General features: G+C 39.5%; 13 protein-coding genes across 13 annotated transcripts in view; 5 read left to right on the top strand and 8 right to left on the bottom strand.

Moving 5' to 3' along the window:
- The window catches only part of LOC131197930 (vomeronasal type-2 receptor 26-like), a 19,145-nt gene extending 14,633 nt beyond the window's left edge, over positions 1-4,512 (bottom strand). Inside the window, exon 1 of the mRNA XM_058182432.1 lies at positions 4,405-4,512. Coding sequence (XP_058038415.1) covers positions 4,405-4,512 — 108 coding nt within the window. The remainder of the gene's footprint in view (positions 1-4,404) is intronic.
- Positions 4,513-16,080: 11,568 nt separating this feature from the next.
- On the top strand, positions 16,081-26,223 carry LOC131198705 (vomeronasal type-2 receptor 26-like). Its single transcript, XM_058183628.1, has 6 exons — positions 16,081-16,307; positions 19,006-19,183; positions 20,754-21,608; positions 22,073-22,300; positions 24,911-25,037; positions 25,328-26,223. Exons 1-6 carry the CDS (start codon positions 16,081-16,083, stop codon positions 26,221-26,223), a joined length of 2,511 nt encoding a protein of 836 aa, XP_058039611.1.
- Positions 26,224-35,666: 9,443 nt separating this feature from the next.
- Positions 35,667-46,147, bottom strand: LOC131197929 (vomeronasal type-2 receptor 26-like). The gene is made up of 7 exons (XM_058182431.1): positions 45,880-46,147; positions 43,757-44,027; positions 42,225-42,402; positions 39,457-40,311; positions 39,047-39,274; positions 36,854-36,980; positions 35,667-36,562 (listed from the first exon to the last, which is right to left on the bottom strand). The coding sequence occupies exons 1-7, from the start codon at positions 46,145-46,147 to the stop codon at positions 35,667-35,669; spliced, it is 2,823 nt and encodes a 940-aa protein (XP_058038414.1).
- A 38-nt stretch (positions 46,148-46,185) lies between these two features.
- Positions 46,186-58,718, top strand: LOC131197928 (vomeronasal type-2 receptor 26-like). Its single transcript, XM_058182430.1, has 7 exons — positions 46,186-46,207; positions 48,241-48,511; positions 49,875-50,052; positions 50,978-51,832; positions 52,279-52,506; positions 57,085-57,211; positions 57,823-58,718. The coding sequence occupies exons 1-7, from the start codon at positions 46,186-46,188 to the stop codon at positions 58,716-58,718; spliced, it is 2,577 nt and encodes an 858-aa protein (XP_058038413.1).
- A 15,969-nt stretch (positions 58,719-74,687) lies between these two features.
- On the top strand, positions 74,688-89,392 carry LOC131196683 (vomeronasal type-2 receptor 26-like). Its single transcript, XM_058179792.1, has 6 exons — positions 74,688-74,914; positions 76,240-76,417; positions 78,175-79,029; positions 79,631-79,858; positions 88,075-88,201; positions 88,497-89,392. Exons 1-6 carry the CDS (start codon positions 74,688-74,690, stop codon positions 89,390-89,392), a joined length of 2,511 nt encoding a protein of 836 aa, XP_058035775.1.
- A 2,903-nt stretch (positions 89,393-92,295) lies between these two features.
- Positions 92,296-112,590, top strand: LOC131197926 (vomeronasal type-2 receptor 26-like). The gene is made up of 6 exons (XM_058182429.1): positions 92,296-92,543; positions 93,875-94,052; positions 95,673-96,527; positions 96,950-97,177; positions 100,414-100,540; positions 111,695-112,590. The coding sequence occupies exons 1-6, from the start codon at positions 92,296-92,298 to the stop codon at positions 112,588-112,590; spliced, it is 2,532 nt and encodes an 843-aa protein (XP_058038412.1).
- A 2,144-nt stretch (positions 112,591-114,734) lies between these two features.
- Positions 114,735-142,686, top strand: LOC131197925 (vomeronasal type-2 receptor 26-like). The gene is made up of 7 exons (XM_058182428.1): positions 114,735-114,823; positions 124,251-124,355; positions 125,852-126,029; positions 128,228-129,082; positions 129,460-129,687; positions 137,726-137,852; positions 141,791-142,686. Exons 1-7 carry the CDS (start codon positions 114,735-114,737, stop codon positions 142,684-142,686), a joined length of 2,478 nt encoding a protein of 825 aa, XP_058038411.1.
- An 11,555-nt stretch (positions 142,687-154,241) lies between these two features.
- On the bottom strand, positions 154,242-176,091 carry LOC131197924 (vomeronasal type-2 receptor 26-like). Its single transcript, XM_058182427.1, has 7 exons — positions 175,944-176,091; positions 172,899-173,169; positions 170,709-170,886; positions 167,082-167,936; positions 166,408-166,635; positions 156,434-156,560; positions 154,242-155,137 (listed from the first exon to the last, which is right to left on the bottom strand). Exons 1-7 carry the CDS (start codon positions 176,089-176,091, stop codon positions 154,242-154,244), a joined length of 2,703 nt encoding a protein of 900 aa, XP_058038410.1.
- A 4,042-nt stretch (positions 176,092-180,133) lies between these two features.
- Positions 180,134-198,302, bottom strand: LOC131197923 (vomeronasal type-2 receptor 26-like). The gene is made up of 3 exons (XM_058182426.1): positions 198,143-198,302; positions 180,732-181,498; positions 180,134-180,142 (listed from the first exon to the last, which is right to left on the bottom strand). Exons 1-3 carry the CDS (start codon positions 198,300-198,302, stop codon positions 180,134-180,136), a joined length of 936 nt encoding a protein of 311 aa, XP_058038409.1.
- A 21,052-nt stretch (positions 198,303-219,354) lies between these two features.
- LOC131197922 (vomeronasal type-2 receptor 26-like) lies at positions 219,355-241,838 on the bottom strand. Its single transcript, XM_058182425.1, has 5 exons — positions 241,790-241,838; positions 227,314-227,963; positions 226,587-226,814; positions 220,544-220,670; positions 219,355-220,250 (listed from the first exon to the last, which is right to left on the bottom strand). Exons 1-5 carry the CDS (start codon positions 241,836-241,838, stop codon positions 219,355-219,357), a joined length of 1,950 nt encoding a protein of 649 aa, XP_058038408.1.
- Positions 241,839-249,954: 8,116 nt separating this feature from the next.
- Positions 249,955-259,572, bottom strand: LOC131198987 (extracellular calcium-sensing receptor-like). Its single transcript, XM_058184392.1, has 4 exons — positions 259,402-259,572; positions 254,690-255,544; positions 251,146-251,272; positions 249,955-250,850 (listed from the first exon to the last, which is right to left on the bottom strand). Exons 1-4 carry the CDS (start codon positions 259,570-259,572, stop codon positions 249,955-249,957), a joined length of 2,049 nt encoding a protein of 682 aa, XP_058040375.1.
- Positions 259,573-267,383: 7,811 nt separating this feature from the next.
- On the bottom strand, positions 267,384-270,682 carry LOC131197921 (vomeronasal type-2 receptor 26-like). Its single transcript, XM_058182424.1, has 4 exons — positions 270,059-270,682; positions 269,327-269,554; positions 268,571-268,697; positions 267,384-268,276 (listed from the first exon to the last, which is right to left on the bottom strand). Exons 1-4 carry the CDS (start codon positions 270,680-270,682, stop codon positions 267,384-267,386), a joined length of 1,872 nt encoding a protein of 623 aa, XP_058038407.1.
- A 14,773-nt stretch (positions 270,683-285,455) lies between these two features.
- LOC131197449 (extracellular calcium-sensing receptor-like) overlaps positions 285,456-288,358 on the bottom strand; it is a 23,400-nt gene continuing 20,497 nt past the window's right edge. The window contains exons 3-4 of the mRNA XM_058181526.1: positions 287,346-287,472; positions 285,456-286,348 (exon numbers count right to left, since the gene is read on the bottom strand). Of these exons, the coding sequence (XP_058037509.1) occupies positions 285,456-286,348; positions 287,346-287,472 (1,020 nt within the window). The remainder of the gene's footprint in view (positions 286,349-287,345; positions 287,473-288,358) is intronic.

Here is a 288,358-nt window from a genome sequence, read left to right as displayed (position 1 = left end):
CGGTTCAGCGAAGCGGCCAGGGATTGGCCAATTCAAAAAAGGCGCGAAGTTGAATCAGACCACTGTGAGAGTGGGCCACGCATCGACACGGCTAGAAAAGAAAATATTCACCAAGACATACATCGAAGGAGTGCAGTGTAAAATGGAGGTGGATACCGGCTCATCAGTCATAATTATGTCTTGGGACACAATCGCAAAGGACCTGCCAGACGTCACGAAACACCAGCTGCAACCCCAAAAGCTGAGAGTGCAAGACTACCAGGGGAACCGAATCCCTGTTCGAGGAGTCACATCCATCAGAGTGAAATATGGACAATTCAGGAAAACCCTGCCGATCACCATCATAGATGGAAACCTGCCCAGTTTGCTAGGTCTGGACTGGTTCAGAGCCTTGGGCATGGAAGTAACCGGGGTTCACAGAAGCGGAGTCAACCTGAAGGACGAATTGTTGAGAGAATTTGAGGACGTTTTCCAAGGCTGCCTGGGCAAGTACATGGGGACCCCCATCTCATTCAATTTGGACTCCCAGGTGGCTCCCATTAGATTAAAGGCTAGGAGGGTCCCGTTCACCCTAAAACCCAAGATTGACAGGGAACTAGACAAATTAGTAAGCCAGGGAATACTAATCCCCGTCGACCATGCAAAATGGGAGACACCAATAGTGACCCCAGTCAAACCGGACGGATCAGTCCGGATTTGTGCTGACTATAAGGCAACGCTTAACAAAGCATTGCAAAAGAGTGCTTACCCCATTCCCGTAGTGCAACATTTGTTGCACTCGTTAGGGCAGGGACAGGTCTTTGCCAAACTCGATCTGGCCAAAGTCCAAACAGCAATTACCGGTAGACAACGGAACGGCTGAAGCGCAGATGATTGTCACACATCGGGGTGCTTTTAAATGCACTCGACTTCAGTTCAGAGTTAGTGTAGCCCCCAAGTTATTCCAAAACCTAATGGAGCGACTCCTACAAGGTCTACCAGGAGTAGTTCCATATTTCGACGATGTACTGGTATCGGCAGAAAACTTGGAAGAACTAGGGGTCAAATTGCAGAAGGTTTTGGGCATTTTCAGGTCTGCGGGGCTTAAGGTTAAACTCAACAAATGCCAGATAGGAGTTGAATCTGTAGAATTCTTGGGTTACCAGATAGACAAGGAAGGCATCCACCCAACGGAGAGCAAAGTGCGAGTCATTAGAAAGGCCCCAACCCCAAAAAACAAAACAGAATTACAAGCATTTTTGGGGCTTGTAAATTCTATGCGGTATTTTTAAAAAATAAGGCAACGGTAGCCGAACCGCTACATAAACTGCTAGCGAAAAAAGCTGTTTGGACTTTGGGCAGGGTTGAGGCTAAGGCATTTGAAGGAGTTAAGAATCTCTTGTCCAGCGATAGCCTTCTTATTCAGTACAATGGGACATTGCCACTAGTACTAGTTTGTGATGCATCACCCTATGGGTTAGGGGCTGTCCTCAGCCACAGGTTACCAAATGGTTCAGAAGCCCCTATCGCATATTTTTCCTGCACGATGTCCGCAGCGGAAAGGAACTATAGCCAACTAGACTGGGAAGCCCTGGCTATAGTTTCTGGGGTTAAAAAATTCCACGAGTACCTGTTTGGGCGACAAGTTGAAATAGTCACAGACCACAGACCTTTATTGGGACTATTGTCGGGGGATCGTCCAACACTGGTTGCATTATCACCCAGGCTGACCCGTTGGACTATTTTCCTGGCAGCATATTCGTACAAACTGTCTCACCGACCGGGCAAGGATTTGGGACATGCGGACGCTTTAAGTAGATGCCCGTTGCCAGAGAGTATTGAAGACCCGACCCCAGGGACGCCCGTCTTGTTAATTGACTCTTTGGACTCTGGCCCAGTCACATCTACAGAAGTGACTAGGGCATCTTACAAAGACATTGTCATAAGAACTGTGATCGGTTGGGTGCAGAGGGGATGGCCCGGGGGATTGTTTCAAAGAATTTACAAAGAAGCGTTCGGAACTGTCGGTACAAGGGGGTTGTCTGTTATGGGGGGATAGAGTGGTTATTCCGGAAAAATTACGAGGGCATGTGTTGGAACTATTGCATGTGGGCCACCCGGGGATTGTAAGGATGAAAAGCCTAGCGAGAAGTTACGTGTGGTGGCCACAAATGGATAAAAACATTAGCGACCGGGTAGGGAAATGCCAAGCATGTCAAGAATCAAGGCCACTACCCCCAACAGCCCCCATAAGGGATTGGAAGAAACGCCAGGGTCCTTGGTCCAGGATCCATATAGATTTTGCCGGGCCGTTCCATGGGCAGATCTTCTTAATTGTGGTAGATGCCTACTCGAAGTGGTTAGAAATTTTACTTATGAAAACCACAACAGCGGAAGCTGTAATCACAGTATTGAGACATCTATTTGTGACACACGGGTTGCCCGACACTCTAGTATCCGATAATGGCCCACAATTTACGGCCACCCAGTTTGAAGGGTACTTGGCAGAAGAGGGCATCCGACATGTCCTCTCGGCGCCTTTCCACCCGGCGACGAATGGACTTGCAGAACGTTTCGTACGCAGTGCCAAGGAAGCACTATCTAGAATTAGCCCAGGAGATTGGCAATCCAAAATTGATACCTTCTTGGCAGTCCAATATAGAACTCCCTGTGTGACCACCGGCCGCAGCCCATTGGAGTTATTAATGAGTAGAAGACTCCGGTGCCTCCTAGATCAGTTAAACCCAACATACTCCCCTGATGGGTACCAAGGCACAAAGGAAAAAACCAGAACAATGACAACAGGTGATCCGGTATGGGCACATAACTATAGTGAGGGCCCAGCGTGGCTAAAGGGAACAACTGTAGGAATGAAAGGCCCAAAGTCATACATAGTGGACATGGGGGATGACCTAGTGTGGAGACGCCACATAGATCAATTATGAAAAAGAATACAAAACAATCCAGAAACCAAACAGCCAGACCCTGACTACCCAATATTTGAACCAACAGCTAACTCAACCCCGAGGCAATCGGAGGACTTAGCTGAGTCTGAAGAAGTCCAGCGACGCCAACCGGCTCCTCCAGAGGACAGCAGGGACGACTCTGCCAATAATCCAGGGCCAATAATCCAGGGCCGGATGGCCCAGAGGAGGAGCTGGGAGGAACAAACAGTCCCTCCGACCAGCTCGACTCACTCCCAGGGAATGAATTGCACAGGTCAGAAAGAGTTAGGAGACGCCCTGTCTACCTGCGTGACTACATGGAAAAATAACATGTAAACGTTATGCAAAAAACTATGTAAATATGGTACAATGTGTTCTGGGAGAGGAGGAGTGTAATGTATTTGAATTTTAGGAGGGAAATTTGGGCAGGAAAATGTACGTTGCTGATTGGCTGATGCCTCAGCCAAAATACTATTTAAAGAGGGGTTTTTGCCTGTTGGTTTTTGCTGGGATCACAATAAACTACAGAGCTGTTGTCACTTGTATCGTCTCCTGCCTCGTCATTGCCCAAACTTAACACAAACCATGATTTTATAGATGGAAACCTTTATTTCCAGTGCTGATGCTAATTTTCAAGACAGTTTTAAAGACAAGTAAACATTTAATTGCAGCCTGATAGCAACAGGAAGCAACATGTGCCTGGTTTTGTCTGGCTTTGTAATCATCAGGTATACGAAACCACAGATCTTTAAAACTCCTCCTGGAGATTGCATTGGATGATTATAAGTACTCCAGCGTCTTTAGAAGGTATCCAAATTCTGATAGTTTTGGAAGGGATATATATTTCCATGGTCTGAGTTTTAAATAAATGGAAGGGAATCTTTATATATGACACTAAAGATAGAATGTGGTGTCCAAAGGTTGAAATATATCTCATACTAGCTGATAACCGAGCGTTGCTCGGGTATTTATTTATCCCAATCCTGTATTAGACAGGAAGAGCAACTTCACCCTGCGCCCTGATTTCGGCGAGAATTAAATTAGTTAAAAAAAATTTCCCTGTGCCCCCAGAAGCATCAAGTAAAATGATACCACCTTGTTGTTTTGCTAGCTGATCCATGGTGCTCAAGAATAATCAGAGCTTTGTTGAAAATGTCTGGACCAAACATAATTTCTAATGTTGGATTTCCCCCCTTACCAGAGTACTTTGAGTACTACCATGGCAACTCCATTGTGCTGCACAGTAGAAGCCATTTTAAGGCACAACAGGCTATATCTTAACAGAACACACAACCCGAGGGGTCTTAGGGTGTCTTACCCCACACAGTATTTCTTTCCAGTGAATAAGTCATCTATGTACCAAGTTTGTTTGAAATTGCTTGAGGTATTCCAGAGTTATGCTAGAACACACACACACAAACAGCCATTTATACATATATATAGATTCTGAAATATATATCATATTCTGATGAGGCTTTACCTGTCTGGTTGGAGATCTTCCCTTCTGAACATGGAGTACAATTATAGCAGCAAAAGTTTTCTCCTCCTTCTTTGGTGCTTTTTCTGTAACCTGAATGGCATTTCTCATTACACAATGAAATGGGCTGTGTCTGTCTGTGAAAGGAAGCAGCATTGGATTAAATATGGGAAACTAAGACAAAGCTCAGTCGTCCATTACAACAATTGAAAAAAGATTTGTACTACTGAATGAGAGACAGCAATAAGTTACTAGGAGAACAAATCAATTGGTTTGTGTTCTTTTTAATAAAGGTCAACAGATTCAAAATGCAATCAGTATTGCAGTTAAATTTGTTCAGTTATTCAGTGATGACAGGGTGTCTGATGGCTCAGACTGGTAAGACAGTCTGTTATTAACACAGCTGCTTGCAATTACTGCAGGTTCAAGTCCCACCAGGCCCAAGGTTGACTCAGCCTTCCATCCTTTATAAGGTAGATAAAATGAGGACCCAGATTGTTGGGGGCAATAAGTTGACTTTGTATATAATATACAAATGGATGAAGACTATTGCTAACATAGTGTAAGCCGCCCTGAGTCTTTGGAAAAGGGCGGGATATAAATGCAAATAATAATAATAATAATAATAATAATAATAATAATAATAATAATAATGATGATGATGATGATGATGATGATGATGATGATGATGATGACAGGTTTATTCGTGAAATATTGTCCAACTGAACCCTCAAAAAATCAAGAGAATATTTGGAACATAAATTCTTATTAGCAGATGTACAGTTTTGTTTATTAAAAATAGTTGACTTTGTAACTTGAACATTTCACATCTCAAACCTTGCACATCTCAAAACTTAGATGAAAAAAAAAAGAATAATATTTGGGAAATATAATTGACAGATATAGAATCTATTACAGTTTTCTTTGTTAAAAAGCTTTGGATTAAATAAAGTCGACCGGAAGCGTTGCAGCAAGACGGATGGGGAAGAGCGAGCTTCGTCAAGCTTTGCGAATTCCTGGGCTGACAAACCGCTGTTGACAAACAGCTGTACAGGATCTGTCCTGTAGAGACAGTGAAGAAGGAGAAGTGAAGAAGGAGAGGCACCTCAGATGACCAAGAGGAACTGGCAAATTCCTCGGAGGTCAAGGGAAAGCTCTTTGACTCAGCAGCGGTGGTGCCGAAAGGAAATTGGCTTTTTAAAAAATTGAACAGGAGATTCCCCAGGCATGGGGGGGAAAAGAAAAAGAAAAAACCTCAAATAAAGCTGAAGACGTTTGGAGACTTTTAAAACTTTTTTTTTTTTTTTGATTACAAAAAGAAAGCTGGGGGATTTGAAACTACAACTTTGGTGGAATTTCTCTGACTTCCTTCTTCCCTGATGAGTTGGATTTAATAAAAGTGGGCATAGACTTTAAATTGAACTGTTGGGAGAAATTAAAAAGTAAAAGCAAAATAAAGTGTGGCTTTAAGAAAAAGAAACAAAATGGATACCTTCGTTAATTGTTGATTGGAACTGTGGATTGGAAAGAGACACCCTCAGGTGGAAGGGGAAACTACACTGACTAACATCGGCTGTGGAAAATTTTCTTGTTGAAGTGATAAGGCTGCTGAGAATTTTAAGGGAGGATTTTATGCCTGCAAGCTGTTTGACTTTGATAACAAAACAATAAATACAACCCTGAAAATACAGAATGGCACAGGAAATAATTGAAATGATGAAAAGGATGCATATGGCTTTAAAGAGAGAAACAAAAGAAATAATTACAAGACCATATAGACAATTAAAACCAGGAGAATCAGGAGATGTGTGGGAATTCACAGAAAACAAAGAAACCATGAAGCAAGAGAGGGCCTTGGAAGACAAAGGAAAAAATATTGATCGTGAAATATTAAATGATTGTGAAACGTTAATTATTATTATTATTATTTATTATTATTTATTCGATTTTTATACCGCCCTTTTCCCGAAGGACTCAGGGCGGTGTACAGCCATGGTAAAAACAAACAATACAATATACAATTAAAATACAGATTAAAAAACTTATTATATAATGGCCTAAAAACTTTAAAATATATAAAACTAAAAACCCCTTAAAATTAATAATAAAAATTTAAAACCAATAAAATTTAAGCCAGCCCCGCGCGAATAAATAGATATGTTTTCAGTTCGCGGCGGAAGGTCTGAAGGTCAGGTATTTGGCGTAAACCCGGGGGAAGTTCATTCCAGAGGGTGGGAGCCCCCACAGAGAAGGATCTTTCCCTGGGGGCCACCAGCCGACATTGTATGGGAAGAGATGACGGGACTAATAAGAAGAAATAAGCACAAAAATTTAGACGATTATACTGGGTTTGACAATGTCAAAAGAGGAATCTTTAAAAGGGGGAATAAGGAGAGTAAATGGAAAAATATTGCAAAAAAGGAGGGCAAACAAAAAGAAGGAGGGAAGGAAGAGTCAAGGAGGGAAAGAAGGGAAGAAAAAACTACAAAGTCAAAGAATCATTGTGGGATTAATAGATTAATAGAGGAAAGATAAAAATGGGGGAAGAGTTGATGGGAATACAGGATAAGCAAAGAGAGTACAGAATTTTAAGAGAAAAAAGAAAAAAAGAGAAGGAAGAGAAAAAGGAGGAAAATAAAAAAGGATTGAAACATATATTGGTTGAAGTATCATTGGGATTGAGAGCATAGAAAAGAGTTGGCAATATATTAAATGATTTAAATATCGATAATGGAATTTAAAATGAGAATAAATGTTGAAAGTTTATTATGGACTTTATTAATGATATTCTAGAGAGGATATTATGAAGAAAAACTGAACGTTTTCTTGCTTTTTCTTTCTGAAAAGAAAAGATCACCAAATCTGATCTTTTTACACCAAAATCTTTTCAGTTGTTAAAATGCAGGACTCAGCTTTTTTTTCTTTTTGTCATATTTAATCCAATGCTTTTTTTTTTAGTAAAATTTTTTTTACACATACAACAATGTTGTTGTTTGCCTGTAAAAAAAAAACCAAACCAACAAACAACAACATACAATACGTTGTCTACAATACAGTAGAAGAATGGATATTGAAAGTTGCCAATTTGGCTGAGATGGCAAAAATCTCAGCCTTTTTGAAAGACAATACGCAAGAAAGATATTTAAGTGAATGGAAAAAAGGGATTGACTATATTCAAAACAAATATCAGATGAAGAGATATCAGATTGCCTTTGAATGATTAGGATGTATTATTTCTGATTGTTTTGGGGGAGGTTAGGAACTGATGAGAATTGTAGGAGTATAATTGAGTTGGGAGGGAAATTTTTTTAGCATATGTTTGTTTTATTTTTAATTATACCTTGTGTTAACTATACCTTGCCGTTCCGAAGCTGACCGGACACTAGTTAGGTCATATATTCGGACCTACCTGGTGGCATTGAGGGAAGCGAAGCGTTCTTATGTTTCCTCCCTCATTGCATCGGCAGATAATCGCCCGGCCGCCTTGTTTCGGGTGACCCGCTCTCTTCTTCAGCAGGAGGTGCGGGATGACTCCTTACAAGGGCATGCCAAGGATTTTAGTGTTTATCTGCACAATAAAATCGCTCAGCTTCGGGACGGGTTGGATCAAAATTGGGTAGATCCAGGTGAGACGTCAGAGACTCGTCTTGTTGAGACTGTCTGGGATGGGTTTGACCCCGTGACTCCTGAGGACATGGACAGGTTGTTGGGGAGGTTGAATGCCACCACATGTTTATTGGACCCAGGAGGGGTTGGTGCTGGCCACGCAGGAGGTGACACGAGGATGGCTCCGGGGGATTATTAATGCTTCTTTGTTGGAGGGTTTTTTTCCTGCTGCCTTGAAAGAGGTGGTGGTGAGACCCCTCCTCAAGAAGCCTTCCCTGGACCCAGCTGTCTTAGGAAACTATTGTCCAGTCTCCAACCTTCACTTTGTGGCGAAGGTTGTAGAGAGTGTGGTGGCACATCAATTACCCCAATACCTGGATGAAACTGTCTATCTAGACCCATTCTAGTCCGGCTTTCGGCCCGGATACAGTACGGAGATGGCTTTGGTCGCGTTGGTTGATGATCTCTGGAGGGCCCGGGACAGGGGTTATTCCTCTGCCCTGGTCCTATTAGACCTCTCAGCGGCTTTTGATACCATCGACCATGGAACCTTGCTGCACCGGTTGGGGAGTTTGGGAGTGGGAGGCACCGTTTATCGGTGGTTCTCCTTCTATCTCTCTGACCGGTCGCAGACGATGTTGGCAGGGGGGCAGAGATCGACCCCGAGACGCCTCACTTGTGGGGTGCCGCAGGGGTTGATTCTCTCGCCTCTCCTGTTCAACATCTATATGAAGCTGCTGGGTGAGATCATCAGTGGTTTTGGGGTGAGTTACCAACTGTTTGCTGATGATACGCAGCTGTACTTTTCCACCCCAGGCCACCCCAACAAAGCTATCGAAGTACTGTTCCAGTGTCTAGAAGCCGTACGGGTCTGGATGGGGAGAAACAGACTCAAGCTCAACCCCTCCAAGACGGAGTGGCTGCGGCTGACTGTTGGGGGCGAGTCATTGGCCCCGATGGAGAGGGTGCGCAATTTGGGCATTCTCCTGGATGGTCGGTTGTCTTTTGAAGATCACTTGACGACTGTTGTCATGAGAGCTTTTTATCAGGTTCGCCTGATTCGCCAGTTGCGCCCCTTCCTTGACCGGGGTGCCCTATGTACAGTCACTCATGCTCTTGTTACATCCCGCTTGGATTACTGCAATGCTCTCTACATGGGGCTCCCCTTGAAGAGCACCCAGAGGCTCCAGTTGGTTCAGAACGCAGCTGTGCGGGTGATAGAAGGAGCCACTCGTGGCTCCCATGTAACACCACTCCTGCGCAAGCTGCACTGGCTACCTGTGGTCTTTTGGGTGCACTTCAAGGTGCTGGTTACTACCTTTAAAGTGCTCCATGGCTTAGGGCCGGGTTATTTATGGGACCACCTACTGGTACCGATTGCCTCCCACCAACCCGTGCTCTCTCACAGAGAGGGACTCCTCAGGGTGCCGTCCGCTAAGCAATGTTGGCTGGCGGCCCCCAGAGGAAGGGTCTTCTCGGTGAGGGCTCCCATCCTCTGGAACGATCTTCCCCCGGGACTCCGTCAACTTCCTGACCTTCGGACCTTTCACCGCGAGTTGAAGACATACTTATTTATTCGCGCAGGACTGGCATAGAATTTTTAGCAGTTTTTAATATTTGGATTCTAATTTTATTTAATGGGTTTTATTGTTTTAAACTGATTTTAATTTGGCCTTATATTTAATAAGTTTTTTAATTATTGTTTTTATTGTGCACTTTTTACTGTTTTATTTGGCTGTGAACCGCCCTGAGTCCTTTGGGAGAAGGGCGGTATAAAAATCTAATAAATAATAATAATAATAATATATAATAAAAATAAAAATAACAACAACAACAACAACAACAACAACAACAACAATAATAATAATAATAATAATAAAGTCTTACTATAACCAAGCACAACCAAGCTGAGTTATTCTAGACTTTTCAAATAGAATGTTATCATCACTATCCTAAGGTAGAACTATCCTGTAGTTTATTCCATGTTACAGATTAAAGATTAACAGAGTTGGAATGGACTTTGTAGGTCATCTAGTCCAACCCCCTGCCCAAGCAGGAGACCCTAAACCATTTCTGACAAATGGCAGTCCAGTCTCTTCTTGAAAGTTTCAAGTGATGAAGTTCCCACAACTTCCAAAGGCAACTGATTCCACTGATTGATTGTTCTCACAGTCAGAAAATTTCTCCTTATTTCCAGGTTAAATCTCTCCTTGATCAGTTTCCATCCATTATTCCTTGTCTGGCCTTCAGGTGCTTTAGAAAATTGCTTGGCCCCCCACTCCCTCCTCTCTGTGGCAGCCCCTCAAATATTGGAAGACTTCTATCATGTCTCCCCTGGTCCTTCTTTTCACTAGACCAGCCACGCCCAGTTCCTGCAACCGTTCTTCATATGTTTTAGTCTCCAGTCCCCTAATCATCCTGGTTGCTCTTTTCTGCACTTTAGAAAAAATCTCAACATCTTTTTTATAGTGTGGTGACTAAAACTGGATGCAGTACTCTAGGTGTGGTCTTACTAGGGCTTTATGGTATTACAGTACCACTCTATATTACATGTCTCACAGTACCAGCCAAATTGGCTTGACTTTTGATCTACCACCAACTGGATTTATTTTTATTTATTTATAAAGTATTTCACATTCTTCATTCATTCTTCATTCTTCACATTCAACTGTCTATCTAGACCCGTTCCAGTCCGGTTTCCGACCCGGGTACAGCACGGAGACGGCTTTGGTCGCGTTGGTGGATGATCTCTGGAGGGCCAGGGATAGGGGTTGTTCCTCTGCCCTGGTCCTATTAGACCTCTCAGCGGCTTTCGATACCATCGACCATGGTATCCTGCTGCGCCGGTTAGAGGGATTGGGAGTGGGAGGCACCGTTTATCGGTGGTTCTCCTCCTATCTCTCTGACCGGTCGCAGTCGGTGTTGACAGGGGGGCAGAGGTCGGCCCCGAGGCGCCTCACTTGTGGGGTGCCGCAGGGATCGATCCTCTCGCCCCTTCTGTTCAACATCTATATGAAGCCGCTGGGTGAGATCATCAGTGGGTTCGTGTGAGGTACCAGCTGTCGCGGATGACACCCAGCTGTACTTTTCACACCGGACCACCCCAACGAAGCCATCAGTGCTGTCCCGGTGTCTGGAGGCCGACGGGTCTGGATGGGGAGAAACAGGCTCAAGCTCAATCCCTCCAAGACAGAGTGGTTGTGGATGCCGGCGTCCCGGTACAGTCAGCTAAATCCGCAGCTGACCATCGGTGGCGAGTCATTGGCCCCGATGGAGAGGGTGCGCAACTTAGGCGTCCTCCTGGATGAACGGCTGTCTCTAGAAGATCATTTGACAGCCGTCTCCAGGAGAGCGTTCTACCAGGTTCGCCTGGTGCGCCAGTTGCGCCCCTTTCTGGACCGGGAGGCCCTATGCACGGTCACTCACGCCCTCATGACGTCTCGCCTGGATTACTGTAACGCTCTCTACATGGGGCTCCCTTGAAGGGCATCCGGAGGCTACAGTTAGTCAGAATGCGGCTGCGCTGGTGATAGATGGAGCCCTCGTGGCTCCCGTGATAACACCTATCCTGCGCGGTCTGCACTGGCTACCTGTGGCTTTCGGGTGCGCTTCAAGGTTTTGGTGACCACCTTTAAAGCGCTCCATGGCATAGGGCCGGGTTATTTACGGGACCGCCTGCGACCAGATACCTCTCACCGACCCGTGCGCTCTCACAGAGGGACTCCTCAGGGTGCCGTCAGCTAGGCAGTGTCGTCTGGCGGCGCCCAGGAAGGGCCTTCTCTGTGGGGGCTCCCGCCCTCTGGAACGAACTCCCCCCAGGACTCCGTCAACTTCCGGACCTTCGAACCTTCCGTCGCGAGCTCAAGACTCATTTATTCATCTGTGCAGGACTGGCTTAGTTTTTTAGATTTTAAATTTAGAGGGGTTTTTAAATTGATTTTAATATCTATATTTTTTACTTTTAATTAATTGGGCAGTAGAATAAGTTTTTTAATGATTGTTTTAATTTGTATATTGATGTTTTTATATGCCTGTGAACCGCCCTGAGTCCTTTGGGAGATAGGGCGGTATATAAATTCAAACAATAAATAAATAAATAAATAAATAAATTCTTGGTCTGCCCAGTTCCCTCCAAGTGAGAGTTTTTGGGTAAAGAGTTCGTTCCAATTCTTCCTATCATTGCTAACTAAGACTGTTCTTTATACAGTAATGTCAGTAATGTCAACATTGATTTGCTTATGTATGCTTATTTTTTGTTCTGCTTTAGTTGATCAGAATGAATTTTGGGAAGTAAGTACGACAGCAGATATTCACAGAATAATAAGCCACTAGTAGAAAATATAGAAAGCAGGTTCACAGTTTTCCTGTTTTTTTTAGAGCTCACGACTGTGTAAGGAGATATCCTTACTTCTTCTGGTACAAAAATTGGCAATATATTTCTAACTTTATCATAGTTTCTATTTTTTTTTATTTTGTGACTTCTGGTGGTTTTTTCCAACCCCAAAAAAATATCTTTCACTTTATTGTGATGGGACCATATTATCTATGCTATCTAGCAAATCGTTTGTGTTGGGGTAAGAATTTATAAGGCTCCTGCTTTTTTAAAAAAAAAATAACTTATGTTGCTTTGATTTTCAATTGCCCCTGTGTAGCTTGCTTGTTTGCTTCATTGCATACACAAAGAGCAACGTGGTGTCAAACATCCAACCTAATTTTGCCATGAATCCGTTATGGAATTAATTAATAACCAGTTAGCCATTCATTAGGCTAACTGTTCTGTGAGTATTTGCTGACCTTCTAAAATTCATTTTAAAGATTAAATCATGTGAAATAAATATGTTCTGTAACTTTGTTGCTGGCAATCCTTATGATTTATATTGATATATTGACCATCATTTGTATTGTAAATGTTGTACCTTGATGAAGGTATCTTTTCTTTTATGTACACTGAGAGCATATGCACCAAGACAAATTCCTTGTGTTTCAAATCACACTTGGCCAATAAAAAATTCTATTCTATTCTATTCTATTCTATTCTATTCTATTCTATTCTATTCTATTCTATTCTATTCTATTCTATTCTATTATGTTCAATTTGTTTTAGTTTTTAGAGTGAAAGAGCTATTTTTTTCAACATATATTCTCCCTTTTTTCACTTGTGTTGTCACGGAAATCATGGCATAGCCTGCTGTCAATGTATCAATAAAATTAAAAAGTCGGCTTCCGCCATCCTTAAAAGTTAATATGTATAGCATATGAATAGATTAAAAATAAATTGCAATCAAAAGGAATATATCAAATGGTTCTTTTCTTACTCTCATTTAGATGCATCACTTTCTTAGGTATGTCTCATTTAATGACAGTAACGGAAGAACTATTTCTTTTGACCAAAATGGAGAGTTGATAGGAGGGTTTGATATCATCAACTGGGTCACATTCTCAAATCAGTCTTTTCTTAGAGTCAAAATTGGAAAGATGGACCCAGGAGCACCCACAGACCAACTGTTGACTATTTCCGAAAAGGACATTGTGTGGTCAACCCAGTTTGGGCAGGTAGAATCCATTTGAAAATGATTTCCTAAATTTCAAAGAGCTTCATTACTCAGCTTCCAAAATGAAATAATTTTAACAAAACATATCTTTCCATTAGAGTTCCTTTCCACAAATATTCTTTTCCCCCCCCCTCTTATCTAAGTTTTAAGCAGCTTCAATGTTTAGGTTAGAAAGTTGAATATTTTTGTTAACGGTGCCGTAGTTTCTACATCTGCCAATTAGAATTTATTTTCCAAAATTATTTATGCTGCTTTGATTTTCAACTGCCGCTGTGTAGCTTGTTTGCTTGTTCCATCGCATACACAAAAAGCAATGTGGTGTCAAAATCCAACCTAATTTTGCCATGATTTTCCTTTGTTAACTTGAATTGTAAATATTTCATGAATGAACCTGTCATTACCCAATAGCTGAAGCATTCTTACTGCAACACTGATTTCATTTTGAGTCTGTAGACCTTTATTTGCAATATCAATGAAGAACACAAATTGACTGATTCCTTCTTTTAGTAACTTTTTTCTATCTCTCATTCAGTAGTACAAATTAGCAATTATCCTGAAAAAAATTGAGGTGTTTTTTTCTCCAATAACTTTATTCTGACAGCAGAATTCTGACAGCAACAGTGATTGTATTTTGAAGCTGTTGATATTATTTATTTATTTATTTATTTATTTCTCAATAAAAATCACAAATAGATTGATCCCTTCTTCACTCTTTACTTATAGTTGTATCTGATTCAGTAATATACTGTGTTTCCCCCAAAAATAAGACCGGGTCTTATATTAATTTTTGCTGCAAAAGATACATTATTTGCTGGTTAAGTCTTATTTTGGGAAAATATGGTACTAAATGCATCCATCTGGCTGGCAATCTTAACTAAGGCTTATTTTGGAGGGTAGGGCTTATATTAAGAGCATCCTGAAAAATCATGTTAGGTCTTATTTTCCGGTTGGGTTTTATTTTGGGGAAAATAGGGTAGCAAATGCCCTAAAAAGAATTTCAGCTATATTTTTTTCCCCACTAACAGTATATGTTACAGGCATTTTAACTAAGATTATCTGCAAGTTGATTCAATATAACTGAGGTTTGTAGAGAAAGAGAAAGTTCTTTAAAGGGAAGCATTCTTCTTCTTAAGATCACCTTGTATTTTTCTATAGTCCTCGCCTTGGTGAGATAGAGCTTCTTTCAATTTCTAGCCTCATTGCAAGAATATCAGTTGCATGCACAATGACAATGAGAGATATTAAATCTGCCTTTAAGAGCCGCGATGGCACAGTGGTTAGAATGCAGTACTGCAGGCTACTTCTGCTGATTATGGGCTACCAGCAGTTTGGAAGATCGAATCTCACCAGGCTCAAGGTTGACTCAGCCTTCCATCTGAGTGGGTAAGGTAAAATGAGGACCTAGATCAGTGGTTCTCAACCTGTCGAATGACGATTTGCCAGGGGTCGCCTAAGACCATCAGAAATATGGGAAGTATACTTGCGAGTCGAAGTATCACACTCCAATGGTTGACTCCACAAGCCAGCTGCAGGCTCTTCAAATCGCTAGCCGAATTCAGCTTTAGGTGCGATGAATTAAAAAAGAGAGAAATCTTTGCTCTGATGTCTCCCTCTCAAGCCAGCGGCAATCACTCCCAATCGCTAGCCTAATCTGGCTTCAGGCATGATAAACTTAATAGGGGAGGAGTCTCCGCTTTAATGCCTCCGTCCTAAAGGTAGTCGCAAGCAATTCAGATCGCTAGCCAATACGGCTTCAGGTGCGATAAATTCAAAACGAAAATAATTTTACGGTTGGGGTCGCCACATCGTGGGGAATTGTATTAAAGGGGTTGCAGCACTATAAAGGTTGAGAACCACTGACCTAGATAGTTGGGGGCAATGTGCTGGCTCTGTAAACTGCTTGGAGAAGTCTGGAAAGCACTGTGAAGCACTATATAAGTTTAAATGCTATTGCTATTGGTACTGCCTTACTCTATTCTGCTTTTTTTACACCAAAAAATCTTTTCAGTTGTTAAATCTGAAAAAAAGTCTCATCAGGGTGAGAGACAATACTCTATTGTTCCAGAGAATTCTATCTTTACAGCCACAGAATTAGCAAAATGTTTTTTTAATGATATTTCTTCATTGGAATTGTTTCTTTCCTTCTAGCTCCTATATACAATAATTGTCAGTTATGGTCCCTTTGTTTCTTGAGCCCGTGGATGTCATCCTCCTATTTCTTACTCAAAATCTCTAAGGAGCTTCACTGAACAGCCATCGCTTTCTCTTATAATTACCAGCAGAGTCTCAGTAATGCAACTTCTTCTCAAATCCTTAGGGATGTCCAAGGGACAACCCCCCAAAACAGGTGAAGATTGAAAGGTGCTATTATTTGTGGAACCAGAGGGTTAGAAATGTCACAATCTGAGAAAGAATATATATGCAGACTATTCTAAATAATGAGAGCTTCTTCTTCTTTTAATGTTTCATTGTTGCAGATGGAACTGGTTCATATCTGGTGATGAAAATCTTCTTGAAAGAGATGGTATTTTTCATGGCAGTAATAGCAGTCCTCTTGCCAGGGGTTACATGCCTTATTTCTCGTACTTCTCGCAAAGAATGTGCCATGGGGAAAACTCCATTTATTAAGCACAAGTATTTTCTGCCAGGAGATTTCACGATGGCTGGGATAATCTCTCAGTTCTACATGATGTCTGATCAAGTGCTTTTCACTAGACATCCATCTGAAGAACTGGTTAATGACTTCATGTAAAGACTTTCTCTTTTTAGCTGTAGCATGTCTCAAACTAGATATCTTTTTCTAAGCAGATGCCTGGACTGAGTTAATTATTGGTATTGCTTGCAGCACAAATTATTTCTCCTGGTTTCTTCATTCTTAAACTAATAGAAATCGATTTCCATGGATACATTTTATCTGGGAAATAAGCTACAAACAAACATAGATATGCACATGTTTAAGGTAGATTTCACACCAGTGCTTTTGTCCAAATTCTATATTGGGCTTTTCTCATTTTCTTTCTGTGGAATGAATTTTTAGTGCTCTACTATTGAAACACCGTTTACAGCTAATTGAATATCAAACTTTCACAGTTTAATTTTTCTTCTGAATATTAGGGAACAATGACATTATGTAGTACTTTTTTAATTAAACCTTTGTTAACATTTAAAATCCTAAAATAGAGGTTAAAATACATCTATAAAAAAAATACATCCGTCATAATTATACAATGCACCGTTGTTCTGACAGTTAACTTTGTACATCTATTCCCACATATTCCTACTTAATTGACATATTTAAAAACATTTTGTATCTTATTTTATTCTATATGTTGCTTAGTTTTAATTTCTATCCATTGATACCAATTTTCCCAAGTTAAATAGTATTCTGAGTCTATCTTATCATTTAATTCTAAAGTAAGCTTGTCCATTTCTGCACATTTGAAAATTTTCTGAATTATTGCACAGTCTGTTGGTATAATGGACATTTTCCAGGCTTGTGTGAGTACAATTCTTGCTGCTGTGCTTATGTGAATAATCAAATATTTAATCCTTTTAGGGTAATTTCCTTTAATAATCCGGCACTATGTAGTACTTTTAATTTGTTTGTTCAGCTTGTATGTATCCTAGGATAAGGGATTCCAGAAAAAGAGTTCCATACATCATTTGTATGGAAAATGTGAAGAATGGTTGCAGGAATTGGGTATATCTAATTTAATGGAAAGAAGGGCATGATAGCAATGTTCCAATATCAAAGTTGCTTCCACAAAGAATAGGGGTCAACCTATTCTCCAAAGCACCTGAATGTTGGACAAGAAGCAATTGATGGAAACTAATCAAGGGGAGAAGCAACCTAGAACTATTTATTTTATTTATTTATTTAATTTTGTCATAACAATATACACAAGCATAACACAAAAGATTATATAATATGTAAACATATATATGAGGAGAAACAAGGTAGTATAAGCATATATATATATAGATAGATAGGGGAAGAAACAATAGGACAGGAATGGTAGGCACGTTTGTGCTCTTATGCACGCCCCTCTTTTGCACTCTTAGGAATGGGGTGAGGTCAACAGTGGATAGATTTTGAATAAAGCTTTTGGGGTTATGAGAAGAGACCACAGAGTCAGGTAATACATTCCAAGCATAGATAATTCTGTTACAGAAATCGTGTTTTCTGCAATCTAAACTGGAGTGGTTGACATTAAGTTTAAATCTGTTGGTAGCTCTTGTGTTATTGTAGTTGAAACTGAAGTAGTCATTGGCAGGACGGACATTACAACGGATGATTCTATGAGCTAAACCTAGGTCCTGTCAAAGGCGACAAAGTTCCAAGTTTTCTGGACCCAGGATATCAAGTCTGGTGGAATAAGGTATTTTATTGGTTACAGAGGAGTGAAGAACTCTTCTCGTAAAATACCTTTGGACACGCTCAACTGTATTGATATCAGATGGGTTCCGACAGGTGAGCAGTAATCAAGAATTGGCCTAGCAAATGTTTTATATGCTCTGATCAGTAGCGTGGTGTTTTTGGAAAAGAAGCTACGTAGAATTAAGTTAACAACTCTTAGAGCCTTTTTTTGCGATATAGTTGCAGTGGGCTTTGGCACTTAGATCGTTAGATATAAAAACTCCAAGGTCTTTAACAGGGTGTGGGTCATCTGTGAGGTAATGTCCATCAAGCATGTATTTAGTGATTGGGTTTTTTCTTCCAATATGTAAGACTGAGCAACTAAGGAAAACTGTCCTGACAGTGAGAACAATTAATCAGTAGAACAATTTACCTCCAGAAGTTGTGAGTGCTCCAGCACTGGAGGTTTTGAAGAAGAAATTGGATAATCATTTGTCTGAAATGGCACAGGGTTTCCTGCTTGAGCAGAGGGTTGGACTCAAAAACTTCCAAAGTCCCTTTCAACACGGTTATTTTGTTTGCTCTCGAGTAAGGTTTAAAATGCATTTTATTCCTCTTCCCATTAAAATACCCAAGGTGAAGACTGAAGACCTAAAGACTTAGAAATAGGTCTCAGAATTAACATTATTATTAATGTTCCTTAAAGCAATCCATCAATTTCCTAATGAATTATTTTTAGAAATCATAACAGCTGCCTTAAAAAAATAATAAATAAATAATAAACAAATAAATTTTGGCGAAGACCATTTTCTGTTTCATCGTTTTAGAAGACAGTGAAAAATCTATCTCTCTCTCTCTCTTTTTCTCTCTCTCCCTCCCTTTTTTCTACTTAGCATTTAGCTGAATAGTAAATAAAGTATATGTAATGCTACATTCTTTAAGAGAAGAAAAATGTTTTATAATGTATCTGTGTAGATTTTTTCTACAGAACTACCAACATATCCTGGCCTTGGTTTTTGCTGTAAAGGAGATCAATGAAAACAATCTCATTTTATTCAACATAACTCTGGGAATGCACCTCTCTAACAGTTATTTCATGGCGAGATGGACCTACTTGGCTTCAATGGAGCTCCTCTCAACACGGGGCAAATTCATCCCCAATTATAAGTGTGATACTAAGGACTGGACAGTATCTGTTATTGCAGGACCTACCTCTCACATCTGTCCCTTCATGGCAAACATTTTGAATGTCTACAAGATGCCCCAGGTAAGATTTGCTCTTGAAATACATATCATGGGCTTTGAGAGATAGGAGGAAAAACTGTAGCCTAGACAATGATCTGGTAAAAAAAATCTGAGCCCAAATCAGTTTGAGAAAGCATCTCAGAATTGACTCCAGGAAGGAAGGAAGGAAGGAAGGAAGGAAGGAAGGAAGGAAGGAAGGAAGGAAGGAAGGAAGGAAGGAAGGAAGGAAGGGTCATTCTGTAATATAAAGATCAAGATAAATATTCCCAAATACTAATATACTGGATTGCTTAATCAAGTCCATGAATACTTAATATTATTATTATAAAACATGGTGAGAAAAAGAATTGATCAAAATATATTAACATTTTTATTAAGTGTATTTATAAGTGAAAGAATCATAGCATTTTAATTAGTTTGGATTCAGATTTAGTAGTAAATCAAGTAGAATACCTAAACATATCTATGTCTTATGGTCGCCACTACATTATTTATCAGGTTAAAGATTTGTGTTGCTTTTCTTAAATGTAACTTTGTGGATGAAACCAGTAGAAGGGAAATGCTTTCAGACTTGGAAGATTGTAGTTTCAGGGTCTGGTTTACCTCAAATGATTGACATCAATCTTGCCCACCTCATCCGCTTCCCTCCTTAGCTGCTTTTATACTGCAATGAATTGAGAGAGTCAGTTCTGAGATGGTTATAATATTTCCTGAATGAGATGGTTATAACATTCTTCTATTGTTTTTATTAAAGTCTATTATATGATAAAACATATAATAGATATTTTTAATATCAAAAAAGATACAGAAAAAGAAAAAAACATATAGAAAGAAAAATAAAAACCAGTGGCTTCTGATTTTTTTAATCGCAGTAGGGTATACGAAAAAGCTACAACCTCAATCTTTTCTTTATATTTCCAGGTAATTCAAACCATTTCTATAACAACAAAGTTTATTAAATCATCAAAATCTTTAATCAGTTTCATCTTTTCCCCATTTTAAGTGTAAATTCAGAAGTGGTTCCCAGATGGAAACAAAACTAAGTAAATTGTTCACTTTAATTAAAATTGTCGATTTTGCCATTTTGGTCGCAAATTAATGCATTTCTGTCTTTAGTTTTATAATTATACTAATTTATTTATTTATTTATTTATTTGTTTGTTTTGTCACAACAATATATATAGGTATCATACAAAAAGATTATATAGTATATAAACATATATGAGTAAATATAAGGAGGTATAAGCATATATATATATATATATATATATATAGGAAGAAGAAAAGAAAAACAATAGGACAGGAACGGTAGGCATGTTTGTGCGCTTATGCATGCCCCTTATGGTCCTCTTAGGAATGGGGTGAGGTCAATAGTAGAAAGTTTTTGGTTAAAGCTTTTAGGATTATGAGAAGAGACCACAGAGTCAGTTCTAAACATCAGATTTTAATGAACAAGATTAGGTATCTATTAATGTTTGCAATAATGTTTACAACAAAAGCAATGAATTAAGAACAGATTTTTCAAAAATAATAAATACTTCAATTTGGAAAATCATGCACCCCCCCTCCCTTATTTTTTTGTCTACATTTAGCTCATATATGGATCTTCTCCTATGAGAGGTGACCAGATACAAGCTGCTTTCTTCCATCGCTTTTTCCCAGATGGAGACCAACAGATTGTGGCTATTCTCCAGTTGCTGTTGTATTTTAGGTGGACATGGATTGGGTTGTATGTTCAACGTAATGAGAGTGGAGATAGATTCATTCAAAATGCTATTCCATTGTTTTCTAAACAAGGTATCTGCTTTGAGTTCATGGGAGAGATGCCCCAGGAAACATTTTCGAATGATATTTCTTCAGCTTTTAAAGGTTTTAGCAAAATGTACATTACTGTCATGAACAGCACTACCAATGTCATTATTGTATATTGTGAAAACCAAGTTACCATCATTTTTAGACTGTTGCCCTATTATAGAGAATTTGAAGATATACCCATCGAGAGAAAAGATAAAGTTTTGATAATGCCAGCCCAGATGGAGTTTACATCCACTCCCTTTCTGAAAGACAGGGGTATGGTCTTTATCCATGGTGTAATAACTTTTGAAGTTTCTTCCAAGGAGATTTCTGGATTTAATAAATTCCTTCAGATGAGAAACCCAACTTCAGAAGCAGAAGACCATTTAATGAGAGTGTTTTGGGAAGAGGCTTTTGAATGTTCTTTTCCTAAAGATAATTTAGATGAACATGCTGGGAAGCTGTGCACTGGAGAAGAGAAGTTGGAGAATCTACCTAAGTCTGTGTTTGACACCACCATGACTGGACAGAGTTACAGCATCTACAATGCAGTTTATGCAGTGGCACATGCTTTACAAGCCATGTTTTCCCCTAAACACAGAACAAGGGCGGAAGTTCGGAGAGAAATGCTTTTGACTCAGAGGTCATGGCAGGTAATAAGAGATTGAATGAATATTTCCCTTTGCTCTTCACTCTAATCCAGTGTTTTGTCCTACTCTTACTGATACACCGATGACACTTATGATTTTAAGTCTCCTGCTGCTCCGTTTTCCAAGTCATTTTCGAGCCTAGAGAAACCATTGTAACTGTGAATAGGTAACAAGGCTACAACAATGATACAACAATATGGAGGAAAGGATTAAGATGCAACAAAATGGGCCTGTTTGAAACAGATTCAAAACACCTGTGGCAGGGGAGAAACATGGATGAAAGGTTAAAAACATTAATTCTATTAATGAACTCAGTTGTATTCAATCAACATTCATAACTTGATACCATTGAAATTGATCTCCCTCCCTCCTTTCTTTCTCCCTCTCCCACTCCTTCTCCCCACCCCATCCCTCCTTTTCCCTTCCCTTCCCCTCTTTTTTAATTACCAATCTTTGCTTCATTTTAGTTACATCACTATTTGAGAACCATGTCATTTAATAACACTGCAGGAGAGAAAATTTCCTTTAATGAAAATGGGGATTTAGACACTGGATTTGACATTATTAACTGGGTCACATTCCCAAATAAGACTTTTGTTAAATTCAAAGTTGGAAAGGTCAACCCAGCGGCTTCTCCAGATCAGCTATTCACCATTTCTGCACAAGACATCACCTGGCCTAGCATCTTTAACCAGGTATTTCCTGCTCAGATTCCAAACTGTGTATTCTTCCCTTTCCCTTCTTGTTTCCAGAATTGTTTATTCAAATGGATCTTACTCTTAAAGTTGTCAGGCCAAAAACTGCAAAAAGGAAGAAATAATGATCAGAGATTTGGAAATACAAAGACTTAAATCTCTGTATAGCAAAACAATTTACTGATATATCCTCATTAAATCTTCATGGTTTTAGAAGAATTTAATCCAATAGCTGCTGTCTATTCCTGCTGGCATTTCCAGCTTGCCTAGTTTAAAAATATATTCAAAAGTTGCTAAAGTAATTAAAGCTATCATATCATTCACAAAGTAATAACAAGACAGAAGAAATATCTCAATTTGTCTGTTAAACAGTCCCATTAATCTGAACATTGATTTTCCCCACAAAAAATAGCAATATTTTTTTTTATTTATTTACATTTATATCCCGCCCTTCTCCGAAGACTCAGGGCGGCTTACATTGTGTAAGGCAATAGTCTCATTCTATTTGTATATTTATATACAAAGTCAACTTATTGCCCCCCCAACAATCTGGGTCCTCATTTTACCTACCTTATAAAGGATGGAAGGCTGAGTCAACCTTGGACCTGGTGGGACTAGAACCTGCAGTAATTGCAGGCAGCTGTGTTTTAATAACAGGCTTCTTATAGCCTGAGCCACACTGTGGCCCTTTTTGCCGTAGCCTTCTCTTTTCTTAAATGGCATGTCCAGATTTTCAAGTTTCCATTTGCTAATCATTGTATCTGGGGAGCAGTCAGCCTCTATTTGATCCAGGGATTGATTATCCTGATTGGGAAATGCCCAGCCAGGAAGGAAGAAGGAACGAAATGGGGAATTAGCCTTGAATCACTGCAAAGTCACAAGAAATCAAGGACCCACATCAGAGGTGGGATTCAAATAATTTAAAAACCGGTTCTCTGCCTTAATGACCGGCTGGGTGAGCATGGCCGAGTGGGTGTAACCAGGGGGTGTGGCAGGAATCAGCCTTCTGGAGCACTTTGCCAGTCAAAATGGGGCACGGCACGGGGTTAATTACAAAATGTGGGCTTTGCTTTGTGATGTCCAGATCCAATGAGGAAGGGGTATGAAGTGCACAGAAAATACACTTTTGTTTCGTTATGAAAAAATATCCCCAAAATCAGATGTACACTTAATGTAGACTGACTTTTATCTATACATCTTCCCAGCAAACAGCACATTTTGAAGCTCCAGGTAAAGATGAGTAACCTGAATGCATGATGCAGGATGTATGTTGGAGGTTCCTAAAGGAATGCTGGGAAACTCTGTATTTTAAAGAACAAGTGAAGGAGGGCTGCAGAATAGCCCTTCTCTGCCTGAGGCCGTAGAGACCTGGTACCAATCAAAACACCATTTGTGAAAAAACTGATCAACACTGACAGGGTCAACCACTAGTATATGAAAATAAGAGCAACTCCACTCCCTTCTAGTACTGATGATGTTATCTAGCTTGGGTCATGAAACATCTGCAAGAAAACCATCAAGCTCAGATAGCACTAAGGACCCCATCGTTAAACCCTGAGTTATAAATATTCTCTTCTATCGATAAACACTTTTTGGTTAGAGGGGCTCAGAGCCTGTCTTATAGGAGATGGCTCCCAGTGGATTTCATTCTACATTTTGATATGATTTCTGAAAATAAGGCATGTAGAATTATAATGGCTGAGTATTTGATCCGTCATACATCAAAAAACAAAGCTAAAGGATAAACAAATAAAAAACAGATTTGAAAAAAGAAAAGGCTCAGGAAAGAAAAAGAGTGAAAGTGTAGGAAAAAAAGAGGAAAAGAAGGAAAACTGAAAAAAAAATAACTTCCAACTTTCTTTGGTAGAGATCTAAGTAAAAAAATATAAACTCAGACTCTTACTCTAAAATTAACATTTGTCTAGATTATTTCCATAATCCCATATCTAATCATGAAAGCCCAGATCAATTTATAATTTCAGTTTCTTAAAAAACTTCCAGCAATGGTTCATATCGCTTTAATCATTATTTGTTAAGGAAACCACAACTCATTGATTTCATTGCACCAAACTCTAAATAAAACAGGAATGGAAAATCCTAAACTCTAGTGTAGACCCATCTTTCTCAGCTTTGGCAACTTTAAAGTGCATGGACTTCAATTCCCAGAATTCCCAAGGCAGCATTAAGTTCAACTAGTTTAAAATTGCCAAGACTGAAAAACGCTGATCTACAGATAGGGATTTTTTCATTCCTCTTTTACTGGTTCTTACTTACATATGAGCAATCATGATGCAAAATACTCACTTCCACCCCATCCCAGAGCAACCACAATTATCTCACTAACTTGCTTTCCAGCTCTGTTCTCTTGCGTGCAAGGCAACAAAAGAAGACCACGTGACTATCAGTTTAAAAAATCTTCAGTCAGACCTTTCAACTTCTTGGAGAAAAGATCACACGAAGTTGGAAGATCTGATTGAACTTTCTAAAACAGAAGGAAATTTGGGGACATCTGGATCCTACATTCATTGTGTTAAAGTAAAATCCACACATCCAAATAGAACAGTCTGAAAGTTTTGAGTTTTAATAAATCCTGGTTTTACTTCTTGATAGGTTTTACCTCTTTCTATTTGCAATGACCATTGCTATTCTGGGTGGAGGAAGATGAAAATAGAAGGGAAGCCATTTTGCTGTTATGCTTGCCTTCCATGTGCAAAAGAGAAAATTTCAAACCAGATGGGTAAGACTTGTGTTGTGCAAAACTATCCCGTCTTCTTAACTGTGTTTCAAAATACTAATTTCCAAACTTTGCACAACTGACTACTAATGTGGTGATCGAACCAATGATATAGCTATATAAATACTAAAAATGAAAGGGTTACCACAAACAATACATAAGTATCTGCATATTTACAGAATCCCACTAAATACAAATAGGTATTAATTAGGAAATATTAAACTTAGTAATTAACTCTCAGTCCTGCTACCTGAGCATTTCTAGAAAACGATTATGATGGTTTTTTTCCCCAGATGCGGTTGACTGCTTTCAATGTTCAGAAGACCAATTTCCAAACAAGGCTCAAAATCTTTGTATTCCAAAAACAACCACCTTCCTGTCTTACAACGAGCCACTGGGAATCACCTTGGCCAGTGTTAGTCTCTTCCTTTCTTTCATCACTGCTTTGGTGCTGGGGATCTTCATTAAACAGCAGGACACCCCCATTGTCAAAGCCAACAACAGGAGCCTCACCTACATTCTTCTCATTGTTCTCCTGCTCTCATTCCTTTGCAGTTTGCTCTTCATTGGACAACCTGACCAAGTAAAATGTTTCATGCAACAAGCTGCTTTTGGCATCATATTCTCTGTAGCCCTTTCATGCATATTAGGGAAAACGATCCTTGTTGTTCTTGCTTTCATGGCCACCAGGCCAGGTTCCAAAATGAGGAAATGGGTGGGGAATAAATTGGCTTTTTCTATTGTCCTATTTTGCTCCCTTGCACAATTTATCATTTGTACCGTGTGGCTGACAATTTCTCCCCCATTCCCAGATTCTGACATGTACTCCATGGCTGAAGAAATTGTTCTACAATGTAATGAAGGTTCAACCACAATGTTTTATACAGTGCTTGGCTTTCTGGGGGTCTTGACTGCTGTCAGTTTCACTGTGGCTTTCCTAGCTAGGAAGTTACCAGATAGCTTTAATGAAGCCAAATTTATCACCTTCAGCATGTTGGTCTTTTGTAGTGTCTGGATATCATTTGTTCCAACCTATTTGAGTACCAAGGGGAAATACATGGTGGCTGTGGAGATCTTCTCCATTTTGGCTTCAGCAGCTGGGTTACTGGGCTGCATCTTTTCCCCCAAATGCTATATCATTATTATGAGACCTGATTTGAATACAAAGGGACAGTTAATAAAAAAATAATCCTGAATATGAAGTTCAATTTTCTCATTGATTCAATGCAGCCTTCCCCCCTATTCTAACAAAATAATACAAAGTGACATAACAACAACAACAACAACAGAGTTGGAAGGGACCTTGGAGGCCTTCTAGTCCAACCCCCTGCCCAGTCAGGAAACCCTACACCATCTCAGTCAGATGATTATCCAACATCGTCTTAAAAATTTCCAGTGTTGGAGCATTCACAACTTCTGCAGCCAAGTCGTTCCACTTATTAATTGTTCTAACTGTCAGGAAATTTCTCCTTAGTTCTAAAATGCTTCTTTCCTTGATCAGTTTCCACCCATTGCTTCTTGTTCTACCCTCAGGTGCTTTAATGAGGACCTTTATTTACTTCAACCTGAATTCTCTGCATTTGGTCTTTCAGGTACTATCTAGAACCTGAGACACTGCCTGATCACTTTCATGACTGCTACTATCTCTTACAGCAGCCTTTTTCTACTAAGCCATGCCTTCTCAAAGTATCTATAGTACAGCAGGATTAATTTTCTTTGATTCTCAGAATGTACCTTCTCTTGCGTAGCCATTTACCCTTGATTCCTTTTCACAACCACATATATTTAGATCCAAGTAATGGATCTAAGTAATGTATCCAGTTAACATTACTTGAAGTAAATTGGCTCAATTAAGCTTTGCTCCAGCATATGATTATTTCCTAGGCTACTTAAGGAAAAATGATACTTATTGTTAGACAAAATATTTAGGAAACCAAAGACACAGGAAAAACTCATGACTTTGCAGCTAGGCACTATAATTAAATGAATGATAGACACTCCACCCCCTCCCAAAGATTAAGAGGATAGGAGTGAAGATTGTGAAATCCAAAAGCAGGACATAGTTTAGATCTAACTGGGTACAAGTGTTTCATCAATACATGCCAGTATGAATCAGATCTATGAATAGGTTGTGGGAAAATATACTTTTATAGAAAGGTAGAAAACTATGGAAGAAAAAGACCTATTAATTCATTGAGTCTGCCCTTCAAGTCTATTTGTTTTTTCTTTCTTTTTTTATTTTTTAATTATTATTTTAGATCATTTTTTTTACTTTTCACTTGCCACATACCACTTTGTATGTGGAGATGGAGATGGCAATAAGCAATTACATAGTCCTAGATATTCTAAAATATTAATAATGGATAAATTGATTGACAAATTCATAGTTCATTTTGGCCACGTTGTTAAAAATCTTTAGCTTAATCATTTAGTTCTCAGAATATGGAATTACAATAATTATGAATATGTAAGAAAGTAGTCTATGTTCTTTGCATTAAAATATGTTGAAAATTATGACTCTGACTGATTTAAGTTTAACTGTCTTTATAATTATAGCTCAGTTATGAACTTAACTCCCAGTACAAAGAATAAGTCAAGTAGAATGATATAACTAGAATAGAAATAACAGAATAGCAGAGTTGGAAGGGACCTTGGTGGTCTTAGATTATAACTCCCTGCTCAAGCAGGAAACCCCACGCTATTTGAGACAAACGGTTATCCAATGTTTTCTTAAAAACTTGTGGTGGAGCACCCACAACTTCTGAAAGCAAGTTATTTCAGTGATTAATTGTTCTAGGAAATTTCAGATTAATTTCAAATTAATTGTGTCAGGAAATTTCTCCTTAGTTCTATGTCAGTTCTTCCCTTAATAAATTCCATCTATCGCTTCTTGTCCTGCCTTCAGATCCTTTGGAGAATCGGCTGACCCGCCCTTCTTTGTGATAGCCACTTAGATATTACCATGGTTCCCCAAAAATAGGACCTACCCTGAAAATAAACCCTGTCATGATTTTCACACCTCTGCCTAATAAAAGCTCCACCCCAAATATAAGACCTAGTGAAAGGAGAGGGTGTGGCCTGCATAGGAGGCGGCAAGCATGCATAGGCCAATGGTATCTTCAGCAGCCCCAGACCACACAGCACAGATGTGTTGATTACCTGTACAATCAGCAAATGGAGGCAGAAGCTGTGGAAAAGCCAAGAGTCAATGGGCTGGAGCAGTGGCCTGTCGTGAGAGGATTCTCTTCACATGATGGCACCAGAAGCAGATGGAGGCAGAAGCACAGGGCAAAAAGCAGGTGGTCCAGACATGTCGTGTAAGCCACAGGCAAGCTGAGAGACGTGAATACAAGCCTGTCAGAGTGGCGGGCAGCCACAGGAGGCTTATCTTCACATCTCTCAGCTTGCCTTCATCCTGCATGGTGCATTCAGATAATGTGCATTCTGCCCTGCGACTCTGCTTCCATCAGCTGCTATTGCCACCATGAGCTACCACAGCTGTCCGCTGACTCCAGCTTACCAACTCTCGACTTTTCCACAGTCCTCATGGCATGTGCATATGGCCTGCCTTCCCACAGTGCTTCTACCTCCATCTGCAGCTTGGACAGGGAATCACCTCACCTGCGCTTCGTGGGCTGTGCAGCCCTAGAGTTTGCCAACCAAGGGACCAGAGAGCTGCAGCTGCTGCCTAATACCATCGTTCCCCCTACGCAGGCTGATTAATTTGAAATCCTTTTCCCCTGAAAATAACCCCTAGTGCTTATTTTGGAGCCCCTATAAATATAAGATCAGGTCTTATTTTGGGGAAACATGGTAGAACACTGCAGCCATATGACCCAAATTCATCTTTTCATTAAACCCCACATATTTAATTCCTGCAATCATTCTTCATCTTTCAACCTCCAGTTCCCTAATCATTTCTGTTGCTCTTGTCTGCATTCTTTCTAGAGTACATCAACATCTTTTTAATATAAAATCAAACTGCTGCTTATAAATAAAGTGGGAAGGATCCTTTAACACGAGGAGTCTCCTTCTCCTAGCCATCCAATCACAAAATTTTCCTGGGGTAGAAAAAACAGTTACAATTACTTAGACTTAATGGATCTTCCTTGTTGAAGATCTACAAACAGAAATAGAGGTTGGCTGCACATCTAGTGATGAGTTCTGAATTATTTGCAATCCTCTAAAACATCCTTTAATTCTCTTATAGAAAGTCAGCACCCACCCCCTCCCAGAAGAATGAAATATTTTGAGGAATATTAAGAAAAGGCAGAATATTATATTTTCCCAAAGGGGAAATGGAGAAACATGAAATAGGAAGACAAGTATCTAGACAGCTCTATTCATAAGCAAAGCAAACAGTACAGGCAGAAATCCATTCAAGACAGGATATTTTAAAACTCCCTGCAACAAAGTCTGAACAGAGGCAGAAAGGTAGGATTAGCCCCTCACTAAGATCCGACACAGGACAAAGCCATTAAGCCACAATAGGAATCGCCCAACACCCTTCCAGAACACAAGCTCCTTCATTGCATGTTTCCCAGAGCAGTCCAAAGTTCACCTGGGAACTCAGATTAACAATCAGGCAGAGGTTGACCAAATTAGCTCAGACAAGCACCTAGGATTTGCATTTCCTCTTTTGCCTATAGAGCCAGCTGTGACCCCTGCATAATAGCAATAGAAATAGCACTTAGATTTATATACCGCTTTACAGTGCTTTACAACCCTATCTAAGCAGTTTACAGAGTTAGCCGATTTCCCCAACAATTTGGTCCTTGTTGTAGTGCTGGATTTGGACCTCCAGCCCCCAAAAAAAGCCGATTGCAGAGAGATCAGCCAAACAGCCCCTTGGATGCCGCACACTGCCAAAGAAAGCCAGCCACCCTAGCCCGGCCGGGCAGCCAGCAGGTGCCAAAGGAATACCCAGGATTTAGGGGGGTGTTAAGTGAGTGGGAATGTAACTTCCTCCCCCCCACCCCATGACCCAATCAACTGTGCGTTAGAATTTGATCCGGAAGCGAAACTATCCAAACTGAAATATACTTTTGATGTATGGGGGAGTTCAGAAAGTACATAGATGCAAATCTGGCAAGGGGAGTTCATAGAACCCGCCAAGTCCAAAGTGGCAGCCCCAGTGCTTTTTTTTTTTTTTAAAAAGATGGTGGATGAGACTCTGCTTGGATTTTCATGGAATCAATGCTGTAAGCGTGGAGAACATCTACCCCCTCCCCCTTACGAAGGACATGCTCAACCACCTGTCGAAGGGCAAGATGTTCACCAAGCTGAACTTATGGGAAGCCTACTACTGCATAAGGATTAGGGAGGGGGATGAGTGGAAGACTGCATTCAACTGCCTGCTTGGCAGCTTCCAGTTCAAGGTGATGCCATTCGAACTGCAAGGGGCCCCCACCGCCTTCATGCAGTTCATTAACAAGATTCTGCATGATCACCAAGGGGGTTATTTTCTATTTGGAAGACATTCTTATATTCAGCAAAATGCTAGAGGAACATGTAAAACCCATCCGACAAGTGCTGTCGTGTCCCACTCCTCCTCTGACGGCCGGGTCGGGGAAGTCCGTATCAAGCGTGCCTCTGCAGCTCTGCCAAAGTCCTATCAGAATCATCAGGGCAGGCAGGAATCCAAGGTGTGACTTCAGCAATCCAGATTAGACTTTGCCTGACTCAGAGAATGCCAGAAAGCAGATCCTTTATATAGGCCATGGGGTGTGGCTCCATGACTCAGCACTTATCCAGACTTGCCCCTCCCTTCCTTTTGCTGACATCACCTCTCCATTCTCCAGAAGCGAGGATCTGTCCACTGCATCATTTCGTCCCCAACTGCCGGTAATCCCAGCTCGTGGCTGGCTTCAGGCGCACATGCTATTGGAGGGAGGTTTGTTTGCTCAGTTTCTCCGGGCATGGTGCCAGGACTGGGGGCTGGAGGCATGCCAGGACATTCTCCTGTACTATCAGTGTCTGGCAGGAGATGAGAAGGGCCCGGCTGCGGCGGGGGAGGGATGAGCGAGGCACAAGTGCTGAAAAAACTGCTCGCCGCCAAGCTCTATACAAAGCTGTCAAAGTGCGAGTTTCACAAAAGTTCACTAGGCTATTTAGACTACTGAATTTCCAACAAAGGCATAGAAATGGATCCCGACAAAGTTCGGGCCGTTTTAGAATGGCAAGCCCCATGCACTCGAAGATAGCTTCAAAGCTTCCTGGGCTTTGCCAATTTCTCTAGGCAGTTCATCCCAGTGCTCGCTGAGGGGCTCTACCCATGACTGAACTGCTGAAAACGGGGTCTCCAGTGGTGAAGCCGAAGCCATCGCAGCCCATTGCCTGGACTACGGAGTGCCGAAGGGCATTTGAGAACCTAAAGGGTCTTTTTGCACAAGAGCCTTGCAGCATCCAGACCCAGAGTGGCAGTTCATCATCCAAGCTGACGCCAGCGATGTGGCCATCGCTACCGTGCCCCTATAGAGGGACTCCAAGGGGCAATTGCTGCCATGCACTTATATGTCCAAAAAACTCAATGGCGCAGAGAGGTGATGGGCCATCTGGGAAAAATAGGTGTATGACATTCGATGGGCATTGCCCTCTTGGAGACACTTCCTAAAGAGTGGGAAAGTACCTTTTGAGGTCTGGACTGACCACAAAAACCTAGAGGCCCCAAAGACCTCCAGGAAATTATCCCCCAAACAAGTCTGCTGGGCTAAATTCTTCAGGCACTTCAGATTTGAGCTGAAGTACATACCGGCAGGAAAAAAACATGCTGGCGGATGCTCTCTCTAGAAAACCTCAGTTTGACAGCCACTGGGAGGAGGTGGTCCACGCCATAATCCCCCCTCCAGTCAGCCACCCAAGTTACCACCAGGAGCCAGACCAGGTAACCACCTGACCCCAACTGTGATGGATTGGCAGCAAAATTAAAGGCAGAGCTGCCCACGGACCCTTGGCTAAATGACAACCAAGGTGTCCTCACCATGAGGGAGGGACTGGCATGGAAAGGATCCAAACTGTATGTCCCAGCCAGCCTAAGACTCGAGATGCTCCAACAGAGCCATGACTCCAAACAAGTTGATTACTTCGGATTCCTGAAAACTTTGCACCTTGCCAGAAGACAATTCTGGTGGCCAAAAATGAAAGCGGAGGTAGAGGACTACGTTAATAATTGTGCCACCTATGCAGCAATGAAAAACACCCCTGGCAAGCTGCCGGGACTTCTGCAACAAGTGGCAAACCCTAGAAGGCCCAACAATGCTTCCATTCCAACACAGGACTCACCCCTTTCCAAGTCACCAGTGGCATAGAATTTGTCCCGAACTGCTGAGACAACCCCCCACATCCATGTCATTGACAGAATGGATGGACTCACTAAAAAGGGGGTGGAAGAATACAAAAAAGCCCTCTCTGAAGCAGCGGCAGAATATAAAACAATAGACACGCTTTTGAGTGAGGGTGTTGTGACTCGTCCTCCTTCCTCTCCTCAGCCGGGCCCCTCCCGTCTCCAACCGGGCCTGTTATCAGACTCTGAGTCTGATAATGAAGATGAATGGCCTGTCATGCCTCCAGCCCCCGGCCCTGGCCCCATGCCCGGAGAGGATGCCAGGAGTGAACGAACAAGCCCAATAAACCTTACTCATATGGCGTGTATTCCTTTGGCTCAGCCATCAGAGGAAGCCAGCCAGGTGCTGGAATTACTGACAGCAGATCCAGCTGAAGACACTTCAGGGTGGGAGGACCATCGCTTCTGGAGATCTGAGAGTCAATGCCAGCAGAAGGAGGGGTGGGGCAGGCCTGGATAAATGCTACAGCCTATATAAAGGACCTGCTTTTGGCATTCCAACCTTGAATCAAGCAAAGTCTTATCAAGTTTGCTGATATCAGACCCTATCGCTGAAGTCACAACTTGGACTCCTACCTGCCCTGATAAACCTCAAAGGGACTTGGCAAGCTGCAGAGGCTTCGTTGCCAAGTTTGCCACGGACTTCCTTGACTCGTGTGTCGGAGTGGTGGGTGGGACACGACAGAGGGATAATGTTTTCCTTTCCATCAAAAATTGAGGCTGCTGAGCAAAAAGTTAGGACTAAAGTTTGTAAGTTTCTTTCCCTATCGTAAAGATAATTTGTGCTGCAAATGTGACGGTGCAGCTAAGCCTCCCCTGCATATGGGGAAAATGCACCTCATATTTCATTGCAGTTTTCTCAAATGGGAGATTGGGTCGGTCTTAAGAATCCAGACCCAACCCCATCCTCCTCCCATTGTAGTACAAGGGGAAACTCATTATGAAGTAAAGAAACTATTGGAATCCAGATTATATGGAGGTCAATTGCAATACCTTATAGACTGGAAAGGGTACCCTTTGTCTGAAGCCACCTGAGCCAAGAGTTGGAATGTCAAGGCAATAGGCTGATTAAGCGGTTCCACGATAAGTACCCAGACAAGCCAAAGGGTCCCCCTGGGGGTGGGGAGGGGTGGTTAATTATGGATTAACTCGGGTGAAATCTAAATTTTTTGATACCTGTTCTGTGGATGTGGCTTGGTGGGTGGGTGTGTCCTGTGGCTGAGCGGGCGTGGCCAACTCAATGTCACTCACAGCCATGCCCACTCAGTCACAACCCCCCCAAGCCACGCCCACAGCACCCAGTAGGGAAAAAATAATAATTTCTATTCTGCTTTTTCCCTTTCCCTCACCACCTGTTCTCCCTTCACCTAGGCCCCAGAGCCACCACCTGCCTCAATGGGGTTGGAGGATGCACCATTCCCCAACTCTGGACTTTCTCCAGAGCTGCCGCCCACTCACTGCCCGCTCGCTGCCTGCTCGCCCTTCATCTTTGGTCAGGGGCCGGGGCCCAGGGACACCCCATTCCCTGAGGCTCTGGAGTTGCCCCCTGCTCATCGCCTCCTCAACCGGGTCGGGGAATGCACCATTCCCCAACACCAGCCTTGTCCCGGAGCTGCCGCCCGCTCTTCCTTCATCACACGGCATATACTTATTTTCCTCAAGCGAGGATGCTGCCAGGAAAGGCAAGCATCCAAAAGTTACCAGAATTGCTCTCCTTGAATATGCTGCCTTGTTCTATGCGCTGGCTGTGCAAGCGCACACCCAACCTGCCGTTGATAAATAAATGAAATAAACGGTATGCACTTGCGCAGCCGGTGCATGGAACAAGAAGCAATGGTGGCAGCATATTCAAGGAGAGGGACTCCAGTAACATTTGGATGCTTGCCTTTCCTGGCAGCCAGCCACTGGAAAAAAGTAAGTATACGCTGCATGGTGAAGGAAGAGCAGGCGGCGGCTCCAGAACAAGGCTGGTGTTGGGGAATGGTGCTTTCCCTGACCCGGTTGAGGCAGGCGGCGAGCAGGGGGTGGCTCTGGGGTCTCAGGGGAATGAGGTTTCCCTGGGCCCTGACCAAAGGCGAAGGGGGAGCAGGCGGCAAGCGGGCAGCAAGCGGGCAAAGGAAGAGTGGGCAGCGGCTCCGGGGAAAGGCCAGAGTCAGGGAATGGTGCATTCCCTGACTCGGTTGGGGCAGGTGGCAGCTCCGGAGCCTCGGGGAATGGGCAGCTCCGGGGCCCCTGACCTAAGGGTGAGCAGGTGGAGAGCTGCCTTCCCGGTGTTCCGGTGTCCAGCTTGCGAAGGCTGGACTGCGGGCCGTGGAGTGGTTCGTGGGCATGGCCAGCCAGTGATTGCTACCGGATCGGCGAATCAGAACCAATCTCCTTTACCTACTCGCCCAATCCAGTCTGATCTGGTAGCATTTCACCCCTGGATTAACTCCCTTATTCTCTTCGCAGGACACGCTTCTTGTCTGAGAGGGAGCTGTCTGTCAGGCCTGGAAGCCATATTACCTTGGTGCCTTCAGGATCCAGGCCTGCCACAATCTAACCATGGGAAGTTGGGAAGGGGGATTGCATGAGTAAAGTAGAATTAACCATAACAAAACTTTCCAGAGAAGTTCAAGGCATTGGTGTTCAAAAGCTGGGATGACATGCTTCTGAATTTCACAATGTTCACTCCTATTCTCTTAATTTTTGGGGAGAAGGGTGTCAATCATTATTTATTTATTTATAGTTGCACAGTCATGAGTTTTTCCTATGTCTTTGGTTTCCTAAATATTTTGTCTAACAATAAGTATCATTTTTCCTTAGGCTGCCTAGGAAATAATCATATGCTGGAGCAAAGCTTAATTGAGCCAATCTCTATAAATTAATCAGATCTTTGGGAATTAAAGGGATTTACTTTGAATAATGTTTACTGGATACATTACTTAGATCCATTACTTGGATCCAAGAAATGTATGTGGTTGGGAAAAGGAAACAAGGGTAAATGGGTTTGCAGGAGAAGGTACATTCTGAGAACCAAAGAAAATTGAATTCTGCTGTGCTATAGATACTTTGAGAAGGCATGGCTTAGTTGAAAAAGGCTGCCATAAGAGATAGCAGCAGTCATGAAAGTGATCAGGGCAAGGCCTCAGGGAGTGCTTCAATTTCTAGGTAGTATCTTAAAGATCAAAGGCAGAGAATTCAGGTTGCAGAAAATAAAGATCTTCATTAATGTCATTTTGTATTATTTTGTAAGAATAGGAGGTAAGGCTGCATTGAATCAATAAGCAAATTGAACTTCATATTCAAGGTTATTTTTTTATTAACAGTCCCTTTGTATTTAAATTTGGTCTCATAATAATGATGTAGCATTTGGGGGGAAAGATGCAGCCCAGTAATCCAGCTGCTGAAGACAAAATGGAGAAGATCTCCACAGCCACCATGTATTTCCCCTTGGTACTCAAATAGGTTGGAACAAAAGATATCCAGGCACTACAAAAGACCAACATGGTGAAGGTGATAAATTTGGCTTCATTAAAGCTATCTGGTAACTTCCTGGCTAGGAAGGCCACAGTGAAACTGACAGCAGTCAAGACCCCCAGAAAGCCAAGCACTGTATAAAACATTGTGGTTGAACCTTCATTACATTGTAGGACAATTTCTTCAGCCATGGAGTGCATGTCAGAATCTGGGAATGGGGGAGAAATTGTGAGCCACACTGTACAAATGATAAATTGTACCAGGGAGCAAAATAGGACAATAGAAAAAGCCAGCTTATTCCCCACCCAATTCCTCATTTTGGAACCTGGCCTGGTGACCATGAAAGCAAGAACAACAAGGATTGTTTTCCCTAATATGCAAGAAAGGGCTATAGAGAATATGATGCCAAAAGCAGCTTGTCTCATGAAACATTTTGCTTGGTTAGGTTGTCCAATGAAGAGCAAACTGCAAAGGAATGAGAGCAGGAGAACAATGAGAAGAATGTAGGTGAGGCTCCTGTTGTTGGCTTTGACAATGGGGGTGTCCCTCTGTTTAATGAAGAGTCCCAGCACCAAAGCTGTGATGAAAGAAAGGAAGAGACTAACACTGGCCAAGGTAATTCCCAGTGGCTCATTGTAAGACAAGAAGGTGATTGTTTTTGGAATACAAAGGTTTTGAGCCTTGTTTGGGTATTGGTCTTCTGAACATTGAAAGCAGTCAACCGCATCTGGAAAAAAACACCATCATTGTCAATTTCAAAAATGCTCAGGTAGCAGGACTGAGAGTTAATTATTGGGTTTAATATTTCCTAATTAAGTGATACCTATTTGTATTTAGTGGGATTCTGTAAATATGAAGATACTTGTGTATTGTTTTTGGTAACCCTTTTATTTTTAATATTTATATAGCTATACCATCGGTTCTGTCACCACATTAGTAGTTAGTTGTGCAAAGTTTGGAAATTAGTATTTTGAAACACAGTTTAAAAGGGGATAGTTTTGCACAACACAAGTCTTACCCATCTGGTTTGAAATTTTCCCTTTTGCACATGGAAGGCAAGCATAACAGCAAAATGGCTTCCCTTCTATTTTCATCTTCCTCCACCCAGAATAGCAATGGTCATTGCAAACAGAAAGAGGTTGAACCTATCAAGAAGGGAAACCAAGATTTATTAAAACTCAAAATTTCAGAATGTTCTATTTGGGTGTGGATTTTACTTTTATACAATGAATGTAGGATCCAGATATCTCAAAATTTCCTTCTGTTTTAGAAAGTTAAGTCAGACCTTCCAACTTCATGAGATCTTTTCTCCAAGAAGTTGAAAGGTCTGACTGAAGATTTTTTAAACTGATAGTCACGTGGTCTTCTTTTGTTGCCCTGCATGCAAGAGAACAGAGCTGGAAAGCAGGTTAGTCAGGGAATTGTGGTTGCTATGGAATGGGGTGAAAGTGAGGATTTTGCATTATGGTTGCTCATATGTAAGTAAGAACCAGTAAAAGAGGAATGGAAAAATCCCTATCTGTAAATCAGCGTTTTTCATTCTTGGCAAGTTTAAACTGGTTGAACTTAATGCTGCCTTGGGAATTCTGGGAGTTGAAGTCCATGCACCTTAAAGTTGCCAAAGTTGAGAAGCATGGGTCTACACTAGAGTTTAGGATTTTCCATTCCTTTTTATTCAGAGTTTGGTGCAATGAAATCAATGAGTTGTGGTTTCCTTAACAAATAATGTTTAAAGCGATAGGAACCATTGCTGGACATTTTGTGAGAAATTGAAACTATAAATTGATCTGGACTTGGAAGATCTATTTTTTATTTGTTTATCCCTTAGCTTTGATTTTTGATGTATGAAGGATCAGCCATTATAATTCTACATGCCTTATTTCAGAAATCATATCAAAATTTAGAATGAAATCCACTGGGGACCATCTCATATAAGGCAGGCTCTGAGTCCCTCTAACGAAAAAGTGTTTATCGATAGAAGAGAATATTTGAAGCTCAGGGTTGAGCTGTGAGGTCCTTAGTGCTCTCTGAGCTTGATGGTTTTCTTGCAGATGTTTCATGACCCAAGCTAGATAACATCATCAGTACCAGAAGGGAGTGGAGTTGCTCTTCTTTTCATATCCTAGTGGTTTACCCTGTCAGTGTTGATCAGTTGTTTCACAAACGGTGTTTTGATTGGTACCAGGTCTCTACAGCCTCAGGCAGAGAAGGGCTATTCTGCACTTCTCCCTCACATGTTCTTTAAAATACAAAGTTTCCCAGCATTTCTTTAGGAACCTCCAGCATGCAAACTGTGGTTACTCATCCTGAAATGAATCCTCTTTACCTGGAGCCTCAAAATGTGCTGTTTGCTAGGAAGATGTACAATTAAAAAGTCATTCTACATTTAGCGTACATCTGACTTTTCTGTGCACTTCATATCCCTTCCTCATTGGATCTGGACATCACAAAGCAAAGCCCACATTTTTTAATTAACCCCATGCCGTGCCCCATTTTGACTGGCAAAGTGCTCCAGGAGGCTGACTGCTACCATGGCCCCAACTACCCAGCCGGTCAGAGAACCGGTTTTTAAATTATTTGAATCCCACCTCTGATGTGGGTCCTTGATTGCTTGTGATTTTGCAGTGATCCAGGGCTAATACCCTATGTCTTTCCTTCTTCCTCCCTGGCTGGGCATTTCCCAATCAGGATAATCAATCCCTGAATCCAATAGAGGCTGACTGCTTCCCAGATACAATGATTAGCAAATAGAAACTTGAAAATCTGGACATGCCCTTTGAGAAAAGAGAAGGCTAAGGAGAAAATGCTATTTTTTGTGGGGGAAATCAACATTCAGATTAATGGGACTGTTTAATAGACAAATTGAGATATCTCTTGTTATTACTTTGTAAATTATATTATAGCTTTAATTAGTTTAGCAACTTTCAAATATATTTTTAAACTAGACAAGCTTAAAATGCCAGCAGGAATAGACAGCAGCTATTGGAATAAATTCTGCTAAAACCATGAAGATTTAATGAGGATATATCAATAAATTATTTTGCTATACAGAGATTTAAGTCTTTGTATTTCAAAATCTCTGATCATTATTTCTTCCTCTTTGCGGTTTTTGGCCTGACAACTTTAACAGTTCGATCCATTTTAATCAATAATTCTGGAAACAAGAAGGGAAAGGGAAGAACACACAGCTTGGAATCTGAGCAGGAAATACCTGGTTAAACATGGTAGGCCAGGTGATGTCTTGTGCAGAAATGGTGAATAGCTTATCTGGAGAAGCCGCTGGGTCGATCTTTCCAACTTTGAATTTCACAAAGGTCCTGTTTGGGAATGTGATCCAGTTGATCATGTCAAATCCAGTGTCTAAATCCCCATTTTCATTAAAGGAAATTTTCTCTCCTGCAGTGTTATTAAATGACATGTTTCTCAAATAATAATGTAACTAAAATGAAGCAAAGGTTTATAATTAATAAAGGATATGAAAGGTTTATAATTAATAAAGGATATGAAAAACGATGTAGCAGGAGACTTAAAATCATCATTGTCATCTGTATATTCATAATGGGACAAAGCACTGCATTAGAGGGAAGAGCAATGGGAAATCTTCATTCAATCTCTTATTACCTGCCATGCCTTTTGAGTCAAAGACATTTCTCTCCCAACTTTTGCTCTTGTTCTGTGTTTGGGAGAAAACATGGCTTGTAAAGCATATGCCACAGCATAAACTGCATTGTAGATGCTGTAACTCTGTCCAGTCATGGTGGTGTCAAAAACGGACTTAAGTAGATTATCCAACTTCTCTTCTCCTGTGCAGAGCTTCCCAGCATCTTCGTGTAACTTATCTTTAGGAAAAAAGCATTCAAAAACCTCTTCCCAAAACACTCTCATTAAATGGTCTTCCGCTTCTGACTTTGGGTTTCTCATCTGAAGGAATTTATTAAATCCAGAAATCTCCTTGGAAGAAACTTCAAAACTTATAACACCATGGAAAATGTCCATAGCGATAGTTTTTTGAAAGGGAAGAGATGTAAACTCCATCTGGGCTGGCATTATCCAAACTTTATCTTTTCTCTCCATGTGTATATCATCAAAGTCTCCATAGTAGGGCAACATTCTAAAAATGAAGGTGACTTGGTTTTCACAATATACGATAATGACATTGGTAGTGCTCTTCATGAGGGTAATGAACATTTTATTATAAACATTACTGGCTGCTGTCATATCATTAGAAAATGTTTCCTGGGGCATCTCCCCCATGAACTCAAAGCAGATACCATGGTTGGAAAACAACGGAACACCATTTTGAATGAATCTGTCTCCACTCTCATTAAGTTGCAGATACAGCCCAATCCATGTCCACCTAAAAAACAACAGCAACTGGAGAATACCCACAATCTGTTGGTCACCATCTGGGAAAAAGCGATGGAAGAAAGCAGCTTGTATCTGGTCATCTTTCATTGGAGAAGATCCATATATCAGCTAAATGTAGAAAAAAACGGTGGGGACATGATTTTCCTTTCAAAATTAAAGATAAAGAAGATTCAGAATACTATCAGACATGGATTAAATTTTGTGACTGGATAGAGAAAAGAGGGAGAAATATGAGATAGTAATATGGTGAATGTTAATATTATCAATATTGAAAATAATGAGGTATATAACTATAAACAGAGTCATTGATAAAAATGTAAAGAAGCTGATGTAAAAAGAAACCTAGTTTAAACTTTTGGGTTATATTATTATTACTGCTATTATATTATTACTATCGCTATTAGTTTGTTGTGCGAATATTTACTACCAACTTTCTTTGGCTTTGTTCTATTTGTAAATTATACTCTGACAATGCACTGTTTTTCAGAAATGTTAATGATTATGATGTTTATAATTAAAAAAATCAGAAACCACTGGTTTTTATTTTTCTTTTCACACCTTTGTTTCTTTTCTTTTTCTTTCTTGATTTTTCTTGACTTTATGTTTCTTTTTCTTTACCTTTCTTGATATAAAAAATATCTATTGTTTATTTTATTTTATAGACTTTAATAAAAACAATTAAAAGAAGAATGTCATTCAGGAAATGTCATAACCAATTTCAGAATTGACTCTCCCTAGTTCATTGCAGTATAAAAACAGCTGGGGGGGGGAAAGAACTATTAGATGGGCAAGATTGATGTCAATCATTTGAGGTAATCCAGACCGTGAAACCACAATCTTGCAGGTGTGAAAGCATTTCCCTCCCACCGGTTTCATCTACAAAGTTACATTTAAGAAAAACAACACAAATCAACATGATGAACAATGTAGTGGCGACCATATGACATAGATATGTTTAGGTACTATACTCGATTTACTACTAAATCCGAATTCAAACTAAATAAAATGCTATGATTCCTTAACTTATAAATACACTTCATAGAAATGTTAATATATTTTCATCAATTCTTTTTCTCACCATGTTTTAATAATAATATTAAGTATTCATGGACTTGATTAAGCAATTCAATGTATTAGTATTTGGGAATATTTAAAGTGACCTTTATATTACAGAATGACCCTTCCTTCCTTAACATAACATAACAAAACATCAGAGTTGGAAGGGACCTTGGAGGCCTTCTAGTCCAACCCCCTGCCCAGGCAGGAAACCCTACACCATCTCAGTCAGATGGTTATCCAACATTTTCTTAAAAATTTCCAGTGTTGGAGCATTCACAACTTCTGAAGGCAAGTCGTTCCACTTATTAATTGTTCTAACTGTCAGGAAATTTCTCCTTAGTTCTAAGTTGCTTCTTTCTTTGATCAGTTTCCACCCATTGCTTCTTGTTTTACCCTCAGGTGCTTTGGAGAACAGCCCGACTCCCTCTTCTTTGTGGCAGCCCCTGAGATATTGGAACACAGCTATCATGTCTCCCGTAGTCCTTCTTTTTGTTAAACTAGACATACCCAGTTCCTGCAACCATTCTTCATATGTTTTATCCTCCAGTCCCCTAATCATCTTTGTTGCTCTTCTCTGCACTCTTTCTAGAGTCTCAACATCTTTTTTACATCGTGGCGACCAAAACTGGATGCAATATTCCAAGTGTGGCCTTACCAAGGCATTATAAAGTGGTACTAACACTTCACGTGATCTTGATTCTATCCCTCTGTTTATGCAGCCCAGAACTGCATTGGGTTTTTTAACAACTCCTTCCTTCCTTCCTTCCTTCTTTCCTTCCTTCCTTCCTTCCTTCCTTCCTTCCTTCCTTCCTTCCTTCCTGGAGTCAATTCTGAGATGCTTTCTCAAACTGATTTGGGCTCAGATTTTTTTTACCAGATCATTATCTAGGCTACAGTTTTTCCTCCTATCTCTCAAAGTTATTGTCACAGCCCATGATATATATTTCATGAGCAAATCTTACCTGCGGCATCTTGTAAACATTCAAAACATTTGCCATGAAGGAACAGATGTTAGAGTTAGGTCCTGCAATAACAGATACTGCCCAGTCCTTAGTATCACACTTATAATTGGGGATGAATCTGCCCCATGTTGAGAGGAGCTCCATTGAAGCCAAGTAGGTCCATCTCGCCATGAGATAACTGTTAGAGAGGTGCATTCCCAGAGTCATGTTGAATAAAATGTGATTATTTTCATCGATCTCCTTTACTGCAAAAACCAAGGCCAGGATATGTTGGTAGTTTTGTAGAAAAAATCTACACAGATACATTACAAATCATATTTCTTCTCTTAAAGAATGTGGCATTACATATACTTTCTTTACAATTCTGCTAAATTCTAAGCAGAAAAAAACCCCAGATGGCATAGTTCCATGCAAGAAGAAAGCATATAAAACATTGTTTTGGGAAAATGGTCTTGGACAAAACACTATTTTTTTTAAGCTGTTATGATTTCTAAAAATGGTTCACTAGGATACTGATGGATTGCTTGAAGGAACATTAATAATACTGTTATGATCTACCTGTCATTCTCAGACCTACTTCTAAGTCTTGTATCTTGAGCTCTTCAGTCTTCGCCTTGGGTATTTTTATCGGTAGAGGAAGAAAATGTATTTTAAACCTTTCTTGAATAACAGGGTTGAAAGGGACTTTGGAAGTCAGGAATCCCTATGTCATTTCAGACAAACGATTATCCAATCTCTTCTTCAAAACCTCCAGTGCTGGAGCACTCACAACTTCTGGAGGCAAATTGTTCTACTGATTAATTGTTCTCACTGTCAGGACAGTTCTTCTTAGTTCTAGGTTGCTTCTCTCCTTGATTACTTTCCATCCATTGCTTCCTGTCCTACATTCAGGTGCTTTGGAGAATAGGTTGACTCCTCTTTGTGGCAGCACCTTTGATATTGGAACATTGCTATCATGTCAACCCTTAACTCTTCTTTTCATTAAACTAGATATACCCAATTCCTGCAACCGTTCTTCATATGTTCCATATAAATAATGATTGGACTCTTTTTCTGGAATCACTTATCTAGGAAAAGATGTAAGGGTTTCATTGGGGCAGCCCTACAGTTGTACTCCATACATTCCGAACAAACAAATTAAAAGTACTACATAGTGCCATTGTTCCCTAATATTCAGAAGAAAAATTAAACTATGAAAGTTTGACATTCAATTAGCTATAAACGGTGTTTCAATAGTAGAGCACTGAAAATTCATTCCACAGAAACAAAATGAGAAAAGCCCAATATAGTAATTGAACAAAAGCGCTGGGGTGAAATCTGCCTTAAACATCTGCATATGTTCATGTGTTTGTAATTTATTTGTCAAGTAAAATGTATCTGTGGAAATCTATTTGTATTAGCTTAAGAATGAAGGAACCAGGAGAAATAATTTGTGCTGCACGCAATACCACTAATTAACTCAGTCCAGGTATATTCTTAGAGAAAGATATCTAGTTTGAGGCATGCTACAGCTAAGAAAAGAAAGTCTTTACATGAACTCATCAACCAGTTCTTCAGATGGATGTCTGGTGAAAAGCACTTGATCAGACATCATGTAGAACTGAGAGATTATCCCAGCTATCATAAAATCTCCTAGCAGAAAATACTTGTGCTTATTAAATGGTGGTATCCCCACGGCACATGCTTTGCAAGAAGTACGAGAAATAAGGCATGTAACCCCTGGCAACAGGACTGCTGTTACTGCCATGAAAAATACCATCTCTTTCAAGAAGATTTTCATCACCAGATATGAACCAGTTCCATCTGCAACAATGAAATATTAAAAAAAGAAGAAGCAGCTCTCATTATTTAGAATAGTCTGCATATATTTTTTTCAGATTGTGACATTTCTAGCCATCTGGTTCCACAAATAATAACACCTTTCAGTCTTCACCTGTTTTTTGGGGGTTGTCCCTTGGACATCCCTAAGGATTTGAGAAGAATTTGCATTACCGAGACTCTGCTGGTAATTATAAGAGAAATCGATGGCTGTTCAGTGAAGCTCCTTAGAGATTTTGAGTAAGAAATATGATGTTGACATCCATGGGCTCAAGAATCAAAGGGCCAATAACTGACAATTCTATAGGAGCTAGAAGGAAAAAAAATTCCAATGAAAAAAATATCATTAAAACAACATTTTGCTAATTGTGTGGCTGTAAAGATGGAATTCTCTGGAAGAATAGAATATTGTCTCCCACCCTGATGAGTCTTGGAAGCACGTTAAAAAATGACTGATCCAAAAAGCCAAAGACAAGCAGACCCAGCTTGTGGTAGACTTCCACCACCACCCCTTTATTTTATTGATGGGGTCTTTAACTGCTTTCAGTTATTGTATTTGCAGTTTAATTTTATCATGATGTTTGGTTTAAATGTCCTAATAGGAGTAGGTCTGTATGTCAAGCCTGAATTCTACTTGGGCGTGGGGCTCATTGTATTCTGGGATGTTCTAACATTAATTCAGTTTGACACAGTTTTGAGCTGGAGGAGGATGGAGCCTTCAGTTGCCATAGCATAACTAGTCGATGAGTCATGCAGATTCCAATGGCTCACTGACCAGAGGAGGAGGAAAGAAGTCGCCAAGCAACAAGCTCTCATCTTGGTTAGACAATGGGACTGATGCTTTTGAAAGCTTGAGAAAACTGAAACTTATATTGGAGTGAAAAGCCTGAGAACTTGGTTCTGGCTTTTCACAAGTAGCACCAAGATGGTGTACCTAAATAAATGTGTTTTTTGAGGGAAAGCCATGCCTCTGAGTTCAATTTGTGGTGGGTGAATTACTTGGAGCCTGACACTGTAAGTTTCTGAAAATTCTTTGGGATTGGAGGAGGGTAATGCCTCGTAACTAAGCAAATAAAGAAATATCATTGGAGATAAGTTTTTATTTGGGCTACATCTGAATAAATTTCAAAACAGAAAGTTCTTAAATCTTAGAGAGGCACATTTTTAATGCATAATATAATTTATTTTAATACAAAATAAATATGATTCATACTGGCATCTATTGATGAAACACTTGTACCCAGTAAGACCTAAACTTTTACCTGCTTTTGGATTTCACAATCTTCACTCCTATCCTCTTAATCTTTTTTTGTTTTTTTGGGGGGGTGTCTATCGTTATTCATTATTCATTTATTTCTAGTGCCTAGCTGCAAAGTCGTGAGTTTTTCCTGTGTCCTGTGTCTTTCCCACTTTTCAGCAGTTTGGTGATAGGTCAGGCAATTTCAGCAAAGGTGGGGATGAATTGCCGGTAGAAGTTTGCAAACCCAAGGAAACTTTGTAGTTGTTTGCACAAGGCCGGGGGCTGCCAATACAGTACTATTCTCACTTTTCCTGGATACATTTCTATACCCTCACTTGACATTTGATAGCCGAGGTAGTCCAGGCGGGTCTTGTGGAATTCAAATTTTGACAGCTTTGCATATAGTTTGGTCCACCAGGAGCTTCTGCAACACCTGGCACACCAGCTTCACATGCTCTTCTTGGGTTTTGGTAAAGATGAGAATGTCACCAAGTACACGAGAATCCCTTTGTACAGGTGGTCATGCAGCACCTCATTTATCAGCTTTATGAAGACTGCAGGTGCTCCCAAAGGGCATCACCTTGAACTGGAAGCTACCGAGTGGGCAGTAGAAGGTTGTCTTCCACTCATTTCCTTCCCTGATCCAAACCCTGTAGTATGCCTCTTGTAGGTCCAATTTGATGAATATCTTCTCCTTGGATAGGTGGGCCAACATGTCCTTCATGAGGGGGAGTGGGTAGGTGTTCTCCATGCATACAGCGTTGATCCCCCTAAAATCCACAAACAGCCTCAACAACCTGTCTTTCTTCTCCTTGAAGAGGAACAAGGTAGCCACCATAAATATCACTGGCTTAATGGTTGGCATCAATGTACCTTCTTAACACCTTCATCTCTTTTGGGGTCATGGAGTACATCTTTGGCTTGGGTAGTTTGGCCCCCGGCACGAGTTTGATAGCACAGTCAGTAGGACACTAAGTTGGCAGAATGCCTGCATCGTCTTCACTGAATGCCTGTTATGTCCCCCTCCCCACTTCCCAGAGCAAACGCAAAGATGCGTGTCTCCCAGTCTTTTTATTTGCTACAGACCTGATTTTCTTCAGTTGAGGAAATACTTGGCAGTGACCGAGCAAAGGGCTGCCAAGTTCTGAGTCCATTATCTCGTGTCCAAGATCCGTTGCCAAAACTCACTGACAAAGTCCTTTAACCCTCCAACAACCAAGCTGCAGTGCACCCTTGGTAGCTTTTTTGTCCGTCACAAGGGCCACATGGCAGCTCCACCCATTTTTATACCCTGTGGGGTGTGGCTCAGTGACTCAGCAATCTCTGAGCCTGCCACACCTTTTCCTCTACTACGCATGCTTATCTTTTCGTTGCTGCCTCGGATCAATCCAGGATTGACCATCAGCAGCTGGGACTTGAGGCATTGCCAGGGAGGAGGAGGGTGCGGGAGAAGGAGCCCTTGTCAGCTTCTCCTCCTGGCCTGCAGCTGGAACTTGGGGCGGTGCCAGCGAGGAGGATCCTGGCGAGGGAGGCCTTGCTGGCTCCTCTCCCTCACTTCCCGAGTCACTCTCCTCCATGAGGACAGGCTCGGGGGGCGGAGTGACAACAATGGCTCATGGTACTTCCTAGGGATTTGTGGAGTGCAAGGGGGTGCTTGCGTGGTGGCTGTAGCTCTCTCATCTCGCTTAACCTTGTCTCGCGGTTGGGAGGCTCATTGACTCACTGAAATGAGTTACAAGATCTAAGAAGTATTTTATTTTGCAACCATGCTAAAAATGTGCCTCTCCAAGATTTTAGAACTTTCTGTTCTGAAATTTATTCAGATGTATCGCAATTAAAAACTTATCTCCCATGACATTTCTTTATTTGCTTAGTTAAGAGGCATTACCCTCCTCCAATCCCAAAGGATTTTCAGACACTTACAATGTCAGGCTCCAAGTAATTTACCCACCACAAATCGAACTCAGAGGCATGGCTTTCCCCTCAAAGAACACATTTATTTAGGTACACCATTTTGATGCTACTTGTGAAAAGCCAGAATTAAAGTTCCAGGCTTTTCACTCCAATATAAGTTTCAGTTTTCTCAAACCTTCAAAATCATCAGTCCTATTGTCCAATCAAGATGAGAGCTTGTTGCTTGGTGACCTCTCTCCTCCTCCACTGGTCAATGAGCCTTTGGAATGTGCATGATTCATCGACTGGTTATGCAACGGCGACTGAAGGCTCCATCCTCCTCCAGCTCAAAACTGTGTCAAACTGAATTAAAGTTAGAACATCCCAGAATACAAACAGCCCCACGCCCAAGTAGAATTCATGCCTGACATACAGACCTACTCCTATTAGGACATTTAAACCAAACATCATGATAAAACTGAACTACAAATACAATAACTGAAAGTAGTTAAAGACCCCATCAATAAAATAAAGGTGGGGAGGAAGTCTACCCCAGGATGGGTCTGCTTGTCTTTGGCTTTTTGGATCAGTCATTTTTTAACGTGCTTCCAAGATTCATCAGGGTGGGAGACAATATTCTATTCTTCCAGAGAATTCCATCTTTACAGCCACACAATTAGCAAAATGTTGTATTAATGATATTTTTTCCATTGGAATTGATTTTTTCCTTCTAGCTCATATATAATTGTCAGTTATGAGCCCTTTGATTCTTGAACCCATAGATGTCATCCTGCTATTTCTTACTCAAAATCTCTAAGGAGCTTCACTGAGCATCCATTGATTTCTCTTATAATTACCAGTAATGCATCGGTAATGCAAATTCTTCTCAAATCCTTAGAGATGTCCAAGGGACAACTCCCCCAAAACAGGGGAAGACTGAAAGGTGTTATTATTTGTGGAACCAGATGGCTAGAAATGTCACAATCTGAAAAAAATATATGCAGACTATTCTAAATAATGAGAGCTGCTTCTTCTTCTTCTTTTTTTAATATTTCATTGTTGCAGATGGAACTGGTTCATATCTGCTGATGAAAAGCTTCTTGAAAGAGATGGTATTTTTCACGGCAGTAATAGCAGTCCTGTTGCCAGGGGTTACATGCCTTATTTCTCGTACTTCTCGCAAAGAATGTGCCGTGGGGATACCACCATTTAATAAGCACAAGTATTTTCTGCCAGGAGATTTTATGATAGCTGGGATAATCTCTCAGTTCTACATGATGTCTGATCAAGTGCTTTTCACCAGACATCCATCTGAAGAACTGGTTGATGAGTTCATGTAAATACTTTTTTTTCTTACTGTAGCATGTCTCAAACCAGGTATCTTTCTCTAAGAATATGCCTGGACTGAGTTAATTAGTGGTATTGCTTGCAGCACAAATTATTTCTCCTGGTTCCTTCATTCTTAAGCTAATACAAATGGATTTCCACAGATACATTTTACTTGACAAATAAATTACAAACACATGAACATATGCAGATGTTTAAGGCAGATTTCACCCCAGCGCTTTTGTTCAATTACTATATTGGGCTTTTCTCATTTTGTTTCTGTGGAATGAATTTTCAGTGCTCTACTATTGAAACACCGTTTATAGCTAATTGAATGTCAAACTTTCATAGTTTAATTTTTCTTCTGAATATTAGGGAACAATGGCACTATGTAGTACTTTTAATTTGTTTGTTCGGAATGTATGGAGTACAACTGTAGGGCTGCCCCAATGAAACCCTTACATCTTTTCCTAGATAAGTGATTCCAGAAAAAGAGTCCAATCATTATTTATATGGAACATATGAAGAACGGTTGCAGGAATTGGGTATATCTAGTTTAATGAAAAGAAGAGTTAAGGGTTGACATGATAGCAATGTTCCAATATCAAAGGTGCTGCCACAAAGAGGAGTCAACCTATTCTCCAAAGCACCTGAATGTAGGACAGGAAGCAATGGATGGAAAGTAATCAAGGAGAGAAGCAACCTAGAACTAAAAAGAACTGTCCTGACAGTGAGAACAATTAATCAGTAGAACAATTTGCCTCCAGAAGTTGTGAGTGCTCCAGCACTGGAGGTTTTGAAGAAGAGATTGGATAATCGTTTGTCTGAAATGACATAGGGATTCCTGACTTCCAAAGTCCCCTTCAACTTTGTTACTCTGTTTGCTTCAAGTAAGGTTTAAAATACATTTTCTTCCTCTACCGATAAAAATACCCAAGGTAAAGACTGAAGAGCTAAATATACAAGACTTAGAAGTAGGTCTGAGAATGACAGGTAGATCATAACAGTATTATTAATGTTCCTTCAAGCAATCCATCAGTATCCTAGTGAACCATTTTTAGAAATCATAACAGCTTAAAAAAAATAGTGTTTTGTCCAAGACCATTTTCCCAAAACAATGTTTTATATGCTTTCTTCTTGCATGGAACTATGCCATCTGGGTTTTTTTTCTGCTTAGAATTTAGCAGAATTGTAAATAAAGTATATGTAATGCCACATTCTTTAAGAGAAGAAATATGATTTGTAATGTATCTGTGTAGATTTTTTCTACAGAACTACCAACATATCCTGGCCTTGGTTTTTGCAGTAAAGGAGATCGATGAAAATAATCACATTTTATTCAACATGACTCTGGGAATGCACCTCTTTAACAGTTATAACATGGCGAGATGGACCTACTTGGCTTCAATGGAGCTCCTCTCAACATGGGGCAGATTCATCCCCAATTATAAATGTGATACTAAGGACTGGGCAGTATCTGTTATTGCAGGTCCTAATTCTCAAATCTTTCCCTTCATGGCAAATGTTTTGAATGTCTACAAAATGCCGCAGGTAAGATTTGCTCATGAAATACATATCATGGGCTGTGACAATGACTTTGAGAGATAGGAGGAAGAACTGTAGTCTAGATTATGATCTGGTAAAAAAAATCTGAACCCAAACCACCAGGGCCCAAGAAAAGAAGGAAGGAAGGAAGGAAGGAAGGAAGGAAGGAAGGAAGGAAGGAAGGAAGGAAGGAAGGAAGGAAGGAAGGGTCATTCTGTAATATAAAGATCAAGACAAATATTCCCAAATACTAATACATTGAATTTCTTAATCAAGTCCATGAATAGTTAATATTATTAAAACATGGTGAGAAAAAGTATTGATGAAAATATATTAACATTTCTATTAAGTGTATTTATAAGTTAAAGAATCATAACATTTTAATTAGTTTGGATTCAGATTTAGTAGTAAATCAAGTATAGTTCCTAAACACATCTATGTCATATGGTCGCCACTACATTGTTCATCATGTTGATGATTTGTGTTGTTTCTGATTTTTTAGTCTCAGTCGGGTATACGAAAAAGCTACAACCTCAGTCTTTTCTTTACATTTCCAGTTAATTCAAACTATTTGTATTACAACTAAGTCGATCAAATCATCAAAATCTATCATCAGTTTCATTCCCCCCCCCCCATTTTAAGTGTAAATTCAGAAGTGGTTCCCAGGTGGAAACAAAACTAAGTAAATTTTTCCCTTTTAAATAATACCGTCGATTTTGCCCTCTGGGTCACAAATGAATGCATTTTTGTCTTTAGCTTTGTAATTATACTACTTCTAAACCTCAGATTTTTATGAACAAGAAAAGATATCTATTAATGTTTGCATTAATGTTTACAACAAAGACAATGAGTTAAGAACAGGTCTTTTAAAAAATAATGAAAACTTCATTTTGGAAAATCATGTTTCCCCCTTTTTCTCCCCTACATTTAGTTGATATATGGATCTTCTGCAATGATAGATGACCAGATACAAGCTGCTTTCTTCCATCGCTTTTTCCCAGATGGTGACCAACAGATTGTGGGTATTCTCCAGTTGCTGTTGTATTTTAGGTGGACATGGATTGGGCTGTATCTCCAACGTAATGAGAATGGAGACAGATTCATTCAAAATGCTGTTCCATTGTTTTCCCAACAAGGTATCTGCTTTGAGTTCATGGGAGAGATGCCCCAGGAAACATTTTCTAATGATATTACAGCAGCCTTTAAAGATTTTAATAAAATGTACATTACTATCATGAAGAGCACTACCAATGTCATTATCCTATATTGTGAAAACCAAGTCACAGCCATTTTTAGAATGTTGCCCTATTTTACAGAATTTGAAGATATACCCATCGAGAGAAAAGATAAAGTTTGGATAATGCCAGCCCAGATGGAGTTTACATCCCTTCCCTTTCAAAAAACTAGGGGAATGGACATTTTCCATGGTGTTATAACTTTTGAAGTTTCTTCCAAGGAGATTTCTGGATTTAATAAATTCCATCAGATGAGAAACCCAACTTCAGAAGCAGAAGACCATTTAATGAAAGTGTTCTGGGAAGCGGCTTTTGAATGCTCTTTTCCTAAAGATAAGTTACATGAAGATGCTGGGAAGCTGTGCATTGGAGAAGAGAAGTTGGAAAATCTACCGAAGTCTGTGTTTGACACCACCATGACTGGACAGAGTTACAGCATCTACAATGCAGTTTATGCTGTGGCACATGCTTTACAAGCCATGTTTTCCCCCAAACACACAACAAGAGCAAAAGTTGGGAGAGAAATGCTTTTGACTCAAAAGGCATGGCAGGTAATAAAAGATTGAGTGAACATTTCCCATTGCTTTCCTCTCTAATGCAGTGCTCTGTCCTACTATTATGAATACACCAATGACATTTATGATTTTAAGCTGCTACTCCATTTTCCATATCCTTTTGGGACCTAGAGAAACCTTTGTAACTGTGAATAGGTAACAAGGCTACAACAATGATACAACAATATGGAGGAAATGATTAAGATGCAACAAAATGGGCCTGTTTGGAACAGGTTCAAAACACCTGTGGCAGGGGAGAAACATGGATGAGGGGTTGAAAAACACTAATTCTATTAATGAACTCAGTTGTATTAAATCAATATCCATAACTTAATACCATTGAAATTGATCTCCCTCCCTCCCTTCTTTCTCCCTCTCCCTCTCCTTCACACCCTCTCTTCCCTTCCCCTCTTTTTAAATTACCAATCATTGCTTCATTTTAGTTACATCGCTATTTGAGAACCATGTCATTTAATAACACTGCAGGAGAGAAAATTTCCTTTAATGAAAATGGGGATTTAGACACTGGATTTGACATTATCAACTGGGTCACATTCCCAAACAAGACCTTTGTTAAATTCAAAGTTGGAAAGATCGACCCAGCGGCTTCTCTAGATAAGGTATTGACCATTTCTGCACAAGACATCACCTGGCCTACCATGTTTAACCAGGTATTTCCTGCTCAGATTTCAAATTGTGTATTTATTTATTTATTTATTTATTTATTTATTTATTTATTTATTTATTTATTTAGTCACAGCAATACATATAAGCATCACACAAAAAGATTATACAGTATATAAACATATATATGAGGGAATATTAGGAGGTATAAGCTTATATATATATATATATATATATATATATATATATATATATATATATATATATATATATATATATATATATATATATATATATATATATATATATATATGAAGATAAAAAGTAAAACAATAGGACAGGAATGGTAGGCACGTTTGTGCTCTTATGCATGCCCCTTATGGTCCTCTTAGGAATGGGGTGAGGTCAATAGTAGAAAGTTTTTGGTTAAAGCTTTTGGGATTATGGGAAGAGACCACAGAGTCAGGTAAAGTGTTCCAAGCACTGATGATTCTGTTACAGAAGTCATATTTTCTGCAATCTAGATTAAAGCGGTTAACGTTAAGTTTAAATCTATTGGTTGCTCTTGTATTATTGCAGTTAAAGCTGAAGTAGTCTTTAACAGGAAGGACATTACAATAGATGATACTATGAATTAAACTTAGGTCTTGTCGAAGGTGATGGAGTTCCAAGTTTTCTAAGCCTAGGATTTCAAGTCTGGTGGGATAAGGTATTTTGTTGTTTTCAGAGGAGTGAAGAACTCTTCTTGTAAAATACTTCTGGACACGTTCAATTGTATTGATGTCAGAAATGTGGTGAGGGTTCCAGACAGGCAAGCTGTATTCTAGAATTGGCCTAGCAAATGTTTTATATGCTCTGGTTAGTAGTGTAGTGTTTTTGGAAAAGAAGCTACGCAAGATTAGGTTTACAACTCTTAGAGCCTTTTTTGCTATGTAGTTGCAGTGGGCTTTGGCACTTAGATCATTTGATATGAAAACTCCAAGGTCTTTAACAGGGTGGGGGGTCATCTGTACAGTAATGTCCATCAAGCATGTACTTAGTGTTTGGGTTCTTTTTTCCAACATGTAAGACTGAGCATTTGCTGGTTGAGATTTGGAGTTGCCAAGTTTTAGACCAAGTGGTTAGATGATCAAGGTCTTTTTGAATGGTAGATGTATTGTCTGTGGTGTTAAATAGTTTGACATCGTCAGCAAAGAGAACACAATTGCTTGAGATATGGTCACAAAGATCTTTTATGTATAGTATTCTTTCCCTTCCCTTCTTGTTTCCCAAATTATTGATTCAAATGGATCTTACCCTTAAAGTTGTCAGGTCAAAAACTGCAAAGATGAAGAAATAATGACCAGAGATTTTGAAATACAAAGTTTTAAATCTCTGTATAGCAAAATAATTTACTGATCTATCCTCATTAAATCTTCATGGTTTTAGCAGAATTTAATCCAGTAGCTGCTGTCTATTCCTGCTGGAATTTCAAGCTTGTCGAGTTTAAAAATATATTTGAAAGTTCCTAAAGTAATTAAAGCTATTACAAAATAATAACAAGACATGTCTCAATTTGTCTATTAAACAGTCCCATTAATCTGATTTTCCCCACAAAAAATTGCATTTTCCCCTTAGCCTTCTCTTTTCTTAAATGGCATGTCCAGATTTTCAAGTTTCCATTTACTGATCATTGTATCTGGGGAGCAGTCAGACTCTGTTTGGTCCAGTGATTGATTATCCTGACTGGGAAATGCCCAGCTAGGGAGGAAGAAGGAAACAAGCAGGGAATTAGCCTTGAATCATTGCAAAGTCATAAGCAATCAAGGACCCACATCCTCCTCAGCTTCATGGAACCTTATCTATATGTTTCCCAGGGAAGTCAAGCAGTCTGGAGAGATTTCTATATTATAGATAGTATTTGCCATAAAACAGTCAACCAATCAATAAGAATAGAGATGGAAGGGATCTTGGCGGTCTTTTTGTCCAATCATTTGAACTAGTTGAATAAATTGAACTAGTCAATTTGCACTCTTTATGTGTTGATCTATTGAACATAGAATAATAAAGTTGGAAGGAATCTTGGAGGTCTTCTAATCCAACCCCCTGATTGAGCAGGAGACCCTATATCATTTCAGATAAATGGTTGTCCAGTCTCTTTTTGAAAGACCCACAAACTCTGTAGTTATGCTGTTGCATGGATGGATTACTCTCAATTAGGATATTTCTCCTTACTTCTTGGTTGCTTGTCTCCCTGGTTAGTTTCCATCCATTGTTTCTCATCTTGCCTTTTGGTGCTTGGAAAAATAGTTTGACCCCCTTGTCTTTATAGGAACCCTTAAATATTGGAACACTGCTATTATGTCACCCCTAGTCCTCCTTTGTTATTAGACTAGACATACCCAAATCCTGTAACCATTCTTCATAGGTTTTAGCCTCCAACCTCCTAAACATTTTGGATGCTTGCTTGCTTGGGCCTGAGAGTTATTTTTGCCATCTATGTTCCTCTTGATATTAATGTGAAATCTGCATCATATGCAGCTATCTTTTTTCTTCTTCTTTGTCCATGGTGTCCTTCAGGGGTGAAATGCTCCCAGATCGGACGGGATCACGCAATCTGGTAGCGATGGCGGCTGCTGGTTCGAAGGACCGGTAGCAAAAATCCCTGGTGCTGCTCCCCCTGCCTCTGCTGAGCCGCACCATCTGCAGTGGTGTTCTTTTTTTTACTTTTAAAAGCCGGTTTTGCTTTAGCCGAAACAGGCCTTTAAAAGTAAAAAGCAGCAGAACCTTACTTGTACTCTTACTTGTAGAAAACATGTTTCTACAAGTAAAAGTAGAGATTCTAAGGCACTTACCTGATTACTGATGAACGCATGGCCACAGCCCGAAAGCAGTTTCAGTTTCAGCCGAACAGAATCAATCGCTCAGCTAATCTATTTCCTCGGTGATCAACTGGCTGGCTTTGTTGGCTGAGGAACTCTGGGATTTGAAGTCCACTATAAAATAAAATAAAATAATAAAATAAAATAAAATATTTGTGCAGTTTTGTGAGATTTGGTGTGTTTCTGTAGTGTTTCACTCTAACTACACAAACACACAAAATCTCAGAAAGCTGTATGTGGCATATTGTGTGTGTGTGTGTGTTAGGTGTGTGTGTGTAAAGTGTGAAAGTTGGTTTTTGAGCTTTTTGTGGTTGTGTGAAGTGTGAAGTGCAGCTGCTTTTACATTGTGTGTGAGTCAGTTGTGTTGTGTTGTGTTGTGTGTGTGTAAAGTGTGAAAGTTGGTTTTTGAGCTTTTTATGGCTATGTGAAGTGCAGCTGCTTTTACATTGTGTGTGAATCAGTTGTGTTGTGTGTGTGTAAAGTGTGAAAGTTGGTTTTTGAGCTTTTTGTGGCTATGTGAAGTGCAGCTGCTTTTACATTGTGTGTGAATCAGTTGTGTTGTGTGTGTGTAAAGTGTGAAAGTTGGTTTTTGAGCTTTTTGTGGCTATGTGAAGTGTAAAGTGCAGCTGCTTTTACATTGTGTGTGAGTCAGTTGTGTTGTGTAAAGTGTGAAAATTGGTTATTGGTACCTCTTATTGTTTTTTTATACTTTGTTTATTATTTTTATTATTTATTATTTATTTTTATTATTTATTTTTATTGACCACGCCCACCAAGCCATCTGACCACCAAGCCACACCCACCAATTAAGCCACGCCCACAGAACCGCTAGGAAAAAATTTTGGATTTCAACCCTGGTGTCCTCATTTCCAATAGATGGAAATAAGGACGCCTTTCCATTTTTTCCCCCTTTTCTCTTTTACTTTCAAAGTGAGGGCTAAACCACCATTTTTCTTTCCTTCAGCTCCCGGATGGGCCACCTACTATTTTGGAAGGTAGAATGGTGGAATGGTGAAACTGTTGCTTTTATTTTGTTACTTTTCCCATCAATTTTTGAAAGACATGTGTTCTCAAAGGAAAACAGTTGGCGCTTCCCTTCCTGGCATGGAAGAGAAGGAAAAAGGCAAGGGGAGAATCCATTATCAAGGGCCAGGCCTGTCATAGTGTGCACAGTGTGACTACTATTTTGAGACAACCCAGGAGCAAAATACAGTACACGGAGGTTTTTCAAACAGTGGTGGCAATCAATCTTCAACTATAACAGGAAGCATTCCTGGAGAACTACAATGGAGATAGAACTTGAGGGGAGAAAAACACCATCTAATGGCCTCCTTTATATAGGCAGCTTCTTAAAGGGCAATAACCCTGCTGACTCATCCTCAGTCTTAAAGGGCTGGTCAGCTTTAAATCATCATTACCCTGACAGTCCAGAAAGAATACCTGGCCACTGCTGTGGCCAAAGAAGAGGAAGGAATTTAAATTCGGGGCTGGTGGAGGGGAGAATAATTTAACTTTATTTCCACTTGATGTATATATGGGAAACACATTCTTCTGGATTTTTATTTTCACCTAGCTAAATGACACTATTTTTTTTTAGTCTTCCTACCTTTACTTTTGATTCTAGCTCAATATTTACAAAAAAAAAAAAAGATAATTTTGGGACATATACATCCTACGTTCATTGTGTAAAAGTAAAATCCACACCCAAATAGAATATTCTGAAACTTTTGAGTTTTAATAAATCTTGGTTTCACTTCTTGATAGGTTCTACCTCTATCTCTTTGCAATGAAAATTGCTATTCTGGGTTCAGGAAGATGAAAATAGAAGGGAAGCCATTTTGCTGTTATGCTTGCCTTCCATGTGCAAAAGGGAAAATTTCAAACCTGATGGGTAAGAGCTGTGTTGTGCATCCAGTCTTCTTAACTGTGATTCTATTAGATCGAGGCAAGGAAGAGACGAGCAGTAGCTTTCAACACTTTATTCAGCAGCAGGCAGAATACAAGCAGCTTGGCATCAGCCATGCCCGAGCTCACGAAGGTTGGCCACAAAATCATTGATCTTGTTGGCAGCGCTGGTAGAATTTGCATCTGCTGACCATGGGGGTGGCGGCGGGTGCATAGTGGTCCCTCAGTTTGCTTTGCAGCATGGACCATGAGATGGACTCGATATCTGCAGGTGAGACGACGGTCTGTGCCCTCTTGTAAAGCTTTGGACTGCAGTAGGTTAGGAAGATGTCTCCTTTTCTGTCATCCGCCAAGTCTTGATAGTTATTTGCCTCGGGAAGGTCCTGAAGCGGTTCACGTAGGTATGCCATTCTTCTGATCTTGGATTGTAGGTTGCCAGGGTGGGCTGGTTTGCCATTCTGCTCAGCTGATGGATGGTTGTTTCACTCGATAAGATGGCCGCAGCTTGCCACATGGAGCTTAGTTAATAATTAACTTTCAGTCCTGCTACCTGAGCATTTCTAGAAATTGACCATGATGTTGTTGTTTTTTTTGCAGATGCAGTTGACTGCTTTCAATGTTCAGAAGACCAATTTCCAAACCAGGCTCAAAATCTTTGTCTTCCAAAAACAACCACCTTCCTGTCTTACAATGAGCCCCTGGGAATCACCTTGGCCAGTGTTAGTCTCTTCCTTTCTTTCATCACAGTTTTGGTGCTGGGGATCTTCATTAAACAGCAGGACACCCCCATTGTCAAAGCCAACAACAGGAGCCTCACTTACATTCTTCTCATTGTTCTCCTGCTCTCATTCCTTTGCAGTTTGCTCTTCATTGGGAAACCTGACCGAGCAAAATGTTTCATGAGACAAGCTGCTTTTGGCATCATATTCTCTGTAGCCCTTTCTTGCATATTAGGGAAAACAATCCTTGTTGTTCTTGCTTTCATGGCCACCAGGCCAGGTTCCAAAATGAGGAAATGGGTGGGGAATAAGCTGGCTTTTTCTATTGTCCTATTTTGCTCCCTGGCACAATTTACCATTTGTACAGTGTGGCTGACAATTTCTCCCCCATTCCCAGATTCTGACATGCACTCTATAGCTGAAGAAATTGTCCTACAATGTAATGAAGGTTCGACCACAATGTTTTATACAGTGCTTGGCTTTCTGGGGTTCTTGACTGCTGTCAGTTTCACTGTGGCCTTCCTAGCTAGGCAGTTACCAGATAGTTTTAATGAAGCCAAATTTATCACCTTCAGCATGTTGGTCTTTTGTAGTGTCTGGATATCATTTGTTCCAACCTATTTGAGTACCAAGGGGAAATACATGGTGGCTGTGGAGATCTTCTCCATTTTGGCTTCAGCAGCTGGATTACTGGGCTGCATCTTTTCCCCCAAATGCTACATCATTATTATGAGACCTGATTTGAATACAAAGGGACAGTTAATAAAAAAATAATCCTGAATATGGAGTTCAATTAGCTCATTGTTTCCATGCAGACTTCCCTCCTACTGTAACAAAATAATACAAAGTGACATTAATGAGGATCTTTATGTTTTCCAACCTGATTTCTCTGCATTTAGTCTTTAAGATACTACCGAGAAATTGAAGCACTGCCTGTGGCCTTGCCCTGATTACTTTCATGACTGCTGCTATCTCTTATGACAGCCATTTTCTACTAAGCCATGCCTTCTCAAAATATCTATAGTATAGCAGGATTCAATGTTCTTTGATTCTCAGAATGTACCTTTTCCTGCATTCCCATTTACTCTTGTTTCCTTTTCCCAACCACATACATTTCTTGGATCCAAGTAATGGATCTAAGTAATGTATCCAGTTAACATTACTCAAAGTAAATCCCTTCTTATTCTCAAAGATCTGCGTGATTTATAGAGATTGGATCAATTAAGCTTTGCTCCAGCATATGATCATTTCCTAGGCTGCTTAAGGAAAAATGATACTTATAGTCAGACAAAATATTTAGGAAACCAAAGATACAGGAAAAACTCATGACTTTTCAGCGAGGCACTGTAAATAAATGAATAATGATAGACACTCCACCCCCCCCCTCAAAGATTAAGAGGATAGGACTGAAGATTATGAAATCCAAAAGCAGGTCATAGTTTAGGTCTAACTGGGTTTCATCAATACATGCCAGTATGAATCAGAACTATGAATAGGTTGTGGGAAAATGTACTTTTATAGAAACGTAGAAAACTATGGGAGAAAAAGAGTCTGCCCTTTAAGTTTATTTGTTTTTTCTTTTCTTTTCAATGTATTTTTTAATTATTATTTTTACATCATAAATTTTTATTGTATTGTTTACTTTTCACTTGCTCCATACCCTTTTTATGTGGAGATGGTGATGGCAATAAGAAATTACATAGTGCTTGATATTTTAGTGGATAAATTGATTGACAAATTGTTCATTTTGGCCATGCTGTTAAAAATGTTTAGCTTAATTTAGTTCTCAGAATATGGAATTACAGTAATTCTCAGAATATGGAATTACAGTAATTAAGAATATATGTAAAAAAAATAGTCTATTTGCTTTTCATTAAAATATTTTGAAAATTATTATTCTGACTTTGACTGTCTTTATAATTCTAGCACAATTATGAACTTAACTTCCAGTACAAAGAATAAGTTAAGTATTAGTACCAGTATTAGTACCAGTTAAAGGTGGTAACCAACACCTTGAATTGCACCCGGAAGACCACAGGAAGCCAGTGCAGCTTGCACAGGAGAGGTGTTATATGGAAGCCTCGAGTTGCTCCCTCTATCACCCGTGCAGCCGCGTTCTGGACCAACTGGAGCCTCCAGGTGCTCTTCAAGGGGAGCCCCATGTAGAGAGCATTGCAGTAGTCCAGACAGGAAGTGACGAGGGCATGAGTAACCATGCATAGGGAATCCCAATCTAGAAAGGGGCGCAACTGGCGTATCAGGCGTACCTGATAGAAAGCTCCCCTGGAGACAGTCGTCATATGCCCTTCAAAGGACAACGACCATCCAGGAGGACGCCTAAGTTGTGAACCCTCTCCACTGGGGCCAATGACTCGCCCCCAACAGTCAGCGACTTAGATATTACCATGTTTCCCCAAAAATAGGACCTATCCTGAAAATAAGCCCTAGCATTATTTTCACACCTCTGCCTAATATAAACTCTACCTCAAATATAAGCCCTAGAGAAAAGAGACTATGTGGCCCACACAGGAGATGGTGCGCATGCATGGGCCAATGGTATCTGACGATAGTCGCAGACAGCATAGCACAGGTGTGTTGATTACCTGTACAAGCAGGCAGAGCTGTGGAAAAGAAAAGAGTTGGTGGGCTGGAGCATCAGCCAGTCAAGAGAGGCTTGTCTTCACATGGTGGCACCAGCAGCAGATGGAGGCAGAAGCACAGGGCAGAAGGCAGGTGGTCCATACATGCTATTGTAAGCCACAGGCAAGCTGAGAGATGGCAAGCCTACCAGAGTGGCGGACAGCCACAGGAGGCTCATCTTCACATCTCTCAGCTTGCTTGCATGGTACATTTGGATCATGTGTTTTCTGCCCCATGTCTCTGCTTCCATTGGCTGCTGGTGCCACCATGGGCTCCCATGGCTGCCTGCTGATTCCAGCCCACCAACTCTTGGCTTTTCTGCAATCCTCACAGAATGTCCATATGGCCTGCCTTCCCCTTACACCTCTACCTCCATCTGGTCCTTGGACAGGGAATCAACTCACCTGTGCTTTGTGGGCTGTGCAGCCCCAGAGTTTCCCAACCAAGGGACCAGAGAGCTGCAACTGCTGCCTAATACCATTGGTCCCCCTATGCAGGCTGGTTACTTTGAAATCATGTTTCCCTGAAAATAACCCCTAGTGCTTATTTTGGAGCCCCCAAAAATATAAGATTGGGTCTTAATTTGGGAAAACATGGTAGAACACTCCAATCATATGACCCCAAATTCTTCTTTTCATTAAACCCAACATATCTAATTACTGCAGTCATTCTTCATGTTTCAACCCCCAGTTTCCTAAACATTATAAATACTATAAATAAATGAACAATGATAGACATCCCACCCCCCCAAGATTAAGTGGATAGGAGTGATGATAGTGAAATCCAAAAGCACTTGAATCAATTGGCGAAAATAATTATAAATGGGGAAACAATGGAGGAGATTAGTATAACTAAAGGGATGTCCCCTGTCCCCCCTTTTATTTAAATTATCATTGGAGATACTATTGAGACAACTTAGACAAAACCGAACAATAAAAGGATTGAAAATCAAACAGGAAGAATATAAGGTTCAAGCTTTCACAAATGATCTGGCTTTTATAATAGAGGACACTTTGGAGACGGGAACTGGTGCATGAAATTGAAGAACTTGGCAAAGTGGCCGGCCTCAGAATAAATAAAGAAAAAACTAAAATCCTGACTAAGAACCTTACAAAAATGCAACATGAGGAATTGGAAGAGAAGCTGGGGATTCAAATTGTTAAAAAAGTGAAGTATTTGGGAATCTGGTTAATGGCTAAATGCTCGACAATAATAGAATAGAATAGAATAGAATAGAATAGAATAGAATAGAATAGAATAGAATAGAATAGAATAGAATAGAATAGAATAGAATAGAATAGAATAGAATTTTATTGGCCAAGTGTGATTGGACATACAAGGAATTTGTCTTGGTGCATATGCTCTCAGTATACATAAAAGAAAAGATATGTTCATCAAGGTACAACATTTACAACACAATTGATGGTCAATATATCAATATAAATCATAAGAGAATTATGATAAATTGGTACAACAGATACAAAAAGACTTAGACAATTGGGCAAAATTACAAATATCTTTAATTGGAAGAATCGCCACAATAGAAATGAACGTACTACCCAGATTGTTATATCTCTTCCAAACAATACCAATATGGTTGGGAAAAACATTTTTTGAACAACTAAATAAAATAATAAGTAAATTCATTTGGTTGGGAAAAAAACCTGAATAAAGCTTAAACTTTTACAGGACTCTAGAACCAAAGGAGGCTTTGGCCTCCCAGATTGGGAATTATACTATCAAGCAGTGGCAGCAACGTGGCTTAAAGATTGGGTCCAATTAAATAATAAGATTTTTCATTAAATAATAACAAATTAAAAAATCAAAATAAGTCCCATGGAGCACAGGAGAAAAAGGGGAAAAAAACACGTCAAAAATAATGCAAAAAAATTCTTCAGACTCTTCTATGTCTTAATCCAATTGTTCAAATTAATCACAAAAAAGGAAAAGGAAGCAACAAGAAAAATAAAAAAGGAAAAGAGAAGAAAGGGAGAGAAAAAAATATATTGGCCTCTTTTACTTTTTACAATCAAAGAAGAAGGAGGAGGAAGAGGAGGAGGAGGAGGAGGAGGAGGAGGAAGAGGAAGAAGAAGAAGAAGAAGAAGAAGAAGAAGAAGAAGAAGAAGAAGAAGAAGAAGAAGAAGAAGAAGAAGAAGAAGAAGAAGAAGAACAACAACAACAACAACAACAACAACAAAGAAGAACAAAGAAGAACAAAGACAAAAATGGAGGAGGGAAGGGGGAAAAATTCCTTTTATAAGTTCTCCAATAATTATCTGCAGCTCCAGAGTCACTACAATTTTTTTCCTCTTTCAGACTCTTTTAATTGAAAGTACCCGGTAGAGCACTTGTATAAACAAAGTTGCACAGTTACAAACTTTCTTTGATGCTCTCACCCTTTATCTTATCAGTAACAAAGTATAACCAGCATACAGTCCTTGGGGGATATAAAGTATCAACTTTTTTGCATCAGGAGAAAGTTCTGCAACCCAACAAGAAAAACACAGACTTCAGAGGATAATTAGAACTGCAGAAAAAATAATTGCTACCAACCTGTCTTCCATGGAGGACCTGTATACTGCACGAATCAAGAAGAGGGTCGTGAAAATATTTACAAACCCCTCACATCCTGGACATAAACTGTTTCAACTCCTACTCTCAAAACGACGCTATAGAGCACTGCACACCAGAACAACTAGACACAAGAACAGTTTTTTCCCGAAGGCCATCACTCTGCTAAACAAATAATTCCCTCAACACTGTCAGACTATTTACTGAATCTGCACTACTATTAATCGTTTCATAGTTCCCATCACCAATCTCTTTCCACTTATGACTGTATGACTATAACTTGTTGCTGGCAATCCTTATGATCTATATTGATATATTGACCATCAATTGTGTTGTAAATGTTGTACCTTGATGAACGTATCTTTTCTTTTATGTACACTGAGAGCATATGCACCAAGACAAATTCCTTGTGTGTCCAATCACACTTGGCCAATAAAAAATTCTATTCTATTCTATTCTATTCTATTCTATTCTATTCTATTCTATTCTATTCTATTCTATTCTATTCTATTCTATTCTATTCTATTCTAAGGGAATTAAAAAAAATGATATTTCAAAGTCCACTAGGTGGCAGTGTTGTTTAGTCTTTCCCTATTTCCCTCCTCTCTCAGAAAAAAAAATGACTTTATTTTTTTTTTAATTTTTTTATTACTTTTTTCCAACAAACAAAAAAGAAAATACATTATTACACCCTTGTGCTATACATAAAAAAAGAGGAAGATTTGGGTCTTCGGATATGTCCTCATGATTGCCAAAATCCCCGTTCTCGAGGTACAGGTACCGAAGCGTCCAATTTTCCAAGCGCATAGTCCACGAATGGTTTCCAAGTCTTCCAGAAAATATCTTCTTTATACACACCACTTCTAATTTTAATATCACATGTCATTTTATCATTTAAGGCTAATTTCCACATTTCAGAATTCCACTCTTCTATTCTAAAAATCACATCTAATTTCCAATATCTAGCTATTATAATTCTACCTATTATAATCATAATTCTAATCAATTCTTTTTCATATTTTGTTAATTCTATTTCCTTAATTACCAACAATAATATAGTTTCCACTCTCAATATTATTGCTTTCCCCATCATTTCAAATATCATTTTCTCCAATTGTTGCCAAAACTTTTTAACCTTATCACATTTATACCACATATGTTCATAAGTCCCCAATTCCATCTCACATCTCCAACATTTTTTACTAATTTTTTTATCCATTTGTGACAATCTTACTGGAGTCAAATACCATTTCCAAACAACTTTATAATTATGCTCTTTAATCCTTATAGATAAAGTTCTCATAATTCTACTATTCCAATTCACATTCCAATCTGACTCTGGTATTTCAATATTAAGATCTTTTTCCCAATTTGTCCTCATCACTCTTTGTAATTTTTCATCAGAGTTTATAATCTTATAAACCCTACTAACGAGTCCCTTTAGCCCAATTTCATCTTTCATAATCCGAGATACTAAATATTCAAATTCAGTTTCACATCTATTTATCGAATAGTTTTCCCTTAATTTTTTTGTCCATTTTTCTATCTGTATTTTTTCAAACCAACTTAACCCTAATTTTTCAATAATTTCTTTATTCCTCCTTTCATTTTCCATAACTTTTATCCAATCTCTAATAATTTCTATATTTTCCTCTTTAATCACTTCATTACGATTTATATTATTTTTATTCGGCCAATTTCCAATTGTCTCCCCCAAAAAGATTATGTCCGGAATTAAAATTTTAACAAATTTATTCCACATTTTACTTAATCCCTTTAACCAATAACTTCTAATTACACATTTTGAGTTTGCTTTATCTAAAAACCACCTTGATCCAAATTTCTCTATATCCCTTAACTCTAAGTCTCTCCAATAGTTATCTTCACCTTTAAATATTTTTACCACTATCCGGATATACGCACAGTTATAATTAAATAATTTGGGGATTCCTAATCCACCTTCCTTTTGATTTTGATACCACATTTTCTTCACTAATCTAGGTCTTTTGCCACCATTACAAAATTTGTCCAATTTTTTCTGATATCCTTCAATATCTTTCTCTGTCAAATTTAGCGGTAGCATCTCGAATAAAAAGTTAAACTTGGGCAGCAACATCATCTTACACATTGCAATTCTACCAAACCAAGACAACTTTAACATTTTATATTTGTCTATCTTCTTCTCAATTTCATTAATCACCACATCATAATTAAGTTTTTTCAATTCTTTAACCTTGAGTGAAAGCACTATACCCAAATATTTCAATGTATTTTTAATCCTTATCCCAAATTGCTCTTGCATATTCTCACACTCATTACCATTACTATCCATCAATAATTCTGACTTTGACCAATTTACTTTCAGACCTGTCATTTCCTCAAATTCTTTCAAATGCTTATATATCTTTTTCAGGTCTTTCTCTACATTTTTCAAAATAATTAAAGTATCATCTGCATACAAATTTATCTTATACCCCTTATATCCTTCTAATTCTTCATCTTTTTCTATCATTTTTGTCAAGATTTCCATAGCCAATAAAAATAATGTTGGGGACAAGGGACATCCTTGTCTCGTACCTGCTTCTAATTTTATCTCTTCAGTTAATATTCCATTCACCTTCACTCTTGCACTACTTTTTTGATACAATTTTGAAATAACATGTATAAACTTATTACCAAAGCCTAAAGCCTCCACAATTACTTTAATAGTTTCCCATTGTACGGAATCAAAAGCTTTAAAAATATCCAATGATACTATACCAATTTTATCACCATTATGTTCAGCTACATCTATAATATTTAATACTCTTCTAACAATATCACTCATGTATCTACCCTTCACGAAACCTACTTGGTTGTAACTTATATATCTATCTATAAATCTATTTAATCTATTACTTATAATAGCAGTAAATATCTTTGCATCCTGATTAATTAAAGAAATGGGCCGATAGGACTCAATCCTTTCTAAATCTTTATCTGGCTTAGGAATTAGGGATATCACCGTTCTATACCATGACGAAGGTACTTCTCCACCATGTAATATTTCATTAAATAATTTTTGCAATCTTGGTATTATTAATTCTTTAAATTCTTTATAGAACTCAGCAGGTAATCCATCCTCACCTGGAGCTTTCCCTAATTTTATTTTTTGTATAATTCCATTAATCTCATCTTGTGTTATATCTTCTTCCATCAATTCCTTATATGTTTGATCAATTTTCACCACATATTTTTCTAAATAGCTTTGCAATTTTCCCCGATTAACTGGTTTCTTTGAATATAGATTCTGAAAAAAATTTCTAACCACTTCACATTTCTCTAATTTTTTATAACATCTTATACCTCTGTCATCTATCAAAACTCCAATTTCTCTCTTCTCTCTTTTTTTTTCGCCATCTTTGCCAATAACTTAGAATTCCTGTTACTAAATTCAAAAAAATTCCTATTTAAATATCTCAAATTTCTTTTTACCAACTCTGTATCCTCTTCTATCATTTTATTTCTTAACATATTAAGCTCCTGAAGAATTTTTTTTTCTTTAGTAAGCAAAAATTGATTTTCCAATTCTTTAATCTGGTTTTTATCTCTTTCCATTTTAATTTTATAATTTTTATATTTCCTACTTGATAATTTAATACTCTCCCCTCTAAACACCGCTTTCATCTCATCCCAAACAATTTCAAATTTAACCTCCCCATTATCATTTAATCTCCAACTTTCCTCCAATTTTTTAAGTATCCATTTTTTATCCTTTTCATTCTTATACAGTTTCTCCTCATATCTCCAATAACTTCTTTTTTTCTCAAAATTAAAATCTAAATCCACCATAACTTCTGCATGATCAGAATCTTTAAAAATTCCCACATCTACCTTATCCACATTATTCAACAAATCTTTAGAAAGAAAAATATAATCAATTCTAGAATATGTATTATATATCTTAGAGAAAAAAGTATATCCTCTTTCAATTCCTTTGACCTCTCTCCACATATCCACCATGCCGTTTCGAAGCATCCACGTATTTAAAATCCCCATTTTATTTGCTCCTCCACAGCGGGTGGGATTAGTACTATCTATTTTATCTCTGATTAAATTAAAATCCCCAGCCACAATTACTTTCCCTACACTTTCATTCTCCAAAATTTTTGTTATTTTTTCAAGAAATTCTCTTTGTTTTTCATTCGGTAAATATAAATTAACAAGTGTCACTTTTTCCTCATTAAGATTTCCAACAATTATTACATATCTTCCATCCTCATCCAAAATTACCTGATGTTTTTCAAAATACACCCTATCTGATATCAGTGTTGCAACTCCTCTGGCTTTTGAAGTTCCAAATGCTTTTTCATATATTTGCATACCTTTTATATACATTCTATTTGAATCTTCAGATTTCTGATGGGTTTCTTGTAGAAATAAAATATCTGGTAAATCTCTTTTAATCTTAAATTCCAATCTTCTTCTTTTAATCTGATTCCCTGTACCCTTCACATTCCATGACATTATTTTTATGACTCCCATTTAAAATATAAATTTTCAATCCTATCCTCGCCTCTTCCTTTCTGTGCCCAAACCCAACATTAAACTCCCATATAACCAACATTTAACATATAAAAATGATAAGAAACCAAAAAACAAAAACAAGACAAACAATAAAATACAAACAATCTTCTTCCCCACATCCTCATCGGTTTCGCCTCTATAAAGAGAATGGGGAGAGGGACGTGCCAATGTCCGGGCCACTTCTTCGGCTATCTATTTAAATTCATCACTCAAGAAAAAAGATAGTGATGGCTCTCTCCCGCATTCGGCTTCGTATTTTCCAAGACTCTTATCTGCTTCTTCTCCTACTGTATCCTCACGACTTTTCTTCTGTTCAACCAACACAGGTGATATTTCTTTCCTCTTTAACCCTTTAAGGTCTTGCCCTCCAATAGCCCCTTTTTCTTCTTCTGGGGTTGATGTTTCCGCGTGTGTTCCACCCATCTTAAGCATTTGATCTTTTATCTCCATTAAATCCTCCATCTCAATCAGTCCAAGCTCCCGTAAATATAATAGTGCATCTATGTCTGGGGTAATTGTACGCATCCTTCCTTTATGAAAAAATTTCAATTGTTGTGGTGGCCTCCAATTATATTTAATTCCATTATCTCTCAAAACTTTTGTAATTGGTTTTAAAAAAAATCTCCATGCCCTTTCTTCTCTTGATATATCCGGGAAGACTTAAATAGTCTTCCCTTCAAACTTCAAAGCATCTCCCATCTCTCTCACCTTGGCCATAACTTCCAGCTTGTCACCAAGATTTGCGAACCTGACAAGCACATTCCTGTTAGAGCCATTTTGCCTTCTATAGCCAATTCTAAAAACACTTGCCAGATCTGCTATTGTAAACGTAAATTGCGTGTCGAGATCATTAATCCATTTTAAAACCCGCTGTTTCAAATTATCTACCTTTTCTTCTGGAATCCCGCGGATAATCCCGCGGTCTGGAATCTGGAATCTGGAATCTGGAATCTTCTGGAATCCCGCGGTTGCAGACGGTGTTGACAGGGGGGCAGAGGTCGGCCCCGAGGCGCCTCACTTGTGGGGTGCCGCAGGGGTCGATTCTCTCGCCCCTTCTGTTCAACATCTACATGAAGCCGCTGGGTGAGATCATCAGTGGCTTCGGTGTGAGGTACCAGCTGTACGCTGATGACACCCAGCTGTACTTTTCCACACCGGGCCACCCCAATGAAGCTATCTAAGTGCTGTCCCGGTGTTTGGAAGCCGTACGGGTCTGGATGGGGAGAAACAGGCTCAAGCTCAATCCTTCCAAGACAGAGTGGCTGTGGATGCTGGCATCCCGGTACAGTCAGCTGAGTCCTCGGCTGACTGTTGGGGGCGAGTCACTGGCCCCGATGGAGAGGGTGCGCAATCTGGGCGTTCTCCTGGATGAACGGCTGTCTTTTGAAGACCATTTGACGGCCGTCTCCGGGAGAGCTTTCCACCAGGTTCGCCTGGTGCGCCAGTTGCGCCCCTTTCTAGACCGGGATGCCTTATGCACGGTCACTCACGCCCTCGTGACGTCTCGCCTGGATTACTGCAATGCTCTCTACATGGGGCTCCCCTTGAGGGGCATCCGGAGGCTTCAGTTAGTCCAGAATGTGGCTGCGCGGGTGATAGAGGGAGCCCCTCGTGGCTCCTGTGTGACACCTCTCCTGCGCAGACTGCACTGGCTACCTGTGGCCTTCCGGGTGCGCTTCAAGGTGCTGGTGACAATCTTTAAAGTGCTCCATGGCATCGGGCCGGGTTATTTACGGGACCGCCTACTGCTACCAAATACCTCTCACCGACCCATGCGCTCTCACAGAGAGGGACTCCTCAGGGTGCCGTCAGCTAGGCAGTGCCGTCTGGCGACACCCAGGGGAAGGGCCTTCTCTGTGGGGGCTCCCACCCTCTGGAACGAACTCCCTCCAGGACTTCGTCAACTTCTGGATCTCCGAACCTTTCGTCGCAAGCTTAAAACATACTTATTCATCTGCGCGGGACTGGATTAGGTTTTAAAGTAATTGGTTTTAAGGGGTTTTTTATTATTTATACTGTTTTTAATGATTTGGGCTTTAGAATAAGTTTTTTTATTGTCGTTTTAATCTGTATTTATATGTATTTTAACTGCCTGTGAACCGCCCTGAGTCCTTAGGGAGATAGGGCGGTATATAAATATGAAAATAATAATAATAATAATAATAATAATAATAATAATAATAATAATAATAATAATAATAATAATAATAATAATAATAATAATAATAATAATAATAATAATAACCAAATTATATTTCCTCATCTCTTCTTCCAAGAGACAAATTCTCTTATCTTGCTGCTCATTTTTATAAAATATTTCACCAATTTGCCGATCCACTTTTACCTCATGTACATGGATCTGCTCCATTTCATCTTTAATAATTGTCATTTCCTCTCTTTGCTTTGCAAAATTTTCATTCATTTCTTGTTTCATCTTTTTCATTTCTGATGTCATTTCTAATGTCATATTATCCATACGCTCTGATAGTCCTGCTATTTTTTCCCCAATTTTATTTAAAGCTGCAGCAAGTTGCTGCGTTTCTGAAAGTTGTTGAGTCATTTTAAAAAATCTTAAAAATTTTTCCAAACTAGTATTTCAAACCAATTTTACACAGGGTCTTAATGAAGATCAAGGGACGGCAGTCTTTTAATTGAAGCGAAGCGGCTTATTTTGCACTCGTTATCTCTCAGTAGCTTGTGACTCATAGTCACTCCACAAAGAAACACAGATACCTCACAGCTTTTAAACAATAATCAGCGCCATTTTTTCTCCACATCAGCAAAGGAGAAAGAAAAAAAAATATATATATAAGAAATTTATTGCTTCATTCCAGCTTACACTTCAGAAAAAAGTCCTTTTTTTGTTATCTGTGATATAAACAAGCTATTAATTTCCTCTCAGGAGAAAAAAAAATTAAAAAAAATTGTCAGCCCAGTAAAATCCTATTGCTGCCGGTCAGTCCAACACAAAAGATCGGTTTACTCTTCAGTTAAATTCTTCTCATTAACAAATTCAGTCTTTAATATTCACTCCTTGGCCTCAGCAATAAAACACAGAACACGATAGTTATAATAGGAAAAGCAAAAGACAATAATTTATTCCAAACTTATCGTGTCTGACAGTCGGCTCGGTCACCCCCACGCTGTAAAAACTCCTTAATTCAAGCAGTTTCAGATGACCTACCAGTTTTAAATTCAGTCTGCTGGGCTGTTAACACTTTCACTTCATGATTTATTAATTTTCATCCATAACGGTGCATTCCAAACAGCATAAATCCTCATAAATCTTCATTAATAAGCCCTGTGAAGTGAAGGAAAGGTCCTTACCCCACCACAGTCATGGCCACGCCCCCCTAAAAAAATGACTTTAAAAATAAAAACTTTTAATTAATTGCACCACCATATAGTGTTAGAAAAAAAGAAAAAAAGAAAAGAAAAATACCCCAAAAGAGGCACAGAGAAGATTTTAATTCCAGGAAAGGAGATTCACAAGTTTCAGTCCAGTCCAGTTTAACCAATTAAATCCACAAAAATTAAACCTTTTAAAAGATGACAGGGAGGGAAAAAGTTTCTTCTAAAATAATCTTGAATCGCTGCTCAATTTCTTTTGTTCTCAATTTTAACCTCTTCTAATCTTAGCGTGATTTCTAGAAAGATTTTTTTTAAAAAAGTCTCTCACCCCACCGACACACTTCCTTCCGATTCTTCCATTCCGGAGCTGTCCCAACTTCGCCAGCAAATATGGCTGAAACTTCCTGGTCTGAAAAGGGCTTCTCCTGGATCAATCAGGGACTTACGGTATACCTGGGATCGTCAGGACATGCCCACACTGATCACTGTCTCTTCAGGACAGTGAGGTCCAATAAAGGACCATCAGAACAGGAAAACATTGATGGTGATCCTGGAGGGCCAGATCACCCATTGTGTCATCACGACGTCAGCTCTGCCCTCTTAGACTTAATGGATCTTCCTTGTTGAAGATCTGCAAACAGAAATAGAGGCTGGCTGCACATCTGGTGATGACTTCTGAATTACTTGCAATCCTCTAAAACAGCCTTTAATTCTTTTATAGGAAGTCAGCACCTACCCCCTCCCAAAAGAGTGAAATGTTTTGAGGAATATTAAGAAAAGTCAGAATATTATATTTCCCTAAAGGAGAAATGGAGAAACATGAAAGAGGAAGACAAGTATCTAGATAGTTCTATTCATAATCAAAGCACACACTCCAGGCAGAAATCCATTCAAGACAGGATATCTTGAAACTCCCTGCAATGAAGTCTGAACAAAGACGGAATGGTAGGATTAGACCCTCACCCAAGATCCAACACAGGACAAAGACATTAAGCCACAATAGGTATTGCCCAACACCCTTTCAGAACACAAGCCCCTTCATTGCATGTTTCCCAGAGCAGTCCAAACTTCACCTGGGATCTCAGACTAACAATGAGGTAGAGTGTTGTGTCTCGCTTGCTCCCCCTGCCGCAGCCGGGCCCCTCTTATCTCCTGCCAGACACTGATAGTTCGGAAGAATGTCCTGGCATGCCTCCAGCCCCAGCACCATGCCTGGACAGGCCGAAATAAACAAACCTCCCTCCGATAGCATGTGCGCCTGTGTCGTATCCCACTCCTCCGCTGATGGCCGGGTCAGGGAAATCCGAATCAGGCTTGCCTCTGCAGCTCTGCCCAAAGTCCTAGCAAAGTCCTCAGAGCAGGCAGGAGACCAGAAAGTGACTTCAGCAAGATAAGTTCGACTTTGCCTGACTCAGAGACTGCCAGAAAGCAGATCCTTTATATAGGCCATGGGGTGTGGCTCCATGACTCAGCACTCATTAAGGCCTGCCCCTCCCTTCCTTCTGTTGCCTCCGCCTATCCAGTCTTCTGATGCGAGGGTCACTCCAATCAGCAGCTGTTGGAAATAAACTTTCCTCAGGCTCACATGCTGTGGAGGAGGGGGAGGGGTCTAGCTGCTCCGTTTGCCTGGGCATGGAGCCAGGGCTGGGGCCGGAGGATGCTCTCTCCTCTGCAGCCTGCTTGGACATGGAGCCAGGGCTGGGACCGGGAGGTGCCCCCTCCTCTTCAGCTTGTCTGGGCATGGAGCCAGGACTGGGGCCAGGAGGCATACATTCCTCTGTGTTCGGGAGCAGATAAGAAGGCCCCGGCTGCTGTGAGAGCGGACAAGACACAACAGCCTGAAGCCAGCCACGAGCTGAGATTACCAACAGCTGGAGACGAAACGATGCAATGGATAGACCCACGCTTCCGGAAAATGGAGAGGCGACGTCACCAAAAGGAAGGGAGGGGCAGGCCTGGATAAGTGCTGAGTCATGGAGCCACACCCCATGGCCTATATAAAAGATCTGCTTTCTGGCATTCTCTGAGTCAGGCAAAGTCTACCTTGGATTGCTGAAGTCACTTCCTGGTCTCCTGCCTGCCTTGAGAACTCTGATAGGACTTTGGCAGAGCTGCAGAGGCACGCTTGATATGGACTTCCCCGACCCGGCCGTCAGTGGAGGAGTGGGACACGACATAGAGGTTGACCAAATTAGATCAGACAAGAACCTCAGATTTGCATTTCCTCTTTTGCCTATAGAGCAAGCTATGACCCCTACATAATAACAATAGCATTTAGATTTATATACCACTTTACAGCGCTTTACAGCCCTCTCTAAGCACTTTACAGAGTCAGCAGATTGCCCCCAACCATTTGAGTACTCATTTTATCCACCTTAGAAGACTGGAAGGCTGAGTCAAACTTGAGCCTGGTGAGATTTGAATTGCCAAATTGTAGGCAGCCAGCAGGGAGCAGAAATAGCCTGCAGTACTGCACTCTAACCACTGTACCACCACAGCTCATAACCCCTATATAACCCCATAGGAATCTGACAACAACCAATAGAATATTAAAGGACACGTTCAATCACATGGTTTGATCACATGGAGGCTCATGTCATTCATCAACCTGGGGGGAAATTATGATGCACTTTATGTTACTTTGAGAATATGGATTAACAGTGAACTCATTGACTCATTGAAATGAGTTAAAAGATCCAAGCAATATTTTATTTTGCAACTGTGTTAAAAATGAGCCTCTCCAAGATTTTAGAACTTTGTGTTCTGAAATTTATTCACCTTGTAAATGTAGCCCAATTAAAATCCTATCTCCAATGATATTTCTTTATTATTTGCTTAGTTATGAGGCATTACCCTGCTCCAATCCCAAAGGATTTTCAGAAACTTACAGACCTGCTCCTATTACGACATCTAAACCAAATATCATAATAAAATACAATAACTGAAGTACTTAAAGACGTTCCCAATGGAATAAAGATGTGTCATATCTTTAAAAGTCATATTTTAATGTACTTCCAAGAATTCATCAGGGTGGGAGTCAATATTCAGTACTTCCAGAGAATTCCATCTTTATAGCCACAGAATTAGCAAAATGTTGTTTTATTATCAATTTATCATAAATTGTTTTTTTCCCCTTCTAGTTCCTACATATTTGTCAGCTATGGCCTCGTTGGTTCTTGAGCCCATGGATGTCATCTTCCTATTTTTTACTCAAAATCTCTAAGGAGCTTCACTGAGCATCCATCGATTTCTCTTATAATTACCAGCAGAGACTCAGTAATGCAACTTCTTCTCAAATCCTTAGGGATCTCCAACTCCCCCAAAAGAGGTGGAGACTGAAAGATGCTATTATTTGTGGAATCAGAGGGCTAGAAATGTCACAATCTGAAGAAGAATATATATGCAGACTATTCTAAATAATTAGAGCTTCCTCCTCCTCCTCCTCCTCCTCCTCTTCTTCTTCTTCTTCTTCTTCTTCTTCTTCTTCTTCTTCTTCTTCTTCTTCTTCTTCTTCTTCTTCTTCTTCTTCTTCTTCTTCTTCTTCTTCTTTTTTAATATTTCATTGTTGCAGATGGAACTGGTTCATAACTGATGATGAAAATCTTCTTGAAAGAGATGGTATTTTTCATGGCAGTAATAGCAGTCCTATTGCCAGGGGTTACATGCCTTATTTCTCGTACTTCTCGCAAAGAATGTGCTGTGGGGAAACTTCAATTTATTAAACACAAGTATTTTCTGCCAGGAGATTTCACGATAGCTGCGATAATCTCTCAGTTCTACGTGATGTCTGATCAAGTGCATTTCACTAGACATCCATCTGAAGAACTGGCTGATGAGTTCATGTAAAGATTTTCTCTTTTTAGCTGTAGCATGTCTCAAACCAGATATCTTTCTCTAAGAAGATGCCTGGACTGAGTTAATTAGTGATATTGCTTGCAGCACAAATTATTTCTCCTGGTTCCTTCATTCTTAAACTAATAGAAATGGATTTCCACTGATACATTTTACCTGGCAAATAAATTACAAACACACATACGTATGCACATGTTTAAGGCCGATCTCACTCCAGTGCTTTCTTTCAGTGTAATGAATTTTCTTTTGGTGTAATGAATTTTCAGTGCTCTACTATTGAAACACCATTTATAGCGAATTGAATGTCTACCTTTCACAGTTTAATTTTTCTTCTGAATATTAGGGAACAATGGCATTATGTAGTACTTTTAATTTGCTTGTTCAGCATGTATGGAGTACAAATGTGGGGCTGCCCCAATTAAACCCTTATATCTTTTCCTAGATAAGTGATTCCAGAAAAAGAGTCCAATCATCATTTGTATGGAACATATGAAGAATGGTTGCAGGAATTGGGTATATCTAGTTTAATGAAAAGAAGGAGATGTTAGCAATGTTCCAATATCAAAGGTGCTCCCACAAAGAACAGGTAGTCAACCTATTCTCCAAAGCACCTAAATGTAGGACAAGAAGCAATAGATAGAAAGTAATCAAGGAGAGAAGCAACCTAGAACTAAGGAGAACTGTCCTGACAGTGAGAACAATTAATCAGTAGAATAATTAGCCTCCAAAACCAGAAGTTTTGAAGAAGAGATTGGATAACCATTTGTCTGAAATGACATAGGGTTTCCTGACTTCCAAAGTCCCTTTCAACTCTGTTATTCTCTTTGCTCTCAAGTAAGGTTTAAAATACATTTTCTTCCTCTATCCATAAAGATACCCAAGCGAAGATTGAAGAGCTAAAGATACAAGACTTAGAAGTAGGTCTGAGAATTACAGGTAGATCATAATGTTATTATTAATGTCCCTTCAAGCAATCCATCAGTATCCTAGTGAATCATTTTTAGAAATCATAACAGCTGGCTTAAAAAAATATTTTCTCCAAGACCATTTTCCCAAAATAATGTTTTACATGCTTTCTTCTTGCATGGTACTATGCAATCTGTTTTTTTTTTCTGCTTAGAATTTAGCAGAATTGTAAATAAAGTATATATAATGCCATATTCTTTAAGAGAAGAATATTATTTGTAATGTACCTGTGTAGATTTTTTCTACAGAACTACCATCATATCCTGGCCTTGGTTTTTGCTGTAAAGGAGATCAATGAAAACAATCACATTTTATTCAACATGACTCTGGGTATGCACCTCTCTAACAGTTATTTCATGGGGAGATGGACCTACTTGGCTTCAATGGAGCTCCTCTCAACACGGGGCAGATTTATCCCCAGTTATAAGTGTGATACTAAGGACTGGGCAGTATCTGTTATTGCAGGACCTAACTCTCACATCTGTCCCTTCATGGCAAACATTTTGAACGTCTACAAGATGCCCCAGGTAAGATTTCCTTTTGAAATATGTATCATGGACTGTAACAATAACTTTGAAAGATAGGAGGAAGAACTGTAGCCTAGACAATGATCTGGTAAAAAAAAATTGAGGCCAGACCAATTTGAGAAAGCATCTCAGAATTGACTCCAGGAAGGAAGGAAGGAAGGAAGGAAGGAAGGAAGGAAGGAAGGAAGGAAGGAAGGAAGGAAGGAAGGAAGGAAGGAAGGAAGGAAGGAAGGGTCATTCTGTAATATAAAGATCAAGATTAATATTCCCAAATACTAATACACTGAATTGCTTAATCAAGTCCATGAATACTTAATATTATTACTAAAACATGGTGAGAAAAAGAATTGATGAAAATATATTAACATTTCTATGAAGTGTATTTATAAGTTAAGGAATCATAGCATTTTATTTAGTTTGAATTCGGATTTAGCAGTAAATCGAGTATAGTACCTAAACACATCTATGTCATATGGTCGCCACTACATTGTTCATCATGTTGATTATTTGTGTTCTTTTTCTTAAATGTAACTTTGTAGATGAAACCAGCAGGAGGGAAATGCTTTCAGACTTGCAAAATTATGGTTTCAAGGTCTGGATTACCTCAAATGATTGACATCAATCTTGCCAACCTAAAAGTGCTTCCCTCCTCAGCAGCTTTTATACTGCAATGAATTAGAGAGAGTCAATTCTGAAATGGTTATGACACTTCTTGAATTACATTCTTTATTTAATTGTTTTTCTTGAAGTCTAGTATAAGATAATATATATGATAGATATTTTTCATATCAAGAAAGGTAAAGGACAAGAAAAAACGTCAAGAAAAATCAAGAAAAGAAAAAAAAGAAACAAAGTTGTATAAAGAAAAATAAACACCAGTAGTTTCTGATTTTTTTAAAATTTTATTTCTATAAATTTTCATTCATAAACATTTTTGGAAAACCGTGATTTGTCAGAGTATCATTTACAAATAGGACAAAACCGAAGAAAGTTGGTAGTAAAAATTAGCACACAAACTAATTGTGATAGTAATAATATAATAGCAGTAATAATAATATAACCAAAAAGTTTAAACTAGGTTTCTTCTTACATGAGCTTATTTATATTTTTATCAAATGCTGTTGGTTCTTTATTTACACTCTATGTTCTAAAGTCTTTCTCATATCTTGACTGAAACTGCAAATACGGTCATCTAGCTAGAACTACCCTTTGTTCTGCAGTTGTTGCCTAGATTTAAGGTTTCTGATTTTTTTAATCACAGTAGGGTATACAAAAAAGCTACAACCTCAATCTTTTCTTTACATTTCCAGTTAATTCAAACCATTTCTAATAATAATAATATCATAATTTATATAATAATTTAAAATTTATTTATTTATACACAAGGTATAATAATTTCTATAACATCAAAGTCGATCAAATCGTCAAAACCTGAAATCAGTTTCATTTTTTCTCCATTTTAAGTGTAAAGTGTAAATTAAGACAAATTCCTTGTGTGTCCAATCATACTTGGCCAATAAAAATTCTATTCTATTCTATTCTATTCTATTCTATTCTATTCTATTCTATTCAGAAGTAGTTTCCATGTAGAAACAAAACTAAGTAAATTGTTCCCTTTAATCAAAACTGTCGATTTTGCCATCTCGGTCACAAATGAACGCATTTCTGTCTTTAGCTTTGTAATTATGCTACTTCTAAACCTCAGATTTTTATGAACAAGATTAGATATCTATTAATGATTTTTTTTCTATATTTAGCTGATATATGGATCTTCTCCTATGAGAGGTGACCAGATACAAGCTGCTTTCTTCCATCGCTTTTTCCCAGATGGTGACCAACAGATTGTGACTATTCTCCAGTTGCTGTTGTATTTTAGCTGGAAATGGATTGGGCTGATTCACCAACGTAATGAGAGTGGAGACAGATTCATTCAAAATGCTGTTCCTTTGTTTTCCAAACATGGTATCTGCTTTGAGTTCATGGGGGAGATGGCCAAGGAAAAATTTTCTAATGAAATCACAGCAGGATTTAAGGATTTTAATAAAATGTACATTACTATCATGAACAGCATTACCAATGTCATTATCCTATATTGTGAAAACCAAGTCACAGCCATTTTTAGAATGTTGCCCTATTTTACAGAATTTGGAGAGTTGTCCATCAAGAGAAAAGATAAAGTTTGGATAATGCCAGCCCAGATGGAGTTTACATCCATTCCCTTTCAAAAAACTATGGCTATGGACATTTTCCATGGTGTTATAAGTTTTGAAGTTTCTTCCAAGGAGATTTCTGGATTTAATAAATTCCTTCAGATGAGAAACCCAACTTCAGAAGCGGAAGACCATTTAATGACAGTGTTTTGGGAAGCGGCTTTTGAATGCTCTTTTCCTAAAGATAATTTAGATGAAGACGCTGGGAAGCTGTGCACTGGAGAAGAGAAGTTGGAAAATCTGCCTAAGTCTGTGTTTGACACCACCATAACTGGACAGAGTTACAGCATCTACAATGCAGTTTATGCTGTGACATATGCTTTACAAGCCATGTTTTCCCCCAAACACAGAACAAGAGCAAAAGTTGGGAGAGAAATGTCTTTGACTCAAAAGGCATGGCAGGTAATAAGAGATTGAATGAACATTTCCCATTGCTCTTCTCTCTAATGCAGTGCTCTGTCCTAGTATTATGGCAGTTGTGGGCTGTTCCCAGTTTGGATTGGCTCTTGTGAACTGGTAGTAACAGTGGAGGGAGGCTCCGACCACCCAGCCAGACATTATTTTGGCCAATCTGTGCTTGCTCCTCTTGCGAACTGGTAGCAGAGTTAAGTAGAACTCACCTTTGTATTATGGATATACCGGAGTGTTGATTTTAAGTCTCCTGCTACTCCGTTTTCCATATCCTTTTGGGACCTAGAGAAAGCTTTGTAACTGTGAATAGGTAGCAAGGCTACAACAATGATACAACAATATGGAGGAAATTATTAAGATGCTGCAAAATGTGTCTGTTTGGAACAGGTTCAAAACACTTGTGGCAGGGAAAAAACATGGATGAGGGATTGAAGAAAACTAATTCTATTAATGAACTCAAGTTATATTAAATCAATATTCATAACTTAATACCATTGAAATTGATCTCCCTACCTGCCTTCTTGCTCTCTGTCCCCCTTCCCTTCCATCCTCTTCCCCTCTTTTTTAATTACCAATCTTTGCTTCGTTTTAGTTACATCACTATTTGAGAACCATGTCATTTAATAACACTGCAGGAGAGAAAATTTCCTTTAATGAAAATGGGGATTTAGGCATTGGATTTGACATTTTAAACTGGGTCACATTCCCAAACGAGACCTTTGTTAAATTCAAAGTTGGAAAGGTCAACCCAGCGGCTTCTCCAGATCAGCTATTCACCATTTCTGCACAAGACATCACCTGGCCTAGCATCTTTAATCAGGTATTTCCTGCTCAGATTTCAAACTGCTTGTTCTTCCCTTTCCCTTCTTGTTTCCAGAATTATTGATTCAAATGGATCTTACCCTTAAACTTGTCAGGCCAAAAGCTGCAAAGACAAAGAAATAATGACCAGAGATTTTTAAATACAAAGACTTAAATCTCTGTATAGCAAAATAAATTACTGATCTATCCTCATTAAATCTTCATGGTTTTAACAGAATTTAATCCAATAGCTGCTGTCTATTTCTGCTGGCATTTCAAACTTGTCGAGTTTAAAAATATATTTGAAAGTTGCTAAACTTATTAAACCTATCATATAATTCACAAAATAATAGCAAGACATAAGAAATATCTCAATTTCTCTATTAAACAGTCCCATTAATCTGAACATTGATTTTCCCCACAAAAAAATAACATTTTCCCCTTAGTCTTCTCTTTTCTTAAATGGCATGTTCCGATTTTCAAGTTTCCATTTACTGATCATTGTATCTGGGGAGCAGTCAGACTCTGTTTGGTCCAGTGATTGATTTTCCTGATTGGGAAATGCCCAGCCAGGGAGGAAGAAGGAAACAAATAGGGTATTAGCCTTTTTTTTTTAATTGAAAAAGTTTTTTAAAATTCCCCCCCCTTTCCCCCACCCCCCTCCCTCCTCCCCCTCCCCACTTCCTTCACAAACCCCCCTCCCCCGTCCCCCCCCCCGACTTCCCGGAACAAACACAAAGTATAGTTAAAAATAAAACAAACATATGCTAAAAAAATTTCCCTCCTAACTCAATTATACTCCTACAATTCTCATCAGTTCCTAACTTCCCCTAAAGCAATCAGAAATAATACATCCTAATCATTCAAAAGCAGTCTGATAACTCTTAGTCTGATATCTGCTTTGAATATAGTCAATCCATTTTTCCATTCCTTTAAGTATCTTTCTTGCGTATTGTCTTTCAAAAAGGCTGAGATTTTTCACCATCTCAGCCAAATTGGCAACTTTCAATATCCATTCTTCTATTGTGGGTACTTCTTTTTTCTTCCAATACTGTCCTATCAGTAATCTTGCTGTTGTTATTAGATTTAAAATCAATTTAGTCTCAATTACTGTACAGTCCGTAATAATTCCCAACAGAAAAAATTGCGGCAGGAACTTTATCTTCTTTTTCAGAACATTTTGTAAAATCCACCAAATTTTTATCCAAAAGGCCTTAATATCCTTACAAGGCCACTAAATATGAAAATATGTAGCATCATCACAATTACATCTCCAACATTTTGCTTGCATATCTGGATACATACACGATAGTTTCTTAGGATCTAAATGCCATCTATAAAACATTTTATAAAAATTTTCCCTTAAATTCTGTGCCTGCGTGAATTTAACATTTCTAACCCAATTTTTTCCCAAGTTTCCAATAATATTGGCTCCTGAAAATTTTGCCCTCAGTTTATCATACAGTCATTTACCAAGTCCCTTTCAGAATCTATTTCAAGTAACACATTATACAATCTCTTTATATGCTCCTGAGACTGATTTCTAATTTGCTTTACCAAATTTTCCTCATTCTGCACTATACCAATTTTCTGATTTTCCTTCCATCTAGCACGTAGTTGCTTATATAGAATAGAATAGAATAGAATAGAATAGAATAGAATTTTTAATTGGCCAAGTGTGATTGGACACACAAGGAATTTGTCTTGGTGCATATGCTCTCAGTGTACATAAAAGAAAAGATACATTCATCAAGGTACAACATTTGAAACCAAGTATAATTTTTCCCTTCTTCTTCTAATACGTGCAGAGATTTTAATTGCAAATTACCTCTTTCAGTATACAAAAGATCTTTATATGTAATCATTTCCTGATTCTGTTCTATTATATGTCTAGGACTTGCCCACATAGGAACCTTATAATTTAGTTTATAAGAGTATTTTTTCCAAACACGCAAAAGAGCAGTTTTTAACACATGATTTTTAAAAGACTTATCCACTTTTTTGTCATAAATTAAATATGCATGCCATCCATATAGCAAGTCATAACCTTCTATATTCAGAATTCTTTCCTCCATTAAATTAAACCAATCACTTATTGCAGAGAGAGCAGCTGCTTCATGGTATAATTTAAAATTGGGCATTTTTAAACCTCCCCTTTCCTGAGAATCTTGAATTATTTTCATTTTAACCCTTGCTTTTTTACCTTCCCATATAAATTTATTAATTCCCGTCTGCCATTCCTCCAGATTCTTATCTTAATTATTGGTATCATCTGAAAGAGGAATAAAAATCTAGGTAAAACATTCATTTTAATAGCAGCTATTCTTCCCAACAACGATAATTGCAAATTTTTCCAAAAAATCAACTCCTTCTGAACTTTTTGCCATAAAACCTCATAATTATTCTTATACAATTTCACATTTGATGATGTAATATAAACCCCTAAATATTTAACCTTTTTTACAATTTCAAATCCTGTTATTTCCTCTAATTTTTCTTTATGTTGTCTAGCCATATTTTTTATTATCACTTTTGTTTTATTCTGATTTACCTTAGACCCTGAAACCTTCCCGTATCAATCAATTATTTCCAACGAAGATATACTTGAATTTATAGGGTTTGTTAAAGTAATCACCAAATCATCTGCAAAAGCTCTCAGTTTGTATTCATGTTGTCTAACTTTAATTCCCTCTATCTCCTTTACTTCTCGTATTTTATCCAATAATGGCTCTAGAGTTAAAATAAGCAATAATGGTGATAATACCTCCTACCGTCCCGTGCGCTCTCACAGAGAGGGTCTCCTCAGGGTGCCGTCAGCGAGGCAATGTCGTCTGGCGACGCCCAGGGGAAGGGCCTTCTCTGTGGGGGCTCCCACCCTCTGGAACGATCTACCCCCCGGACTTCGTCAGCTTTCGGACCTTCGGACCTTCCGCCGCGGGCTCAAAACATACTTATTTAATTGTGCAGGACTGAGCTAGATTTTAAATTTTGGGTTTTAAATTGGGTTTTATTTCTATTTTTAATTGGACGGGCTTTAGAATAAGTTTTTTAAATGTTTTATATAGTATTTATATTCTATTTATCTGTTTTTAGTGCCTGTAAACCACCCTGAGTCCCTTGGGAGATAGGGCGGTATATAAATATGATTAAATAAATAAATAAATAAATAAATAAAGGACATCCCTGTCTCATTCCTTTCGCAATCTTAAAAGCTTCTGTTAAGCTACCATTAATTAAAATCTGGGCTGTTTGCTCTCCATAAATTACCCTAATTATTCTTACAAAACCATCTCCAAATTGCATCTTTTCTATTAATTTAAATAAAAAATCCCAATGGAATCGATCAAAAGCTTTCTCTGTATTGAGAAAAATAAATGCTGCTGGAATAAATTTTTTCTTTTCTAAATACTCCAATAAATTAACAATCTGCTTAACATTATTCCTCATCTGTCTCCCTTTTATAAATCCAGATTGATCAGTATGAATTCTTCGCTGCAAAATTAACATTAAGCTATTATTAAGATAATAGCTAATCTTAATTAGCTATTATTTTAACAAAAATCTTATAATCATTATTTAAAAGTGAAATTGGCCTATAATTCCCAGGTTTAGAACAATCCCGTTCCTCTTTTGGTATCAATGAAATAAAAGAAGTTCTCCATGAGGGGGGAATTTCCCCCTCCTAATTGTATCTGATTAAATAATTCCTTAAGTGGACCTAACATCTCATCCTGTAAATTCCTATAATAACTAACTGTAAGCCCATCCGTACCAGGAGTTTTCCCCATTTTTAATTGTTTAATTACCAAAATAATTTCTTCAGAAGTTATAGGCTGGTTCAATTCTTCCCTTTGTTCTAAAGTTAAATTTTTAACCTTATATTCCTTCAAATAATTATCAATATCCCTGTTCAATATATTATCTTTAAGGTATAAATTTGTGTAATGTTCTAAAAAAGCTTTTTTAATTTTATCCTGTTGATATCTACCTTTATATTCTATTTTTTCTATAGTACGTTGTTTTTGTCTTTTCCTTAAGGTGTATGCTAACCACCTACCAGGTCTATTTGCATTACAAAAAGTATTATGTTTGGCATATTGTATATTTGTTGCCACCTGATCAGCCATTATCATATTAAATTGACTCTGTAATAACTTTATTGCATCTTTAAGTTTTTGATCATGCGGGTTATGTATTAATAATTGTTGTTTCTTATAAATTTCCTCTTCTAGATACCTACGCTGTCTTTGTTGCTTATTTCTCTGTCTATTATTAATATATATTAATATACCTCTCATAAAAGCTTTACTGGCGTCCCAAACCATTTCTATCGATGTTTCCTTATTCAAATTATAATAAAAAAATTCTTTCATCTGCTTTTTACATTGATTTACATTATCCTGATATCTAAACAAATTTTCATTTAATCTCCACGTTCTTCTGCCTTCTTTTCCATATTGCAATTCCATCCAAACAGGACTATGAGCAGACAAACATCTTGGAAATATCTTAGTTTTCTTCATCCTAGAAAGCAAATCATTAGAAGTTAAAATAAAATCAATACATGAGAAGGATTGATGCCTATCAGAGAAAAAAAGTATAATCTCTTTCCTCCAAGTTCCGCAGTCTCCATACATCTCTCAACTCAAAATCTTCTATCATCTCAAAAAAGGATTTAGGCAGCTTTGCATGTGCAGGTAGCTTCTTAGAAGAAATTTTCTTGTCCTTTCGTGTATCTATTACTCCATTCCAATCTCCTAATATAATACACAATTTATAATCCCATAGAATCAACTTGTCATACAACATTCTGTAAAAATTTTCTTGTTGCTGATTGGGTGCATATATACCAAGCAAAAGGGTCTTTTTTGTTTCTAATATAAGTTTGATGGCAATATATCTTCCGTGAGTATCTGCCTCTATTAACTTGGCTGGTATATCTTTTCTCAAATATACCACTAAATCATTTTTCTTATCCAAAGCTGAGGCAGCAAAATGTTTACCTAATTTTAAGTTTAGTAAGTATTTATTATCTGATGATTTAATATGTGTTTCTTGTAGGCAAATCACATCATATTTTTCTTCTCTTCTGAGCTGAATTCAAACCATTAACATTCCAAGTCAGAATTTTATTTGCCATTAATGGCCTCCTGAAGCTTTTGAACAATCAGCTGAAGATCCTCCTCCTGTATCTTCGGCCTTGCTCCTCCCACCGCTTCTGTAGCAGAATCCTGACCTGTACTCTGAGTTTGTTGCTCCCTTTCTTTACACTTAAGGGCTCCCTTTGTCACTCTTTGTTCTTGTGGTTGTTCTTTAGATGGTAACATTTTGTTAATCGTATTTGTATATCACGGGGTCACCTCAGCTTCCACACCCATTTGGGTCTCTTGAATTCTTTGTTCTATTACTTCTATTTCAACTTTCAGCACAGTAGAAAGAAAATCTTTGGCCTTAAGCACAGTATCAATACGATATCTTCTTCCTTGATAAAACACTGTCAAACCAACTGGAACTTCCCATCTAAATTGAATCTGTTTAAGTTCTTGTGTAAAAAATATAAAGTCCTTCCTATCCCTTAACATCTTGGGAGGAATCTCTTTCAAAACCTTCAGCTCCTGGTCTGCTATTCTCAACTTTTTCTGATATGCAACTTGCAAAATCTGATTTCTCACTGTCCTTTTCAAAAAATAAACCACAATATCTCTAGGAAGTTTCTTCTGCCTAGCAATCCAGGAATTAACTCTATAAATTTTATTAATTTGATAAACACTCTCTTGTGGATCAATTTCAATAAATTCAGCCAGGGCTTCTGATAAGATTTTTTTAAAATCTTCACCTTTCTCTTCCTGTAATCCCCTAATTCTCAAGGCTCCTTCCATCATCCTATACTGTATCACCACCACTTGATCTTCATTTTTGCCCAATTTTATTTGCATCCCTCCCATCTTTTTTTTTAATTGCTGGTTTGACTGGACTATTTCTTGCACCTCCTCCTCCAACCCCTCCAGTCTGTTTGCCAAACCTTGAAAAGCCATCAAAATATCTTCTCTTATCTTTTTATTATTTTCTTTTACTTCTTCTCTTATTTTTTCATTATTATCTGTAATTTTTTCCATCATCTCATTAAATCTCTCTTCAGACACTTTTCCTTGTCTTCCAAAGCTACTTCAGATCCCCTTCTGCCAGCAGTCTTAGGTGGTTTAGTAGCCATTTCAATTTTTAAAGTCACAAAATTTAAGCTTAAATAGGAGCACGCTGAAGATTGGAGCTTGGCAGGATTTCAGTGAGACTCAACCCTCCAGGGCTCTGCTTAACAAAACAAAGCCCCTGGGGAGTATACCACTCTCCCGCCGCTCTATCCTCTCCCTTTCTCCCAGGGAGAGAAATTGAAGCCGGCGAACAGCTGTTCTTCACTATTTCGCCGGCTTTTACGATATTCAGTGCGGAGCGCATTAATTAGGCACCCAGTGGAGAAGGTGGCGCCACCGGAAGCCCCAGGTATTAGCCTTGAATCACGGCAAAGTCACAAGCAATCAAGGACCCACATCAGTGATGGGATTGAAATAATTTAAAAACCGGTTTTGTGCTCTAATGACTGGCTAGGTGGGCATGGCCAGGTGGCTATGGCCAGGATGTGTGGCAGCAGCCTCCTGTAGCACTCTGCCAGTCAAAACGGGGCACGAGAGTGAATTACAAAATTTGGGCTTTTCTTTGTGATATTAAGATTCAGCGAGCAAGAGGTGTGAAATCACAGAAAATACACTTTTGTTTGGTTATGAAAAAATATCCCACTAAGTGTAGACTGACTTTTAGCTAAACATCTTCCCAGCAAACAGCACATTTTGAAACTCCAGGTAAAGAGGATTCATTTCAGGATGAGTAACCACAGTTTGCATGCTGGAGGTTCCTAAAGGAATGCTGGGAAACTCTGTATTTTAAAGAACATGGGAGGGAGGGGTGCAAAATAGCCCTTCTCTGTCTGAGACTGTACAGACCTGGCACCAATCAAAACACTGTTTGTGAAACAACTGATCAATGCTGACAGGATAAGCCACTAGTATATGAAAATAAGAGCAAATCCACTCCCTTCTGGTACTGATGATTTTACCTAGCTTGGGTCATGAAACATCTGTAAGAAAACCATCAGATTCAGAGAGCACTAAGGACCCCCAGTTACACCCTGAGCTACAAATATTCTCTTCTATCGATAAACACTTTTTGGTTAGAGGGACTCAGAGCCTGCCTTATATGAGATGGCTCCCAGTGGATTTCATTCTAAATTTTGATATGATTTCTGAAAATAAGGCATGTAGAATTATAATGGCTGAATATTTGATCCTTCATATATTAAAAAACAAAGCTAAAGGATAAACAAATAAAAATAGATTTGAAAAAAGAAATGGCTCAGGAAAGAAAAAGAGTGAAAGTATAGGAAGGAAAGAGGAAAAGAAGGAAAACTGGGAAAAAAAATAACTTCCAACTTTCTTTGGTACAGATAAAAGTAAAAATATATAAACTCAAACTCTTATTCTAAGATTAATATTTGTCTACATTATTTCCATAATCCCATATCCAATCATCAAAGCCCAGATCAATTTATAATTTCAGTTTCTCAGAAAAAGTCCAGCAATGGTTCATACCGCTTTAATCATTATTTGCTAAGGAAACCACAACTGATTTATTTAATTGCACCAAACTCTAAATAAAACAGGAATGGAAAATCCTAAACTCTAGTGTTGACCCATGCTTCTCAACTTTGGCAACTTTAAGGTGCATGGACTTCAATTCCCAGAATTCTCAAGGCATAATTAAGTTCGCCCATTTTAAACTTGCCAAGACTGAAAAATGCTGATCTACAGATAGGGATTTTTCCATTCCTCTTTTACTGGTTCTTACTTACATATGAGCCATCATAATACAAAATCCTCACTTCCACCCCATTCCATAGCAATCACAATTCCCTCAATAACCTGCTTTCCAGCTCTGTTCTCTTGCATGCAGGGAAACAAAAGAAGACCACGTGACTGTCAGTTTTAAAAGGTTCAGTCAGACCTTTCAACTTCTTGGAGAAAAGAGCTCACAAAGTTGGAAGGTCTGACTGAATTCTCTGAATCAGAAAGAAATTTTGGGACATCTAGATGCTACATTCATTGTGTTAAAATAAAATCCACACATCCAAATAGAATGTTGTGAAACTTTTGAGTTTTAATAAATCCTGGTTTCACTTCTTGATAGGTTCAACCTCTTTCTGTTTGCAATGACCATTGCTATTCTGGGTCCAGGAAGATGAAAATAGAAGGGAAGCCGTTTTGCTGTTATGACTGCCTTCCATGTGCAAAAGGGAAAATTTCAAACCAGATGGGTAAGAGCTGTGTTGTGCAAAACTATCCGTTCTTCTTAACTGTGATTCAAAATGCTAATTTCCAAACTTTATACAACTGACTTCTAATATAGTGATTGAAACGATGATATAGCTATATAAATACTAAAAATGAAAGGTTTACCACAAACATTAGATAAGCTTCTGCATATTTACAGAATCCCACTAAATACAAATAGGTATCACTTAATTAGGAAATATTAAACCCAATAATTAACTCCCAGTGCTACTACTTGAGCAATTTTAGAAACTGACTTTGATATTTTATTTTTTCCAGATGCGGTTGACTGCTTTCAATGTTCAGAAGACCAATTTCCAAACAAGGCTCAAAATCTTTGTCTTCCAAAAACAACCACCTTCCTGTCTTACAATGAGCCCCTGGGAATCACCTTGGCCAGTGTTAGTCTCTTCCTTTCTTTCATCACAGCTTTGGTGCTGGGGATCTTCATTAAAAAGCGGGACACTCCCATTGTCAAAGCCAACAACAGGAGCCTCACCTACATTTTTCTCATTGTTCTCCTGCTCTCATTCCTTTGCAGTTTGCTCTTCATTGGAAAACCTGACCAAGTAAAATGTTTCACGCGACAAGCTGCTTTTGGCATCATATTCTCTGTAGCCCTTTCATGCATATTAGGGAAAACAATCCTTGTTGTTCTTGCTTTCATGGCCACCAGGCCAGGTTCCAAAATGAGGAAATGGGTGGGGAATAAACTGGCTTTTTCTATTGTCCTATTTTGCTCCCTGGCACAATTTACCATTTGTATAGTGTGGCTGACAATTTCTCCCCCATTCCCAGATTCTGACATGCACTCTATAGCTGAAGAAATTGTCCTACAATGTAATGAAGGTTCAACCACAATGTTTTATACAGTGCTTGGCTTTCTGGGGTTCTTGACTGCTGTCAGTTTCACTGTGGCCTTCCTAGCTAGGAAGTTACCAGACAGCTTTAATGAAGCCAAATTTATCACCTTCAGCATGTTGGTCTTTTGTAGTGTCTGGATATCATTTGTTCCAACCTATTTGAGTACCAAGGGGAAATACATGGTGGCTGTGGAGATCTTCTCCATTTTGTCTTCAGCAGCTGGATTACTGGGCTGCATCTTTTCCCCGAAATGCTATATCATTATTGTGAGACCTAATTTGAATACAAAGGGACATTTAATAAAAAAATAATCCTGAATATGAAGTTCCATTTTCTCTTTGAGTCAATGCAGCCTTTCCTCCTCTAAGTAGTCTATCCAGTTAACATTACTCAAAGTAAATCCTTTCTAATTCCCAAAAATCTGAATAATTTATAGAATTTGGCTCAATTAAGCTTTGCTCTACCATATGATTATTTCCTAGGCTGCTTAAGGAAAAATGATACTTATTGTTAGATGAAATATCTAGGAAACCAAAGACACAGGGAAAACTCACAACTTTGCAGCTAGGCACTATAAATAAATAAATGAATGATAGACACCCCACCCCAAAGATTAAGAGAATAGGAGTGAAGATTGTGAAACTTAAAAGCAGGTCATAGTTTAGGTCTAAGTGGATACAAATGTTTCATCAATACATGCCAGTATGAATCAGAACTATGAGTAGGTGGTGGGAAATGTACTTTTATAGAAACATAGAAAACTATGGGAGAAAAAGACGTATTAGTCCATTGAGTCTGCTTTTTAAGTTTATTTGTTTTTTCTTTTCTTTTTAATGTATTTTTTAATTATTATTTTTAGTTCATAGATTTTTTTATTTTTTTTTTACTTTTCACTTGCCACATAGCTCTTTGTATGTGAAGATGGAGATGGCAATAAGCAATTTCATAGTCTTTGATATTCTAAAATATTGATAGTGGATAAATTGATTGGCAAATTGACAGTACATTTTGGCCATGTTGTTAAAAATGTTTAGCTTAATCATTTAGTTCTCAGAATATGGATTTACAATAATTAAGAATATGTAAAAAAAAAAAAAAAGTAGTCTATGTGCTTTGCATTAAAATATGTTGAAAATTATATCGCTCACTGGTTTTACTTTGACTATCTTTATTATTGTAGCCCAATTATGAATTTAACTCCCGATACAAATAAGTCAAATAGAATAGAATAGAATAGAATAGAATAGAATAGAATAGAATAGAATAGAATAGAATAGAATAGAATAGAATAGAATAGAATTTTTTATTGGCCAAGTGTGATTGGACACACAAGGAATTCGTCTTGGTGCATAGGCTCTCAGTGTACATAAAAGAAAAGATACGTTCATCAAGGTACAACATTTACAACACAAATGATGGTCAGTATATCAATATAACTCATAAGGATTGCCAGCAACAAAGTTACAGTCATACAGTCAGAAGTGGAAAGAGATTGGTGATGGGAACGATGAGAAGATTAATAGTAGTGCAGATTTAGTAAATAGTTTGACGGTATTGAGGGAATTATTTGTTTAGCAGAGTGATGGCCTTTGGGAAATGATATATCTAGATTAGAAATAACTGAATAACAGAGTTGGAAGAAACCTTGGAGGACTTAGATTATAATTCCCTGCTCAAGCAGGAAACCCCATACTATTTCAGACTAATGGATATCCCAGTTTTTCTTAAAAACCTGTGTTGGAGCACCCACAACTTCTGGAGGTTATTCCAATGATTAATTGTCCTGCCTGGTTTCACTTCTTGATAGCCTACAAAATAATCTGTATAAAATGTTTTATAGATGGCATTTGGCACCAGCGAGATTGGCCAAAATGTTCCCAAATTCACCACCAAATTGTTGGAGATGTGGGTATACGTTAGGCATATACTACCATATGTGGTGGATATGCCCCAAGATAATAATTTTTTGGCAAAAAATCAAAAATTGGCTAGAAGGTATTACCCAACTAAAAATGGAATTTAAACCGGAACTCTATTTATTAGGAATAATTAACCCAAAAATAGACAAATCTTTGCAATACCTAATACTTCATATATTAATGGCAGCAAGGATCACTGTTGCATATGGATGAAAACAAAACAATGTTCCAGGAGAGGAAACAATAATCCAAAAAATCTTACAGTGTGCAGAAATGGACAAGATGACGCTAGAAATTAAGGAAAGGGAAGAGTCGGAATGCCACAAACTGTGGAATAAATTATATAATTGGTTAGAAAAAAAGAAATCAAAATAAGAAATTGGAATGTTAACCTAATTAAGTTAAAATTAGAAAGTGTAAACCATTGAATTGTGTTAACCGGATAAGGACGGATTGGTAAATAGATACCAAAGTAAATGTAAGCATGTAGAGGAACGATTGAATAAGAACCGATGATATATATTTATGTCAATATGGCAAGCTGTAAAATATGTAATGTTATGTCTGTTATGTGTTTTTAATGTGTTTTGGTTTTTTGTTGTATTTTTCTTTGTTTTGTTTTTAAAAGTTAAAAGTTTAATAAAAATTATTTAAAAATAAACCAAGCTTCATGATAAAATTGAACTATAAATAAAATAACTGAAAGTAGTTAAAGACCTCCTCAATAGAATAAAGGGGTGTTTGGGGAAGTCTACCACAGGTTGGGTCCACCTATCTTTGACTTTTTGGATCAGTCATTTTTTAATGTGCTTCCAATAGTTCATCAGGGTGGGAGACAATATTCTATTGTCCCAGAAAATGCCATCTTTAAAGGCACAGAATTAGCACAATGTTTTTTTTTAATGACATTTTTTCATTGGAATTGGGTTTTTTTTCCCTTCTAGCTCCTGTATAATTGGCAGTTATGGACCTTTTGGGCCCATGGATGTCATCATTCTATTTCTTACTCAAAATCTCTAAGGAGCTTCACTGAACAGCCATCGATTTCTCTTATTTCTCTCTAATTACAAGCAGAGACTCAGTAATGCAACTTCTTCTCAAATCCTTAGGGATGTCCAAGGGACAACTCCCCCAAAAACAGGTGAAGACTGAAAGGTGGCTATTATTTGTGGAACCAGAGGGCTAGAAATGTCACAATCAGAGAAAAAATATATATGCAGACAATTCTAAATAATGAGAGCTTCTTTTTTTTTTAAAGTTTCATTGTTGCAGATGGACCTGGTTCATATCTGGTGATGAAAATCTTCTTGAAAGAGATTGTATGTTTCATGGCAGTAATAGCAGTCCTGTTGCCAGGGGTAACATGCCTTATTTCTCGTACTTCTCACAAAGAATGTGCCGTGGGGATACCACCATTTATTAAGCACAAATATTTTCTGCCAGGAGATTTCATGATAGCTGCGATAATCTCTCAGTTCTACATGATGTCTGATCAACTGGAATTCAAGAGACATCCATCTGAAGACTTGGTTGATGAGTTCATGTAAAGACTTTCTCTTTTTAGCTGTAGCATGTCTCAAACCAGATATCTTTCTCTAAGAAGATGGACTGAGTTAATTAGTAGTGTTGCTTGCAACACAAATTATTTCTCCTGGTTCCTTCATTCTTAAGATAATAGGAATGGATTTCCATTGATACATTTTACCTGGCAAATAAATTACAAACACCCATAGATATGCACATGTTTAAGGCAGATCTTACCCCAGTGCTTTTGTTCAATTTCTATATTGGGCTTTTCTCATTTTCTTTCTGTAGGATGAATTTTTAGTGCTCTACTATTGAAGCAACGTTTATAGCTAATTAAATGTCAACCTTTCACAGTTTAATTTTTCCTCTGAATATTAGGGAACAATGGCACTATGTAGTACTTTTAATTTATTTGTTCAGCATGTATGGAGTACAAATGTGGGGCTGCCCCAATGAAACTGTTACATCTTTTTCTAGATAAGTGATTCCAGAAAAAGAGTTCCATACATCATTTGTATGGAATATATGAGGAACGGTTGCAGGAATTGGGTATATCTAGTTTAATGGGAAGAAGAACATGTTAGTAATGTTCCAATATCAAAGGTGATGCCACAAAGAATAGGGGTCAACCTATTCTCCAAAGCACCTGAATGTAGGACAGGAAGCAATGGATGGAAAGTAATCAAGGAGAGAAGCAACCTAGAACTAAGGACAACTGTCCTGACAGTGAGAACAATTAATCAGTAGAACAATTTGCCTCCAAAAGTGGAGGTTTTGAAGAAGAGATTGGATAACCATTTGTCTGAAATGGCATAGGGTTTCCAAAGTCCCTTTCAACTCTGTTTGCTCTGTTATTCTGTTTGCTCTCAAGTAAGGTTTAAAATACATTTTATTCCTCTTCCCATAAAAATATCCAAGGCAAAGATTGAAGAGCTAAAGATACAAGATTTAGAAGTTGGTCTGAGAATTACAGGTAGATCATAATGTTATTATTAATGTTCCTTCAAGCAATCCATCAGTTTCCTAGTGAATCGTTTTTAGAAATCATAACAGCTGGCTTTAAAAAAATAATGTTTTGTCCAAGACCAGTTTCCCTTTCATCAAAAAATAATGTTTTACATGCTTTCTTCTTGCATGGTACTATGCAATCTGTTTTTTATCTGCTTAGCATTTAGCAGAATTGTAAATAAAATATATGTAATGCCACGTTCTTTCTGTAATGTATCTGTGTAGATTTTTTCTACAGAACTACCAACATATCCTGGCCTTGGTTTTTGCTGTAAAGGAGATCAATGAAAACAATCACATTTTATTCAACATGACTCTGGGTATGCACCTCTCTAACAGTTATTTCATGGCAAGGTGGACCTACTTGGCTTCAATGGAGCTTCTCTCGACACGGGGCAGATTTATCCCCAGTTATAAGTGTGATACTAAGGACTGGGCAGTATCTGTTATTGCAGGACCTAACTCTCACATCTGTTCCTTCATGTCAAACGTTTTGAATGTCTACAAGATGCCCCAGGTAAGATTTGCTCTTGAAATACGTATCATGGGCTGTGACAATAACTTTGAGACATAGGAGGAAGAACTGTAGCCTAGACAATGATCTGGTAAAAAAAAATCTGAGCTCAAACCACCAGGGCCCAAGAAAAGAAGGAAGGAAGGAAGGAAGGAAGGAAGGAAGGAAGGAAGGAAGGAAGGAAGGAAGGAAGGAAGGGTCATTCTGTAATATAAAGATCAAGATAAATATTCCCAAATACTAATACATTGAATTGTTTAATCAAGTCCATGAATACTTAATATTATTATTAAAACATGGTGAGAAAAAGAATTGATGAAAATATATTAACATTACTATTAAGTGTATTTTTAAGTTAAAGAATCATAACATTTTAATTAGTTTGGATTCAGATTTAGTAGCAAATTGAGTATATCTATGTCATATGGTCGCCACTACATTATTCATCATGTTGATGATTTGTGTTGTTTTGCTTAAATGTAACTTTGTAGATTAAACCAGTGGTAGGGAAAAGCTTTCAGACTTGCAAGATTGTGGTTTCATGGTCTGGATTACCTCAAATGATTGACATCAATCTTGCCCATCTAAAAGTCCTTCCCCCCTCAGCTGCTTTTACACTGCAATGAATTAGGGAGAGTCAATTCTGTGATGGTTATAACATTTCCTGAATGACATTCTTCTTTTAATTGTTTTTATTAATGTCTATTACATGATAAAATATATAATAAATGTTTTTGATATCAAGAAAGGTAAAGGAAAAGAAAGATAAGCTTGTCCAGTAGGATGTTCATAGTTTTTCAGTATTTATCATATGTGATCCAGTGGTGAAATCCAATTTATTTTACTACTGGTTCTGTGGGCATGGCTTGGTGGGTGTGGCAGGGGAAGGATACTGTAAAATCTCCATTCCCTCCCAATATTGTAACATCTCCATTCCCACCCAAATCTGGGGCCAGACAGAGGTGATATTTGCCAGTTCTCTGAACTGTTCAACATTTCCTCTACCAATTCTCCAGAACCTCTCAAAACCTGCTGGATTTCACCCCTGATGTGATCTTTGCTACCATTAGTATATGAAACACTAAATATGTGGTCGCTTTATCATAACCCTCTGATTATATAAACCAGGCATATTTCTGGTTTAAACTCAATATTTTGTTCAGTTATCATTTCCAGCCAGTTATGCATATTCTCCCAATATTTTCTTACTTTATAGCACATCCACCACATGTGGTAATAGGTGCCTGGGGTCTGGTTGCATTTCCAGCATTTGGAGGATAGGTTACAGAACATTTTCGCCAATCTCACAGGTGGTAAATGCCATCTGTAAAACATTTTGTGTGGGTTTTCTTTGTATGCTGAGTCTATAGTCAATTTTGCACAGGCAATCATTGTTCCTTTAACTTTTTCTTCCTCCATTTTATAGTTCCGTAAATTTTATATATATATTTGCAATTATACTACTATAGTAAACATCAGGTTTTTATGAACAAGATTAGATATCTATTAATGTTTGCATTAATGTTTACAGTAAAGACCATGAATTAAGAAAAGATTTTTCAAAAATAATAAATACTTCAATTTGGAAAATCATGTCCCCCCCCTTTCCCCCCCTACATTTAGTTGATATATGGATCTTCTCCTATGAGAGATGACAAGATACAAGCTGCTTTCTTCCATCGCTTTTTCCCAGATGGAGACCAACAGATTGTGGGTATTCTCCAGTTACTGTTGTATTTTAGGTGGACATGGATTGGGCTGTTTCTCCAACGTAATGAGAGTGGAGACAGATTCATTCAAAATGCTGTTCCGTTGTTTTCCAAACATGGTATCTGCTTTGAGTTCATGGGGGAGATGCCCCAGGAAACGTTTTCGAATGCTATCACAGCAGCCAGTAATGTTTTTAACAAAATGTTCATTACTCTCATGAAGAGCACTACCAATGTCATTATCGCATATTGCGAAAACCAAGTCACCTTCCTATTTAGAATGTTGCCCTATTATGGAGACTTTGATGATATACACATGGAGAGAAAAGATAAAGTTTGGATAATGCCAGCCCAGATGGAATTTACATCTCTTCCCTTTCAAAAAACTATGGCTATGGACATTTTCCATGGTGTTATAAGTTTTGAAGTTTCTTCCAAGGAGATTTCTGGATTTAATAAATTCCTTCAGATGAGAAATCCAACTTCAGAAGCGGAAGACCATTTAATGAGAGTGTTCTGGGAAAAGGTTTTTGAATGCTCTTTTCCTAAAGATAATTTAGATGAAGATGCTGGGAAGCTGTGCACTGGAGAAGAGAGATTGGAGAATCTACCTAAGTCTGTGTTTGACACCACCATGACTGGACAGAGTTACAGCATCTACAATGCAGTTTATGCTGTGACATATGCTTTACAAGCCCTGTTTTCCCCGAAACACAGAACAAGGACGGAAGTTGGGAGTGAAATGTCTTTGACTCAAAAGGCATGGCAGGTAATAAGAGTTTGAATGAACTCTTCTCATTAATGCAATGCTCTGTCCTACTCTTATGGATACACTGATGGCCCTTATGATTTTAAGTTCCCTGCTACTCCGTTTTCCATATCCTTTTGGGACCTAGAGAAAGCTTTGTAACTGTGAATAGGTAGCAAGGCTACAACAATGATACAACAATATGGAGGAAATTATTAAGATGCTGCAAAATGTGCCTGTTTGGAACAGGTTCAAAACACCTGTTGCAGGTGAGAAACATGGATGAGGGGTTGAAAAACACTAATTTATTAATGAACTCATATTAAATCAATATCCATAACTTAATACCATTGAAATTGATTTCCCTCCCTTCTTTCTCTCTGTCCCCATTCCCTTCCATCCCCTTCCCCCTTTTTTAATAATCAATCTTTGCTTCATTTTAGTTACATCACTATTTGAGAACCATGTCATTTAATAACACTGCAGGAGAGAAAATTTCCTTTAATGAAAATGGGGATTTAGACACTGGATTTGACATTTTAAACTGGGTCACATTCCCAAACAAGACCTTTGTTAAATTAAAAGTTGGAAAGATCGACCCAGCGGCTTCTCCAGATCAGCTATTCACCATTTCTGCACAAGACATCACCTGGCCTACCATGTTTAACCAGGTATTTCTTGCTCAGATTTCAAACTGTATATTCTTCCCTTTTCCTTCTTGTTCCCAGAATTGTTTATTCAAATGGATCTTACCCTTAAAGTTGTCAGGCCAAAAACTGCAAAAATGAAGAAATAATCACCAGAGATTTTGAAATACAAAGATTTCAATCCAGTGGTGAAATTCAATTTTTTTTCTACCGGTTCTGTGGGATGGCTTGGTGGGCATGGTGTGGCTTGGTGAGTGTGGCAGGGGAAGGATACTGCAAAATCTCCATTCCCACCCCATTCCAGGGGAAGGATAATGCAAAATCCCCATTCCTTCCCCACTCCTGGGAGAAGGATATTGCAAAACCTCCATTCCCAACTCACTCTGGGGCCAGCCAGTGGTGGTATTTGCTGGTTCTCCAAACTACTCAAAATTTTCACTACTGGTTCTCTGAACTACTCAAAATTTCTGTTACAGGTTCTCCGAATTAGTCAAAATTTCCACTATCTGTTCTCCAAAACCTGTCAGAACCTGCTGGATTTCACCCCTGCTTAAATCTCTGTATAGCAAAATAATTTACTGATACATCATCATTAAATCTTTATGGTTTTAGCAGAATTTAAACCAGTAGCTGCTGTCTATTCCTGCTGTCATTTTAAGCTTATCTAGTTGAAAAATATATTTGAATGTTGCTAAAGTGTTTAAAGCTATCATATAATTCACACAGTAATAACAAGATATAAGATATATCTCATTTTTTCTGTTAAATAGTTCCATTTATCTGAATGTTGATTTTCCCCACAAAAAAATAACATTTTCCCCTTAGTCGTCTATTTTCTTAAATGGCATGTCCATATTTTCAATTTTCCATTTGCTAATCATTGTATCTGGGTAGCAGTCAGCCTATATTTGATTCAGTGATTGATTTTTCTGACTGGGAAATGCCTAGCCAGGGAGGAAGCAAGAAACAAGCAGGAATTTATTTGTTTGTTTGTTTGTCAAACAAACATCGCATCCTGGACATAAACTGTTTCAACACCTACCCTCAAAACGACGCTATAGAGCATTGCACACCAGAACAACTAGACATAAGAACAGTTTTTTCCCGAAGGCCATCACTCTGCTAAACAAATAATTCCCTCAACACTGTCAGACTATTTACTGAATCTGCACTACTATTAATCGTTTCATAGTTCCCATCACCAATCTCTTTCCATGTATGACTGTATGACTATAACTTTTTGCTGGCAATCCTTATGATTTATATTGATATATTGACCATCAATTGGGTTGTAAATGTTGTACCTTGATGAACGTATCTTTTCTTTTATGTACACTGAGAGCATCTGCACCAAGACAAATTCCTTGTGTGTCCAATCACACTTGGCCAATAAAATTCTATTCTATTCTATTCATGTATAAAGTAACAAGTATAGGTATGAACGAGGAGTGAAATGCTCCTGGTTCAGACCAGATTGCCCGATCTGGTAGTGATGGCAGCGGGTGGTTCAGAGAACTGGTAGCAAAAATCCCTGGACCCTCCCATGCCCAGCTGAGCCGTGCGATCATCAGAGGTTTTTTTTTTACTTTTAAAAGCATTTTTTCTTCAGTCGAAAAAAAAAAGATTACCAACCTAATCCAAAAAGAAACCCCCACTAAAATCCAAGACAGAGAACAAGAAACCAGCACAGCCCTCCTCCCATATATAAAAGGCACCACAGACAGAATCAGCAAGATCCTCCACAAACACAACATCAAGACAGCATTCTGCACAAACCAAAAAATATCCACCATCCTAAGAAACCCCAAAGACAAAATTGAGTTAGAAAATCAAGGAGTATATGAAATCCCATGCACCGCCTGCCCCACCACATACATCGGACAAACCAACAGAAACACGGGAAAAAACCCGAACAACCAAAGACCTACATACAAACACCCGTGAAAACCTCAGAATATATATATATATCCCTTGTCTTCATTTACTATCTATTTATTATTTGTTTACTATTTACATTTATTAATACTATCCAGTATTAATTCTACAGACCCTAAATCTTTTTTGTTCCAACTCCTTTTCTCCTTTCCAACCAATAATACACTTTATTCCAGATTTTAGAGTATTCTGTTGCATTCATATTTTGAGTTCTAGTGTCAGCCTGTCCATTTCTGCGCAAGTCAAAATCTTCCTTATTATTTCTTCTTCCAGTATTGTGCATAAACCAACCTTGCTGCTGTTATCACATGAAGCATTAAGCATATTGATTCTTTGCTATAATTCTCTTTTATAATTCCTAGTAGGAATAGTTCTGGTTTTAGGTCTATGTTTTGTTCTAATATGTCCTCCAGCCATGCCTTAATTTGGTGCCAGAACTCCCTAGCTTTTTTGCATGGGGTAGAAAGATCCTGGCACTAAATTGCATTCCCAATCTTGTGATGATAATTTCTTGCTCATTTTCATTAATCTTGTGGTCGGGAGGTGCCACCTGTAAAACATTTTATACAAATTTTCTTTTTACGCAGTGGCCAAGGTCAGTTTCCTGTTTCTCTTCCATAGATCCTGTCAATTATCTATATTTAATACTATAACTAAAATTTTGGGCCCACTTTACCATAGTTTTCTTTACTTGTTCTTCCACCATTTTATATTCCAATAGATGCTGATAAATTTTCTTTATCGCCTTTTCATCCGTTCCTAATAATATTTTCTCTAATGCCATCAATTCTTTTTTTAATACCCCATTCCTTTTTATACTTCATATAATGTGATTTGATCTTTAGGTATGCCTATTATTCCAGTTCTACCCCTTCATCTTGGAGTTCTTTTCTAGATTTTAATTCCCCTCTTTCATTTATCGCCTTGTATCTGACTACTTTTCCCAGGTTGACAAAATTTGGATGTACTAGCATCTCTAATTTAGAGACTAGAAGACCTCCAAAGTCCCTTTCAACTCTGTTATTCCGTTTGCTCTCAAGTAAGGTACAAAACACATTTTCTTCTTCTAACCATAAAAGTACCCAAGGTGTACTTTTACATCTTGTACTTTTAAGATCCCTTCCAACTCTGATGATGATGATGAGGAGGAGGAGGAGGAGGAGGATAATGGAGGAGGATCCTGCCAATTTCCCCTTTATGTTCAATATGACAGGAAGAATGGTGAAATTGTTGTTCTTACTTTCCCATCAATTCTTGAAAGACATTCAAGTAGAATGTTCTGAAACTTTTGAGTTTTAATAAATCCTGGTTTCACTTCTTGATAGATTCTACCTCTTTCTGCTTGCAATGACCATTGCTATTCTGGATGGAGGAAGATGAAAATAGAAGGGAAACCATTTTGCTGTTATGCTTGCCTTCCATGTGCAAAAGGGAAAATTTCAAACGAGACAGGTAAGAATTGTGTTGTGCAAAACTATTCCGTCTTCTTTTCTGTGTTGTAAATGTTGCACCTTGATGAAGGTATCTTTTCTTTTATGTACACTGAGAGCATAAATAATATATAAATAAAATAAAATAAATAAATAAATAAATTATTATTATTATTATTATTATTATTAATAATAATAATAATAATAATAATAATAATAATAATAATAATAATAATAATAATAATAATAATAATAATAATAAATAATAATAATAAATATGCACCAAGACAAATTCCTTGTGTGTCCAATCACATTTGGCCAATAAAAAATTCTATTCTATTCTATTCATGTATAAAGTAACAAGTATAGGTATGAACGAGGAGTGAAATGCTCCTGGTTCAGACCAGATTGCCGATCTGGTAGTGATGGCAGCGGGTGGTTCAGAGAACTGGTAGCAAAAATCCTGGACCCTCCCATGCCCAGCTGAGCGTGCGATCATCAGAGGTTTTTTTACTTTTAAAAGCATTTTTTCTTCAGTCGAAAAAAAGATTACCAACCTAATCCAAAAGAAACCCCACTAAAATCCAAGACAGAGAACAAGAAACCAGCACAGCCCTCCTCCCATATATAAAAGGCACCACAGACAGAATCAGCAAGATCCTCCACAAACACAACATCAAGACAGCATTCTGCACAAACCAAAAAATATCCACCATCCTAAGAAACCCCAAAGACAAAATTGAGTTAGAAAATCAAGGAGTATATGAAATCCCATGCACCGCCTGCCCCACCACATACATCGGACAAACCAACAGAAACACGGGAAAAAACCCGAACAACCAAAGACCTACATACAAACACCCGTGAAAACCTCAGAATATATATATATATCCCTTGTCTTCATTTACTATCTATTTATTATTTGTTTACTATTTACATTTATTAATACTATCCAGTATTAATTCTACAGACCCTAAATCTTTTTTGTTCCAACTCCTTTTCTCCTTTCCAACCAATAATACACTTTATTCCAGATTTTAGAGTATTCTGTTGCATTCTTATTTTTGAGTTCTAGTGTCAGCCTGTCCATTTCTGCGCAAGTCAAAATCTTCCTTATTATTTCTTCTTCCAGTATTGTGCATAAACCAACCTTGCTGCTGTTATCACATGAAGCATTAAGCATATTGATTCTTTGCTATAATTCTCTTTTATAATTCCTAGTAGGAATAGTTCTGGTTTTAGGTCTATGTTTTGTTCTAATATGTCCTCCAGCCATGCCTTAATTTGGTGCCAGAACTCCCTAGCTTTTTTGCATGGGGTAGAAAGATCCTGGCACTAAATTGCATTCCCAATCTTGTGATGATAATTTCTTGCTCATTTTCATTAATCTTGTGGTCGGGAGGTGCCACCTGTAAAACATTTTATACAAATTTTCTTTTTACGCAGTGGCCAAGGTCAGTTTCCTGTTTCTCTTCCATAGATCCTGTCAATTATCTATATTTAATACTATAACTAAAATTTTGGGCCCACTTTACCATAGTTTTCTTTACTTGTTCTTCCACCATTTTATATTCCAATAGATGCTGATAAATTTTCTTTATCGCCTTTTCATCCGTTCCTAATAATATTTTCTCTAATGCCATCAATTCTTTTTTTAATACCCCATTCCTTTTTATACTTCATATAATGTGATTTGATCTTTAGGTATGCCTATTATTCCAGTTCTACCCCTTCATCTTGGAGTTCTTTTCTAGATTTTAATTCCCCTCTTTCATTTATCGCCTTGTATCTGACTACTTTTCCCAGGTTGACAAAATTTGGATGTACTAGCATCTCTAATTTAGAGACTAGAAGACCTCCAAAGTCCCTTTCAACTCTGTTATTCCGTTTGCTCTCAAGTAAGGTACAAAACACATTTTCTTCTTCTAACCATAAAAGTACCCAAGGTGTACTTTCACATCTTGTACTTTTAAGATCCTTCCAACTCTGATGAAGATGATGAGAAGGAGGAGGAGGAGGAGGATAATGGAGGAGGATCCTGCCAATTTCCCCTTTATGTTCAATATGACAGGAAGAATGGTGAAATTGTTGTTCTTACTTTCCCATCAATTCTTGAAAGACATTCAAGTAGAATGTTCTGAAACTTTTGAGTTTTAATAAATCCTGGTTTCACTTCTTGATAGATTCTACCTCTTTCTGCTTGCAATGACCATTGCTATTCTGGATGGAGGAAGATGAAAATAGAAGGGAAACCATTTTATATTATGCTTGCCTTCCATGTGCAAAAGGGAAAATTTCAAACGAGACAGGTAAGAATTGTGTTGTGCAAAACTATTCCGTCTTCTTTTCTGTGTTGTAAATGTTGCACCTTGATGAAGGTATCTTTTCTTTTATGTACACTGAGAGCATAAATAATATATAAATAAAATAAAATAAATAAATAAATAAATTATTATTATTATTATTATTATTATTAATAATAATAATAATAATAATAATAATAATAATAATAATAATAATAATAATAATAATAATAATAAATAATAATAATAAATATGCACCAAGACAAATTCCTTGTGTGTCCAATCACATTTGGCCAATAAAAAATTCTATTCTATTCTATTCTATCTATTTCCAAACCTTCTACAATGTGGTGATCAAACCGATGATATAGCTGTCAAGATTCCAAGCAATCAAACTCCGAGGCCAAGGTGCTCCTCAAAGTCCAAATTTATTAGGCATGTAATATTGGCACATCTGGTGAAAACCCAACTCTGAAGGCCCTGAGGTTTTTCCCACCCAAATTAAATTCAGAGTTCCTTTCCCCCAGTCCACATGTCCATGACATCAGGGGTGAGATTTATTTATTTATTTATTTTTCAAATTTTTATACCGCCCTTCTCCGAAGACTCTGGGCAGTGTACAGCACAAGTAAAACATAAATCCAAAAAAAAAAAATTAAAATACAATATAAGTTAAAAATCTGTTTCAAATATGCTAAACAAATTAAAATAGAAATATAAAACTCTAAAAATTCTAAAAACCCCACTAAAAACCTTCAATAAAATCATTAAGCCAACCCTGCTTGGTGAAACAAAAAAGTTTTGAGCTCGCGTTTAAAGGTCCGAAGATCAGGGAGAAGACGTAGCCCCACAGGTAGTGTATTCCAGAGAGCCGGAGCTCCCACAGAGAACGCTCTTTCCCTGGGGGTCGCCAGCCGACATTGTTTGGCGACGGCACCCCAAGGAGGCCCTCCCTATGAGAGTGCACCAGACGATGGGAAGCTGTTGGCGGCAGCAGGCGGTCCTGTAAATTTCCTGGTCCCATGCTATGGAGCACTTTAAAGGTGATAACCAGGACCTTGAATTGCACCTGGAAGACCACCGGTAGCCAATGCAGCCTGCGCAGGAGAGATGTTACATGGGAGCTATGCGACACTCCCTCTATCCCCCGCGCGGCCGCATTCTGCACCAGCTGGAGTCTCTCTTCAAGGGGAGCCCCTTGTAGAGAGCATTGCAGTAATCCAGGTGGGAAGTAATGAGGGCATGAGTGACTGTGCACAAAGAGTCCCGATCAAGGAAAGGGCGCAACTGGCAAATCAGGCAAACCTGATAAAACCCCTGGCGACGGCCATCAAATGATCTTCTAGGGACAGCCATACATCCAGGAGAACGCCTAAGTTGCGCACCGATTCCCTGGAGGCCAACGATTCGTCCCCCACAGTCAGTGATGGAATCAGCTGACTGTGTCGGGATGCAGGTATCCACAGCCACTCCATCTTGGATGGGTTGAGTCGGAGTCTGTTCATCCCCATCCAGACCCGAACAGCCTCAAGGCACCGGGTCATCACATCAATGGCTTTGTTGGGGTGGTTTGGGGTGGAAATGTACAGCTGAGTGTCATCAGCGTACAGTTGACAACTTACCCTGAAACCACGGATGATCTCCCCCAGCAGCTTCATGTAGATGTTAAACAGGAGGGGCGAGAGAATCGACTCATGAGGCACCCCACACGTGAGTTGCCTAGCGGTCGACCTCTGCCCCCCTGTCAACACCGTCTGCGAACGGTCAGAGAGGTAGGAGGAGAACCACCGAAAAAGGGGCCCCCACTCCCAAACCCTCCAATCGTCGGAGCAAGATACCATGGTCAATGGTTTCAAAAGCTGCTGGCAGATCTAACAGGTCAACAACCCCTGTCCCGTGCCCTCCAGAGATCATCGACCAATGCGACCAAAGCCATCTCCGTGCTGTACCCAGGCCTGAAGCCGGACTGGCACGGGTCTAGATAAACAGTTTCCTCCAGGTACCGGGGAAGCTGACAAGCCACCACACTCTCCACAACCTTCGCCACAAAGCGATGATTGGAGACCGGAGGGTAGTTAGCCGAAACAGCCAGGTCCAGGGAAGGCTTCTTAAGGAGGGGCCTCACAACCACCTCTTTCAAGACGGCTGGGAAGACTCCCTCCACCAAGGAAGCACTTATAATACCCTGGAGCCAGCCTCGTGTCACCTCCTGAGTGGCCAGCACCAGCCAGGAGGGGCACGGGTCCAATAAACATGTGGTGGCATTCAACCTTCCCAGTATCCTGTCCATGTCTTTGGGAGTCACAGAGTCGAACTCCGCCCAAATAATATTCTCAAGACCTGCCTCCGTCGCCCCGCCTGAATTCACCCAATCTGCGTCCAGTCCGTCTCAGATCTGAGCAATTTTATCGTGCAGATACCTTCCAAATTCCTCAGCACAACCCTGCAAGATTCAGCCAGGATTGGTTTGGGTGAACCAGATACTAATTTTACATCTCATTTACCAAACTGGTAGTTGCAAAGACTGGCTTCCCCTCCCACCCTGCCCCTCCCCTCACAGGAGTCTCCACATGGCCCATTTTGGATGCCAAGTAAGTGCAGGACCCGCGCGGAGGCTCTCAGAGGGCAAAAAACAGGCCTCCCAGAAGTTCTGAAAATCTGGAAATGGGCCCATTTCCAGCCTCTGGAGGGCCTCTGGAGCCCTGGGGAGGCCGTTTTTGCCCTCCTGGAGGCTCAAGGAAAGTCTCCAAAGCCTAGGGAGAGTGAAAATTGGGCCTCCCAGAAGTTCCAGAAGTCTGGAAACAGGCCTGTTTCTGGCCCCCAGAGGGCCTCCAGAGCCCAGAGGAGGCCGTTTTTGCCCTCCCAGAGGCTCAAGGAAAGCCTCTGGAGCCTGGGGATGGTAAAAATGCATCCCCACTGTGGTGCAGTGTAGGCCACACTCACCATGACCACACACATCCAGCAACTGGGCAGAGAACCAGTTGCTAAAATTTTTGAATCCCACCCCTGCATCACAAGGTCCAACCAGATCACAGACCCAACTCCAGTTGGTTTCAATCCACGCCACCCCAGCACCTGGTGAGAACATCCTTGATTCCCAAGAGAAAGAATTTTATTTTGGCTACAAGTCCCCAGCTATCTCTACTCCCCCCTGCCATTCCCACAGCTCCAACCAGCCTCACTATTGCAACCCTGAAGATTCTCCAAAATGGCTTCAAGGTTGATAAAAGCTATATAAATACTAAAAATGAAAAAGTTACCAAAAACAATATATGTATCACAAGATCAGCAAATTATTTATTTATTTATTTATTTATTTATTTATTTATTTATTTATTTGTCAAACATGTACAAGATAGCAGGTATAGGTATAAACATAAACAAAGGAAGTAAGTACAGATAAATGGGGATAGTAGGACAGGGATGGTAGGCATGCTGGTGGACGCCCCCTCTATGGACTTCTTAGGAATGGGGTGAGGTCCATGGTAGGCAGTTTAAGGTTGAAGCTGTGAGTGTTTGAGGATGTATCAATGGAGTCAGGTAGAGCATTCCAGCCATTGACCACTGTTGCTGAAAGTGTATTTTCTGCAATCAAGTTTGGAGCGGTTTACCTTCAGTTTGTAGCAATTGTTTACCCATGTATTATTGTAGTTGAAGCTGAAGAAGTCATTGATAGGTAAGATGTTGTAGCAGATAATTTTGTGTACTATGCTTAGATCAGATCACAGGTGGCACAGTTCCAGATTATCCAAGCCCAGAATTTCAAGTCTGGTGACATAGGGATTCTATTATGAGTAGAGGAGTGGAGTACTCTTCTCAGGAAATACTTCTGGACCCACTCAATCATGTTAATACAGTGTGGATTCCACTCAGATGAGCTGTATTCAAGAATTGGTCTGGCAAAGGTTTTGTATGCCCTAGTTAGCAGTACAATGTTACCGGAAAAGAAGCTTTGAAAGATTAGGCTAAAAATTCTTAATGCCTTTTTGGAAATGCTGTTACAGTGAGTTCTGGGACTTAGATCGTTTGAGATTAGTACTGCTAGGTCCTTGACAAAGTGAGGGTCATCTACAAGATTGTTTCTGCCCAACTTGTATTTGGTTTCCTGACTTTTTTTTTTTTTTTTGGCCAATGTGCAGGACAGAGCATTTATTAGTTGAGATTTGGAGTTGCCAAATGCACAACCATTCTAACACATAGTCAATGTTGCTTTGTAAGGCAGCAGCACAGTCAATAGTGTTAAATAATTTTATGTCATCAGTGAAGAAGATACAGTTGCTTTTAGTATGTTCACATAGGTCATTGATGAAAAGCAGAAAGAATGTAGGTTCTAAAATGCTGCCTTGGGGGACACCGCTGTTAACAGGTGCCGGATTTGATTGGGTCCTCCCTATTTTGACTATTTGTTGCCTGTTGGACAGAAACATGGCTATCCACTTGTGCAGGGATCTGGAGATGCCAGATCCCTGCGTAAGGGACAGTTGTTTGTCATGTACCACTGAGTCAAAGGCTTTACAGAAGTCTATGTAAATTGCATCTATTGCTTTACCCTGGTCAAGGCGTGTGATCCAAATGTTTCTACAATGTAGGAATTGCAGATTATAGGACAATTTTTTTGTAAAACCAAATTGCTTGTTAGATAGCAGGTTTTTTGTCTCTAAGTTGAGGGTGATGGATTGGTTTATAATTGATTCCATAACTTTACAGGTGACACAACACAATGAGATTGGTCTGTAATTATCTACTAGAGTAGGATTCCCCTTTTTAAAGACAGGTATAACTGTGACTAATGATCATAGGTCGGGCATTGAGCTGATTCTTAAGGATACCTCATAGATCGTGCATAGAGATTCAACTAGGGCAGTGGCAAGCTTTTTCAAACAGTAGGCATATAATCCATCAGGGCCAGTAGATAGAGATAGCTTTAGGTTACGTAGTGCTATTTCAACATTATCTACTGTAAAATCAATATATTACAATTGGTTGTGGTACAACTAGGAAATGGGGGGGGCAGCAGTCATTGCTTTTGACAAAGACTGAACTGAAGAATGTATTGAAGAGATTGGCCTTAGCAGCTTCATCATTACAGTCTCCCCTGTTAGGCCCTTTTAGGGATGGAATAGTTTTTGAGTCTTTAAGTTTGGCATTTATGAAATTATAGAAGGCTTGGGAAGAGTTCAAGTTTACCAGCTCTTCCTCCTGCTTACAATGGTGATTGGTACATTCAGCCTTTATATGGCAGCATAAGGCTTTGTAGCAGTTTTTAAAGTTGGCTACATAGTCAGTTTTGTTTTCTTGCCAAAGAGATTTTATTTTAGATTGTAACTTTATTATTGTTATGGGTAATTTGTTTTTGTTTTTGGCATTGGAGTTAATTTAGGTAGGTATAGATTAATGACTCAATTAACTTTGGGCAAAAAGGTGTTATAATGGCCTTTGCAGTTATACAACCTGTGAACAGAAAGTGCCAATTAAGAGATGCAAGGTTGGCAGCTATGAGATCATAGTTGGCTTTTTTAAAGTTATAATTTGGAGTTCCATCATCATGACCCTTTTTGCAAGGACACAAATTGAGACAAAAATCAATCATGCTATGATCACTGTTTGAAAAAGGTTCTTTAACTTGTAGGCCATAAATTGAGTTTAAGCTATTGCAGAAAATGAGATCTAAGCAATTGTTGAGCCTAGTGTTGTTCGCTACCAACTGCTCCAGCACCAGAGTTGTAACAGCATTGTACAGGGTTGCATGTATAGGTTCAGTTATACATTCATTTAGGGTCCAATTAATAAACAGCAAATTGAGGTCACCAAGAAAGATAAGGGGATACCCATGTTAGTAGTGCAGTTAGCTTGTTCGTATGACTGAGGTTGTAATCGGAGGCTCTATAACATAATAAGAAATGAACTGTGGTATTTAGGGACAGTTCACAGACAATGGTCTCAGGAAGAACAAGCTCCTGTGTAACATTTATCTTTTTCACACCTAGGGACTTTTTATAGAAGATAGCAACACCACCCCCTCTATGATTTTCATGGTCAAACCAGAAAACGTAATAGTCACTTGCTATAATAATGAAGTCTGGAAAGGATACCACATCTCGCAACGACGTCTCGCAGATAAAAATAAGGTCGAATAGGGGCCCACTTAGAAGCAGGAGGAATTTGGGCATTTTGTTTGCGAGGTTTCTTGAATTAAGTAGTTTGCATTTTAGGCCCCTAGTGGTGGATCTGGAGGAAACTGGGGGCATGCATGCCTAGTTTTGGTTGATTGTGGGGGGCTGTTGTTGGGATGTGGGCCACTGATCTTGTGTTTGATACAGGTCAGTCTCTCCTTGGTCCTGGCATCTTTTGAGCTCCAAGCAGAGCTTGTGGGCATGGGCATGTTGCACTATGGACAGGTTGGGCCATGAACAAAGTTTCCTATAGTTTGTGCAGCTTTTGGCGAGTGAGTTTATTGTGGACATGAATTTGCATTTGCTGGTTTCGTTTTTGCAAACAACTCTGCAGAAGCGTGAGGCCATTGAGCCGTCACTATTCTTGAACTCAGGGCCATTGCAGGAAACATCAGTGATTTCATCAAGAGCGATGATTGATGCCTGGAAGTTGTTGATGACGTTGCGAAGCTTTGTGATGTCGTCGGATTCATTGGTGTCATCCGGTCCAAAGAAGATAGTGTTGGGATGCTTCTGTACACGTTTAATCGGGTCTTTGACAAGGATGGAGATGTTACTAGCAGGATTAGTGATTTCCTGCGGCTTGGGTTGTTGAGCTGTGTTGTGATTCTGGGATACTGGTGCTTCACTTTTCTGAGTTTTGTTCTTTTCTTCAAGGGATGCTAGACACTTTTCCAAAGTGTCTACCCCAGAGGTTCCCAATCTTTTTCGGTTTGCGGCTCCCATAACACTTCGGATTTTTTCCGCGGCTCCCTTAATAGGTACATCCGATTTTTTTTAAAATTTTTGTCTTTTTAAGGATTTGGAAATCTACTTTTTAGATCGTTAAGGTTAGGTTAATTGAAAAATAAATTAAATACGAGCTTTAAATTCACAATTTATTGAACATCGTTTAATGATTTAAAATTATTAATGGGATGGATGGGCTTGTTGTTTGCTGCACAACTTCTCAAATCTTGGAATAAAATTGGAAATAGCGACTCTCATTTCTTGCTCGACGTTAATTTTTGAGCGATATTTACTTTTTATTACCGTGACTGCCGAAAACCCAGCTTCACACAAATAGGACGTTGCAAAAGGAATTAATATTCTTAGGGCTTTGCAACTAAGCAGTGGGTATTCCTCTTTTACTGATATCCAAAAATCAGAAAGTTCCATGCTAACAAATTTTAACTTCAATGTTGTGTCGCAAGACAACTCAATAAGAGATTCTTCTTCTGTAGAGGTAAATTCTGATGGAGCTTTGGCTCTAAATGGGTCTTGAATCCAAGTAAATTTTTCAATGTTATCTGCTTCAAAGTATTTTTCGAACCATTTGATAAGCTGAGATAAATGATCTTCAAAAAGAGATTTTAAATTGCAAGACAAACTGATTTCATTGGAGGTTAAAAACTGGTGCAACAAGGGAAAGCAATCATTAAGATCATCTTCATTAATTTTTAGTTTCCATAGCTGTAATTTTTTTCTGAAAGCTGAAATCTTTTCTGTTAACTTTAAAATGTGCATATTGCCTCCTTGTAAAGAGAGATTCAACACATTCAACTTTTCAAAGATATCACATAGGTATGCGAGTTTAATCAAAAAGTCTGTTTCTACAAAGTGTTTGGCATACTCATGTTTTTCTTCTTCAAGGAAAGTGTATATTTCTTGCCGTAATTGGAACGTACGAGACAATACACCCCCGCGAGAAAGCCATCGTGAGTGGCAGTAGTACAACAAAGAAGTATTCACCTCCCATATCTTCACACATTCTTTTAAAAAATCTTGCTTTTAGTGGCCGTGTTTTTATATAGTTTACTATATTTACCACACGTTCTAAAACTATATTTAGTGGAGGACTTATATACTTTGATGCAAGTGCTTCTTTGTGAATGATGCAATGGGTCCAAACTGAATCTGGAGCTTTGTTTCAAATAAGCGCCTGCAATCCTCCATAAGAGCCGGACATCGAACGACCACCGTCAGTACAGACGCCAATGCACTTTGTCCAGTCTAAATTATTTTCAACCATAAATATATTCAGGATCTTGAACAAATCCTGAGCCTTTGTACTTCCAGTAATACTTTTACAAAAGAGAAGGTCCTCAACGATTGAATTACCATCTAAGAACCGTACATAACAAATCAAGTGTGTGTCCTTATTATTGTCTGTGGCCTCATCGAGTTGCAGTCCATATTCACTTCCTTTTAATTTTTCAATTAATTGTGCATTAAGATCCTCCTCCATCGGGTAGACTCTACCCGATCAAACAAAACAATGAATTTGTCAATTCTGGACTTGCAAGATGGGCAGAAAAGGATTAGGGTTCTTCAGAGCAGCCAGCGGGAGCTTCTCCTTCCATGTGCTCACCTCCTCAGCTCTCAAAAAGTTTTCCTCCCTTTGTAGCGGTAGCTTGGCTCACTCCCGGCTCACTCTGACTTCCCAGCTGTTTCTAACCATTAGTTAGATTTATTGCTTACTTTTCGCTAGAGAGACTTCTTAGCCTCCTGTATGGAATTGTCTTGCTGTTTATTTGGCCTCGGGGGCCTCTCCGATGTTACCAGCTAGCCCTAGCTTCGTTCTTTTGGCCCTTTATTTACAGAACCACACTAAATATAAATAGCCATTATTTAATTAGAAAAAATTAAACCCAATAACTAACTCCCAGTTCTGCTAACTGAGCATTCTTGAAATTGACTATGATGTGTTTTTTTTTCCAGATGCGGTTGACTGCTTTCAATGCTCAAAAGACCAATATCCAAACCAGGCTAAAAATCTTTGTATTCTAAAAACAACCACCTTCCTGTCTTACAACGAGCCACTGGGAATCACTTTGGCCAGTGTTAGTCTCTTCTTTTCTTTCATCACAGCTTTGGTGCTGGGGATCTTCATTAAACAGAGGGACACCCCCATTGTCAAAGCCAACAACAGGAGCCTCACCTACATTCTTCTCATTATTCTCCTGCTCTCATTCCTTTGCAGTTTGCTCTTCATTGGGCAACCTGACCAAACAAAATGTTTCATGCGACAAGCTGCTTTTGGCATCATATTCTCTGTAGCCCTTTCATGCATATTAGGGAAAACAATCCTTGTTGTTCTTGCTTTCATGGCCACCAGGCCAGATTCCAAAATGAGGAAATGGGTGGGGAATAAGCTGGCTTTTTCTATTGTCCTATTTTGCTCCCTGGCACAATTTACCATTTGTACTGTGTGGCTGACAATTTCTCCCCCATTCCCAGATTCTGACATGCACTCCATGGCTGAAGAAATTGTCCTAGTATGTAATGAAGGTTCAACCACAATGTTTTATACAGTACTTGGCTTTCTGGGGTTCTTGACTGCTGTCAGTTTCACTGTGGCCTTCCTAGCTAGGAAGTTACCAGACAGCTTTAATGAAGCCAAATTTATCACCTTCAGCATGTTGGTCTTTTGTAGTGTCTGGATATCTTTTGTTCCAACCTATTTGAGTACCAAGGGGAAATACATGGTGGCTGTGGAGATCTTCTCCATTTTGGCTTCAGCAGCTGGATTACTGGGCTGCATCTTTCCCCCCAAATGCTATATCATTATTGTGAGACCTGATTTGAATAAAAAGGAACAGTTAATAAAAAAATAATTCTGAATATGAAGTTCAAATTGCTTATTAATTCCATGGAGCCTTTCTTCCTCTAAGTAATGTATCCAGTAAATATTACTCGAAGTAAATCCCTTCTAATTCCCAAAGATCTGAATAATTCATAGAATTTGGCTCAATTAAGCTTTGCTCTACCATATGATTATTTCCTAGGCTGCTTAAGGAAAAAGGATACTTATTGTTAGATAAAATATCTAGGAAATCAAAGACACAGGGAAAACTCACAACTTTGCAGCTAGGCACTATAAATAAATAAATGAATGATAGACACCCCACCCCAAAGATTAAGAGGATAGGAGTGAAGATTGTGAAACCTAAAAGCAGGTCATAGTTTAGGTCTAAATGGATACAAATGTTTCATCAATACATGACAGTATGAATCAGAACTATGAGTAGGTTGTGGGAAAATGTACTTTTATAGAAACATAGAAAACTATGGGAGAAAAAGACCTATTAGTCCATTGAGTCTGCCCTTTAAGTTTATTTGTTTTTTTGTTTTCTTTTTAATGTATTTTTAATTATTATTTTTAGTTCATAGATTTTTTTTTTGATTTTTTTACTTTTCACTTGCCACATAGCTCTTTGTATGTGGAGATGGAGATGGCAATAAGCAATTAGATAGTCCTTGATATTCTAAAATATTGATAGTGGATAAATTGATTGGCAAATTGACTGTTCATTTTGGCCATGTTGTTCAAAATCTTTAGCTTAACCATTTAGTTCTCAGAATATTGAATTACAATAATTAAGAATATGTAAAAAAAATAGTCTATGTGCTTTGCATTAAAATATGTTGAAAATAATGTCTCTCACTGGTTTTACTTTGACTGTCTTTATTATTGTAGCCCAATTATGAATTTAACTCCCGATACAAATAATAAGTCAAGTAGAATAGAATAGAATAGAATAGAATAGAATAGAATAGAATAGAATAGAATAGAATAGAATAGAATTTAATTTAATTTAATTTAATTTAATTTAATTTAATTTAAATTTTATTGGCCAAGTGTGATTGTACACACAAGGAATTTGTCTTTGTGCATATGCTCTCAGTGTACCTAAAAGAAAAGATACGTTCATCAAGGTACAACATTGTACCTTGGGGTACAACAGGGGCCGTGATGGCTCAGGCTGTAAGATAGCCTGTTATTAAAACACAGCTGCCTGCAATTACTGCAGGTTCTAGTCCCACCAGGCCCAAGGTTGACTCAGCCTTCCATCCTTTATAAGGTAGGTAAAATGAGGACCCAGATTGTTGGGGGGGCAATAAGTTGACTTTGTAAATATACAAATAGAATGAGACTATTGCCTTACATGCTGTAAGCCGCCCTGAGTCTTCGGAGAAGGGCGGGATATAAATGTAAACAAAAACAAAAAACAAAAAACATTTACAGCACAAATGATGGTCAATATATCAATATAAAATCATAACGATTGCAGCAACAAAGTTATAGTCATACACTCATAAGTGGAAAGAGATTGGTGATGGGAACAATGAGAAGATTAATAGTAGTGCAGATTTAGTAAATAGTTTGACGGTGTTGAGGGAATTATTTGTTTAGCAGAGTGATGGCCTTTGGGAAATGATATAACTAGAGTAGAAATAACTGAATAACAGAGTTGGAAGAGACCTTGGAGGTCTTAGATTATAATTCCCTGCTCAAGCAGGAAACCCCATACCATTTCAGACTAATGGATATCCCAGTTTTTCTTAAAAACCTGTGTTGCAGCACCCACAACTTCTGAAGGCAAGTTATTCCAATGATTAATTGTCCTGCCTGGTTTCACTTCTTGATAGCTGCCTTCCGAGCAGATTCAACACTGGCACCGGCACCAGCAAGCAATGGGGTGCACGGTCACTGAAAGTCCCATCCTGAACTTCACCCCATTGCCTACCGGTGCCAGTGTCGCTCGCGGCCAAACCCAGCCAGGAGGACAGCCTGCTGACGAGCTTCAGGCCAGCACTGTCCTGACGTGTTCCACCGTTCTCCTGGCCCATCGCCACCATCAATGCCTGTTTTTCAGACTGCTCGGAAGGCAGCTGCCATAGCCTGTCCTTGCTACCTAAGAGCAGCTTCCAAGTTCAGGCAAGTTGTCTCCTTCTCAGCCTGGAACACAGAGAGAACATGCACACATCTCCCAGCACCGGGATCTTCTGTGAGGAGATGGTGTTTGGGCACTCACGTCTCCTCGCAGAAGATCCCGGCATCATGAGGTACAAGCAGTAGATGGAGGTAGAGCTGTGGAAAAGCCAAGATTCGATGCTCTCGAGCAGCATCCAGTCACAAGAGGCTTCTCTTCACATGGTGGCACCCGCAGCAGATGGAGGCAAAAGCAAAGGGCAGAAGGGAGGTGATCCAGACATGCCTTTGTAAACCACAGACAAGCCAAGATACGTGAATACAAGCCTACTGGAGTGGCGAGCAGCCACGGGAGGCTCAACTTCACATATCTCAGCTTGCCTGCATCCTGCATGGTGCATTCAAATCACGTGCCTTCTGCCCTGCGCCTCTGTTTCCATCGGCTGCTGGTGCTACCATGGGCTTCCAAGGCTGTCTGCCAACTGCAGCCCACCGACTTTCTGCTTTTCCACAGTCCTCAAGGCATGTCCATATGGCCAGCCTTCCTCTCACACTTTACTTCCATATGCTGCTTGGACAGGGAATCAACTCACCTGCGCTTTGTGGGCTGTGGAGCACAGAATTTGCCAACCAAGGGACCAGCAGGCTTCAGCTGTTGGCGAATACTGTTGGTCCCCCTTCACAGGATGATTACTTTGAAATCATGTTTTCCTGAAAATAAGCTATAGTGCTTATTTTGGAGCCCCCAAAAGTATAACATTGGGTCTTATTTTGGGGAAACATGACAGAACACTGTAATCATATAACCCCAATTTTTTTCATTAAACCCCACATATCTAATTCCTGCAATCATTCTTCATCTTTCAACCTCCAGTTCCCTAATCATTTCTGTTGCTCTTCTCTGCATTCTTTCTAGAAATGGAGGTTGGCTGCACATCTGGTGATGAGTTCTGAATTACTTGCAATCCTCTAAAACATCTACCCCCTCCCAGAAGATTGAAATGTTTTAAGGAATATTAAGAAAAAGCAGAATATTACATTTCCCTAAAGGAGAAATGGAGAAACATGAAAGAGGAAGACAAGTATCTAAGTAGCTCTATTCACAAGCAAAGCAAATACTACAGGCAGAAATCTATTCAGCACAGGATATTTTAAAACGCCCTACAATGAAGTCTGAACATAAGCAGAATGGTAGGATTAGACCAGGGGTGAAATGCTCCCGGTTCGGACTGGCTCAGCGGATCCAGTAGCGATGGCAGCTGCTGGTTTGGAGAACCGGTGGCAAAAATTCCTGGCCCCGCCCCACTGCCTCTGCTGAGCCACACCATCAGCAGAGGTTTTTTTTTTTTACTTTTAAAAGCAGTTTTTCTTCAGCCGAAAACATGCCTTTAAAAGTTAAAAAAAGCCTTTGAGGATCCTGCCCCTCAGCTGAGATCGGCAGAGCCTTTAAACTTTAAAAAATTTTTTTTAAAGGTTCCTCTGGCGATCTCACCTGAGTTCCTCATCAGCAGAACCTTAAAAAACATGTTTTCTACAAGTAGAAAACTTCCTTTTAAGAGATTCTAAGGGACTTACCTGATTATTGATCTAACGCATGGCTTTTCCAGCCTGAAAGGAGCAGTTTCACTTTCAGCACCAGACAGAAAGAGTTGCTAGCTAATCTATTTCCTCAGTGAGCAACTAATGCTGGCTGGCTTTGCTGGCTGAGGAACTCTGGGAATTGAAGTCCACAAACCTTAAAGTTACTAAGGTTGGAGACCCCTGATCTAAAAAATATACATAAAATAAAATAAAATAATAAAATATTTGTGCAGCTTTTTGAGATTTGGTGTGTTTCTGTAGTGTTTCACTCTAACGACACAAACACACAAAATCTCACAAAGCTGTATGTGGCATTTTGTATGTGTGTGTCAGTTGTGTTGTGCTGTGTGTGTGTAAAGTGTGAAAGTTGGTTTTTGAGCTTTTTGTGGCTGTGTGAGGTTCCTGCTTGTTGCAAGGGCCATTTTGTGTGAAGTGCAGCTGCTTTTACATTGTGTGTGTGTCAGTTGTGTTGTGTTGTGTGTGTGTAAAGTGTGAAAGATGGTTTTTGGTACCACTTATTGTTTTGTATACTTTGTTTATTATTTTTATTATTTATTGTTATTGGCCATGCCCATCCAGTCATGTGACAACCAAGCCACGCCCACCAATTAAGCCACACCCACAGAACCGGTAAAGGAAATTTTTAGATTTCACCCCTGGATCAGACCCTCACCCAAGATCCAACACAGTACAAAGCCATTAAGCCAGGGGTGAAATCTAAAAATTTTCTCTACCGGTTCTGTGGGCGTGGCTTAATTGGTAGGTGTGACTTGGTGGTCAGATGACGGTGGGCGTGGTCAATAACAATAAATAATAAAAATAATTAAAGTATACAAAACAAGAGGTATCAAAAACCAACTTTCACACTTTACACACACACAACATAACACAACACAACACAACAAGAACCTGTGGGGATTTTTAGATAGGGAATTTTTAAGGGGGGGAAAGTAAGGGCGGGTGCTGGGGGTAGCCCGCCGAGGGAGGGGCCAGTCACTGCGCGTGTTTGCGGCGGGGTTTTAATAGGTCCGGAGGTTTTGGGGGAGGGTGATGTTCCTGACGATGAGGGTGGTTCCATCTGTGTGGTTAGTGGGAGAGGCAGATATGATGGAGGGGGGGGCCGTATCGAGAGTTGGGAGCACGTGTTCGATGTTTGAAAGCGATCACGTGCTCCGGCCCCTCAGTTCCTACCCGTTCCTCGGGCGGCCATGATCCTCAGAGCTTGGATCTTCGGTTGATGTTATGTAATGCCTGGTCCGTGGCTAATAAAGCTCCCCTGATTTGCGATCTTATTCAGGGGGAGTTTGCGGACCTTATGGGTATTACAGAGACCTGGTTGGGTCCAGAGGGGGGGTTCCCCTTGTTGAGCTGTGCCCTCCAGGTTTCCGAGCATTTCATCAGCCAAGGGCCCAAGGCAGGGGTGGGGAGGTGGCGGTTGTCATTAAGAAAGATCTAGAGCCGAGGGAGGCCACTGTTCCTCAGATTGCCGGCTGTGAATCCCTCTATGTGAGGTGGGGCCATAGGAATCAGTTGGGCTTGCTGATCGCGTACCTGGCTCCTTGCTGCGTGACCACAGCCGTGCCCGAGCTGTTGGAGGTACTTGCCGCTGTGGCGGTTGAGACCCCCAGACTTCTAGTCATGGGGGATTTCAACCTACCATCAGCTGGCTTGTTATCGACTGCAGCTCGGGAGTTCCAGGCTTCCATGACGGCCTTGGACCTGATTCGAGTAAATGATGGCCCTACGCACATGGGGGGAGGCACGCTGGATCTGATTTATATCTCTGGACAGTGGTTAAATGATCTGGAATTAGATGATTTAGTAACAGAACCAATGTCATGGTCCGATCATTTTCTCCTTCGCCTAGACTTCCGAACCACTGCTCACCATCGCAGGGAGACGGAATCTATACGTTGGTTCCGTCCCAGGCGCCTGATGGACCCCGAGAGGTTCCTGACGGAGCTTGGGCCATTCCCTGAGGATCTGGCCCACGGCACGACTGAGGAACTAGTTGTGGCCTGGGAACAGGCCGCGGCTGGGGCCTTGGACCGTGTCGTGCCTTTGCGGCCTCTGACCCGGCGCAGATCTCGTCCGGCCCCTTGGTTCTCCGAGGGGCTGAGGGAGATGAAACACCGGAGAAGACGCCTAGAGAGCACCTGGAGGTCCAGTCGTTCCGAAGCTGATCGGACAGTAGTTAGGTCCTATTCTAGGACCTACCTAGTGGCAATGAGGGAGGCGAGGCGTTCCTACACCTCCACCCTCATTGCGTCGGCAGATAACCGCCCGGCTGCCCTGTTTCGGGTGACCCGCTCCCTCCTTCATCAGGAGGTGCGGGATGACCCTTTGCAGGGACGTGCCGAGGAGTTTAGTGGTTATCTATACGATAAAATCGCTCAGCTCCGGGATGGTCTGGACCGAAATTGGAATGATCCAAGCGAGGGAGAGGAGGCACGCCTTGTTGAGTCCGTTTGGGATGAGTTTGACCCTGTGGCTCCCGAGGACGTGGACAGGTTGTTGGGGAGGCTTCACGCCACTACATGTTTACTGGACCCGTGTCCTTCCTGGCTGGTACTGGCCACTCAGGAGGTGACACGAGGCTGGCTCCAGAGGATTATTAACACTTCTTTGTTGGAAGGGGTTTTCCCTGCTGCCTTGAAGGAGGCAGTGGTGAGACCCCTCCTCAAGAAGCCCTCTTTGGATCCAGCTATTTTGGGTAATTACCGTCCGGTCTCCAACCTTCGCTTTTTTGTGAAGGTTGTAGAGAGTGCTGTGGCGCGACAGCTACCCCGATATCTGGATGAAGCCGTCTATCTAGACCCGTTCCAGTCCGGCTTCCGACCCGGATACAGCACGGAGACAGCTTTGGTCGCATTGGTGGATGATCTCTGGAGGGCCAGGGACAGGGGTTATTCCTCTGCCCTGGTCCTATTAGATCTCTCAGCGGCTTTTGATACCATCGACCATGGTATCTTGCTGCGCCGGTTGGGGGGATTGGGAGTGGGAGGCACCGTGTATCGGTGGTTCTCCTCCTATCTCTCCGACCGGTCGCAGACGGTGTTGACAGGGGGGCAGAGGTCGATCGCGAGGTGCCTCACTTGTGGGGTGCCGCAGGGGTCGATCCTCTCGCCCCTTCTGTTCAACATCTATATGAAGCCGTTGGGTGAGATCATCAGTGGCTTCGGGGTGAGATACCAGCAGTACGCTGATGACACCCAGCTGTACTTTTCCACCCCGGGCCACCCCAATGAAATTGTCGAAGTGCTGTCCCGGTGTTTGGAAGCCGTACGGGTCTGGATGGGGAGAAACAGGCTCAAGCTTAATCCCTCCAAGACGGAGTGGCTGTGGATGCCGGCATCCCGATTCAGTCAGCTGCAGCCACGGCTGACTGTTGGAGGTGAGTTATTGGCCCCAAAGGATAGGGTGCGCAACTTAGGTGTCCTCCTGGATGAACGGCTGTCGTTTGAAGATCATTTGACGGCCGTCTCCAGGAGGGCCTTCCACCAGGTTCGCCTGGTTCGGCAGTTGCGCCCCTTCCTTGATCGGGATGCCTTGTGCACAGTCACTCATGCGCTCTTACCTCTCGCTTGGATTATTGTAATACTCTCTACATGGGGCTCCCCTTGAGGTGCACTCGGAGGCTTCAGTTAGTCCAGAATGCAGCTGCGTGGGTGATAGAGGGAGCTACGTGTAGCTCCCATGTAACACCACTCCTGCGCAGGCTGCACTGGCTACCTGTGGCCTTTTGAGTGCACTTTAAGGTTTTGGTTACGACCTTTAAAGTGCTCCATGGTTTAGGGCCTGGGTACTTACGGGACCGCCTGCTGTTACCGCATGCCTCCCACCGACCCATACACTCTCACAGAGAGGGACTTCTCAGGCTGCCGTCCGCCAAGCAATGTCGGCTGGCAGCCCCCAGGGGAAGGTCCTTCTCTGTGGGGGCTCCCACACTCTGGAACGAGCTTCCCCCGGGTTTACGCCAAATACCTGATCTTCGGACCTTTCGCCGCGAACTGAAGACACATCTTTTCACTCGCGCGGGGCTGGCTTAAGTTTTATCGATTTTAAATTTCTTATTACTAATTTTAAATGGGGTTTTAGTTTTTTATATATTTTAAAGTTCTTAGGCTGATTATAATAAGTTTTTTAATTTGCATTTTAAATTGTATATTGTATTGTCTGTTTTTTACTTTTGCGTCCTTTGGGAGAAGGGCGGTATAAAAATCAAATAAATAAATAATAATAATAATAATAATAATAATAATAATAATAATAATAATAACAACAACAACAACAACAACAACAACAACAACAACACAACACAACTGACTCACACACAATGTAAAAGCAGCTGCACTTCACCCAAAATGGCCCCTGCAACAAGCAGGAACCTCACACTTTCACACTTTACACACACACAACACAACTGACTCACACACAAACAAAATGCTACATACAGCTTTGTGAGATTTTGTGTGTTTGTGTAGTTAGAGTGAAATATTACAGAAACACACCAAATCTCAGAAAGCTGCACAAATATTTTATTTTATTATTTTTATTTATTTTTTTAGATCAGGGGGTCTCCAACTTTAGTAGCTTTAGGTTTGTAGACTTCAACTCCCAGAGTTCCTCATTCAGCAAAGCAGGCAGTCAAAGCAGGCTGTAATCAGTAGCTGAAGTAAGCATTGCGTTGCCAGCCCGAAAGGAGCAGTATTTATAGGTAAGTGAGGAGGGGGCATTGGATGGGCATGGGTGGGGGCTTTTATAAGTGGGGGCTGTTAAAAAGTGATTTTAAAAGCCTGCTAGGATCAGGAAACTCCTCTGGGATTGCCAGAGGAAAAAAAGTTTTAGAGTCAGCTCCTCTGACGATCTCAGCTGAAGTTCCCTCATAGCAGCACAGAACCTCTTAACATGTAGAAAACATATTTTTTAAGGTTCTGGTGATGAGGAACTCAGCTGGGATGGCCAGAGGAGCCTTTTAAATCCCCCCCCTTTCCTTTTTTCCCCCTTCGGCTGAAGAGGTTTTTTTAAAAAATACTTTTAAAGTGTTCTGATGATCCCTGCTCAGCCCCGTGATCATCAGAGGATTTTTTTTTCTTTTAAAGGCATGTTTTTGGCTGAAGAAAAACTTTTAAAAGTTAAAAAAAAAACCCCTCTGCTGATGGTGCGGCTCAGCAGGGGCAGGGGGGGCGGGGCCAGGGATTTTTGCTACCGGTCCTCTGAACCAGAAGCTGCCATCGCTACCTAATCGGGGGAGCCGGTGGGAACCGGGAGCATTTCACCCCTGCATTAAGCCACAATAGGAATTGCCCAACACCCTTTCAGAACACAAGCCATGTCTCCCAGAGCAGTCCAAACTTCACCTGGAAGTTCAGATTAACAATGAGGCAGAGGTTGACCAAATTAGCTCAGACAAGAACCTCAGATTTGCATTTCCTCTTTTGCCTATAGAGCCAGCTATGACCCCTACATAATAACAATAGCACTTAGGTTTATATACCACTTTACAGTGCTTTACAGCCCTCTCTAAGCACTTTACAGAGTCAGCAGATTTCCCCAACATTTTGGATCCTCATTTTATCCACCTTAGAAGACTGGAAGGCTGAGTCAAACTTGAGCCTGGTGAGATTTTAACTGCCAAATTGCAGGCAGGCAGCAGGCAGCAGAAATAGCCTGCGGTACTGCACTCTAACCACTGTACCACCACAGCTCATAACCCCATAGGAATCTGACAACAACCAACAGAATATTAAAGGACATGTTCAATCACATGGTTTGATCACATGGAGGCTCATGTCATTCATTAACCTGGGTGGAAAATTATGACCCACTTTACGTTATTTTGAGAATATAAATTAACAGTGAACTCATTGACTCATTGAAATAAGTTAAAAGATCCAAGCAATATTTTATTTTGCGACTGTGTTAAAAATGGGCCTTTCCAAGATTTTAGAACTTTGTGTTCTGAAATTTATTCACCTTGTAAATGTAGCACAATTAAAAACTGACTTCCAAAGATATTTCTTTATTATTTGCTAAGTTATGAGGCATTACCCTGCTCCAATCCCAAAGGATTTTTAGAAACCTACAGACCTGCTCTTATTAAGACATTTAAACCAAACTTTATTAAGAAATGCCCTTTTACAACCTTGGGAGAAAATTAAGAAAGATCATTATACAAAAGTCCCAGTTTGCCTATCAATTATTGAAGCAATATTACACCCAAATACCACGAATTTGACCAAAATGATAAGATATGCAGAGCTACTCAATGAAAAAGGGGAATTAAAACCAATTCAAGATTTGAAACAAGGAGTAAACATGGAACGGTGGCCATATCTACAAATAAAAACCAGATTCAAGAAAGACCAGGAGCAATATGGCATACATAGAGAACAATCGGATATAGACAAACTTTTATTAGGATCGGGGGGGGAAATGATTACAAAAATTTACAATTTCCTCTTAAAATACAAAATGGAAGATGAAACAGTAAAAGAAATGATGATCTGTTGGGCGAAAACTTCTGGCATAACATAGAATTAGAAAAGTAGGACAAATTGTGGGATAGAAATTATAAATTAACAATGGCAGTAGCCTATAAAGAAAATCTGTATAAAATGTTTTATAGATGGCATTTGGCACCAGCGAGATTGGCCAAAATGTTCCCAAATTCACCACCAAATTGTTGGAGATGTGGGTATACGTTAGGCACATACTACCATATGTGGTGGATATGCCCCAAGATAATAATTTTTTGGCAAAAAATCAAAAATTGGCTAGAAGGTATTACCCAACTAAAATGGAATTTAAAACAGAACTCTATTTATTAGAAATAATTAACCCAAAAATAGACAAATCTTTGCAATACCTAATACTTCATATATTAATGACAGCAAGGATCACTGTTGCATATGGATGAAAACAAAACAATGTTCCAGGAGAGGAAACAATAATCCAAAAAATCTTACAGTGTGCAGAAATGGACAAGATGCCGCTAGAAATTAAGGAAAGGGAAGAGTCGGAATACTACAAAGTGTGGAATAAATTATATAATTGGTTAGAAAAAAAGAAATCAAAATAAGAAATTGGAACGTTAACCTAATTAAGTTAAAATTAGAAAGTGTAAACCATTGAATTGTGTTAACCGGATAAGGACGGATTGGTAAATAGATACCAAAGTAAATGTAAGCATGTAGAGGAACGATTGAATAAGAACCGATGATATATATTTATGTCAATACGGCAAGCTGTAAAATATGTAATGTTATGTCTGTTATGTGTTTTTAATGTGTTTTGGTTTTTTGTTGTATTTTTCTTTGTTTTGTTTTTAAAAGTTAAAAGTTTAATAAAAATTATTTAAAAATAAACCAAGCTTCATGATAAAATTGAACTATAAATACAATAACTGAAAGTAGTTAAAGACCTCCTCAATAGAATAAAGGGGTGTTTGGGGAAGTCTACTACAGGTTGGGTCCACCTATCTTTGACTTTTTGGATCAGTCATTTTTTAATGTGCTTCCAATAGTTCATCAGGGTGGGAGACAATATTCTATTGTCCCAGAAAATGCCATCTTTAAAGGCACAGAATTAGCACAATGTTTTTTTTAATGACATTTTTTCATTGGAATTGGGGTTTTTTTCCTTCTAGCTCCTGTATAATTGTCAGTTATGGACCTTTTGATTCTTGAGCCCATGGATGTCATCATTCTATTTCTTACTCAAAATCTCTAAGGAGCTTCACTGAACAGCCATCGATTTCTCTTATAATTACAAGCAGAGACTCAGTAATGCAACTTCTTCTCAAATCCTTAGGGATGTCCAAGGGACAACTCCCCCAAAAACAGGTGAAGACTGAAAGGTGGCTATTATTTGTGGAACCAGAGGGCTAGAAATGTCACAATCTGAGAAAAAATATATATGCAGACTATTCTAAATAATGAGAGCTACTGCTTCTTCTTTTTTAATGTTTCATTGTTGCAGATGGAACTGGTTTACATCTGGTGATGAAAATCTTCTTGAAAGAGATCGTATTTTTCATGGCAGTAACAGCAGTCCTGTTGCCAGGGGTTACATGCCTTATTTCTCGTACTTCTCGCAAAGAATGTGCTGTGGGGATATCACCATTTAATAAGCACAAGTATTTTCTGTCAGGAGATTTTATGATAGCTGCAATAATCTCTCAGTTCTACGTGATGTCTGATCAAGTGCATTTCACTAGACATCCATCTGAAGAACTGGCTGATGAGTTCATGTAAAGACTTTCTTTTCTTAGCTGTAGCATGTCTCGAACCAGATATCTTTCTCTAAGAATATGCCTGGACTGAGTTAATTAGTGGTATTGCTTGCAGCACAAATTATTTCTCCTGGTTCCTTCATTCTTAAGATAATAGAAATGGATTTCCACTGATACATTTTACCTGACAAATAAATTACGAACACATGAACATATGCACATGTTTAAGGCAGATTTCACCGCAGTGCTTTTGTTCAATTATTATATTGGGCTTTTCTCATTTTCTTTCTGTGGAATGAATTTTCAGTGCTCTACTATTGAAACACTGTTTATAGCTAATTGAATGTCAACCTTTAACAGTTTAATTTTTCTTCTGAATGTTAGGGAACAATGGCACTATGTAGTACTTTTTAATTTGTTTGTTCAGCATGTATGGAGTACAACTGTAGGGCTGCCCCAATGAAACCCTTACATCTTTTTCTAGGATAAGGGATTCCAGAAAAAGAGTCCAATCATCATTTGTATGGAACATACGAAGAACGGTTGCAGGAATTCGGTATATCTAGTTTAGTTTAATGAAAAAAAGGAGATGTTAGCAATGTTCCAATATCAAAGGTGCTGCCACAAAGAACAGGCAGTCAACCTAGTCTCCAAAGCACCTGAACGTAGGACAAGAAGCAATGGATAGAAAGTAATCAAGGAGAGAAGCAACCTAGAACTAAGGAGAACTGTCCTGACAGTGAGAACAATTAATCAGTAGAACAATTTGCCTCCAAAAGTTGTGTGTGCTCCAGCACTGGAGGTTTTTATAGGGTTTCCTGACTTCCAAAGTCCCTTTCAACTCTGTTATTCTCTTTGCTCTCAAGTAAGGTTTAAAATACATTTTCTTCCTCTATCCATAAAGATACCCAAGGCGAAGATTGAAGAGCTAAAGATACAAGACTTAGAAGTAGGTCTGAGAATTACAGGTAGATCATAATGTTATTATTAATGTCCCTTCAAGCAATCCATCAGTATCCTAGTGAATCATTTTTAGAAATCATAACAGCTGGCTTAAAAAAATATTTTCTCCAAGGCCATTTTCCCAAAATAATGTTTTACATGCTTTCTTCTTGCATGGTACTATGCAATCTGGGGTTTTTTTCTGCTTAGAATTTAGCAGAATTGTAAATAAAGTATATGTAATGCCACATTCTTTAAGAGAATATATATGATTTGTAATGTATCTCTGTAGGTTTTTTCTACAGAACTACCAACATATCCTGGCCTTGGTTTTTGCTGTAAAGGAGATCAATGAAAACAATCACATTTTATTCAACATGACTCTGGGTATGCACCTCTTTAACAGTTATTTCATGGCGAGATGGACCTATTTGGCTTCAATGGAGCTCCTCTCAACACGGGGCAGATTCATCCCCAATTATAAGTGTGATACTAAGGACTGGGCAGTATCTGTTATTGCAGGACCTAACTCTCACATCTGTCCCTTCATGTCAAACGTTTTGAATGTCTACAAGATGCCCCAGGTAAGATTTGCTCTTGAAATACATATCATGGGCTGTGACAATGACTTTGAGAGATAGGAGGAAGAACTATAGTCTAGATTATGATCTGGTAAAAAAAATCTGAGCCCAAACCACCAGGGCCCAAGAAAAGAAGGAAGGAAGGAAGGAAGGAAGGAAGGAAGGAAGGAAGGAAGGAAGGAAGGAAGGAAGGAAGGAAGGAAGGAAGGAAGGAAGGAAGGAAGGAAGGGTCATTCTGTAATATAAAGATTAAGATAAATATTCCCAAATACTAATACATTGAATTGTTTAATCAAGTCCATGAATACTTAATATTATTATTAAAACATGGTGAGAAAAAGAATTGATGAAAATATATTAACATTTCTATTAAGTGTATTTATAAGTTAAAGAATCATAACATTTTAATTAGTTTGGATTCAGATTTAGTAGTAAATCAAGTATAGTTCCTAAACACATCTATGTCATATGGTCGCCACTACATTGTTCATCATGTTGATTATTTGTGTTCTTTTTCTTAAATGTAACTTTGTAGATGAAACCAGTGGTAGGGAAAAGTTTTCACACTTGCAAGATTGTGGTTTCATGGTCTGGATTACCTCAAATGATTGACATCAATCTTGTCCTCCTAAAAGGGCTTCCCCCCTCAGCTGCATTTACACTGCAATGAACTAGGGAGAGTCAATTCTGAGATGGTTATAACATTTCCTGAATGACATTCTTCTTTTAATTGTTTTTATTAATGTCTATAATATGATAAAATATATAATAAATGTTTTTGATATCAAGAAAGGTAAAGGAAAAAAAGATAAGCTTGTCCGGTGGGATGTTCATATTTTTTCAGTATTTATCATATGTGATCCAGTGGTGAAATCCAATTTATTTTACTACTGGTTCTGTGGGCATGGCTTGGTGGGTGTGGCAGGGGAAGGATACTGTAAAATCTCTATGCCCTCCCCATATTATAACATCTCCATTCCCACCCAAATCTGGGGCCAGACAGAGGTGATATTTGCCAGTTCTCTGAACTGTTCAACATTTCCTCTACCGATTCTCCAGAACCTCTCAAAACCTGCTGGATTTCACCCCAGATGTGATCTTTGCTACCATTAGTATATGTAACACTAAATATATGGTCACTTTATCATAACCCTCTGATAGCATACCTTACAGACATATTTCTGGTTTAAACCTAATATTTTGTTCAGTTATCATTTCCAGCCAGTTATGTATATTCTCCCAATATTTTCTTACTTTACAGCACATCCACCACATGTGGTAACAGGTGCCTGGGGTCTGGTTGCATTTCCAGCATTTGGAGGATAGGTTACTGAACATTTTCGCCAATCTCGCAGGTGGTAAATGCCACCTGTAAAACATTTTGTGAAGGTTTTCTTTGTATGCTGAGTCTATAGTCAATTTTGCACAGGCAATCATTGTTCCTTTAACTTTTTCTTCCTCCATTTTATAGTTCCGTAAATTATATATACATACTTATATAGGTCTTCGGCATTTTCTTTTCCCGTGTAAGGTTGAGAGTATCCAAAAATGCCAAGACCTACATACCTATACCTACATACCTATATATAAATAAAACAGTTTTTCATCCAAATGCTGTTGGTTCTTTCTTTAAACCCTATGTTCTAACGCCTTTCTCATATCTTGACTGAATTTGGAAATAAGGCCACCAAGCTAGACCTACCCCTTGGTTCCGCAGTTGTTGCCTAGATTTAAGATTTCTGATTTTTTTTTTAATTGCAGTGGTTTCCGATTTTTTAGTCTCAGTTGGGTATACGAAAAAGCTACAACCTCAATCTTTTACATTTCCAGTTAATTCAAACCATTTCTATAACATCAAAGTCGATCAAATCATCAAAATCTAAAATCAGTTTCATTTTTTCTCCATTTTAAGTGTAAATTCAGAAGTGGTTTCCATGTGGAAACAAAACTAAGTAAATTGTTCCCTTTAATTAAAACGGTCGATTTTGCCATCTTGGTCATAAATGAATGCATTTCTGTCTTTAGCTTTGAAATTATACTACTATAGTAAACATCAGGTTTTTTATGAACAAGATTAGATATCTATTAATGTTTGCATTAATGTTTACAACAAAAACCATGAATTAAGAAAAGATTTTTCAAAAATAATAAATACTTCAATTTGGAAAACCATGTCCCCCCCTTTCCCCCCCTACATTTAGTTGATATATGGATCTTCTCCTATGAGAGATGACAAGATACAAGCTGCTTTCTTCCATCGCTTTTTCCCAGATGGAGACCAACAAATTGTGGGTATTCTCCGGTTGCTGTTGTATTTTAGGTGGACATGGATTGGGCTGTATTTCCAACGTAATGAGAGTGGAGACAGATTCATTCAAAATGCTGTTCCATTGTTTTCCAAACATGATATCTGCTTTGAGTTCATGGAGGAGATGCCCCAGGAAAGATTTTCGAATGCTATGACAGCAGATAATAATGCTTTTAACAAATTGTACATTACTCTCATGAACAGCACTACCAATGTCATTATCGCATATTGTGAAAACCAAGTCACCTTCCTATTTAGAATATTGCCCTATTATGGAGACTTTGATGATTTAAACATCGAGAGAAAAGATAAAGTTTGGATAATTCCAGCCCAGATGGAGTTTACATCCGTTCCCTTTCAAAAAACTCTCTCTATGGACATTTTCCATGGTGTTATAAGTTTTGAAGTGTCTTCCAAGGAGATTTCTGGATTTAATAAATTCGTTCAAATGAGAAACCCAACTTCAGAACCGGAAGACCATTTAATGAGAGTGTTTTGGGAACAGGTTTTTGAATGTTCTTTTCCTAAAGATAATTTAGATGAAGATGCTGGGATGCTGTGCACAGGCGAAGAGAAGTTGGACAATCTACCGAAGTCTGTGTTTGACACCACCATGACTGGACAGAGTTACAACACCTACAATGCAGTTTATGCTGTGGCACATGCTTTACAAGCCCTGTTTCCCCCCAAACACAGAACAAGGATGGAAGTTGGGAGAGAAATGTCTTTGACTCAAAAGGCATGGCAGGTAATAAGAGACTGAATGAACATTTCCCGTTGCTCTTCTTGCTAATGCAATGCTCTGTCCTACTCTTATGGATACACCGATGACACTTATGATTTTAAGTATCCTGCTACTTCGTTTTCCATACCCTTTTGGGACCTAGAGAAAGCTTTGTAACTGTGAATAGGTAGCAAGGCTACAACAGTGATACAACAATATGGGGAAAATGATTAAGATGCAACAAAATGTGCCTGTTTGGAACAGGTTCAAAACACCATAACCATAAGTTATCCATAACTTAATACCATTGAAATTGATTTCCCTCCCTTCTTTCTCTCTGTCCCCATTCCCTTCCATCCCCTTCCCCTCTTTTTTAATTACCAATCTTTGCTTCCTTTTAGTTACATCACTATTTGAGAATCATGTCATTTAATAACACTGCAGGAGAGCAAATTTCCTTTAATGAAAATGGGGATTTAGATACTGGATTTGACATTATTAACTGGGTCACATTCCCAAACAAGACCTTTGTGAAATCCAAAGTTGGAAAGATCGACCCAGCGGTTTCTCCAGATAAGATATTCACCATTTCTGCACAAGACATCACCTGGCCTACCGTGTTTAACCAGGTATTTCTTGCTCAGATTTCAAACTGTATATTCTTCCCTTTTCCTTTTTGTTTCCAGAATTGTTTATTCAAATGGATCTTACCCTTAAAGTTGTCAGGCCAAAAACTGCAAAGATGAAGAAATAATCACCAGAGATTTTGAAATACAAAGACTTAAATCCAGTGGTGAAATTCAATTTTTTTTCTACCGGTTCTGTGGGCATGGCTTGATGGGCGTGGTGTGGCTTGGTGAGTGTGGCAGGGGAAGGTTACTGCAAAATCTCCATTCCCACCCCACTCCAGGGGAAGGATAATGTAAAATCCCCATTCCTTCCCCACTCCTGGGAGAAGGATATTGCAAAACCTCCATTCCCAACTCACTCTGGGGCCAGCCAGTGGTGGTATTTGCTGGTTCTCCAAACTACTCATAATTTTCACTACTGGTTCTCCGAACTACTCAAAATTTCTGTTACAGGTTCTCCGAATTAGTCAAAATTTCCACTACCTGTTCTCCAGAACCTGTCAGAACCTGTTGGATTTCACCCCTGCTTAAATCTCTGTATAGCAAAATAATTTACTGATATATCCTCATTAAATCCTTTTGGTTTTAGCAGAATTTAATCCAGTAGCTGGTGTCTATTCCTGCTGTCATTTTAAGCTTGTCTAGTTGAAAAATATATTTGAAAGTTACTAAAGTATTTAAAGCTATCATATAAGTCACATTGTAATAATAAGATATAAGAAATATCTCATTTTTTCTGTTAAATAGTTCCATTTATCTGAATGTTGATTTTCCCCACAAAAAAATAACATTTTCCATTCTTAAATGGCATGTCCAGATTTTCAAGTTTCCATTTGCTAAGCATTGTATCTGGGTAGCAGTCAGCCTATATTTGATGCAGTGATTGATTTTCCTGACTGGGAAATGCCTAGCCAGGGATCGGACACTAGTGAAGTCCTATACTAGGACTTACCTAGTGGCACTGAGGGAAGCGAGGCGTTGCTACGCCTCCTCCCTCATTGCGTCGGCAGATAACCGCCCAGCCGCCCTGTTTCGGGTGACTCGTTCCCTCCTTCATCAGGGGGAGCGGGATGACCCGTTGCAGGGACGTGCTGAGGAGTTTAACGGTTATCTATACGATAAAATCGTTCAGCTTCGGGACGGTTTGGACCAAAATTGCAGTGGCCCAGGGGAGGCGTCCGAGGGTGGTCTTGGTGATATTTTATGGGATGAGTTTGACCCTGTGGCTCCCGAGGACATGGACAGGTTGTTGGGTAGGTTGAATGCCACCACATGTTTACTGGACCCGTGCCCCTCCTGGCTGGTGCTGGCCACCCAGGAGGTGACACGAGGCTGGCTCCAGGCAATTACGAGCGCTTCCTTGGTGGAGGGAGTCTTCCAGCCGCCTTGAAAGAGGCGGTGGTGAGACCCTCCTCAAGAAGCCTGCCTTGGACCCAGCTGTTTTAGGTAATTATCGTCGGTCTCCAACCCGCCGCGAAGGTTGTAGAGAGTATGGTGGCATATCAGTTTCCTTACACCTGGATGAAACTGTCTATCTAGACCCGTTCCAGTCCGGTTTCCGGCCCGGTTACAGCACGGAGACGGCTTTGGTCGCGTTGGTGGATGATCTCTGGAGGGCCAGGATAGGGGTGTTCCTCTGCCCTGGTCCTATTAGACCTCTCAGCGGCTTTTGATACCATCGACCATGGTATCCTGCTGCGCCGGTTGGCGGGATTGGGAGTGGGAGGCACCGTTTATCGGTGGGTCTCCTCCTATCTCTCCGATCGGTCGCAGACGGTGTTGACGGGGGGGCAGAGGTCGGTTCCGGGGCGCCTCACTTGTGGGGTGCCGCAGGGGTCGATTCTCTCGCCCCTTTTGTTCAACATCTATATGAAGCCGCTGGGGGGGATCATCAGTGGCTTCGTGTGAGGTACCAGCTGTCGCTGATGACACCCAGCTGTACTTTTCCACACCGGGCCACCCCAATGAAGCTATTGAAGTGCTGTCCCGGTGTCTGGAAGCCGTACGGGTCTGGATGGGGAGAAACAGGCTCAAGCTCAATCCCTCCAAGACAGAGTGGCTGTGGATGCCGGCATCCCGGTACAGTCAGCTGCAACCGCGGCTGGCTGTTGGGGCAGTCATTGGCCCCGACGGAGAGGTGCGTAACGGCGCCCTCCTGGACGAACGGCTGTCCTTTGAAGATCATTTGGCGGCCGTCTCCAGGAGAGCTTTTTACCAGGTTCGCCTGGTACGCCAGTTGCGCCCCTTTCTGGACCGGGATGCCCTATGCACGGTCACTCACGCCCTCGTGACGTCTCGCCTGGATTACTGCAATGCTCTCTACATGGGGCTCCCCTTGAAGGGCATCCGGAGACTGCAGTTAGTCCAGAATGCGGCTGCGCGGGTGATAGAAGGAGCCCCTCGTGGCTCCCGGGTGACACCTATCCTGCGCAGACTGCACTGGCTACCTGTGGCCTTCCGGGTGCGCTTCAAGGTGTTGGTGACCACCTTTAAAGCGCCCCATGGCATAGGGCCGGGCTATTTACGGGACCGCCTTCTGCTACCGAATACCTCTCACCGACCCGTGCGCTCTCACAGAGAGGGACTCCTCAGGGTGCCGTCAGCTAGGCAGTGCCGTCTGGCGACGCCCAGGGGAAGGGCCTTCTCTGTGGGGGCTCCCGCCCTCTGGAACGAGCTCCCCCCAGGACTTCGCCAACTCTCGGACCTTAGAACCTTCCGTCGTGAGCTTAAAACACACTTATTTAGGTGCGCAGGACTGGACTAGGTTTTTTAGATTTTTAAATTTTTGAAATTTTAAATTTTATATTGATTTTAATTGGTTTTGGTAATCAGGCTGGTTAGAATAAGTTTTTTATTAGTGTTTTAATCTGTATTTATATGTTCTTTTTATATGCCTGTTAACCGCCCTGAGTCCCTCGGGAGATAGGGCGGTATACAAATGTGATCAATAAAATAAATAAAATAAATAAATAAATAAGAAATGCCTAGCCAGGGGGGAGGGAGTCGGGCTGTTCTCCAAAGCACCTGAGGGTAGAACAAGAAGCAATGGGTGGAAACTGGTCAAGGAAAGAAGCAACTTAGAACTAAGGAGAAATTTCCTGACAGTTAGAACAATTAATAAGTGGAACGACTTGCCTGCAGAAGTTGTGAATGCTCCAACACTGGAAGTTTTTAAGAAGATGGATAACCATTTGTCTAAGTGGTATAGAGTTTCCTGCCTGGGCAGGGGGTTGGACTAGAAGGCCTCCAAGGTCCCTTCCAACTCTGTTGTTATATTAACATTTAAAAATGCGTCACAAAAACCATTGACTGGTGCTAATGGTTGATGTGGGTTGCTGCTGCCAGCATCCTAGGTATCAACCAAGCACCTTCTTAAGATGTATGATGTTCCAAGTAGCACAGTTTTTTGCAGTTCCACTGGTGTTATTGCAGGAAGCTGTAATTTCTTGAAATGTTTTGTAAAATTTTTGGACATGGTGCCAAGTGCCCCGATGACAATGGATATCACTGTTACATGTTTCATCCATAGCCAGGTGTAGTTTTGTTGGCCAGGTCAACAGTTTTGTTGTCAGTCAGTCTGCTGCATGTATGGATTGGAGGGGTTTGAAATGACTAATGTTGCAGCTGCGGTCTGGCTTCTGGTCCTTGGTCGTGCTTCATGATCAGTGTGGGTTTGGGTCTGCTTTCTGGGTGGATGTGTGGTGGTAACATCCTGTGTGGACCTCGTGAGTGTGGGTCTGGTGTCATTCCTCGTGTTATGGACTCATTTGTCAATAAGGGTGGGTTTCCAAATGGCTGGTAGGCGGGAGGTATCATCTCGTTTGTTTATGCTGTGTGGGCGTTTTTCTATCTCGATGGCTTCTCTGATTATTCTGTTGTTAAAGTGTTCAGTTTTGGTGATAGTTCTGGTCTTTTTAAAGTCAATATCGTGTCCTGGCTTTAAAGTGTTGGACCAGGGAAGAAGTTGGTTCCTCTTTTTTGACTGAGTTCTTGTGTTCTTCAATGCGTACACTTATTCTTCTGTTGGTTTGTCCAATGTATGTGGTGGGGCAGGTGGGGCATAGGATTTCATATACTCCTTGATTTTCTAACTCAATTTTGTCTTTGGTGTTTCTTAGAATGGTGGATATTTTTTGATTTGTGCAGAATGCTGTCTTGATGTTGTGTTTGTGGAGGATCTTGCTGATTCTGTCTGTGGTGCCTTTTATATATGGGAGGAGGGCTGTGCCGTTTTCTTGTTCTCTGTCTTGGATTTTAGTGGGGGTTTCTTTTTGGATTAGGTTGGTAATCTTATTTGTCTGGAATCCATTGGATGTTAGTACATTAGTGAGCTGCAACATTAGTCATTTCAAACCCCTCCAATCCATACATGCAGCAGACTGACACCCACTATGAAGATGTAGCACGACCATGAACACGAAGCCAAACAACAGCAATGCAGCTCACCAGTTCAAATCCCCCTGCAACTTAGACTAATCTGAGCACAACCAAGCCCCCACCCAAACAGGACGCACCCCCAGCCAGCAGTTAAAAAGGAAGAAACAGCTGCAATCACACATTGCTCCCAGAAGCACGAAGCTGAAGCCTGAAGATGACGAATGAGACTTCGTCGAAATGTCGCCAAGACACTTCCAATTTTATGCGGGAGAAAACCCAAATAACCAAAGACCTACATATATATGTGTGTGTGTATATATTTACACACAACAACTAGACACAAGAACATTTTTTTCCGAAGGCCATCACTCTGCTAAACAAATAATTCCCTCAACACTGTCAGATTATTTACTGAATCTGCACTACTATTAATCGTTTCATAGTTCCCATCACCAATCTCTTTCCACTTATGACTGTATGACTATAACTTGTTGCTGGCAATCCTTATGATTTATATTGATATATTGATCATCAATTGTGTTGTAAATGTTGTACCTTGATGAACGTATCTTTTCTTTTATGTACACTGAGAGCATATGCACCAAGACAAATTCCTTGTGTGTCCAATCACACTTGGCCAATAAAAATTCTATTCTATTCTATTCTATTCTATATATATATATAGAATATATATATATATATATATATATATATATATATATATATATATATATATATATATATATATATATATATATATATATCCCTTGTCTTCATTTACTATCTATTTACTATTTGTTTACTATTTACATTTATTAATACTATCCAGTATTAATTCTACAGACCCTAAATCTTTTTTGTTCCAACTCCTTTTCTCCTTTCCAACCAATAATACACTTTATTCCAGATTTTAGAGCATTCTGTTGCATTCTTATTTTTGAGTTCTAGTGTCAGCCTGTCCATTTCTGTGCAAGTCAAAATCTTCCTTATTATTTCTTCTTCCAGTATTGTGCATAAACCAGCCTTGCTGCTGTTATCACATAAAGCATTAAGCATATTGATTCTTTGCTATAATTCTCTTTTATAATTCCTAGTAGGAATAGTTCTGGTTTTAGGTCTATGTTTTGTTCTAATATGTCCTCCAGCCATGCCTTAATTTGGTGCCAGAACTCCCTAGCTTTTATTTTTTTAATTCAAAAAGTTTTACAGAAAAATTTCCCCCCCTTTCCCGCCACTTCCCCTCTCCCCTCCCTTCACAACCCCCCTCCCCCCCCGACTTCCCGGAACGAGCACAAGGTATAGTTAAAAATAAAACAAACATATGCTAAAGAATTTTCATCCCAACTTAATTATACCCCTACAATCATCAATTCCTAACTTCCCCCGAAAACAATCAAAAATAATACATCATAATCATTCAAAGGCAGTCTGATAACTCTTAGTCTGATATCTACTTTGAATATAGTCAATCCATTTTTTCCATTCCTTTAAATAACTTTCTTGCGTGTTGTCTTTCAAAAAGGCTGATATTTTCGCCATCTCAGCCAAATTGGCAACTTTCAATATCCATTCTTCTATTGTAGGTACTTCTTTTTTCTTCCAGTACTGTCCTATTAGTAATCTTGCTGCTGTTATTAGATTTAAAATCAATTTAGTCTCAATTACTGTACAGTCCGTAATAATTCCCAACAGAAAAAATTGCGGCAGGAACTTTATCTTCTTTTTCAAAACAGTTTGTGAAATCCACCAAATTTTTATCCAAAAGGCCTTTATATCCTTACAAGTCCACCAAATATGAAAATATGTAGCGTCATCACAATTACATCTCCAACATTTTGCTTGCATATCTGGATACATACATGATAATTTCTTAGGATCTAAATGCCATCTATAAAACATTTTATAAAAAGTTTCCCTCAAATTCTGTGCCTGCGTAAATTTAACATTTCTAACCCAAATTTTTTTCCCAAGTTTCCAATAATATTGGCTCCTGAAAATTTTGCGCCCACTTTATCATACAGTCCTTTACCAAGTCCCTTTCAGAATCTATTTCAAGTAACACATTATACAATCTCTTTATATGCTCCTGAGACTGATTTCTAATTTGCTTTGCCAAATTTCCCTTGTTCTGTTCTATACCAATTTTCTGATCTTCCTTCCATCTAGCACATAGTTGCTCATATTGAAACCAAGTATAATTTTTCCCTTCTTCTTTTAGTATGTGCAAAGAAATTACCTCTTTCAGTATACAAAAGATCTTTATATGTAATCATTTCCTGATTCTGTTCTATATTTATATTCTCTATTGTATGTCTAGGACTTGCCCACATAGGAACCTTATAATTTAGTTTATAAGAGTATTTTTTCCAAACACGCAGAAGAGCAGTTCTTAACACATGATTTTTAAAGGCCTTATCCACTTTTTTGTCATAAATTAAATATGCATGCCATCCATATAGCAAGTCATAACCTTCTATATTCAAAATTCTTTCCTCCGTTAAATTAAACCAATCACTTATTGCAGAGAGAGCAACTGCTTCATAGTATAATTTTTTTATCCTTCATATATTTATTTCTTCTTCCAGTATTGTGCATAAACCAACCTTGCTGCTGTTATCACATGAAGCATTAAGCATATTGATTCTTTGCTATAATTCTCTTTTATAATTCCTAGTAGAAATAGTTCTGGTTTTAGGTCTATGCTTTGTTCTAATATGTCCTCCAGCCATGCCTTAATTTGGTGCCAGAACTCCCTAGCTTTTTTGCATGACCACCACATGGGGTAGAAAGATCCTGGCACTAAATTGCATTCCCAATATTGTGATGATAATTTCTTGCTCATTTTCATTAATCTTGTGGTCGGGAGGTGCCACTTGTAAAACATTTTATACAATTTTTCTTTGTATGTGGTGGCCACTGTTAGTTTCCTGTTTCTCTCTCATAGATCCTGCCAATTATCTATATTAATATTATAACCAAAATTTTGGGCCCACTTTACCATAGTTTTCTTTACTTGTTCTTCCGCCACTCTATATTCCATAGATGTTGATAAATTTTCTTTATCGCCTTTTCATCCGTTCCTAATAATATTTTCTCTAATGCCATCAATTCTTTTTTAATACCCCATTCCTTTTTATCCTTCATATAGCGTGATTTGATCTGTAGGTATGCCTATTATTCCAGTTCTAACCCTTCATCTTGGAGTTCTTTTCTAGATTTTAATTTCCCTCCTTCATTTATCGCCTTGTATCTGACTACTTTTCCCAGGTTGACAAAATTTGGATGTATTAGCACCTCTAATTTAGAGACTAGAAGACCTCCAAAGTCCCTTTCAACTCTGTTATTCTGTTTTCTCTCAAGTAAGGTACAAAACACATTTTCTTCTTCTAACCATAAAAGTACCCAAGGTGTACTTTTACATCTTGTACTTTTAAGATCCCTTCCAACTCTGATGATGATGGGGAGGGGGGAGGAGGAGGAGGAGAAGGAGGAAAAGAAGGATATTGGATGAGGATCCTGCCAATTTCCCCTTTATGTTCAATATGATAGGAAGAATGGTGAAATTGTTGTTCTTACTTTCCCATCAATTCTTGAAAGACATTCAAGTAGAATGTTCTGAAACTTTTGAGTTTTAATAAATCCTGGTTTCACTTCTTGATAGATTCTACCTCTTTCTACTTGCAATGACCATTGCTATTCTGGATGGAGGAAGGTGAAAATAGAAGGGAAGCCATTTTGCTGTTATGCTTGCCGTCCATGTGCAAAAGGGAAAATTTCAAACGAGACAGGTAAGAGTTGTGTTGTGCAAAACTATTCAGTCTTCTTTTCTGTGATTCAAAATGCTCATTTCCAAACCTTCTACAACTGACTTCTAATGTGGTGATCAAACCAATGATATACCTGTCAGGATTCCAAGCAATCAAACTCCGTGGCCAAGGTGCTCCTCAAAGTCCAAATTTATTAGGCATGTAATATTGGCACATCTGGTGAAAACCCAACTCTGAAGGTCCCGAGGTTTTCCCCACCCAAATTAAATTCAAAGTTCCTTTCCCTCAGTCCACATGTCCATGACATCAGGGGTGAGATTCAGCCCGTTTGGATTGGTTTGGGTGAACCAGATACTAATTTTACATCTTGTTTGCCAAACTGGTAGTTGCAAGGACTGGCTGCCCCACCCACCCTGCTCCTCCCCTCACAGGAGTCTCCACATGGCCCATTTTGGATGCCAAGTAAGTGCAGGACCCACGCGGAGGTTCTCAAAGGGCAAAAAACAGGCCTCCCAGAAGTTCTGAAAGTCTGGAAATGGGCCCATTTCCAGCCTCTGGAGGGCCTCTGGAGCCCTGGGGAGGCTGTTTTTGCCCTCCTGGAGGCTCAAGGAAAGTCTCCAAAGCCTTGGGAGAGTGACAAATGGGTCTCCCAGAAGTTCCAGAAGGCTGGAAACAAGCCTGTTTCTGACCCCCAGAGGGCCTCCGGAGCCCGGGGGAGGCCGTTTTTGGCCTCCCAGAGGCTCGAGGAAAGCCTCTGGAGCCTGGGGATGGTAAAAATGCATCCCCACTGTGATGCAGTGTAGGCCACACCCACCATGACCACACCCATCCAGCAAATGGGCAGAGAACCAGTTGCTAAAATTTTTGAATCCCACCCCTGCATCACATGGTCCAACCAGATCACAGACCCAATTCCAGTTGGTTTCAATCCACGCCACCCCAGCACCTGATGAGAACATCCTTGATTCCCAAGAGAAAGAATTTTATTTTGGCTACAAGTCCCCAGCTATCTCTACTCCCCCCTGCCATTCCCACAGCTCCAACCAGCTTTGCTGTGGCAGCCCTGAAGATTCTCCAAAATGGCTTCAAGGTTGATAAAAGCTATATAAATACTAAAAATGAAAAAGTTACCAAAAACAATATATGTATCACAAGATCAGCATATTATTTATTTATTTATTTATTTATTTATTTATTTATTTATTTATTTATTTATTTATTTATTTGTCAAACATGTACAAGATAGCAGGTATAGGTATAAACATAAACAAAGTAAGTAAGTACAGATAAATTGGGACAGTAAGACAGGGATAGTAGTAAGACAGGATGATATTGTTCTGTAATTATCTACTAGAGTAGGATTTCCCTTTTTAAAGATAGGTATAACTGTGACTAATGATCATAGGTTGGGCATTGAGCTGATTCTTAAGGATACCTCATAGATCGTGCATAGAGATTCAACTAGGGCAGTGGCAAGCTTTTTCAAACAGTAGGCACATAATCCATCAGGGCCAGTAGATAGAGATAGCTTTAGGTTACGTAGTACTATTTCAACGTTATCTACTGTAAAATCAATATATTACAATTGGTTGTGGTACAACTAGGAAATGGGGGGCAGCAGCCATTGCTTTTGACAAAGACTGAACTGAAGAACGTATTGAAGAGGTTGGCCTTAGCAGCTTCATCATTACAGTCTCCCCCGTTAGGCCCTTTTATGGATGGAATAGTTTTTGAGTCTTTAAGTTTGGCATTTATGAAATTATAGAAGGCTCGGGAGGAGTTCAAGTTTACCAGCTCTTCCTCCTGTTTACAATGGTGATTGGTACATTCGGCCTTTATATGGCAGCATAAGGCTTTGTAGCAGTTTTTAAAGTTGGCTACATAGCCAGTTTTGTTTTCTTGCCAAAGAGATTTTATTTTAGATTGTAACTTTCTTATTGTTATGGGTAATTTGTTTTTGTTTTTGGCTTTGGAGTTATTTTAGGTAGGTATAGATTAATGACTCAATTGACTTTGAGCAAAAAGGTGTTATGATGGCCCTTGCAGTTATACAACCTGTGAACAGAAAGTGCCAATTAAGAGATGCAAGGTTGGCAGCTATGAGATCATAGTTGGCTTTTTTAAAGTTATAATTTGGAATCCCATCATCATGACCCTCTTTGCAAGGACACAAATTGAGACAAAAATCAATCATGCTATGATCACTGTTTGAAAAAGGTTCTTTAACCTGTAGGCCATAAATTGAGTTTAAGCTATTGCAGAAAATGAGATCTAAGCAATTGTTGAGCCTAGTGTTGTTCGTTACCAACTGCTCCAGCCCCAGAGTTGTAACAGCATTGTACAGGATTGCATGTATAGGTTCAGTTATACATTCATTTAGGGTCCAATTAATAAACAGCAAATTGAGGTCACCAAGAAAGATAAGGGGATGCAGGTAGGAAGCTACCCATGTTAGTAGTGCAGTTAGCTTGTTCGTATGACTGAGGTTGTAATCGGAGGCTCTATAACATACTAAGAAATGAATGTGGTATTTAGGGACATTTCACAGACAATGGTCTCAGGAAGAACAAGCTCCTGTGTAACATTTATCTTTTTCACACCTAGGGACTTTTTATAGATGATAGCAACACCACCCCCTCTACAATTTTCATGGTCAAACCAGAAAACGTAATAGTCACTTGCTATAATAATGAAGTCTGGAAAGGATATATTCAGCCACATCTCGCAGATAAAAATAAGGTTGAATAGGGCCCCACTTAGAAGCAAGAGTTATTTGGGCATTTTGTTTGCGAGGCTTCTTCAATTAAGTAGTTTGCATTTTAAGCCCCTAGTGGTGAACCTGGAGGAAACTGGGGGCATGCATGCCTAGTTTTGGTTGATTGTGGGGGGCAGTTGTTGGGATGTGGGCCACTGATCTTGTGTTTGATACAGGTCAGCCTCTCCTTGGTCCTGGCATCTTTTGAGCTCCAAGCAGAGCTTGTGGGCATGGGCATGTTGCACTATGGACAGGTTGGGCCATGAACAAAGTTTCCTATAGTTTGTGCAGCTTTTAGCGAATGAGTTTATTGTGGACATGAATTTGCATTTGCTAGTTTCGCTCTTGCAAACAACTCTGCAGAAGCATGAGGCCACTGAGCCGTCACTATTCTTGAACTCAGGGCCATTGCAGGAAACATCAATGATTTCATCAAGAGCGATGGTTGATGCCTGGAAGTTGTTGATGATCTTGCGAAGCTTTGTGATGTCGTCAGATTCATTGGTGTCATCCGGTCCAAAGAAGATAGTGTTGGGATGCTTCTGTACACGTTTAATCGGGTCTTTGACAAGGATGGAGATGTTACTAGCAGGATTAGTGATTTCCTGTGGCTTGGGTTGTTGAGCTGTGTTGTGATCCCGGGATACTGGTGCTTCACTTTTCTGAGTTTTGTTCTTTTCTTCAAGGGATGCTAGACACTTTTCCAAAGTGTCTACCCGATCAAACAAAATAATGAATTTGTCAATTCTGGACTTGCAGGATGGGCAGAATAGGATTAGGGTTCTTCAGAGCAGCCAGCGGGAGCTTCTCCTTTCACATGGCTCACCTCCTCAGCTCTCAAAAAGTTTTCCTCCCTTTGTAGTGGTAGCCTGGCTCACTCCCCGGCTCACCCTGACTTCCCAGCTGTTTCTAACCATTAGTTAGATTTATTGCTTACTTTTCGCTAGAGAGACTCCTTGGATCACCTTGGCTTCCCTCCCTGTTAGCCTCCAGATGGAAATTGTCTTGCTATTTGTTTGGCCTCAGGGGCCTCTCCGATGTTACCAGCTAGCCCTAGCTTCATTCTTTTGGCCCTTTATTTACAAAATCACACTAAATATAAATAGCCATTATTTAATTAGAAAAAAATTAAACCCAATAATTAACTCTCAGTCCTGTTACCTGAGCATTTCTAGAAATTGACCATGATGTTTTGTTTTTCCAGATGCAGTTGACTGCTTTCAATGCTCAAAAGTCCAATATCCAAACCAGGCTAAAAATCTTTGTATTCTAAAAACAACCACCTTCTTGTCTTACAACGAGCCACTGGGAATCACCTTGGCCAGTGTTAGTCTCTTCTTTTCTTTCATCACAGCTTTGGTGCTGGGGATCTTCATTAAACAGAGGGACACCCCCATTGTCAAAGCCAACAACAGGAGCCTCACTTACATTCTTCTCATTGTTCTTCTGCTCTCGTTCCTTTGCAGTTTGCTCTTCATTGGGAAACCTGACCAAGCAAAATGTTTCATGAGACAAGCTGCTTTTGGCATCATATTCTCTGTAGCCCTTTCTTGCATATTAGGGAAAACGATCCTCGTTGTTCTTGCTTTCATGGCCACCAGGCCAGATTCCAAAATGAGGAAATGGGTGGGGAATAGGCTGGCTTTTTCTATTGTCCTGTTTTGTTCTGTAGCACAATTTACCATTTGTACAGTGTGGCTGATAATTTCTCCCCCGTTCCCAGATTCTGACATGAGTTCTATAGCTGAAGAAATTGTCCTAGTGTGTAATGAAGGTTCAACCACAATGTTTTATACAATGCTTGGCTTTCTGGGGTTCTTGACTGCTGTCAGTTTCACTGTGGCCTTCCCAGCTAGGAAGTTACCAGATAGCTTTAATGAAGCCAAATTTATCACCTTCAGTATGTTGGTCTTTTGTAGTGTCTGGATATCATTTGTTCCAACCTATTTGAGTACCAAGGGGAAATACATGGTGGCTGTGGAGATCTTCTCCATTTTGGCTTCAGCAGCTGGATTACTGGGCTGCATCTTTTCCCCCAAATGCTATATCATTATTCTGAGACCTGATTTGAATACAAAGGAACAGTTAATAAAAAAATAACCCTGAATATGAAGTTCAATTTTCTCATTGATTCCATGCAGCCTTCCCTCCTACTCTAACAAAATAATACAAAGTGACATTAATGAAGACCTTTATTTTCTCCAACCTAAATTCTCTATCACTACATTTTATCTTTCCGTTTCACAACCACATACATTCTTGAATCCTAGTAATGAATCCAACTAACAATACTCAAAGTAAATCCATTCTAATTCCCAAAGATCTGAGTAATTTATAGAGATTGGCTCAATTAGTTTTGCTCCAGTATTTGATTATTTCCTAGGCTGCTTAAGGAAAAAAGATACTTATTGTTAGATAAAATACCTAGAAAACCAAAAATACAGGAAAAACTCATGATTTTGCAGCTAGGCACTATAAATAAATGAATAATGATAGACACCCCCCAAAGATTAACATGATAGGAGTGAAGATTATGAAATCCAAAAGCAGGTCATAGTTTAGGTCAAATTGGGTTCAAATGTTTCATCAATACATGCCAGTATGAATCAGAACTATGAGTAGGTTGTGAGGAAATGTACTTTTATAGAAACATAGAAAACTTTGGGAGAAAAAGACTTAATAATCCATTGAGTCTGCTTTTTAAGTTTATTTGTTTTTTCTTTTCTTTTTAATTATTGTTTTTAGATCATAGATTTTTATTTTATTTTTTACTGTTCACTTGGCACATAGCTCTTTGTATGTGGAGATGGAGATGGCAATAAGCAATTTGATAGTCCTTGATATTCTAAAATATTAATAGAGGAAAAATTGATTGCCAAATTGACAGTTCATTTTGGCCATGTTGTTAAAAATGCTTAGCTTAATCATTTTGTTTTCAAAATATGGAATTACAGTAATTAAGAATATGTAAAAAAAGTAATCTATGTGCTTTGCATTAAAATATGTTGAAAATTATGACTCTGACTGATTTAACTTTGTCTTCGTAATTGTAGCCCAATTATGAACTTAACTCCCAGTACAAAGAATAAGTCAAGTGGAATGATATAACTAGATTAGAAATAACTGAATAACAGAGTTGGAAGAGATCTTGGAGGTTTTATAATCTAACTCCCAGCTCAAGCAGGAAACCACATACTATTTCAGACAAATAGTTATCCAATTTTTTCTTAAAAACCTTTGTTGGAACACCCATAACTTCTGGAGGCAAGTTATTCCAATGATTAATTGTTCTAACTGTCAGGAATTTTCTCCTTAGTTCTATGTTGGTTCTTCCCTTGATAAGTTCCATTTATTGCTTCTTGTTCTGCCTGCAGGTCCTTTGGAGACTAGGCTGACCCACTCTTCCTTGTGGCAACCACTTCGGTATTAGAACACTGCAATCATATGACCCCAAATTCTTATTTTCATTAAACTACACATACCTAATTCCTGCAACTGTTCTTCGTGTTTTAGCTTCCATTCCCCTAATCATTTTTTTTTTTGCTTTTCTCTGCATTCTTTCTAGAGTGTTTCAAAATCTTTTTAATATAAAATCAACCTGCTGCTTATAAATAAAGGGAGATGGGAGCCTATAACATGAAGAGTCTCCTTCTCATAGCCATTCAACTATAAAATTTTCTTGGGGTGGAAAAAAACCCAGTTATAATTACTTAGACTTCATGGATCTTCCTTGCTGAAGATCTGCAAACAGATCTAGAGGTTGGCTAAACATCTGGTGATGAGTTCTTAGTCGCTTGCAATCCTCTAATCCTGCAACCCTGTAAAACAGGGTTGTCAAAGTTGATTTCATTGAGGGCTGCATCAGGATTGTGTTTACCTAAGAGGTCTGTGTGACCAGGTTGGGTGTGGCCAGCTCAACCTCACTTATGTCGGGGGCAGCTGTTGTGACTGTAGTGCTCTGCCAGCAAAAACAGGCTCCTGAACTTCATTTTCGGCTGTGACAGCCTCCTGCAATCCTCTGCCAGAGAAAACAGAGCTCGGGAGGGTGGCACACAGCCTTCCCAAATTCCATTTTCACTGGCAGAGGCACTGCAAGGCAGTCCTTCGCTGTCTTCTGGGAAGCCCCACAAGCCAGATCTAAGCACCCCAAGGGCTGGATCCAGCCCCTGGGCCTCGATTTTGACATTCCTGCTCTAAAACATCCTTTAATTCTCTCATTTTATAGATTAGGCCATACATTATAGCCAGCATGACTAAGAGAGATATTTCCCATGAACCATAAAGAATCTAAACTAGACAGGGGTTTAATTTGTTTTAATAAAACACATTTGCACACCCACATCTTGTCATATCAGATCTTGACAGATTTGAACATTGGGCGCTATCTAGCAAAATGAAATTCAACAGTGAAAAAAGTAAGGTTCTACATTTAGGCCAAAAAAACAAAATGCACAGGTACCGTATTTATTTATTTATTTATTTATTTATTTATTTATTTATTTATTTATTTATTATTTTGTCACAACAGTATATATAAGCATAAGCATGAAAGTAACTATATAATATATAAGCATATATATAAGCATAAGTATGTAATAACTATATTAATTGGATATAATGAAAGGAAACAATAGGACAGGAATGGTAGGCACATTTGTGCTCTTATGCACACCCCTTACAGACCTCTTAGGAATGGGGTGAGGTCAATAGTAGACAGTTTTTGGTTAAAGCTTTGGGGATTTTGGGAAGAGACCACAGAGTCAGGTTGTATATTCCAAGCATTAACAACTCTGTTACTGAAATCATTTTTTCTGCAGTCAAGATTGGAGCGGTTAACATTAAGTTTAAATCTACTGTTTGCTCTTGTATTGTTGTGATTGAAGCTGAAGTAGTCTTCGACAGGAAGGACATTGCAATAGATGATTCTATGAGTTAAACACAGGTCCTGTCGAAGGTACCTTGCTCAATACTAGTAACTGTGAGAGGGATCTTGGAGTCCTAGTGGACAACATTTACATATGAGCCAGCAGTGTGCAGCAGCTGCCAAAAAAGCCAACACAGTTCTGGGCTGCATAAACAGGGGGGTAGAATCAAGATCATGTGAAGTGTTAATGCCACTTTATAATGCCTTGGTAAGGCCACACTTGGAATATTGCATTCGGTTTTGGTCACCACGATGTAAAAAAGATGTCGAGACTCTAGAAAGAGTGCAGGGAAGAGCAACACTGGCCACTCAGGAGGTGACACGAGGCTGGCTCCAGAGGATTATCAACGCTTCTTTGTTGGAAGGGGTTTTCCCTGCCGCCTTGAAAGAGGCGGTGGTGAGACCCCTCCTTAAGAAGCCTTCCCTGGACCCAGCTGTTTTGGGTAATTATCGTCCAGTCTCCAACCTTCGCTTTGTTGCGAAGGTTGTAGAGAGTGCCGTGGCGCGACAGCTTCCTCAATACCTGGATGAAGACGTCTATCTAGACCCGTTCCAGTCCGGCTTCCGACCCGGATACAGCACGGAGACAGCTTTGGTCACTTTGGTGGATGATCTCTGGAGGGCTCGGGACAGGGGTTATTCCTCTGCCCTGGTCCTATTAGACCTCTCAGCGGCGTTCGATACCATCGACCATGGTATCTTGCTGCGCCGGTTGGGGGGATTGGGAGTGGGAGGCACCGTATATCGGTGGTTCTCCTCCTATCTCTCTGACCGGTCGCAGACGGTGTTGACAGGGGGGCAGAGGTCGACCGCGAGGGGCCTCACTTGTGGGGTCCCTCAGGGGTCGATTCTCTCGCCCCTTCTGTTCAACATCTACATGAAACCGTTGGGTGAGATCATCAGTGGTTTCGGGGTGAGATACCAGCAGTACGCTGATGACACTCAGCTGTACTTTTCCACCCCTGACCACCCCAATGAAGTTGTTGAAGTGCTGTCCCGGTGTTTGGAGGCCGTACGGGTCTGGATGGGGAGAAACAGGCTCAAGCTTAATCCCTCCAAGACGGAGTGGCTGTGGATGCCGGCACCCCGATTCAGTCAGCTGCAGCCGCGGCTGGCTGTTGGTGGCGAGTTATTGGCCCCAAAGGATAGGGTGCAACTTAGGTGTCCTCCTGGACGATCGGCTGTCGTTTGAAGATCATTTGACGGCCGTCTCCAGGGGGCCTTCCACCAGGTTCGCCTGGTTCGGCAGTTGCGCCCCTTCCTTGATCGGGATGCCTTATGCACGGTCACTCATGCGCTCGTTACCTCTCGCTTGGATTACTGTAATGCTCTCTACATGGGGCTCCCCTTGAAGTGCGCTCGGAGGCTTCAGTTAGTCCAGAATGCAGCTGCGGGTTATAGAGGAGCTACACGTAGCTCCCATGTAACACCGATCCTGCGCAGGCTGCACTGGCTGCCTGTGGCTTTCCGAGTGCACTTTAAGGTGTTGGTTATGACCTTTAAAGCGCTCCATGGCTTAGGACCTGGGTACTTACGGGACCGCCTGCTGCTACCACATGCCTCCCACCGACCCGTACGCTCCCATAGAGAGGGACTTCTCAGGGTGCCGTCCGCCAAACAATGCCGGCTGGCGGCCCCCAGGGGAAGGGCCTTCTCTGTGGGGGCACCCACACTCTGGAATGAGCTTCCCCCGGGTTTACGTCAAATACCCGACCTCCGGACATTTCGTCACGAACTAAAAACACATCTTTTTATCCGCGCGGGGCTGGCTTAAATTAGTTTTAAGGGAAATTTTATTAATTTTAAATGGGGTTTTTAGTATGGAAAATTTTAATTTCAGGCTAATTTAATAAGTTTTTAAATGGTATTTTAATTTGTATATTGTGTTGTTCTTACTTTTGCCTGTACACCGCCCTGAGTCCTTCGGGAGAAGGGTGGTATAAAAATTAAATAAAATAAATAAATAATAATAAATAAACAAAGATGATTATGGGACTGGAGGCTAAAACATATGAAGAACGGTTGCAGGAACTGGGTATGTCTAGTTTAATGAAAAGAAGGACTAGGGGAGACATGATAGCAGTGTTCCAATATCTCAGGGGTTGCCACAAAGAAGAGGGAGTCAAACTATTCTCCAAAGCACCCTGAGGGTAGAACAAGAAACAATGGGTGGAAACTAATCAAGGAGAGAAGCAACTTAGAACTAAGGAGAAATTTCCTGACAGTAAGAACAATCAATAAGTGGAACAACTTGCCTGCATAAGTTGTGAATGCTCCAACACTGGAAAGTTTTAAGAAAATGTTGGATAGCCATTTGTCTGAAATGGTGTAGGGTTTCCTGCCTGGGCAGGGGTTTGGACTAGAAGACCTCCAAGGTCCCTTCCAACTCTGTTATTATGTTATGTTAAGCTCATGCCGACTGCTTCAGTGACTCAGCCATCGGCCATCTCACTGCTGTACTGGTTTCTCATATTTACATCATTTCTAATGCAGTTTCCTTTCTGAAATATCCTTATCAAGACTTGGTGAATGCATCGATGTAGAGTTTTTTGGTTTTTTTTAAATCATTGCTAGATAATATTCTCATGTTGGGATAGGACCTGGATTGGTTTTTAATAGGAAATGACCAGTAGAACTGTTGTGTCCCACTCCTCCTCTGACGGCTGGGTCTGGGAAGTCTGTATCAAGTGTGCAGCTTTGCCAAATTCCTGTCAGAGTTCTCAGGGCAGGCAGGAATCCAAGGTGTGACTTCAGCAACCAGATGAGACTTTGCCTGACTCAAGGAATGCCAAAAAGCAGATCCTTTATATAGGCCATGGATGTGGCTCCATGACTCAGCACTTATCCAGGCCTGCCCCTCCCTTCCTTTTGCTGACGTCGCCTCTCCATTATCCGGAAGTGGGGATCTGTCCACTTTTTGTCTTCCTGCTCAGCTGCCGGCAATTCTAGCTCATGGCTGGCTTCATGCTCACACGCTGTAGGAGGGAGGTTTGTTTGCTCAGTCTGTCCGGGCATGGTGCCAGGGCTGGGGGCTGGAGGCATGCCAGGCCATTCTTCTTCACTATCAGTCTCTGGCTCAGATAGCAGGAGATGGGAGGGGCCCGGCTGAGGAGAGGAGGGCAGACGAGGCACAACAAGAATGTAATTCTTTTTCCTCAAAAGTTCATCTAGTCTTTCCCTTCTTAATAGTCCACCATTATTTACATCATTACGAAATGAATATTAGCGGATGAAATTAGACTGGTATTTGGGGAAAAAAAGACTTTCAGATTTATTTTTCCTATTTATCTTTCTTGGAAAGATTTGAAACTACTAGCATTGAAGAAATATTTAGTGAAGATGGTGGAATGTGTGGAAATGTCCATATTAATTTCTTTGATTAGAGGAAAAAAAAATCTACACTTATAATTGACCAGAAACCCATTATAAACCATTTTTTTAATAAAACAGAAATAAAAGATGATTAGGGGGGGAAAAACCCTGGAAAAAAGTGAGGGTTTTTTGTAATTGTATAATAAGAAGTGATTTGTAATTTTACTTAGATTATGGCACAAAGCAGGGGTGAAATCTAAAAGTTTTCCCTACAGGTTCTGTGGGCATGGTTTAATTGGTGGGTGTGACTTGGTGGTCAGGTGACTGAATGGGCATGATAATAAATAATAAAAATAATAAAGTATACAAAACTTGGGAGGCACCGGTCTACCTTCTTTAAAAATAGAGGCCCCGATCTACCAATTGCATTTTATTGAGAGGCCCCAGTCTACCAAGTGCCGTTTTTTGGCAGGCACCAGTCTACCTCCTTTAAAAATAGAGGCACTGGTCTACTAGCTGCCTACAGCGTTGATCGGCTGTAGTGTGGCCCTTTGAAGTGTCGTGGCAGTCATTTAAGGCCATTTACAGCTATATCACCACCGAGTGCTTCAGGGACAGAGAAGAGGAACAGTGAGGCATGGGCAGTGGTGGGGGGACAGAGATTTTTGCTACCGGTTCTCCGAACTACCTGCCTTCATCACTACCAGATTGCATGATCCGGTCTGAACCGGGAGCATTTCACCCCTGGTACAAAGGAAATTGGACAATTCTTTGTATTTCTTTTTATTTTTTTTCTGCACTTCTACTTTATTTATTTATTTCTTTTAATGAACTGAATTGAAAAACTAATCTGTTTATATTTCTCACCTAATTTTGCACAGCACTATCATAGGAGTCATACTTCCTTTATATATATGGCAAATGTGTTTTATTAAAACAAATTAAAGCTCCTATCTCGTTTAGATTCTTTACGGTTCATGGGAAATACCTCCCTTAGTCACACTGACAATAATGTATACCCTAATCTATAAAATGAGAGAATTAAAGGATGTTTTAGAGCAGGAGTATCAAAATCAAGGCCCAGTGGTGGATCCAGCCCTTGGGGTGCTTAGATCTGGCTTGTGGGGCCTCCCAGAAGACAGCAAAGGACTGCCTCATAGTGCCTCTGCCAGTGAAAATGGATCTTGCGAGGGCTGTGTGCAACCCTCCCAAGCTCCGGTTTCTCTGGCAGAGGGTTGCAGGAAACTGTCGCAGCTGAAACTGGAGCTCAGGAGCCCGGTTTCACTGGCAGAGCACTAGGGCCATATTAGATCTGACGTTAGTGGGTACAAAAGAAGTCCACACAGAGGTTGTAATGAACACAACTTTTATTCAACTCTGCCGAGGCTAACAACAAGATAACATGAGGAACAGTAACAACCGAAGACTCCGTTGACAGCTCTTATATACTGGCTGCCTCAGAAGCTTCACCAATGACGGGACTCTAAAAACTCCCGCTTTTCTTCCAGGCGCATCTTAACCAATCAGAGACCGCCTGGCTGTTGTCGTAACCCCGAGGACTTTGTCCTATCATGTCATAACCCCGAGCACTTTGTCTGAGCCCTACAGACATAACAGGCCACAACAGCTGCCCCTGACATAAATGAGGTTGAGCTGCCCACACCCAACCTGGTCACACCCACCACAGACCCCTTAGATCAAACACAATCCTGATGCAGCCCTCAATGAAATCGAGTTTGACATCCCTGTTTTAGAGGATTGCAAGCGACTGAGAACTCATCACCAGATTTGTAGCCAACCTCTAGATCTGTTTGCAGCTCTTCAGCAAGGAAGATCCATGAAGTCGAAGTAATTGTAACTGTTTTTTCCACCCCAGGAAAATTTTGTGGTTGAACAGCTATGAGAAGGAGACTCTTCATGTTATAGGCTCCCATCTCCCTTTATAGAATAGAATAGAATAGAATAGAATAGAATAGAATAGAATAGAATAGAATAGAATAGAATAGAATAGAATAGAATAGAATAGAATAGAATTTTTATTGGCCTAGTGTGATTGGACACACAAGGAATTTGTCTTGGTGCGTATGCTCTCAGTGTACATAAAAGAAAAGATACGTTCATCAAGGTACAACATTTACAACACAATTGATGGTCAATATATCAATATAAATCATAAGGATTGCCAGCAACAAGTTATAGTCATACAGCCATAAATGGAAAGAGATTGGTGATGGGAACTATGAGAAGATTAATAGTAGTGCAGATTCAGTAAATAGTTTGACAGTGTTGATGGAATTATTTGTTTAGCAGAGTGATGGCCTTCGGGAAAAAACTGTTCTTGTGTCTAGTTGTTCTGGTGTGCAGTGCTCTATAGCGTTGTTTTGAGGGTAGGAGTTGAAACAGTTTATGTCCAGGATGCGAGGGATCTATAAATATTTTCACGGCCCTCTTCTTGATTCGTGCAGTATATAGGTCCTCAATGGAAGGCAGGTTGGTAGCAATTATTTTTTCTGCAGTTTTAATTATCCTCTGAAGTCTGTGTTTTTCTTGTTGGGTTGCAGAATCGAACCAGACAGTTATAGAGGTGCAAATGACAGACTCAATAATTCCTCTGTAGAACTGAATCAGCAGCTCCTTGGGCAGTTTGAACTTACTGAGTTGGCGCAGAAAGAACATTCTTTGCTGTCCTTTTTTAATGATGTTTTTGATGTTAGCTGTCCATTTTAGATCTTGCGATATTATTTATAAGCAGCAGGTTGATTTTATATTAAAAAGATGTTGACACACTCTAGAAAGAATGCAGCGAAAAGAACAAAAATGATTAGGGGAATGGAGGCTAATACATGAAGAACAGTTGCAGGAATTAAGTAACTCTAGTTTAATGGAAATAAGAATTTGGGGCAAGGGTGAAATGTAAAATTTGTTACTCCCAGTTCTGTGGGTGTGGCTTGGTAGTGGTGGGTAATGTGACTGGGTGGGCGTGGCCAACTTTTTTTTATTTTAAAAGCTTTTTTTTTGCCTTTAAAAGAAAAAAAAGCCTCTGACAATCAGGCAACTCAGCTGGGATTGTCAGAGGAGCCTTTTAAAAGAATTTTGTCTACAACATCTTCGGCTGAAGAGGTTTTTAAAACCTCTGACGATCCCAGATGAGCTGCGCAATCATCAGAAGCTTTTTTTTTTACTTTTAAAAGCATTTTTTCGACCAAAGAAAAATGATGACCACGTGCCTCAGCTGGGCATGGGAGGGTTAAGATTTTTGCTACCGCTTCTCTGAACCATCCGCTGCCATCGCTACTGGATTGGGTGATCTGGTCCAAACCAGGAACATTTCACCCCTGATTTGGGGTCATATGACTGCAGTGTTCTACCATATGATGGTTACCACATAGAAGGGAAGGTCAGCCTACTCTCCAGAAGACCTGAAGGCAGGACAATAAGCAAGGGAAGAACCAACGTAGAACTAAGGAAAACTTTCCTGACTGTCAGAACCATAATCATTGGAATAACTTGTGGGTGCTCCAAAACAGGTTTTTAAGAAAAAAATGGGATAACCATTTGTCTGACATAGTATGGGGTTTCTTGCTTGAGTAGGAGTTAGATTATAAGACCTCCAAATTCTCTTCCAACTCTGTTATTCTGTTATTTCTAATCTATTTATATCATTCTACTTGACTTATTCTTTGTACTGGGCATTAAGTTCATAATTGGACGACAGTTATAAAGAGAATCAAAGTTAAATGAGACAGAGTCATAATTTTCAACATATTTTAATGCAATGCACATAGATTACTTTTTTTACATATTCTTAATTATTGTAATTCCATATTCTGAGAACTAAATGATGAAGCTAAACATTTTGAACAACATGGCCAAAATGAACTGTCAATTTGCCCATCAATTTATCCACTATTAATATTTTATAATATAATATAATATAATATAATATAATATAATATAATATAATATAATATAATAATATAATATAATATAATATAATATAATATAATATAATATAATATAATATAATATAATATAATATAATATAATATAATATAATATAATATAATATAATATAATATAATATAATATAATATAATATAATATAATATAATATAATATAATATAATATAATATAATATAATATAATATAATAATATAATATAATATAATATAATATAATATAATATAACAACAGAGTTGGAAGGGACCTTGGAGGCCTTCTAGTCCAACCCCCTGCCCAGGCAGGAAACCCTACACCATCTCAGTCAGATAGTTATCCAACATTTTCTTAAAAATTTCCAGTGTTGGAGCATTCACAACTTCTGCAGGCAAGTCGTTCCACTTATTAATTGTTCTAACTGTCAAGAAATTTCTCCTTAGTTCTAAGTTGCTTCTTTCCTTGATCAGTTTCCACCCATTGCTTCTTGTTCTACCCTCAGGTGCTTTGGAGAATAGTTTGACTCCCTCTTCTTTCTGGCAACCCCTGAGAGATATTGGAACACAGCTATCATGTCTCCCCTAGTCCTTCTTTTCATTAAACTAGGCATACCGAGTTCCTGCAACCATTCTTCATATGTTTTAGCCTCCAGTCCCTAATCATCTTTGTTGCTCTTCTCTGCACTCTTTCTAGAGTCTCAACATCTTTTTTACATCGTGGCGACCATATCAAGGACTATCTAATTGCTTATTGCCATCTCCATCTCCACATACAAAAAGGTATGCGCCAAATGAACAGTAAAAAATAAAATAAAAATCTATGATCTAAAAATAATAATTAAAAAAATACATTAAAAAGAAAAGAAAAAACAAACTTAAAAGGCAGACTCAGTGGACTATTAGGTCTCTTCCTATCATAGTTTTCTATGTCTCTACAAAAGTACATTTTCCCACCACTACTCATAGTTCTGATTCATACTGGCATGTATAGATGAAATACGTGTACAAAGTTAGACCTAAATTATGACATGCTTTTGGATTTCATAAGCTCCACTCCTATCATGTTAATCTTTGGGGGGTGTCTATCATTATTCATTTATTTATAGTGCCTAGCTGCAAAATCATGAGTTTTTCCTGTATTTTTGGTTTCCTAGATATTTTATCTAACAATAAGTATCCTTTTTCCTTAAGCAGCCTAGGAAATAATCAAATACTGGAGCAAAGCTAATTGAGCCAAGCTCTATAAATTACTCAGATCTTTGGGAATTAGAATGGATTTACTTTGAGTATTGTTAGCTGGATTCATTACTAGGATTCAAGAAATGTATGTGGTTGGGAAACGGAAAGATCAAATGCAGTGATAGAGAATTCAGGTTGCAGAAAATAAAGGTCCTCATTAATGTCACTTTGTATTATTTTGTTAGAGTAGGTAGGAGGAAAGGCTGCAAGGAATCAATGAGCAAATTGACCTTCATATTCAGGATTATTTTTTTATTAACTGTCCCTTTGTATTCAAATCAGGTCTCATAATAATGATGTAGCATTTGGGGGAAAAGATGCAGCCCAGTAATCCAGCTGCTGAAGCCAAAATGGAGAAGATCTCCACGGCCACCATGTATTTCCCCTTGGTACTCAGGTAGGTTGGAACAAATGATATCCAGACACTACAAAAGACCAACATGCTGAAGGTGATAAATTTGGCTTCATTAAAGCTATCTGGTAACTTCCTAGCTAGGAAGGCCACAGTGAAACTGACAGCAGTCAAGAACCCCAGAAAGCCTAGCACTGTATAAAACATTGTGGTTGAACCTTCATTACATTTTAGGACAATTTCTTCAGCTATAGAGTGCATGTCAGAATCTGGGAAAGGGGGAGAAATTGTCAGCCACACTGTACAAATGGTAAATTGTGCCAGGGAGCAAAATAGGACAATAGAAAAAGCCAGCTTATTCCCCAACCATTTCCTCATTTTGGAATCTGGCCTGGTGGCCATGAAAGCAAGAACAACAAGGATTGTTTTCCCTAATATGCAAGAAAGGGCTACAGAGAATATGATGCCAAAAGCAGCTTGTCGCGTGAAACATTTTGCTTGGTCAGGTTTCCCAATGAAGAGCAAACTGCAAAGGAATGAGAGCAGGAGAACAATGAGAAGAATGTAAGTGAGGCTCCTGTTGTTGGCTTTGACAATGGGGGTGTCCCTCTGTTTAATGAAGATCTCCAGCACCAAAGCTGTGATGAAAGAAAAGAAGAGACTAACACTGGCCAAGGTGATTCCCAGTGGCTCATAGTAAGACAAGAAGGTGGTTGTTTTTAGGATACAAAAGTTTTGAGCCTGGTTTGGATATTGGTCTTCTGAACATTGAAAGCAGTCAACCGCATCTGGGAAAAACAAAACATCATGGTTAATATCTAGAAATGTTCAGGTAGCAGGACTGAGAGTTAATTATTGGGTTTAATATTTCCTAATTAATTAATACCTATTTGTATTTAGTGGGATTCTGTAAATATGCAGATATTTATGTATTGCTTGTGGTAACCCTTTCAATTTTAGTATTTATATAGCCATTGTTAACCTTGAAGCCACTTTGGAGCATCCTCAGGGTTGCCACAGTGAGGCTGGTTGGAACTGTGGGAATGGCAGGGGTGAGTAGAGATAGCTGGGAACTTGTAGCCAAAATAAAATTCTTTTTCTTGGGAATCAAGGACGTTCTCACTAGGTGCTGGGGAGGTTTGGACTGAAACCAACTGGAGTTGGATCTGTGACCTGGTTGAACATTGTGATGCAGGGGTGGGATTCAACAATTTTACCAACCAGTTCACTGCCCGGTTGCTGGGTGGGCATGGCCATGTAGGGCATGGCCTACTCAGTATCTTCCACCATGGAGGGGGGCTGTTTTCACCCTTCCCTTGTACCAGAGGCTTTTCTCGAACCTCTGGGAGGGCAAAAACGGCCTCATCTAGACTCAACAGGTTCTGTGGAGGCCGGAAGCTTCCCCATTTTGTGCCTTACAGAACTTCAGGTAGACTTGTTTTTTGCCTCCTCAGGGTCCGGAAGCTTTCCTTGAGCCTCTGGAAGGGCAAAAATGGCCTCCATAGGCTCCGGAAGGCCCTGCAGAGGCCATTAACAGGCCCATTTCCAGACTTCTGGAACTTTCGGGAGACCTCCTTTTTGCCCTTTGAGAGCCTCTGAGTGGCCCAGCATTTACCTGGCATCCAAAAAAGGGCATGTGGAGGCTCCTGTGAGGGGAGGGGTGGGGTGGGAGGGGCAGCATGGACAGGGCAGCCAGTCCTTGCAACTACCAGTTTGACAAACCAGATGTAAAATTAGCATCCGGTTCACTCAAACCGGTCGGAACTGGCTGAATACCACCCCTGATGTGAACAACATGTGGACTGGGGATAGGAACTTTGAATTTAATTTGGGTGGGGAAAACCTTGGGACCTTCAGAGTTGGGTTTTCACCAGATGTGCCAATATGACATGCCTAATAAATTTGAACTTTGAAGAGCACCTTGGCCTCAGAGTTTTGATTGCATTGGGTCCGTTACTTGGAACCCTGACAGCTATATCATTGTTTCAATCACCCATTAGAAGTCAGTTTGTAGAAGGTTTAGAAATGAGCATTTTGAATCACAGAAAAGAAGACTGAATAGTTTTGCACAACACAACTCTTACCTGTCTCGTTTGAAAATTTCCCTTTCACACACGGAAGGCAATCGTAACAGCAAAATGGCTTCCCTTCTATTTTCATCTTCCTCCACCCAGAATAGCAATGGTCATTGCATACAGAAAGAGGTAGAATCTATCAAGAAGTGAAACCAGGATTTATTAAAACTCAAAAGTTTCAGAACATTCTACTTGAATGTCTTTCAAGAATTGATGGAAAAAGTAACAAAGTAAGAACAACAATTTCACCATTCTTCCTGTCATTTTGGACATAAAGGGGAAATTGGCAGAATCCTCATCCATTATCCTCCTCCTCCTCCTCCCCATCATCATCAGAGTTGGATAGGATCTTAAAAGTACAAGATATAAAAGTACATCTTGGGTACTTTTACAGTTAGAAGAAGAAAATGTGTTTTGAACCTTACTTGAGAGCAAAGAGAATAACCTAGATGAAAGGGACTTTGGAGGTCTTCTAGTCCAACCCCATGCTCAAACAGCAGATGCTATACTATTTCAGACATATGGATGTCCAATTTCAGCCTCCAATGAGGGGCCATCTATAACCCCTGAGGGCAAGTTGTTGATTGTTCTCATTCAGAAAAAATCTCCTTACTTCTAAGTTGCTTCCATCCATTGTTTCTCATTTTGCCTTCTGGTGCTTTGGAAAATAAGTTGACCCCCTCTTCTTTGTGGCAGCCCCTCAAATATTGGAAGACTGCTATCGTGTCACCCTTAGTCCTTCTTTTCTAAATCCATACACCCATCTACAGTATTTATTTCTGTTTCCTATTCTCCTGCTGATTCTTTTTTAAGCATTTCACCACTCCACTGCTGAATACCACCCAAACAACAACAACAACAACAACAACAACAACAATCATCATCATCATGGTAGTACAGAAGAAAAAAATACAACATTTCAAGAATGCTGAACTACCCAAAGTCCCAGAGAAGATAAAAACATGCTGACTGAAGATATAACAATGTCCAAATTAATAGAGGAAATTAAAAAAAAACACAGAAGAATAACAAAATGCCAGGGCCTCATGGGTTACCATTGGAACAAGAGTCCCTAGGAGAATTAAAATCTAGAAAAGAACTCCAAGATGAAGGGGTAGAACTGGAATGGTGGGCATACCTACAGATCAAATCACGCTATATGAAGGATAAAAAGGAATGGGGTATTAAAAAAGAAATGATGGCATTAAATAAAATCTTATTAGGAATGGACGAAAAACGATAAAGAAAATTTATCAATATCTATTGGAATATAAAATAACGGAAGAACAAGTGAAGGAAACTATGGTAAAGTGGCCCCAAAATTTTGGTTATAGTATTAATATAGATAATTAATACCACCCGAAACAGTAGTAAAAAATGCTGCTGGTTTGCCAAACCGGAAGTAAAAAATTTTTTTTAAAAAAGTTCCAATGATCAGCTAAGTGATGCGTGATCGTCAGAACATATTTTTTTTTTACTTTTTAAGCATTTTTTTTTCTACCGGTTCTGGAGAAAAAAAGTGCTCGGCTGATCTCCCTTTTCACTCACCCTGAGCTTCCTGCTGCGGATTTTCACATCTTGCTTCATGCACCCGGGATTGTTGCCCTCATCTTCTTCTTCCTCTTCCTCTCCATCTTCCAAATGGAAAAACACCAGGAACAAGCGCAAAAAGAAGCGCGTGCTTGCTCCTGGCATTTTTCCATTCCTGTGAAGGCAAGTCTGGCTTCCTGTGCTGCTTGCTAAAACCTCACCAGTACTGCTATGCACGTGGGTTGTGTTTGTGTGTGTGTGTGTCTATGCTCCTGGTCTTTTGCAGCAGCCCATGCCCAACATCCCATTCTCGGCTGATCATCTTAAAGGCACCTTGCCCCACCCCCGCCACCCTAGGAAATGGAGTGGGCGCCTTGGCTGCTCCTGTCTCACCAGACACCCTCGACTGATCTGCCCAAGAGTGCAACAGGTGAAGCGGTGGATGCCCCTGGCAGGCTTGGAATGGCAGTACCCAGATCCGCTCCGGGGCCTTTAAGAGCAGCGGAAGTCAGCTGTCACGCTGCATGACCCCCCAAGACGTCTCCCCCGAGCAGTCCCACTGCCCAAGGAGCGTAATCTGGGGGCGGTTTCTGCCAGCTCGACCTTGGCCAAGGCCAGAAGGGGTGAATTCCCCAACTTCGTTTCAGCCAGCTGGGGATGGGACGTTGGGCACAGGCTGCTGCCAAAGACCAGGAGCAAAGACACCCACACCCACAACCCATACACACATCTGTACTAGTGAGGTTTTTAGCGAGCAGCACAGGAAGCCAGACTTGCCTTCACAGATATGAAAGCTTCAGACAAAAGGAAAAATGCCAGGAGTAAACACACATTTCTTTTTGCACTTACTGTAATGTATCTTTAAGAGTTTTGGAGGGAAAATAGAGCGGGAAATAGCACGTTGCTGATTGGCTGAAGCCTCCGACTGAACTGTATATAAAGAGGGGTTTTTCCGTTGTTGGTTGCTGGGTTCACTATAAACTAAAGAGCTGTTGTTACTCATCTGGTCTCCTGCCTCGTTATTGCCCGAATCTAACACTGGCGACGAAGGTGGGATCTCGAGGCAAAAGAGCGCCAGGAAAGAGCTGAGCTAACCAGGAATACACAAACCCAGCAAAATAAGGGCGGATAGCAGCGATGTCCAGCTACACACCTCCAGCGCCATTCGACCCAGCTAAAGAAAAATGGGGGTCATACATGGCTCGTTTCGAGTGCTTCCTCGAAGTGAACGAACTCCAGGGAGTCTCCGACAACAGGAAGAGAGCGTACTTCCTAAGCCACTGCGGTTCGGAAGTTTTCGACACCGCAGAGTCGCTTTCGGAGCCAACGCTGGTACAGTCGGTACCGTGGCAAACACTGCAGACCGCCCTTCGGGCTCACTACGCACCGACGTCCTCAAAATTCGTTCAAAGGTTTGAATTACGGCAACGGATGCAACGAGAGGGCGAATCGATTCGTGTGTACATGGCAGCGCTGAGAAAAGCCGCTAACCATTGCGAATATCGAGACTTGGAAGACGCATTACTCGACCAATTCATTTGCGGGGTCAGAGATTTCCGATTGCGACGGCGGCCCGTGATTGGTCGATTCAAAAGGCGAAGCTTAATCAGACTGCCGTGAGAGTGGGTCAAGCAGCCACGCGCTTGAAAAAGATTTTACTAAAACACACATTGAAGGTGCCGTGCGAATGGAAGTGGACACCGGTTCGATCACGATCATGTCCTGGGACACTCTCGTGAAAGACTTGCCCGCCATCGCGAAGCGCAAGCTGCAACCACAGAAACTAAGGGTACAAGATTACCAAGGAAATCGCATCCCCGTCTGAGGGGTAACGTCTGTCCAAGTCAAGTATGGACAGCACAAGAAGACCCTGCCCATCACCGTGGTCGACGGAACCTTGCCGAGCTTGTTGGGACTGGACTGGTTCCGGGCATTGGGCATGGGAGTGACCGGAGTCTTCGAACGACGTCGACCTAAAAGACGAACTAATGAAGGAGTTCGGGGGCGTCTTCAAAGACTGTTTGGGCAAATAGGACCCCGATCTCCTTTAACCTTGACCCACAGGTTGCCCCTATCCGGTTAAAGGCTAGGAGGGTCCCGTTCGCCCTAAAGCCCAAAATTGACCGGGAGCTGGACAAACTAGTAAGCCAGGGAATACTAGTGCCAGTTGACCATGCGAAGTGGGAGACACCCATAGTCACCCCAATCAAACTGGACGGGTCGGTCCGGATTTGTGCTGACTACAAGGCAACGCTTAATAAAGCGTTGCAGAAGAGTGCCTACCCCGTCCCAGTAGTACAACACTTACTGCACTCTTTGGGGCAAGGCCAGGTTTTCGCCAAGCTAGACTTGGCCCAAGCCTATCAGCAGTTACCTGTAGATAGCAGCACGGCCAAAGCACAAACAATCATGCAGGTGCTTTTAAATGCACCCGTTACAGTTTGGGGTTAGTGTGGCTCAGGGTTATTTCAGAACCTAATGGAGCGGCTATTGCAGGGACTCCCGGGTGGTACCGTACTTGATGATGTAGTGGTATCCACGACAATCTAGAAGACTTAGGGTACGGCTGAGAAAAGTTTTGGGCATTTTCCGGTCGCGGTCTCAAAGTTAAACTGAATAAATGCCAGATCGGGTAGGATCCGTGGAATTCCTGGGCTACGGATAGACAGGAAGGATCCACCCACTGAGAGCAAGGTTAGGGCAATCAGGAAGGCCCCAGCTCCCCAAAACAAAACGGAGTTACAGGCATTCTTAGGTCTGGTCAACTTTTACGCAGTATTTTTGAAAATAAGGCGACCATAGCCGAACCGCTACACAAATTACTAACAAAGACAGCTGTGTGGTCTTGGGGAAAGGCGGAAGCTAGGGCATTCAAGCAGTAAAAACCTTCTGTCTAGCGATAGCCTACTGATTCAATACAATGGCACGCTGCCATTGGTGTTAGTTTGTGATGCATCTCCCTACGGGTGGGGCTGTGCTCAGCCACAGGTTACCAAATGGCACAGAAGCCCCTATAGCATTTTACTCCCGAACAATGTCATCGGCTGAAAGAAACTATAGCCAGCTAGATAGAAGCCTTGGCCATAGTCTCCGGGTAAAGAAGTTCCATGAATATGTATTTGGTCGTGACTTGAAATCACACAGACCATAGACCCCTACTAGGTCTGCTGGCAGGCGACGGCCCAACGCCCGTGGCACTTTCGCCTAGACTGACCCGATGGACTATCTTTCTTGCTGCGTATTCTTACAAATTACTGCATCGGCCAGGAAAGGAGTTAGGGCATGCGGACGCTTTGAGCAGATGCCCATTACCAGAGACTATCGAAGACCCCACTCCGGGCACACCCGTCCTGCTAATTGACTCTTTGGACTCGGGTCCAGTCACTTCCAAGGAGGTGGCTAGGGCTTCTTACAAGGACATTACAATAAGAACTGTAATTGGTTGGGTGCAAAGAGGATGGCCCGCTCTTGCGCGGGCGGGTTTAAGGAATATGTAAAGCGGGAGTTGTCGGCTCAAGGAGGGTGTTTGCTCTGGGGGGATAGAGTGGTGATCCCGGAGAAATTGCGGAAAAAAGTTTTGGAACTCCTGCACGAGGGCCACCCTGGGATCGTGAGAATGAAGGGTTTAGCAAGGAGCTATGTGTGGTGGCCCTTGATGGACACGGAGATTAGTGACAGGGTAGGAAAATGCCAAGCCTGCCAGGAGTCCAGACCACTACCACCAACGGCCCCAACTCGAGAGTGGAAACCCCAGGGCCCATGGTCTAGGATCCACATCGATTTTGCCGGCCTTCCACGGGCAACCATTCCTAGTGATAGTCGATGCCTATTCCAAATGGCTGGAAATCATTCTTATGAGATCCATGACAGCCGAGGCCGTAATCTCAGTCCTTCGGCCCCTATTTGTAACCCACGGGTTACCCGACACCCTAGTTTCCGACAACGGTCCGCAATTCACAGCGACCCTATTTGAGGGGTACTTGGTGGAAGAGGGCATCCGGCATGGCCTCTCGGCGCCTTTCCACCCTGTGACGAACGGCCTTGGAGAACGTTTCTTCGAGCGCAAAGAGCATTGTCCAGAATCAGGCCAGGCGATTGGCAATTAAAAATTGACACCTTCCTAGCAGTACAACACAGAACCCCCTGTGTAGCAACTGGCCGCAGCCCAGCAGAGCTACTGATGGGGAGGAAGCTTAGGTGCCCGTTAGACCGGTTAAACCCAAACTACACCCCAGACGGGTACAAAGGGACACACGGTAAAACAAGAGAAATGACAGTGGAAAGTCCAGTATGGGCACACAATTACGGAGAAGGCCCAAATTGGGTAAAGGGGACAATCCTTGAAATAACCGGGCCCAAATCGTATCTGGTAGAGATAGAGGATGGCCGGGTTTGGAAGCGCCACATAGACCAATTAAGGAAAAGAACAACCAAAAATCCAGAAACAGACGAAACAGGCCCTGACTATCCAATGTTTGAATCCACCGCTAACTCAAACCCGGGGCAAACGCGGGACTTATCTGAGTTTGATGAGGTCCAGCGACACCAACCGGTCCCTCCTGAAGAAAGCAGGGACAACTCTGCAAATAATCCAGGGCCGGATGGCCTAGAGGAGGAGCTGAGAGGAACAAACAGTCTCTCCGGCCAGCTCGACTCACTCCCAGAGAATGAATTGCGCAGGTCCGAAAGAGTTAGGAGACGCCCAGTCTACTTGCGTGACTACGTAGAGAAATAAGATGCTAATTTCATGTAAATAGGGGTAAAATGTTTTCTGGGAGGGAAGGAGTGTAATGTATCTTTAAGAGTTTTGGAGGGAAAATAGAGCGGGAAATAGCACGTTGCTGATTGGCTGAAGCCTCCGACTGAACTGTATATAAAGAGGGGTTTTTCCGTTGTTGGTTGCTGGGTTCACTATAAACTAAAGAGCTGTTGTTACTCATCTGGTCTCCTGCCTCGTTATTGCCCGAATCTAACACTTACTCCTGGTGTTTTTTCATTTGGAAGACAAAGAGGAGGAGGAAGAAGATGAGGGCGACGATCCCAAGCTTGTGAAGCAAAGCTTGAAAATCCGCAGCAGGAAGCTCGGGGTGAGTGAAAAGGGAGAGCAGCCGAGCGCTTTGTTTCTCTCAATAACCTATAAAAAAAAGTTGGCCACACTCACCCAGTCACATGACCACCATCAAGCCATGCCCACCACACAACCGGTGGCAAAAATAATAAATAGATTTCACCACTGCCTACTAGAAATTATAAAAGAGATTTATGGCAAAGAATCAATATATTTAATGTTTCATGTGATAACAGCAGCAACGTTGCTTTATGCGCAATACTGGAAAAAGGAAAAAAATCCCCCCAGAAGAAGACATATTAAGGAAGATTTTGACTTGTGCAGAAATGGACAGGCTGATACCAGAATGCAAAAACGAGAATGAGACAGAATACTATAAAATCTGGAATAAAATGTATTATTGGTTGGAAAGGAGAAAAGAAGTTGGAACAAAAAAGATTTAGGGTCTATAGAATTAATACTGGATAGTATTAATAAATGTAAATAGTAAACAAATAGTAAATGGATAGTAAATGAAGACAAGGGATATGCATATAAGAACAAAGTAGCAATGTAGGTTAAATAGTGATTATATTTGTTGTTATGGAAAGAATATATATGGATATGTTAAGACCAGGATGGTCACAATGTGTCCAATGTTTTTAATGATTATTAAATAAAAAACTTTTTATTAAAAAAAAAAACAATCATCATCCATCATCATCATCGCGACCTGGCCATCAAAACTACACGGCTATGGATGAAACATGTCACAGTGATACCCATTGTCATCGGGGCAATTGATACCATGTCCAAGAATTTTACAAAGCACTTCAAGAAATTATAGCTTCTTGCAATAATACCAGCGGAACTGCAAAAAACTGTGCTTCTCGGAACAGCATACATTTTACATTCAATTCTTGAATACCTGGCTGATACCTAGGATGCTGGCAGCAACCCGTATCAACCCTTACCACCAATCAATGGTATTTATGACACATTTTTGAATATTCAGTTGACTGAGTTTCACATTTAGTGAATAAAAGAGATAATAATAATCTGCAGCTTCCTGCTACAGTTTCAGCAGAGCTGCAAAAGACTGTGCTAATCGGAACAACATATAGTACATTTTAAGAAGATACTTGGTCGATAACCTAGGATGCTGGCAGCAACCCTCAGCAACCATCAGTGCCAGTCAATAATAATTGTGATACATTTTTAAATGTTCAGTTGACTGAGTTCCATGTTTAATGAATAAATGTAAATAATAATAACCATCTAGGCGGCTCAGATGAAAGACCATTGAAGAAAAAAAGCAGAGTTTGAGAATGGTGGAGGGGGCATACTTGCCAGAGTAAACCAGCATACATAGGAAAGATAGCAGATGAGGGGGACCTTTGCTTTTGATATGGGGAAATAAAGCATGATTAGAAATAGCCTTCCCAGCACTTTAGGATAGGCTGAAGACAATCGTATTATTTCTAGTGTACCCAAAATGGTAGGTGGCCATTCATCTGTTGCTGAAGCAAAGAAGAATGGTGGTTCAGCCCTCACTTTGGAAGTAAAAGAGAAAAAGAATGTTTTTAAAACAAATAAGAAAAAAATGGGTCACAAGTTGTGTGCTTGTGACTTTGCAATAATTCAAGGCTAATTGACAATGTGCAAGATTGGCAACTCCAAATTTCAACTAATAAATGCTCCGTCCTACACATTTGCAATAAAAATCAGAACATCAAATACAACTTGGGCAGAAACGATCTCATAGATGACCATTACGTTGTCAAGGACTTAGGAGTACTCACCTCAAACAATCTAAGCCCCAGTGCTCACTGTAACAGCATTGCTAAAAAGGCATTAACTAATTTTGCGAAGCTTCTTTTCCAGTAACACTGTATTGCTAACTAGGGCATACAAAATCTTTGCCAGACCAATTCTTGAATACAGCTTGTCCACCGGAACCCACACTGTATATCGGATGTTAACAAGACTGAGCAGGTTCAGAGGTATTTCAAAAGAAGAGTACTCACTCCTCTACTCACAATAGAATTTCCTATGCCACCAGGCTTGAAATTTTGGAGTTGTCAATCTGGAACTGTGCCACCTGTGGTTCAATCTAAGCATAGTACACAAAATTGTCTGCTATAACGTCTTGTCTGTCAACGATTTCTTCAGTTTCAACCACAATAATACAGAGGCAAACAATTGATACAAACTCAAGTTATCAAACCGTTTCAAACGCAATTGCAAAAAATAAGACTTCAGCAACAGAGTGATCAATGCCTAAAATGCTCTACCTAACTCAGGGGGGGAATATAAAATTTGTTACTACCGGTTCTGTGGGCGTTGCTTGGTGGGAGGGGGTTTAATGTGACTGGGTGGGCATGGCCAACTTTTTTTTTTTTTTACTTTTAAAAGCATTTTTTCGGCCGAAGAAAAAAGGCTTCTAAATTTTTTTAAAAAAAAATCTCTGATGATCGCACAGCTCAGCTGGGCATGGCAGGGAGAGGGCAGGGATTTTGGCTACTGGTTATCCGAACCACCCGCCACCATCGCTACCAGATCGGGTGATCCGGTCTGAACCAAGAGCATTTCACCCCTGACCCGACTCCATTGTTACAGCCTCAAACCCTCTCAGCTTCAATCTCAAACTACCGCGGACCTCACCCCATTCCTAAGAGGTCCATAAAGGAGGCATGCATAAGTGCACCAGCGTACCTACCGTCCCTGTCTTACTGTCCCCATTTATCTGTTTTTTCTTCCTTTGTTCATGTTATGTGTTCAGACCTATACTTGTTATCATGTACATGTTTGACAAACAAACAAAGAAGCAAACAAATCCCTGCTTGGTTCCTTTTTTCTCCCTGGCTGGGCATTTCCCAGTCAGGATAATCAATCACTGGACCAAATACTGGCTGACTGCTCCCCAGATATAATGATTATCAAATGGAAACTTTAAAATCTGGACATGGCATTTAAGAAAAGAGAAGACTGAGGGGAAAATTCTACTTTTTGTGGGAAACATCAGCATTCAGATTCATGGGACTCTTTAACAGACAAATTGAGATATCTCTTGTTATTACTTTGTGAATTATTTGATAGCTTAAAATACTTTAGCAACTTTCAAATATCTTTTTAAACTTGACAAGCTTGAAATGCCAGCAAGAATAGACAGCAGCTATTGGATTAAATTCTGCTAAAACCATAAAAATTTAATGAGGATATATCACTAAATCATTTTGCTATACAGAGATTTAAGTCTTTGTATTTAAAAATCCCTGGTCATTATTTCTTCCTCTTTGCAGTTTTTGGCCTGACAACTTTAAGGGAAGATCCATTCGAATAAACAATTCTGGAAACAAGAAGGGAAGGGAAAGAATACACAGTTTGAAATCTGAGCAGGAAATACCTGGTTAAACATGGGAGGCCAGGTGATGCCTTGTGCAGAAATGGTGAATAGCTTATCTGGAGAAGCCGCTGGGTCGATCTTTCCAACTTTGAATTTAACAAAGGTCTCGTTTGGGAATGTGACCCAGTTAATAATGTCAAATCCAGTGTCTAAATCCCCATTTTCATTAAAGGAAATTTTATCTCCTGCAGTGTTATTAAAAGACATGGTTCTCAAATAGTGATGTAACTAAAATGAAGCAAAGATTGGTAATCAAAAAGAAGGTAAGGGGAGTGGAGGGGGAGGGAGGGGAGAGGGAGAAAGAAAGGAGGGAGGGAGATCAATTTCAATGGTATTAAGTTACAGATATTGATTGAATACAATTGAGTTCATTAATAGAATTACTTATTTTTCAACCCCTCATCCATCTTTCTCCCCTGTCACAGGTATTTTGAACCTCTTCCAAACAGGCACATTTTGCTGCATCTTAATCATTTCCTCCATATTGTTGTATCATTGTTGTAGCTTTGTTACCTATTTAGTTACAAAGGTTTCTCTAGATCCCAAAAGGATATGGAAAATGGAGTAGCAGGAGACATAAAATCATCAGTGTCATCAGTGTATTCATAAGAGTAGGACAAAGTACTGCATTAAAGAGAAGAGCAATAGGAAATGTTCATTCAATCTCATATTACCTGCCATGCCTTTTGAGTCAAAAACATTTCTCTCCCAACTTTTGCTCTTGTTCTGTGTTTGGGGGAAAACATGGCTTGTAAAGCATGTGCCACAGCATAAACTGCATTGTAGACAGTGTAACTCTGTCCAGTCATGGAGGTGTCAAATACAGACTTAGGTAGATTGTCCAACTTCTCTTCTCCAGTGCACAGCTTCCCAGTGTCTTCATCTAAATTATCTTTAGGAAAGGAGCATTCAAATGCCTGTTCCCAGAACACTCTCATTAAATGGTCTTCCACTTCGGAAGTTGGGTTTCTCATCTGAAGGAATTTATTAAATCCAGAAATCTCCTTGGAAGAAACTTCAAAAGTTATAACACCATGGAAAAAGTCCATACCCCTGTTTTTTTGAAAGGGAACAGATGTAAACTCCATCTGGGCTGGCATTATCCAAACTTTATCTTTTCTCTCGATGGGTATATCATCAAATTCTCTATAATAGGGCAACAACCTAAAGATCATGGTAACTTCGTTTTCACCATATAGGATAATGACATTGGTAGTGCTGTTCATGACAATAATGTACATTTTGCTAAAATCTTTATAGGCTGCTGCAAAATCATTAGAAAATGTTTGCTGGGGCATCTCTTCCATGAACTCAAAGCAGATACTTTGTAGGGAAAACAATGGAACAGCATTTTGAATGAATCTGTCTCCACTCTCATTACGTTGGAAAATCAGCCCAATCCATGTCCATCTAAAATACAACAGCAACTGGAGAATACCCACAATCTGTTGGTCACCATCTGGGAAAAAGCGATGGAAGAAAGCAGCTTGTATCTGGTCATCTCTCATAGGAGAAGATCCATATATCAACTGAAGGTAGAAGAGAAAGGGGAGGCGTAATTTTCCAAAATGAAGTATTTATTATTTTTGAAAAATCTGTTCTTAATTCATGGTCTTTGTTGTAAACATTAATGCAAATATTAATAGATATCTAATCTTATTCATAAAAATCTGATGTTTAGAAGTAATATAATTACAAAAGACAGAAATGCATTAATTGGTGACTGAGATGGCAAAATCCACCGTTTTAATTAACGGGAACAATTTACTTAGTTTTGTTTCCACCTGGAAACCACGTCTGAATTTACACTTAAAATGGAGAAAAAAATGAAACTGATTTTAGATTTTGATGATTTGATCGACTTCGTTGTTATAGAACTAGGACTAAGAACTAAGAACTAAGAACTAAGAACTAAGACTATAGAACTTGTTATAGAACTAGAACTAAGGAGAAATTTCCTGACAGTTAGAACAATTAATCAGTGGAACAACTTGCCTGCAGAAGTTGTAAATGCTCCAACACTGGAAATATTTTTTAAAATGTTGGATAGCCATTTGTCTGAAATGTTGTAGGGTTTCCTGCCTGGGCAGAGGGTTGGACTAGAAGACCTCCAAGGTCCCTTCCAACTCTGATATTATTATCATTAGAAATGGTTTGAATGAACTGGAAATGTAAAGAAAAGATTGAAGTTGTAGCTTTTTCGTATACCCAACTGCGATTAAAAAAATCAGAAACCTTAAATCTAGGCAACAGCTGCAGAACCAATATGGTGGCCATATTTCCAGATTCAGTCAAGATTGGAGAAAGATGTTAGATGTTATGGGGTGTAAATAAAGAACCAACAGCATTTGACAAAATTTTTCAGTTATAATACAGAATTAGAGAAATGGCACAAACTTTGGGACAGAAATTCCAAATTGTCTATGGCCTTGGCATACAAAGAAAACCTATAGAAAATGTTTTACAGGTGCGAGATTGGCAAAAATGTTCAGTAACCTATCCCCCGAATGCTGGAAATGCAACCAGACCCCAGGTACCTACTACCACATGTGGTGGATGTGCAGTAAAGCAAGAAAATATTGGGAGAACATACATAACTGGCTGGAAATGATAACTGAACAAAATATTGAGTTTAAACCAGAAACATACCTCTTAGGTACACTATCAGAGGGTTATGATAAAGTGACCACATATTTAGTGTCACATATACTGATGGCAGCAAGGATCATATTTAGCATATGTGATATATGAAAATATGAACATCCCACCGAACGAGGTTGTAATTAGAAAAATTTGGGACTGTGCTAAAGTGGACAGACTAACTTTAAAAATTAAAGATAAAGAAGATTCAGAATACTATCGGACCTGGAATAAATTTTATGAATGGATAGAGAAAAGAGGTAGAAATTCGAGAAAGTAAGATTATGAATGTTAATATTATCAATATTGAAAATAAAGAGGTATATAACTATAAACATAGTAACTGATAAAAATGTAAATAAGCTCATGTAAGAAGAAACCTAGTTTAAACGTTTTGATTATATTATTATTACTGCTATTATATTATTACTATCGCTATTAGTTTGTGTGCTAATATTTACTACCAACTTTCTTTGTCTTTGTTCTATTTGTAAATGATACTCTGACAATGCACTGTTTTTCAAAAATGTTTATGAATGAAAATTTATAAAAATAAAAATAAAATTTAAAAAAATCAGAAACCACTGGTTTTTATTTTTCTTTCTACACCTTTTGTTTCTGTTCTTTTTCTTTTTCTTTCTTGATTTTTCTTGACTTTATCTTTCTTTTTCTTTACCTTTCTTGATTTCAAAAATGTTGATGATATAGTTTATCACATAATAGACTTTAATAAAAGCAATTAAAAGAAGAATGTCATTCAGGAAATGTTATAACCATCTCAGAATTGACTCTCTCAATTCATTGTGGTGTAAAAGCTGCTGAGGAGGGAAGCACTTTTAGGTGGGCAAGATTGATGTCAATCATAGAGGTAATCCAGACCGTGAAACCACAATCTCACAAGTCTGAAAGGATTTTAACATGCAGTCTATTGAATTAGATTTTTAATTGAATATTGTATTTTAAAATCTTTCGATATTTATGTTTTATTTATGCTGTACACCTCCCTGAGTCCTCGGAGAAGGGCGGTATAAAAATTTAAATAATAAATAAATAAAATTTCCCTCCTATCAGTTTCATCTACAAAGTTACATTTAAGAAAACCAACACAAATCATTAACATATTGAACATTGTAGTGGCGACCATATGACATAGTATATGTTTAGGAACTATACTCAATTTACTACTAAATCTGAATCCAAACTAATTAAAATGTTATGATTCGTTAACTTATAAATATACTTAATAGAAATGTTAATATATTTTGATCAATTCTTTTTCTCACCATGTTTTAATAATAATATTAAGTATTCATGGACTTGATTAAGCAATTCAATGTATTAGTATCTGGGAATATTTATCTTGATCTTTATATTACAGAATGACCCTCCCTCCCTCCCTCCCTCCCTCCCTCCCTCCCTTCCTTCCTTCCTCCCTCCCTAGTTTCCTTCCTTCCTTCCTTCCTTCCTTCCTTCCTTCCTTCCTTCCTTCCTTCCTTCCTTCCTTCCTTCCTTCCTTCCTTGAGTCAATTCTGAGATGCTTTCTCAAATTGGCTTGGGCTCAGATTTTTTTTACCAGATCTTTGACTAGGCTACAATTCTTCCTCCTATTCTTCAAACATATTGTTACAGCCCATGATATGTATTTCAAGAGCAAATCTTACCTGGGGCATCTTGTAGACATTCAAAATGTTTGCCGTGAAGGGACAGATGTGAGAGTTAGATCCTGCAATAACAGATACTGCCCAGTCCTTAGTATCACACTTATAACTGGGGATAAATCTGCCCCGTGTTGAGAGGAGCTCCATTGAAGCCAAGTAGGTCCATCTTGCCATGAAATAACTGTTAGAGAGGTGCATTCCCAGAGTCATGTTGAATAAAATGTGATTGTTTTCATTGATCTCCTTTACAGCAAAAACCAAGGCCAGGATATGTTGGTAGTTCTGTAGAAGAAATCTACACAGACACATTACAAATTATATTTATTCTCTTAAAGAATGTGGCATTAAAGGTTAAGCTAAAGATTCCCCTTGCACATATGTGCTAGTTGTTCCTGACTGTAGGGGGTGTTGGTCATCTCTGCTTCAAAGCTGCAGAGCCAGCGCTGTCCGAAGACGTCTCCGTGGTCATGTGGTTGGCATGACTAAAAGCTGAAGACGCACAGAGTGCTATTATCTTCCCACCAAAGGTGGTCTCTATTTTCCTACTTGTATTTTTTATGTGGTTTCAAACTGCTAGGTTGGCAGAAGCTGGGACAAGTAACGGGAGCTCACTCCATTAAACAGCTCTAGGGATTCAAACCACTGAACTGCCAACCTTTCGATCAACAAGCTCAGTGTTTTAGCCAGTGAGCCACCACATCCCCTAATATGGCATTACATATACTTTATTTACAATTCAGCTAAATGCTATACAGAAAAAAACACATTACATAGTACCATGCAAGAAAACATGTAAATGCATTAGCACCCCAAAGAGTGTTCTAAAACATTATTTTTCAATGAAAGGGAAAGTGGTCTGGACAAAACTTTATTTTTTTAAGCTAGATGTTATGGTTCTTAAAAAACTATTCACTAAGAAACTGATGGATTGCTTGAAGGGACATTAATAATAACCTTATGATCTACCTGTAATTCTCAGACCTACTTCTAAGTGTTGTACCTTTAGCTCTTCAATCTTCGCCTTGGGTATTTTTATGGGTAGAGGAAGAAAATGTATTTTAAACCTTACTCGAGAGCAAACAAAATAACAGAGTTGAAAGGGACTTTGGAAGTCCAACCCTCTGCTCAAGCAGGAAACCCTTTGCCATTTCAGGCAAATGGTAGTCCAATCTCTTGCAAAAAAAACCCCAATGTTGAAGCACCCACAACTTCTGGAGGCAAATTGTTCCACTGGTTAATTGTTCTCACTGTCAGGACAATTCTCTTTAGTTCTAGATTGTGTCTCTCCTTGATTAATTTCCATCCATTGCTTCTTCTCCTTCCTCCCTCACTTACAAGCAAGCTGGAGCGACGAAGTTTGGGGTTGTCAATACAAGGTGGTTTTTTTTCCCTCTAACATTACAGATTTAATTAAGCTTGTCAACTCCTGTTCCTAAAGAGGGCGGAAGTAAAGCAAGCTAGAGAAATGTTTCTTTATTCTAGGTTGCTTCTCACCTTGATTAGTTTCCATCCATTGCTTCTTGTCCTGCATTCAGGTTCTTTGAACAATAGGTTGGCCCTCTCCTCTTTGTGGCAGCCCCTTAGATACTGAAACACTGCTATCATATTACCCCTAATTCTTCTTTTCATTAAAGTAGTTATAACCGATTCCTGCAACTGTTCCTCATATGTTCCATACAAATGATGTATGGAACTCTTTTTCTGGAATCCCTAATCCTAGGAAAAGATGTAAGGGTTTCATTGGGGCAGCCCTACATTTGTCCTCCATACATGCTGAACAAACAAATTAAAAGTACTACATAGTGCCATTGTTTCCTAATATTCAGAAGAAAAATTAAACTGTGAAAGGTTGACATTGAATTAGCTATAAACGGTGTTTCAATAGTAGAGCACTAAAAATTCATTCCACAGAAAGAAAGTGAGAAAAGCCCAATATAGAATTTGAACAAAAGCACTGAGGTGAGATCTGCCTTCGGCATGTGCATATCTATGTGTGTTTGTAATTTATTTGGTAGGTAAAATGTATCAGTGGAAATCCATTCCTATTAGCTTAAGAATGAAGGAACTAAACAGCAAGAAATCAGGAGAAATAATTTGTGCTGCATGCAATACTAATTAACTCAGTCCAGGCATCTGCTTAGAGAAAGATATCTGGTTTAAGACATGCTACAGCTAAAAAGAGAAAGTCTTTACATGAACTCATCAACCAGTTCTTCAGATGGATGTCTGGTGAAACCCACTCGATCAGTCAGAATGTAGAACTGAGAGATTATCCCAGCTATCGTGAAATCTCCTGGCAGAAAATACTTGTGCTTAATAAATTGAGGTTTCCCCACGGTACATGCTTTGCGAGAAGTATGAGAAATAAGACATGTAACCCCTGGCAATAGGACTGCTATGACTGCCATAAAAAAAAACATCTTTTTCAAGAAGATTTTCATCACCAGATATGAACTAGTTCCATCTGCAACAATGAAACATGAAAGAAGAAGAAGAAGCAGCTCTCATTATTTAGAATAGTCTGCAAATATATTCTCTCTTATTGTGACACTTCCAGCCCTCTGGTTCCACAAATAATAGCACCTTTCAGTCTTCAACTGTTTTGGGGGGAGTTGTCCCTTGGACATCCCTAAGGATTTGAGAAAAAGTTGCATTACCGAGACTCTGCTGGTAATTATAAGAGAAATCGATGGATGCTCAGTGAAGCTCCTTAGAGATTTTGAGTAAGAAATAGGAGGATGACATCCATGGGCTCAACATCCATGGGCCCTTAACTGACAATTAGGAGCTAGAAGGAAAAAAAATCCAATTTAAAAATATCATTAAAAAACATTTTGCTAATTCTGTGCCTTTAAAGATGGAATTCTCAGGAGCAATAGAATATTGGCATAATTAGTGTTGAATTTTAATTGGGTATTCTTAATATTTTTAAATTTTTAAATCTAAATTTTAATAATCAGCCTTTAAAATTTGCTCTTTTTAAATGTTGTTTTAAATTGTATATATTTTGTTTTTATTCTGGCTGTACACCGCCCTGAGTCCTTCGGGAGAAGGGCGGTATAAAAATTTAATAAAATAAATAAATAAAATAAAATAAATAAATATTGTCTCCCACCCTGATGAATTCTTGGAAGCACATTAAAAAATGACTGATTCAAAAAGCCAAAGACAAGCAGACCCATCCTGCAGTAGACTTCCACACACACCCCTTTATTCTATTGGGAGGGTCTTTAACTACTTTCAGTTATTCTATTTGTAGTTGATTTTTATCATGACATTTGGTTTAAATGTCCTAATAGGAGCAGGTCTGCAAGTTTCTGAAAATCCCTTGGGATTGGAGCAGGGTAATGCCTCGTAACTAAGGAAATAAAGAAATATCATCGGAGATAAGTTTAATTTATTTTCCTTCAATTTCTTCTAATATATACATAATATTACCATTCGCCCTAATCTCTAATCTTAATCGATTTTTCTTTTTCTACTCCTCTCTTTATTTTTTTCAAATTGAAACCCTTTAAATCAAGGGTCACCAACCTTTCAGACCTCAGGGACCACTAAATTCATAATTTTAAATCCCGTGGACCATTAATATGATCTGCTTAATGACTGGCTGGGTGGGCGTGGGAAGGTGGTCATGTGACTGGGTGGACGTGGCCAACTCCATGTCACTCACATCGAGGGGCACCTTGCCAGCCTCTACTCGCTACTCCTCGCCTGCCCGCCCGGGCTTCTTAGGGTCCCAACGGGAAGCAGTTGCTGGAGCTAAGCAGCCACCACAAGAAAGTGTTGGCAAAACAGCTGGCTCAGTTCAAATTGGATCTGACCAAAAAGGAGGCTCAGCATTAGCATCTCACTGAGGACTAGGAGCATAGGCTTTCCAAGCAGAGAGAAGACCTGTGGGAGTGCAAGGCCAGGTACCGGCCCCTGGAGGCTCAGTGGGCTGAGATGGTCAGCCAGTTCCAGGCCATGATGCAATCCCACTGGAAGAAGGCCCTCCGGCTCTTCGCTACCAGCCTTCACCCAAAGCGCCACACCAGGAGGCTGAAGCAGACCCCAAGTCAGAATTTCTGCCCCCCTCTGACCCACACAAGAAGAACACAAATGTTCATTGTACGTATCCGGCCCAGGGGCCGGATGTCATGTCCCACTCCCATTCCGACGAACGAATCAAGGGAGTCCGTAACAAACTTGGCAACAAAGCCTTTGCAGCTTGCCAAGTTCCTTCGAGATTTATCAGGGCAGGCAGGAGTCCAAGTTGTGACTTCAGCGATAGGGTCCGGTATCAGCAAACTAGATAAGACTTTGCTTGACTCAAGGTTGGAATGCCAAAAGCAGGTCCTTTATATAGGCTGTGGGGTGTGGCTCCATGACTCAGCATTTATCCAGGCCTGCCCCACCCCTCCTTTTGCTGGGGACGCCTCTCAGATCTCCGGAAGCAAGGGTCCTCCTACCTTGAATTGTCTTCAGCTGGATCTGCTGTCAGCTTCTGGGAAAGGGAGGGGTCAGGGGGAATAGGGCCGAGTGATTCCAGCACCTGGTTGGCTTCCTGCTCTGAAGGCTGAGCCAAAGGAACACACACTGTATGAGTCAGGTTTATCAGGCTTGTCCTTTCTCTCCTGGAATCCTCTCCGGGCATGGGGCCAGGGCTGAGGGCTGGAGACATGACAGGCCATTCATCTTCATTATCAGACTCGGAGTCTGATAAAATGCCCGTTTGGAGACGGGAGGGGCCCGGCTGAGGAGAGGAGGGAGGACGAGTCACAACACCGTAGTTTGAGGACCTCTGATTTAGTGGAATATAAAAAATGCAAATAATTTTTCTTGGGACCACCAAAATTTTCTCAAGGACCACCAGTGGTCCATGGACCACCAGTTGGTGACCACTGCTTTAAATAGACCGTTGCAGATGACAGGGCTGAGGACCTCATGAAGGAGTTCAAAGACATATTCAGCAGCGGCATAGGCAAGTACAAAGGAATGCCTATTTCCTTCAGCCTAGATCCCCAAGTGGTACCCATTAGGATTAAGCCCTTGCAATCAGACCTAAAACTGACACAGAGCTAGAGAAACTAATTGGCCAGGGAATCCTTGAGCCGGTAGACCATGCCCGTTGGGAGACCCCTATAGCCACTCCTGTCAAAGCAGACAGCTCAGTCCGCATCTGTGGGGACTATAAGTGTACAATCAAGAAAGCCTTGCAGCAGAATACCTATCCTGTTTCCATCATTCAGCCCTTACTGCATTCATTGGGAACTGGAACAACTTTCACCAAATTAGACCTTGTGCAAGTGTACCAACAACTGCCGGTCAATGACAGCACAGCTGAGGTGTAGACAATTTTCACCTGCAGGGGTGCATTTAAATGCCGCCGCTTGCAATTCTGCATCAGCGTGGCATCAGGACTGTTCCAAAGCTTACTGGAACAGTTGTTACAGGGCTTCCCTGGGGTGGTGCCCTATTTTGATGATGTCCTGGTGTCCGCTACAGATAAACCTGCCCTATTTGCCCAGCTCAGAACTGTCCTGACCAGGTTCAGGGAGGCGGGCCTTAAAGTAAAGCGAGAAAAATGCCAAATTGCAATGCCCCAGGTGGAATCCCTGAAGTACATGATTGACGGCTCAGGTATTGACCCCACCAAATCCAAAATTGCCACCATTCAGAATGCTCCAACTTCAAAAAATAAATAGGAGCTACAAGCCTTTCTAGGCTTATTAAATTTTTATAGTACATTTTTAAAGCAAAAGGCCAACATGGCTGAACCTTTACATAGGCTGCTTGGAAAGAGGTCTTCCTGGGTTGGGGGCCAGGCCGAGGCAGCTGTTTTCATTGCGGTAAAGAAATTGCTGACATCTGACAGAGTGTTGGTCCATTACAGTGACTCCCTGCCCCTAATCCTGACTTGTAATGCCTCGCCTTTTGGAGTAGGGGCTGTCCTCAGCCACCAGCTTCCTAACGGACAGGAGGGTCCTCTCACTTTCTATTCCCGCAATTTGTCCGCCACCGAGCGCAACTACAGCCAATTGGACAGAGTGGCACTGGCTGCAGTCGCTGGGGTCCGGTGGTTCCATGACTAATTGTATGGCAGACACTTCACTCTAGTGACCAACCACAAGCCCCTGCTGGGTTTGTTGGCTGGTGGTCGTTTGACTCCCGCCATCATGCCACCTCGAATGTTGTGATGGTCACTATTTCTGGCAACTTGCAGCTATCGGCTCCTTCACCGGCCCAGGAAGTCTTTGGGCCATGCCGACACACTGAGCCATTGCCCCCTGCTAGTGGAAGACCCTGAGCTGGTCTGCCAAGTCCTCCTGCTTGAGGACATCACTTCAGGACCTATCACTGCTGCTGAGATTGCTCGGCATACCACTAAAGACTCTGAACTCATGCAAATCTTGAACTATGTGTGGCAGGGTTGGCCCAATGCCCCAGTCTTGGACTCTGCTCACCCATATTTCTTGCGCCACAATGAACTGTCTGTTTTAAAAGGTTATCTGTTATGGGGGAAAGGGAGGTGCTGGAAGTTTGGCATGAGGGGCATCCTGGTATTGTCAGAATGAAAGGGCTGGTCAGGAGTTACATCTGGTGGCCCAAGATGGACCATGACATTGCGGAATGGGTCGCTACCTGCCCTCCATGCCAGGAATCCTGACCGTCTCCACCCGCTGCCCCGGCCAAAATGTGGGAAACACCCCAGGCACCTTGGGCCAGGGTGCACATTGATTTTGCAGGGCCAGTAAAAGGGCAAACATTCTTAATTGTGGTTGACACTTATTCTAAGTGGTTAGAGATAGTCCTAATGACTTCAACACTCCCAAAGCAGTCATTAAGGCACTTAGAAAACTGTTCGCTACACACGGCCTCCTCATCATGCTAGTTTTGGACAATGGCCTGCAATTGACAGCTATTCCCTTCGAGGCCTTTTTGGCTGAATTGGGCATAAGACATGCATTGTGGCACCATTTCATCCAGCCGGTAATGGGCAGGCTGAAAGATTAGTGAGGTTTACCAAAGAGGCTTTGGCCAGAATGGGCCCTAGGGATTGGCAGGCCCGAATCGATAAATTCTTACTAAGCCAACATATTACCCCTTGCGCGGCCTCCAATAGAAGCCCCTCAGAGCTCCTCATGGGACAAAGACTCCGATCTCAATTAGATCGCTTGCATCCAAATTATATTGTTGACACACACACACACACGATTCAATGGGGAAAATTTGACAATTTGAGATTGGGGAAAGGGTCTAGATACCTGGCACAGTCATAGAAATATCTGGTCCTCACTCCTACACAGTTGAGCTTGAGGACGGGAGACTGTGGCGTTGGCATTTAGACCAACTCCGGGGCCAAATTGCAAACTCTCCGCTTCACACACCAGACCAAACTCGATCTGACAAACGGGCAGATCCTGACTATCCAAAACTGTTAAACCCAATGTCTAACTCTAACTCAAACCCAATTGTGCAGCTTGATTGCCCACCTGTGGAACCAAGACTCCAGCACATACTTCCAGAAGGGTTGGACCTTTGGCCTCCTACCACGCCCAGCAACATGTTCCAGGAGGTTCCATTACCGGGTTCAGAGACTGCAACTAATGCACCCACTCAAGTTGATGCCCAGGAGCAAACTGAACTCCAAAGGTCTACTAGGGATCGCACCAGCCCCGCCTACCTGCATGATTATGTCTGTAAATATGTACATAATTATTCTAAGTAGATTTATTCTAGGAGGGGAGGGGTGTCATGTACCATATAAGGAGTGTACTATAGTTTTCACTCAGGTCCTCCAAAAAGGTGGGAAAAGACTTGAATCGCATTGGTTAAGCTGTCTGGCAGCCCTCTAGAAAAGAGGACACTGCCAGACTAGCACTCTGTTGGGTTGCCCTGGTCTACTAATAAAGAGCTGTTGTTACTAAAAGAGCTGTGTCTATCTCTTCCATCTTCGGATCTAATACTCTCAGCGTACAAAAAAGAAAAGATACATTCATCAAGAATCATAAGGTAAAACACTTAATGATACTCATAGGGTACAAATAAGCAATCAGGGAACAATATCAATATAAATCATAAGGATACAAGCAACAAAGTTACAGTCATACAGGCATAAGTGGAAGGAAATGGGTGGTGGGAACAATGAGAATATTAATAGTAGGGCAGACTTAGTAAATAGTTTGACAGTGTTGAGGGAATTATTTGTTTAGCAGAGTGATGGCATCCGGGAAGAAACTGTTCTTGTGTCTAGTTGTTCTGGTGTGCAGTGCTCTATAGCATCGTTTTGAGGGTAGGAGTTGAAACAATTTATGTCCAGGGAGTGAGGGGTCTGTAAATATTTTCACAGCCCTCTTTTTGACTCATGCAGTATACAAGTCCTCAATGGAAGGCAGGTTGGTAGCAATTGTTTTTTCTGCAGTTCTAATTATCCTCCGAAGTCTGTTTCTGTCTTGTTGGATTGCAAAACCAAACCAGACAGTTATAGAAGTACAGATGATAGACTCAATAATTCCTCTGGCGCAGAAAGAACATGCTTTTCTGATGATGTTTTTGATGCTAGCTGTCCATTTTAGATCTTGCAATATGGTAGAACATAGAAATTTGAAGGTCTCTACTGTTGATATTGTGTTGTCTAGTATTGTGAAAGGTGGAAGTATGGAAGGGTTTTTCCTAAAATCTACCACCATTTGTACGGTTTTGAGTGTGTTCAGTTCCAGATTGTTCTGGTCGCACCATGAGGCTAGTTGTTCAACTTCCCGTCTGTATGCGGATTCATCATTGTCTCGAATGAGACTGATCACTGTTGTGTCATCTGCAAACTTAAGAAGTTTAACAGATGGATCATTAGAGATGCAGTCATTGGTACACAGAGAGAAGTGAAGAGACCACACAGCCTTGGGGGCGGGGGGGGGGCTGTGGTAATTTTACAAGTATCTGATATGATTCTGGTTAGCTTCACCTGCTGCTTCCTGTTCGTAATTGCTTATTGCCATTTCCATCTCCACATATAAAGAGTATGTAGATATTGAAAAATAAAAAAGAAAATTAAAAAAACCAAAATCTATGCACTAAAAATAATAATTAAAAAATACATTAAAAAGGAAAGAAAAAACAAATAAACTTAAAGGGCAGACTCAGTGGACTATTAGGTCTCCCCACCCCCCCATAGATTTCTATGTTTCCATAAATGTACATTTTCCCAAAATTTACTCATAGTTGTGATTCATACTAGCATGTATTGATGAAACATTTGTACCCAGTTAGACCTAAACTATGACCTGCTTTTGGATTTCATAATCTTCACTCCTATCATGTTAATCTTTGGGGGGGGGGGTTTCTATCTATTATTCATTTATTTATAGTGCCCAGCTGCAAAGTCATGAGTTTTTCCTGTGTCTTTGGTTTCCTAAATATTTTATCTAACAATAAGTATAATTCTTTCCTTAAGCAGCCTAGGAAATAATCATATGGTAGAGGAAAGCTTAATTGAGCCAATCTCTATAAATTACTCACATATTTGGGAATTAGAAGGGATTTACTTCAAGTAATGTTAGCTGGATAGATTCCTTAGATCCAAAAATTGTATGTGGTTGGGAGAAGGAAACAAAGGTAACTGGGTGTGCAGGAAAGGTACATTCTGAGAATCAAAGAAGATTGAATGCTGCTGTGCTAAAGATACTTTGAGAAGGCACGGCTTAGTAGAAAAAGGCTGCCATAAGAGACAACAGCAGTCATGAAAGTGATCAGAGGAAGGGCTCAGGCAGTGCTTCAATTTTTAGGTAGTATCTTAAAGACCAAATGCAGAGAATTCAGGTTGCAGAAAATAAAGGTCGTTAATGTCACTTTGTATTATTTTGTTAGAGTAGGAGGGAAGGCTGCATCGAATCAATGAGCAAATTGAACTTCATATTCAGGAATTTTTTTTATTAACTGTCCCTTTGTATTCAGATTAGGTCTCATAATGATATAGCATTTGGGGGAAAAGATGCAGCCCAGTAATCCAGCTGCTGAAGACAAAATGGAGAAGATCTCCACAGCCACCATGTATTTCCCCTTGGTACTCAAATAGGCGGGAACAAAAGATATCCAGACACTACAAAAGACCAACATGCTGAAGGTGATAAATTTGGGTTCATTAAAGCTATCTGGTAACTTCCTAACTAGGAAGGCCACAGTGAAACTGACAGCAGTCAAGAACCCCAGAAAGCCAAGCACTGTATAAAACATTGCTGTTGAACCTTCATTACATTTTAGGACAATTTCTTCAGCTATAAAATCCATGTCAGAATCTGGGAATGGGGGAGAAATTGTCAGCCACACTGTACAAATGGTAAATTGTGTCAGGGAGCAAAATAGGACAATAGAAAAAGCCAGCTTATTCCCCACCCATTTCCTCATTTTGGAACCTGGCCTGGTGGCCATGAAAGCAAGAACAACAATGGTTGTTTTCCCTAATATGCAAGAAAGGGCTACAGAGAATATGATACCAAAAGCAGCTTGTTGCATGAAACATTTTGTTTGGTCAGGTTGCCCAACGAAGAGCAAACTGCAAAGGAATGAGAGCAGGAGAACAATGAGAAGAATGTAGGTGAGGCTCCTGTTGTTGGCTTTGACAATGGGAGTGTCCCACTTTTTAATGAAGATCCCCAACACCAAAGCTGTGATGAAAGAAAGGAAAAGACTAACGCTGGCCAAGGTGGTTCCCAATGGCTCATTGTAAGACAGGAAGGTGATTGTTTTTGGAATACAAAGATTTTGAGCCTGGTTTGGATATTGGTCTTCTGAACTTTGAAAGCAGTCAACTGCATCTGGGGAAAAAACATCATAGTCAATTTCTAGAAATGCTCAGGTAGCAGGACTGAGAGTTAATTATTGGGTTTAATATTTCCTAATTAAGTGATATCTATTTGTATTTAGTGGGAGTCTGTAAATATGCAGATACTTATCTATTGTTTGTGGTAAATCTTTCATTTTTAGTATTTATATAGCTATTGCCAACATTGAAGCCACTTTGGAGCATCCTCAGGGTTGCCACAGTGAGGATGGTTGGAGCTGTGGGAATGGCAGGGGGGAGTAGAGATTGCTGGGGACTTGTAGCCAAAATAAAATTCTTTCTCTTGGGAATAAAGGACGTTCTCACCAGGTGCTGGGGAGGCATGGACTGAAACCAACTGTAGTGGGGTTTGTGACCTGGTTGGATATTGTAATACAGGGGTGGGATTCAAAAATTTTACCGGGTTCTCTGTCCGGTTGCTGGGTGGAGATGGCCATGGTGGGCGTGGCCTAACCGCCCTCTTCCACCTTGGCAGGGGGTGTGTGTTTTCACCCTCCCCAAGCTCCAGAGGCTTTTGTTGATCCTCCATGAGGGCAAAAATGGTCTTCCCATGGGCTCCAGAGATCCTCTGGAGGCTGGAAACTGGCCCGTTTCTTGATTTCCAGAACTTCAGGTAGGTCTGCTTTTTATCCTCCTCAGGAGGACAAAAACAGCCTCCACAGGCTCCACAGCCCCACCCACCCTAAGGCCAGAAACGGGCCCATTTCGAGACTTCTGGAACTTCCGGGAGACCTCTTTTTTTTTTATTGAAAAAGTTTTACAACAACAATTACATTTCCCCCCCCTCCCCCCCTCCCCCCCTCCCTCCAAACCCCCCCCCCGGACTTCCCAGAGCAAACACAAGGTATAGTTCATTAAACAAACAGTCCTACATTAAATTTTTAAAATCTAACACAATTATAATCCTTCTCTCTCACATAACCTGACTTCTTCCATTAAAATGAAAAACAACATCCTTTATTCAAAGGCAATCCAAAATTTCTTAATCTGCGGACCTCTTTTTTTTTTTTTGAAAAAGTTTTACAACAACAATTACATTTCCCTCCCCTCCCCTCCTCCAAACCCCCGGACTTCCCAGAGCAAACACAAGGTATAGTTCATTAAACAAACAGTCCTACATTAAATTTTTAAAATCTAACACAATTATAATCCTTCTCTCTCACATAACCTGACTTCTTCCATTAAAATGAAAAACAACATCCTTTATTCAAAGGCAATCCAAAATTTCTTAATCTGCGGACCTCTTTTTTTTTTATTGAAAAAGTTTTACAAGATTTTTTCCCCCGGGGGCGTGGCCATGACCGTGGCGGGGTAAGGACCTTTCCTTCATTTCACAGGGCTTATTAATGAAGATTTATGAGAATTTATGCTGTTTGGAATGCACTGTTATGGATGAAAGTTAATAAATCATGAAGTGAAAGTGTTAACAGCCCAGCAGATTGAATTTAAAACTGGTAGGTCATCTGAAACGGCTTGAATTAAGGAGTTTCTACAGCGTGGGATGACCGAGCCGGCCGGCAGACATGATAAGTTTGGAACAAATTGCTGTGTTTTGTTTTTCCAATTATAACTATCGTGTTCTGTGTTAAAAAAATTTTTTTTATTGCTGAGGCTAAGGAGTGAATATTAAGGACTGAATCTGTTAATGAGAAGAAACTGACCTTTTGTGTTGGACTGTTTGGCAGCAAGAGGATTTTACTGGGCGGATAATTTTTTCTTTATTTTTTTTTTTCTCTTGAGAGCAAATTAATAGCTTGTCTATATCACAGAAAACAAAAAAAAGGATTCTGTTTCGAAGCTTAAGTTGGTTTCTTTTTCCTTTCTGCTTTGCTGACGTGGAGAAAAAATGGCTCTGATTAATGTTAGCTGTGAGGTTCTGTGTTTCTTTGTGGAGTGACTATGAGTCATAAGTTACTGAGAGATTATCCTTGAAAACTTGAGAGATAACAAGTGCAAATAAGCCGCTTCGCTTCAATTAAAAGACTGCCGTCCTTTGATCTTCACTAAGACCTTCTGTAAAATTGGTTTGGAATCCTAGTTTGGGGAAAAAAATTTGGTTTTTTTCAAAATGACTCAACAACTCTCAGAAACACAGCAACTTGCTGCAGCTTTAAATAAAATTGGGGAAAAAATAGCAGGACTATCAGAGTGTATGGATAATATGACATTGGAACTGACATTCGAAATGAAAAAGTTGAAGCAAGAGATGAATGAAAACTTTGCGAAGCAAAGAGAGGAAATGATAATGATTAAAGATGAAATGGAGCAGATACATGTACATGAGGTAAAAGTAGATCGGCAAATTGGCAAAATATTTTATAAAAATGAGCAGCAAGATAAGAGAATTTGTCTTTTGGAAGAAGAGATGAGGAAATATAATTTGGTTATCAGAGGAATCTCGGAAGAAAAGGAGGATAAATTGAAACAGCGGGTTTTGAAATGGATTAATGATTCGGATACGCAACTTACGTTTACAATAGCAGACCTGGCAAGTGTTTTTAGAATTGGATATAGAAGGCAAAATGGCTCTAACAGGAATGTGCTTGTCAGGTTCGCAAATCTTGGTGATAAGCTGGAAGTTATGGCCAAGGTGAGAGAGATGGGAGATGCTTTGAAGTTTGAAGGGAAGACTATTCAAGTCTTCCCGGATATATCAAGAGAAGAAAGGGCATGGAGATTTTTTTTAAAACCAATTACAAAAGTTTTGAGAGATAATGGAATTAAATATAATTGGAGGCCACCACAACAATTGAAATTTTTTTATAAAGGAAGGATGCATACAATTACCCCAGATATAGATGCATTATTATATTTACGGGAGCTTGGACTGATTGAGATGGAGGATTTAATGGAGATAAAAGATCAAATGCTTAAGATGGGTGGAACATATGCGGAAACATCAATCCCAGAAGAAGAAAAAGGGGCTATTGGAGGGCAAGACTCTAAAGGGTTAAAGAGGAAAGAAATATCACCTGTGTTGGTTGAACAGAAGAAAAGTCGTGAGGATACAGCAGGAGAAGAAGCAGATAAGAGTCTTGGAAAATACGAAGCCGAATGCGGGAGAGAATCATCGCTATCTTTTTTTTTGAGTGATGAATTTAAATAGACAGCCCGAAAGAAGTGGCCCGGGCATTGGCACGTCCCCTCTCCCCCATTCTCTTTATAGAGGCGAAACCGATGAGGATGTGGGGGAAGAAGATTGTTTGTACTTTATTGTTTTTTTTTTCTTATTGTTGTTTATATGTTAAATATAGGTTATATGGTAGTTTAATGTTAGGTTGTGGGCACAGAAAGGAAGATGCGGGGATAGGATTAAAAAAATTATATTTTAAATGGGAGTTATAAAAATAATGTCATGGAATGTGAAGGGTACAGGGAATCAGATTAAAAGAAGAAGATTGGAATTTAAGATTAAAAGGGATTTACCAGACATTTTATTTTTACAAGAAACCCATCAGAAATCTGAAGATTCAAATAGAATGTATATAAAAGGTATGCAAATATATGAAAAAGCATTTGGAACTTCAAAAGCTAGAGGAGTTGCAACACTGATATCAGATAGGGTGTACTTTGAAAAACATAAGGTAATTTTGGATGAAGATGGAAGATATGTAATAATTGTTGGAAATCTTAATGAGGAAAAAGTGACACTTGTTAATTTATATTTACGAATGAAAACAAAGAGAATTTCTTGAAAAATAACAAAATTTTGGAGAATGAAAGTGTAGGAAAGTAATTGTGGCTGGGGATTTTAATTTAATCAGAGATAAAATAGACAGTACTAATCCCACCCGCTGTGGAGGAGCAAATAAAATGGGGATTTTAAATATGTGGATGCTTCAAACGGCGTGGTCGATGTGGAGAGAGGTCAAAGGAATTGAGAGAGTATACACTTTTTCTCTAAGATATATAATACATATTCTAGAATTGATTATATTTTTCTTTCTAAAGATTTGTTGAATAATGTGGATAAGGTAGATGTGGAATTTTAAAGATTCTGATCATGCAGAAGTTATGGTGGACTTAGATTTTAATTTTGAGAAAAAGAAGCTATTGGAGATATGACGAGAAACTGAATATAACGGTGATAAAATTGGTATAGTATCATTGGATATTTTTAAAGCTTTTGATTCCGTACAATGGGAAACTATTAAAGTAATTGTGGAGGCTTTAGGTTTTGGTAACAAGTTTATACATGTTATTTCAAAATTGTACCAAAAAGCAGTGCAAGAGTGAAGGTGAATGGAATATTAACTGAAGAGATAAAATTAGAAGCAGGTACGAGACAAGGATGTCCCTTGTCCCCAACATTATTTTTATTGGCTATGAAAATTTTGACAAAAATGATAGAAAAAGATGAAGAATTAGAAGGATATAAGGGGTATAAGATAAATTTGTATGCGGATGATACTTTAATTATTTTGAAAAATGTAGAGAAAGATCTGAAAAGATATATAAGCATTTGATAGAATTTGAGAAATGACAGGATTGAAAGTAAATTGGTCAAAGTCAGAATTATTGATGGATAGTAATGGTAATGAGTCTGAGAATATGCAAGAGCAATTTGGGATAAGGATTAAAACACATTGAAATATTTGGGTATAGTGCTTTCACTTAAGGTTAAAGAATTGAAAAAACTTAATTATGATGTGGTGATTAATGAAATTGAGAAGAAGATAGATAAATATAAAATGTTAAAGTTGTCTTGGTTTGGTAGAATTGCAATGTGTAAGATGATGTTGCTGCCCAAGTTCAACTTTTTATTCGAGATGCTACCGCTAAATTTGACAGAGAAAGATATTGAAGGATATCAGAAAAAACTGGATAAATTTTGTAATGGTGGCAAAAGACCTAGATTAGTGAAGAAAATGTGGTATCAAAATCAAAAGGAAGGTGGATTAGGAATCCCCAAATTATTTAATTATTACTGTGCGTATGGTATCCGGATAGTGGTAAAAATATTTAAAGGTGAAGATAACTATTGGAGAGACTTAGAGTTAAGGGATATAGAGAAATTTGGATCAAGGTGGTTTTTAGATAAAGCAAATTCAAAATGTGTAATTAGAAGTTATTGGTTAAAGGGATTAAGTAAAATGTGGAATAAATTTGTTAAAATTTTAATTCCGGATATAATCTTTTTGGGGGAGACAATTGGAATTTGGCCGATTAAAAATAATATAAAACGTAATGAAGTGATTAAAGAGGAAAATATAGAAATTATTAGAGATTGGATAAAAGTTATGAAAAACGAAAGGAGGAATAAAGAAATTATTGAAAAATTAGGGTTAAGTTGGTTTGAAAAAATACAGATAGAAAAATGGTCAAAAAAATTAAGGGAAAATTATGTAATAAATAGATGTGAAACTGAATTTGAATATTTAGTATCTCGGATTATGAAAGATGAAATTGGGCTAAAGGGACTCGTTAGTAGGGTTTATAAGATTATAAATTCTGATGAAAAATTACAAAGAGTGATGAGGACAAATTGGGAAAAAGATCTTAATATTGAAATACCAGAGTCAGATTGGAATGTGAATTGGAATAGTAGAATTATGAGAACTTTATCTATAAGGATTAAAGAGCACAATTATAAAGTTGTTTGGAAATGGTATTTGACCCCAGTAAGATTGTCACAAATGGATAAAAAAATTAGTAAAAAATGTTGGAGATGTGAGATGGAATTGGGGACTTATGAACATATGTGGTATAAATGTGATAAGGTTAAAAGTTTTGGCAACAATTGGAGAAAATGATATTTGAAATGATGGGGAAAGTAATAACATTGAGAGTGGAAACTATATTATTGTTGGTAATTAAGGAAATAGAATTAACAAAATATGAAAAAGAATTGATTAGAATTATGATTATAATAGGTAGAATTATAATAGCTAGACATTGGAAACTAGATGTGATTTTTAGAATAGAAGAGTGGAATTCTGAAATGTGGAAATTAGCTTTAAATGATAAAATGACATGTGATATTAAAATTAGAAGTGGTGTGTATAAAGAAGATATTTTCTGGAAGACTTGGAAACCTTTTGTGGACTTTGCGCTTGGAACATTGGACGCTTCGGTACCTGTACCTCGAGAACGTGGATTTTGGCGATCGTGAGGATATATCCGAAGACCCAAATCTTCCTTTTTTTTTATGTATAGCACAAGGGTGTAATAATGTACTTTCTTTTTTTGTTTGTTTGTTTGTTGCAAAAAAGTAATAAAAAAATTAAAAACAAAAAAACAAAAAAAACAAGATTTTCCCCCCCATATATCCCCCCTCCCCCCAACCCTAACCCTTCCCCTCCCTCCTCCCTCCTTCCCCCATCCTCTCCCCCCCTCCTTCCCAGAGCAAATACAGCATTTCGTATTTAACAATCATAAACTAAAATATGCTAATTAACATAAACACCCATCCCTCTTCTTGAACCTCAGCTCCCCTTTTCCATAAAAGAAGAAGAAAAAGGAAAATATTAATACTAATACAATTACATTCTATTCATTTAAAAGCTGTTTAGTATTTTGTTATTTCAATCTCCATTATATATATCTTTCAAAAATAATCTTTCAAATATGGTGATAGTTCTACCTTCTTATCTAAGTCCATTAAGTTTAAAATCCAATCTTCTGTAATAAACAATATCCCATCTTCCAATGTCCTCCGAGAGCCTCTGAGTAGCCCAACACTTACCTGACATCTAAAAAAGCTCACGTGGAGACTCCTGTAAGGGGAGGGGAGGGGTGGGAGGGGCAGGTTGGGCAGGACAGCCAGTCCTTGCAATTACTGGTTTGGCAAACCAGATGTAAAATTAGCATTCGGTTCGGAACCAGTCCAAACAGGCTGAATCACACCCCTGATGTGATGGACATGTGGACTGGGGGAAAGGAACTTTGAATTTAATTTGGGTGGGAAAAACCTCGGGACCTTCAGAGTTGGGTTTTCACCAGATGTGCCAATATGACATGCCTAATAAATTTAGACTTTGAGGAGCACCTTGGCCTCAGAGTTTTGATTGCATTGGGTCTGTTACTTGGAACCCTGACAGCTATATCATTGGTTTGATCACCTCATTAGAAATCAGTTGTAGAAGGTTTGGAAATTAGCATTTTGAATAAAGAAGACTGAATAGCTTTGCACAACACAACTTTTACCTGTCTCGTTTGAAATTTCCCCTTTTGCACATGGACAGCAAGCAAAACAGCAAAATGACTTCCCTTCTATTTTCATCTTCCTCCACCCAGAATAGCAATGGTCATTGCATTTAGAAAGAGGTAGAATCTATCAAGAAGTGAAACCAGGATTTATTAAATCTAAAATTTCAGAATATTCTACTTGAATGTCTTTCAAGAATTGATGGAAAAAGTAACAAAGTAAGAACAACAATTTCACCATTCTTCCTGTCATTTTGGACATAAAGGGGAAATTGGCAGAATCCCCATCCATTATCCACCTCCTCCTCCTCCCCATCATCATCAGAGTTGGATAGGATCTTAAAAGTACAAGATGTAAAGTACCCCTTGGGTACTATTATGGTTAAAAGAAGAAAATGTGTTTTGAACCTTACAGAATAAGAGAGCAAACAGAATAACCTAGATGAAAGGGACTTTGGAGGTCTTCTAGTCCAACCCCATGCTCAAACAGCAGACCCTATACTATTTCAGACAAATGGATGTCCAATTTCTTCTTAAAAGCCCCCAATGAGGGGCCATCCATAACCCCTGAGGGCAAGTTGTTGATTGCTCTCATTCAGAAAAAATCTCCTTACTTCTAGGTTGCTTCCATCTTTGGTTAGTTTCTATCCATTGTTTCTTGTTTTGCCTTCTGGTGCTTTGGAAAATAAGTCGACCCCCTCTTCTTTGTGGCAGTCCCTCAAATATTGGATGACTGTTATCATATCACCCTTAGTCCTTCTTTTCTAAATTAATTCACCCATCTACAGTATTTATTTCTGTTTCCTATTCACTATTCCCCTACTGATTCTTTTTTTAAGCATTTCACCACTCCACTGCTGAATACCAAATAAGAAGAACCATAAGAACAAGAACAAGAACAAGAACAAAAATCATCATCAACATGGTAGTACAGAAGAAAAAAATATAATAATGTTTCAAGAAAGCTGAATTACCCAAAGTCCAAAAGTTTTATGAGATTAAAAAAACATGAGATTAAAACATGAGATTAAAAAAACATGAGATTAAAAATGAAGATATAAGAATGTCCCAATTAATAGAGGTAATTAAAAAACAGAACAATAACAAAACGCCAGAGCCCGATGGGTTACTGTTAAGTTCGGGAAGTAACGAGGCTGGAGACCCAGGGTAGTGACAACAGCTCTTTAATATAGGGTGAACCCAGCAACAGGCTGGGCGAAAACCCTCTCCTTTTATACAGTTCTGTTGGAGGTTTTGACCAATCAGCAACGTGCTGATTTCCCGCTCAAATATTTAAAGGTACAACATTAATACATAACACTCCTCCCCTCCCAGAAAACACTTTGCCTCTATTTACATAAATATTTACATGTTATTTTTCGACGTAGTCACGCAAATAACCTGGGCGTCTCCTAGTCCTTTCTGACCTGCGCGGTTCAGTTCTGGGTGGTGTTTTGAGCTGGTCGGAGGGGCTGTTTTCTCCTCCCAGCACTTTCTCTGGGCCAACGGGCTCCGGATTATTGGCCGACTCTTTTTCTTGGCTATCGGGCCTTGGATTACTTTTTTCAATTTCCCTGCCGCTTCCCTCGGGAACCTGATGGCGTCGCTGGAACTCTGGGATCTCAGCTAAGTCTTGCGCCTCCCCCGGGTCATTGTTGGCTGTGGAATCAAATTGGTATTGATCATGATATGTTTCATTTGGTTCAGTTTGGTCGGTTATTCGTTTCCTTAACTGATCTATGTGGCGCCTCCACACTCTGTTGTCGGGTAGCTCTACCACGATGATTTTGGGCCAGTTACTTTAATTATTTGTCCTGTGAGCCAACTAGGGCCGTCCCCATAGTTTCGAGCCCACACCGGGTCGCCTATGCTCATTTCCCTGGTCTTTTCTAGTTTTCCCTTGTAACCCTCTGGTGTGTAATGGGGATTCAAACGGTCCAGTGGGCACCGGAGTTTCCGTCCCATTAGCAATTTGGCTGGGCTTTTCCCGGTGGCCGTGCTTGGGGTTCTGTGCTGGATGGCTAGGAAAAAGTCTATTTTTGTTTGCCAGTCACCTGGCTTTAGCCTGGACAATGCCTCCTTAGCGCTCCGGACGGAACGCTCTGCAAGGCCATTCGACGCAGGGTGAAAAGGCGCAGAGAGGGCATGTCGGATGCCTTCCTCTGCCAGGTATTCTTCAAACTGGGCTGCCGTGAATTGAGGCCCATTGTCGGACACCAGAGTGTCCGGCAATCCGTGAGTTGCGAATAGGTGGCGCAGGGTTGCAATTACTGCTTCGGCCGTAGTGGATTTCATGAGTATGACCTCCAACCATTTAGAAAATGCATCCACAACTATTAGGAATGTTTGGCCGTGAAAAGGGCCAGCAAAATCAATGTGGATTCTTGACCAGGGCCCTTGGGGCTTTTCCCATTCTCTGACTGGGGCCGTTGGGGGTAGAGGTCTGGATTCTTGGCAAGCCTGACATTTCCCTACCCTCTCAGCAATCTCTGCGTCCATGAGTGGCCACCATACATAGCTTCTGGCGAATCCCTTCATCCTTACGATCCCTGGGTGACCCTCGTGGAGGAGGTCCAATACCTTTCCCCTTAACTTTTCAGGAATTATTACACGATCACCCCATAACAGACACCCCCCTTGAGCTGAGAGCTCATCTCGTTTTTTGACAAATTCTTTGAACCTTTCGCCCGGCGCAGCGGGCCACCCTCTCTGTACCCAACCGAGTACAGTCCTTAACACAATGTCCCGGTATGATGCCCGAGCCACTTCCTTAGATGTGACTGGGCCAGAGTCCAAAGAGTCAATAAGTAGGATGGGTGTCCCTGGAGTGGGGTCTTCGGTCGCCCCAGGTAGTGGGCATCGGCTTAACGCGTCTGCATGCCCCACTTCTTTTCCTGGTCGATGTTGCAGCTTGTACGAATAAGCGGCTAAGAATATAGTCCATCGGGTCAATCGCGAAAGTGCCACAGGCGTTGGGCGGTCGCCAGCCAGTATTCCTAGTAGCGGTCTGTGGTCAGTCACGATTTCGAAATTCCGCCCAAATACATACTCGTGGAATTTCTTGACCCCTGACACAATGGCTAGTGCTTCTTTGTCTAACTGGCTGTAGTTCCTCTCTGGGGAGGACATCGTTCTTGAATAGAACGCTATAGGGGCTTCTGTGCCGTTTGGAAGTCTATGGCTGAGTACGGCCCCCACCCCATAAGGGGAGGCATCGCAAACCAACACTAGGGGTAATGAGTCGTGATATTGGATGAGCAGGCTATCACTTGAGAGCAGGTTCTTTACTGCTTCAAAAGCCCTATTTTCTGACTTTCCCCAAGACCAAACAGTATTTTTCCCTAAGAGCCTATGCAGCGGTTCCAAGAACGGTTGCTTTGTTCTTTAAAAGACCGCGTAAAATTAACCAATCCCAGGAATGCCTGCAGCTCTGCTTTGTTTTTGGGCGCTGGAGCCTTCTAATTGCCTTAACCTTGCTCTCAGTAGGGTGAATTTTCTTGTCTATCCGTAGCCCAAGAAGTCGGATTCGACCCGATCTGGCATTTGTTTGTCTTGACTTTTAACCGCTGTCCGGAAAATGCTCAAGACCTTTCTTAACCGCCTCCCCAGTTCCTCCATGTTTTCCCTGAAATTAGGACATCATCAAGTAGGAACTACCCTGGGAGCCCCTGCAGTAGTCGTTCCATCAGGTTTTGAACAGCCCTGGTGCCACACTGACCCCAAATTGCAATCGGTGCACTTGAAGGCACCCCTGTGCCACAATCGCTTGGGCTTCGCCAGCGGGCGTCTACTGGCAGTTGTTGGTAGGCTTGGGCCAAGTCTAACTTTGCAAAGACTTGCCCTTGCCCCAACGAGTGCAATAAGTGTTGCACCACGGAACCGGTAAGCGCTTTTCTGTAAGGCTTTGTTAAGCGCCGCCTTGTAGTCAGCGCAAATTCTAATTGACCCGTCCGGTTTTATGGGGTGACGATTGGCGCCTCCCACCTTGCGTGATCGACTGGCACCAAGATCCTTGATTAATGAGCTTATCCAGCTCCTTATCAATTTTGGTTTTAGGGCAAAGGACTCTCCTCGCCTTAAGCCTAATGGGGGCTACCTGGGGTCTAAGTTGAAGGAAATAGGGTCCCTTGTACTTGCCCAGGCAGTCCTTGAAGACATCTTCGAACTCGTTAAAGAGAATGTCTTTCAGGTTACAGTCACTTGTAGATGCCAGTCACCCCATGCCCAGGGCACGAAACCAGTCTAGTCCCAACAGACTGGGCAGAGTTCCTTCGACGATCGTGATGGGCAGGGTCTTTTATGTGGACCATACTCGACTCGGACGGAGGTGGTCCTCGAACAGGGATGCGATTCCCTGGTAGTCGTGCACTCGTAGCCGTTGTGCTTGCAGGTGGCGCCGCGACGGACGGCAGCGACTTCGCCAGAGTGTCCCAGGACATGATGGTGATCGCTGATCCCGTGTCTACTTCAAGCCTGCACCGCATTCTCTATCTTGGGCTTTGTGAAGATCTTCTTTCCACTTTGGTTGAGGCGCGCCTATAATGACAGTCGCTTGGTTAGACTTCGCTTTCTTGTTTGAACCAATCGCGGGCCGCCTTTCCGGTTCCGCTGATTGGCCGATTTGAATTTTCGGCGGAAGGTTGGGCCGCCTGCAAACCTGAGCTATGCCCTTTCTTCCCACACCGCCGCATGTTGCGCTTTAAACCTGCAGCGTTGGCGCTGGTGCTGCCCTCCGCAGCTTCCGTGACTCGCCACGGTCCTCAATGTCGCGTTTCGGTCCGGCAGACCCTTCCTCATCTCGCCTCACCGTCGGATTCGGACTGAATCTCCTCCTGGTGTACTGGCGCTGGCTTTGCACTCGCCTTTGGATTGAAGAGGCTTTTGCAGGGTCTCTGCTGCTTTAGTAGACATTTCGTGTGCTCTGGCTTCGTCCAGAGCGTTGGCTAGTGTCAGGTTGCTCTTGGCTAGCAGCCGCCGCCAGACGGATGTCCTTGACCCCTCGGACGAGTTGCTCGAGTAGCACCTCGCCCAGGTCTCGGTATCCGCAGTCCTTGGACGCCTTCTTAAAGCGGCCATGTAGTCGCCGATGGACTCGCCTCCATCTGTCTCGTTCTCCGAATTCAAACCGCTGCACGTATTTGGGCGGCGTCGGCGCGAAATGGTTCTTCAGCAAAGTCTGCAGAGTCGGCCACGATACCGATTGTATCGGCGTTGGCTCTGCCAGGGCTTCCGCAATCTCGATGACCTCCGGCCCACAATGGCTTAAGAAGTAAGCCCGTTTGCGGTTATCAGGGATCCCCTGTAGTTCGTTGGCTTCTAGAAAGCTTTCGAAACGGGTCATATACGTTCCCCATTTCTCCTTGACCGGGTTGTACGGTGCGGGTGGCGTGTTTGCCATTTCCGCGTTTCTGCCCTGAGTTTGCTGGGTTCGGAACTATCGCGCTTCAGCTCGGTTCTGGTTCTCCTTAGCCTCGAGATCCCATCCTCGTCGCCAATGTTAAGTTCGGGAAGTAACGAGGCTGGAGACCCAGGGTAGTGACAACAGCTCTTTAATATAGGGTGAACCCAGCAACAGGCTGGGCGAAAACCCTCTCCTTTTATACAGTTCTGTTGGAGGTTTTGACCAATCAGCAACGTGCTGATTTCCCGCTCAAATATTTAAAGGTACAACATTAATACATAACAGTTACCATCGAAACTATATAAAGAAATACAAGAGTCTTTAGGAGAAATACTAATTGAGGTCTATAATGCGGTATTAAAAGAAGCAAAGGCACCAGCGTCATGGGTGGAGGGAAATATTACTTTGATTCCAAAGAAGAACACTGACTTATAACTAATCCAGAATTATTTATTTTATTTTATTTTTTTTATTTTTTTTTATTAAATTTTTATACCGCCCTTCTCCCGAAGGACTCAGGGCGGTGTACAGCCAGAATAAAAACAAAATATATACAATTTAAAACAACATTTAAAAAGAGCAAATTTTAAAGGCTGATTATTAAAATTTAGATTTAAAGATTTAAAAATATTAAGAATGCCCAATTTAAAATTCAACACAAATTATGCCAGTCCCGCTTTAATAAATAGATATGTTTTGAGCTCACGACGGAAGGTCCGAAGATCAGGCACTTGACGCAGGCCAGGGGGAAGTTCGTTCCAGAGCGTCACTGCCCCCACAGAGAAGGCCCTACTCCTGGGGGCCGCCAGCCGACACTGTTTGGCGGACGGCACCCTGAGAAGACCCTCTCTGTGAGAGCGTACGGGTCGGTGGGAGGCAAAGGGTAACAGCAGGCGGTCTCATAAGTACCTGGGTCCTAAGCCATGGAGCGCTTTAAAGATAGTTACCAAAATCTTGAAGCGCACCTGAAAGACCACAGGAAGCCAGTGCAAGCTACGGAGCAGCGATGTCACGTGGGAGCCACGAGCGGCTCCCGTTACTACTCGTGCAGCCGCATTCTGGACTAACTGCAGCCTCCGGGTGCACCTCAAGGGCAGCCCCATGTAGAGAGCATTGCAATAATCCAGCCTAGACGTAACCAGAGCGTGAGTGACCGTGCATAAGGCATCCCGGTCAAGGAAGGACGAACTGGCGAACCAAGCGAACTTGGTAAAAGGCCCTACTGTGACGGCCGCCAGGTGTTCATCAAAAGACAGCCGTCCATCCAGGAGGACGGCCAAGTTGCGAACCACCTCCTTTGGGGCCACTAACTCGTCCCCAACAGTCAGCTGCGGGTGCAGCTGACTGTACCGGATGCCGCATCCACAGCCACTCCGTCTTGGAGGATTGAGCTTGAGTCTGTTTCTCCCCATCCAGACCCATACAGCTTCCAGGCACCGGGACAGCACTTGACCGCTTCGCTGGGGTGGTCCGTGTGAAAAGTACAGCTGAGTATCATCAGCGACAGATGATAACTCACCCGAAACCACTGATGACCTCACCCAGCGGCTTCATATAGATGTTGAACAGGATAGGCGAGAGAATCGACCCCTGAGGCACCCCACAAGGGGGGCGCCTCGAGGCGACCTCTGCCCCCTGTCAACACCGTCTGCGACCGGTCAGAGAGATAGGAGGAGAACCACCGATAAACGGTGCCCCCCACTCCCAATCCCTCCAACCGGCACAGCAGGATACCATGGTCGATGGTATCGAAGGCCACTGAGAGATCTAATAGGACCAAGGCAGAGGAACAACCCCTGTCCCTGGCCCTCCAGAGGTCATCCACCAACGCGACCAAAGCCGTCTCCGTGCTATAACCGGGTCGGAAGCCAGACTGGAACGGGTCTAGATAGACAGTTTCCTCCAGGTGCCGAGGAGCTGCCATGCAACCATTTCTACAACCTTCGCCACAAAGCGAAGGTTGAGACTGGACGGTAATTACCAAAATAGCTGGGTCCAGGAAGGCTTCTTGAGGAGAGGTCTCACCACCGCCTCTTTCAAGGCGGCGGGAAAACCCTTCCATCAAAGAAGCATTTATAATCCTGGAGCCAGCCTCGTGTCACTTCCTGAGCAGCCAGCACTAACCAGGAAGGGCACGGGTCCAGTAAACATGTAGTTGCATGTAACCTCCCAGCAACCTGTCCATGTCCTCGGAGCCACAGACTCAAACTCATCCCAAATAACCTCAACAAGACGTGTCTCTGTCATCTCAGCTGGATCATCGCAATCTTGGTCCAAACTATCCAAGCTGAACGATTTTATCGTGATAGATAACCATTAAACTCCTCAGCTCGTCCTGTAAGGGTCATCCCGTCCCTCTTGATGGAGGAGGAACGGTCACCCGAAACAGGGTGGCCGGGAGTTATCTGCCGATGCAATGAGGGTGGAAACGCATAACGCGCTCCCTCATTGCCACTAGGTAGGTCTAGTAAAGGACCTCACCAGTGTCCGATCAGCCTCGGAACAGCTAGACCTCCAAGTACTCTCTAGGCGTCTTCTCCGGCGTTTCATCTCTCTCAGCTCCTCGGAAAACCAGGGAGCCAATTGAGATCTACGCGGGTCAGAGGTCGCAAAGGCACGACACGGTCCAAAGCCAGCCGCGCCCGCTCCCAGGCCGCAACCAGTTCTTCAGTCGTGCTGCGGGTAAGATCCTCAGGAACGCCCAAGCTCCGTCCGGAACCTCTCCGGGTCCATCAGGCACCTGGGACGGAACCAACGCATTGGCTCCGTCTCCCTGCGGTGGTGAGCGGCGGTCCGAAAGTCCAGGCGAAGAAGAAAATGATCTGACCATGACACTGGCTCTTTAACTATATCTCCTAAATCCAGATCATTAACCCACTGACCAGAGATAAAAATCAGGTCTAGCGTGCCTCCCCCAATGTGTGTAGGGCCATCAGTTACTTGAATCAGGTCCAAGGCCGTCATGGAGGCCTGGAACTCCTGAACCACCGTTGATGACAAGCCGGCTGATGGCAGGTTGAAATCCCCCAAGACCAAAAGTCTGGGAATCTCAACCGCCACGCCAGCAAGCACCTCTAGTAGCTCAGGTAGGGCTGTAGTCACGCAGCAAGGAGCCAGGTACGTGATCAACAGCCCCATCTGATTCCGGTGGCCCCACTTCACAAGGAGGGATTCACAGCCAGCTATCTGAGGAACAGTGGACTCCCTCGGCCCTAGACTTTCTTTAATCACAACCGCCACCCCCCCACCCCTACCTTGGGCCCTCGGCTGATGGAATGCACGGAAACCCGGAGGGCACAGTTCAACCAGGGGTACACCCCCTTCTGTGCCCAACCAGGTCTCCGTAATGCCCATGAAGTCCGCGGACTCCCTCTGAATCAGATCACAAATCAGGGGAGCCTTATTGACCACGGACCGGGCATTGCAAAGCATCAGCCGAAGACCCAAGCTCTGAGGGTCTTGACCTTCCGGGGAACGAGTGAGGACTGAGGGGCCGGAGCACGTGATCGCTTTTAAACATCGAACACGTGCTCCCGAAGAACGATACGACCCCCCGCCTCCGCCATATCTGCCTCTCCCACTTACCGTACAGATGGAATAATACTCTCTGCTCTGCACATACCCCTCCCCCCTGTCTTCGGACCGGCTTTAATAATGTTGTGAGCGTGCACTGGGACTGGACATACCCTCCCTGACGGGTTTCCCCCAACACCCGACTTTACCCTCCCCCCCTTTAAAAATTCCCTATTTAAAAATCCCCAAAGACTCTTCCTTGACGCATGCCATCTCTGTGGGTCCCAAGACCCGTCATTGAGGCCGGCCCTAGGTAATGTGGCAGGCCATTCCTGCGAGGCGGGGGCACCTCGCAGGTGCAAGAGTTCATGTGGCAAATAACGCATGGAATCAGTCGACAGCTGACTATGTCCCCTTTAGCAGCTGAGATGTTATACTGAGATGTTTTTCCGGGGTCCAGTATCAGATGGAAAAAGAAAACAGGCAGTCTGTCCTGGATAGATGTAAAATCCATTAGATAGATGTAAAATCCATTGCTATCCTGGTGGATTAACAGACAAAAGATCGTAAACCGTCTTAACCCAACCCGGTCCAAAGCATGACTGCTCTGTTCCATAGTCCGAATCCCCTCAGGGGATTCCGTCGCCTCCTTCACGTCGCTCACCGTCGCCTCCTTCACGTCGCTCACCCCTCCTCCAGCACCGTGCACGGCGGCCATGGTTATCAAAAGGCCTAACCTTGTCCAACGGCCACCAGATAGATGTTCCGCTGGGCCAGAGAGTGCCGTCTGCGGGAGAGATGTTCCAGCAGTCCAGGGAGGAGGACCGAGGGTGGGGGTAAAAGGGTAGCCACAATGTCAGCTGGAGGATACACCGTCCTGCCCCACGCCTCGGCATGGTCGTCAAGTCCACCACTCGCCCCCACCCTCAGTGGGGGAGATGGTCCAACGAGCTGGGAACCAGAAGACCAGGAGGCGTAGTCCAGGGGTGCAACCAGGGGTGTAACCAGGGCGCGGCTGAATGAGCGCCGTCTCAGCTGAAAGCATGCAGCCCCCTCCCCTCATCTCCACAAGGCCGCCTCCACCTGTCCGCCGAGCCTCAACCGCCGACGGGGAAGCTGTTATGGCGAAGCGAGGGCCAAAGTGCCAAGCCACGCAGTCCGGGCGTCGCGGCGTAGTTGGCACACGCCGCCCCCCCCACACCTCCACATGGCCATTCATCTCCCACCGCTCACCCTGCATTTAACAGGGAGATGATAACAAGAGCGGGGGACCCGGGACCATGAGGCTCAGTCCGAGGGGTGTCGTCTGATGGAAGCAGTTAGCGGCGCTAGAAACAAACGCCGCTAACCGCCAAACAGCTGAGAAACAGCTGAGGACCGGCCACCCGCCACGCACCTCCGCGAGGCCGCCATCTTCGCCCACCCCGTCTCCGGCTTCTCCAACCTCCAACACAGCGACCGCGGGTTCAAAAAGGTCCTAGGACCCCACCCGCGGTTGCTGGGATGTAAAGTTCATCGGGCCGGGGGAAGCAAGCGGCAGAGGAGGCAGCAGGACATCGCCATCAGCCAGGGATCTTGCCAACCGCCGATCAGAGCGCTCAGTAAGCCGCCATTCTTGCGCATGCGTAGAGAGTCTTATAGAACACTACACTACTTACCAGAGCTTATAAAACATTTGCTAGACCAATTCTTGAATACAGGTCACCTGTCTGGAACCCATACCACATTTCAGACATCAGTACAATTGAACGTGTCCAGAAATATTTTACAATAAGAGTTCTCCACTCCTCTGAATACAACAAAATACCTTATGCCACCAGACTTGAAATCTTGTGTTTAGAAAACTTAGAACTCCGCCGCCTTCGACAGGACCTAAGTTTAACTCACAGAATCATCTATTGCAATGTCCTTCCTGTTAAAGACTACTTCAGCTTCAATCACAACAATACAAGAGCAAACAATAGATTTAAACTTAATGTTAACCGTTTCAATCTTGATTGCAGAAAATATGACTTCTGTAACAGAGTTGTTAATGCTTGGAACACACTACCTGACTCTGTGGTCTCTTCTCAAAATCCCCAAAGCTTTAACCAAAAACTGTCTACTATTGACCTCAGCCCATTCCTAAGAGGTCTGTAAGGGGCGTGCATAAGAGCACAAACATGCCTACCATTCCTGTCCTATTGTTTTCTTTCATTATATCCAATTAATATAGTTATTGCATGCTTATGCTTATATATATATGCTTATATATTATATAGTTACTTTCATGCTTATGCTTATATATACTGTTGTGACAAAATAAATAAATAAATAAATAAATAAATATCACTGCTGAATTCAGACTACAAAATATTTATGGCAATAATGGCTGAAAGGCTAAAAAGATATTTCAATGATTTTATACACACTGACCAAAATGTTGTTGTTTTTTTGTCGAAAAGGCAAATAAGAAATAATATAAGTACAATACTGGATGTGTTAGAATACTATGAAGTGCATAGTGATACACAAGTGGCATTGATATTTCTAGATGCACAAAAAGCTTTTGACAATGTGAATTGGGACTTCATATTAAAACGGTTAAAATATATGGAATTGGGCAAAAACTTTATAAATGTATTTAAAGCAATATACTCCAATCAAGAGGCAAGAATCATAATAAATTAGGAAGTAACACAACATTTTAAGATTCAGAAGGGTATGGCACAGATGTAGGTTATCACCACTATTATTCATATTAACTTTAGAGGTTTTAACAAGAATAATTTGGGAAGACAAACAAATTAAGGACTGGAAATTAAGAAAGAAGTGTACAAACTGCAAACCTTAGCAGATGATCTTGTATTTATTATAGTAGAGCCATTACAATCTGATCCGCTGCTTATGGAAGTACTGGGTGAATATGGGGAAGGAGCTGGGTTGAAGGTAAGTAAGTAAAAAACCAAAATGATAGTGAAAAACATGAAAAAGGAACTGACAGAGAGAAAAAGTCTCCAAATAGTGAAAAAAGTGAAATATTTAGGAATACTACTAATGGCAAGATGTATAACATTTCAAAAGGACAATTACAATAAACTAAATGATCAAATTAAGTTGGATTTGGTAAGATGGGGAAAGCTGCAGCTCTCCCTTATGGGGAGAATTGCGACAGTAAAAATGAACATCTTGTCAAAAATACTGTTTTTATTTCAGAATATATCCATAAAATTAGATGCTGTCACCTTTTTCTCATATGTGGGAAAGTAGGGGGGGTGATTTTCGTAGAGGGATTGTCTTTAGACATAATAGCATTCTTCCTGTCGGTCAAGGCAGGCCGATCCTTCATCTGGAGAAGGAGTGGTCGGAGTGCTGTCTCGAGATGGGACGGATAGTGGTTGGAGCATGTGATCGACTGCAGAGTCAGGGGATGGTTTGGGGTTTTTTGATTTACTGAGAGAAAACCAGGATCTCTCAGATTCGGGTTTTCCCAGATGTGCCAATTTGCCTATTATAGAATAGAGTAGAGTAGAGTAGAGTAGAGTAGAGTAGAGTAGAGTAGAGTAGAGTAGAGTAGAATAGAATAGAATAGAATAGAATAGAATAGAATAGAATAGAATAGAATAGAATAGAATAGAATAGAATAGAATAGATTTTTTTATTGGCCAAGTGTGATTGGACACACAAGGAATTTGTCTTGGTGCATATGCTCTCAGTGTACATAAAAGAAAAGATACCTTCATCAAAGTACAACATTTACAACACAAATGATGGTCATAGGGTACAATTTAACACTTAATGATATAACACTTAATGATAATCATAGGGTAGGATAATCATAGTAAACAGAATTTTGAAAAAATTCTTGCTTCAGAGTTTTACTTGGAGTTGGGTTTTTTTTTTCTGGAATGCTGACACCTCGCTCTCTACATTAGAGGTGCTAGTACATCCAAATTTTGTCAAACTTGGAAAAGCAGTCACATACAAAGAGATTTTAAATGAAGGAGGAGAATTAAAATCTAGAAAAGAACTACAAGATGAAGGGGTAGCAATGGAATGGTGAGCATATCTACAGATCAAATCACGCTATATGCAGTGATGGGTTTCAAAAAAATTTACTACCGGTACTGTGGGTGTGGTTTGGTGCACATGGCATGGCTTGGTGGGTGTGGCAGGGGAAGGATAGTGTAAAATCTCCATTCCCTCCCCACTCCAGGGGAAGGTTACAGCAAAATCCCCATTTCCTCCCTATCAGCTGGGACTTGGGAGGCAGAGAATAGATGGGGGCAAGGCCAGGCAGAATTTTTACTACCAGTTTTCTAAACTACGCAAAATTTCCACTACCAGTTCTCCAGAATTGGTCGGAACCTGCTGAAACCCACCTCTGGCTATATGAAGGATAAAAAGGAATGGGGTATTAAAAAAGAATTGACAGCATTAGATAAAATTGTATTAGGAATGGATGAAAAGGCAATAAAGAAAATTTATCAATATCTATTGGAATATAAAATGGCGGAAGAACAAGTGAAGGAAACTATGGTAAAGTGGGCCCAAAATTTTGGTTCTAATATTAATATAGATAATTGGCAGGATCTATGGGAGAGAAACAGGAAGCTAACATTAGCCACCGCGTACAAAGAAAATTTGTATAAAATGTTTTACAGGTGGCACCTCCTGTTAGATCGGGCGAATGAGGAGGCATGAGACCCAGTGAATGACAACAGCTCTTCTTATTATAGTGAGAATCCAGCAAGGGGCACCGGTCAAGAGTGCCCCTTATATACTCACCTGGCTGAGGCACCAGCCAATTAGCAATGCTTATTTTCCCGCCCAAAATCCCACCAATAGATTCATACACAACACCTCCCAACCACAAGATTAGTGGAAATGAACAAGAAATTATCACTACAATGTTGGAAATGCAATTTAGTGCCAGGATCTTTATACCACATGTGGTGGTTATGTAAAAAAGCCAAGAAGTTATGTCACCAAATTAAGGTATAGCTGAAGGACATATTAGAACAAAACATAAACCTACAACCAGAACTATTCCTATTAGCAGGGGTGAAATGCTACCAGTTCAGGCCTGTTCACCAGAACCAGTAGTAAAAATGCAACTGGTTCGCCAAACCGCTAGTAATTTTTTTTTAAAGAAAAGTTCCGATGATCAGCTGAGCGACACGCGATCATCAGAACTTTTTTTTTTTTACTTTTTAAAGTATTTTTTACTACCAGTTCCGGACCGATAGTATAAAAATGCTTAAAAGGGGGGGGGGGAGTCCCAACGATCAGCTGAGTGACACGCGATCATTGGAACTTTTTTTTTTTTTACTTTTTAAGCATTTTTTTAATACCGGTCCCAGAGAAACAAAGTGCTCAGCTGTTCCCCCTTTTCACTCACCCTGAGCTTTCTGCTGCAGATTTTCATCCCTTGCTTAATGTGCCCGGGATCATCCCTGTTGTCCTTTCCTTCCTCCTCCTCTCCACCTTCAAAATGGAAAAACACCAGGAGCAAACATAAAAAGAAGCATGCACTTGCTCCTGGCATTTTTCGATTTGTAGGAAGCTTTTGTACCTGTGAAGGCAAGTCTGGATTCTGCGCTTCTCGCTAAAAACCTCAACAGTACTGCTATGCACGCAGGTTGTGTGTCTGTGTCTTTGCTCCTGGTCTTTCGCAGTAGCCCATACCCGATGACACATTCCCAGCCGCTTGTACTAAAGGCATCTCGCCCTGCCCCCGTAGCCCCAGAAAGTGGAGCGGATGCCTTGACTGCTCCTGTCACACCAGAAATCCCCAGTCGGCCTGCCCAAAAGGTACAACAGGTGAGGCGGTGGTTGGCCCCAGCAGGCTTGGAATGGCAGTGCCCGGAACTGCTCTGAGGCCTTTAAGAGCAGCAGAAATCGGCTGTCATGCCACACAACCCCCAAGGCAGTTCCTCTGAGCATACCCACCACCCAAGTAGCATGAATTGGGTGTGGCTTCGGCCAGCCCAACTTGGGCAAAGCCAAAAGGGATGAATGAATAAACTTAATCTTGTGTAGCTTCTTCTCCAGAAACACTACACCACTAATCAGAGCATATAAAACATTTGCTAGACCAGTTCTTGAATACAGCTTGCCTGTCTGGAACCCATATCTCATTTCAGACATTAATACAATTGAGCTTGTCCAGAAATATTTTACAAGAGTTCTCCACTCCTTTGATTACAACAAAATACCTTATGCCACCAGACTTGAAATGGGTTTAGAAAATTTAGAACTCCGCCGCCTTCGACATGACCTGAGTTTAACTCATAGAATCATCTGTTACAATGTCCTTCCTGTTGAAGACTACTTCAGCTTCAATCACAACAATACATGAGCACACAATAGATTTAAGCTTAATGTGAACCACTCCAATCTTTATTGCAGAAAATATGACTTCAGTAACTGAGTTGTTAATACTTGGAATACACTACCTGACTCTGTGGTCTCTTCCCAAAATCCCCAAAGCTTTAACCAAAGACTATCTACTATTGACCTCACCCCATTCCTAAAAGGTCTGTAAGGGGCATGCATAAGAGCACAAGAGTGCCTACCATTCCTGTCCTAATGTTCCCTTTGATTGTATACAATTTCATATAGTTATTACATACTTATGGTTATATATATGCTTATATATCGTATAGTTATTTCATGCTTATGCTTATATATAATGTTGTGACAAATAAAAATAAATAAAAAATAAAATTCCCCAACTCTGGTTCAGCTGGCCAGGGATGGAACATCGGGCATGGGCTGCTACGAAAGGCCAGGAGCAAAGACACACACACACACACACACACAACCCGCCCACACAGCAGTACTGGTGAGGTTTTTCCAGTATTTTTCCAATACTGGAAAAAGGAAAAAATCCCCCCAGAAGAAGACATATTAAGGAAGATTTTGACTTGTGCAGAAATGGACAGGCTGACAATAGAACTGAAAAACAAGAATGTGACAGAATACTATAAAATCTGGAATAAGGTGTATTATTGGTTGGAAAGGAGAAAAAGAGTTGGAACAAAAAAGATTTAGTGTCTGTAGAATTAATACTGGATAGTATTAATAAATGCAAATAGTAAATAAATAGTAAATAGATAGTAAATGAAGACAAGGATTATGCATATAAGAACAAAGTAGCAATGTGTGTTAAATAGTAATTATATTTGTCGCTATGGAAAGAATATGTATGAATATGTTAAGGCCAGGATGGTCACACTGTGTCCAATGTTTTTAATGTTTATTAAATAAAAAACTATTTATTTAAAAAAAACAATCATCATCATCATCATCGCAATCAAAATTACACGGCCATGGATATATATTTAAATATATATTTAAACTAGACAAGCTTGAAATGCCAGCAGGAATAGACAGCAGCTATTGGATTAAATTCTGCTAAAACCGTAAAGATTTAATGAGGATAAATCAATAAATTATTTTGCTATATAGAGATTTAAGTCTTTGTATTTCAAAATCCCTGGTCATTATTTCTTTTATCTTTGCAGGTTTTGGCCTGACAACTTTAAGGGTAAGATCCATTTAAATCAATAATTCTGGAAACAAGAAGGGGAAGGGAAGAATACACAGTTTGAAATCTGAGCAGGAAATACCTGGTTAAACATGGTAGGCCAGGTGATGTCTTGTGCAGAAATGGTGAATAGCTTATCTGGACAAATCGCTGGGTCGATCTTTCCAACTCTGAATTTAACAAAGGTCTTGTTTGGGAATGTGGCCCAGTTGATAATGTCAAATCCAGTCTCTAGATCCCCATTTTCATTAAAGGAAATTTTCTCTCCAGCAGTGTTATTAAATGACATAGTTCTCAAATAGTGATGTAATTAAAATGAAGCAATGATTGGTAATTTAAAAAGTGGGGAAGGGAAGAGAGGGTGTGAAGGAGAGGGAGAGGGAGAAAGAAGGGAGGGAGGGAGCTCAATTTCAATGGTATTAAACTATGGATATTGATTTAATACAACTGAGTTCATTAATAGAATTATTGTTTTTCAACCCATCATCCATGTTTCTCCCCTGTCACAGGTGTTTTGAACCTGTTCCAAACAGGCCCATTTTGCTGCATCTTAATCCTTTCCTCCATATTGTTGTATCATTGTTGTACCCTTGTTACCTATTCACAGTTACAAAGGTTTCTCTAGGTGCCAAAACGATATGGAAAACGGAGTAGCAGAAGACTTAAAATCATACGTGTCATTGCTGTATTCATAAAAGTAGGACAAAGCACTGCATTAGAGAGCAGAGCAATGTGAAATGTTCATTCAATCTCTTATTACCTGCCATGCCCTTTGAGTCAAAGACATTTCTCTCCCAACTTTTGCTCTTGTTCTGTGTTTGGGGGAAAACAGGGCTTGTAAAGCATGTGCCACAGCATAAACTGCATTGTAGACGCTGTAACTCTGTCCAGTCATGGTGGTGTCAAACACAGACTTCGGTAGATTGTCCAACTTCTCTTCTCCTGTGCACAGCTTCCCAGTGTCTCCATCTAACTTATCTTTAGGAAAAGAGCATTCAAAAGCCTTTTCCCAGAACACTCGCATTAAATGGTCTTCTACTTCTGACATTGGGTTTCTCATCTGAAGGAATTTATTAAATCCAGAAATCTCCTTGGAAGAAACTTCAAAAGTTATAACACCATGGAAAATGTCCATAGTGATAGTATTTTGAAAGGGAACGGATGTAAACTCCATCTGGGCTGGCATTATCCAAACTTTATCTTTTCTCTCGATGGGTATATCATCAAAGTCTCCGTAATAGGGCAATAATCTAAAAATCATGGTAACTTGGTTTTCACAATATAGAATAATGACATTGGTAGTGCTGTTCATGATCGTAGTGTACATTTTGCTAAAATATTTATAGGCTTCTCCAAAGTGATTAGAAAATGTTTGCTGGGGCATCTCTCCTATGAACTCAAAACAGATACTTTGTAGGGAAAACAAAGGAACAGCATTTTGAATCAATCTGTCTCCACTCTCATTAGGTTGGTGAATCAACCCAATCCATGTCCACATAAAATACAACAGCAACTGGAGAATACCCACAATCTGTTGGTCTCCATCTGGGAAAAAACGATGGAAGAAAGCAGCTTGTATCTGTTCATCTCTCATAGGAGAAGATCCATATATCAGCTAAATGTAGGGGGGGGGAAAGGGGGGGGAGACATGATTTTCCAAATTGAAGTCTTTTTTATTTTTGAAAAATCTGTTCTTAATTCATGGTCTTTGTTCTAAACATTAATGCAAATATTAATATATATCTAATCTTGTTCATAAAAATCTGATGTTTAGAAGTAGTATAATTCCAAAGATAAAGACAGAAATGCATTCATTTGGGACTGAGATGGCAAAATCGACCGTTTTAATTAAAGGGAACAATTTACTTAGTTTTGTTTACACCTGGAAACCATTTCTGAATTTACACTTAAAATGGAGAAAAAAATGAAACTGATTTTAAATATTGAAGGTTTGATCAATTTTGTTGTTATAGAAATGGTTTGATTTAACTGGAAATCTAATTGTAGATCTAGCTTTTTTTTTATTATTTGCATTTATATTCCGCCCTTCTCCGAAGACTCAGGGCAGCTTACACTATGTTAAGCAATAGTCTTCATCCATTTATATATTATATACAAAGTCAACTTATTGCCCCCAACAATCTGGGTCCTCATTTTACCTACCTTATAAAGGATGGAAGGCTGAGTCAACCTTGGGCCTGGTGGGACTTGAACCTGCAGTAATTGCAAGCAGCTGTGTTAATAACAGACTGTCTTACCAGTCTGAGCCACCTACCTTCCTTCCTTCCTTCCTTCCTTCCTTCCTTCCTTCCTGGAGTCAATTCTGAGATGCTTTCTCAAATTGGTTTGGGCTCAGATTTGTTTTAACAGACCATTGTCTAGGCTACAGTTCTTTCTCCTATCTCTCAAAGTTATTGTCACAGCACAGCCCATGATACGTATTTCAAGAGCAAATCTTACCTGGGGCATCTTGTAGACATTCAAAATGTTTGCCATGAAGGGACAGATGAGAGAGTTAGGTCCTGCAATAACAGATACTGCCCAGTCTTTAGCATCACACTTATAACTGGGCATAAATCTGCCCCGTGTTGAGAGGAGCTCCATTGAAGCCAAATAGGTCCCTCTCGCCATGAAATAACTGTTAGAGAGGTGCATACCCAAAGCCATGTTGAATAAAATGTGCTTGTTTTTATTGATCTCCTTTACAGCAAAAACCAAGGCCAGGATATGTTGGTAGTTCTGTAGATAAAATCTACAGAGATACATTACAAATCATATCTATTCTCTTAAAGAATGTGGCATTACATATTATTTACAATTCTGCTAAATTCTAAGCAGAAAAAAAAACAGATTGCATAGTACCATGCAAAAAGAAAGCATGTAAATGCGTTAAGACTCCAACATTTTTCACTTTGCCACAGATGGCTTGAATGATAGTAATAATGTATAAATTACATAACCAACATTATATATAAAGAGGGGGGGGAGGAGAGAGAGAGAAAAATTTCAAAAAATTTCTAAAACATTATTTTTCGATGAAAGGGAAAATGGTCTTGGACAAAACAATATATATTTTTAAGCCAGCTTTATGATTTCTAAAATGATTCACTAGGAAACTGATGGATTGCTTGAAGGATCATTATTAATAACCTTATGAACTACCTTTTATATACATACATAGCCAACATGTATGTTTATATGTGTATGTAGAGAGGGGTTAGGGAGGGAAAGGGAGAGAGAGAGAGACGGAGAGAGAGACAGAGGGGGAGAGAGAGAGAGAGAGAGAGAGAGAGAGAGAGAGAGAGAGAGAGATTTTTTCAGAGTAGAGGAAGAAAATGTATTTTAAACCTTACTTGAGAGCAAACAGAATAATAGACTTGAAAGGGACTTTGGAAGTCAGGAAACCCTATAAAAACCTCCAATGCTGGCCCACACACAACTTTTGGAGGCAAATTGTTCTACTGATTAATTGTTCTCACTGTCAGGACAGTTCTCCTTAGTTCTAGGTTGCTTCTCTCCTTGATTACTTTCTATCCATTGCTTCTTGTCCTACCCAAGTTCAGGTGCTTTGGAGAAGAGGTTGACTGCCTGTTCTTTGTGGCAGCACCTTTGATATTGGAACATTGCTAACATCTCCTTTTTTTCATTAAACTAAACTAAATATACCAAATTCCTGCAACCGTTCTTCATATGTTCCATACAAATGATGATTGGACTCTTTTTCTGGAATCATTTATCTAGGAAAACATGTAAAGGCAGCCCTACATTTGTACTCCATACATGCTGAACAAACAAATTAAAAAGTACTACATAGTGCCATTGTTCCCTAACATTCAGAAGAAAAATTAAACTGTTAAAGGTTGAGATTCAATTAGCTATAAACAGTGTTTCAATAGTAGAGCACTGAAAATTCATTCCATAGAAAGAAAATGAGAAAAACCCAATAGAGAATTTGAACGAAAGCACTGGGGTGAGATCTGCCTTAATAGAATTTTTTTTATATAGAAGAATAGAATAGAATTTTTTTTTTATTGGCCAAGTGTGATTGGACACACAAGGAATTTGTCTTGGTGCATATGCTCTCAGTGTACATAAAAGAAAAGATACATTCATCAAGGTACAACATTTACAACACAATTGATGGTCAATATATCAATATAAATCATAAGGATTGCCAGCAACAAGTTATAGTCATACAGTCATAAGTGGAAAGAGATTGGTGATGGGAACTATGAGAAGATTAATAGTAGTGCAGATTCAGTAAATAGTCTGACAGTGTTGATGGAATTATTTGTTTAGCAGTGATGGCCTTCGGGAAAAAACTGTTCTTGTGTCTAGTTGTTCTGGTGTGCAGTGCTCTATAGCGTCGTTTTGAGGGTAGGAGTTGAAACAGTTTATGTCCAGGATGCGAGGGATCTGCAAATATTTTCACGGCCCTCTTCTTGATTCGTGCAGTATACAGGTCCTCAATGGAAGGCAAGTTGGTAGCAATTATTTTTTCTGCAGTTCTAATTATCCTCTGAAGTCTGTGTTTTTCTTGTTGGGTTGCAGAACCGAACCAGACAGTTATAGAGGTGCAAATGACAGACTCAATAATTCCTCTGTAGAATTGGATCAGCAGCTCCTTGGGCAGTTTGAGCTTACTGAGTTGGCGCAGAAAGAACATTCTTTGTTGTCCTTTTTTAATGATGTTTTTGATGTTAGCTGTCCATTTTAGATCTTGCGATATGATAGAACCCAGAAATTTGAAGGTTTCTACTGTTGATACTGTGTTGTCAAGTATTGTGAGAGGTGGAAGTATGGAAGGGTTTTTCCTAAAGTCTACCACCATTTCTACGGTTTTGAGTGTGTTCAGTTCCAGATTGTTTTGGTTGCACCACAAGGCTAGTCGTTTGACCTCTCGTCTATATGCAGATTCGTCATTGTCTCGAATGAGACCAATCACTGTTGTGTCATCTGCGAACTTCAGTAGCTTAACTGATGGATCATTGGAGATGCAGTCATTGGTATACAGAGAGAAGAAAAGTGGGGAGAGCACACAGCCTTGGGGGGCCCCTGTGCTAATTGTACAGGTATTTGATGTGATCTTGCTTAGCTTCACCTGCTGCTTCCTGTTTGTTAGGAAGCTTGTGATCCACTTACAAGCCTGTTCCGGTACCTGTAGCTGGTTTAGCTTAGTTAGGAGAATGTCTGGAATGATGGTATTGAATGCTGAACTAAAGTCTACAAAAAGGACCCTTGCATACGTCTTTGGAGACTCAAGATGTTGTAGGATGTAGTGCAGAGCCATATTAAAAGCATCATCTGTTGATCTATTTGCTCGGTATGCAAATTGCAATGGGTCTAACAGCGGATCCGTGATGGTTTTCAGGTAGGAAAGCACTAGCCTTTCAAAGGTTTTCATGACTACAGATGTTAAAGCAACTGGTCTGTAGTCATTCAGTTCCTTGATGGTGGGCTTCTTGGCACTGGGATGATGGTAGAGCGTTTGAAGCAAGAAGGAACATAACACATCTCTAGTGATTTATTGAAAATATGGGTGAAGATGGGGGCCAATTGGTCAGCACAGACTTTTAAGCAAGAAGGAGTTATCTTGTCTGGGCCTGGAGCTTTTCCTGGCTTTTGTCTGTGAAATAGGTCCTGCACTTCCTTTTCTGTGATCACTAGGGGTTGTGAACCCAATGAAATGGGGTCAGTTGTAGGAGGCTTGGCTGTTGTTGGTGTGTCTGAGATGGGGGTTGTGGAGATAGGTGGCTGTAGTTTCCTTTCAAACCTGCAGTAAAACTCATTCAGGTCATCTGCCAGTTGTTGATTACCTTCAGCCTGGGAAGGAGGTTTGCCATAGCTGGTGATATTTTTAAGAGTTTTCCACATGTTTCCTGGTTCATTTGCTGAAGACTGATTCTTTAGCTTATATTATATTATATTATATTATATTATATTATATTATATTATATTATATTATATTATATTATATTATATTATATTATATTATATTATATTATATTATATTATATTATATTATATTATATTATATTATATTATATTATATTATATTATATTATATTATATTATATTATATTATATAATATTATATTATATAATTATTATATTATATAATTATAATATTTATTATATAATTATATAATTATTATAGTTAATATATAATATATTATATATTGTATATTAATATATTATATATTATATACAGTTGCAATGTATGGCTGTGAAGGTTGGACCATAAGAAAGGCTGAGCACCAAAGAATTGAGGCCTTTGAACTCTGGTGCTGGAGAAGACTCCTGTGAGTCCCTTGGATGGCAAGGCGATCCAACCGGTCAGTCCTAGAGGAGATCAACCCTGATTGCTCTTTAGAAGGCCAGATCCTGAGGATGAAACTCAAATACTTTGGCCACCTAATGAGAAAGAAGGACTCATTGGAGAAGAGCCTAATGCTAGGAAAGATTGAGGGCAAAAGAAGAACGGGACGACAGAGAACAAGGTGGTTGGATGGAGTCACTGAAGCAGTAGGCATGAGTTTAAATGGACTCCAGAGGATGGTAGAGGACAGGAAGGCCTGGAGGAATGTTGTCTATGGGGTCGCGATGGGTCGGACATGACTTCGCAACTAACAACAACAAAAATAATTAATATATTATATATAATATATTATATATTATAACGTTAAATATATAATTAACTCAGTCAAGGGATCTGTTTAGAGAAAGATATCTGGTTTGAGACATGCTACAGCTAAAAAGAGAAAGTCTTTACATGATCGAATCAACCAGTTCTTCAGATGGATGTCTTGTGAAATCCACTCCATCAGATATCATGTAGAACTGAGAGATTATCCCAGCTATCGTGAAATCTCCTGGAAGAAAATACTTGTGCTTAATAAATTGAGGTTTCCCCACAGAACATGTTTTAGTATGAGAAATAAGGCATGTAACCCCTGGCAATAGGACTGCTATGACTGCCATGAAAAATACCATCTTTTTCAAGATTTTCATCACCAGATATGAACCAGTTCCATTTGTAACAATGAAACATTTAAAAAAAGAAGCTCTCATTATTTAGAAGAGTCTGCAAATATATTCTTTCTCAGATTGTGACATTTCTAGCTCTCTGGTTCCACAAATAACAGCACCTTTCAATCTTCACCTGTTTTGGGGGAATCCCAAAAGGGACATCCCTAAGGATTTGAGAAGAAGTTGCATCACCAAGACTTTGCTGGTAATAATAAGAGAAATTGATGGATGTTCAGTGAAGTTCCTTAGAGATTTTGAGTAAAAAATAGAATGATGATATCAACAGGCTCAGAACCAAAGGGCCCATAATTGACAATTATATAGGAGCTAGAAGGAAAAAAAACAATTCCAATGAAAAAACATCATTAAAAAAACATTTTTCTAATTCTGTGCCTTTAAAGATGGAATTTTTTGGAACAATAGAATATTGTCTCCCACCCTGATAAACTTTTGGAAGCACATTAAAAAATGACTGATCCAAAAGGCCAACCACGAGACAACATTAAGCGAGATGGGAGGACTACAGCCACCGCACAATCACCCCCCAGTGCCCCCCCAGATCCCTTGGGAGTACCGGGACTTTGCAGAGGCATTCAGCGAAGACAATGCAGGCTTTCTGCCACCTCACCATCCTACTGATTGCGCTGTCGAGCTCATGCCGGGGTTCAAACTGCCCAACCCAAAGATGTACTCTATGACCCCAAAGGAAATGACGGAGTTAAGAAGGTACAGCAATGCCAACCTAGCCTGTGGATTCATCCAGCCAGCGAAATCTAAGATGGTTGCCCCATTTTTCCTCAAGGAGAAGAAGGATGGGTCAATGAGGTTGTGTGTAGATTTTAGGGGGATCAACACCGTATGCATGGAGAACACCTACCTAGTCCCCCTCATGAAGGACATGTTGGCCAACCTGTCCAAGGTGAAGATATTCACCAAACTGGACCTGAGGAGATGCATACTACAAAGTTTGGATCAGAGAAGAAGTCGAGTGGAAGAACACCTTCAACTGCCCTCTCGATAGCTTCCAGTTCATGGTGATGCCCTTTGGGTCTTCATCCAGCTGATAAATTTGCAGTCTTCATGCAGCTGATAAAAAATGAGGTGCTACATGACCACCTGCACAAAGGGGCAGGGGTGAAATCTAAAAATTTTCCCTACCGGTTCTGTGGGCATGGCTTAATTGCTGGGCATGGCTTGGTGGTCAGATGACTGGTGGGTGTGGCCAATAACAACAAATAATAAAAATAATAAACAAAGTATACAAAACAATAAGAGGTATCAAAAACCAACTTTCACATTTTACACACACACACACACAACAAAACCAAAGTGACTCACTCACAACGTAAAAGCAGCTGCAATTCACCCAAAATGGCCCCTGCAACAAGCAGGAATGTCACACAGCCAAAAAAAGCTCAAAAACCAACTTGCACACTTTACACGCACAGCACAACACAACTGACTCACATACACACACAAAATGACACATACAGCTTTGTGAGATTTTGTGTGTTTGTGTAGTTAGAGTGAAACACTACAGAAACACACAAAATCTCAGAAAGCTGCACAAATATTTTATTTAATTTATATTTTTTAGATCAGGGGTTTCAAACCTTAGTAACTTTAAGTCAGGAAAGCTGGCTGAGGAACTCTGGGAGTTTAAGTCCCCAAGCCTTAAAATTACTAAGGTTGGAGACCCCTGTTTTAGATAAAAGCAGCTAAATTTAAAACTTCCTTAACTTTAAATTGCTATCTAAAAAAAAAAACCTCTTAAAAAACCAATTAACTATTTTTTAAAGTTCTCTCCCCCCCCCCCATTTATTTACCCAATTGGAGGCAGGCAGATTGATTTGCTCACTGAGGAGATGGATTGCAGGCAGGCAAATTCAGTTGCTAGCTGATGCAATTGATTGCAGCAGCCGAAGCAAAGCAAGGCAAGGCTTAGTGACCCCGAAAGGAGCAGGAATTAATTAAGTGGGGAGGGGGTGATTGGGTGGGCATGGGCTGTTCTAAGAGGTTATTAAAAATGATTTTAAAAGCCTGTGATGATGAGCCAACTCAGCTGGGATCCCCAGAGGGAAAAAATTTTTTTAAAAGGCTCCTCTGACAATCCCAGCTGAAGTTGCCTGCTTGCCAGAACCTCTTAAAAGGATCGTTTTAACAACCTCTTCGACCGAACAGATTGTAGAAAACATGTTTTTTAAGGTTCTGGTTATGAGGTAACTCAGCTGGGCTCGCCAGAGGAGCCTTTTAAAACATTTTTTTTACAACCTCTTCGGCTGGAGTCCCCAGCCAGCCACCTGGGGATGGGATCCTGCCAGGCTGTTAACCACCACCCAGAATGGGATTCCCACCAGTGAGCCAGATCCCTCCTGGGTAGGCTTACTACCCAGGCCAGGGGTGGGTGCAGTGCCAGTGGATGCCGCTGCAGATGCAATTCCCATAGCAAGAACCTGGCCAGTAGCCTGCGCCCCTGTGGTGCTCCTTCCTTCTGAGCAACTTTCAATGGGACCCCGGGGAAGCTGGCATATTTCCTGAACCACGTCTGGGTCCACATTGATCAATATGGGAACCAGTACCCCTCTGACTGGGAGTTGATTTCAGCCATTGCAGAGGGCATAAACGAGGAGGAGGCACCAGAGTGGATAGCCGAACTATCGTGTCCCACCCCCCACTCCAACGAACGAGTCAAGGAAGTGCGTGACAAACTTGGCAGCTTGCCAAGTCCCTTCGAGGTTTCTCAGGGCAGGCAGGAGTCCAAGTTGTGACTTCAGCAATAGGGTCTGATATCAGCAAACTAGCTAAGACTTTGCTTGACTCAAGGTTGGAATGCCAAAAGCAAGTCTTTTATATAGGCTGTGGGGTGTGGCTCCATGACTCAGCATTTATCCAGGCCTGCCCCACCCCTCCTTCTGCTGGCATCACCTCTCAGATCTCCGGAAGCGAGGGTCCTCCCACCCTGAATTGTCTTCAGCTGGATCTGCTGGCAGCTTCTGGGAAAGGGAGGGATCAGAGGGAGTAGGGCCAAATAATTCCAGCACCTGGCTGATGTCTTGCTCTGACGGCTGAGCCAAAGGAACACACGCTGTACGAGTGAAGTTTATCGGGCTTGTCCTCCCACTCCTGGAATCCTCTCTGGGCATGGGGCCAGGGCGAGGGCTGGAGGCATGACAGGCCATTCATCTTCATTATCAGACTCGGAGTCTGATAAAAGGCCCGGTTGGAGACAGGAGGGGCATGACTGAGGAGAGGAGGGAGGACGAGTCACAACACGAACTCCACAATGAAGGGGCACTAGAGCTAGACTATGCTGACCAGTTCATCCAGCTGATGAGAGCGAAGTTCAGCAATGTAAGAGGAAACGGAGTCCCAAATCACAACGCTAAAGCAGGCTGGAAGCCCTGCCAAGGAGTTAGTGTGGGAATTTAGGAGACTAGCTGGGAAGCTAAGAGACTGGCCAGAGAGAGTGGTGGTCAATACTTTCAAAAACATGTTGGATCTGGACTTGCGGCAGGCCTGCAGCATAAGAGGGACTCCAAACCGAAAACAGGCATGGTACAAGAATGCGGTAGCACTGGATTTGGACCTCCACCCCAAAGAATAGCTGATTGCAGAGAGACCAGCCAACACTGCCAAAGAACTCTCCGGACCCAGCCGCTCCAGCCCAGGACATCCCACCAGGCAGGCAGCAGGTGCCAAAGGAATACCGGGATATTTAGTGAGGAGGACTGCAACTTCAACCACCACCACCACCACCACCATCACCCAATTGACTGCATGGTAGAATTTGAGCCGGAGGCGAAACTACCCAAGCCAAAAATGTACTCAATGACACCAGCCAAGATGGGGGAGTTGAGAAAGTACATCGATGCAAATCTGGCAAGGGGGGTTCATAGAGCCAGCCAAGTCCAAAGTGGCAGCCCGGTGCTTTTTAAGGGAAAAAAAACCGTGGGATTAGACTCTATGTGGATATTCATGGAATCAATGCCATATGCTTGGAGAAGGCCTACCCCCTCCCCCTTATGAATGACATGCTCAACCACCTGTCGAAGGGCAAGATGTTCACCAAGGTGGACTTACGGGAAGCCTATTACCGCGTAAGGATTAGGGAGGGGGATGAGTGGAAGACTGCATTCAACTGCCTGCTTGGCAGCTTCCAGTTCAAGGTGATGCCATTCGAACTGCAAGGGGCCCCCCACCATCTTCATGCAGTTCATTAACGAGATTATGCATGATCACCTATAGAAGGGGGTTCTGGTCTACTTGGGAGACATTTTTATATTCAGCAAAATGCTGGAGGAACACGTAAAACTCATCTGACAAATGCTGAAAAAACTGCTTGCTGCCAAGCTCTATGCAAAGTTGTCAAAGTGCAACTTTCACAAACATTTGCTGGACTGTTTAGGCTACTGAATTTCCAGCCAGGGCATAGAAATGGATCCCGGCAAAGTTCAGGCCATTTTAGACTGGCAACCCCCATGCACCCGAAGACAGCTTCAAAGCTTCCTGGGCTTTGCCAACTTCTATAGGCAGTTCATCCCAGGGTTCACTGAGGTGGCTCTTCCACTAACTGAACTGCTGAAAATGGATTCCCCAACAGTGAACCTGAAGCCATTGCAGCCTATTGCCTGGACTATGGAGTGCCAAAGAGTATTTGACAACCTAAAGGGACTTTTCGCACAAGAGTCGATCTTATTTATTTTATTTTATTTTATTTTTATTTATTTTGTCACAACAGTATATATAAGCATAAGCATGAAAGTAACTATATAATATATAAGCATATATATATATAAGGATAAGTATGTAATAACTATATTGATTGGATATAATGAAAGAAAACAATAGGGCAGGAACGGTAGGCACGTTTGTGCTCTTATAGTTCATAATCCAAGTTGATAGAATAGAATAGAATAGAATAGAATAGAATAGAATAGAATAGAATAGAATAGAATAGAATAGAATAGAATAGAATAGAATAGAATAGAATAGAATAGAATTTTATTGGCCAAGTGTGATTGGACACACAAGGAATTTGTCTTGGTGCATATGCTCTCAGTGTACATAAAAGAAAAGATACGTTCATCAAGGTACAACATTTACAACACAATTGATGGTCAATATATCAATATAAATCATAAGGATTGCCAGCAACAAGTTATAGTCATACAGTCATAAGTGGAAAGAGATTGGTGATGGGAACTATGAAACGATTAATAGTAGTGCAGATTCAGTAAATAGTCTGACAGTGTTGATGGAATTATTTGTTTAGCAGAGTGATGGCCTTCGGGAAAAAACTGTTCTTGTGTCTAGTTGTTCTGGTGTGCAGTGCTCTATAGCGTCATTTTGAGGGTAGGAGTTGAAACAGTTTATGTCCTGGATGCGAGGGATCTGCAAATATTTTCACGGCCCTCTTCTTGATTCGTGCAGTATACAGGTCCTCAATGGAAGGCAGGTTGGTAGCAATTATTTTTTCTGCAGTTCTAATTATCCTCTGAAGTCTGTGTTTTTCTTGTTGGGTTGCAGAACCGAACCAGACAGTTATAGAGGTGCAAATGACATACTCAATAATTCCTCTGTAGAATTGGATCAGCAGCTCCAGATGCCAGTGATGTAGCTGTTGGCCAAAGAGGTTGTAAAAAAAAAATACTTTTAAAGAGTTCTGGCGATCCCAGCAGAGTTGCCTGATCATCAGAACCCTTTAAAAGCATTTTTACAGCCTCTTCTGCTGAACAGGTTGTAGAAAAAATGCTTTCAAAAGTAAAAAAAAAAAAAAGTTGGCCATGCCCACCCAGTCACATTACCCCTCCCCACCTCCAAGCCATGCCCACAGAACCGTTAGTAACAAATTTTATATTTCACCCCTGCCTAGAAGCCATATTACCTTGGTGCCTTCAGGATCCAGGCCTGCCACAATCCTGAGGGGGGATTGCATGAGTGAAATAGAATTAGCCATAACAAAACTTTGCAGAGAAGTTCAAGGCCATGGTGTCCGACAGCTGTGCAGTGGAGGTTGTCTTCTGTACGTCAAGGAACTGATTGGAGCAGTGGTGGACATACCGTCATAATTTTAATTTTCAACATATTTTAATGCAAAGCACATAGACTACTTTTTTTTACATATTCTTAATTATTGTAATTCCATATTCTGAGAACTAAATGATTAAGCTAAACAGTTTTAACAACATGGCCAAATGTACTGTCAATTTGCCAATCAATTTATCCACTATCAATATTTTAGAATATCAAGAACTGTGAAATTGCTTATTGCCATCTCCATCTCCACATACAAAGAGGTATGTGGCAAGTGAAAAGTAAAAAATAACATAAAAAATAAGATAAAAATCTATGATCTAAAAATAATAATTAAAAAATACATTTTAAAAAAAGGGGAAAAAAACAAATAAACTTAAAGGGCAGACTTAATGAACTCTTAGTTTTTTTTTTTCTCACATAGTTTTCTATGTTTCTATAAAAGTATATTTTCCCAAAACCTACTCATAGTTCAGATTCATACTGGCATGTATTGATGAAATACTTGTACCCAGTTAGACCCAAACTATAACCTGCTTTTTGATTTCACAATCTTCACTCCTATCCTCTTAACCTTTTTTTTTTTTTTGGTGGGGGGAGTCTATCATTATTCATTTATTTATAGTTGCAAAGTCATGTGTTTTTCCTGAATCTTGGGTTTCCTAGATATTTTGTCTAATAATAACTATCATTTTTCCTTAACCAGCCTTGGAAATAATCATATACTGAACCAAAGCTTAATTGAGCCAATTTCTATAAATTAATCAGATTTTTGGGAATTAGAAGGGATTTACTTTGAGTAATGTTAACTGGATACATTACTTAGATACGTTACTTGGATCCAAGAAATGTATGTGGTTGGGAAAAAGAAACAAGGGTAACTGGGTATTCAGGAGAAGGTACATTCTGAGAATCAAAGAACATTGAATCCTGCTGTGCTATAGATACTTTGAGAAGGCACGGCTTAGTAGAAAATGGCTGTCATAAGAGATAGCAGCAGTCATGAAAGTGATTAGGGCAAGTGCTTCAATTTCTAGGTAGTATCTTAAAGACCAAATGCAGAGAATTCAAGCTGAAGACAATAAAAGTCCTCATTAATGTCACTTTGTATTATTTTGTTAGAGTAGAAGGGAAGGCTACACAGAATCAATGAGCAAACTGAACTTCATATTCAGGGTTATTTTTTTATTAACTGTCCCTTTGTGTTCAAATTAGGTCTCATAATAATGATATAGCATTTGGGGGAAAAGATGCAACCCAGTAATCCAGCTGCTGAAGACAAAATGGAAAAGATCTCCACAGCCACCATGTATTTCCCCTTGGTACTCAGATAGGTTGGAACAAATGATATCCAGACACTGCAAAAAACCAACATGCTGAACGTGATAAATTTGGCTTCATTAAAGCTATCTGGTAACTTCCTAGCTAGGAAGGCCACAGTGAAACTGACAGCAGTCAAGAACCCCAGAAAGCCAAGCATTGTATAAAACATTGTGGTTGAACCTTCATTACATTGTAGAACAATTTCTTCAGCCATGGAGTGCATGTCAGAATCTGGGAATGGGGGAGAAATTGTCAGCCACACTGTACAAATGGTAAATTGTGCCAGGGAGCAAAATAGGACAATAGAAAAAGCCAGCTTATTCCCCATCCATTTCCTCATTTTGGAACCAGGCCTAGTGGCCATGAAAGCAAGAACAACAAGGATCGTTTTCCCTAATATGCAAGAAAGGGCTACAGAGAATATGATGCCAAAAGCAGCTTGTCTCATGAAACATTTTGCTTGGTCAGGTTTCCCAATGAAGAGCAAACTGCAAAGGAATGAAAGCAGGAGAACAATGAGAAGAATATAGGTGAGGCTCCTGTTGTTGGCTTTGACAATGGGAGTGTCCCGCTTTTTAATGAAGAGTCCCAGCACTAAAGCTGTGATGAAAGAAAGGAAAATACTAACACTTCCCAAGGTGGTTCCCAGTGGCTCATTGTAAGACAGGAAGGTGGTTGTTTTTGGAATACAAAGGTTTTGAGCCGGATTTGGATATTGGTCTTCTGAACATTGAGAGCAATCAACCGCATCTGGAAAAAACAAACATCGTAGTCAATTTCTAGAAATGCTCAGGTAGCAGGACTGGGAATTAATTATAGGGTTAATATTTCCTAATTAAGTAATATCTCTTTGTTTTTAGTTGGAGTCTGTAAATATGCAGATACTTATGTATTGTTTGTGGTAACCCTTTCATTTTTAGTATTTATATAGTTATATCATCGGTTAAATCACCACATTAGAAGTCAGTTGTATAAAGTTTGGAAATTAGCATTTTGAATCAGAATTAAAAAGACTGGATAGTTTAGCACAACACAGCTCTTACCCGTCTCATTTGAAATTTTCCCTTTTGCACATGGAAGGCAAGCATAACAGCAAAATGGCTTCCCTTCTATTTTCATCTTCCTGGACCCAGAATAGCAATGGTCATTGCAAAGAGAAAGAGGTTGAACCTATCAAGAAATGAAACCAGGATTTAATAAAACTCTAGGGTTTCAAACTGTTCTATTTGAATGGGTAGATTTTACTTTAACACAATGAAGATAGGATCTAGATGTCCCAAAATTCTGTCTGATTCAGAAAATTCAGTCAGACCTTCCAACTTCATGAGATCTTTTCTCCAAGAAGTTGATAGGTCTTACTGAACTTTGTTTAAATTGATAGTCACATGGTCTTCTTTTGTTTCCCTGCACACAAGAGAACAGAGCTGGAAAGCAGGTTATTGAGGGAATTGTGGTTGCTATGGAATGGGGCAGAAGGGAGGATTTTGCATTATGATTGCTCATATGTAAGTAAGAACCAGTAAAAGAGGAATGGAAAAATCCCTATCTGTAGATCAGCATTTTTCAGTCTTGGCAAGTTTAAAATGGGCAAAATTAATGCGGCCTTGGGAATTCTGGGAATTGAAGTCCATGCACCTTAAGGTTGCCAAAGTTGAGAAGCATGGGTCTACACTAGAGTTTAGGATTTTTTATTCCTGTTTTATTTAGAGTTTGGTGCAGTTAAATAAATCAGTTGTGGTTTCCTTAAGAAATAATGATTAAAGCGATATGAACCATTGCTGACTGCATAAAAGGTAAAACCTACAATCAATTGCCCAAAATGCAACCCTCCATCACCCAAAACATCCAACCAGCCGTCATACAGAACTTTCAACCAGCCGTCATCCAAAACTAGGTACGCACGCCCTTTATTCCCTCTATACCAACCACTACTGAGCTTAAATGCAAACTGATAAATGCAAGAAGCATTGTAAACAAAATGCTTGAATGTCTCATCTTATTAAATACTGGTACATTTGACATTATATTTGTCTGTGAAACATGGCTGAACTCATCCCTCCCTGACTTCATCATCTCAGAAAGAGAATATCATGTTTTCCATTCGGATCGTGAAACCTGCAGGGGAGGTGGAGTAGCTATTTTTTACAAAAAGTCACTAAATCTGAAAAATATTCAAGTTGCACATAAACTCGCTCTTCCAGAAACTATAGTCTGCAAACTGTCCTTCAACATCACATTTCGCTTCTTATTATGCTACAGAGCTCCCGACTACAACATCGTACATGTGAACAAGTTAACCACACTGCTAACATGGGCTGCTTCTTGCCATTATCCTCTCATCTTTCTGGGTAACCTCAACCTACCTCTTATTAATTGGAAAACAAACGAATGTACAACTGAACTCATCCATACAACCCTATACAATGCTGTTACAAATCTACGTCTTGATCAACTAGTAACTAAAAACACTAGACTCAACAATTGCCTTGACCTCATCTTCTTCTAAGGGGCCTCTGGTGGCTCAGCAGGCTAAGTCTGTCTGTTATTAACACAGCTGCTTGCAATTACTGCAAGTTCAAGTCCCACCAGGCCCAAGGTTGACTCAGCCTTCCATCTTTTATAAGCTAGGTAAAATGAGGACCCAGATTGTTGGGGGCAATAAAGTTGACTTTGTATATAATATACAAATGGATGAAGACTATTGCTTAACACAGTGTAAGCTGCCCTGAGTCTTCGGAGAAGGGCGGGATATAAATTCAAATAAAAAAACAACAACCTCAAACTCAATTTATGGAGTACACATAAAAGAACCCTTTTCCAACAGTGAACACAGCATGATAGATGTTTGTCTCAATATACGCCCTTATAAAAATCTCCATAATAATGGGATATCAAACTACAACTTCAAAAAAGCCAACTATGATCTTATAGACACCGACCTCGTATCTCTTGACTGGCAAATTCTATTCTCTAACTGTATCACCGCTGAAGACCACTATAATGTTTTCTTGCTTGAAGTCAATTGAGTTATTAAACTATATGTACCACAAATCACCACCAAAATCAAGAAAAACAAATTACCTGTATCAATAAAAAAGCTCCAATCCCCCCAAAAAATCCCTCTGGCAAAAAAACAAAATGGCTATGTAGCTAACTTTAAAAATCGCTACAAAAATATATGCCACCAAATAAGGATTGAATGCACCAATTACCACATCAAACAAGAAGAAGACCTTCTTTGCACAAAATCCAATCATGCTTTCTATAATTTTGTAAACAACAAGCTTAAAGACTCGAGATCCATCCCACCTCTAAAAGGATCTAACGGTAAAGAATATAATGATGAAACAGTTAAAGCAAACCTCTTTAACATATTCTTCGGCTCAGTCTTTGTTAACAGTAATGGCTCATACACAGCATTCCCCAGTTGTACAACAATGAGTACAATGACCTAACACAAATAGATTTCACAGAAGATAATGTTGAAAAGGCCCTTCACAAACTGAAACCATCTCTATCTATTAGATGGAGATGGTCTATGTGCATACTTCTTAATAAAGCTTTCTACTAATTTAACAGAACCCCTAAGCATAATCTTTGAAAAGCCTTCAGGACCAGCTCCTTCCAAATCTATGGTCACTAGCCAAGGTCATCCCTGTCTTCAAAAAGGAGACCCCAGCCTAGTTGAAAATTACAGACCAATCTCTTTATGCTGCATCACCGCAAAGTAATGGAATCAATCATCAAGCAATCCATTACCCTCCACCTAGAAACAAACAACCTACTCTCTAATAAACAATTTGGTTTCAGAAAAAAAATATCCTGTAATCTACAACTTCTTCAATGCAAAAACATATGGACTACAAATCTTGATCAGGGCAAACCAATAGATGCAATTTACATAGACTTCTGTAAAGCCTTTGATTCAGTGGTACACAATAAACTACTTCTAAAACTAAAATCCTACGGCATCTTGGACCCCTCCATAATTGTATAACTGTGTTCCTGTCAAACAGGCAACAAGTGATCAAAATAAGCAGTGCCCTATCAAATCCTGCTCCTGTTAATAGCAGTGTCCCCCAAGACAGTGTTCTAGGACCAACACTCTTCATATTATACATAAACAACGTCTGTGTCCATATTATAAATAACTGTGTTCTATTTGCTGATGATGTTAAACTATTTAACACTACCAACAATGCTGCTACCCTTCAAAAAGACCTTGACTTTGTGTCGGAATGGTCAAAAATTTTGCAATTCCAAATCTCAGTCAACAAATGCTATGTCTTACACATTGGAAAAAAGAATCAGAACACTAAATACAAGGTTGATGGCCATGACCTTGTAGATGACTCTCACTCTGTCAAAGTCCTTGGAGTTCTCATATCAAATAATCTAATTGCCAAAGCCCACTGCAACTACATCGCCAAAAAGGCATTAAGAGTTGTAAACCTAATCTTACGTAGCTTCTTCTCCGGAAAGATTACACTACTAACCAGAGCATACAAAACATTTGCTAGACCAATTCTCGATTACAGCTCATCTGTCTGGAACCCACCCTGCATTTCAGATATTAATAGATTGAGTGTGTCCAGAAATATTTTACAAGAAGAGTTCTCCACTCCTCTGATCGCAAGAAAATACCTTATGCCACCAGACTTGAAATTCTGGATTTAGAAAATTTAGAACTACACCGCCTTCAGCATGACCTGAGTGTAACTGATAACATCATCTGCTACAATGTCCTTCCTGTCGAAGACTACTTCAGCTTCAACCACAACAATACACGAGCACACAATAGATTCAAACTTAATGTGAACAGCTCCAATCTTGATTGTAGAAAATATGACTTCAGTAAGTCACTTCAGTAAGTAAGTTTGAACAAATAAAAAAAAGTAAAAGAGTTGTTAATACCTGGAATGCACTACTTGACTCCGTGGTCTCATCCCAAATTCCCCAAAACTTTAACCTAAGACTGTCTACTGTTGACCTCACCCCATTCCTAAGAGTTCTGTAAGGGTACCATAAGAGCACCAGTGTGCCTACCATTCCTGTCCTAATGTTCCTTTTGGTTGTATTCATTTTGTGTGGTTATTTCATGCTTATATATATTGTTGTGTTTGACAAAATAAATAAATAAAATAAAATAAAATAAAATAAAATAAAATAAAATAAATTGAAATTATAAATTGATCTGGGCTTGGATGATTAGATATGGAAATAATGAGGACAAATGTTAATCTTAGAGTAAGAGTTTGAGTTTAATTTTTTTTACTTATATCTGTACCAAAGAAAATTGGAAGATATTCTTTGTCAGTTTCCTTCTTTTCCTCTTTCTTTCCTACACTTTCACTCTTTTTCTTTCCTGAGCCTTTTCTTTTTTCAAATCTGTTTTTATTTGTTTATCCCTTACCTTTGTTTTTTGATGTATGAATTTTTTATTTATTTATTTATTTTATTTTATTTGCATTTATATCCCGCCCTTCTCCGAAGACTCAGGGCGGCTTACACTATGTTAGCAATAGTCTTCATCCTATTTGTATATTTATATACAAATTCAACGTATTGCCCCCAACAATCTGGGTCCTCATTTTACCTACCTTATAAAGGATGGAAGGCTGAGTCAACCTTGGGCCTGGTGGGACTAGAACCTACAGTAATTGCAGGCAGCTGTGTTAATAACAGACTGTCTTACCAGTCTGAGCCACAGAGGCCCAACCCAGCCATTAAAATTCTACATGCCTTAATTAAAGAAACCATATCAAAATTTAGGATGAAATCCACTGGGAGCTATCTCATATAAGGCAGGCTCTGAGTCCCTCTAACCAAAAAGTGTTTATCAATAGAAGAGAATATTTCTAACTCAAAATTTAACTGTGAGGTCCTTGGTGCTCTCTGAGCTACAAGGTTTTCTTGCAGATGTTTTATGACCCAAGCTAGGTAACATCATCAGTACTAAAAGGGAGTGGAGTTGCTTTTATTTTCATATACTAGTGGTTGACCCTGTCAGTGTTGATCAGTTGTTTCACAAACAGTATTTTGATTGGTGCCAGATCTCTACAACCTCAAGCAGAGAAGGGCTATTCTGCACCCATCCCTCACATGTTCTTTAAAACACAGTTTCCCAGCATTCCTTTAGGGACCTCTAACATGCAAACTGTGGTTACTCATCCTGAAATGAATCCTCTTTAACAGGAGCTTCAAAATGTGCTGTTTGCTAGGAAGATGTATAGCTAAAAGTCAGTCTACATTTAGTGTACATCTGACTTTGGGGATATTTCGTCATAACCAAACAAAAGTGTATTTTTTGTGCACTTCACACCCCTTGCTCGCTGGATCTCGATATCACAAAGCAAAGGCCATATTTGGTAATTAATCCTAATCTGTGCCCCATTTTGACTGGCAGAGTGCTCCAGGAGGCTGACTCCTACCACACTCCCTGGTTACACCCACTCGGCCATGCCCACCCACTGGATCATTAGGGCAGAGAACCGGTTTTTAAATTATTTGAATCCCACCATTGATGTGGGTCCTTCTTCCTCCCTGGCTGGGCATTTCCTAGTCAGGATAATGAATCACTGGATCAAACAGAGTCTGACTGCTCCCCAGATACAATGATTAGTAAATGAAAACTTGAAAATCTGGAAATGCTATTTAAGAAAGAAATCTAAGGGGAAAATGCTATTTTTTGTGGGGAAAATCAACGTTCAGATTAATGGGACTGTTGAGCAGACAAATTGAGATATGTCTTGTTTTTACTTTGTGAATTATATGATAGCTTTAATTACTTTAGCAACTTTCAAATATATTTTTCAATTAGACAAGCTTGAAATGCCAGCAGGAATAGACAGCAGCTATTAGATTATTTTCTGCTAAAACCATGAAGATATAATGAGGATATATCAGTAAATTATTTTGCTATACAGAGATTTAAGTCTTTGTATTCCAAAATCTCTGGTCATTATTTCATCCTCTTTGCAGTTTTTGGCCTGACAACTATAAGGGTAAGATCGATTTGAATCAATAATTCTGGAAACAAGAAGAGAAAGGGAAGAATACACGGTTTGAAATCTGAGCAGGAAATACCTGATTAAAGATGCTAGGCCAGGTGATGTCTTGTGCAGAAATGGTGAATAGCTTATTTGGAGAAGCTGCTGGATCGATCTTTCCAACTTTATATTTAACAAAGGTATTGTTTGGGAATGTGACCAAGTTCATAATATCAAATCCAGTGTCTAAATCCCCATTTTCATTAAAGGAAATTTTCTCTCCTGCAGTGTTATTAAATGACATGGTTCTCAAATAGTGATGTAACTAAAACCAAGCAAAGATTGGTAATTGGAAAAGAGGGGAAAGGGGTGGAAGGGAATGGAGACAGAAGAGAGGGAGGGAGATCAATTTCAGTGGTATTAAGTTATGGATTTTGATTTAATACAACTGAGTTCATTAATAGAATTAGTGTTTTCCAACCCCTCATCCATGTTTCTCACTTGCCACAGGTGTTTTGAACCTGTTCCAAGCAGGCACATTTTGTTGCATCTTAATCATTTCCTCCATATTGTTGTATCATTGTTGGAGCCTTGTTACCTATTCACAGTTACAAAGGTTTCTTTAGGTTCCAAAAGGGTATGGAAAACAGAATAGCAGGAGACTTAAAATCAACACTCCTGTGTATCCATAATACAGGGATGGGTTCTACCAGTTTTCAAGAACTAGACTGAACCGAGAGCAACCCACCACTTCTATTATAGTAGGACAAAGCACCGCATTAGAGAGCAGAGCAATGGGAAATGTTCATTCAATCTCTTATTACCTGCCATGCCTTTTGAGTCAAAAACATTTCTCTCCCAACTTTTGCTCTTGTTCTGTGTTTGGGGGAAAACATGGCTTGTAAAGCATGTGCCACAGCATAAACTGCATTGTAGACGGTGTAACTCTGTCCAGTCATGGTGGTGTCAAACACAGAGTTAGTTAGATTGTCCAACTTCTCTTCTCCAGTGCACAGCTTCCCAGCATCTTCATCTAAATTATCTTTAGTAAAAGAGCATTCAAAAGCCTCTTCCCAAAACACTCTCATTAAATGGTCTTCTGCTTCTGAAGTTGGGTTTCTCATCTGAAGGAATTTATTAAATCCAGAAATCTCCTTGGAAGAAACTTCAAAAGTTATAACACCATGGAAAATGTCCATAGTGATAGTTTTTTGAAATGGAGTGGATGTAAACTCCATCTGGGCTGGCATTATCCAAACTTTATCTTTTCTATCACTGGGATTAAAAAAATATTCTATAAAAGTGGGCAACATTCTTAAAGTGGGAGTTTCATGGTTTTCACTATATAGGATGATGACATTGATAGTGGTCTTCATGATAATATCGATCATTTTGCTTATTTCATTATGGTTTTTTAAAATATCATTAATAGATGATTCCGGGGGTGTCTCTCCTATGAACTCAAAGCAGATACCTTGTTGGGAAAACAATGGAACAGCATTTTGAATGAAACTCTCTCCTCTCTCATTAGGTTGGAGAATCACCCCAATCCATGTCCACCTAAAATACAACAGCAACTGGAGAATAGCCACAAGCTGTTGGTTATCATCTGGGAAAAAACGATGAAAGAAAGCTGCTTGTAACTGGTCCTTTCTGATAGCAGAAGATCCATATATCAGCTAAATGTGGGGGTGTGTGAAAGAGGGAGGGAAACACATGATTTTCCAATTTCAAGTATTTATTATTTTTGAAGAATCTGTTCTTAATTCATAGTCTTTGTTGTAAACTATGTTGCAAACATTAATAGATACTTAATCTTGTTCATAAAAATCTGATGTATAGAAGTAGTAATCTTGACTATCACTAAGTGTTGTATCTTTTTATTCTTGATGAGTATATTTTATTCTCCTTATGTACACTGAGAGCATATACACAAAAGACAAATTCCTTGTGTGTCCAATCACATGTGGCCAATAAAGAATAAAGACTAAAATTTGTGCAGGAGCGATGTTTGAATGGAGTATTGTTAGCGGGTGAATGATTCGCCAACTCACAGGTAAAAAGAAACTTTCTAAAAGCTTAAAAGAGGTCCTGGCATGAAATAAGTGGCTAATTGTCACTTGGGAATGTTAATTGGAGGGAGAAAAATCAAAGAGGAAGTTAAAGGACTAAAGCCCAAGAAAGAAAACTTTCTACCTGGACTTGAAACTGGATCTGGAGAAATAAAAAAATACAGGAAGAAGAAAACTCAGAGAAAGCACTTTTTAACAATCAATCAATCAATAAATAAATAAATAAATGAATGAATACTTGATTGCCTTGGTATTTGTGGATTGGAGAGAGACATCTGCTGGTGGAAAGACCGTGAGAAATATTAAGGAGGTGTTTTTTTAAAAAACAGCTGGGTTCTGACTTTGAAAAGAGGTGAAGAACAAAACCTTAAATTGGAATGGACTAGAACTGGATGTTATTTGGAAAAAGAGAGAGAGAGAAAGGGAGAGAAGGAGAAGAAGAAAAGGGGAGAGAGAGAGAGAGACTATACTGACTTGAAGCTTAACTAAACATAAATTAAAATAAAAAAACTTTTTGAATTGACAATATGGAACTTTGGGAGTATGAGGAACTAAAGGAGATGTTTAAGAATGTGCATGAAGCATTTAAAGAAGAAGAAGAAGCCTGGTGAAATTACAAAAAAAAAAATAATATAAATGAGAAACAAGAACATGAAAGTAATAATTGCAGATAAAAAATAGATAATTACACTGGGATTGACAGTGGGATTGACAGTGACAAAAAATGGATGGGGCGGGCATATTCCTCAAAAAGAAGGGAAGAAAAGGAAATAGGAAAAGAATGAGGGGGAGAATTGAGAGGGTAACAATCTTAAAAATCAGAGAAAGGATTCAGGGGAAAAGATACAATAAATAAAAAAGCAAAAGAAAGAGAAAGAGATAAGAGAATGGGAGAAAGGGAGAAAAATATTAAGGTGGAATTTTAGAGAGACTAAAAGAAAATGGTTAAAAGGGAAAGAATAATGGATAGAAGGAAGGGAAGGAAGGGAAATAAAGCATTTATTAGTTCATTTAAGAGAACTGTTTTAATATTAGAAATTGTATGTAAGAAGCAAACAAGAAGAAGTATATTGTTTATTGTAAAATGGATCAGCAGATGCAATATGAAATGTAGATTGGCTTAAATATGAAAATAATTTAAACTAAGATATAAAAGTGAAATATTAGTAAATGATGAAATAAAATAATTGATGATGGAATAAGAAATTAGGAATTAAGGAAATAAGAGGTGGAAAGCTAGTTAAAATAATAGATCTCAAAAGAAACCAGCATGGATGCACAAAGAACTATCTGACAAATTGAAAGACAACTATAAAAAGTGGAAAGAGGGGCAAATAACTAAGGCAGAATATCAGCAAGTAGCCCGAGCCTATAAAGATGAAGTGAGGAAAGCTAAGGCTCACAATGAACAAAGGCTAGCGACAAAAGTAAGAAATAACAAAAAAAGCTTCTTCCAACATGTTAAAAACAAGAAAAAAGTCAAGGAAACAATTGGCCCATTGCTGGGACAAAGTGGGAAGAAGGTGACAAACAACAGGAGAAAGCAAATCTACTTGACTCATTTTTGCATCTGTTTTACACAAAAGAAAAAACAATCCAACCTATCAAAACAGCACCACAAAAAACAGATTAGAAACACAACTTAAAATAGGGAAGAAAGTGGTAAGTGAACACCTGTCTACCCTAGATGAGTTCAAATCATCAGGACCGGATGGATTACACCCCAGGGTTCTGAAGGAACTGGCAGTCAAAATCTCAGAACCACTGAACTATATCTTTCAAAGATCCTGGAGCACAGGGGAGCTGCCAGAGGACTGGAAAAGAGCTGATGTAGTTCCCATCTTCCAAAAGGAAAAAAAAAACAGATCCAGGAAACTACAGACCTATCAGCCTGACCTCAATACCGGGGAAGATTTTGGAAAAGATAATCAAGCAACGAATCATTGAACACCTAGAAGCAAACAAAGTAATAACCAAAATATCAACATGGGTTTGTCAAAAACAGATCATGCCAGACTAATCTCATTGCATTCTTTGACAAAATGACAAAATTAGTGGACCAGAGGAATGCTGTCGATATAATTTACTTGGACTTCAGCAAAGCATTTGATAAAGTAGACCATAACCTACTACTAGATAAAGTAGAAAAATGTGGGTTAGACAGCACCACCACCAGATGGATTCGTAACTGGCTGACCAACCGCACTCAACGAATAGTCCTCAATGGAACTACATCCACATGGAGGGAAGTATGCAGTGGAGTACCCCAAGACTCTGTTTTAGGCCCAGTACACTTCAACATCTTCATCAATGACTTGGACGAGGGGATAGATGGGGAACTCATCAAATTTGCAGAGGACACTAAGCTGGCAGGAATAGCCAACACTCCAGAAGATAGGCTCAAGATAGAGAAGGATCTTGACAGACTTGAACATTGGGCACTAACTAACAAAATGAAATTCAACAGTGAAAAAAGTAAGGTTCTACATTTAGGCAAAAAAAACCCAAAATGCACAGTTACCGTATATGTGGTACCTAGTTCAATAGTAGTAACTGTGAGAGGGATCTTGGAGTCCTAGTGCACAACCATTTAGATATGAGCCAGCAGTGTGCAGCAGCTGCCAAAAAAGCCAACATAGTTCTGGGCTGCATAAACAGAGGGAAAGAATCAAGATCACGTGAAGTGTTAATACCATTTTATAATGCCTTGGTAAGGCCAAACTTGGAATATTGCATTTAGTTTTGGTCACCACGATGTAAAAAAGATGTTGAGACTCTAGAAAGAGTGAAGAGAAGAGCAACAAAGATGAATAGGGGACTGGAGGCTAAAACATATGAAGAACGGTTGCAGGAACTGGGTATGTCTAGTTTAATGAAAAGAAGGACTAGGGGAGACATGATAGCATGTTTCTATATCTCAGGGGTTGCCACAAAGAAGAGGGAGTTAAATTATTCTCCAAAGCATCTGAGAGTAGAACAAGAAGCAATGGGTGGAAACTAATCAAGGAGAGAAGCAACTTAGAACTAAGGAGAAATTTCCTGACAGAACAATCAATAAATGGAATAACTTGCCTGCAGAAGTTGTGAATGCTCCAACACTGGAAATTTTTAAGAAAATGTTGGATAGCCATTTGTCTGAAATGGTGTAGAGTTTCCTGCCTGGGCAGAGGGTTAGACTAGAAGACCTCCAAGGTCCCTTCCAACTCTGTTATTATGTTATGTTATTTTTCTTTCTACACCATTGTTTCTTTTCTTTTTCTTTATATCTCTTGGTATCAAAAATATCTATTACACATTTTATCATATAATAGACTTTAATAAAAACAATTAAAAGAAGAATTTAATTCAGGAAATGTCATAACCATTTCAGAATTGACTCTCCCTAATTCATTGCAGTGTAAAAGCAGCTGAGGAGGGAAGCACTTTTAGGTGGGCAAGATTGATGTCAATCATCTGAGGTAATCCAGACTTGAAACCACAATCTTGCAAGTCTGAAAGCATTTCCCACCTACCAGTTTCATCTACAAAGTTACATTTAAGCAAACCACACAAATCATCAACATGATGAACATTGTAGTGGCGACCATATGACATACATATGTTTAGGTACTACACTCGATTTACTACTAACTCTGAATCCAAACTAATTAAAATGTTATGATTCCTTAACTTATAAATACACTTAATAGAAACATTAATATATTTTCATCAATTCTTTTTCTCACCATGTTTTAATAATAATATTAAGTATTCATGGAGTTGTTTAAGCAATCCAGTGTATTAGTATTTGGGAATATTTATCTTGATCTTTATATTACAGAATGATCCTTCCTTCCTTCCTTCCTTCCTTCCTTCCTTCCTTCCTTCCTTCCTTCCTTCCTTCCTTCCTTCCTTCCTTCCTTGAGTCAGTTCTGAGATGCTTTCTCAAATTGGTTTGGGCTCAGATTTTTTTCCTCAGATCATTGTCTAGGCTACTGTCCTTTTTCCAATCTCTCAAAGTTATTGTCACACTCCATTATCTGTCTTTCAAGAGCAAATCTTACCTGGGGCATCTTGTAGATATTCAAAATGTTTGCCATGAAGGGACAGAAGTAAGAGTTAGGTCCTGCAATAACAGATAGTGTCCAGTCCTTAGTATCACACTTATAATTGGGGATAAATCTGCCCCATGTTGAGAGGAGCTCCATTGAAGCCAAGCAGGTCCATCTCGCCATGAAATAACTGTTAGAGAGGTGCATTCCCAGAGTCATGTTGAATAAAATGAGATTGTTTTCATTGATCTCCTTTACAGCAAAAACCAAGGCCAGGATATGTTGGTAGTACTGTAGAAGAAATCTACACAGATACATTAGAAATCATATTTCTTCTCTTAAAGAATGTAGCATTACATATACCGTATATACTCGAGTATAAGCCGAGTTTTTCAGCACGTTTTTTGTGCTGAAAAACGTCCCCTCGGCTTATACTCGAGTATATACGGCTTATACTCGAGTTTTTTTTTTCTTCTTTTTTTCACATTATACCGGATGGTGCAAACTTGGCGGGCTTTTGCATTAGCGCGGGGAAGCCCTGCCGGTGCAGTGAGAGGGCGGGGCGGGGGAGCCGCCAGCCTTCTCGGCTGTTGGAGGGAGGCTTTCCCTGACCGGTAGCTGCCTCATTTCCCTCCCTCGGCTTATACTCGAGTCCCCAGTTTACCCCAGTTTTTTTGGGTAAAATTGGGGACCTCGGCTTATACTCGGATCGGCTTATATTCGAGTATATACGGTACTTTATTTACAATTCTGCTAAATTCTAAGCAGAAAAAAAAACCAGATTGCATAGTACCATGCAAGAAGAAAGCATGTAAATGCATTAGCATTCCAAAATTTGTCCCTTTGCCACAGATGGATTGAATGATAGCAATAATGTATAAATTACATAACCACATTATATATAAACAAAGAGAGGAGAGAGAGAGACAGAGAGGGAGAGAAATTTTTCACTGTCTTCTAAAACATTATTTTTCGATGAAAGGGAAAATGGTCTTGGACAAAACATTCAATTTTTTTAAGGCAGCTCTTATGATTTCTAAAAATGATTCACTAGGAAACTGATGAATTGCTTGAAGGAACATTAATAATACCATTATGATCTACCTGTAATTCTCAGACCAACTTCTAAGTCTTGTATCTTTAGCTCTTCAGTCTTTGCCTTGGATATTTTTATGGGAAGAGGAATAAAATATATTTTATTTATTTATTTTTTATTTGCATTTATATCCCACCCTTCTCCAAAGACTCAGGGCGGCTTACACTATGTCAAGCAATAGTCTTCATCCATTTGTATATTATATACAAAGTCAACTTATTGCCCCCAAAAATCTGGGTCCTCATTTTACTTACCTTATAAAGGATGGAAGGCTGAGTCAACCTTGGGCCTGGTGGGACTCGAACCTGCAGTAATTGCAAGCAGCTGCTGTTAATAACAGACTGTCTTAGCAGTCTGAGCCACTCAAGGACCTTACTTACTTTAAACCTTACTTGAGAGCAAACAGAATAACAGAGCAAACAGACTTGAAAGGGACTTTGGAAACCCTATGCCATTTCAGACAAATGGTTATCCAATCTCTTCTTCAAAACCTCCACTTTTGGAGGCAAATTGTTCTACTGATTCATTGTTCTCACTGTCAGGACAGTTCTCCTTAGTTATAGGTTGCTTCTCTCCTTGATTACTTTCCATCCATTGCTTCTTGTCCTACATTCAGGTGCTTTGGAGAATAGGTTGACTCCTCTTCTTTGTGGCATCACCTTTGATATTGGAACATTACTAACATGTCCTTCTTCCCATTAAACTAGATACACCCAATTCCTGCAACCGTTTCTCATATGTTCCATACAAATGATGTATGGAATTCTTTTTCTGGAATCCCTTATCCTAGAAAAACAGGTAACAGTTTCATTGGGGCAGCCCTACATTTGTACTCCATACTCCATACATGCTGAACAAACAAATTAAAAGTACTACTTTTAACTCATAGAATAAGTTTTTTAACTGTTTTTATATTGTATTTATGTGTTTTTTAAGTGCCTGTGAACCGCCCTGAGTCCTTCGGGAGATAGGGCGGTATATAAATATGATTAAATAAATAAATAAATAAAATGCATAGTGCCATTGTTCCCTAATATTCAGAAGAAAAATTAAACTATGAAAGTTTGACATTCAATTAGCTATAAACGTTGCTTCAATAGTAGAGCACTAAAAATTCATTCTACAGAAAGAAAATGAGAAAAGCCCAATATAGAAATTGAACAAAAGCACTGGGGTAAGATCTGCCTTAAACATGTGCATATCTATGTGTGTTTGTAATTTATTTGCTACGTAAAATGTATCAATGAAAATCCATTTCTATTAGCTTAAGATTGAAGGAACCAGGAGAAATAATTTGTGTTGCAAGCAACACTACTAATTAACTCAATCCATCTTCTTAGAGAAAGATATCTGATTTGAGACATGCTACAGCTAGAAAGAGAAAGTCTTTACATGAACTCATCAACAAGGTCTTCAGATGGATGTCTTGTGAATTCCAGTTGATCAGACATCATGTAGAAGTGAGGGATTATCGCAGCTATCATGAAATCTCCTGGCAGAAAATACTTGTGCTTAATAAACTGAGGTTTCCCAATGGCACATGCTGTGCGAGAAGTACGAGGAATAAGGCATGCAACCCCTGGCAACAGGACTGCTATGACTGCCATGAAAAATATGATCTCTTTCAAGATTTTCATCACTATATATGAACCAGTTCCATCTGTAACAATCAAACATTTAAAAAAAGAAGCTCTCATTATTCAGAATAGTCTGCATATATATTCTTTCTGAGATTGTGACATTTCTAGCCCTCTGGTTCCACAAATAATAGCACCTTTCAGTCTTCACCTCTTTTGGGAGAGTTGGAGATCCCGAAGGATTTGAGAAGAAGTTGCATTACTGAGACTCTGCTGGCAATTATAAGAGAAATTGATAGCTGTTCAGTGAAGCTCCTTAGAGATTTTGAGTAAGAAATAGGAGGATGACATCCACAAGCTCAAGAACCAAAGGGCTCTTAACTGACAATTATATAGGACCTGGAAGGAAAAAACCAATTCCAATGAAAAAAATATCATAAAAAAAACACTTTGTTAATTCTGTGGCTGTAAAGATAGAATTCTCTGGAACAATAGAATATTTTCTCCCACCCTGATGAATTCTTGGAAGCACATTAAAAAATGTTTGATCCAAGAAGCCAAAGACAAACAGACCCATCCTGTGGTAGACTTCCACACACACCCCTTTATTCTATTGGGAGGGTCTTTAACTACTTCAGTTATTGTATTTGTAGTTCAATTTTATCACGACGTTTGGTTTAGATGTACTAATAGGAGCAGGTCTCTAAATTTCTGAAAACCTTTTGGGATTGGAGCAGGGTAATGCCTCATAACTAAGCAAATAAAAAAATATCATTGGAGATAAGTTTTTGAAAGGGCTACATCTGAATAAATTTCAGAACACAAAGTTCTAAAATCTTGGAGAGCCACATTTTATTTATTTATTTAATTTATATTATTTTGTCACAACAATATATGTAGGTATCATACAAAAAGTTTATATAGTATTTAAACACATATATGAGTAAATATAAGGAGGTATAAGCATGTATATATATATAGGAAGAAGAAAAGAAAAACAATAGGACAGGAACGGTAGGCACATTTGTGCGCTTATGCACGCCCCTTATGGTCCTCTTAGGAATGGGGTGAGGTCAATAGTAGAGAGTTTTGGTTAAAGCTTTTAGGATTATGGGAAGAGACACAGAATCAGGTAAAGTATTCCAAGCACTGATGATTCTGTTACAGAAGTCATATTTTTTGCAATCTAGATTAAAGCGGTTGACAAACTTTGGTCACTAGCCACAGTCATCCCTATCTTCAAAAAAGGAGACCCCAGCTTAGTAGAAAATTACAGACCGATCTCTCTGTGCTGCGTCAACTGCAAAGTCATGGAATCAATCATCAACCATCATCAACCTCACACTTAGAAACTAACAACCTACTCTCCAATAAACAATTTGGTTTCAGGAAAAGATTATCATGCAACTTACAACTTCTTCACTGTAAAAACATATGGACTACAAATATTGATCAAGGCAAAACAATAGATGCAATCTACATAGACTTCTGCAAAGCTTTTGACTCAGTAGTACACGATAAACTTCTCCTAAAACTAAAATCCTATGGCATTTCAGGACCCCTTCACAAATGGATATCTGCATTTCTGTCCAACAGACAACAAGTGGTCAAAATTGGCAATGTTCTATCAAATCCTGTAACCATATCGCAAGTAATTGTGTTCTCTTTGCTGACGATGTCAAACTATTTAACACCACAGACAATGCATCTATCATCCAAAAAGACCTTGATCATCTAACCACTTGGTCTAAAACTTGGCAACTCCAGATCTCAACCAGCAAATGCTCAGTCTTACATATTGGAAAAAAGAACCCAAACACTAAGTACATACTTGATGGACATTACCTTACAGATGACCCCCACCCCATTAAAGACCTTGGAGTTTTCATGTCAAATGATCTAAGTGTCAAAGCCCACTGTAATTACATAGCAAAAAAGGCCCTAAGAGTTGTAAACCTAATCCTGCGTAGCTTCTTTTCCAAAAACACTACACTACTACCCAGAGCATATAAAACATTTGCTAGACCAATTCTAGAATACAGCTCAACTGTCTGGAACCCTCACCACATCTCTGACATCAATTCAATTGAGCGAGTCCAGAAATATTTTACAAGAAGAGTTCTCCATTCCTCTGAAAACAACAAAATACCTTATCCCACCAGACTTGAAATCCTAAGCCTAGAAAACTTGGAACTTTGTCGCCTTCGACAAGACCTAAGTTTAACTCATAGAATCATCTATTGTAATGTCCTTCCTGTTAAAGACTACTTCAGTTTTAATTGCAACAACACAAGAGCAACCAACAGATTTAAACTTAATGTTAACCGCTTTAATCTAGATTGCAGAAAATATGACTTCTGTAACAGAATCATCAGTGCTTGGAATATTTTACCTGACTCTGTGGTCTCTTCCCATAATCCTAAAAGCTTCAACCAAAAACTTTCTACTATTGACCTCACCCCATTCCTAAGAGGACCATAAGGAGCGTGCATAAGCGCACAAACGTGCCTACCGTTCCTGTCCTATTGTTTTTCTTTTCTTTTCTTCTTCCTATATATATATTGATGCTTATACCTCCTAATATTTAGTCATATATATGTTTATATACTATATAATCCTTTTTATATGATGTTGTGACAAAATAAATAAATAAATAAATAAAAACATTAAGTTTAAATCTATTGGTTGCTCTAGTATTATTGCAATTAAAGCTGAAGTAGTCTTTAACAGGAAGGACATTACAATAGATGATTCTATGAGTTAAACTTAGGTCTTGTCGAAGGCGACGGAGTTCTAAGTTTTCTAAGCCTAGGATTTCAAGTCTGGTGGGATAAGGTATTTTGTTGTTTTCAGAGGAATGGAGAACTCGTCTTGTAAAATATTTCTGGACATGTTTTTATTTTATTTATTTTATTTTGTCACAACAATATATGTAGGAATCATACAAAAGATTATATAGTATATAAACATATATGAGTAAATATAAGGAGGTATAAGCATATATATAGAAAGAAGAAAAGAAAAACAATAGGACAGGAACGGTAGGCACGTTTGTGCGCTTATGCACGCCCCTTATGGTCCTCTTAGGAATGGGGTGAGGTCAATAGTAGAAAGTTTCTGGTTAAAGCTTTTAGGATTGTGGGAAGAGACAACAGAGTCAGGTAGAGTATTCCAAGCACTGATGATTCTATTACAGAAGTCATATTTTCTGCAATCTAGATTAAAGCAGTTGACATTAAGTTTAAATCTATTAGTTGCTCTAGTATTATTGCAATTAAAGCTGAAGTAGTCTTTAACAGGAAGGACATTACAATAGATGATTCTGTGAGTTAAGCTTAGGTCTTGTCGAAGGCGACGGAGTTCCAAGTTTTCTAAGCCTAGGATTTCGAGTCTGGTGGGATAGGGTATTCTATTGTTTTCAGAGGAATGGAGAACTCTTCTTGTAAAATATTTCTGGACACGTTCAATTGTATTGATGTCAGAGATGTGGTGAGGGTTCCAAACAGGCGAGCTGTAGTCTAGAATTGGTCTAGCAAATGTTTTATATGCTCTGGTTAGTAGTGTAGTGTTTTTGGAAAAGAAACTACGCAAGATTAGGTTTATTTTATTTTTAACACAGTTGCAAAATAAAATACTGCTTAGATCTTTTAACTCATTTCAATGAGTCAATGAGTTCACTGTTAATCCATATTCTCAAAGTAACATAAAGTGGGTCATAATTTTTTTTCCGGGTTGATGAATGACATGAGCCTCCATGTGATCAAACCATGTGATTGAAAATGTCCTTTAATATGCTATTGGTTCTATTGTTTCTATTGGTTGTTGTCAGATTCCTATGTTGTTATATGGGGGTTATGAGCTGCGGTGGTACAGTGGTTAGAGTGCAGTTCTGCAGGCTACTTCTGTTGACTAATGGCTGCCTGCAGTTGGCAGTTCAAATCTCACCAGGTTCAAGGTTGACTCAGACTTCCATCCTTCTAAGGTCGATAAAATGAGGACCCAAATTGTTGAGGGCAATCTGCTGACTCTGTAAACTGCTTAGATAGGGCTGTAAAGCACTGTGAAGTGGTATATAAATCTAAGTGCTATTTCTATTATGTAGGGGTCATAGCTGGCTCTATAGGCAAATAAAGAAAAGAAAACCCTAGGTGCTTGTCTGAGCTAATTTGGTCAACCTCTGCCTGATTGTCCATTTGAGCTCCCAGGTGAAGTTTGGATTGCTCTGGGAGACATGCAATGAAGGGGCTTGTGTTCTGAAAGAGTGTTGGTCAATTCCTATTGTGGCTTAATGGCTTTGTCCTGTGTTGGATCTTGGGTGAGGGGCTAATCCTACCATTCTGCCTTTGTTCAGACTTTGTTGCAAGGAGTTTTACGGTATCCTGTCTTGAAAGGATTTCTGCCTGTAATATTACCTTTGCTTATGAATAGAGCTATCTAGATACATGTCTACTCTTTCATGTTTCTCCATTTCTCCATTGGGAAAATATAATATTCTGCCTTTTCTTAATATTCCTCAAAACACATCATTCTTCTGGGAGGGGGTAGATGCTGACTTTCTATAATAGAATTAATTTACAGGATTGCAAGTGATTCAGAACTCATCACCAGATGTGCAGCCAACCTCCATTTCTGTTTGCAGATCTTCAGCAAGGAAGATCCATTAAGTCCAAGTAATTGTAACTGTTTTTTGCACCCCAGGAAAATTTTGTGGATGGATGGATGGCTATGAGAAGGAGACTCCTCATGTTATAGGCTCCTATCCCCCTTCATTTATAAGCAGCAGGTTAATTTAATATTAAAAAGGTACTGACATATTCTAGAAAGAATGCAGAGAAGAGCAACACAAACGATTAAGGAACTGGAGTTTGAAAGATGAAGAATGATTACAGGAATTAGGTATGTGGGGTTCAATGAAAAGAAGAGTTTGGGGTCCTATGATTGCAGTGTTCTACCATGTTTTCCCAAATTAAGACCCAATCTTATATTTTTTGGGGCTCCAAAATAAGCACTAGTGCTTATTTTCAGGGAAACATGATTTCAAAGTAATCAGCCTACATAGGGGGAGAATAGAATAGAATAGAATAGAATAGAATAGAATAGAATAGAATAGAATAGAATAGAATAGAATAGAATAGAATAGAATAGATTTTTTTATTGGCCAAGTGTGATTGGACACACAAGGAATTTGTCTTGGTGCATATGCTCTCAGTGTACATAAAAGAAAAGATACGTTCATCAAGGTACAACATTTACAACACAATTGATGGTCAATATATCAATATAAATCATAAGGATTGCCAGCAACAAAGTTACAGTCATACAGTCATAAGTGGAAAGAGATTGGTGATGGGAACTATGAGAAGATTAATAGTAGTGGAGATTCAGTAAATAGTTTGACAGTGTTGATGGAATTATTTGTTTAGCAGAGTGATGGCCTTCAGGAAAAAACTGTTCTTGTGTCTAGTTGTTCTGGTGTGCAGTGCTCTATAGCGTCATTTTGAGGGTAGGAGTTGAAATAGTTTATGTCCAGGGTGCGAGGGGTCTGTAAATATTTTCATGGCCCTCTTCTTGATTCGTGCAGTATACAGGTCCTCAGTGGAAGGCAGATTGGTAGCAATTATTTTTTCTGCAGTTCTAATTATCCTCTGAAGTCTGTGTTTTTCTTGTTGGGTTGCAGAAGCGAACCAGATAGTTATAGAGGTGCAAATGACAGATTCAATAATTCCTCTGTAGAACTGAATCAGCAGCTCCTTGGGCAGTTTGAGCTTACTGAGTTGGCACAGAAAGAACATTCTTTGTTGTCCTTTTTTAATGATGTTTTTGATGTTAGCTGTCCATTTTAGATCTTGCGATATGATAGAACCTAGAAATTTGAAGGTTTCTACTGTTGATACTGTGTTGACTAGTATTGTGAGAGGTGGAAGTATGGAAGGGTTTCTCCTAAAGTCTACCACCATTTCTATGGTTTTGAGACGGTATTAGGTAGTAGCTGCAGCCCACTGGTCCCTTGGTTGGCACATTCTGGGGCTTCACAGCCCACAAAATGCAGGTGAGTTGATTCCCTGTCCAAGCAGCACATGGAGGTAGAGGCACGGGGGGAAGGCAGGCCATAAGGACATGCCATGAGGACTTCAGAAAAGCCAAGAGTCAGTGGGCTGGAGTCAGCAGGCAGCCATGAGGGCCCATGGGGGCACCAGCAGCCAATGGAAGCAGAAGCACGGGGCAGAAGGCATGTGATCCGAATGCATCGTGCAGGATGCAGGCAAGCTGAGAGATGTGAAGATGAGCGTACTATGGCTGATCGCCACTCCGGTAGGCTTGTATTCATGTCTCTTGGTTTTCCTTTGGCTTACAGTGGTATGTCTGGATCACCTGCCTTCTGTCCTGTGCTTCTGCCTCCATTTGCTGATGATGCCACCATGTGAAGACAAGCTTCTCACAACTGGCTGCTGCTGCAGCCCATCAACTCTTGGCTTTTCCACAGCTCTGTCTCCATCTGCTGCTTGTAGAAGCAATCAACTCACCTGTGCTACGCAGACTGCAGTTGCTGCCAGATACCTTCAGCCAATGCATGCTCGCTGCCTTCTGTGTGGGCCCCACCCTCTCCTTTCACTACGGCTTATATTTGGGGTAGAACTTACATTAGGCAGAGGTGTGAAAATAATACTAAGGCTTATTTTCAGGGTAGGTCCTATTTTGGGGGAGGTTGTCTTCTGTACATGAAGGAACTGATTGGAGCAGTGGTGGACATACGGGAGAAGAGGGCAAGGCTTTGAACTTCCTTTTGGGTGAGGAAAACCCGTAAGCTCTCAGATTCGGGTTTTCCTACATGTGCCAATATGACATCTCTAATAAAAGTTAGCTTTGAGGAATTGCAAACCTCGGAATTTGATTTGGTTGGGGGTGCTACTTGGATCCCTGACAGACAGTTAAAGTTAAATCAGTCATAATTTTAATTTTCAACATATTTTAATGCAAAGCACATAGACTACTTTTTTTTACATATTCTTAATTATTGTAATTCCATATTCTGAGAACTAAATGATTAAGCTAAACAGTTTTAACAACATGGCCAAAATGTACTGTCAATTTGCCAATCAATTTATCCACTATCAATATTTTAGAATATCAAGAACTGTGAAATTGCTTATTGCCATCTCCATCTCCACATACAAAGAGGTATGTGGCAAGTGAAAAGTAAAAAATAACATAAAAAATAAGATAAAAATCTATGATCTAAAAATAATAATTAAAAAATACATTTTAAAAAAGGGGGAAAAAACAAATAAACTTAAAGGGCAGACTTAATGAACTCTTAGGTTTTTTTTCTCGCATAGTTTTCTATGTTTCTATAAAAGTATATTTTCCCAAAATCTACTCATAGTTCAGATTCATACTGGCATGTATTGATGAAATACTTGTACCCAGTTAGACCCAAACTATAACCTGCTTTTCGATTTCACAATCTTCACTCCTATCCTCCTAACCTTTTTTTTTTTTGGTGGGGGGGAGTCTATCATTATTCATTTATTTATAGTTGCAAGTCATGAGTTTTTCCTGCATCTTGGGTTTCCTAGATATTTTGTCTAATAATAACTATCATTTTTCCTTAACCAGCCTTGGAAATAATCATATATTGGACCAAAGCTTAATTGAGCCAATCTCTATAAATTAATCATGGACAACTGCAGCATGGACAACTGTGGGATCTAGCAGGGTGAGAGCTGTGAACCATAAACACAAAGCTTTTACAGTGTCCCAGTATAACAGATATAGTGCCCTTGCTGATCTTAATAGGAACACTAAGTGACAGATCAAGGTAGTTGTGATACTGATAATTCAAACAATCAAGGGATTATGGTCCGAGATGAAGAACTTACTTTGGAAAAGTGTGTATCAAGTATTACAGATCAGTCACACAAGAAGAGCACGGTATCCAAAAAGAGAAGCCACCTTCTGATTGGTGATTCAATTGTAAGGAATGTAAATTTAGGAAAGGATATGGAGGTCTTGAAAGAGGTCAGGTGTCTACCTGGTGCTACTGCCAGCAAAGACAAGAGGCGTATTCTTAAAATAGTCAAGAATGCCAGTAAGGATTCTGATGTTGATGCTATTATACATCTTGGCACAAATGATCTGTCCCAAAAGGATGTACTGTCTGTGCAGAATGATTTCCAGAGCTTGGGGTATGAACTTAATAGTATAGGTTGTAGGCTTATCTTTTCAGAGGTTTTACCAGTACATAAGGAACAAAAAGGTAAAGGCCAGTGTGTAGTGGAGTTTAATGTGTGGCTAAAGGAGTGGTGTAAAAGGGAAGGCTTTGGTCTTATAAGTCACGATGTCTGCAACTGGTCCAATGAAAAACTGTACAAAAGAGATGGATTGCATCCATCAAAGAAAGGGACTGAGTTACTTAGCAATAAATTCACAGATTTTCTGGATAAACATTTAAACTGAACAGTGGGGACAGAGAATTAATTGATACAGAAAATGTCTGTCCCCAGCAATCCAAAATTAAAAGGGTTATCAGCGCATGTAACATAGATGTCTGTGTGGGTAAGACTATCAGCCCTCCTATCAAGCAAAACCAAGCATTTAATAGTGAGTGCCATACCATGTGCAGTAAACCAACAGGTGGAAAGAAAGTAGGGGCAGTCAGGCACAACACAGGTTATGTAGACAGTAAACACAAGGTCAATCCAAATGGACTCAAATGTCTATACACCAATGCACAGAGTATGAGGAATGAACAGGATGAATTAGAAATTCAAGTAAATGAGGGCAGATATGATATTGTTGCCATTACGGAAACTTGGTGGGATGAAACTGACAAATGGAACATACAACTAGAAGGATATAAATTATTTAAAAGAAATAGACCAAATAAAAGAGGAGGTGGAGTTGCACTATATATAAGAAATAATTACATCTCTACAGAAATAGAGCACAACAATGATGAAAATCATCTTGAATGTATTTGGGTCAATATAAAAGGGGTGAAAAACGATATTGCCATAGGTCTATATTATAGGCCACCCAACCAAACAGAGGAAGTCGATGAACTTTTTGCTAGTCAGCTAACTAAGGTATGTAGGAAACAAATCACAGTAGTAATGGGGGATTTTAACTACCCTGACATCAACTGGGAGACAAACTCTGCACCAAGCGGAAGATCCAACAGGTTCCTAACAAACCTAGCAGACAACTTTGTTTCCCAAAAAGTAGAGAAGGCAACAAGGGGATCAGCCATACTGGACTTAATTCTCACTAACAGAGATGAAATGATAGAAGGTGTTGAAGCTACAGGAACCTTGGGGGCAAGTGACCACGCAATATTGGAATTCAACATTAAGCAAACACAAGTAGTAGAACAAAGTCAAACTAGAGTCTTGGACTTTAAGAGAGCTAATTTCAATAAACTTAGAGAGACCTTGAGAAGGATTCCATGGATAAGAATCCTCAGGGGGAAAACAACTCAAGAAGCTTGGGAAATTTTGAAAAGTGAGATTATAAAAGCGCAGCCTAACACAATACCAATGAAGAAGAAAAATAATAGATCTCAAAAGAAACCAGCATGGATGCATAAAGAACTCTCTGACAAATTGAAAGACGAAAAGGACAAATATAAAAAGTAGAAAGGGGCAAATAACTAAGGCAGAATATCAGCAAATAGCCCGAGCCTGTAAAGATGAAGTGAGGAAAGGTAAGGCTCACAATGAACAAAGACTAGCGCCAAAAGTAAAAAATAACAAAAAAAGCTTCTTCCAACATGTTAAAAACAAGAAAAAAGTCAAGGAAACAATTGGCCCATTGCTGGGACAAAGTGGCAAGAAGATGACAAGCAACAGGGAGAAAGCAGATCTACTTAACTCATTTTTTGCATCTGTCTTTACACAAAAGAAAAAACAATCCAACCTATCAAAAACAGCACCACAAAAAAACAGATTAGAAACACAAGTTAAAATAGGGAAGAAAATGGTAAGGAACACTTGTCTACCCTAGACGAGTTCAAATCACCAGGACCGGATGGATTACACCCCAAGGTTCTGAAGGAACTGGCAGACGAAATCTCAGAACCACTGAACTATATCTTTCAAAGATCCTGGAGCACAGGGGAGCTGCCAGAGGACTGGAAAAGAGCTGATGTAGTTCCCATCTTCCAAAAGGAAAAAAAAAACAGATCCAGGAAACTACAGACCTGTGGAGGCTTTAGGCTTTGGTAATAAGTTTATACATGTTATTTCAAAATTGTACCAAAAGAGCAGTGCAAGAGTGAAGGTGAATGGAATATTAACTGAAGAGATAAAATTAGAAGCTGGTACGAGACAAGGATGTCCCCTGTCCCCAACATTATTTTTATTGGCTATGGAAATATTGACAAAAATGATAGAAAAAGATGAAGAATTAGAAGGATATAAGGGGTATAAGATAAATTTGTATGCGGATGATACTTTAATTATTTTGAAAAATGTAGAGAAAGATCTGAAAAAGATATATAAGCATTTGATAGAATTTGAGGAAATGACAGGATTGAAAGTAAATTGGTCAAAGTCAGAATTATTGATGGATAGTAATGGTAATGAGTCTGAGAATATGCAAGAGCAATTTGGGATAAGGATTAAAAACACATTGAAATATTTGGGTATAGTGCTTTCACTTAAGGTTAAAGAATTGAAAAAAATTAATTATGATGTGGTGATTAACGAAATTGAGAAGAAGATAGATAAATATAAAATGTTAAAGTTGTCTTGGTTTGGTAGAATTGCAATGTGTAAGATGATGATGCTGCCGAAGTTCAACTTTTTATTCGAGATGCTACCACTAAATTTGACAGAGAAAGATATTGAAGGATATCAGAAAAAAATGGATAAATTTTGTAACGGTGGTAAAAGACCTAGATTAATGAAGAAAATGTGGTATCAAAATCAAAAGGAAGGTGGATTAGGAATCCCCAAATTATTTAATTATTACTGTGCGTATGGTATCCAGATAGTGGTAAAAATATTTAAAGGTGAAGATAATTATTGGAGAGACTTAGAGTTAAGGGATATAGAGAAATTTGGATCAAAGTGGTTTTTAGATAAAGCAAATTTAAAATGTGTAAGTAGAAGTTATTGGTTAAAGGGATTAAGTAAAATGTGGAATAAATTTGTTAAAATTTTAATTCCGGATATAATCTTTTTGGGGGAGACAATTGGAATTTGGCCGATTAAAAATAATATAAAACGTAATGAAGTGATTAAAGAGGAAAATATAGAAATTATTAGAGATTGGATAAAAGTTATGGAAATGAAAGGAGGAATAAAGAAATTATTGAAAAAAATTAATTATGATGTGGTGATTAACGAAATTGAGAAGAAGATAGATAAATATAAAATGTTAAAGTTGTCTTGGTTTGGTAGAATTGCAATGTGTAAGATGATGATGCTGCCGAAGTTCAACTTTTTATTCGAGATGCTACCACTAAATTTGACAGAGAAAGATATTGAAGGATATCAGAAAAAAATGGATAAATTTTGTAACGGTGGTAAAAGACCTAGATTAATGAAGAAAATGTGGTATCAAAATCAAAAGGAAGGTGGATTAGGAATCCCCAAATTATTTAATTATTACTGTGCGTATGGTATCCAGATAGTGGTAAAAATATTTAAAGGTGAAGATAATTATTGGAGAGACTTAGAGTTAAGGGATATAGAGAATTTGGATCAAAGTGGTTTTAGATAAAGCAAATTTAAAATGTGTAAGTAGAAGTTATTGGTTAAAGGGATTAAGTAAAAATGTGGAATAAATTTGTTAAAATTTTAATTCGGATATAATCTTTTGGGGAGACAATTGAATTTGGCGATTAAAAATAATATAAAACGAATGAAGTGATTAAAGAGGAAAATATAGAAATTATTAGAGATTGGATAAAAGTTATGGAAATGAAAGGAGGAATAAAGAAATTATTGAAAAATTAGGTTAAGTTGGTTTGAAAAATACAGATAGAAAAATGGACAAAAAACTAAAGGAAAATTATTCGATAAATAGATGTGAAACTGAATTTGAATATTTAGTATCTCGGATTATGAAAGATGAAATTGGGCTAAAGGGACTCGTTAGTAGGGTTTATAAGATTATAAATTCTGATGAAAAATTACAAAGAGTGATGAGGACAAATTGGGAAAAAGATCTTAATATTGAAATACCAGAGTCAGATTGGAATGTGAATTGGAAGAGTAGAATTATGAGAACTTTATCTATAAGGATTAAAGAGTACAATTATAAAGTTGTTTGAAATGGTATTTGACTCCAGTAAGATTGTCACAAATGGATAAAAAATTAGTAAAAATGTTGGAGATGTGAGATGGAATTGGGGACTTATGAACATATGTGGTATAATTGTGATAAGGTTAAAAGTTTTGGCAACAATTGGAGAAAATGATATTTGAAATGATGGGGAAAGTAATAACATTGAGAGTGGAAACTATATTATTGTTGGTAATTAAGGAAATAGAATTAACAAAATATGAAAAAGAATTGATTAGAATTATGATTATAATAGGTAGAATTATAATAGCTAGATATTGGAAACTAGATGTGATTTTTAGAATAGAAGAGTGGAATTCTGAAATGTGGAAATTAGCTTTAAATGATAAAATGACATGTGATATTAAAATTAGAAGTGGTGTGTATAAAGAAGATATTTTCTGGAAGACTTGGAAACCATTTGTGGACTTTGCGCTTGGAACATTGGACGCTTCAGTACCTGTACCTCGAGAACGTGGATTTTGGCAATCATGAGGATATATCCGAAGACCCAAATCTTCCTTTTATGTATAGCACAAGGGTGTAATAATGTATTTTCTTTTTGTTTGTTTGTTGCAAAAAAAGTAATAAAAAAAAAAAAGAAAGAAAAAAAACATCCAGGAAACTACAGACCTATCAGCCTGACCTCAATACCGGGGAAGATTCTGGAAAAGATAATCAAGCAACGAATCACCAAACACCTAGAAGCAAACAAAGTAATGACCAAAAGCCAACATGGGTTTGTCAAAAACAGATCATGCCAGACTAATCTATTTGCATTCTTTGACAAAGTGACAAAATTAGTAGACCAGAGGAATACTGTCGATATAATTTACTTGGACTTCAGTAAAGCATTTGATAAAGTAGACCATAACCTACTACTAGATAAAGTAGAAAAATGTGGGTTAGACAGCACCACCACCAGATGGATTCATAACTGGCTGACCAACCGCACTCAACGTGTAGTCCTCAACGGAACTACATCCACATGTAGGGAAGTATGCAGTGGAGTACCCCAAGGCTCTGTTTTAGGCCCAGTATTCTTCAACATCTTCATCAATGACTTGGACGAGGGGATAGATGGGGAACTCATCAAATTTGCAGATGACACCAAGCTGGCAGGAATAGCCAACACTCCAGAAGATAAGCTCAAATTACAGAAAGATCTTGACAGACTTGAACATTGTGTGCTATCTAACAAAATGAAATTCAACAGCGAAAAAAGTAAGGTTCCACATTTAGGCAAAAAAAACCAAAATGCACAGGTACCGTTTATGTGGTACCTTGCTCAATAGTAGGACCTGTGAGAGGGATCTTGGAGTCCTATTGGACAACCATTTAGATATGAGCCAGCAGTGTGCAGCAGCTGCCAAAAAAGCCAACATAGTTCTGGGCTGCATAAACAGAGGGAAAGAATCAAGATCACGTGAAGTGTTAATACCATTTTATAATGCCTTGGTAAGGCCAAACTTGGAATATTGCATTTAGTTTTGGTCACCACAATGTAAAAAAGATGTTGAGACTCTAGAAAGAGTGCAGAGAAGAGCAACAAAGATGAATAGGGGACTTCAGGCTAAAACATATGAAGAACGTTTGCAGGAACTGGGTATGTCTAGTTTAATGAAAAGAAGGACTAGGGGAGACATGATAGCAGTGTTCCAATATCTCAGGGGCTGCCACAGAGAAGTGGGAGTTGGGCTGTTCTCCAAAGCACCTGAGGGTAGAACAAGAAGCAATGGGTGGAAACTGATCAAGGAAAGAAGCAACTTAGAACTAAGGAGAAATTTCCTGACAGAACAATTAATAAGTGGAATGACTTGCCTGCAGAAGTTGTGAATGCTCCAACACTGGAAATTTTTAAGAAAATGTTGGATAACCATCTGTCTGAGATGATGTAGGGTTTCCTGCCTGGGCAGGGGGCTGGACTAGAAGGCCTCCAAGGTCCCTTCCAACTCTGTTGTTATTATTATTATTATAATCAGATCTTTGGGAATTAGAAGGGATTTACTTTGAATAATGTTAACTGGATACATTACTTAGATACGTTACTTGGATCCAAGAAATGTATGTGGTTGGGAAAAGGAAACAAGGGTAACTGGGTATGCTGGAGAAGATACATTCTGAGAACCAAAGAAAATTAATCCTGCTATGTTATAGATACTTTGAGAAGGCATGGCTTAGTAGAAAATGGCTGCCATAAGAGATAGCAGCAGTCATGAAAGTGATCAGGGCAAGGCCTCAGGCAGTGTTACAATTTCTAGGTAGTATCTAAAAGACCAAATGCAGATAATTCAGGCTGGAGAAAATAAAGGTCTTCATTAATGTCACTTTGTATTATTTTGTTAGAGTAGGAGGGAAGGCTGCAAGGAATCAATGAGCAAACTGAACTTCATATTCAGGGTTATTTTTTTATTAACTGTCCCTTTGTATTCAAATTAGGTCTCAGAACAATGATGTAGCATTTGGGGGAAAATATGCAGAGCAGTAATCCAGCTGCTGAAGCCAAAATGGAGAAGATCTCCACAGCCACCATGTATTTCCCCTTGGTACTCAAATAAGTTGGAACAAATGATATCCAGACACTACAAAAGACCAACATGCTGAAGGTGATAAATTTGGCTTCATTAAAGCTATCTGGTAACTTCCTGGCTAGGAAGGCCACAGTGAAACTGACAGTAGTCAAGAACCCCAGAAAGCCAAGCACTGTATAAAACATTGTGGTTGAACCTTCATTACATTGTAGAACAATTTCTTCAGCCATGGAGTACATGTCAGAAACTGGGAATGGGGGAGAAATTGTCAGCCACACAGTACAAATGGTAAATTGTGCCAGGGAGCAAAATAGGACAATAGAAAAAGCCAGCCTATTCCCCACCCATTTCCTCATTTTGGAACCTGGCCTGGTGGCCATGAAAGCAAGAACAACAAGGATCGTTTTCCCTAATATGCAAGAAAGGGCTACTGAGAATATGATGCCAAAAGCAGCTTGTCGCATGAAACATTTTGCTTGGTCAGGTTGCCCAACGAAGAGCAAACTGCAAAGGAACGAGAGCAGGAGAACAATGAGAAGAATATAGGTGAGGCTCCTGTTGTTGGCTTTGACAATGGGAGTGTCCCACTTTTTAATGAAGAGTCCCAGCACCAAAGCTGTGATGAAAGAAAGGAAGAGACTAACACTGGCCAAGGTGATTCCCAGTGGCTCATTGTAAGACAGGAAGGTGGTTGTTTTTAGAATACAAAGATTTTGAGCCTTGTTTGGAAATTGGTCTTCTGAACATTGAAAGCAGTCAATCGCATCTGGAAAAAACAAAATATCATAGTCAATTTCTAGAAATGCTCAGGTAACAGGAGTGGGAATTAATTATAGGGTTAATATTTCCTAATTAAGTAATATCTCTTTGTTTGTAGTTGAAGTCTGTAAATATGCAGATACTTATGTATTGTTTGTGGTAACCCTTTCATTTTTAGTATTTATATAGCTATATCATCGGTTCAATCACCACATTAGAAGTAATTTGTATAAAGTTTGTAGATTTAACATTTTGAATCACAGTTAAGAAGACTGGATAGTTTTGCACAACACAGCTCTTACCCGTCTCATTTGAAATTTTCCCTTTTGCACATGGAAGGCAAGCATAACAGCAAAATGGCTTCCCTTCTATTTTCATCTTCCTCCACCCAGAATAGCAATGGTCATTGCAAACAGAAAGAGGTTGAACCTATCAAGAAGTGAAACCAGTATTTATTAAAATTCAAAAGTTTCAGAACATTCTATTTGGGTGTGGATTTTACTTTTACACAATGAACGTAGCATCTAGATGTCCCAAAATTTCCTTCTGTTTTAGAAAATTCAATCAGATCTTCCAACTTCGTGAGATCTTTTCTTCAAGAAGTTGAAAGGTCTGACTGAACATTTTTTTAAACTGATAGTCACGTGGTCTTCTTTTGTTGCCCTGCATGCAAAAGAACAGAGCTGGAAAGCAGGTTAGTGATGGAATTGTGATGGGATGGAAATGAGAATTTTGCATTATGATTCCTCATATGTAAGTAAGAACCGGTAAAAAAGGAATGGAAAAATCCCTATCTGTAGATCAGCATTTTTCAGTCTTGGCAAGTTTAAAATGGGAGAACTTAATGCTGCCTTGGGAATTCTGGGAATTGAAGTCCATGCACCTTAAAGTTGCCAATGTTGAGAATCATGGGTCTACACTAGAGTTTAGGATTTTCCATTCCTGTTTTATTTAGAGTTTGGTGCAATTAAATAAATCACTTATGGTTTCCTTAAGAAATAATGATTAAAGCAATATGAACCATTGCTGGAATTTTTTTAAGAAACTGAAATTATAAATTGATCTGGGCTTTCATGATTAGATATGGGATTATGGAAATAATGTAGACAAATGTTAATCTTAGAGTAAGAGTTTGAGTTTATATTTTTTTTACTTATATCTGTACCAAAGAAAGTTGGAAGTTATTATTTTTCAGTTTTCCTTCTTTTCCTCTTTCCTTCCTACACTTTCACTCTTTTTCTTTCCTGAGCCTTTTCTTTTTTCAAATCTGTTTTTATTTGTTTATCCCTTAGCTTTGTTTTTTAATGTATGAAGGATCAGCCATTATAATTCTACATGCCTTATTTTCAGAAATCATATCAAAATGTAGAATGAAATCCACTGGGAACCATCTCCTATAAAGCAGGCTCTGAGTCCCTCTAGCCAAAAAGTGTTTATCGATAGAAGGGAATATTTATAACTCAGGGTTTAACTGTGGGGTCTTTAGTGCTCTCTGAGCTTGATGGTTTTCTTGCAGATGTTTCATGACCCAAACTAGGTAACATCATCAGTACTAGAAGGGAGTGGAGTTGCTCCTATTTTCATATACTAGTTGTTTACCATGTCAGTGTTGATCAGTTGTTTCACAAACGGTGTTGTGATTGGTGCCAGGTCTCTACAGCCTCAGGCAGAGAAGGGCTATTCTGCACCCCTCCCTCACATGTTTTTTAAAATACAGAGTTTCCCAGCATTTCTTTAGGAACCTCCAGCATGCAAACTGTGGTTACTCATCCTGAAAGGAATCCTCTTTAACAGGAGCTTCAAAATGTGCTGTTTGCTTGGAAGATTTGTAGCTAAAAATCAGTCTACATTTAGTGTACATCTGGCTTTGGGGATATTTTTTCATAACCAAACAAAAGTGTACTTTCTGTGCACTTCACATCCCTTGCTCGCTGGATCTCGATATCACAAAGCAAAGGCCATATTTGGTAATTAACCCCATGCTGTGCCCCATTTTGACTGGCAGAGTGCTCCAGGAGGCTGACTCCTGCCACACACCCTGGCCACACACACCCGGCCATGCCCACCTAGCCAGTCATTACAGCACAGAACCGGTTTTTAAATTATTTCAATCCCACTAATGATGTGGGTCCTTGATTGCTTGTGACTTTGCAGTGATTCAAGGCTAATATTTGTTTCCTTCTTCCTCCCTGGCTGGGCATTTCCCAATCAGGATAATCAATCGCTGCATCAAATAGAGGCTGATTGCTCCCCAGATACCACGATTAGCAAATGGAAACTTGAAAATCTGCACATGCCATTTAAGAAAAGAGAAGGCTAAGGAGAAAATGCTATTTTTTGTGGGGGAAATCAACATTCAGATTAATGGGAGTTTAATAGACAAATTGAGATACCTCTTGTTATTACTTTGTGAATTATATGATAGCTTTAATTATTTTACCTATTTTCAAATATATTTTTAAGCTAAACAAGCTTGAAATGCCAGGAGGAATAGACAGCAGCTATTGGATTATATTCTGCTAAAACCATGAAGATTTAATGTGGATATATCAGTAAATTATTTTGCTATAAAGAGATTTAAGTCTTTGTATTTCAAAATAGGGATGCGGTGGCTCAGGGGCTAGGATATTGAGCTTGTCGATTGAAAGGTAAGCAGCTCAGCGGTTCGAATCCCTAGTGCTGCCGTGTAACAGGGTGAGCTCCCATTACTTGTCCCAGCCTCTGCCAACCTAGCAGTTTCGAAAACATGTAAAAATGCAAGTAGAAAAAATAGGGACCACCTTTGGTGTTGAGTCATGCCGGCCACATGACCACGGAGACATCTTTGGACAGCGCTGGCTCTTCGGCTTTGAAACGGAGATGAGCACCGCCTTCTAGAGTCGGCAACAACTAGCACATATGTGTGAGGGGAACCTTTACCTTTACTTTTATTTCAAAATCTCTGGTCATTATTTCTTTGTCTTTGCAGTTTTTGGCCTGACAACTTTAATGGTAAGATCCATTTGAATCAATAATTCGGGAAACAAGAAGGGAATGGGAAGAATACACAGTTTGAAATATGAGCAAGAAATACCTGGTTAAACATGGGAGGCCAGGTGATGTCTTGTGCAGAAATGGTGAATAGCTTATCTGGAGAAGCCGCTGGGTTGATCTTTCCAACTTTGATTTTAACAAAGGTCTTGTTTGGAAATGTGACCCAGTTTATAATGTTAATTCCAGTCTCTAGATCCCCATTTTCATTAAAGGAAATTTTCTCTCCTGCAGTGTTATTAAAAGACCTGGTTCTCAAATAGTGATGTAACTAAAATGAAGCAAAGATTGGTAATTAAAAAAGAGGGGATGGAAAGGGAAGGGAAGGGAAAGGGACGGGAGGGGTGAAGGAGAGGGAGAGGGAGAAAGGAAGGAGGGAGGAGATCAATTTCAATGGCATTAAGTTATGGATATTGATTTAATACAACTGAGTTCATTAATAGAATTAGCGTTTTTCAACCCCTCATCCATGTTTCTCCCCTGCCACAGGTCTTTTGAACCTGTTCCAAACAGGCATATTTTGCTGCATCTTAATCATTTCCTCCATGTTGTTGTATCATTGTTGTAGCCTTGTTGCCTATTCACAGTTACAAAGGTTTCTCTACGTTCCAAAACGATATGGAAAACGGAGTAGCAGGAAACTTAAAATCAAAACTCCGGTGTATTCATAATACAGGGGTGAGTCCTACTTACTACCAGTTTGCAAGAACTGGATTGAACCAGAACTAGTCCCTGCCAATCACTGCCATAATATTAGGACAAAGCACTGCATTAGAGAAAAGAGCAATGGGAAACGGTCATTCAATCTCTTATTACCTGCCATGCCTTTTGAGTCAAAGACATTTCTCTCCCAACTTTTGCTCTTGTTCTGTGTTTGGAAGAAAACATGACTTGTAAAGCATGTGCCACAGCATAAACGGCATTGTAGATACTGTAACTTTGTCCAGTCATGGTGGTGTCAAACACAGACTTAGGTAGATTCTCCAATTTCTCTTCTCCAGTACACAGCTTCCCAGCATGTTCATCTAAATTATCTTTAGGAAAAGAACATTCAAAAGCCTCTTCCCAAAACACTCTCATTAAATGGTCTTCTGCTTCTGAAGTTGGATTTCTCATCTGAAGAAATTTATTAAATCCAGAAATCTCCTTGGAAGAAACTTCAAAAGTTATAACACCATGGAAAAAGTCCATACCTCTAGTTTTTTGAAAGGGAAGGGATGAAAACTCCATCTGGGCTGGCATTATATAAACTTTATCTTTTCTCTCGATGGGTATATCATCAAATTCTCTATAATAGGGCAACATTCTGAAAATGATGGTAACTTCGTTTCCACCATGTAGGATAATGACATTGGTACTGCTGTTCATGATAGTAATGTACATTTTGCTAAAATCTTTATAGACTGCTGTGATATCATTAGAAAATGTTTGCTGGGGCATCTCTCCCATGAACTGAAAGCAGATACCTTGTTGGGAAAACAACGGAACAGCATTTTGAACGAATCTGTCTCCACTCTCATTACATTGGAGAAAGAGCCCAATCCATGTCCACCTAAAATACAACAGCAACTGGAGAATACCCACAATCTGTTGATCAGCATTTGGGAAAAAGCGATGGAAGAAAGCAGCTTGTATCTGGTAATCTCTCATAGGAGAAGATCCATATATCAGCTAAATGTAAGGAAAAATAGCAGGGTGGGGGGTGACATGATTATCCAAATTGAAGTATTCATTATTTTTGAAAAATCTGTTCTTAATTCATGGTCTTTGTTGTAAACTTTAATGCAAACTTTAGTAGATATCTAATCTTGTTCATAAAAACCTGAGGTTTAGAAGTTGTATAATTACAAAGCTAAAGACAGAAATGCATTCATTTGTGACCGAGATGGCAAAATCGACAGTTTTAATTAAAGGGAACAATTTATTTAGTTTCAGTCAGGAAATGTTATAACCATTTAAGAATTGACTCTCCCTAATTCATTGCAGTATTAAAGTAGCTGAGGGGAGAAGCATTTTGAAGTGGGCAAGATTGATGCCAATCATTTGAGGTAATCCAGACTGTGAAACCACAGTTTGCAAGTCTGAAAGCATTTCCCTCTTACTGGTTTCATCTACAAAGTTACCTTTTGCTCCAAAATGGTGCCACCAAAGGCTGCCTCAGTGAAATGCTCTCTAATGGTTTCTTTATTTTTAATTATTCTCTGCAACTCACTACAGATAATTTACTCAAGAGGCCATCTGCTAAAAATTAATCCATGTTTCTTTAATCTGTGATCTCATCCCCCCTCCCCCGTCTTTACAAACACGGAGGAGATTCTAACACAGAATGAAGCAATTTCCCTGGAGCCATGGATTACCAAAAAAAACAAACGGCGGAAGCAGAGAAAGAGAGTTAAACGGGCAGGAATTCTTATCAAGTTAAGAAATAAGAGAAATAAAACTCCTCTGCCTTCAATTTTCCTAACCAACTTAGGTTGTATTGCTAATAAGATGGATGAAATACTCCTTTTAAACAGATACAATTCTGACTTTTACAATTCAGCAGCCCTATGCTTCTCTGAAACCTGGTTAAATGAATCAATTGATGATAGCAGCCTGCATATCCCAGGGTTTCAGATTCAAAGATCAGACAGAATTGCAGAAACACCTGGTAAAAAGAAGGAAGGAGGCTTATGCTTATATATCAACAACAGCTGGTTTCAGAATCTAACTATAATATATAAATTCTGTCACAAAAACTTAGAGACATTAATTATCAACTCCAAACCATACTAACCACCTTGTGAATTTTCCTCATTTTTTCTAATTGCTGTTTATGTCCCACCACAAGCCTATGTAAACAAGGCATTAAGAACTCTAGCTGACCAAATTATGGAGGCTGAAGCCAAATATCCTGATTCACTGGCCATTATTTTGAGAGATCTAAACAAGGCAAATTTAAGGAAAGAGCTACCAAAATACTTTCAGCATGTCAATTGTCCCACTAGAGGCAAGAATATTTTAGACCATTGCTACACAACACTAAAATATGCTTATCAGTCCTTACCACGACCAGCTGTGGGACACTCTGATCATTGCATGATTCACCTTAGATCTGCTTACAGGCAAAGACTTAAAACCACAAAACAAAAAATTAAATCAGTGAAGACCTGGATGGAGGAGGCAAAGTTAAAGGTACAGGCCTGCCTTGGCTGCACTGATTGGAATGTTTTTGAAAGTACCACTGCAGACTTAGATGAACTCATAGATACTGTAACATCATATGTCAGCTTCTGTGAAGACCTATGTGTACCAACCAGGAACTTGTGAATATACAGTAACAATTTGGTTCACAGCTAAACTTAAGCAGCTACGTCGTTCCAAAGAGGAAGCCTACCGAAATGATGATAAAATGCTGTAAAATCAGGCCAGAAATTAACAAGGGAGATCAGAGCAGCAAAAAGAAGCTACTCTGAAAAGCTAAAGAATCAATTCTCAACAAATGAACCAGCAAACATATGGCAAACCTCCTTCCCAGGCTGAAGGAAATCAGCAACTGGCAGATGATCTGAGTGTGTTTTACTGCAGTTTTGAAAGGAAACTACAGCCACCTATCTCCACAAACCCCCATCTCAGACACACCAACAACAGCCAAGCTTCCTAAAACTGACCCCATCCCATTGGGTTCACAACACCTAGTGATCATAGAAAAGGAAGTGCAAGACCTATTTCACAGACAAAAGCCAGGAAAAGCTCCAGACCCAGACAAGATAACCCCTTCTTGCTTAAAAGTCTGTGCTGACCAATTGGCAAACAGGAAGCAACAGGTGAAGCTAACCAGAATCATATCAGATACCTGTACAATTAGCACAGCCCCCCACCCCAAGGCTGTGTGCTCTCCCCACTTCTCTTCTCTCTGTATACCAATGACTGCATCTCTAACAATCCATCTGTTAAACTACTGAAGTTTGCAGATGACACAACAGTGATCGGTCTCATTCAAGACAATGATGAATCTGCATACAGATGGGAGGTTGAACAACTAGCCTCATGGTGCGACCGGAACAATCTGGAACTGAACACACTCAAAATCGTAAAATTGGTGGTAGACTTTAGGAGAAACCCTTCCATACTTCCACCTCTCACAATACTAGACAACACAATATCAACAGTAGAGACCTTCAAATTTCTACATTCTACCATATTGCAAGAATGGACAGCTAACATAAAAATGTCATCAAAAAAGGACAACGAAGAATTTTCTTTCTGTGCCAACTCAGAAAGCTCAAACTGCCCAAGGAGCTGCTGATCTAGTTCTACAGAGGAATTATTGAGTCTGTCATCTGCACCTCTATAACTGTCTGGTTTGGTTCTGCAACCCAACAAGACAGACAAAGACTTCAGAGAATAATTAGAACTGCAGAAAAAACAATTGCTACCAACCTGCCTTCCATTGAGGACCTGTATACTGCATGAATCAAAAAGAGGGCTGTGAAAATATTTACAAACCCCTCACATCCTGGACATAAACTGTTTCAACTCCTACCCTCAAAATGATGCTTTAGAGCACTGCACACCAGAACAACTAGACACAAGAACAGGTTTTCCCAAATGCCATCAGTCTGCTGAACAAATAATTCCCTCAACACTGTCAAACTATTTACTAAATCTGCACTACTATTAATCTTCTCATCGTTCCCATCAACCATCTCCTTCCACTTATGACTGTATGACTATAACTTTTTTTGCTTGTATGATTTATATTGATACTGACTGTTTCCTGATTGCTTATTTGTACCCTATGACTACAATTAAGTGTTCTACCTTATGATTCTTGATGAACGTATATTTTCTTTTCTTTTCTTTTATCTACACTGAGAGTATGTATATACACCAAGACAAATTCCTTGTGTGTCCAACCACACTTCTATTCTTTTCTATTCTATTTAAGAAAAACAACACAAATCATTAAAATGATGAAGAATAGAATAGAATAGAATAGAATAGAATAGAATGGAATGGAATGGAATGGAATGGAATGGAATGGAATGGAATGGAATGGAATGGAATAGAATAGAATAGAATTTTATGGCAACCATATGACATAGATATGTTTAGGTACTATATGCAATTTACTAAATCTGATAAAACTGAATCCAAACTAATTGAAATGCTATGATTCCTTAACTTATAAATACACTTAATAGAAATGTATATTTTCATCAATTCTTCTTCTCACCATGTTTTAATAATAAGATTAAGTATTCATGGACTTGATTAAGCAATTCAATGTATTAGTATTTGGGAATATTTATCTTAATCTTTATATTACAGAATGATCCTTCCTTCCTTCCTTCCTTCCTTCCTTCCTTCCTTCCTTCCTTCCTTCCTTCCTTCCTTCCTTTCTTCAGTCAATTCTGAGATGCTTTCTCAAATTGGTTTGGACTCAGATTTGTTTTACCAGATCATTGTCTAGGCTACAGTTCTTCCTCCTATCTCTCAAAGTTGTTGTCGCAGCCCATGAAATGTATTTCAAGAGCAAATCTTACCTGGGGCAGCTTGTAGACATTCAAAACATTTGCCATGAAGGGACAGATGTAAGAGTTAGGTCCTGCAATAACAGATACTGCCCAGTCCTTAGTATCACATTTATAATTGGGGATAAATCTTTTCCTTGTTGAGAGGAGCTCCACTGAAGCCAAGTAGGTCCATTTCGCCATGAAATAACTGTTAGAGAGGCGCATACCCAGAGTCATGTTGAATAAAATGTTATTGTTTTCATTGATCTCCTTAACACCAAAAACCAAGGCCAGGATATGTTGGTAGTTCTGTAGAAGAAATCTACACAGATACATTACTAATCATATTTCTTCCCTTAGAAGAATGTGGCATTACATATACTTTATTTAGAATTCTGCTAAATTCTAAGCAGAAAAAAAAATTCTGATTGCATAGCACCATGCAAGAAGAAAGCGTGTAAATGTGTTAGCACTCCAAAAATTTTCATTTTGCCACAGATAGATGGAATGATAACAATAATGTATAAATAATACAACCAACATATATATATTGGGGCAAACCAGGTGCTTCGACAGAAAAACTCTTAATCTCTCCCCTGGCTCAGCTGATAAAGGAAAGAGAACTTGTGGCTCAGAGGTAATACAACTGCCTAATATGCAGGCAGCCCTAGTTCAAATGCAAGTGATGGTATGGCTAGCTGATGAGAACTAATTAGCTTGAAATAAATCTATACTAGTCTCCCTTTATTTCTTTATCAGCAAAACCCAAATTTGGTACTATACATACATACATACATACATACATACATACATACATACACACACACACACACACACACACACACACACACACACACACACACACATATAATTTATTTTGTCACAACAATATATATAAGTGTCATACAAAAAGATTATATAGTATATAAACATATATATGAGTAAATATTAGGAGGAATAAGCATATATATATATATATATATATATATATATATATATATATATATATATATATATATATATATATATATATATATATATATATATATATATATATATATGAAGAAGAAAAAGAAAAACAATAGGACAGGAACGATAGGCACATTTGTGCACTTATGCACGCCCCTTATGGTCCTCTTAGGAATGGGGTGAGGTCAATAGTAGAAAGTTTTTGGTTAAATCTTTTGGGATTATGGGAAGAGACCACAGAGTCAGGTAAAGTATTCCAAGCACTGATGATTCTGTTACAGAAGTCATATTTTCTGCAATCTAGATTAAAGCAGTTAATATTAAGTTTAAATCTATTGGTTGCTCTTGTATTATTGCAATCAAAGCTGAAGTAGTCTTTAACAGGAAGGACATTACAATAGATGATTCTATGAGTTAAACTTAGGTCTTGAAGGCGATGGAGTTCCAAGTTTTCTAATATTCTCTCTCTCTGTCTCTCTGTCTCTCTCTATATATAGAGAGGGGGGGGCGGGGAGAAGGAGAGAAAAAATTTTCAGAATCTTCTAAAACATTATTTTTCGATGAAAGGGAAAATGGTCTTGGACAAAACAATATTTTTTTTTAAGCCAGCTGTTATGATTTCTAAAAATGATTCAGTAGGAAACTGATGGATTGCTTGAAGGGACATTAATAATAACATTATGATCTACCTGTAATTCTCAGACCTACTTCTAAGTCTTATATCTTTAGCTCTTCAATCTTCGCCTTGGGTATTTTTATGGGTAGAGGAAGAAAGTGTATTTTTAACCTCACTTGAGAGCAAAGAGATTAATGGAATTGAAAGGGACTTTGGAAGTCAGGAAACCCTATGCCATTTCAGACAAATGATTATCCAATCTCTTTTTCAAAACCTCCAGTTTTGGAGGCAAATTGTTCTACTGATTAATTGTTCTCACTGTCAGGACAGTTCTCCTTAGTTCTAGGTTGCCCCTCTCCTTGATTAGTTTCCATCCATTGCTTCTTGTCCTACATTTAGGTGCATTGGATAATAGGTTGACTCCCTCTTCTTTGTGGCAGCACCTTTGATATTGGAAGATTGCTATCATATCATCCGTAGTCCTTCTTTTCATTAAAGTAAATATACCCAATTCCTGCAACTCGTTTTCTGGAATCCCTTATCCTAGGTAAAAATGCAATTGTTTCATTGGGGCAGCTCTACATTTGTACTCCATACATGCTGAACAAACAAATTAAAAGTACTACATAGAGCCATTGTTCCCTAATATTCAGAAGAAAAGTTAAACTGTTAAAGGTTGACATTCAGTTAGCTATAAACAGTGTTTCAATAGTAGAGCACAGAAGATTAATTCCACAATAAGAAAATGAGAAAACCCCAATACAGAATTTGAACAAAAGCATTGGGTTGAGATCTGCATATATATGTGTATTTGTTATTTATTTGCCAGGGAATCCATTTCTATTAGCTTAAGAATAAAGGAACCAGGAGAAATAATTTGTGCTGCAAGCAATACCACTAATTAACTCAGTCCAGGCATCTGCTTAGAGAAAGATATCTGGTTTTAGATATGCTACAGCTAAAAAGAGAAAGTCTTTACAATATCTGATCAACCAGTTCTTCAGATGGATGTCTTCTGAAACCCACTCGCTCAGATATCATGTAGAACTGAGAGATTATCCCAGCTATCGTGAAATCTCCTGGCAGAAAATACTTGTGTTTAATAAATTGAGGTTTCCCCACAGAACAAGCTTTAGTATGAGAAATAAGGCATGCAATCCCTGGCAATAGGACTGCTATTACTGCCATGAGAAATACCATCTCTTTCAAGAAGATTTTCATCACCAGATACGAACCAGTTCCATCTGCAACAATGAAAAATTAAAAAAAAGAAGCAGCTCTCATTATTTAGAATAGTCTGCATATATATTCTTTCTCAGATTGTGACATTTTTAGCCCTCTGGTTCCACAAATAATAGCACCTTTCAGTCTTCACCTGTTTTTTGGGGGATTGTCCCTTGGACATCCCTAAGGATTTGAGAAGAAGTTGCATTACTGAGATACTGCTGGTAATTATAGACAAATCGATGGATGTTCAGTGAAGCTCCTTAGAGATTTTGAGTAAGAAATAGGATGATGACATCCATGGGCTCAAGAATCAAAGGGCCCTTAACTGACAATTATACAGAAGGTTGAAGGAAAAAAGAAACCAATTCCAATGAAAAAATATCATAAAAAATATTTTGCTAATTCTGTGGCTATAAAGATGGAATTCTCCAGGAAAAAAAGGAATCCACATTGTGGTAGCTTACAATAAAACTAAAGACTTAGAAAAGAAAAGAATATCTAAGATAGATGAAGGATGGATGGCTAGGGAGAGTATGAGAGTGAAAGGAGAGAAGTCTGGAGAAGATTGGAGGAGTTGATAGAGCTGGATATAAGCTGTAGAGGATATCGGTGATAAGATATAAAGGAGTGAAAGGCGAGTGCTTTTAGAAACAGGGACCCTAATAGCAAAAGTTAAGTCGCTAGAAAGAAACAGTGAAAGGATAGAGAGGAGAAGAGAGAGGAACTGTGGAGACTGAAAGATCTGGATATAATACAGAGTGACTAAGCGGAGAATTAGACAGAGGATGATATAAATAAGAAGAGCTGAATAACCCTAAGAATTAAAACATCTAGCTAGTGGAATCACCCTATTTTGAATATTAAACTGACTGCTATATTGGGAACAATGATTAATACTCTGATTGATAAGGGTTTTTTTAATTTTTTTCCTTCGTCTTCTTTATCTTTTTTTTTAATTTTGCTTTCAGAGTAAGTAACATTGTATTTATAGTTATATTTATCTAATTATACCCGTATACACTTATATTAATATTAATTTAGAGTTATTTAGATTGTATTGAAAGTATATTATCTAAAATAGAAGTATATATAACTAATATCTATTTGTTGTTTCTGTGCCCCCCCGAGCCAGGCCCCCTGCCAGAAAGTGACTTGGAAAGTGAGGGGGAAGGGCCATCAAGACATACCTCTGGAGCACCGGTTCCTCTGGCTCAGCTCCAGGAGTCAGAGGCAGGCCAGGTGGAGGAGATAACAAGGCCTCTGTCCCCTGACTCTCCCCCCCCCAGGCCATGCCTCCAGACCCGGTTGCTGGCAATCAGGCTTGGCTACATTCCAGGTTTTGGAGATACGAGAGGTGGCTACAACAAAGGAAGGGGTGGGGCAGGCCTAGAGAGTGCTGAGTCACGGAGCCACACCCCACAGAGTATAAAAGCAGCCCTGGCTGCTCTTCTGCTCCGTGACGAGCAAAAATTGAGCTGAACTATTTGACTCGTGGAGAAGTGAGCTGAACTCTTTGACTCGTGGAAAATTGAGCTGAACATTCAGCCTGGATTGCTGCCTTCCTGGTTGCCTGGCAACCCCAAGATAAGGGAGACTTTGGCAGGCAGCTGCAGATTCCCTGCCAGGACTGATAGCAGCCGTGAACTCAATTACTGGCTCGTTTAGCCAGCTTGCGTGGCTGAGGCCGGGAGGGGACAGAACACTATTGGGAATTAATCTATCTAGTATAGTTAACTTAGTTTACTTAATTAAATCAATTTAATTGCTGGAACATAGAGGAAACCAGTGACTGGGAATCATACTGTATTGTATTGTACATTTCTACGTTGATTTATCGTATAGAATATTGGAAAGATAATTTATGAAAATAGAAAAGAAATAGAATTTAAAACAAATAGAAATTAGTGGTTAGAGTGCAGTACTGCAGGCTATTTCTGCTGCCTGCTGGCTGCTTGCAATTTGGCAGTTCAAATCTCACCAGGCTCAAGGTTGACTCAGTCTTCCATCCTTCTAAGGTCGATAAAATGAAGACCCAAATTGTTGGGGGCAATCTGCTGACTCTGTAAACTGCTTAGAGAGGGCTGTAAAGCATTGTAAAGTGGTATATAAATCTAAGTGCTATTGCTATTGGTATTATATAGGGGTCATAGCTGGCTCTATAGGCAAAAGAGGAAATGCAAATCCTAGGTGCTTTGTCTGAGCTAATTTGGTCAACTTCTGGCTTATTGTTTATCTGAGCTCCAGGTGAAGTTTGGACTGCTCTGGGAGCCATGCAATGAAGGACTTGTGTTCTTCTTTTTTTTTTTGTAATCGTTTTTTTTTTATTTTATAGACAAACAAACATACAATACATAATCAATCATTCAGTGTATCATCTGAGTACATCTTTTGTGTCTTCTTCTTCTTACTCCTCCAGTATTCACCATTTCTTATTATTATCATTTCATTTATTGTAACATTTCTCCCACATTTCTTGCTTTACTATTAATACATTTATCTAACTTCTCTCTCTTCTTTCTTCTTCCCTTGTTTCATTACAACATTACCATATATAAGCACAAAGACAAAAACTCCAGCCTGAAGATGATGAGTGAGACATCGTTGAAACGTTGCCTAACTACTTTCAACCTTACGTGGGAAAAGACCCAAACATACCAAAACCTGCATATATATTTGTTTTGTGAGGTTTTCGCGGGTGTTTGTATGTAGGTCTTTGGTTATTCGGGTTTTCTCCCGCGTAAAATTGGAAGTGTCTTGGCGACGTTTCGACAAAGCCTCATTCGTCATCTTCAGGCTTCAGCTTCGTGCTTCTGGGAGCAATGTGTGATTGGAGCTGTTACTTCCTTTTTAACTGCTAGTGGGGGTTTGAACTGATTGGGTGGGAGCTTGGCTGTGCTCTGATTGGATGGGGTTTTTTTTGTGCTCTGATTGGCTGGGGGTGTGTCCTGTTTGGGTGGGGGCTTGGTTGTGCTCAGATTAGTCTGAGTTGCAGGGGGATTTGAGCTGGTGAGTTGCACTGCTGCTGTTTGGTTTCGTGGTCGTGGTCGTGCTACATCTTCATAGTGGGTGTCAGTCTGCTGCATGTATGGATTGGAGGGGTTTGAAATGGCTAATGTTGCAGCTGTGGTCTGGCTTCTGGTCCTTGGTCGTGCTTCCTGATCAGTGTGGGTTTGGGTCTGCTTTCTGGGTGGATGTGTGGTGTGACATCCTGTGTGGACCTCGTGAGTGTGGGTTTGGTGTCATTCCTCGTGTTAAGGACTTGTTTGTCAATAAGAGCGGGTTTCCAAATGGCTGGTAGGCGGGAGGTATCATCTCGTTTGTTCATGCTGTGTGGGCATTTTTCTATCTCGATGGCTTCTCTGATTATTCTGTTTTTAAAGAGTTCAGTTTTGGCGATAGTTCTGGTCTTTTTAAAGTCAATATCGTGTCCTGTGGCTTTAAGGTGTTGGACCAGGGAAGAAGTTGGTTCCTCTTTTTTGACTGAGTTCTTGTGTTCTTCAATGCATGCACTTATTCTTCTGTTGGTTTGTCCGATGTATGTGGTGGGGCAGGCGGTGCATGGGATTTCATATACTCCTTGATTTTCTAACTCAAGGAGTATATAAAATCCCATCCATGTGGAAAGCAAACTCAAACCCACACCGATGATGAAGCACGACCACGGACCAGAAGCCAGACCGTAGCTGCATCATTAGCCATTTCAAATACCTCCAGTCCATACATGCAGCAGACTGACACCCACCATGAAGATATAGCATGACCACGAACGCGAAGCCAAACAAAAGCAATGCAGCTCACCAACTCAAATCCCCCTGCATCTCAGACCAACCTGAGCACAACCAAGCCCCCACAACAGAACACACTCCCATCCAATCAGAGCACAGCCAAACCCCCAACCAAACAGAACACACCTCCACCCAATCAGAACACAGCCAAGCTCCCAACCAATCAGTTCAAACCCCCACTAGCAGTTAAAAGGAAGAAACAGCTATGATCACACATTTCTTCTAGAAGCACAAAGCTGTAAACACCTAGCCTGAAGATGACAAATGGAATTTCATCAAAACGTCGCCAAGACACTTCCAATTTTATGTGGAAAAAAACCCGAATAACCAAAGACCTACATACAAACATCCCCGGAAAACTCAGAAAATATACATATATATGTATATATGTCGTATTTATATTATATGTTTTGTATTTGTATTTGTATTTATATTCTGAGAACAAAATGATTAAGCTAAACATTTTTAACAACATGACCAAAATAAACGGTCAATTTGCCAATCAATTTATCCACTATCAACATTTCAGAATATCAATGACTATGTAATTGCTTATTGCCATCTCCACCTCCACATACAAAGTAAAAAGTCAAAAAGAAAATAAAAAAGAAAATAAAAAAATATAATCTAAAAATAATAATTCAAAAAAGAAAAGAAAAAACAAATAAATTTATAGGGCAGACACAATGGACTATTAGGTCTTTTTCTCCCATAGTTTTCTATGTTTCTATAAAAGTACATTTCCCCACAACTTACTCACAGTTCTGATTCATACTGGCATGTACTAATGAAACACTTAATCTTTTGGGGGGGGGCTGTCTATCATAATTCATTTATTTATATTTGCAAAGTCATGAATTTTTCCTGAATCTTTGGTTTCCTAGATATTATGTCTTAACAATAAGTATCCTTTTTCCTTAGGCTGCTTAGAAAATAGTCATATGCTGGAGCAAAGATTAATTGAGCCAATCTCTAAATTAATCAGAACTTTGGGAATTAGAAGGGATTTACTTTGAGTAATGTTAACTGGATACATTACTTAGATCTATTACTTGGATCCAAGAAATACATGTGGTTGGGAAAAAGAAACAAGGGTAATCGGGTATGCAGGGGAAGGTAAATTCTGAGAATCAAAGAAAATTGAATCCTGCTGTGCTATAGATACTTTGAGAAGGCATGGCTTAGTAGAAAAAGGTTGCTGTAAGAGCTAACAGCAGTCATGAAAATGATTAGGACAAGGCCTCAGGCAGTGCTTCAATTTCTAGGTAGTATCTGAAAGATCAAATGCAGTGATAGAGAATTCTGGTTGGAGAAAATAAAGGTCCTCATTAATGACACTTTGTATTATTTTGTTAGAGGTAGGTAGGAAGGCTGCATTGAATCAATGAGCAAATTGAACTTCATATTCAGGATTATTATTTTTTTAACTGTCCCTTTGTATTCAAATCAGGTCTCATAATAATGATATAGCATTTGGGGGAAAATATGCAGCCCAGTAATCCAGCTGCTGAAGACAAAATGGAGAAGATCTCCACAGTCACCATGTATTTCCCCTTGGTACTCAAATAGGTTGGAACAAATGATATCCAGACACTACAAAAGACCAACATGCTGAAGGTGATAAATTTGGCTTCATTAAAGCTATCTGGTAACTTCCTAGCTAGGAAGGCCACAGTGAAACTGACAGCAGTCAAGAACCCCAGAAAGCCAAGCACTGTATAAAACATTGTGGTTGAACCTTCATTACATTGTAGGATAATTTCTTCAGCTATAGAGTGCATGTCAGAATCTGGGAATGGGGGAGAAATTGTCAGCCACACAGTACAAATGGTAAATTGTGCCAGGGAGCAAAATAGGACAATAGAAAAAGCCAGCTTATTCCCCACCCATTTCCTCATTTTGGAACCTGGCCTGGTGGCCATGAAAGCAAGAACAACAAGGATTGTTTTTCCTAATATGCAAGAAAGGGCTACAGAGAATATGATGCCAAAAGCAGCTTGTCTCATGAAACATTTTGCTTGGTCAGGTTGTCCAATGAAGAGCAAACTGCAAAGGAATGAGAGCAGGAGAACAATGAGAAGAATGTAAGTGAGGCTCCTGTTGTTGGCTTTGACAATGGGGGTGTCCCGCTTTTTAATGAAGATCCCCAGCACCAAAGCTGTGATGAAAGAAAGGAAGAGACTAACACTGGCCAAGGTGGTTCCCAGTGGCTCATTGTAAGACAGGAAGGTGGTTGTTTTTAGAATACAAAGGTTTTGAGCCTTGTTTGGAAATTGGTCTTCTGAACATTGAAAGCAGTCAACCGCATCTGGGGAAAAAAAACATCATAGTCAATTTCTAGAAATGCTCAGGTAGCAGGACTGGGAGTTAATTATTGGGTTTAATATTTTATAATTACATAATACCTATTTGCATTTAGTGGGATTCTGTAAATATGCAGATACTTATGTATTGTTTGTGGTAACGCTTTCATTTTTAGTATTTATATAGCTATATCATTGGTCCGATCACTACATTAGAAGTCAGTTGTATAAAGTTTGGAAATTAGCATTTTGAATCACAGTTAAGAAGAACGGATAGTTTTGCACAGCATAGGTCTTACCTGTCTTGTTTGATATTTTCCCTTTTGCACATGAAAGACAAGCATAACAGCAAAATGGCTTTCCTTCTATTTTCATCTTCCTGGACCCAGAATAGCAATAGTCATTGCAAACAGAAAGAGGTTGAACCTATTAAGTTGTGAAACCAGGATTTATTAAAACTCAAAAGTTTCAGAACATTCTATTTGGGTGTGGATTTTACTTTTACACAATGAACGTAGGATCTAAATGTCCCAAAAGTTCCTTCTGTTTTAGAAAGTTCAGTCAGACCTTCCAACTTCATGAGATCATTTCTCCAAGAAGTTGAAAGGTTTGATTGAACTTTTTTGAAAGAGAAGGCTAAGGGGAAAATGCTATTTTGTATGGGGGAAATCAACATTCAGATTAATGGGACTGTTTAATAGACAAATTGAGATATGTCTTGTTATTACTTTGTGAATTATATGATAGCTTTAAATACTTTAGTAACTTTCAAATATATTTTTAAACTCGACAAGTTTGAAATGCCAGCAGGAATAGACAGCAGCTATTGGATTAAATTCTGCTAAAACCATGAAGATTTAATGAGGATAGATCAGTAAATTATTTTGCTATACAGAGATTTAAGTCTTTCTATTTCAAAATCTCTGCTCATTATTTCTTCATCTTTGCAGCTTTTGACCTGACAACTTTAAGAGTAAGATCCATTTGAATCAATAATTCTGGAAACAAGAAGGGAAGGGAAAGAATACACAGTTTGAAATCTGAGCAGGAAATACCTGATTAAAGATGCTAGGCCAGGTGATGTCTTGTGCAGAAATGGTGAATAGCTTATCTGGAGAAGCTGCTGGGTCGATCTTTCCAAGTTTATATTTAATAAAGGTATTGTTTGGGAATGTGACCAAGTTAATAATATCAAATCCAGTGTCTAAATCCCCATTTTCATTAAAGGAAATTTTCTCTCCTACAGTGTTATTAAATGACATGATTCTCAAATAGTGATGTAACTAAAATGAAGCAATGATTGGTAATTTAAAAAGAGGGGAAGGGAAGGGAGGACGTGAAGGAGAGGGAGAGGGAGAAAGAAGAGAGGGAGGGAGATCAATTTCAATGGTATTAAGTTATGGATATTGATTTAATACAACTGAGTTCATTAATAGAATTAGTGTTTTTCAACCCATCATCCATGTTTCTCCCCTGCCACAGCTGTTTTGAACCTGTTCCAAATAGACACATTTTGCTGCATCTTAATCATTTCCTCCATATTGTTGTATCATTGTTGTAACCTTGTTACCTATTCACAGTTACAAAGGTTTCTCTAGGTTCCAAAAGGATATGGAAAACGGAATAGCAGGAGACTTAAAATCAACACTCTTGTGTATCCATAATACAGGGGTGGGTTCTACCCATTTGCAAGAACTGGACTGATCCGAGAGCAACCCACCACTGCCATAATCATAGGAGAAAGCACTGCATTAGAAATGGGAAATGTTCATTCAATCTCTTATTACCTGCCATGACTTTTGAGTCAAAAACATTTCTCTCCCAACTTTTGCTCTTGTTCTGTGTTTGGGGGACAACATGGCTTGTAAAGCATATGCCAGAGCATAAACTGCATTGTAGACGGTGTAACTCTGTCCAGTCATGGCGGTGTCAAATACAGACTTCGGTAGATTGTCCAACTTCTCTTCTCCAGTGCACAGCTTCCCAGCGTCTTTATCTAACTTATCTTTAGGAAAAGAGCATTCAAAAACCGCTTCCCAAAACACTCTCATTAAATGGTCTTCTGCTTCTGCAGTTGGGTTTCTGATCTGAAGGAATTTATTAAATCCAGTAATCTCCTTGGAAGAAACTTCGAAAGTTATAATGCCATGGAAAAAGTCCATAGAGACAATTTTTTGAAAGGGAACAGATGAAAACTCCATCTGGGCTGGCATTATATAAACTTTATCTTTTCTCTCGATGGGATTATCAACATATTCTGCAATAGTTGGCAACATTCTGAAAACAGCAGTTTCTTGGTTTTCACAATATAGGATAATGACATTGGTAGTGCTCTTCATGATAATATTGATAATGTTGCTAAAATCATTATAGTTTGATAAAAGTTCATTAGAAGATGTTTCCAGGGGCATCTCTCCTATGAACTCAAAGCAGATACCTTGTTGGGAAAACAACGGAACGGCATTTTGAATGAATCTCTCTCCTCTCTCATTAGATTGGCAAATCAACCCAATCCATGTCCACCTAAAATACAACAGCAACTGGAGAATAGCCACAATCTGTTGGTCACCATCTGGGAAAAAGCGATGGAAGAAAGCAGCTTCTATCTGGACATCTCTCATAGCAGAATATCCATATATCAGCTAAATGTAGCAGGGAGGGAAAAGTGGGTTGGGGGACATGATTTTCCAAACTGAAGTATTTGTTATTTTTGAAAAATCTGTTCTTAATTCGTGGTCTTTGTTGTAAACATTAATGGAAACATTAATAGATATCTAATCTTGTTCATAAAAATCTGAGGTTTAGAAGTAGCAACCTTAACTATCACTAAGTGTTGTACCTTTTTATTCTTGATGAATGTATTTTATTCTCCTTATGTACATTGAGAGCATATACACGGGTAATCTACGAGACTGCCTTCTGCCACCGATAGCCTCCCAACGACCTGTGCGCTCCCACAGAGTGGGCCTGCTCAGGGTGCCGTCGACCAAACAATGTCGGTTGGTGGCCCCCAAAGGGAAAGCCTACTCTGTGGCAGCACCAGCCCTTTGGAACGAGTTACCTCCGGGGTTACGCCAACTCCCCGACCTCCGAACCTTCAAGCGGGAATTGAAAACTTTATTATTTAATCATGCGGGACTAGACTAAATGCATTTTAATTATAGTTTTTAAATTTTAAAGGGTTTTATGTCGGTCTTGACCATTTTAGTAAATTGGCCAATTAAATATTCGTTTTAAATGTGTTTTAAATTTGTTATTTATATTATGTGTACTTTTGTGTTTTTAATACGGCTGTAAACCGCCCTGAGTCCTTCGGGAGAAGGGTGGTATAGAAATTGGATTATAAATAAAATAAATAAATAAATACACAAAAGACAAATTCCGTGTGTGTCCAATCATACTTGGCCAATAAAGAATAAAGAATAAAATTTGTGCAGGAGTGATGTTTGAATCGAGTATTTTTACCGGGTGAGTGATTCGCCAACTCACAGGTAAAAAGAAACTTTCTAAAAGCTTAAAAGAGGTCCTGGCGTGAAATAAGCGGCTAATTGGCACTTGGGAATGTTAATTGGTGGGAGAAGAATCAAAGAGGAAGTTAAAGGACTAAAGCCCCAAAAAGAAAACTTTCTTCCTGGACCTATAACTGGATCTGGAGAAATAAAAACAATACAGGAAGAAGACAACCGAGAGAAAGCACTTTTTAACAATAAAAGGAAAAGAAATTGAAGAGAAAGTACTTTTTTATGTGGATTTAAACATGCTACTTGGTTGCCTTTGGATTTGTAGATTGGAGAAAGACATCTGCTGGTGGAAAGACCCTGAGAAATATTAAAGAGTATTTTTTTAAAACAGACTTTGAAAAGAGATGAAGAAGAACAAAGCCTTAATATTGAAAAACATAATATTGAAAGCAAAATAATTGAAAATAAAAAGATAGATAATTACACTGGGATTGACAGTGACCAAAAAAAATGGGTGGGGGGGCAATATTCCTCAAAAAAGAAGGGAAGAGAATGGGAAAAGAATGGGTTAAAAAATAAATTAAAAAATAAATTAAAAAAGCAAAAAGCAAAAGAAAGAGAAAGAGATAAGAGAAAGGGAGAAAGGGAGAAAAATATTCTAAAGTGGAATTTTAGAGAGACTAAAAGAAAATGGTTAAAAGGGAAAGAATCAATCAATTGTGTTGTAAATGTTGTACCTTGATGAATGTATCTTTTCTTTTATGTACACTGAGAGCATATGCACCAAGACAAATTTCTTGTGTGTCCAATCACACTTGGCCAATAAAAATTCTATTCTATTCTATTCTATTCTATTCTATTCTATTCTATTCTATAATGGATAGAAGGAAGGGAAGGAAGGAAATAAAGCATTTATTAGTTGATTTAACAGAACTGTATTAATATTAGAAATTGTATGTAAGAAGCAAAGAAGAAGAAGTATATTGTTTATTGTAAAATGGATCAGCAGATGCAATATGAAATGTAGATTGGCTTAAATATGAAAATAATTGAAATTAAGATCTAAAAGTGAAATACTAGAAAATGATGAAATAAAATAATTAATTCATGATGACATAAGAAATTAGGAATTAAGGAAAATAAGAGGTGGAAGGTTAATTAAGTTTTAAAGCAAAAATAGAATAAGATGAAATACATTGTTAATAATTAAAAAGTGTGATGGGGGTTTTGAGAAATATTTTTAATAAGTGGGGAAAAAATTGGGGCTGCCCAGATGCCATTGTGGAAAAATATTGAATTTAAAATGAATACCACAATGGAGAGAGAATGGAAAGAAGGAGGGGAGAAGAGAGGAAGGAGAGAGAGGAATAGAAGAAAGGGAAAAGGAGAGGAAGAAAGGGAGGGGAAATAAGAGTAGGAGAGAAGGTTAGAGAGGGAGGGAGGGAGGAGGAGGGGGGAAAGGAAGGGGAGTAGAAAAGGAGTAGGAGAGGAAAGAAGAAAGAAGAAAGTAGAAAGAGGTAGAAGAAGGGAGGGAAGGGAAGAGAGATGGAGAAAAAAGATTGTTGTAAAACAAAGGAGATGAAATGGTAGAAGGGCAACACGTTCAAATCTACTAGGATGAAGAGCGAATTAATATGAAAGTTAAAAGGGAATATATATGATTAACAATGGATAAAATGACTAATTAAAATAAGCTTAAGAAATTAGGATTTGAGGGCAGATGGTGACGCTGTTTATATAAATAAGGGTTGAAGTACTAAGATAAGATAAAAATGTAGGGAAAAAGAATATTTTGGCAGAAATTGTAACTATGTGAAGTATATTTGGATATGATAAGTTGTATAAGATGTGATTCGGTCAATACTCTGTTCATAGAATATATATGTGGGGGAGGAATCAATAAAACTTGATTTTAAAAAAAGCAATTTGTGACCGAGATGGCAGAGATTGCAAAATCAACAGCTTTAATTAAAGGGAACAAATTACTTAGTTTTGTTTCCACTTGGAAACCACTTCTGAATTTACACTTAAAATGGGAAAAAATGGATCTTTGATTTTAGATTTTGATGATTTTATCCAATTTGTTAGTATAAAAATGGGTTGAATTAACTGGAAATGTAAATAAAAGATTGAGGTTGTAGCATTTTCATATACCTGACTGTGATTAAAAAAAATCAGAAACCACTGGGGTTTTTTTTCCCTACACCTTTGTTTCTTTTCTTTTTCTTTATATCTCTTTAAATCAAAATATCTATTATATATTTTATCATATAATAGACTTTAATAAAAGCAATTAAAAGAAGAATGTTATAACCATCTCATTCAAGAAATGTTATAACCACCTCAGAATTGACTCTCCCTAATTTATTGCAGTGTAAAAGCTGTTGAGGAGGGAAGCACTTTTAGGTGGGCAAGATTGATGTCAATCATTTGAGGTAATCCAGACCTTGAAACCACAATCTTGCAAGTCTGAAAGCATTTCCCTCCCACCGGTTTCATCTACAAAGTTACATTTAAGAAAAAGAACACAAATCATCAACATGATGAACATTGTAGTGGCGACCATATGACATAGATGTGTTTAGATACTCTACTCGATTTACTATTAAATCTGAATCCAAACTAATTAAAATGCTATGATTCCTTAATTTATAAATACACTTAATAGAAATGTTAATATATTTTCATCAATTCTTTTTCTCACCATGTTTCAATAATAATATTAAGTATTCATGGAGTTGATTAAGCAATTCAATGTATTAGTATTTGGGAATATTTATCTTGATCTTTATATATGATCTTTATATTATATTCAAGATTTTGGTTACCACCTTTAAAGCGCTCCATGGCTTAGGACCCGGGTACTTACGAGACCGCCTGCTGTTACCCTATGCCTCCCACCGACCCGTACGCTCTCACAGAGAGGGTCTCCTCAGGGTGCCGTCCGCCAAACAATGTCGGCTGGCGGCCCCCAGGAGTAGGGCCTTCTCTGTGGGAGCATCGACACTCTGGAATGAACTCCCCCCTGGCCTACGTCAAGTGCCTGATCTTCGGACCTTCCGTCGTGAGCTAAAAACATACTTATTTATTCAAGCGGGACTGGCATAATAGTTTGATTTTAAATTGGGGTTTTATTAATATTTTAAATATTTTAAATTTAAATTTTAATTATCAGCCGTTTTTGTAATTTTGCTATATTTTAATTCGTTTTTAACTGTACATATTCTGTATTTTATTTCTGGCTGTACACCGCCCCGAGTCCTTCAGGAGAAGGGCGGTATAAAAATTTAATAAATAATAATAAATAATAATAATAATAATTACAGAATGACCCTTCCTTCCTTCCTTCCTTCCTTCCTTCCTTCCTTCCTTCCTTCCTTCCTTCCTTCCTTCCCGGAGTCAGTTCTGAGATACTTTCTCAAATTGGATTGGGCTCAGATTTTTTTTTACTAGCTCATTATCTAGGTTACAGTTCTACTTCCTAGCTCTCAAAGTTAATGTCACAGCCCATGATATGTATTTCAAGAGCAAATCTTACCTGGGGCATCTTGTAGACATTCAAAATGTTTGCCATGAAGAAACAGTGGTAAAAGGTAGGTCCTGCAATAAAAGCTACTGTCCAGTCCTTAGCATCACACTTATAACCGGGGATAAATTTGCCCTGAGTTGAGAGGAGCTCCAATGCAGCTAAGCAGGTCAATCTCACCACAAAATAATTGTTAGAGAGGTGCATACCAAGTGTCATGTTGAATAAAATGTGATTGTTTTCATTGATCTCCTTTACTGCAAAAACTAAGGCCAGGATATGTTGGTAGTTCTGTAGAAAAAATCTACACAGATACATTACAAATCATGTTTCGTCTCTTAAAGAATGTAGCATTAAATATTTTATTTACAATTGTGCTAAATGCTAAGCAGAAAAAAAACAGATTGCATAGTACTATGCAAGAAAAAAGCATATAAATGCCTTAGCAATCCAAAATTTGTCCCTTTGCCACAGATGGATTGAATGATAGCAACAATGTATAAATTACATTACCAACATTATATATAAAGAGAGGGGGGAGAGAGAGAGATTTTTCAGTGTCTTCTAAAAAATGTTGGATAACCGTCTGACTGAGATGGTGTAGGGTTTTCTGACTGGGCAGGGGGTTGGACTAGAAGGCCTCCAAGGTCCCTTCCAACTCTGTTGTTATATTATATTAATTTTCAATGAAAGGGAAAATGGTCTTGGACAAAACAATTTTTTTTAAGGCAGCTGTTATGGCTTCTAAAAGTGATTCACTAGGAAACTGATGGATTGCTTGAAGGAACATTAATAATAACATTATGATCTACCTGTCATTCTCAGACCTACTTCTAAGTCTTGTATCTTTAGCTCTTCAATCTTCATCTTGAGTACTTTTATGGGAAGAGTAATAAAATGTATTTTAAACTTTCTTGAGAGCAAACAGTTGAAAGGGACTTTGGAAGTCAGAAAACCCTATGCCATTTCAGACAAATGATTATCCAATCTCTTCTTCAAAACCTCAAGCGCTGGAGTACCCACAACTTTTTGAGGCAAATTGTCCTACTGATTAATTGCTCTCACTGTCAGAACAGCTCTCCTTAGTTCTAGTTTGCCTCTATCTTTGATTAGTTTCTATCCATTGCTTCTTCTCCTACGTTCAGGTGCTCTGGAGAATAGGTTGACCCCTATTCTTTGTGGCAGCACCTCTGATATTGGAAGATTGCTAACATGTCCTTCTTTTCATTAAACTAGATATACCCAATTCCTGCAACCTTTCTTCATATGTTCCATATAAATAATGATTGGAGTCTATTTCTGGAATCACTTATTTAGGAAAAGATATAAGGGTTTAATTGGGGCAGCCCTACATTTGTACTCCATACATGCTGAACAAACTTGGCAACTCCAAATCTCAACCAGCAAATGTTCAGTCTTACACATAGGAAAAAAGAACCCAAACACTAAGTACATACTTGATGGACATTACCTTACAGATGACCCCCATCCCGTTAAAGACTTTGGAGTTTTCATGTCAAATGATCTAGGTGCCAAAGCCCACTGCAACTACATAGCAAAAAAGGCTCTAAGAATTGTAAACCTAATCTTGCATAGCTTCTTTTCCAAAAACACTACGCTACTAACCAGAGCATATAAAACATTTGCTAGACCAATTCTAGAATACAGCTCGCCTGTTTGGAACCCTCACCACATCTCTGACATCAATACAATTGAATGTGTCCAGAAATATTTTACAAGAGTTCTCTATTCCTCTGAAAACAACAAAATACCTTATCCCACCAGACTTGAAATCCTAGGCTTAGAAAACTTGAAACTCCGTCGCCTTCGACAAGACCTAAGTTTAACTCATAGAATCATCTATTGTAATGTCCTTCCTGTTAAAGACTATTTCAGCTTTAACTGCAATAATACAAGAGCAACCAATAGATTTAAACTTAATGTCAACCGCTTTAATCTAGATTGCAGAAAATATGACTTCTGTAACAGAATCATCAGTGCTTGGAATACTTTACCTGACTCTGTGGTCTCTTCCCATAATCCTAAAAGCTTTAACCAAAAACTTTCTACCAGTGACCTCACCCCATTCCTAAGAGGACCATAAGGGGCGTGCATAAGCGCACAAACGTGCCTACCATTCCGGTCCAATTGTTTTTCTTTTCTTCTTTACAGACTCCTCGCATCCTGGACATAAACTGTTTCAACTCCTACCCTCAAAGCAACGCTATAGAGCACTGCACACCAGAACAACTAGACACAAGAACAGTTTTTTCCCGAAGGCCATCACTCTGCTAAACAAATAATTCCATCAACACTGTCAAACTATTTACTGAATCTGCACTACTATTAATCTTCTCATAGTTCCCATCACCAATCTCTTTCCATTTATGACTGTATGACTATAACTTGTTGCTGGCAATCCTTATGATTTATATTGATATATTGACCATCAATTGTGTTGTAAATGTTGTACCTTGATGAACGTATCTTTTCTTTTATGTACACTGAGAGCATATGCACCAAGACAAATTCCTTGTGTGTCCAATCACACTTGGCCAATAAAAAATTCTATTCTATTCTATTCTATTCTATTCTATTCTATTCTATCTATTTATATATATATGCTTATACCTCCTAATATTTACATATATATGCTTATATAATATATAATCTTTTTGTATGATACTTACATATATTGTTGTGACAAAAATAAATAAATAAATAAATAAATAAATAAATAAATAAAACAAATTAGAAGTACTACGTAGTGCCATTGTTCCCTAATATTCAGAAGAAAAATGAAACTGTGAAAGGTTGACATTGAATTAGCGATAAACGGTGTTTCAATAGTAGAGCACTGAAAATTCATTCCACAGAAAGAAAATGTGAAAAGCCCAATATAGTAATTGAACAAAAGCACTGGGGCGAAATCTGCCTTAAACATGTGCATATCTATGTGTGTTTGTAATTTAGTTGCCAGGTAAAATGTATCAGTGGAAATCCTTTTCTATTAGTTTAAGAATGAAGAAACCAGGAGAAATAATTTGTGCTGCAAGCAATACCACTAATTAACTCATTCCAGGCATCTTCTTAGAGAAAGATATCTGGTTTGAAACACGCTATAGCTAAAAAGAGAAAGTCTTTACATGAACTCATCAAGCTGGTCTTCAGATGGATGTCTTGTGAAAGCCACTCGATCAGACATCATGTAGAACTGAGAGATTATCCCAGCTATCGTGAAATCTCCTGGCAGAAAATACTTGTGCTTAATAAATTGAGGTTTCCCCACGGAACATGCGTTAGTATGAGAAATAAGGCATGTAACCCCTGGCAATAGGACTGCTATTAATGCCATGAGAAATACCATCTCTTTCAAGAATAGTTTATATATATGAACCAGTTCCATCTGCAACAATGAAACATTAAGAAAAAGAAGCTCTCATTATTCAGAATAGTGTGCATATATATTCTTTCTCAGATTGTGACATTTCTAGCCCTCTGGTTCCACAAATAATAGCACCTTTCAATCTTCACCATTTTGGGGGGAGTTGTCTGTTGGACATCCCTAAGGATTTGAGAAGAAGTTGCATTACCGAGACTCTGCTGGTAATTATAAGAGAAATCAATAAATGCTCAGTGAAGCTCCTTAGAGATTTTGAGTAAAAAATATGATGATGACATCCATGGGCTCAAGAATCAAAGGGCCCTTAACTGACAATTAGGAGCTAGAAGGGAAAAAATCCAATTTAAAAATATCATTAAAAAACATTTTGATAATTCTGTGGCTGTAAAGATCAAATTCTCTGGACAATAGAATATTGTCTCCCACCCTGATAAATTATTGGAACCACATTAAAAAATGACTGATCCAGAAAGCCAAAGACAAGCAGACCCATTTTGTGGTAGACTTCCACACACACATCTTTATTCTATTGGGAGGGTCTTTAACTACTTCAGTTATTGTATTTGTAGTTCAATTTCATCATGACGTTTGGTTTAGATGTACTAATAGGAGCAAGTCTATAAATTTCTGAAAATCCTTTGGGATTGGAGCAGGGTAATGCCTCATAACTAAGCAAATAAAGAAATATCATTGGAGATAAGTTTTTGATTGGGTTACATCTGAATAAATTTCAGAACAGAAATTACCAAAATCTTGGAGAGGCTGATTTTTAACACAGTTGCAAAATAAAATACTGCTTGGATCTTTTAACTCATTTCAACGAGTCAATGAGTTCACTGTTAATCCATATTCTCAAAATAACATAAAGTGGGACATTATTTTTTCCCCAGGTAGATGAATGACATGAGCCTACTTTGGTGGTCTCTCATAATATAAGAGTCAAACACGTGTTCTTCCTCGGGATGAGAGCCCAGAGTCAAATCCAAAGCTCCCTTTTATTATAATTCATGCAAGGGGATACATACATGTAACATCATGATAGGTCAGTGAAGATGCATGTACAATGAAACAATATATGATTGTCTGAGGTGCTGCCTATTCAGTGAGTGCTAAGCTGAGATAGATACCTTCAATGATGAAAATGATTTCTGCGTTTTATCTGCTGGTAACAGTATGTCAGGCTTCTCCCAAGAGCAGAGATTCCCTGGGAATGAGTCAGAGGCACGAGACTAAAGTTCACATTGTGGTTCAGCTGCTAGTCTGCCAACTAGTGGTCAGCCATCTAAACAACCTGCACGTATAATCTCTACAGCCTACATCTGATCAAACCATGTGATTGAAAATGTCCTTTAATATTCTACTGGTTGTTGTCAGATTCCTATGGGGTTATATAGGGGTTATGAGCCGTGGTGGTACAGTGGTTAGAGTGCAGTACTGCAGGCTACTTCTGCTGTGTGCCTGCAATTTGGCAGTTCTAACCTCACCATGCTCAGGGTTAACTAAGCCTTCCATCCTTCTAAGGCTGATAAAATGAATACCCAAATTGTTGGGGACAATCTGCTGACTCTGTAAACTGCTTAGAGAGGGCTGTAAAGCACTGTAAAGCACTATATAAATCTAAGTGCTATTGCTATTATGAAGGGGTCATAGCTGGGTCTATAGGCAAAAGAGGAAATGTGAATCTGAGGTGCTTGTCTGAGCTAATTTGGTCAACCTCTACCTGATTGTTCATCTGAGCTCCCAGGTGAAGGTTGGACTGCTCTGGGAGATGTGCAATGAAGGGGCTTGTGTTCTGAAAGGGTGTTGGGCGATTCCTATTGTGGCTTAATGGCTTTGTCCTGTGTTGGATCTTGGGTGAGGGGCTAATCCTACCATTCTGCCTTTGTTCAGACTCTGTTGCAGGGAGTTTCAAGATATCCTGTCTTGAATGGATTTCTGCCTGGAGTGTGTTCTTTGATTATGAATAGAACTAACTAGATACTTGTCTTCCTCTTTCATGTTTCTCCATTTCTCCTTTAGGAAAATATAATATTCTGCCTTTTCTTAATATTCCTCAAAATATTTCATTCTTCTGGGAGAGGGTAGGTGCTGACTTTCTATAAGAGAATTAAAGGATGTTTTAGAGGATTGCAAGTAATTCAGAACTCATCACCAGATTTGCAGCCAACCTCTATTTCTGTTTGTAGATCTTCAAGAAGGAAGATCCATTAAGTCTAAGTAATTGTAACTGTTTTTTCCACCCCAAGAAAATTTTGTTTTTGGATGGCTATGAGAAGTAGACACCTCGTGTTAAAGGCTCCTATCCCCCTTCATTTATAAGCAGCAGGTTGATTTTATATTAAACAGATGTTGACATACTCTAGAAAGAATGCAGAGAAGAGCAACAAAAATGGTTAGGGAACTGGAGTTTGAAACATGAAGAATGATTGCAGGATTTAGGTATGTGGGGTTTAATGAAAAGAAGAATTTGGGTCATATGATTGCAGTGTTCTACCATGCTTCCCCAAAATAAGACCTGATCTTATATTTATCGGGGCTCCAAAATAAGCACTAGGAGTTATTTTCAGGGGAAAAGGATTTCAAATTAATCAGCCTGCGTAGGGGGACTGATGGTAACAGGCAGTAGCTGCAGCTCTCTGGTCCCTTGGTTGGCAAACTCTGGGGCTGCACAGCCCACGAAGCGCAGGTGAGGTGATTCCCTGTCCAAGCTGCAGATGGAGGTAGAAGCACTGGGGGAATACAGGCCATATGCACATGCCATGAGGACTGTGGAAAAACCGAGAGTCAGTAAGCTGGAGTCAGCAGACAGCTGTGGTAGCCCATGATGACAATAGAAACCGATGGAAGTAGAGGCGTGGGGAAGAATGCACATTATCTGAATGCACCATGCAGGATGAAGACAAGCTGAGAGATGTGAAGATGAGCCTCCTGTGGCTGCCCGCCACTCTGACAGGCTTGTATTCACGTCTCTCAGCTTGCCTGTGGCTTACACGACATGTCTGGACCACCTGCCTTCTGCCCTGTGCTTCTGCCTCCATCTGCTTCTGGTGCCACCATGTGAAGAGAATCCTCTTGCGACTGGCCACCACTTCAGCCCATTGACCCTTGGCTTTTCATAGCTTCTGCCTCCGTTTGCTGCTTGTACAGGTAATCAACATACCTGTGCTGTGCGGTCTGGGGCTGCTGCAGATACCATCAGCCTATGCATGCTCGCCACCTCCTGTGTGGGCCACACCCTCTCCTTTAACTAGGTCTTATATTTGGGGTAGAGCTTATATTAGGCAGAGGTGTGAAAATCATGCCAGGGCTTATTTTCAGGGTAGGTCCTATTTCGGGGGAAACATGGCAATATCTAAGTGGCTATCATAAATAAGAGCGTGTCAGCCGATTCTCCAAAGGATCTGAAGGCAGGACAAGAAGAGGTAGATGGAATTTATTATGGAAAGAACTGACATAGAACTAAGGAGAAATTTCCTGACACAATTAATTTGAAATTAATTTGAAATTTCCTAGAACAATTAATCATTGAAATAACTTGTTTTCAGAAGTTGTGGGTGCTCCAACACAAGTTTTTAAGAAAAAAATGGATAATCATTTGTCTGAAATAGCATGGGGTTTGCTGCTTGAGCAGGGAGTTATAATCTAAGACCACCAAGGTCTCTTCCAACTCTGCTATTCTGTTATTTCTATTCTAGTTATATTATTCTACTTGACTTATTCTTTGTACTGGGAGTTAAGTTCATAATTGAGCTATAATTATAAAGACAGTTAAACTTAAATCAGTCAGAGTCATAATTTTCAACATATTTTAATGCAAAGAACATAGACTACTTTCTTACATATTCTTAATTATGGTAATTTCATATTCTGAGAATTAAATGATTAAGCTAAACATTTTTAACAACATGGCCAAAATGAACTGTGAATTTGTCAATCAATTTATCCACTATTAATATTTTAGAATATCTACGACTATGTAATTGCTTATTGCCATCTCCATCTCCACATACAAAGAGGTATGTGGCAAGTGAAAAGTAAAAAATAAAATAAAAAATAAAATAAAATCTATGATCTAAAAATAATAATTAAAAAATACATACTTGCAACAAGACAGTTGCAAACTCTGGAAGCTCCGGGGGGGGGAGCGCCGATATCCTCATCCATATGGGGGTCCGTAATGGACCATAGCTGTCCTGAAGGGACAGTGAAGAAAGAAGGAACCACTGGAGCGAAAAGGGAGGTTGCAAATTCCCTGCAGCACTGGCCTTTTAGCCTTTGACCCAGCGATGAGGACCGCAGCCATTTCAAGTTGTCGAATTCGGGACGGCCACATAAGTTTGTGCTGGAGATTTGAAGTGGTGAATTGGACAAGATATTGAAGCCGGGTGAGTGAACACCAACTCACAATGAGGCACCTTAAGACTGATATCTGCAACAAATTTTTAAAACCCTGGAATAGCGGCTAAATTGACAAGGATTGTTACTACAATAGAATAAAAGAAACGGAAGCAGTACCCAAAGACCTGACAAAATTTGACTTTTGAAATTGAAGTCTCAAACAAAAAGGGAAAAATGGAACCTTTTAACTAAAGCTAAAATTTAGACAATTTGGAAGCTTTTAATAACTGATTAAAGATTATAAAAAGGGGAAAAAGGGAAAAAAACCAGAGGATTTAAAATTTGACTTTGATGGAATATCTCCAACTTCTTTTTTCATCTATGGATAATTAAACATACTTTAAAACTAAACTATGGATTTTAAATGGGACTAATTGGACTAATTTGAAAAAGTAAAAAAAATGAAATAAAACAAGGCGTGGTTTTAAATAAAGGAAACAAAATAGATACTTTGTTAATTGTGGATTGGATTTGTGGATTGCAAAGTTACACCTAAAGGCGGAAGAGGAATTATAAGCACCTTGGTCATTGTTGAAAATCTTCTATGGCCGTGATAAGTCTTGTGAGAATTTTAAGGGAGGTCTCTATCAACAAGTTGTTTGATCTTCACAAGAACAAGAGCTACAACTTCAAAGAACAAGGCGGAGAAGAACTGGAAACAAGAGAAACATACAAATGTCTTTTAAGCAAGGAAATACAAGAAATAATTATAAGAATGGATGGAAAATAAATTCTAGAAAAAAACAAGAGCTGTTTTAGAATTAAAAGTGAATAAAGAATTAACGATGTTAAAATATAAATCTTAAAGGATCATTCAGAGATTAATAGAGAGAAATAAGGGAGAAGAGGAAAAAAGGAGAATTAATAGAAAAATAGGATAAATTAAAAAGCATGGAATTTTAAGGGAAAATAAAAATGGAATTGAAATAGATTAAGATTAAAACTTACAAGAGATGAGAATATATAAGCATAAACATGAAACTTTTTGAAATGAGAAATGTTCGCTCCTTTTTACTTAACTTTATAGATTAAGATTGAAATATCAAAGAGATGAGAGTTAATGTACAAGAGATTTTTTGAAATAATGAATCACTTTTTTTGTATCACTTTTTTCTATATTGTTTTTGTTTTTCTTTTTATATGATTAAGAATTATGATTTTAAAAATGTTTATTGAAATGGAATGAGATTTTGGATGCTGATGTTATAAAGACTGAAAAGAAAGAAATTAGTAAATGGGAATATAGGGTTCTAATATAGATGGAAGAGATAAGAAAGGGGGCAAAAAATGTGGGATGGACTTGAGCAAAAAGTTAAATTCAGGACAGAGGGTTAGACTAAAATTCTTTTCTTATACTATTACTTATACTTTTCTTCACTATTTATGCAAATAGTGAAATTAGAAAGGGGGGAAGGGAAATGTATTGATAAAATATACAAGAGGGTGGGGGAAAATTGAACTGGATTTGATCATGTACCTGGCTGATATTTTGTTCAAAAACATATTGTATGTGGTTTGTTTGTTTAAAAAAAAAATCCCCCCCCCAAAAAAAAACATTAAAAAGAAAAGAAAAAAACAATAAACTTAAAGGGCAGACTTAATGAACTCTTAGGTTTTTTTCTCCCATAGTTTTCTATGTTTCTATAAAAGTATATTTTCCCAAAACCTATTCATAGTTACAATTCATACTGGCATGTATTGATGAAATACTTGAACCCAGTTAGACCTAAACGATGACCTGTTTTTGGATTTCACAATCTTCACTCCTATCCTCTTAATCTTTTTTTTTTTTTGCAGGGGGAAGAGTCTATCGTTATTCATTTATTTATAGTTGCAAAGTCATGAGTTTTTCCTGAATATTGGGTTTCCTAGATATTTTGTCTAATAATAACTATCATTTTTCCTTAACCAGCCTTAGAAATAATTATATACTGGACCAAAGCTTAATTGAGCCAATCTCTATAAATTAATCAGATCTTTGGGGATTAGAAGGGATTTACTTTGAGTAATGTTAACTGGATACATTACTTAGATCCATTACTTGGATCCAAGAAATGTATGTGGTTAAGAAAAGGAAACAAGGGTAACTGGGTATGCAGGAGAAGGTACATTCTGAGAATCAAAGAACACTATATCCTGCTGTGCTATAGATACTTTGAGAAGGCATGGCTTAGTAGAAATGGCTGCCATAAGAGATAACAGCAGTCATGAAAGTGATTACGGCAAGGCCTCAGGCAGTGCTTCAATTTCTAGGTAGTATTGTGAAGGCCAAATGCTGAGAATTCAGGTTGGAGAAAATAAAGGTCTTCATTAGTATCACATTGAATTATTTTGTAAGAATAGGAGGGAAGGCTGCACGGAATCAATGAGCAAACTGAACTTCATATTCAGGATTATTATTTTTTTAACTGTCCCTTTGTATTCAAATCAGGTCTCATAATAATGATATAGCATTTGGGGGGAAAGATGCAGCCCAGTAATCCAGCTGCTGAAGACAAAATGGAGAAGATCTCCACAGCCACCATGTATTTCCCCTTGGTACTCAAATAGGTTGGAACAAATGATATCCAGACACTACAAAAGACCAACATGCTGAAGGTGATAAATTTGGCTTCATTAAACCTATCTGGTAACTTCCTAGCTAGGAAGGCCACAGTGAAACTGACAGCAGTCAAGAACCCTAGAAAGCCAAGCACTGTATAAAACATTGTGGTTGAACCTTCATTACATTGTAGGACAATTTCTTCAGCTATAGAGTACATGTCAGAATCTGGGAATGGGGGAGAAATTGTCAGCCACACTGTACAAATGGTAAATTGTACCAGGGAGCAAAACAGGACAATAGAAAAAGCCAGCTTATTCCCCACCCATTTCCTTATTTTGGAACCTGGCCTGGTGGCCATGAAAGCAAGAACAACAAGGATTGTTTTCCCTAATATGCAAGAAAGGGCTACAGAGAATATGATGCCAAAAGCAGCTTGTCGCATGAAACATTTTGTTTGGTCAGGTTGCCCAATGAAGAGCAAACTGCAAAGGAATGAGAGCAGGAGAATAATGAGAAGAATGTAAGTGAGGCTCCTGTTGTTGGCTTTGACAATGGGGGTGTCCCTCTGTTTAATGAAGATCCCCAGCACCAAAGCTGTGATGAAAGAAAAGAAGAGACTAACACTGGCCAAAGTGATTCCCAGTGGCTCATTGTAAGACAGGAAGGTGGTTGTTTTTAGAATACAAAGGTTTTGAGCCTTGTTTGGATATTGGTCTTCTGAACATTGAAAGCAGTCAATAGCATCTGGAAAAAACAAAACATCATAGTCAATTTCAAGAATGCTCAGGTAGAAGGACTGGGAATTAATTATTGGGTTTAATTTTTTCCTAATTAAATAATGGCTATTTGTATTTAGTGTGATTCTGTAAATATGTTGATCTTCTGATACTTAGATATTGTTTGTGGTAACCCTTTCATTTTTAGTATTTATATAGCTATTGTCAACCTTGAGCATCTTCAGGGCTGCCACAGCAATGGGAATGCAGAGCTTTGGAAATGGCAGAGGGGTATAGAGATAACAGAGGGGGCTTGTAGCCAAAATGAAATTCTTTCTCTTGGGAATCAATGACGTTCTCACCAGGTGCTGGGAAGGCATGGACTGAAACCAACTGGAGTTTGGACCATGGTTGGACCATGTGTTTTGTAGGGATGGGATTCAAAAATTTTAGCAGCCAGTTCTCTGCCTGGTTGCTGGGTGGGTGTGGCCATGATGGGCATTGCCTACTGAGCTTCCTGCACCATGCATTTTTACCATCCCCAGGCTCCAGAGGTTTTCCTCGAGCCTCTGGGAGGGCAAAAACAGCCTCCCTTGGGCTCAGCAGGCCCTCGGGAGGCCAAAAACAGGCCCATTTCCAGACTTCTGGAACTTCCGGGAGGCCCATTTTTCACCTTCCCAGAGCCTCTGCATGAACCAGTCTGAACATGCTGAATCCCACCCCTGATGTGATCGATATGTGGACTGGGGGAAGGAACTTTGAATTTAATTTGACTGGGGAAAACCTCGGGACCTTCAGAGTTGGGTTTTCAGCAGATGTGCTAATATGACATGCGTAATAAATGTAGACTTTGAGGAACATTTTGGCCTCAGAGTTTTGATTGCGTTGGGTCTGTTACTTGAAACCTTGACAGCTATATCATTGGTTCGATCACCTCATTAGAAGTCAGTTGTAGAAGGTTTGGAAATTAGCATTTTGAATCACAGTAAAGAAGACTGAATAGTTTTGAACAGCACAACTCTTACCCATCTGGTTTGAAATTTTCCCTTTTGCACATGGAAGGCAAGCATAACAGCAAAATGGCTTCCCTTCTATTTTCATCTTCCTCCACCCAGAATAGCAATGGTCATTGCAAACAGAAAGAGGTAGAATCTATCAAGAAGTGAAACCAGGATTTATTAAAACTAAAAAGTTTTAGAACATTCAACTTGAATGTCGTATTGAGAAAAGTAACAAAGTAAGAACAACAATTTCACCATTCTTCCTGTCATTTTGGACATAAAGGGGAAATTGGCAGAATCCCCATCCATTATCCACCTCCTCCTCCTCCCCATCATCATCAGAGTTGGGAGGGATCTTAAAAGTATGATGTTTAGGAGTTCCGTTGGCGCCATTGGCGTTGAAGACGATCCTTCAGATTGCCAGCCCTGTGATCACATTAAAAAACCGTTTGGACAGTGCAAATCAGCTGTCTGACAGTTTGGAAACCTTTCCCTCGGGAGAAGAGGGAAAGGAGAGCAGCCGGGTGAGGGTAGAGCTCCCCAAAAGTCCCAGGAATAAAGCCAGGGGCTTGAAGGGTGAGAGCTCCCTAGAAGCCTGACAGAGCTCCAGATCCGGGCCGCTTCTGCTTAAGCAGAACAAGATGCCATGACCACTTCTGTGCCTAATATTAGTTCTAACCTGATCCCAATGCAGACGGAGCAAAAACAGGAGTGCTGGCAATTGTAACTGCAAGTACCAAACCTTAACTTTGTTTCTACATTGATTCCTTCTGAATCAACTTAAGAAGAACAAAGGAAATGGCGCCTGTAATGTAATAGGGCATGAAAGTGAAAGTTAAGGAACTGCTTGTTAAAGCAGTTAGCACTCTTAGCACTGTTTAAGGCTGCTGGATTTTAAATTGAAGTGGAGAGGCTTAAAAGTGAAAACTGAAAGCTTCATAGATGACAGAATTTAACTCAATTACTGTGTTTTTGAAGAATCAAGGAGAATTGGATTTATTGGAGTTATCTAAGTATATTTAAAGCAAGATGGCCTC

The sequence above is a fragment of the Ahaetulla prasina genome, chromosome 4 (genome assembly GCF_028640845.1).
Source record: "Ahaetulla prasina isolate Xishuangbanna chromosome 4, ASM2864084v1, whole genome shotgun sequence".
NCBI classification, from domain to species: domain Eukaryota; kingdom Metazoa; phylum Chordata; class Lepidosauria; order Squamata; family Colubridae; genus Ahaetulla; species Ahaetulla prasina.
This window is presented reverse-complemented; position numbering and strand designations above follow the sequence as displayed.

Bases quoted from the DNA above. Each gene is read 5' to 3' on its own strand.
- LOC131198705 (XM_058183628.1), top strand. From the start codon at position 16,081: ATGGTATTTTTCATGGCAGTAATAGCAGTCCTCTTGCCAGGGGTTACA. The intron at 21,609-22,072 runs GTAATAAGAGAT...GCTTCATTTTAG, and splicing joins TGACTCAGAGGTCATGGCAG to TTACATCACTATTTGAGAAC. The intron at 22,301-24,910 runs GTATTTCCTGCT...ACTTCTTGATAG, and splicing joins GGCCTAGCATCTTTAACCAG to GTTTTACCTCTTTCTATTTG.
- LOC131197929 (XM_058182431.1), bottom strand. From the start codon at position 46,147: ATGCCAACCATTAAGCCAGTGATATTTATGGTGGCTACCTTGTTCCTC. The intron at 42,403-43,756 runs GTAAAGACTTTC...CCTCTCTAACAG, and splicing joins GAACTGGTTGATGAGTTCAT to TTATCTCATGGCGAGATGGA. The intron at 36,563-36,853 runs GTAAGACTTGTG...GTTTTTTTCCAG, and splicing joins GAAAATTTCAAACCAGATGG to ATGCGGTTGACTGCTTTCAA.
- LOC131197928 (XM_058182430.1), top strand. From the start codon at position 46,186: ATGGAGTACATCTTTGGCTTGG. The intron at 50,053-50,977 runs GTAAGATTTGCT...CCCTACATTTAG, and splicing joins ATGTCTACAAAATGCCGCAG to TTGATATATGGATCTTCTGC. The intron at 51,833-52,278 runs GTAATAAAAGAT...GCTTCATTTTAG, and splicing joins TGACTCAAAAGGCATGGCAG to TTACATCGCTATTTGAGAAC.
- LOC131196683 (XM_058179792.1), top strand. From the start codon at position 74,688: ATGGTATTTTTCATGGCAGTAATAGCAGTCCTATTGCCAGGGGTTACA. The intron at 76,418-78,174 runs GTAAGATTTCCT...TTCTATATTTAG, and splicing joins ACGTCTACAAGATGCCCCAG to CTGATATATGGATCTTCTCC. The intron at 79,030-79,630 runs GTAATAAGAGAT...GCTTCGTTTTAG, and splicing joins TGACTCAAAAGGCATGGCAG to TTACATCACTATTTGAGAAC.
- LOC131197926 (XM_058182429.1), top strand. From the start codon at position 92,296: ATGAAAATCTTCTTGAAAGAGATTGTATGTTTCATGGCAGTAATAGCA. The intron at 96,528-96,949 runs GTAATAAGAGTT...GCTTCATTTTAG, and splicing joins TGACTCAAAAGGCATGGCAG to TTACATCACTATTTGAGAAC. The intron at 100,541-111,694 runs GTAAGAATTGTG...TTTTTTTTCCAG, and splicing joins GAAAATTTCAAACGAGACAG to ATGCGGTTGACTGCTTTCAA.
- LOC131197925 (XM_058182428.1), top strand. From the start codon at position 114,735: ATGCACACATCTCCCAGCACCGGGATCTTCTGTGAGGAGATGGTGTTT. The intron at 124,356-125,851 runs GTACTTCTCGCA...CCTCTTTAACAG, and splicing joins GGTTACATGCCTTATTTCTC to TTATTTCATGGCGAGATGGA. The intron at 126,030-128,227 runs GTAAGATTTGCT...CCCTACATTTAG, and splicing joins ATGTCTACAAGATGCCCCAG to TTGATATATGGATCTTCTCC.
- LOC131197924 (XM_058182427.1), bottom strand. From the start codon at position 176,091: ATGCAGAATTGCAAGCGGCGGCATTTAAATGCACCCCTGCAGGTGAAA. The intron at 170,887-172,898 runs GTAAAGACTTTC...CCTCTCTAACAG, and splicing joins GAACTGGTTGATGAGTTCAT to TTATTTCATGGCAAGATGGA. The intron at 155,138-156,433 runs GTAAGAGTTGTG...TGTTTTTCCCAG, and splicing joins GAAATTTTCAAACGAGACAG to ATGCGGTTGACTGCTTTCAA.
- LOC131197923 (XM_058182426.1), bottom strand. From the start codon at position 198,302: ATGGCCGCCGTGCACGGTGCTGGAGGAGGGGTGAGCGACGTGAAGGAG. The intron at 181,499-198,142 runs GTCTGTTAATCC...TTTTTTCCCCAG, and splicing joins AAGACGGTTTACGATCTTTT to ATGCAGTTGACTGCTTTCAA.
- LOC131197922 (XM_058182425.1), bottom strand. From the start codon at position 241,838: ATGCATTGGCTGAAGGTATCTGGCAGCAACTGCAGTCTGCGTAGCACA. The intron at 226,815-227,313 runs GTAATAAGAGAT...GCTTGGTTTTAG, and splicing joins TGACTCAAAAGGCATGGCAG to TTACATCACTATTTGAGAAC. The intron at 220,671-226,586 runs GTATTTCCTGCT...ATTTCTTGATAG, and splicing joins GGCCTAGCATCTTTAATCAG to GTTCAACCTCTTTCTCTTTG.
- LOC131198987 (XM_058184392.1), bottom strand. From the start codon at position 259,572: ATGGCGAAATGGACCTACTTGGCTTCAGTGGAGCTCCTCTCAACAAGG. The intron at 255,545-259,401 runs GTAAGATTTGCT...CCTTACATTTAG, and splicing joins ATGTCTACAAGCTGCCCCAG to CTGATATATGGATCTTCTCC. The intron at 250,851-251,145 runs GTAAGAGCTGTG...TGTTTTTTCCAG, and splicing joins GAAAATTTCAAATGAGACGG to ATGCGATTGACTGCTTTCAA.
- LOC131197921 (XM_058182424.1), bottom strand. From the start codon at position 270,682: ATGCCCCTGGAAACATCTTCTAATGAACTTTTATCAAACTATAATGAT. The intron at 269,555-270,058 runs GTAATAAGAGAT...GCTTCATTTTAG, and splicing joins TGACTCAAAAGTCATGGCAG to TTACATCACTATTTGAGAAT. The intron at 268,277-268,570 runs GTAAGACCTATG...TTTTTTCCCCAG, and splicing joins GAAAATATCAAACAAGACAG to ATGCGGTTGACTGCTTTCAA.